Raw genomic sequence first — 288,358 nt, forward strand, 5'->3', positions numbered from 1 at the left:
GAGATTGAGAAAGTTTATCCGGTTCGGCCCCAAAAAAAGAATAGGGCTCGCTGAAGCTCGCTCTATTTTCTCTTTCTAAGCCTCACCGGATAAACTTTCTCCATCTCGGCACCAACCATGTATTCTCTATTTATACGACGTCAAAAAGAAGACTGAATCACCATTGAATTTTGAAAACAGTACCTAACTTTAAAAATACGAACTATTTCGATATGCGAACGAAAAGACCGGTAATAAAAAAGAATAATATAGAAAGTACATTTTATTTCGATTCCATAAGCAATAAAGATGCATTTTAATATTTCTCTTGTAAATATTGAAAGTATGTATAACTGTTGTGCAGCGACGCGTTACTGCTTGCAGCGCGTTTATACGCAATTTAATATGCCGTTTTGAAACTTCGGTGGGCGAATGAATTGTTAAAGTTTTATGGATAGTAAAATAATCATGTTTTGATAATTGGTTTCAAATAAAGTCCAATCCCATGGGTTACGATATTATTTGCTGGAATATGAAATGTGTTATGCATATTTGGTCGAAATAAATCCTGAAATTGTTTTAACGTAAAAGGAAACATGTGTCATAAAAATGTCATAAAAATGGGTAATTTTAACGACATACACTTGGAAGGAACATTTAATATTAATACCTAATCACTGTATGTTTGGTGCACTCACTGATTCGTGAATTTAAAACACGGAACATGTCAATAATAATCGTAAAACATGACTAAATTATTTATAATCAATATGATGCTTTAAAATTATCAATCACAACCCTTCACGCATATTCCTCTGATCAGACATATGATACTGCCGAGATGGTACCTATATACGTTATTCCTTTAATCGTAGACTAATCAATATTTATTTAATAAAAGGTCTCTAAACGTGTTCTAAAACACTGACAAGGCTAAACAAATGTATCAGTCCTTCGATTGATTTTGCCCCCCCCCCCCCCCTCCCTCAAAAAAAAGTCTAATCGAATTGATTCACAAAATCGTTTGCGTCAATCGATAAAAAATATTTTTAAATATTCAAGTAGCTAGTCGAATATGTTTTATATTTTGATCCGCTTTCATACACATTTATACAATACTGTTATTTACGGCGTTTTCAATACCTAACCTTTAAGTGTGTTTACCTTAAAAACATGTAGTAGTGCTCTCCCATTTTTAATACAATCGTGTATGGGTATTTTTATGGCAACTTTGTGCACCGAGTTATGGAAGTCCCCTGTTCGTGAAAACATGTATTACAACTGTATAATTCCTTTCTCACTTTTTTTTTACCAAACGCATTAAATTGTGAAATACAAGAGCATGACACTGAATCTACAACAAACATTACTTTACGATTTCCAAATCTAGTCGATCGAACATGTCATCCGATTTTAAGAAAACTAAGAATAAGGTTTAGGTTTGTGTGGTCAAATGTATATATGCGATTGGAAATTCGATCCAATCGCTAACAACTTGACTTTTCAAGTCGTTATCTTCCTGACTCATCATCTTGAATTGCTAATTTATTTTGGTCAAAGCATCGTTAATGATGAAGCAAATAGAAGAAATGTATCGAATTAAAAGATTTGTATACGTCTCTATGGTATTGAGATAATGCCGAGTCAAACACCGCGCAGAGGTTTGACACGAACCAGCATAGCTAGATCAAATCCCTGCCTTCATAACCAACCACTTGATGAAGTACAATAATTAAATTTTACAGTTGTTATTTTTACTTTTTTTAATTTAGGTGATTATTTTGTATTATGAACCTAAATGTATACATTATTTTCAACATGTAAAAGAAAATGATACTACTTGTCATAATATAATACTGAAACCAATAAAATAAAATCCTACAAAATCTGGTAGGATTTTCTTGTGATGGCAGTGATTGTCTGTGGGAGCATGGAACGACAGCTCTGCGTGGAGATTGATGCCGAGTTACAACTTTTCAGATGTGGATCCATACCTATTTGATTTCAAGATACAGAGAACATGCATTAAGCGGATACATTGTAATAAGGTTACCGGTAATCGGCCAATGAAAAAGTACCGATGATGAACGGGACTAACAAAATATGATCGCAAATAACTTTCATCTTAGCTCTACGTTATATTTAAAGGGGCCTTTTCACAGATTTTAGGTTTTAAAATCGTCAAAAGATGCGTATACTTGCTATATTAGAGCATTGTAAATGTTCAGTATTACTGTTTCCTCACAAATATCATAACTAAAACGAAAATTCGCGAATCTGAAACAACTTTTTTTCAATTTTGTCAATTTACCAAAGCGTGAAAAGATCCCTTTAATTGTTCACCAACGCAAAGACACATGTTTACCGGTAAATTGACACATGTTTACCGGTAAATTGACACACATAAAAATGAAAACATATAATATTGATTGGTTTGAGCAAACCCTTATATTCTTTATTCCGTACATTTCCATATAATCATGAATTACATGAACTTCCAGCATATGTATTTGAGGTGTCTAGGGTCCAATTGATTTTATCTATTTGCAAAAAAATAAATAGATCTATCTAAACATGTGTCAATGAATTTTCACATGAAAGAGTCGCATTTTATAGTACAAAGTATAATTCTAATAGTAATATTTGATGTTTTAATAAGGATCTGTTCCATTTTCCTTCATCGAAAAGGAATAATGAACTAGAAAAATAGAACTATCTATGTTATAACACAGTATTTTCCCTTACTGTAACTAATAAGTGCACAGTCAGCTCCCTTTGTTAGACATTCGCCTGTTTTAAATAGCACAACTTTGGGTTTTGATTGAGTTGTGTTTTCGACAATACGTAAGTTAAATTACCTATTTATAAGTTCCTAAAGAATTTGACAAAATATACAAAAGTAATATATTTATGAATTTGCTATAATATAGCACATTATATATCGCTTGAACGTACCCATATTAAACGAATATCAAATCAAAGCGCTGAAGGCACTGAAGTTGTTCGCTGTTGTCGTCCTTGATTAGCTTGTGCGCATTGCACAGGCTAATCAGTGTGCAAAGGCTAATCTTATTTGACATGCATTAAGCCCCGTGTTCACTGAAAGCAGCCAATATGTACAGATTTCAATGATAAAATTTCACCAACATCCTCATTAATGATCGTGTTGCAACGTACATTTATTAATGTTGGTTTATTATTTTATTTGTATAATATGCCTCTTATTTTCATATATAGACACCAAATTAGCAATTATCTCATACCCCATTATATTGAAGTCTGTTAATGTTTGGTGTATATTAAAAACAGCTGTTGTACTTTGCATATGTTGTGGGGAACTTCACAATTGTAACACATGGGATAAGCTTGTATAATGGTCACTGTTAAATGTATTCATGATATGATGATTTTCTATTGGCACCATATGTTTGAAACAAAGTTTAAAATAGTCATTCATTTCATGTTTCTTCATTATCAATAATTTGTTCATAATATTTGTACCGTTTAATTCACAGACAAGTAGCTAGCGTCAATACATCCCATGGTGAATGTTTTTGTATACAAAAAAGAAGAAAGGAAGTCATTAAATGGCTTCCTGCAAGAACACTATACTTCTTTTGGAGCCATTCTACACTGGCTCACACCGCCAGCTGATGGACCTACTGCACGCTGAGATACCCGGAAGTAGTCTTGTAACCATGACAGGGAAGAAATGGCATTGGAGAGCACGCACGGGGGCCCTGTACCTCAGCCAGACAATTCCAAGATCACACTGCTTCAGGTGAACCATTTCTATTTCATATTGTGTAAAATCTATCAATTATATGATTAAGACATCTTTTAAGTGAGAATATGTGGTTTTAATTTAATTTGAACAATGAATTAAAACCCCTTTTAAGCTTTTCCCCCATAAGAAGCAAACTGAAAATGGCTTTTGCAACCAGCATTAAATCAGGACGGCCTGGGAGTAACTCGCAGTCTGTCCAGATTTTATGCTGTTTGCTGCTCATCAGTAACTAAGGGTTGGAATTTATAATGAAGCCTTTAAAATTTCAAAGGGACTACAAATGCATAAAAAAACATATCAATCTGGAATCTGGAAAAGGGTTAATGATGCTGTTTTTTTGCTTATAAATTTAGATATAGTATGGTATAGTTGAGCTTTAAAACTCTCCAATATTAACCTGACACTGATTTGTATGCATGATTTTTATGCCCCCAAAGGAGGGCTTATAGTGATTGGACTGTCCGTCCTTCTGTCCGTCACACTTTGCGTTTAGGTTTCGAAAAATGCTCATAACTTCTAACTCGCTTCAGATAGCAATTTCATATTTGGCAAATTGACATGCATGTGTATATGGACAAGGCCTTTCCATACGCACACACATTTTGACCCCTGTGACCTTGACCTTGAACTTAGGGTCCGCCTTAAGGTTTCGAAATCTGCGTTTAGTTTTCGAAAAAAGCTCATAACTTCTATGTCCCTTGAGCTATAACCTTCATATTTTGTATGCATTGTGTATGGACAAGGCCTTTCCATACGCACACTAATTTTGACCCCTGTGACCTTGAACTTAGGGTCCGCATTTAGGTTTTGAAATCTGCGTTTAGGTTTCAAAAAAGCTCATTACTTCTATCAAAGCGTTTATAGGGGGCGTATGTCATCCTATGGTGACAGCTCTTGTTGTATAATTGTATTATGTTAAGGAAACAAAATTGTGTAATTATGAATTCATTTGTCATCGACTTTAATCGTGATAAATATAGAGATGGTAAAATAAATAGCCAACTTACCATTAATAATTTAACAGCTACTGGTTAAAAACTTACATTTTTGTTTCTTTCTAGACAATAGAATTAATTGTTGAAATATGCACTGTATGACTGACTCTCTGGTAGAAAAAATTCACAAAACAACCATTTTCCCAAATTATTTACTATGATTTAATGTGTATACTTGATGTTTATGTGATTCTCTTATAAATTAAAACAACAAATAAAGTACTGTTCTGTTCTGTTATTGTTTCATATATCTCACTACTGGTAATCATTAATGCAAACAACTATTCAAACTATTAAATTATGCTTATAGAGTTCACCAGTATCGATTAAATATAAGCAAGCTATACTCCTTGCAGAAAGAGGATAGCGAGAAACTTGCAAGATAACGTTTTTAATATCACTTTCAGACTTACATGTAAATGAATATTGCCTGTTGCTGCTTTTAAGGACATTATTTGCCAGCTCCGTGTTGAACCTGGCGGAGTTGATTGCACTTCGCCCTGATCTTTCACCTCTAAAAAAGGTCCTGTACTTCCACGAGAACCAGCTCACATATCCCGTACAGGCGCACAAACAGCGACCAGAGAGGGACTTCCAGTATGGCTATAACCAAATCATGTCATGGTGAGAATTGAGTATCTTGAACACATGGTTATTTTTGCATCTTTGGTATTTGTGAATGCTTCCAGCTCTTACTTCGGAGCTTACCCTTTGAGCTTTTCTTACTTCGGAGCTTAACCTTTGAGCTTTGGCATTTCTTCTATAATTTCAAAATCATTGTGCATTTGTAAACAAAACTTACTGTATGGTGTTTATAAAATAATAAAATTTTAAGTTGACGCTTAAGTTAACTATAATGTTCATGTGATAACTGTATGAAGACTATTGAGTGCTAATTCACAAGTTCCGAAATGACAATCAAAGATATAACAGTTGAGTGGCTAAGTAACTTTTGACAGTTCCAAAGAAACTGTGCAAAGAACATACTAGATATCAGGTCTTGTGTTTTGAAAAACTTTAAATAAAATAAAGACTATATTATTTTTTCATAAACATCACCAATTACCCAATTATATGAACAATAAATCAATTCTATTTTTCATGAAGTTGCATGTATTGAGCAAAATACCAGATTATTAAAATGGATTTATGTTAGATCATCATTAATTAAAAAATTTGCACTTTCCCATTTCAAATCTGCTAATGGTATATTATTTTCAGTTTAGTCGCGAATCAAGTGCTATTCAACTCTGAGTTCAACAAGACATCATTCTTGGCCAACATCAAGTCATTCTTTAAGCTTATGCCAGACCATCATCCTTCAGGCCTAGCTGACCAGATATCGCCAAAGTGCCACGTTTTAAACTACCCTATAGTGTTTCCGGAAACAGTGCCTGAAGTAAATAACGTTGGAAGTGCAACAGGGGACGTTACAAGTAACATGCTATGTGCTAGTCAAAATAAAGAAGATTGTGTAAAACATGCACACATAAGCGGAACAAAACGGTTAAAGAAAGATGATTCACCATTGCATATAGTTTGGCCCCATAGATGGTAAGTCTAATGTAAAAGAAGAAGTTCTGTTAGTATTTTGAATATGGATGTTTGTGCAATTAGTTTGTGGAATGAAACAACATTCTACTTTAGTTGCATACATCACCTTGAAAAGCAAAAATGATTCATGTCCAGTCTCTGAACCTGTTCAGTTAATTACAGTTTCTCAGTATTATTTCGGAATAAAGTGCCTTCATTTAATTTTTGAAACCATTCAGCATAGAAATCTACTATCAAATGGAAAGATCAGTGAAAACTCTTACTTGAATAATCTTGAACATGGAACTCCACACCATTCAACAATGACTTCTGCTCACCTGCCATTGTTGCACATACAAGTTCCAGCATCATAAGCGGTCAAAGAAAAGTTTTTTTTGAATGATATTGTCCACTTACATTGTGTCTGTATTTTTAGTCTTAGTATGTGTTCCGTGTTACAATTTTCAGGGAGCATGACAAGAACCCAGAGTCATTTTTCCAGGCGATGTTGCAGCTACAGGCAGCAGGATGTGACTTCCAGTTGTCAGTCATCGGTGACCAGTATTCAGAAGTCCCAGGTGGGTGATGTATATTCATGAGTCCGGGTGACAGACTAAGGGATTCTGTCAATAATGTATTTTGACAGTTAAATAACAGAACTTTATAAACATAAAACCTGCATTAATATTTTAGGACCTGTTGTAAAACAGTATAACATAAAAACGGTTTTTGACGCACTTTATTAAAGTAGGCGTGATAAGAAATCAAAAAGAGTATCCCTAGGATTTTATTTAACAAATGTGTATTTCCATTCAAACAGTTAGACTTGGAATGTAAATGTCTTCTTTTTTTGTCAATCATATATAAATATTTATGCCCCCCTTCGAAGAAGAGGGGGTATATTGCTTTGCTCATGTCGGTCTGTCGGTCGGTCGGTCCGTCCACCAGGTGGTTGTCAGACGATAACTCAAGAAGGCTTGGGCCTAGGATCATGAAACTTGATAGGTACATTGATCATGACTCGCAGATGACCTCTAATGATTTTCAGGTCACTAGGTCAAAGGTCAAGGTCACAGTGACCCGAAATAGTAAAATGGTTTCCGGATGATAACTCAAGAACGCTTAGGCCTAGGATCATGAAACTTGATAGGTAGATTGATCATGACTCGCAGATGACCTCTATTGATTTTCAGGTCACTAGGTCAAAGGTCAAGGTCACAGTGACCCGAAATAGTAAAATGGTTTCCGGATGATAACTCAAGAACGCTTAGGCCTAGGATCATGAAACTTGATAGGTAGATTGATCAGGACTCGCAGATGACCCCTATTGATTTTGAGGTCACTAGGTCAAAGGTCAAGGTCACAGTGACCCGAAATAGTAAAATGGTTTCCGGATGATAACTCAAGAACGCTTAGGCCTAGGATCATGAAACTTGATAGGTAGAATGATCATGACTCGCAGATGACCCCTATTGATTTTCAGGTCACTAGGTCAAAGGTCAAGGTCACGGTGACCCGAAATAGTAAAATGGTGTCCGGATGATAACTCAAGAATGCTTATGGCTAGGATCATGAAACTTCATAGGTACATTGATCATGACTGGCAGATGACCCCTATTGATTTTCAGGTCATTAGGTCAAAGGTCAAGGTCACAGTGACAAAAAACATATTCACACAATGGCTCTCACTACAACGGAGAGCCCATATGGGGGGCATGCATGTTTTACAAACAGCCCTTGTTTTAATTAATAATTGTCTGATGCTGCTATGCTCTCCACCCCTTTTCGAAATGGTTAGCTAGGGTATACCGCTTTTATCTCCATTGGTCTGTCGGTTTTTCAAAGGACATCTTTTAAATACTTCTAGTAAGTATTCTGCATATGGTTGGTCAGTAGGAAAGAAAATCCTTTTGGTTTTGAGGTTAAACAGTTATATTTAAATATTAACATACTTGGAGTTTTCCACACAATATAATGAGAGCCTTTTGGACTAGGATCACATAAATTATATAAGTAACCCTTGATTATCTGATCACAAGGGGGAACACATTATCAAATTATTGGTTAATATTTGCTCATATTGATGACTTGTCTGCCTCTCTTTGGATATACATAAGTTTACATATTTTACAAACATCACTCGATCAGACAAAACATTATAGAATGACCTTTTCACAAAAGATGCCCTTTTGATACTTGATACTGCACATGCTTATCTGGGACAACACTTTATGCACATGCATTAAACCCCCTTTTCACAGAGCACAGTTTCGATGTATTTAGATATAGCATCCTTATTTTATCAAATGCACGCAGATCAGAACATTTTTCTTTTTATAGCCATTTTCGAAGAAGCCAGTTCACAGCTCAAGGATAAAATACGGTACTGGGGTTTTCAGAAGACACGTGGGGAGTACTTCCGGGTACTGCATGAGGCGGATGTTGTCGTGTCCACAGCCAATCACGAATTCTTCGGTGTTGCCATGTAAGCGACGAGTCGAATACCTTCTTCTATTGCCTTTCTATTGCAACTCATAATGGAAGTTGATGTAAATTATCATACGTTGTTGTTGGTCATCTATACAATTTAATTATTCCATTTAATAGTCACATCATTCTCTGTGTTAAAAGATATATTGTTGTACTTGCGCACTTACTAAGGCAGAGCGATTTAGCTGATGAAGGCAATCATTGTGTTGGCAATGTTATTCAGACAACTTTGTTTAAATACTGGTAACAATCATATGATATACATGTAGTATTTATTATTGTGGCAGTCTTGAGCTTACTTACTGTCCATTAAGTAGAGCATTGAGAACATGTGTATTTGAATATATGAGAACATGACTCGGGGAAACCCGCTAAGTGCTTAAGCATAAATTGTTGTAGCAGATTAGCCTGTGCCTTCAACTTACACTAATTTTTCGTGAATAAGAGACTTTGTTTAAAAGAATGTCCCAAATAATTACCATTTTCTGTACTGTTTCTCCAACTAAACAACATAGCATACTGATTGGATAAATATATGCTTTAATATCTGTGAATATCACTTAAATTATTTTACAGTTATTCAATCAAAGTTTGTAACGTTATTACAATATACAATCAAAGGTTCAACTTAGTTGCCATTTTAACCTTTTTTGGATGATAGTTTTTGTTATTCAACAATGTGTGCACTTTTTCAGGTTGGAGGCAGTACACTGTGGTTGCTACCCTTTGGTTCCTAACAGACTTGTGTATCCAGAAATATTTCCAGGTAAAAATGGTTGTTTTGTGTACACATCATAACATAAATAAAAGGTAATATTTCCATGTTCAAAGATGGTTTCTAATACATGGTGGCTACGAAGTCTGGAAAATGGCATCAAGAGAAACATAAGTGAATTTGAAATTTTCAGAAAACAACAATGGTGGCACAATTTTTAAGGGATTGGCCCCATCTCCACCCAGTTACTACCCAACAATTTAACTTATTAACTTAACATCTAGGGTTCAAATTGATGTGACAATAAATATCACTAAAAAGCCTATTTCGGTCCAGGATAATGTATGGCAATGTCAGGCAATTATGCTAAAGACTAACAGTGACAACAATGTAATAATCAGTTACCGGTAGTTGCAATTAAACTTTACGTAGGTAACACTATATTTCACAATTATTGCGGTTTTTTATTTTGTAAACTAATAAACAGACTTGAGAAAAAGTATGCTGAGAATTTTGTGGTTTTTGATCTATTAACTATGTCATCTTTTGTTAAATATTCTGTAGATGAGAACATTTACAATACAGACAACCAGTTGTTCAAAAGACTAAGAGATTTCTGCAAGAACCCGAGTATGCTGAGGCGAAAAGAAATTAAGGTACAAACAAGTAGCATCTCAATTATTCATAAAACTGATGTATGTTTTATTTATCTGCCACAACAATAATGTGTACAGCTGAAATAATTGAAAAGCAAAAATAATATTGGCTAATGTTGTTTAGTTTCATAGTGTTTTTCCCAGGAGGGCGTAGTGGGTGCCTGGCACAGTAAATTAAAAAAGAATATTTGAAATCGCAGTTTATCAAAAAAGGGGCAAAATGTATATTATTTATGAAGCATGTGTAATTGTTGTTGCAATATAGAAGAGATATTTAAAAAAGACATTGTTCCAGTGCTTTCAGAAATAAGGGGCGGATTTTATGGTTGCTTAAATACAAACAGAACACAGAAAACCATACATATGTATATATATATATATATATATATATATATATATATATATATATATATATATATATATATATATATATATATATATATATATATATATATTATATCAACATATATTTAAATATATATATGAGCCGCGTTCTGAGAAAACTGTGCTTAATGCATGTGCGTAGAGTGTCGTCCCAGATTAGCCTGTGCAGTACGCACAGGCTAATCAGGGACGACACTTTCCGCTGTTAGTGTATTTTTAGTTTCAAGGAAGTCCCTCCTTAACGAAAATCAAGTTAAGGCTAATCTGGGACGACACTTTACGCACATGCATTATGCCTAGTTTTCTCAGAACAGGACACATATATGTAAAATACAACTTCTGTCAAGTAGTATAAATGAAATGTACAAATTATAACAGATCAATACAAACCGGTATAGTTGGGCCTCACTTCGGGCTCAATTCCTAGAGATTCTGGAACCTCCAACCACTCCTGCAGCAACAGCCGATACCAGCAGGAACGGACATTTGGCAGAAAATGCAGATATCAATGCGAGCAATGTGTGAAAAGATCCCTTTAAGATGGTTTGCTTTTCGTGAATTGCTGCCTGTTTAACTATCCAATGAATTTCGTTAACGTTTTAACAATGCATACCTTCAATTTGATAGTTTTTGTTTGTATGTAATGGTTTTTTCCCCTTTGATCACTAAAGGGATCTTTTCACGCTTAGGTAAATTGACAAAATTGAAAGAAGTTGTTTCAGATTCGCACATTTTCGTTTTAGTTATGATATTTGTGAGGAAACAGTATTACTGAACATTTACCATGGTCTAATATAGCCATTATATGCATCTTTTGACGATTTTAAAACCTAAAAATTATAAAGCGTTGCAACGCGAAACGATTGAATAATTTGGAGAGTTCTGTTTTTGTCGTTAAATTTTGTGAAACTACGAAGATTGCTTATATAATGTATAAAATACGTCAAGTATGTATATTCGGCGGAATAGCTCAGTAGGCTTAAGCGTTTTTACTTCAACTCTCTGGCAGGACTCCAGGGGTCACTGGTTCAAAACCTGCTCCGGGCAATGTTCTTTTCCTTTTTTAAATTTTATTCTTGATTTTTTACTGGAGCTTTTACGATCCAATGTTTACATTTATCAATATAAAGTATTTAATGAATAAGTTAAAAAATGCCAAAATCTGTGAAAATATCGATCATTACAATCAAGGTTTACTAAATATGTGTCGTCGAAATAGTTTAATTTTGAAATGGCTTGATAATAACCCCTATTTCACCATGTTTTAGACGGCAGTTTTGCAATCAAATGTTGCACTCGGAATAATTATTTGTTAAAAATATAATATGATGTTTATTATATGATTTATTTGTATTATTTTAATACCGGCCTGTTCTTATATTTAACTACATAAAACAAGGGGAAAAGAGAAAAATACTTTTTCACACCTCCAAATCTTTGCTCGTTGATAGGCTCGTGTTTCTATAAGTTGTTTCATATACCAGAAACCTATACATATACCTGTTTGTATAGGTCCCTGCATATACTTAAATATTCATAACTGAAATGACAACATGTTTAAACAGATATGCAAATATTCATATTAAAATTGCATCGCAAAAGTCAAACACTCTTGTTAATTCAATCTTAACATTGATGTTCTTAAGATTGATGTTGACATTTTAGCGATCTAAAGAGATCCTCACTCCTCTTGTATTACATTCATATATTGATTGCAACCTGGGTCAGAAACCTGTTAATATGCGCTCTAAGTCTGTATGAGAAAAATTCCCTTTGAATAGTTTATATTATTTATTCGTTTGTACAGATGTCTAATCAGTTTATCAAAATTAAATCGCTTGATAACGTGCTTTTAGTATGCACTCAGTCGCTCAAAGGGAGATGAATAATTGAACAAATAAAACATAAGATACCAAAGTATGCGTCTGTATACATTAAGCCGTGCACGGGCTTGTGAAGAGAAAACTATTAAAGCGACTTGGTCATACCTTTATGTGTGTTCTTAGTCGTGCGTGTAATCGTGAATAAAATATTGTTATCCCTTATATTCAACAAGATAAGAGCTGATGAGCTGTTATTTTCGTAATTTAGTCTTGTACCTTAAAGATTTTCTCCGAAAACCTTGTTGCAAATATAACTCAGATTGTATTGTAACGGAGAAGCCGATATACATACACTTCCTCTAAACATAAAATGACACGAAGCGAAAGTACAGTCCCCGATCAACAGTCAGCACGACTGTTTAATCACATGCATTAATTCGATTTAATGATTGTACATATTAAAACTGTAAAACATCAAGAACATGTACGTCAACTGTCTCACAAGCACTTGAAGCTAATGTTCAGAAATAGATTGGAACATATGACGGCTCAAAAACAGAACTTGACACAATCAAAGGGGACGGAATATTAATCTTGTATGCAACTTTGTACCACATCCTATATGAACATCATTATAATAATTGTATCCGTTTCAAGCATTTTTGATCACAGAAATATAGCCATTTCCCTTACCACTAATGGTGTTCAGGCAATTTGATATCGAATGCCAAATTTTGACATAATAGAATTCCATGGGCAGATTATTTACTGTGAAAAGACATGGTGCACTATTTGTTTCGAAAACTGCCCATGAAAAACACTTCTTTTTTTCTATCTTCGTCTCTTAATATTGTATAATGTTTCGGCGGCGAATGATTCTTTGATGATTAATTTAGTGCATTGCCTTGTCGTTATAGTGTCACTTTAATATAATAGATAACTGCAGTAAGGACTTGCGGATGAAAATTTGGCAATGCAACCATATGGCAATATAAATCTGCTTAAGTAACGGCATGATATTTTTTAATCCTTTTTTAACCCTTCCCGATTTTAATTTCATCCAGTGGTTTAAAAATTTGCGAATGTAAGAGGCAGAACAATATACGGATATACGGTATTGCTTAATTGGATTGTTAATTTGTAATTATGCAATTTACAAAACCGATATGATCAATGATATATTGTTGTTCAATTCTGTTGCAACAAAAACAACCACATACCGATTATGAGTATTGACAGTTGATAATAATTCATCTGTATTGTAGTGAGATACTTCGATACATTATTTTGAATAAAAAGTGGCTTATTGATCATCTAAAAGGTTCCTAACTGATGGCAGATGAATGGCGGATGGATTCGATGGAAGCAGCACATGGAAACTCGAACACGGACAAGTTCGTCTTATCAACATGTTTGTATAGTACAACCTTTGAATGATATTAATGTTTATAATATTTTTTACGGCTAAAAAGCTAGAATACTCGTGAATCAAAATTATTATTCATTAGTTTTATGTAATTATCAATGGTGCATGCTTTCAATATAAATCAAACATTAACAAGTAAAAAAGATTTAACAAATTTCAATGACGGAATGAACCAAAGTGTTGTGGGTTTTTTTCAGCAGCAAGTTTATGACGCTGTCATTGTAATTTGTGTTAATAGCATCATATATCTCGCGGCATTGCTTTCATTTATTAACGAATTTTATCATCTTTAATAGTTATGCGTTTCGAAAAATGACGACCACAAAATATTGTCAGAAGCACGTTGATCTTCAGAGGAATTAAATCATTTCGGTATCTTTTCACAGTAAAATGTTATGCTATATCAATCAATATTATTGTTTTTGCATTTAAATTATGTTTGCCTATCTAATGATGTTCATAGAATGCATTGCAACGTTACAATCTAGTCCAGACGAACACACTTTACAACGGGTAACGCTTTGTAAAACAAGTTAGATGAGTAGGACATAACCACGAAATATTCCTGATAAGAAACAGCGTTCGGATTAAATCATCGATGTTCAAAGAGGTTTGCATGCAACAGTATACACGTCGTTATACATTAATTTATTATATTAAGCAAGTAATCAACAGTTCTCAGAATTAATATATACTGTATTGAGAATACTAAGTTGACTACAGTCTGTTTATTTTATCATGCAAAAAGATGACAAGAAAAAATACATGATTGTTCCGCACGATAGCGTTATCCCGGCAATGCTGCAATAAAGCTAGTATTTCGATAATGTACATCCGATGACAGATTACAATTTAAAAATCAAAGTACTGACAGTACTGGTGTGACGATGCTTTTGAAGAGGATGGATATAAAACATCAATTTAAGTCTATCTATATCACCACAATTGTGTATGTTGATACGAACATTTGGGTACGATAAAAAATTTGGGTACGAAAATTTTGGGTACGAAAAAAAATTTGGTACGAACAAAATTTGCGTACGAAACATTTTTGGTACGAAAAAAAGTTTAGGGGTACGGGGAAGTAGTACCCGTGGGTAACTTGACCCATTGAGCGAAACTGGGAAGCGGGTCACATTCTTGTTCATTAAGTATGGCAATACCTTCATGATGTTTCTCGAAAGTAGGTATGAGCACATAGCCGGACCATGTGAGCTCAATCGTATGAGCACTTGACTATCCGAGTTCGCCCAAGAACATATGGATAAGTTAACTAATAGCGAAATGACCTTATACATGTATATGCTGAAATCTAACAATCGAACGAAATATCAAACATGGTATGTACACTTAAGTGGTTGTGTAATTTCGGTTAGAATATCGTATTCAATATGTAAATTTTAAATGATTGTGCCCGCACTTGAGTTTGTTGCCTTGTTTGAGTCTATACGCGCCTAGGCTGCACCCAGTCTGTGTATTTGTGTTTTTCCAAGGTAATGAGTTACCTCTGCGCTGAGGCTGCATAATGTTGGGACCCGGAGTGTGTCCAGCACTCCTACCTTATAAGATTAGATTGACGACAGTTGGGACGAATTTTGAATGATAGCTGCAATTTCCAGCTATTTGTTTTGTACTGAAATACTTTTTAATTTTTTATATGGTCAAATGCTGCGGGGGGGGGGGGGGGTGAGATTATCCGGAAAAAAACACCTGTCCGGAATGGTGACCACAAAACAGACAAAATATAACATTGCGCCGGGAGCGGGAAATGAAACGGTGTCGTAAAGGTGAAAAAGCGAACGTTCTTACCACTGCGCTAGCGGGACGGACAATTACGCAGAGGATTGTTGTTATATCTATATATATATCATAGCAGTGCAGCGTTTACAATTTGCAGGTTCGAAATTTTTCGCATTCTTTAGTTTTGTGATCACGTAAAAAGTTAATATTACATGTTTTATTCGCAATTTATTTACTAAATCGAGAACAAATATCAAACATTGGTCCATAAAATAAAATGGATGTAAAATTACTAATTTTAAATTAACGTTCTGATATACTTATTGAATCTGTTTCCCCAGGATATGCTGTTCTATTAATATTTACCTTTATCAACACGAACGACAACTCTGCTAGGAGAATACTCTCAATGAAAATCAACGATCAATCAGCTACGCAGTGGCGAATGCCAATGGAAGTAACTGAAAAATCGAGTTATCTCAATCGGACTGGCTCGGTCTTTTACATAGGTTCCCATTGTGAAGAATTTTTTTACTGGTTATCAAACCTTAGACGACGCTGTTCCAGCATCGTCAATAACGACGGTCGAAAAAAAGCATACGTCGTGTTACTCTTTTATTTAATGCACGTGTGTTTGATGGTGATAAAAAAGTTTAATCAAGTCAAGGGTCGGTAAATTAGGAGTTCAAACTGCTTTTAATGAGGCACAAATATGCACTATACAATAAACACTCATCTGAATACTATGCATATAAAGCTGAGTGGTAAGCAAATTGATTTCCTCAAAACCTTTGCGCTAGAAGAGCCGAAATCAATAGTGGCAAATCATTACGCGTTTCTTTATTTGCTATCAGTTGCAATTATCCCGATTATTTGATATCTCAAGCTCCGTTCATCATATCGGGCTTTTTATTTACATTGTCAACTACCATTCAATACATTTAAATTGATCACCGTCTATAAATGTTCAAGCAGTGATTTTTGAAACCTTCTATCAAATGACACGACATGGATCATTGTTATTTTTCAATTTCTCACAATTGATTCAATTCGTTTTTAGTCTTGTCATCGACTTAACGTGTTTGGCTATTTTGAACATTAATTCGCTGTTAAACGAATTAGCGCAAATTTGCATTTAATTTCACTTAAGTCTTGATAAATTACTGACACTTTGTAAAATTCAATTCCTCAGACTAGACCGTTAAGGACGATAATGCTCGCTGAAAGAGTGATTTATTTTGTATAAAAAGTATAATGACGAGAAAAGCGAATACAATTTAAAAGAAAGTGATGGAACCACTTAGGATAGTCCGAGTATTTGAGTAAGTAAACGACTTTAAAGATTTTCGTTTTGATTTGGTTTTATCACACAGACTTATTGCGGCTCGCACATATTGCCATAGGGAGTTTAATAAATGGGTGCACCGAATAAGTTGATATCTGTGTTATTTTCTGTTTAAATACCATGTAAAATTTAATTCCATATTTATTGTTTAATTTCAACAAGACCAATATTTGTTTTTGTTTTCTTTTATAGTGCTTAGTTTCTTATCAGGTTTTCATACTTTAGCGCTAATACATGCATTCATTACTTATCAGTAGATTCGCAATGCAAATGAAATTCTCTTTAACAGTCACAATCTGCATGTGTGCGTTGTTTGTGCTGCGATTATGCAAATATCTTTCATGGTTATTCAAAATGCAAGTTGTTTAACAGCAATATGTATATTATTTAAGTCTGTTCACTTTGGACGGAAGTAATAGTGGTGTTGTTTGTTTCGGTCTTCTTTTTGCATATTCTGTTAAGGTATACCAAAATACATTTTACTGAAAAATGCTTGAATACAATATAAATATGCTTATACAATATAAATTTGCTAGCATGCCATAATATAGTATTTAACTTCATTTGTTTGGAAGTATCAGTGGTGTTGTTTGTATTGGTCTTCTGTTTGTATATTCTGTTAAGGTATACCAGAATACATATGGTTGGAAGTATCAGTGGTGTTGTTTGCATGGTGTAGCATGCCATGATCTCGTGACTCTCCTTTTAGAGGGCCAACAAAGTACTGCAATATACTGTTGTTAAATCAAACGAACCAATTTATGTCCTCCAGTGATCGCATGCCAATCCATCATAAAGCGTTAGACAAACGCAGAGTGAGTCGCAGAAAGAAGTCCCCCACCGAAGAAACGCGAAAGCGAAGTAAGATGTTGACCAAATTAACGCGTGGAGCGTCTAAAGCCGACCTGAAATCAGAGCCGCCGGCAAGGCCGACTACGCCGAAATATCTGAAGGACTACTTTGACTATGACAAGAACAGCAGTAGCGAGGAAAGCGCCAGTGATGAAGGTGAACGTAGCGCGTGAGAACACGAACCTACAAAACACTCAAATACGATAAAGCTTACATGTTATTCAAATGTTACTAAATATAATTAAACTAAACATGTTGTTTATTTTTAAACGTACACAATTGCAGATTCTTTGCCCCATTATTTGCAAACTTATGATTATTTTTTTAATATCATGTATCCAAGTTGTACATATATGTACTTTTTTATTGCTTTTTTATTTTCATTTGTTTTCTCGATTATTGGCTAACTTATGATGCTATTTTAATGCCGGGTATCCAAGTTGTACATATATAACTTTTTTCAAATTAAAGCCTACCACACAGTGCTGTAAAGTGAAAACGTCAATTCAAGGTATAGCTCGACAACTTGTTTTGGTCGGTTGTGATCTCTATTAGCTTATATTTCGCACCAGCCTTGTATACTGAATTTACACTCAGGGGTTTCTTTACGGATGGGTTTTACGAGTGGTAAATGCTACCATAATGATGCAGTATCTTTGCTGAGTACTGGTATTCCTTTTTTATTTAATTCGTTCTCAACACGAAAACTGGTACATTCATATTTACGGTATGTTAAGACCTCATTAATTACATACGAATACGTATCTAATGTGGGGCTTTAATACATTAACAACTTTAGATAAGACAAAGGAGCCAGCTAAAACCCTGGACATGAGTCAGAAGATCTACCTGACTGCCTGCATCAAAGAGGGCGTGGCACCTAGACGGCGTCTTCTAAAGGGACTTACGCAGGACGGTCTGAACGTGAACAATTGTACCCTTGCACCGAGCGACATTAAGGCGCTGGCGTATGCTCTAACGGTGAGTAAAATACTTTTCTTAATTTACACTATCAAAGTTTTTAAGCTTCTTAGGCACGGCTTTGACGGAGACAAAGATGACAATCTCGTTTTAGAGATTTGATGTAGAGTAAGATCATTTGTTTTAATTACCTATCATTCTCAAAAAGGGTATGAATGGGATTCGTCATTTCGTAAATAATTAAAAGTGTTTACCTACATATGACAATGGTTAAATAACGTGTTGGTATTATTATGAAATATAAATAATGCTTATATCATTATAACGTTCACAATATAGTCATCATAAAACACATAAAATCTAAATCATATTCAACATTAAACAGGCTTTAATTCATCAGGTATAAGTTATCTCAATAACCATATGTTGCTATGCAAATACACTGTGAACATGTTTGTTAAGATACATTCGAATGTATGTTGTTTTATTCAAACTTGCGATTTTTTTTATTTTAATTTAGTTTTGAAATGTTGCCTGTATTTTATGCAATCACTTGCCTTCAATGATTTGTCTGAGTTTCAAATCGTAATTTTAAAATAACCGAATGTATGCCTAGTACAATTATTTTGGGTCTCATTGTTTGGCAAACTTTTCTTTTTTTAATTAAAAGACTTCATTTAAAGTAAGGTTTCTTTCTCAAAGTGCATGCAGTTGCGGTTTAACGTTATGCGTATTTGATTAAATTGTCCTTGTGCTGCAGACCAACATGTGCGTGACGTCATTAGATCTGAGCGGCAACGAGATTGGTCGGGAAGGCATGGAGTATCTGGTGGAAATGTTGGAAGAGAATATGACCGTCACCGAACTGGTGAGAAAGCTTTTAAATATGTTATAATGAAATATAGATGTTGCCAATATGTATATGTTTAAAATAAATAATGTTGGGCGCTAATCAGACAATCTTTACAAATGAAAGACAGACAAGTTAAAGCTACGAAATGCCAAGGTTGTGTGTCATGATTTTGCAGAAAATGTAATATCATTCTTTATTAACGGAAATTGGTTTCGTCCTAGTTTGTCAAAATTAAGTTTTGTTAAAAACCCAAGTACATTCGAAAAAGGTTTAAATGAGCGAAAGTATGCGGTTAATTATTGTTTCATCAAACATCTTTTTTTATTTTCAACAAACCATTGCACGTATTTTTCAGCGTTTGTCTAACGCGAGGCTGGGTCTATATGAGGTGCTCCTTCTCACAGAAATGTTGTCAGAGAATATGCGCATCACCACTCTGCAGGTCGCAGGTAGGCAAGGGCGCTGAACACTCGCCAATCATTTACTTTGAGTGCATTCTGCATCTTTCTCCAGTCAGAGATGGTCATTTATGTGGGCTGACTTTCGGTTGATGAAAAACGTTCGTATTCGCTCTCCGGAGTTTTCTCTTTATTTATTATACACTGACTTTTGTTTGGTTAGAGTCAGACTTGTTCTCCGATCGTAGCCAAACTACACAAACATAATTATGTATGGCACCGCAAAGAGCGCTTAAACTATTTTACCGCAAAGAGCGCTTAAACTATTTTATTGCTGTTAAACATGAGTTCTGAATAATACAATGAATATATTTTTTATTTAAAAAAATGAGTCGCGTTCTGAGAAAACCGGGCTTAATGCATGTGCGTAAAGTGTAATCCCAGATTAGCCTGTGCAGTCCGCACAGGCTAATCAGGGACGACTTTGTCCGCATTAACTGGATTTTCGTGTAAAAGAGACTTTATTTAAACGAAAAATACCATAAAAGCGGAAAGTGTCGTCCGTGATTAGCCTGTGCGGACTGCACAGGCTAATCTGGGATTACAATTAACGCACATGCATTAAGCCCCCTTTTCTCAGAACGCGTCACTTAATGCTGTTGTTCTTCGAAGGCAACGATCTAGATGACGAGTGCGCCAAGTGTTTTGCAGAGGCGTTAAAGGTAACATGTCATAATAAGTGTATATATTACACCTAAATGTGTCTTGTTCTGAGAAAATTGGGCTTAATGCATGTGCGTAAAGTGTCGTCCCAAATTAGCCTGTGCAGTCCGCACAGGCGAATCAGGGGCGATACTTTCCGCTTTTATGGTATTTTTCGTTTAAAGTCCCTTCTTACAGAAAATCTTGTTTAAGCGGAAAGTGTCGTCCCTGATTAGCCTGTGCGGACTGCACAGGCTAATTTGGGACGACACTTTACGCACATGCATTATGCCCAGTTTTCTCAGAACGCGACTCAAATATAGAAGTAAGTGTATAAATTACGTATATAGTACATGTACTTGTATATGTATTGATTTATATTGCATTTCAAATAAACAACGTGTATATGTAGTGGTTTATATTGCATTGTAGATATCAAACGTATATATATGTAGTAATTTATAGAGCATTTTAGATTTCCTAGTTACGCATCAAGGCGGTGTGTAGACCATAATGTCAGGCATATATGCTTTAATATCAATGAAGGCGTGACTGTGGCGTGAAGGCGTGAATGTGCTTTTTTAATTTGCAAAAGGTTTGAGTAAGATACATTTTACATTTTTAATATACTTAATCCACAAAGAATAATACACGTAACAGTTGACAATCATGCGCACAATGAGCTACTCTGTTCATGGTCATTTTGCAGTATAACAGGAAGATCAAGAAGCTGAATCTCAGCCATAACAAGTTCAACGAGACCGGAGGAAAGATTCTTGCCAAATCTATAGGTTCGTAACGCGTTCCACACTATTCAGATAGAACGTAGTAAATACAATTTGTACGTCAACGTTATTTGAGACGTTAATTGAAACTTTAATAAAAGGTAATTACGATTAACGATAATACGTACATTTAAGAGAAAAATCAAACTCGAATGAAAGATGTGCTATGCCAAGTAATTGGCACATCTAACAACCTTCCTTATGGAACAACCTTTAAAGGGATCTTTTCACGCTTTGGTAAATTGACAAAATTGAAAAAAGTTGTTTCAGATTCGCACATTTTCGTTTTTGTTATGATATTTGTGAGGAAACAGTAATACTGAACATTTACCATGGTCTAATATAGCCATTATATGCATCTTTTGACGATTTTAAAACCTAAAAATTATAAAGCGTTGCAACGCGAAACGATTGAATAATTTGGAGAGTTCTGTTTTTGTCGTTAAATTTTGTGAAACTACGAAGATTGCTTATATAAGGTATAAAATACGTCAAGTATGTATACTCGGCGGAATAGCTCAGTAGGCTTAAGCGTTTTTACTTCAGGACTCTGGCAAGACTCCAGGGGTCACTGGTTCGAAACCTGCTCCGGGCAATGTTCTTTTCCTTTTTTTAATTTTATTCTTGATTTTTTACTGGAGCTTTTACGATCCAATGTTTACATTTATCAATATAAAGCATTTAATGAATAAGTTAAAAAATGCCAAAATCTGTGAAAAGGCCCCTTTAAAGTATCCAAAATAGGAATCTCATATAACTTTGTTTGTTAAAGCCGCAATAACAATGCAAAGTCAACCATTATGATCAACAACCAGTAGGTAAATGGAATTAATAAGCTGAGTTTGGGTTTCTTTCAGAGACGAATGATTCAATCGAGGATCTCGACATGAGCTGGAACTCCATACGGATGCTGGGTGCAATAGCATGGGGAGACACGCTCTACGTACGTACGCACGCATTCAATAGCATAAACACGCCTAGCGTACATGTTCGTACAAATACTGGCAAAATAAAAGGGATGAACTACTTACGTACTGCAATATGCAATATCATGGTTAAACACGCTTTAGGTACGCATGCAGTCATACAATAGCATGGGGATACACGCTTTACGTAATCACGCAGGTATGCATATGGAGCGGTACGCGTTACGTCTGACATCAAGCATGCACTAACATCGGAAGACACGCTTACGTAAATCAGCAATTAATAGAGTGGGGCGCTTTACGTTCATACACAAGCATGCGATAGCATGGGGAGACACCCTTTACGAACGCATGCAAGCATGAACTAGAATGTGGAGGCATGCTTAACGCACGCGCGCGAGCATGCAATAGATTGTGGAAACGCCGTAAACGTATGAACGCATGCATGCAGTAACAAGGGGGGACAAGCTTTTCTTACGTACACAAGCATGCAATAGCATGTGGAGATACGCTTTATGTACGAACTCAATCACATAATAAACGCAAGCATAAAGTAGCATGACGCGACACGGTTAACGTACGTTCGCAAGATTGCAGTCTGTACACAGCCATGCAATGGTATGGGGTAACACGCCATACGTACATACGTGAGCAGGAAATAGCATAGGTGAGATACGCTTTAAGAACGTGCGCAAGTATACATCAGCAAAGAAACACATGTTTAGCGTAACTACACAAACATGCAATAGCATTTTAGACTCGTGTTATATATGCCAGAATGCAAAAGCATGGGCATAAACCTATTACGTACGAACGCAAACAGAAGTATGGAGAGCTGCTTTTTATGTTTGTACGCACGAATGCTATACGATGGAGAGACACTCTCTTTGAAATTGTGCACAAGCATGCAATAGTACGGATAACACGCTTTACGTACGTACCTATGAATGCAATATTATGGAGAGACAGGATTATCGTACGTACTCAAGCATGCAAGAACATTGGAAGACCCGATAAACGAATTAACAAAAACGTGTAATATCATCGAGAAACACGCTTCACGTACGTACGCATGTATGTAATGGCACGGGGAACACGATTAACCTTCGTTCGTAATCATCTGATGGCATGGGAAGAAACAATTAACAAATGTACAAAGCGCTCAGTAGCATAGGGACACACATTTTTAAAATGTGCACGCGAACGTTATCTTGAAATAGCATGACGATACACATTTTGCCCCATTGGTGGAAAAAGGTACCATGTGCATTCTTATTTCAATGTCACGTGGTACCTTTTTGCACCTATATGGCGATTTGAAGTACGTACAAAAGCAGGCAACAACATGGGGAGACAGGTTCTACATACCTACGGAAGTATTTAACACACGTCTTGCACTTGCAGATAATTAAATCTGATCTATTGTAGTGCGTATAATATCAAATATTAATAATCAAATATTAATATTAGAAGCTGTTACCATACGCCTTTTAAACACAGTACTTGCACATGTGTTTGAACGGTGGATTCACACACAATGCGTGCATGTGTGTTTAAATGGTGGATTTGCACAAAAATAATTCATGCACATGTGTTTTAACGGTGGATATACACACAATTCGTGCACATGATGTGTTTAAACGGTGGATTTACATGAATAACACTGTTCAATTGAGTATTTATATCGTACGTGCTTTTACTTGTTATTTCAATGTTCCTTGAAGTTTTCATTATTTCCATTTAATGTAATTGGTAACGGGATCTTCATTTACGCACGATACATTATTTAGTCCTTAATAATTAATTATTCTGTCCATTACGGTCTTAGTGAATGTTGTATTTGTAGTGTTTCATTTTCAATTAGCATTAAATGCTACCATTCTTCAATTTATGCAAATTAGCGTTAAGCGCTAATATTCTATGATCCATAATAGATGTAAATAATCAAAGAAGTCGACAGTGTTAACAGCCCATTTTATTCTCTGTAATATCCAGAAAACACTGTGTTAATTTGTTAAACAAGATAAATATTTGCATGCATAAATATCATTTATGATATATACGTACATATGCAACGATATTGATTCTTAATATATATTTATAAATCACACAGAATATTGTTCAATTTTACTAACAGTTTTCAGGTATTAACATTATTTTGTTAAATCATAAAATAAAGAAATTATTTATTTATGAGAAGACAGTACTATTTGTTTTACTAATATGATACTTATAAAATAGCAATTATCATAAATGCACAATATATATTTATTTGGATATTGTGCAGTCAAACAACTTTCCTAAATACTCTACATTGAATGTAGCTGAAACAAATTAAAGTAGTAAACAATAATTTAAGTATGAATATATTTATTTGCAGCAAACAATAATTTAGGTTTGAAAATAAATAAGTAGCAACAGCTCACCTGTAATATCCAGAAAACACTGTGCTTCAGTCGCGCACAGGTTTCCTTAAATATTACGTTACTCACGTGATCCTACGTGGTCTCACGCAGTACATTGATTTACCTACTTTTTTATATTTGTTCGGATCAAAGTTGTTAACCCTTGGTCATGGAACTTTCTAGAAGTTTCTACTGCTTACGTTTGCGTTCTTGATTTGGTAAACAATTTAGATTGGAATGTGCTATTCTTTGTTAGCTTAGTAAGCTGTTTTCTTATAGTACATCAATATGATAGAGTTTGTAGCTCACCTGGCACAAAAAAGTATTCCGGTGTGGTTTTGTGAAAACTGGGCTTAATGCGTGATATGAACTGCACAATTCCTTAAGTATTTCTAACAATGTACAATAGTTATTCTAAACAATATGCAATAGTTATTTTAATCAATATGTACTAGTTATTTTAAACAATATGCAATAGTTATTTTAAAATTTTGTTAATTGAAAATTATTAAAACTTTATTAATTATGATTAATTAAAATTATGAAATAAGTTAAAGTGAAAATTAAAATATTACAAATATTTCATAAGATTGTGATTTTAATTGGATTACACTTAACTGTACTGAAACTATGTATTTCCAGGTAAAACAATGTTTTTTTAATGCACTAAACTACTATGGAACGTTATATATTTCACTGTAAAACAAATTCACATGAGGACCTGCTTAAACTGTATTAGAGAGGCCAACTTCCCTGCATAGCCATGATGAACACGAACTATGTATTTCCTTGTAGAACAATGTTGACTTGAAACACCTAAATCTGTCTTGGAACGGATTTGGGGACGAAGGGGCCGCGTCCATTGGAGAGGCTCTGGAGGAGAACAACACCTTGCTGACGCTTGACCTCTCATGTAACCGGATAGGGTTCGAAGGAAGCCGCGCCATTGCGAAGGCGCTCGGAAACAACTCGTCGTTAGAGTCGCTCGCGGTAATTCTGTCGACGACGACTTGCTAAATCTTTATATGTATATGTCTTGTGTTGTATGATCTTTTGTATTTCATATTTATTTGTGCTTAATGGAAAACATATCATAGTTTTAATCAAAAGTATTTCAAACCAAAAATAATTATTAACATTTGTCATTGGATTAAATCACCATTATTCTAAATATGCGTTGCCGATTATAGAAGCACTTATACATTATTTAAAAAGTTGAATATATATGTAAAAAATAATTTTGTTAAAATATTGCAGCTAAGCCAAAATCAAGTCACAACCCAGGGCGCTGTTGAGCTTCTTACACATTTACAGATAAATGACAAGTCAAAACTGCAGGAACTACTTCTTGAGGTTCAAAAGTTGTCATTTGCAAAACAACACGATGGCATCTATACTAGATTGCATAACTGTTCATTTTAAATGAAACAAAAATTGTTAAGTTGATTGTGTCGCATTATTTTCAGCCATAGTATTCCATTGAAATGCATGCATACTAATTCCTCATATAGAATCTTGAGAACAGACATAGGTTATTAATGGTTATTGCATAAAAACATGTATGAGTTGAAACATCCTTATTATATCGGACCAGTAATATACATGTACCTTGCATATTTCGTCATTGTGTAGTATATTGAAAACAAAATTAGCCCGGCAAAATTAGCGGGGGGGTCTTTTTTAAAACCCCACCCCCCTTATTAAACCGTCAGAACATTTTCCGGGCATATAATATAGCGCCGCATCCCGCACCAAAAATGCACACAAGAAAAAAGTGGCTGTGGTGAAATCTTCTAACTTAATCTGTGTTTGTTTTCAGGGGACACAAGTGACCAGTGAGGCTGATGATCTGTACGAAGAAATCCGAGGTGTCCGAAGCGAGTTCAAATTCGTTCACGGTGGTCACGTGATATCACCGGATACGCTTGCCTTTAAAACTGTCAAACCAGAGGAAAAGAATTGTCGAAGCAGCAAATCTTGACGCAGTGCTTTATGAAAAAATCAGTGTTGTGCTGTTTATTTATAACGTTGTAATGAAGTTTGTTACTCTAAAACAAAGATTTGTTCCGACCTTCATCATGAGTTCGTAACAGAAATAAAAATAAAATAAAAATCGCTCCGATATTTATCTTGACATCGCATTTCGTGACCGAGCGTCATAAATGCATAATAGAAAAATATCCCCGCTTCGACAAAAGAAATGATTTCGTAATTATGAATAGTTCTAAATTTTAAAACGCACCACGTTTAATGTACTATTTACCAAATGACAAATTTAGAGCATCCGATCTTCGCTCAACTCAATTAATATTTGTCATACAAAGACCAGACGCATATCTACACGGCCGTCACTATGACATTAAATAAAAGGCAATATTGTATCGAATATGAACTATTTCTCGCTTAAAGCAACCTGAAGTGTCATCTATGATCTTCTACGCTGAAAATAAATCCACTCTATACATTTGCATATCTGCACTTTATAAATATGTTAAGGAGCAATAATACTTACGGAAATAAATTTCAATCCACTCAGTGGTTCGGTGTCTACTGTACATTTCAGACACACACAAAATGAATTGAAAAGCGTAACGTGAGCCGTGCTCTGTGAAAATGGGGTTAAATGTATCAGCGTAAAGTGGCGTTCCAGATTAGCCTGTGCAGTCCACACAGGCTAATCAGGGACGACACTTTCCGCCTAAGCTGGATGATTTTATCAAGAAGAGGCTTTCTTTAAACAGAAAATACCATAAAAGAAGAAAGTGTCGTTCCCGATTAGCTCGTGCGAACTGCACAGGCTTTTAAGGTTCATGTAGAGGCTTCATTTTGAAAAATGTGGGACCCCTAGCATTGAACTCAAATTTGACTAAAGGAAGAGTGCCACATTGAAAAGGTATACATATATGCTTGAAAGGATGTTTTTCCTTCAAACTGCTACCAATTTTAAACATCAACGTATCATAACATCCACAAAATCAATCAAACTACAAAGCGATTTTAACACTAAAATATACATTATTTTCAAAAATCTGAATCAAGTTTATTCCACGTATTTCGGCGGAAAATTATATAACTAGTGAATAATATCGACATTGACGAGGGCAAGTTACGCTTAAATAGTAAAAAAAGTTTACATATCTAAAAATATCAAAACTCGAACACATGTCATTTCATCACCATGGGGGCAGCCATTTTTAAATTAATAAAATAGAAAGAAACATGCTAAAAACTCACTCATCGCCTAATTGACATTCCAAACGGTTGACGATGACAAATGCATTGGATTGTAATCTTTCCTTTGATGTTTGCAAACTGCACGATCAGACCTCATAAACACTCAAAAAGATAACTATGTAAGAAGCATTTCACCAATGTTTACAATCGTTTTCGAATCACTGTACTTATATTATTGCGCATAATATAGTACGCTTACAGACTGACAGAAAGATCGATACATAACTCCGTTCAATTCATCACGGTATACAATTCTATCAATAATATATAATAATACATCGCTTTAACAATCTAAAAGTAGAAATAATTCTTTTAAACGGAGTTTTTAATAACGAAAGTGAAAACAACGGAAGTCCGATGGATATTCTGTAAGATGAACTTCGGCTCCAGAAAAACGAAACAAATAAACTAAAAAAGACGTGTGGGGGCCAATTTTCAGCTGGAAAATATTTGCAATAGGGTAAGTGATGATATTTCTGCGTGGTCATTTCTGTTATTTAGTGCGATCTCTTGCTAATTAATGTTAATAGTTGTTTTACTAGTACCACACAATTGTCAAAATAAGTACATGTGTTTTCTCAGGTATGTGTATACACATACCCGGTTTTCTCACCACTGCACGTCGTGGTTTCGACCGATTTGTTTTGCACGTTTTTCTACGGATCACAGCGATGGCCACGCTTTCAAAATGGGTAGAAGGAATCGAACTATAAAATCAATAGTTTTGCCAATTTCTTTATTCCTTTACAATTTTATATGTCGTCTGCAATGTATTTCAATTTGAGATGGTGTAAAATTTGCAATTTGGTTGAGAGGTAAATAACAAAATTGTTAAGCCTTTGAAATAGAATTGTGACTCTTATTATCCACCGTACCTGGATTTTTAAAAAGTAGTTACGTTTTAGTTATTTTTAGAACTTTGTTTAGGATATTTATCCAAAAAAGGCAGTTGAATAAAAACTCATTTGTTTTTCTGTGAAATGTTGCTAACTTGACCTTGTATATGTATATAGCTTTGTATTTATTCAACTTAAGGTAGTGCATATCCTTCCTAACTTTAGATTGAGATTTTGTAAATAAGTGTAAAAATGTATTGGTTTTAAACCAAAATATGAATAAAGCACACAAATATTGAATGTCAAACATGTGTTTATGTTATTCTATCCGTCTTTAGCTTTAAAATGATATATAGTTTGACCATATTGTACCAAATTCAATGAAGAAAAACCAAAGCGAAGTTTTAATGACATTTATACCCCCCATGAACCTTAAGTGACAACATTTTACGCACATACATTAAACAGCCTTTTCAGAGAGCACGGCTCATTTCATTTAAGTAAAGAAGCACGTTATGTATTGTTCCATTAATCCAGTTAATTGATTTTATTCTACATTTCTCGTTTATTTTCATGGCTTTGATTTAGATTGCAAAAGTGAAATATTGACAATAATACCGCTTTTATATACCATTATTATTATAAACTTTAAAAAATCGTGTTAATGATGTTAAAGTTTTTCCATAAAAATTCTTACTTTCCGTAGTGTACACTGTTGAAGTAAACTAACCGAGTTCACGGTATTCCCCCTTACAAAAGATACAATGCATGGTAATCTCCCTTAGATTGACATCATGAAACAAATAAATAATATGGTAGATATGTACTAAAACATGTAAGAATGTACAAGCAATATCTTGTACATGCTGTGTTTTTATTTACGATTTTAACATATGGGTTGCCATCAATAAATATGGCTCAAGCATAAGTATTTTTTGGAATATATAGGTAAATGCAATTTATGGTGTGACCGTATTGAAATTTAATTGAAGAAACTTAGTTTGCATATTTGTATTCATGTACATATGCCCTTATATGTATATGATTTAAATGGCTCTGATGTAATCGAAATTTTGAACTCGCCACGAGATTTTGGGAAAGGATGATAGCATTTAAGCATAGAAACGTCTGAAGATTACGCAAGGTATTGATGCACAGGGTGCATGTCTTAGTCTGAGTTAAAGAAGGGTTTCAAACGGAAATCACTGAATGCCTTCTAAGAACGTTATACCCCTTGTAGAGCCATTCTACACTGGTCCACACCGGCAACTCATCGATCTACTGCACACGGATATCCCCGGATGTAGTTGATATCTCCGGGTGTCACCCAGTAACTATGACAGAGAGGTGGCAGTGAAGAGCCTGCACGCTACGCGAGAGTTTTCCAAGAGAACACGGCGTCAGATTTTGACGTGACAAATAGCATTTTATATTTTATGCTTTCGGATGGTTTATATAGAAATATCAGTGAATTAAAACTGATATTTCACTGTTTCAAACAGTGAAAAATATCAGTGACAATTATCGATAATTTTGCTTGTAACGGCCACCGGAAAAACTTTGCGAAACCGAAATTTCGCAAACTTAAGTACCCTTTTTCTTGAAGGTTTGCTTATTTGTGATAAAGTATAAGATAAAAGTCTAACTTGTGATTAATAATTGGTTATTTTTGCTTGTTAAATGCGTTTCCTTCACTATGAACTTTATTTGCAAAGTTGGGGTTCCCATGGGATTTTTGTATTTGCCCATGGGATTTTTCATTATCCCATGGGAATTTTGGTTTCTCCCATGGGATTTTTCTCCAGCTTTTTTATGGGAGAAAAAATCCCATGGGATTTTCAAAAACATAAAACACGTTCGTTTGTGCTTAGTTATCGATTTTAAGCATTGTTAAAGCATTAATGCTTATTTTCGTTCAATTTACTTTGAAAGAAAAAAAATCCCATTTTTTTATGGGAAAAAAAATCCCATGGGATTTTTTTCTGATTTTTAGAGATTTATTCATGTAACCTTCAGAAACACTACCTTTGAACAAATGATGAGCATTTCTCGCGATTTCAACGCGTTAAATCGTGTTTAAAAAAAATAAAAAAATCCCATGGGATTTTTTTGACCCATGGGAAAAAAAAATTTCCAATGGGATTTTTTTTAAGGTATAAGTTTCTAAAAGCTATATAATAATAATAATAATAATAATAATACTAATAATAATAATAATAATAATAATAATCGTGCTCAATATGATGAATTTGTACTTTTAAGCGACTAACATTTTTATTCGAGCCGATCGTCGAGTCCGAATGGTGAGTATAAGAGCAATTTACCAGTACAAATAAATCTCACTTGTGTAGAGAACGCTACCGTACTATAAAATAATCTTGATAATAAGTCATATCATTTCTCGACAGAAAATGAAAACAGTATCCATATTGATGTCAGCAATGTCCCCTGCTATGATAAATATTGACAAAATGAAAAACCTTGACAATAATTCCGTGTTGAATACGCATTAGATTATAGCAATCAAATTCATATAAGCATTGATAAGATAATATGCGAAAATGGGTCTTATGTCAAATACGGCCAGCGTAGCTCCATTCCATAATGTCCGGTATTAAGTCACGTCAAGTTTCGTGGTCGAATTATAGCATAATAATCATTTTCACATTACGCGAATAATATGAGTTTCCCTACATATATTGTGTTAAAATTTATGTTACACTAATGTGCAATGATGAAAAGGGGATTTCGGTAATTTTACATTCGCCCGCCTAGTACCGAAATCCCCATATTTACGCCTTAAAGGGTCAATAGGTCATCGGTATGAATGGTTTTTGACTTCACATGAATGTTAAGGTGCAAAAAAATGATATTAATTTTAATTATTAAGCACTCTTGACAGCATTAAGTTGCCTCTCAGTGGGGATTTCGGTAATTCTACACTAGAACTTAAACGCGCGCCGGTACCGAAATCCTGCTGTACAAACCTTCAAGTGTCAACAAAATTATTATAGTGTTTTTTTTCATTAGCAACCAGTGACATGTATTATCTCCCATTCGGTTACCTCTTTTGGAAAATAATTAGCGGGGATTTCGGTACTGCTACATTCGTACGCCCAGAGCCGAAATCACCCATGTTTACGCCAATCCCCCATATTACGCCTTAAAGGGTCTATATGTCATTATGTTTGGGTTTTGGCTTTGCATTAATGTTGATTTGTACACAATCATATTAGTGTTAATCATTTAAACACTCTTATCAGAATATTTTTTCCATTATTAAATAGTTTATTAATGTGAAAAATGTGTAAACGAATGTAAAAAAGGTAAAATGTACATTTAAAACATTGGTTACACAAAAGTATATGTAAATATAACATGACATAGTAATAATAAGTCTTCAGAAAGTATTTTCCAAACAAATCTGATAAAACAAATGATATCGTACTACCTTATTTACAATATGCTATACACTTTTGCAATTTAGTTATCAATGTTTAATCAAAGCATAAATCAGCATATGTTGCCTCTTAGCGGGGATTTCGGTAATTCTTAACAAGCACATAAATCCGCGCCGGTACCGAAATCCCCGCTGTACAAACCTTCAAGTGTAAAAAAAATACTGATTTAGGTTTAAATAAAGGGAACAATAGTATTTTTGGCCACCAAAAAGCACTTCCGCGTCAACAAAACGATTGAAATTATGTCAGAAACCCAGCTTTTCATTGTATATATTGCAATACACCATCGGCCGCCGAGAGCGGAATACTGCGCTTGGCCGCTAAACAATGTGGATTTCATCAAATTAAATGTCAATTTTCGATTTTATTACAAACATAAACACTGCCTTTTTATAAATATGTCAAGCACGTACACTTAACAAAAAAATCGATATATCTTTATGTAATGTAGAAAAGTAAAGCGCTTTATATATAACAATATTTTATAATGTCTCTCTGGTTGAGAAAAAAAACTAAACAAAACCATGTAGAACATATAATATGTTTTCATAATTAAAAAAAATATTTAATGATGCACGTGATGTTTTATAATTGATATAAGTTCACGTGTCATTGAACGAGTTAAGGGAGAGATGCGAATTAAATTACACATAATTAAAAACTGATACTATACTGTCAGCTTGATTTATAAATTGTGTTCCATCGCGCCAATATATTCATTGTTCCATGAAATTGTGTATAAAAGCAAAACGATTGAAATTATGTCAGAAATCCTGCTTTTCACATGAAATGATCTTTAACACTTTATTTATTCCAATCAGGTAAATAACAAATACAATAATAGGGGAAGTCTATACTGTGTATTAGAAACTTGTTGTGGTGATGCCTATCTTATCCGCTCAATACACATCCACCTGGCTACTGTACAGAAAAAAATAGATTTACTTCCAAAATAACTGATTTCATTAATTGCTAACTTGTTGTCTACATTTTAAATTAACAACGATAATGGATCAACATCAGAGGGAACCACAATTAAATAAGATCAATTTTCGCATGATTCTGGTTGTATAGCAAGTAGTCACATATTAAATACAAATTGCATTAGTTGCAATAATTTTGTTAAGTGCGCGTGCTTCTGAACGTTGCGTTAAGCGAGAGTGTTGTCATTTTGTTAGTTTTATATTTTGGTATTATGTATGATTATTGCTTGTTTTGAATTTGAAATAAACGCTTTCTGGCAAATAAGCATCGTCTTAATTTTAATACAAATAATGAACATTTGACATACAAAATGTCCAATAACATACCGGCAATAGCATTATATATATGTTAATTTCTTTGCATGTTTATACCGAAATTATAGCCGACATCGGCAGTTAGGGAAATTTTGTGACACACTTTAACACATCAAACATGCATGATAGTTCTTTTTTCATATAATATTCCCCTGGTTGCTTACCGGTGTATTGGTGCAGTTGATAACCCCGCCGGGACTACAGTAGGGTGCTAATACACACGTGTATCGTGTTCAATACAATCGTCTTAATTTTAATACAAATAATGAACATTTGACATACAAAATGTCCAATAACATATCGGCAATAACATTATATATGTTAATTTCTTTGCATGTTTATACCGAAATTATAGCCGACATCGACAGTTAGGGAAATTTTGTGACACACTTTAACAAATCAAACATGCATGATAGTTCTTTTTTCATATGATATTCCCCTGGTTGCTTACCGGTGTATTGGTGCAGTTGATAACCCCGCCGGGACTACAGTAGGGTGCTAATACACACGTGTATCGTGTTCAATACCCGATCCATGCTACAACGTGTAAGAACGGGAATTTCGGTAATTCGGTTCCATTCCGCCGTGTATTGCCCCAAATACACTTTCAAATGTTCACGCTCTCTTTTATGTCTTTTTCTTGCTGATTCGCTAAGAGGAGGACGCCCTCGCTTGCGTTCCGCCATTTTCGCATTCGCTAAGTTCCAGTTACCCAGAATTCATTTCGATTTCACAAAATGATTATTCATGAGAGCTTCGTCATGCTTCCGACGCTTATCGTATCCAATCTCGTGTTCGCCCGTAAATGTTCGGATATTTCGCGGGAGATATAAATGGAATTATTTGTGGCCACAAAAAATAAAAACGAGCATTTTGTATCTCGTTAAATCAATGCTACCAGACAACATCGAACGTTGAAATTTTGCATTTTGCTAAATGGAACATTGATTTTTTATGGGGTAGCTTTATTTAACGAAATATTCGAAATTTTTGAGCGTGATTGTTACTTTAAGCTTGCGCACCTCTAATGGGCACATATCCAAATATAATTTAATTAATTATTTTCCTAATCAGCATCATTTCACTAAACTACATGCAAATTTGTAGGTAGGTTTTCCATGCTTAAAAAAAAATAAACCGATTTTTTCAAAACCACCCTCACGCTCGGCTTTTGTCCAGTTTATGTTCACCCCTGGGGTAAATAAAAGTTCCATAATTCATTCAAATTTCCAAATATGGGCATGCAGTTGGTGTGTACAGATGCAGTAAAGGTGTTTAAAGTTTAAACAAGATGAAATAAGTATTCTTTTACAGACATTTATTTTTTACAAATGTTAATCTATGGAATAGCGCCATGAAATGTAAGTGATTTCAGCCAAGTAAAAATTGGGTCGGTTAAAAACAAAGTGTCATAAAATTCAAAATAGTATCATTTAAGTTATATTTTAAACTTAGTTTTTATAGAAACACTATATACAGCAAAAATACCAAAAAATAGACAGATTTACCGTTTACTTTTTGAAATAAAAATAAAAATGCAACATGCATCATTCGTATTTTCAGCAGTAAATTAATCAATTTAGCCATAACGTTGTTCTAATTTTAAAATTGAAGGATGTGCATACAATTTTCAACATATTTAACAATAAACATAGCTTATGTGCTATATTAAATCAAATTACGTTAGAAAAGAAATAAAACGCGTCGCAAAAAGTATGCGATGTCGGCAGGAATCGAACCTGCGCGGGAAAATCCCAAAAGATTTCTTATTCATCGCCTTACCCACTCGGCCACGACAACTTCACATCTGTGTAACCTTAAATTAAATATATATAAGTAAACAGGTAAAAAGGCTCGCTCGATCTTTGAAGAAATCGCGAAATCGTATTTTTCAGATGATAATTTGATCAAAGTCAATATTTATAGTGAAAATAATGTAATCTAAATGAATAAGTTAATCATATATCAAAATTCGAAGTTTGAAAAAAATAAAATGCATCTCTCGGAAATAAGCGATCATTGAAGATCGGCAATGGCTTATGTATGAAGTGAAAGGACATTTGAAAGTTTCCATTTTGCACGTTAATGATTCTGATAATATGGTGACAAAGGCAGCAGTCCTATGTAGTATTGTGTTTGACCGGAGAGTAGCGTGATCTGTGTCGGTGTTGGGCGCTCTGAGGGCGCAATCCGGCTACATAGGTACATAGGAACCTCTTGTGGCTATAGTCCATGGATCGGGTTCGGCAGACAGGGAACGTGTAAATTTTTATATGTATGTTTTATATCTTAATTACCTAAACGTATATTTATCCTGGTTACTTATTTACTGAGGTTTGAGTTAGTCGCAATGATTGTAGATACGTTGTACTATATTTAGTAAGTATTTGGAGGACGAGTGGCACGGGCACGCGCTTTATTATCACTTATGCAAGGAACGCGTTTTGTTTATATACGTATTTTTGATATTCCGATAGGCTTAAGGGAGGTAACTTATTCAAGTAAAACGCGATATTTTTTGCGATGCCTTTTTATAACTCTTGTTTAATTAATTACATACGAATATACAGCTAAATTTAAGATGATTTTTACCAGAAAATTTTTTCGGAGAAAGGTATATTGAGATTTTGATATTCCATAGAATGCGAGTCTCCATATATATTTTCTATTGCAGGGGAGGTAATTTAAAATTTTTAAAGTCTCCGAATTGGTCTTTGTTGTATCTATTTACGTTTATTTTCAAGCTAATGACGATTAAAAAATTAATTATTATAAGTATGTGCTCACATGGATATTGGTACGGATATATCGTGTTCATATAATTGTTGCTACATCCATTTCAATCATCATTCAGGTCGGGCTACACAAACCTCGTGAAGAGGCCAGTAGGACCTGTAAACAAACTCTCATACACACACTCTTCACTCATCGTGGCGCTCTCGCATGTCTGAGGCGATATATAAGACCGATGTCATATTTAATACTGTATTCGCTGGTATTTTCGGTTGATATGTTTGATTGCTTAGGACGCAATGAATATAGTGTATTTATATTTAATCGAAGTGAGCTCATTGTTGTTTCTGGCGGTATTCAATTTCTGGTAATAGTTTCGCGATTAAAGACGTCGGTTCTCGGTTAGGTGTGGAATGTTCTTATTTGTTAATGTGCCAAGTGCTTAAAGGCGGTTTATCGCACTTTATTAGTCGGCGTTTCAAGAGAATGGGTAATAAATGCAAATCAGTAGGTGCTTAGAAGACTTAAGTACGGCAAGAACCACAACTCACTCTGCTAGGAACGATTACCACTACCTGTCTGCAGCAGACGACAAATGATTCTGCTCTAGCAGTGAATGTATATACCAGCTTGTAAACGCCATTGGCCAGTCTAGTGTTTATCATTAAAATATGCACATATTGGCTGCTTTCATGGAAAACGAGGCTTAATGCACGTCAAATAAGATTAGCCTGTGCACAATGATAAGCATATGCAATGCGAACAAGCTAATCAAGGACGACAACAGCGAACAACTTCAGTGCCTTCAGCGCTTTGATTTATAATATACATTATGTCCTATGTTATATGGCGTATAGCTACTAACATATGTGTGTATAAAATATGTTAACCGTCTTTATTTTTTAAATAAATAAAATCATACTGAAACTCTACGAATTGAGGATTTACATGTTTTTATGAGCTGTCAAAGATTATTACAAACAACAATTATTATCTTTTTTAATGCAGACACTTTAAAAGACTGTGGGTGCGGACCCAGGATCCTGCGATAAATCAAACGGAAAGGTACTTTAGGTACTTAAGCTACGTTGAAGAAACTCGGACATTGTTGACGCCCTGTCTTCAATAAATACTGTTTTTGAGTGAGGTAAAACTTACAAATGTATTTGTTAGCCAATTGACGTGTATCGTGGTATTTTGAAATTATTTTTAAAATAACTGGGCTAAGCATTGGTTTCGGTAGAAAAGTACTGCAACAATTTCGCTAGATTTGAACACATTTTAACACTCCGCATTATGATATTTTGATTCAATTTTTCATATTTATACCAAGTGAGTTTTCATTTGACCGCCTTGCGGATACAGATCCATTAGCATGTGCTTGTGTATTATAATAACAATTAATGTGTTAATTTACTACTTACAGTATCGTTATTTTCATCAACATCATCGTTTTCATCGTTATCATCATCATCATCATCAACATAATCATCATCTCATCATTATCATCATCATCATCATTATCATCATCATCATCATCATCATCATCATCATCATCATCATCATCATCATCATCATCATCATCATCATCATCATCATCATCATCATCATCATCATCATCGTCATCATCATCGTCATCATCATCGTCATCATCATCATCATCATCATCATCATCGTCGTCGTCGTCGTCGTCGTCGCCCTCGTCCTCGTCCTGCTCCTCCGTCTCCACCGCATCATCAGCAGCAGCATCGTCATCAGCAACAGCAGCAGCATTATCGTCACTATCACCAACAACATCGTTATGGTCGTCATCGTCGTGATCATCATCATCAATGTCATCATCATCATCATCATCGTCATTGTTATCGTCGTTGTTCTCCTCCTCGTCGTCGTCATCGTCATCATCGTCGTCATCGTCATTCTCATCATGAACAATTTCAACAACCGTAAAACCTATCGCTCAGCTCATTTTTGCAGTGAATTCGGATGTTATATCAAATCTTTTTGATTAATAGAGTTTGCTGCTTAATGTATTAATAACTAAATAATAATGTTGATAATATTGAAAATAAATGGCTTCAATTTTATTTATCCGTTTAAGATGCAGTATTTGACCAAGTCAATTTGTCGCTAAAAGTATTCATTACGGTGTGCGGTAAAAATGCCAGAGGTAAAAATGCCATAGGTAAAAATGCCATAGGTAAAAATGCCAGCGGTAAAAATGCCAGAGGTAAAGTGGTAAAAATGCCATAGGTAAAAATGCCATAGGTAAAAATGCCAGACGTTATATAGTAAAACAGATTTTTGAGCAATATTTTTTAAGGATATTGAGTATTGTACGGAAACATTTTTTTTTTAATTGAACATGTTGTTAATGGTTGGGAATTTGTGTTTCTTTGATGAATCGGTCATTCAAGAAAACTTGTTAAATTCATTGTAAAAGGATATTGAGTATTGTACGGAAACATTTCTTTTTAATTAAACATGTTGTTTGAGAATAATGTGTCAGTAATACATGTATTCTAAAGATTCACATGCTTTTTTTAGGAAATGAAAGATTCAAATGTGTCTTATTTATATTGTATCTGTGTCTTAAATGTGTCTTATTTATATGTGACTACGTGCTTATTTTTTGAAGAAATGAAAGATTCATATGTGTCATATTTGTATTTTATCCATGTCTTAAATGTGTCTTATTTAAGACTACATGCTATACCGCCAGTGCGATGCAATAGATCTTATTTCTTAATCTCCACTTTCACACTTAGCGCTGTCTTTATTTAGGCTACCTCTATTTCAAGGACAGATTACTGAAAACTAAATAAAAAGTACAACGGTGATGTTGATCCATGTTGATGTTGATTCTAGCTCGATCATATTTAAGTAAATAATATTAGTTCGGAATTATACAATTGCGTATGATATGGTTATAATATAAAGACATTTATTAACATTTATTAACTGTACTGATATCCACATCAAATAATGATTTTACATGTATTATTTGCCATTGAAAGCGTATTTAAAATAATAATGGTAAATAAAACGGACGCTTGCAATAATTGTCATTAAATATTTCAAACGGTATAAATATAAGACAATGGTAGAGCGTTTACTATTTATTGAAGTATTTTTAAGGTACACAACAATTTAGCAATAAATGAAATCAGTTATTTTGGCAGTAAATCCAATTTTTCCAGTACAGTAGCCAGGTGCCTGTGTATTGAGCTAATAAGAAAGCGGTTACTAGATTTACCGAAAGCGCGCGCTTTCGGTATCGGTAGATTATTTGTAGTATTTATCGAACTATTTTACAGTTGCGCACTACGGTACGTTTAAACAAGTTATTGGAAGCGTTTGAGATCGCAATACTTGTTAACATCCGTAAAGGATTAATATGATGATACATTATTTGTTTTTCTTTTTTTCTCAAAAATATTTTTTATAAATTTGCATGTGTATGTGTTTCAGGTGAAAGGAAATGGGCTTCCTGTTACCTATGCACTCCAACCACCCGACTTAAAAGCAGTACATCGAATAGCTAGTTTTTTTTCAGTCTTTCAGTTAACGGATTAATTGAGTTGCGTTCTGAGAAAACTGGGCATATTGCATGTGCTTAAAGTGTCATACCAGATTAGCTTGTGCAGTCCGCACAGGCTAATCTGGGACGACACTTTCCGCACATGCAATATGCCCAGTTTTCTCAAAACGCAACTCAATTAATGGATGTCAAAAATTATTTAACCGGTCAATTGTTTAAAAACATGTTGCATCCCTCACAGTAGTGATTGTTTAGTTATAAAAAGAGTATTTCTGTTATGAAATGAATAAAATAAATAAACGTGTGTTATTTTATTTGTCGTCACTCTTGTGCACAATAATACAAAGTCAACCATTCACTTGCATTGAATGAGATACTTAACACCTGAAAAAAAACCAGCCCGAGCACACACTTTCTCAAGCACAAGAACAATTGACACATACAGAGTGTAATGCGCTAAAGAAATTATATTCCACCTTCCACAAGTAATTAGCGCCGTCTTTAATAATCGAGACCTATATTTAAAGAGCAGATTACTGAGAACTTAATAAGAAAAAGCCGAATAATTAGAAGCATACGGTTATAGCACATATATATTGTTGTTTCCAAAAGCTCACAATTTGAAGCGGCAATGTGTTTCATTTTGCTGTGACATTAAATCTCAAAGGAAACTCAAGATGACACATGTGTATAAGCAGGTTGCTAATACACTTTTTATCATATGGATTACAATTGTCAAATACAAATTAAGGGTATACGGTTTGAAAAGTAGCGCCGTTCACGATTTAATTGAATACGACACTGAAGTTATTTTATGGAAAAAACCCATCTCAAACACAGTGATCATTGATTTTCGACCATTTTATTCAACAAAAAATGTGTTTCCTTCACAGTTTATTTATGGAACGCTTGAAGGCGCTATTATTATTGCGGACGGTTAACAAATTCAGTTATCATGTAGTTATGAACGGCATAAGACACACATTTGTAGCACAGTAGCAGGCTGATGTATTTATTGAACGTGAATAAAATCATCAACTAAAATGTTTTGAAATTATAAATTAGCCCAGAATAACTGCATAACATTATTCATCTAGCGGCCAAGTGCATGAATCTGCGCTCGACCGCTGTTGGGATAGCTTAAATACGATAGTTTAAATCGAATTCATTTAATAAAGTACAAACATTTTATTTCGGAGCAATTGTGTAGTTGTGCTCCCCATTGAGACCGGGAGGTCGCGGGTTCAATTTTTGAGGAGCGTTTGTAAGATATTTGGTGTGGTGGTAGTGCTACATCAAACTGTATGTGAGTAAGAAACGTGTTTCTTGTAAATAAAATCAATTTAAACGGACTTGTTCACGGATTGTCGTATTTTGGAAACAATCTCACTAAATATAATAGCAGCATAAGTTGAGTTGAATACACAATATTGTTGTTCACCGGATTCTAACCCGGTTCCTTTAGAAGCAAAATCTACCTCGCTTCCAAGCAGCCTTTCCAGATTATGTGCAAAGCATAACCGCTCTACTAACACGACGAATTTGCAACTTAGCATTATAAACGGATTATTATTCTACCGATTTCGAATGATGATTATCCGTTAATGAACCAATATTTTTAACCGTTACGAGTTGCTATTGAAACTATAATCGCATTCCGATAAAAATGGTGTCTGTATTAGGGCCTGTTTAATTTCTACGCTTCATTGCAATTCATAAAAATATTTTTAAGGGTACCGGTATATCTAGACACACTCTGTTATCCAAACAATCCTTGTGATCATAAACAAATAAACAATGAGATATAAATAAAATTAGATGATAAAAATGGTATCTTCCTTTTTGCTGTTGCTAGTTATCAACAGAGTAGCAAAACTTTTAAATATAAATTATATTCAATTCATAGCACGCTTAAAGATTTGAAGTTTATCTAAATCTATAAGCACAAACATATTTATGTTTGTTAATACAAAGCTGTAGCAGTTTTCTGATTGCGTTTGAAAAGATGTGATTGTTGTTGTTGCATTAATAGTATCATTAGTTTGTATTTCCAGATTAGGTATTCCACCATACATTTTGTTTTTAATCAGATGTCTTATAATTGGCATTGCAATATTTCAATAACGAGTAATCAACACAATTGACTTTATGTATTTTTAATTGTTTATCCATATTATCATTAACACTTGAGGGAAAAATAAGCTGTGTCTTTTTTTATTTTTTATTTTACTTATGGTTCAGACAACTCTGCTTTTACTATATGCCGTAATAATTATAAGTTTCCGTTCACTTAAAGATATTGTTTTTCGTGTTGGAAAATTTAAATACGAAAAATATCTAGAGACAAGTGTGTTATGTTTGTTTGTCAATTATTTAATTGAAGTAGAAATAATACATCAGTGTACATAATTTTATTGTGTTGTTCCCTTCGTTCTTTACTTTAAAAATACAACTTAACAGCTTTGCAATCAACTGAAATAATATATAAAAATTATAAACAATAAACGTTTGGCTTTCTTAATACGATATCATTTCAAACGCTGTTGGAAGGAACCATTGCTTATTAGAGGTTTACAAGGTAATTTACCCAAGTACGCAAATGTAATGGTCGATTGCCCTTAGGCATGATTCTGTTTTATTTTAATCCGGTTGTAAAAATGCATGACCGAAGGCTCATCAGATAAGCAAAAACAGGGCCAAAATCTGATAAAATAGCGCTGTTTAACTGACTGTACGAAAATCCGTATGTCCGAAAATTTAGAATCATGAAAACATTTAAAATATTTTGGCTTAAAAAGGAAATGTAAGAAAATTTAGAATGCAAGAGAAAATACGGTGGTTTTATGGTGTTTAAATCGATTAGAAATAGCAAAGCCTATAGACATTATCTCAAGTGTGATTTTCAAAAGATTTTATATGAATGTACACACACGGTAAAACTAGTCTATTAAAATGCAATACCTTCATTGGTTCTCATGTTTTTAATATTTATTAAACATAGGTATTTGTGAACACTTGTTGTTATATAATATTGAAATGTACACGCATACTGAACATAAAATCATTAGCATAACGGCTAAGTTGGTTTTTACTAAGATTGCAATAGTGTTTATTTTATTATTATGAATCTTATGAGGATAATTTTGAAAGTATGACACAGAGTATCTGAAGAAGATATATACATAATCACATATGTTGTTGTTGTTGTGGTTATTGTTTCAATATTTTTATGAGTATCATACATTCAATGACGAATAGCTATTAATTTGTCATACAAACACCATAATTATTATTGGATTGCGGTGATTAAACAAATCGATTCCCTAGTAACTGATATAACTGATACATTTTTTGAGCGACAATTTGAAACTAAATCTAGTATTATTTAAATTTGATTATTTTAATTGCAGACTTTTTTATTAACCCCAATTAATGTGTACGCAACGTTTCTTTTATTTAAATCGCTGAGTACGAAGCATCAAGCTATTTTTTAATTAATTGACAGTGATCTTTAATGTATTTCATAATATAAATTGAAATCAATCTTAATTAAAGCTTGAGTGGTTGGTTTGTAATAAGTTGTGTAAATGTTGCTGTAGGATATGTATGCACAATAAATACTAACGCTCTGGCATATTGTGATGGTGTTATGATTATATATTGCACAATGAATATGTGATGATGTTCTTGTGATAATATTGAGGCTATAATTAGTTTTTGAATTAAGCTAGCTAATTTCAAATAAGATGCAAACACATCCCAATCCTAAAATTATCAGTAAGTTATAGTATTGTTTGCCTCTAGGCGCATAATTAATTGAAGGCCTAGTTTATCTGTTAATCCTCGCCCCATGTGGTGTCCCAGTGGGTACACTGATATTAATACACGATGTCTTGGTCCACAATTAAATCTTTTATAAAAACATGTCTCTCAGGTGACTGAAAAATGGCTGTGTAGATACAACAAATACTACAACAACGGAGACTAAGATAACACATGTTACAATTAATTTGTCTTCCTTGCGTTCTTCTTATACGACAAACACTTCTAAAACAAAAAAGCAAAAAGCCGCTACTGCTACTGCTTCGGCTACTCTTACTGCTACTGCTACTGCTGCCGCTGCCGCTGCCGCTGCCACTGCCACTGCCACTGCCACTGCCACTGCCGCTGCCACTGCCACTGCCACTGCCACTGCCGCTGCCACTGCCGCTGCCAGTGCTGCTGCTGCTGCTACTGCTAGTGCTACTGCTACTGCCACTGCCACTGCCGCTGCCACTGCCGCTGCTGCTGCTGCTACTGATAGTGCTACTGCTTCTGCTGCTGCTTCTGCTGCTGTTGCTACTGCTACTGTTACTGCTACTGATACGGCTACTGATACGGCTACTGATACGGCTACTGCTACTGCTACTTCTACTGCTACTGCTACTGCTACTGCTAGTGCTACTGCTACTGCTACTGCTACTGCTACTGCTACTGCTACTGATTCTGCTACTGCTACTGCTGCTGCTACTGCTGCTGCTGCTGCTACTGCTACTAATGATAATAATTCTCCTTCTACTTCTCTTTCTACTATTGCTAGCGATGCTTCATAATTTATTTTTAAATGTATTATTTTGTTAAAACAGGAAAGAACTGTTATATATATTTTCTTAAAGGTGTAAACAATCTAAACTTTTCTGCGATTAAAGTTTTATTTAACTGGATTAGTATAGGCCACATAACAGACGCTATTGTACTGATTTGTACTAAACAACATTTTGTCATAATCAACAGTTTTAACATGCCGCAGTTTCCTTGGAAGTTAACCTTTGATTGGAGTTATGTATAAAACATTAACAAGGTATTTGTTGACAGTTTGTCCTGTCACAATTATATATTAGTTGAGCCAAACGTGTGATAAAGATCCCTTTTGGGGTGGCGATAAATACTATTTATATTGTTCAACAGTGGGAGACTGAGAAAACATATGTTACAATTAATTTGTCTACTTTGCCTGCTTCTTCTTTATATATTTTTCTTGCTAATCGTTTAAGTTTAGTTTTAGTTAAGTAGGTATATCAATTTACATTTTTTGATAGATATTTATTTGGATAGTAATAGTATGTTTTATTTGACTTGACATCATTGAACCGGTTTATTCATTGATAAGATCGGGATCTCCACAGGTGTTTAATCTCGATTGTTAGGTGGGGAGAAGGGTCCGAATGATAATGTTGTCGTCGGCTTACGAATCACATTTCACAAGTTTTAGACAAATATGCATACGTTATAAACCTAATTTAAGTATAACATAGATAATAACTTATCTTTATTTTGATGAACTACGTTTAAGGTATAAAACTATAATTATCTATGTGTTGTGCGCCGCATACATACCATCTTGCTTTTTTTAATTTGATCACAACGGTCCGAAGTCATAAACATTCATTATGCATGGTTGCTAAAGCACAGTGTATACTAACTAACCTATGTTTATTGTTGTTTGCTAGGGTTATTATTATTATTTTTTATATTTTTTATTTTTTTTATTTGGGGGGGGGGGAGGGCTTTTATAGAAGATTTCAACTAGTCCTTCAATTAACGAAAAAACTATTGGTATAGGAAATATAAAAGAGAAATAGACAGCTTCATTCATGCTGTTCTATTATGGTGTTTTAACGCATATAATTATGTATGGTTGATGAAGCACATTGTATGCTACCGATGTTTATTGTTGTTTGATGATGATGTTAAGTTGGTGTTGCTGTTGTTGTTAATGATGATGATGAGGAGGAGGAGGAAGAAGAAGAAGAAGAAGAAGATGATGATGATGATGATGATGATGATGATGATGATGGTGGTGGTGGTAGTAGTGACGACGACGACGATGATGATGATTTTGATTATGATAATGAGATTTGAATTAAATTAATGCGCAAAGATTTTTCTTTTTAGCGGCCAAGTGCAGATATCTGCGCTCGGCCGCTGTAAGGGTTATGTAATATTTGCAATCTACATAGGAGTCAACAGCAGATACCAAGCACCATATGCTTATGAGAAACAAAAGCAAAATATTGGCAATCGCTGAAATCTCGAATATGACTTAATCATTTTATTAAATGAAAACCGGTAACTATTTTAAACGATTATTATATTGCAACAACTTAGCGTTGTTTATCCAAAAGACCATTGTTATAATTACAGGGACGTCAATAGGCCAAACTATTCAGGAAATATGATTTGAGTCGTCAAGGATAGATTTTGAGATCAATGTACGTCCGATGAGATTTAAAGGGAGTTGGAGGCGTAGGGACAGATTCGTTCGAGTACGCGATCATTTGAGAACAAATAATGTTGAAGCTTTATCGGAATTCCGGAAATTTGCGATCGGTACCGATTTTTCCTGGTTCTTTTTTATTGATTCTGATAAGTCAGCGGCCGGCACGGACATGAATATAAACTGACGAAAACCTCTTCGCTACTTTCCGAAAATCTTCGACATGTTGCAAATATCCGTAATATTCCGCATTGTACTCACCAGAAATTGCAACTAGAAAGACTACAATAAATCAATTAGCTACGGCTCGGGCGGGTATTTACCTTTTATCCCTGTAAGGGACCTAATGCCCCAGACTACCGGCTATTTTTTCCGGAATTCGAACTTGATACACTTGATATCCCTGAATTAAATATTTATATCCGCAATTTTGATCTCTAGAGTGCTGACTGTTAGTATTGTATTTGACTGGAATGACTGTCGATTATGTGTTTTTAAGATTAAAACAAGCTTACGAAGAACTTTGTGTTTGCTTTTTTGTACGCTTTCTTTTTAAAAATGTATTGTCCGCCACGGACGCAACAATTGACCAAATGTACCAGATTGTGGTCTCTTTAAAGTGCTAAGTTTTTACTGCCGTGATATCTTTAACAAACTACACATTATTGATCGTGGACGTTTTATACTCTTATTGAATTTGTTTCCCCAAAATATGCTCTTCTATTAGTAGATGTTTAGGTGACGATGTTCTAATTATAGATCTTACACGGCCAAGAAACACTAGATAGGTCTTTGCAAAGAGAGCTGTTGGATATCGTGAATGCGTTCAATGTGGCCTGTTTATTTCAGAAAGCTATGTGCAATGTTTTATGGGGATTTCTATCAAATTGCCAATTGCAAAATTTGATTTAATTCATTCGGACCTACAAGCGGGAAACTTCTTCATTAAAATTCAATGGGCTTTTAAGAAGTTCGTTGAAAGGCCAAATTTGACGTTAAACAGCAACGCCGAAAAAATTGCTACTCAGTCTTATTTATCACTTTTTTTGTAAGATTTACCAGTAGACGTTCTTCAGTGAAATAAAGCAAACACACAGTGCCGACAAATATGGAAGGGTATTTAGGTAAAAATTACATCCTTCTTTGTGACTGTGTCATGATTCTTGATGGTACTTTCAATTAGTATGTAGACACCTTTTCATGCTTGATGACACTTACATCTTGCCTGATGTCCAATGTCTATTTACATTCTGCTTAATGGTATCATGCATGTGTACAGATGCAACATTCTTGTTCGTTAATTGCATGCTGCATATGTGTATGTTGGTTTGTGCAGAGAGACTTGTGCAATAGGCGCAGTGCATAATGGAATCAAATATTAATGCGTTTAATAAATTAACGCGATGGTAAGATGTGAGTTTCACCCAAGCACAAAGCAACATACTATCATGCATGATACAATGATGTCAATTGACAGTCATTCCGAAATGCTACGGAGGACTACGGAAATTTACGGCGTATAACGGAAATTTTATGTTATAGGAGAAGTTGCGCACCTTTGTAAGATATTTGCTACTGAACCGAAATTAACCGCGTGTTTGTAGACTTAACTTTTTTTTGGTTAATGACTAAACATAATTTTTGTACAGTAATTTACCTTCAATAACCAAAGAACGTCTATGGATATATTTCAATATATGCTACTAATGCATGTATGCAGAGCTCCAGATAAGACGCTTAAAGTCGTAAAAAATTGAATTAAATTTAGTAAAAAAGTAGACTTAAATTCTGTGCGTACGGTTACACATTGGAAAAATAAAATAAGAATTCAAAATGTGTGATCATGCGTAAAACTCAATATCAATGCATATAATGCAAACATTTTATCAATGAGTTCCCACTCGTCTAGGCCCTCATTACAATTATGAAATCAACAGCACTTTAACGTTATTATGAATAACAGACCATCTTTACAACAGTCGAAAAGCCGAACGTTTTCCATTATCTGGTCCTTTTATCGCAAAAAGTCTGCTGTAACCCGGCAATTGTCATGAGCTCTTCTTAGACTATAAACCTTAATGCGGATGTGCCAAATATTATATTTACCTGAAAAAAAAGAATTAATAATAGACTTTAAGGCTGGATTATTATAGAGTGTAAACCAAGATTTTGCCGAAAAAGTTATCTGGAACTTTGCATGTATGTTGAGAGGAAATCGATTACATAATTTCAAATTTACTAGAGTACTTTTATATTGCACCACATAAAATGCTATAAAACTATAATATTGAAGTGCACATATAAACTTTATTATAGATGGGTAGGTATTTCGTGTCAATCTCTTTCACATATGAAAGAGCTGTTGGTCATGCTGCTTTAAGTACATATAGATGCATGACACAATTTAGATTAAGCAAAATAAAACACTAGGTATTTGCCAAGAGTCAAATATATACGAGCAGTAAGAGCGTAATCGTGCACAGCGAGACTTACTCATGTAGAATTGAAACTCTTATTGCTTTCTTTCGAAATAATTTCATGTGTCCGATCTAATATGCAATATGCCCGGTGTTTTTTTTTTGCGGATTAATGTTCCGTTTTAGATCCATAATTAACGAATGCCTCAATATTTTCAAAAATTAACACCGGAATAATGTTCACCGACATTTTTTCATACAGATTGGATATAAATATTATTGAGTTTAACAAAAAATACATTAAGCCCTGTTCTCCCGGCACACGTGCTGGACACACAGGTGGTTAGCGTGTGGCTATGATAATAATTAGTGAAAACATCTTTTTGAATGATAAATAATCGTATTAAAACGAAAAATCAAATTTTCTATAAAAAAAAATCACTATCGTTTTATATATAACAAGGTATCCAACTCGAAATCATCCGAAAACGGGGTGCATCGTTTTGAGCAGCAATTACTAAATTAATTTTTCAGCGATTTTCATGACCCGGTCTTATTCAACGCAGAAATGAATTTCCTTTTAGGAAATGTATATATATTGTTATATTTCTACACATGCTGGGTCAAATTTTAAGAAATAAAGCTATACATAATTCGCCTGACACAGTTGTGATCGATCAGACCGTATTTATGAATGAAATCTCCAGTTGTAAAGACACAACTCCGCATTGGAGCAATGAAATCACTCTTGTGTTTAAAATGTCAGTTGGTTGAAATGTATGTAAACAAAGGTTTGAAAATGCGCTGGACAGTTAGTTTTGATGCATAATGCTACGGCAAGCACGGTAAGAATGTTTTTTTCATACGTTTTATTGAATTATGGTATCGAGGTTCGTGAACTTTGCAGGGAAATGCCCTTTTCCCCGTGAAGATTTCAGTCATGAATACTGTCTGATCGATCACAGCTGGGTCACGCGAGTTGTGTATCGTGTTATTTCTTAAAAGTTGACCCAGTATTTGTAAAAATATTGCAAGACATATACATTTCCAGAAAGGAAATTTATTTCTGCGTTGAATAAAACCAAGATCGTGAAAATCGCTGCAAAATTGATGAAATAATGGCTGTTTAAAACGATGCATCCCGTTTTCAGATGATTTCGAGTTGGATACCTTGTTGAATATATATTTAACTTATTTTTTTTAAGAAAAGTAGATTTTTCGTTAAAATATGATTACTTATCATTCCAAAATATGTTTTTACTAATTAGTATTATAGACACACGCTAACCACCTGTAGCTGGACACTTTTAAAAAACACTATACAAATTCAAGTACTTATGCACTTAATTGATTGTAAACAATGACGGTTGAAATCCGTGCGTGGGAATTTTTCTGGTAACCAAGAGCGACGTCAACGTTCATGACAAACCTGTTTATATGACATTTATTTATTGATTTTTTCCAACTTGATTGAAAATTATGTTTTATGATATTTTAATACATGTAGATGAAGTAGTTGTTTTCTCAACGAGGAGTACAATAGTTGTACAGTACTAGACACGAGTACTTGTAACTTTCAGGTTTCTCTTTAAACCACAGACATTATATAGTCATAAAATGATAAATATGTGTTTATAGAAATTGTAATTATAGCATGGTAAACAGACTAGAGAAATCTGAAAGTTTCACGCACAGGTCTGTGGCAATGGGGGTTTGGGCTACTTTATAAATATGAGGTCGATATGCAATGCACATCGGTAGATTACGTCTACTGTAACTATTTGGACTAGGGAAGGGCCACAATTCCAACACATCAGCCCCGTTATGTCCTGAATAAAATACATGTATAATTTCTTGAGTGCCAATTGCATCTTACAAATATCAAAAACATTCACGGCAGTCAATTCATTGTGTAAACCTACTGGTCTTCATGGCAATAATGAACGTATTTAGTTTAATGGAGATTATATAACGAAGGGAACTAATTCAGCTTATTCAGTTTACTAGTCAAAATGATTCGGATGTTTTCGCTTTTTTTTCCGAAAAGTAATTTATTCAACATACGGAAAATAAACGCGCGCCACCTGTTGTCATAATTTAGTAACTTGCATTCTGCTTACTGCCTGTTGCTAACTGCCGTTGTTAATGACGCTTAGTGGCAAAACCGATTATGACTGGTTTCAGGAATAATGAACACACAAACATTGGATAGTCACCAAGCATGTTGAAACAATCATCAAGTATAACCGATAGAGAACAAGCATGTTGGAACTGTCATGAAGCATGTTAGAATAAACATCACGCATAATGTAAATATTCATCATGAATGATGTAATGTTGCAGCAATCATCAAGTATAAACGAATAGACAACAAGCATGTTGGAATTGTCATAAAGCAAATTAGAATAAGCATCAGTCATAATGTAAATATTCACCACGAATGATGTAACTTTTACCTAAATATCCTTCCATAGACATGTGTTGTTACTAAAATAGACATAGAGATTTGAGCATTGGGAGTGACCTAATCATACTGTGCTTTAGCAGTATTACGGAATACCGTTAGTGCCATCGTGGTTACACATTAAAATCCAGAGGGCGAGAACGCGATAGTACGATGGCGACAATGTGACAATACGATGATGACAGGGTGACAATACGATGGCGACAATGCGATAGTACGATGGCGACAATACGAGAACGCGATAATACGATGACGACAATCAGACAGTGAGATGACGACAGTGCGACAATACGATGGCGACAGTGAGATAGTACGATGGCGACAATACTACAGTTCGATAGTGCGATAATACGATGACGACATTGCGAAAATACGATGACGACAGTGCGACAATACGATGGCGATAGCCGACAGTGCGATAGTACGATTGTGCCAATGCGATAACGCGATAGTATGATGGCGGCAATTCGAAAATGCGATGGCGACAGTGCGACAATACGATGGCGACAATGCGATAGAACGATAGCGACATTGCGATGATACCACGGCGACAGTACGATATGACTATCGCATTGTCGCCCCCGTACTATCGCACTGCAGCCATTGTATTGTCGCACTGTCGCATTGTCGTCATCGTACTAGCGCGTTTTCGCAATCGTACGAACGCATTGTCGCCATCGTATTGTCGCACTGTCGTCATCGTACTTTCGCGTTCTCGCATTCTCGCCCTCTTGATTTTAATGAGTAACCACGGTGGCCCTAACGGTATTTTGTACAGTAAAGTGCGTAAAATCTGGTTTGGAATAACAATTTATATGCCGAAAACAGATGTTGAAAACCCGACTTTGTTTTATAAGTAGTAGTCTAAATATACAATGAGTTTTCCGAGCATTAAATAAACATCTTAAAATAAAATTAATGTTCGTATCGGTTGAAGTTCTTGTTAATAGTAGAAGCAAAGAACACAATAAAACGCTGATTGGGCTTACTAATTTGAGGCAAGAAAAAACACATCGCGCTATTATATATAACATATAACGCGCATCCGCAAAGTTCGAGCGCCCGTCTCGGTGCCGTCGTTTCCGGTGAAAGTTTCGCACAGGAGCTACCGAGTTTGGATATAAAACCACGAATCATGGCTTGACTTTATATATCAGTCAGCGTAGAACCTGACCAGACTGCGCGGTTGGACAAGCTAGGATGGACCAACTTTGGCCGCATATGACATAAGACCCATTTTCGCATGACGCGGGTCATCTGACCTATATAATGTGTATATAGCTTTGAATGGAATTTGCACATAGTTTTTGGCATGGACTTATTGTTATGTTAATGTGTTGCATGCTTTCAAAAGCAGAGGGCATATATAAGATCAATTATACTACGGAGTTCATTTTCTGTTGCAAAATGAAATGCAATAAAGATTGTTACTCAGCGGTGTGTACAGTATGACAGCGTTGTCTGTCTGCGATGCATTTATACTAGTTCTAAGCTGGCATACTCACCAATTGGACTAAACCATCTGCTCGAACAAGAAATGATAAGTTCTACTAGCATAAACCTTTAATTGTAACTCATTTTAAAAATATTCATGTTATTTATATTATTCAATTTATTATTCAAAATTATAATTATTATTTCCTTTATTGTTGTTTTTCGCATTAAGAAACTTATTCGGCTTACGAAACTGAAAAATCCCATTGGAAAAAAAAATCCCATGGAAAAAAAAATCCCATGGGATTTAAAAATCCCATGGGATTTTTTGTTTTTTTTTAAACACGACTAAACGCATTAAAATATCGTAGATGTTCATCATTTCATAAAATATGATGTTTCTGAAAGTTTCATGAATAAATCTCTCAAAATAAGAAAAAAAATCCCATGGGATTTTTTTCTCCCATTTTAAAATGGGATTTTTTTATTACTATATATTTATATATATATTTGGCATAAAACCAATATACAGTCCTTAAATAACGTTAAAATACTTGCAAACGCAAATAAAACACGTTTTTTAAAATGTTCAAAATCCCATGGGATTTTTCTCCCATTTTCAAATTATGGGAGAAAAAAAAATCCCATGGGAGAAAAAATCCCATGGGAAAATCGAAAATCCCATGGGAAAATGCAAAAATCCCATGGGAAAATGCAAAAATCCCATGGGAACACCAACTTTGCTTATAAATTTCATAGTGAAGAAGACGCGTTTTTTGAGTGAAAATAACCAATTATTAATCAACGATAAGACTTTTATCGCATACAATGTCTCAAAGTAGCAAATCTTTAAGAAAAAGGGTACTTAAGTTTGCGAAATTTCGGTTTCGCAAAGTTTTTCCGGTGGCCGTTTTGTTTGACCGCACCGGAACTATTTCAAGATATCTTTGGTTTCGCCATTGTGACCCCGCCAATGTTACCAAGGGCGATTACTCTGATTTGAATATTTATAAAAACATACGGATAAGCTTTCCATGAACATGCATCGGGCGCCAAACGGGAACTTATATGTCCGGAATGGCAAAAATACAAGAATAATCATTTATAAGCATAAAATAAAAAGAAAATTGGTTGGATTTGGTGGAATATCGATTTTAATTCACTCGTGATCATTGAAAAATATATTTTCGCTCGTGGCTGCGCCACCCGTGAAAATATTATTTCCTATGATCACTCGTGAATTAAAATCGATATTCCACCAAATCCAACAAATACCCTCTATATAATTTACCAGTATGGCTAATTCTACGGAAACATTACATTAAAATAACAGTATGTGATTTTTATATCACAATATAAACGTCTACATATACAATGTAATGGAAATTAAAAGTCTTCTTAAAAGTTAACAGAAATTTGTTTGCATAATATTGATCACTTAACTACAACGCAATAACAATATGTGCATGGAAGAAACAAATATGAAATATACAGGTCGCCTTGACATTCGAATGCTCCTTTTTCGTCAGTTTCATAATTCGGTTCATGTGTAGCATTCTTTCATGATGTGAATGCAGGTATATACGTACTTGTTTCACACACTATTCACATTTATCTTCTTTTTTTTAAAGATTTATGTGCATCAGGATATCATTTTAGTGTCATCTCGGATAGTGTAGTCGAACAAAAAGCGATGTTAACAAACCTGCGTATGAAAGTACGTGTTATATCAATACATTATGTACTTTTTCACCTCAGATAGTTAAATATTTCACATGTTGTGTACACATAGCCTTTCATTATGATAAGGAAGACCGGAGCTCCTATTATAAATAATAATTTTGTGAACGATATAACTCAAACTTTCCATTCATTTAGTATCATGTAGTGCAGTAAATTCAGAAGTAGAAGTAACACCTTTAACTCATCAACAAGCCTCACCACCATCGCAAACATCAGCAAAATCAAAGATTCGTGTTCACCATAACGCACTTAAACTACACCACCAATTCCATCATCGACAATACAGACATTATCAGCACCAACAACTTGTTTTAAGTAGATATTCGCATCACCACCGAAGTCAACAGACTGAACAATATCATTGGCATCACCTTCATTGGCACCAGCATCGCTACCAACTACAGCAGCATCACCACCGGCTTTCCAATCGCATTGATGGACATAAGCATCGCGCTACCCTTCATAAGCTGCATTTTTTTTGTCAAAACAACAAGACCGCTCAAGAAACATGTTCTGTTTTATCGATTTACATACCAACTGGTTTCGGAAACAAATGTATGATTTTAGTAGATTTCAGATTCAGACATCTTAAGTTTAAATTACACGTGGTGATGTAATATTTGTATTCTGAAAATAAATAGAATGTTTCCGCAAAATTATAATTGTGTGTATGCAAACCAAGAAATAAAGATGTGTTTATATCCATCTTAAGTAAGCATGAATATGCGTATATGATTTTAAGAAACGACATTCACCTACAAGAATTTCTAAAGTGACACTCTGAAAACATTTTAGGTCTACATACTTCCTCATTTCACAACAGTGTATTAGATGTAAAAATTGCGAAAACCTTTTTTGGGGAATCTATTTAACATAAAATGAAAAGCTTTAGACATAAATCTCTTAACAGGCGATGCAACTCGATACTTTATATAATTATGTTGAAAATAAATTCAAAAGATGGTAACATAATATTAAGGTATTTTTTTAGATCATCCAGTGAGAAAATACTCACGATTACAAGTAACTTGGGATATGTTTTGTGTATTTGAAATATGCGTACCGTTTAAATAGCACTCCGTATTATATTTTAAATGCAGCCCAGCTTGTATGCGCTGTACAGGTGGTCTGGGCAACAGCGTTACACAAGCAACTCGTGTAATGAAACCCATCGGAATAACAGTCATGTAGTATCCGCTTTGAATTACATCTAAATTAGCATGGCAGTATTACGTTGGTGATGATGTAATTGCTTGTAAGTCATATTACAGCAACGATACATTTTAGAAGCTATTTTTAAATAATGAACGTGATGTCTAATAGAGTTTCATTAATCCTATACGGAATACATTCAATAGTCACTTTCTTGTTATTATCAGAAACACAAGTAGCTCAATACGGTGTCGGGGCAACAGCTTTACATTTAATGGCCATAAATACGTAGCCATTATAAAATGCTTAAAACCCAGATATTTTTATTTTGCTGCTTATTTCACTCGCTGCGTTCACTCCGTTCTATTGAAGACACGCATGATATTTTTAATAGAATTCAACCTATCTCGCCCAGTTACGTATAAGAATATAAAATTAACCAGTCAAAACTGGAAACATGTGTTACATTACATTATGTTTATTTTCAAATATGAAACCAAACTGTCGAACCTAATTACATGTGGCATAATTTATGAATTTATATGTAATACCAGACCTTCGATTTGTATAATATAAGAATCAGGCAAATTATACTTTTACAAGTTGTTTGAAAGACAAACATGTGTCGGTCCATAAACTATTTCGTTGCAGCACATTTTACGCCTGGACCTACCATTATCTAAATGGACGACTTTGGCGTAGAGGAACGTGACAACAGGTCAAATGTGTTTGTCTAATTGCCCTGCAACATAAAATTTAATACGTATAATAACCATTTAAGTAAGATTTAAGCCCATTAAATATACCTTTCAATTGTAAAAAAACACACCATCTAAACATTCAAAATTAAATTCCCTTATTATCAGATAGAGGATGGCGCTAGCAGCAATTAATGCGTTCAAGCATGTTTTTCTTTTGGGCACGTTGTTTACAAACATCCTGTATAAGCCAATTTATTTCTCCATACAGAGATGTGTATTGCATGGTGATGTTGCACTGTGGGCATATAAAGCACAACTTGGTGGAACTGGTTTAGGTTTAATAGATTATTTACATCTCATCAACACAATATTACACATAACAGAGCATTTTAGTAGTATCGTAAAACACATGTATTACCGCTCAGCATTCTGAGCTATAAGAGATGGTGGTATTGTACAAATTATGCCATCCATTAAGCAGTCCCGACACAAGCGCTCAGAGAGCCAGACACACAAACACAGAGAGCTGTTTACTGTTTGACACAACCTGCACAAAATATATCATATTATATGTATAAAACACAGGCATGAAATATTTACACATATTGCTAAGAGTATTACTTCAGTTTCTTTTGTGTGGAGAACGATGGCTTGAGACAATCCAACAATCCTCACATAGATAGAGAGTTTGATCAAACAACATGGCCGTAAGAACCGGCAGGTTAAATCAAGCAAATCATATACCAGATATGGCACTCAGACGTACATAGGATCCAAAACACCGTTTACCAAAATAGACAAGTTAAAAAGGAACTCTAATCATTGTTATTTGAAATCTGAGTGAAGTTACAGCAAACCAAATATAGGTGTGGACTATGCCTTGTCATTGTTCTCCACAATATTACAACTTTGGGCCTTATTTACAAAAGTATCACAAAACACATGTATTACTGCTCAGAGCTAAAAGAGATGATAGTATTATAAAAGTTATGTCATCCATTAAACAGCCCCAGCACAAGCGCTTAAAAAGCCAGACCCACCAACACAGAGAGCTGTTTACTGCTTGACACAACTTGCACAAACTACATCATAATACATGTATAAAACATATGTATATATGTATGTTTATATAGATGTGGACTATGCCATGTCATCGTTCTCCCCTATATTAAAACTTTAGGTCTTATTTACATGTGTCTATTGAATTATAGTAAAATTAAAATGTTAAGTAATGGCACTTTACCATGCCATAACTCGCAATAAAATAAAAACAATTAAGATCTTGTTTACATATATAAAAATTTCTTATTTGTACAATCAAATAGCAGGTTTTGGCACAACTTCTTATTAGTGACAAATTAGTGAATACAGTTGACATTTTATCAACAGAATGCAAACCTTGAAACTCAGGCACCAAAGAAATTGCCTTATCAATCAAATCAGATCTTATATCATCGTATAATGAACTTTTTAATACGACATGCTTTTCATCTTCTAGAACATTACAAAAAGGGCATAAACGTTGATCTATTGGTAGTCCTTCATATCTACCAGTCTCAATTCTTATAGGAGCAACTCCGCATTTAAATTTACAAAATGCTGAACGATGTTTTAAGGGCATTATAATGGTGTTCAACATTAAAATCTCTTTTAAATATACAATAAGTTCGGAGTTTGTTACCTCCTCTTTGTGAGGGCCCAGTTACAGAATTAATAAATTTAAAAACCAAACAATCTTATACTTATTAAACATACTTTGTTCTACATTTTTAACAAGTAATAACTTTGAAATAGGTACATCTATATTACAATAGCAATCTAAATTGTTATCTTCAGCTGTTTACGAACCTTGAAATACCAGTTTTATAAGTCTATCAGGTTTACCTGCTGCCCAGAGTGCTATTCGTTTGTTAAGCCTAGATGTGTTGGAGCATGTTATTCTCACCCAAGAATTTGCAATTACTTTCCATTGTCGGAAAAATGGGAGAATCCATCCCATCTCACCATACAACTGTGTTGTGGGGGCGGGGGGCATGACTTGCGTTTGTAGTGCTCGCATTTAATGGGGACCGAGACATCGCATCTAAATCGCATAAAACAATCAAATCATTAGGTTATTGATACTTTTACGATCTCTTACAAATATTGATTTATAACTATGAAAGCAAACTGCTGCTTTAATAATGATAGAATTTTCTGCCAGAGTCACTATGTTAGATTATTGTTTATCTGAAAAAGATACAGCTTTTAAAATTGGAACAAATGTTACGTAAATGATACTAGTAATCACATATTATCCTGTACAATAAAATACAGTCAATAAATAATAAAGTTGAAGCGTCATTCCATATAAAACGAGCCCGAAATTGCAAGTCTCTGGCTTTTTTAAGGATAAGTTGATATTTCGATTATATATAGAAATAAATAAGTAAAACTCTTCTAATCCTTTTAATACAAGTCGTGGGGATTTTATTCGCAATTGATAAACAATTTAAAAAAAATGAAGTTCGAGACATGCTGACATAGCAACCAACCAACTAACCAACTTAACAACAAATCAACCAAACCAACCATACAACCGTCCATCCATCCTACCAAAGGACTAGTCAGCCATTATACCAACAAACATTGTGACTCCAGTATCCCCTTCTTACAAATTTGTTCTTATGAATAAAATAAGTATCATGATCCGATAAACAAATGTATGACGTTTAAAAAAATGAATACAATGTAATTTCAATTGATCACACATGTTAATCTGCAGTTAACACAGTTTGAAATTGTCGTTTGTTTTTTTTACATCTCATCATTATGCATTCGCTCTCTGTCTATGTTTTGTAAAATACAGTGGCGAATTTGCTACCTGCATCCGTGTCTTAAATTATTTATTCTCCTTTGCCTTAATAAAAAAAACAACTTTTATATAATAATAATAATAATAATATAATATATAGTTTTGCAAGTAATTAAATAAATATTGGTAAATACAATATAGTAAAATACACCATTTATCCTAGTAATAGTAGATCACCGGCACATACTTTAGAAGTACAATAATATAAATAGAGTGATAATAAAACAAACATTGCTGCTTATAAAAAGATGTGATAATTTAACAAAAATGGCATTGGACAAATAGAAGAAATGATATAACAAAACTTGCATTATACAAATGAAAGTGATATTATAATAAACATGATAATATACAAATACAATTGATACCATACAAAGCATAGCATTGTGTAAATAAAAGTGATGCTATAAAAAACATTGAATTATACAAATTGAAGTAATAATATAACAAGCATGGTGTTATACGAATAAAAGTGATGATATAATAAACATGTTTTTTGTATAAAACGGAGTGATATTATAACACTCAACTGAGTCACTTTTACACACGTCTTTTCAGCTTCAAAGACCGATATAAATGTGTAGCTAGGACTGAAAAGCCACACTGTTCATCAGCTGTAAATGCAGTATAAAACGGGTAAAACTCTATAAATATAGGTATGACCGACTGAAAAATTTTACGACCGACAAATAAGGCGTAAACAGTTTATTTGATTTAAACGACGGAACATTTTTGTGTAAACCTTAAACTCTGTTTCGATATTCCAGGTTCTTTTCGTTTCGATCATGGAATAAAATAGATACAGTAATAGTTATTAAATGTACTGTTTATATTTGTATAACTTTTGCTTTATTTGGTCGAATTTGCAACATTAATTTGTAAAAAGTTAGCTCAGAAAAGCATGTTAAATAGTGTAATGGAGGCTTTTGGCATGTCTTTACATATCCTTTTTACAGAGAGAAATAAATCAGATGTTGTTGAAAATTGATTTAAAATTTTTTTACCTACCTCATTATCATACTTGTTATTATTATTGTAAACACACATCTTTTAGAATAAAGAGTTGCGATTCTAATAAAGTGCGTTAATACTAAGTACAGTTTCATTTAAATGCTGGTCGTCGGGGTAATCGCATTTGACGAAAGGTGTGTTCGTTTATTTTCCAAAGTCCGGACATAGAATTTTACTTTGTATAAGTGATATACACGTTTTCTGCAAATAAAAGCCACGAATATAAACACGCCTTGTCCATTTGATAATATGATAAACAAATATTCAAAGACTTCCTTTCCCGTATATGTGTAGATGAATCCGAAAATCCATGATAGACCGACCAGCGTAGCAAGCTTTGCAAATATTGTTACGTAATTGACATTTGATTTGGCTGAAGTAATTACATGGGAAGTAGTCCTTTTAACCTTCAAAATCACTACGCAAAACATGGCAATGTTCGCTACAAGTATAATAAAAACTGGTAACGCGAACGTATATCCCACCATTTCCGGCCTAGAAATATAACAAGTTCCGTCTCCATAGCCTACTTTCTCATTGTCTGTATCCACGACGACCACGATTATGTTGATTGCTACGCATAGCAGCGATCCAACAAAGGTGTATATAGTGTATATGAAGGTTTTCCAAACAGGACTTTGTTTGGATGACTGAACGCTTAAGCGATTGAATAAGCAGAACATATGCCAACAACAGACGTTCATCCAAAAGATTACTAGAAGCCAGAAGAAATGAATAAGAACTCCAATGAGCTCACATGTCCATGAAGGTACATATTGATGTTGTCCCTTGCCAAACTGAAATAAAACCTGCGCGACTATCAGGCTGATCACTAGCCCCATGTTGTTAATACCAGGTTGTGTGCGTAGCTCTTGGAACAAGCAATATGTCAGCAATGTAATCAACAGACAAATGACAGATATTATCATGCATACAAGACTCAATATGCCTGTTGTAGTTACTGACTGGTTATGATTTGGGTACCCAGTAAGTCGATCATTGCTATCGTTGTAAGAGTTTTGATAAATGTTCCAACATATTTCGAACGTTCGAAGATGGTCAGTTTTCTGGTTTCGTCCGTAATTAACGTATTTGCTGTCAATTGCTGCACCGTTTTTCAGTCGAAATGAATTATTTCCGATGGGATTTATTTTCGTTACATTTAATCTTATTAGTGGGCATTTAAATCTAGCAGTGAGTATAGTATCAGTTGTATTGTCGGTATTCTTTTCGCTTAACGGGCAATTAAATGTAGTAGCAGCTTTGTTCAAGAGTTTGTTAGAAACTGGATCAAACATAATGACGTTGAACCTATTTGAAGCATCTGAACTGTAGAAATCTACGAATTCAAGATAAAATGTAACATTAGCAGTATTCGATTTGAGAATGACGCTTGTTTCGTCATACTCAAGGACCTTATCCAAGGAGGTAACGCTATACTCTGTTAGGGACTTCCTAGCCTGTAAATGCATTTTAATTCTCACAAGGAAATAATCAATAGTTTCTGACTTTACCCTACCACCAGGTGTAAATGTGGGGTCACCAGGTTCAAATATTGGAGTATCGGTTGGATATTGAGGAACATCGGATGGAGAAGAAGGTACATAATGAGGAGGTAAAGTTTGATCGGATAGAAAATGAGGCTTATCAGGTGGAAATGTTGGTATATCAGTTGTTGTTGACTCGGTTTTGTTTTCGTTTAAGTTAAACATTATTGTAAAACTGTACACTGCCCAATAGAGTTCCCAGTGGTGAAGCATTTCTTTAATCTTGTTTTGAAGCAACATCACCCATTGGTCAATACGATCGTTATGCAATGCTGTTTGGGATGTAAACTTAAGATACGCTATGTAGGACACGCCGCCAATTGTTTCCACCGCGTTTGCACATGAACTGCCATTAAACTGTTTCGGGAATCGGCAGAATATATCCCGACAGGTTTTCTGAAATAATGAAAATATGAAAATAAAATGTACTTGTCATGTAGTATGTATAACATCACACTAAGGCGTACTTCATAACATGTACAGATTAGTTTATTAACGTATGCATTAGTTTATTTAATCAGTAACCTCGTATTTGTCGAACACTTGTCCAGACGAGCAACCTGTCGACTGAAGCGCATTAGGTGTGGGTTCGTCTTGCTCTGTGTTGAACGTCAACAACGTAGAAAACTCGGGAGACCAAACGTGTACTCTTTGGAAATAGGAAGTGCAGAACGGATGATATAAAGTGTTTGTATTGCACAGAAAACAGAAAAAATTCTTATAATTCTCGAAAATAAACGTAAATCCATCGCATGCCTTTTTTTATCAGTGGATCATATTTAACGATAGTGCCAGTAACGTTGCATGTGGCGATTTGCGGAACACGGCACGCAGTTTCGTCCACTATTATGCCACGCTTGGGTTTGTATATCACGTTGCAAGATGTCGACTGCAAGATAGCTTTAATAACACTGTCCTGATCATATGCTTCGAAAATTGCAATTCCTTCGTGGGCATGTTCGCATTGTAAGATAGAATCCCATAATACTAAAGCACCACCTTGGAATGAAAACGTTCCATCTTGGTCAGTCGCAAAATTACATTGCGCACAATATTTGTTGGCGTATGTGACATTGGTGCGTGTGTCAAAGACCGGAACATTTGACTCCAACTTGTTTTCCGGTCTGTTTATGCACCATGAAATCACTTCGGAGCTCGGATTAGATTTCTCATAGTCTGGATTGCATTTTTAGCGCATATACAAGTTTTCTCTCCCAGGCCAACCTTTTCTCATCTGGGTCGCCTCACATGATAAGAAGTTCATATCTATGGAAGACAATATCATCACAAATGAATTAATTACTGTTTGTGTAAATGTTTTCAATAGGATTGAAATATTTAGGGACCAAGATAATTTCATGACTGCAAGTAGTTGAAATATACGAACAAGGACTATGCACATGACTTGGTAGTATTACATATGCTTGAAAATTGCAAAGGTATGAGTAACGCTGATATTTAATGTCATTCTTTGAACCAAATCAACCAAAAAGAAGAACAAATCCGGAATATGTCTAAGAAACCATTTATTATTCGTCGCTTGCATTAAATTTGTTGTTATCGGTTAAAGGTGTGTCACCTCGCTGTTTCGATCAGAATACTGTTTAAAGTGATTGTTATCTTAAACTGATTGTAAAATAAATATTGTTTCAAATAAAAAAAAACATAATATGGATTATCATAAGAACTGAATTTACTTTTGCTTGCATTCATATGATTATTACGCACTTGACAAACTGGCAAACTATCCAGAAAGACGGCTAAAGGTCATCATTGATTTTTTTATCAAACATTTTTATGTTCTCCTTATAGCCCATCATTAGCGTACGGCGTGGACGATTTAAATACATTCTAAAAGGAATATAACCCACATGTTCATTGTTCGGGTATAGCATTTGTAAATGTCACTTATCAGTTCGACAATGATTATAACGTGTACCAATTTTACGTAGGAAAATGTCAACCGATCAAAATTGTTCGAATGTGCGATTTACGTCTAAATTAAAAATATCAATACGCGAGAAAATGTACCTTTGTTTCAGGTTACATATGTAAACAAAAACTGCCAAAGTGTGGCTACATTTAAATGAGTTCATCAAATAAATTTTCTTTGGAAAGCAAATATGGGTGTCATAACGTAAATGTGAACTTAAGGATAAATCGAATAAATAAATGCATAAAAAGTGGCTCTTAAATACTATAAAGAGCCACTTTTTATGCATTTATTTATTCGATTTATCCTTAAGTTCACATTTACGTTATGACACCCATATTTGCTTTCCAACCTTATTTTAGATTCTTAATGTAAATTAAAACAAATCTTCCTTTTAAGAGACCTTTTCACAGATTTTGTCATGTATTGAAGTTTTTCATTAAATGCTTTATATTTATAACTGTTAACATTGGATCCAAAAAGCACAAGTATAAAAACAAAACTACAATTAAAGAAATAAAAAACGTAACCCACAACTGGGTTCGATCCACTGACCCTTGGAGTAAAAGTCTAACGCTCAGCCCACTCGGCCATCCGTGCTCTTACAATTAGTGATTTATTTTATACTTTATATAAGCAAGAATCGTAGTGTCACAAAATATAACGACAACAACAAAACTCTCCAAATTATTCAATCGTTTCGCGTTGCAATGTTTTATAATTGTCAGGTCTTTAAATCGTCAAAAGATGCCTATAATGGATATTTTACAGCATGGGTAACTGTTTCCGAACAAATATCATAACTAGAAACACATTTTGGAAATCAGAAACAATTGTTTTTATTTTTTCAATTAACCAAAACGTGACAATATATCTGTTATCAAAATTTAAGGTTCATGTAGAGGCTTCATTTTGAAAAATGTGGGACCCCAAGCATTGAACTCAAATTTGACTAAAGGAAGAGTGCCACATTGAAAATGTATACATATATGCTTTAAAGGATGTTTTTCCTTCAAACTGCTACCAATTTTGTACATCAACGTATCATACCATCCACAAAATCAATCAAAATACAAAGCGATTTTAACACTAAAATATACATTATTTTCAAAAATCTGAATCATGTTTATTCCACGTATTTCGGCGGAAAATTATATAACTAGTGAATAATATCGACATTGACGAGGGCAAGTTACGCTTAAATAGTAAAAAAAGTTTGCATATCTAGAAATATCAAAACTCGAACACATCTCATTTCATCACCATGGGGGCAGCCATTTGTAAATTCATAACATAGAAAGAAACATGCTAAAAACTAACTCATCGCCTAATTGACATTCCAAACGGTTGACGATGATCAATGCATTGGATTGTAATCTTTCCGTTGATGTTTGCAAACTGCACGATCAGACCTCATAAACACTCAAAAGAATAACTATGTAAGAAGCATTTCACCAATGTTTACAATTGTTGTCGAATCACCATACTTATATTATTGCGCATAAAATAGTACGCTTACAGACTGACAGAAAGATCGATACGTAACTCCGTTAAATTCATCACGGTATACTATTCTATTGATAATATATAATAACACATCGCTTTAACAATCTAAAAGGAGAAATAATTCTTTTAAACAAAGTTTTTAATAACGAAAGTGAAAACAACGGAAGTTAGATGGATATTCTGTGAGATGCACTTCGGCTCCAGAAAAAACAATACAAATAAACTAAAAAAGACGTGTGGGGGACAATTTTCAGCTGGAAAATATTTGAAATATAAAATCAATCGGTTTGCCAATTTCTTTATAATTCTTTACAATTTTATATGTCGTCTGCAATCTATTTCAATTTTAGATGGTTTAAATTTGCAATTTGGTTAAGAGGTAAATATCAAAATTGTTAAGCCTTTGAAAAAAGAATTGTGACTCTTACTATCCACCATACCTGGATTTTTAAAAAGTAGTTACGTTTTAGTTATTTTTAGAACTTTGTTTATGACATTTATCCAAAATAGGCAGTTGAATAAAAACTCATTTGTTGTTTTATGACAATAATTTTCTGTGAAATGTTGCTAACTTGACCTTGTATATGTATATAGCTTTGTATTTATTCAACTTAAGGTAGCGCATATCCTTCCTAACTTTAGATTGAGATTTTGTAAATTAGTGTAAAAATGTATTGGTTTTAAACCAAAATATGAATAAAGCACAGAAATATTGAATGTCAAAAATGTGTTTATGTTTTTCTATCCGTCTTTAGCTTTAAAATGATATATAGTTTGACCATATTGTACCACATTGAATGAAGAAAAACCAAAGCGAATTTTTAATGAATTTTATCCCCCCCATGAACCTTAAGAAATATTCAAATTCAAACATAAATAACTTATCCATATTAAACTACAGTACTTACCAGCCATGTTAACTTTGTCCAAAATATCGGGGCAACATGTTCCCTTAACTGCACAAGAAGTTACATCACATGAGCACTTTTCGCAGCACTCTTTTCGTGCAAAAATCGAATCGCTGACAAAGGTCTGATTCTTCCAACTAGATGATCCATGTATCGATCCTCCGCAAGGAGTGTAGTTATCGCACATTTGTAATTGAATAATCGCCAAACTTGCGATTTCTGTCGCGTTGAACGCCTCCTGCAAAGACATCACGAGTTGGCCGTAGAAATTAAGGACTGTTAGATAAATTATGTAACTCATAGTTTTTTTTGGTATTTTTTATTCTTCTATTTTTCGTTTTGTGCTCATACAAATGTATATCGGTGGTACTTTTCACAATTGTGAACTATTGATTTCACAAATCCAAACCATGCTACCTTCTGTTCGTTAGAGGAATTCAACGTTATCCATCGCGTCAGCGCGTTTATTTATAAAGTTTTCCGATAAATATATCCATTAAAAAAATACTTATTATGTCATATAAAAGTGGTACTATCACAATGCTATTATATTTTTTCAGTCACTAAATATGATTGCAGTGCGACACTTCTTACTTCCTAGTGTGTTTACTTCAAACTAAATTTATGCAAACACGAATTCTGTTGTCAATATTGTTTAAGTACCTACGTTTAAATCTTGAACGATGATACGGAAGCCCTGGGGGACATTTTTGTTGTACTTATTTGTTGTGAGCTACAGTCTTACGCGGAAATCGGCCATTTTGAACATCGACACTCAAGACGTAGGGCGTGAGTCTCATTTATATTGTGAGGGTGGTTATAATTTTGCACAGCTATTAATAGCGATACAATTTTGCAGCGCTAGTTAAAGCAATATAATTTTGCAGCGCTAATAAGCGCGATAAAATATTGAAACACTAGTAACTAGTTTGCAGCGCACGTGAAAGCGCGATATAAATTTTCAGAGCTAGTAAGCGCGTTATTATTTTGCAGAGCTAGTAAGAGCCATATAATTTTGCAGAGCTAGTAAGAGCGATATAATTTTACAGAGCAAGTAAGCGCGTTATAATTTTGCAGAGCTAATAAAAGCGATACAATTTTGCAGAGCTAGTGAAAGCGATATATAATTTTGCAGAGCTAGCAAGCGCATTATAATTTTGCAGCGCTAGAAAGTGCAATATAATTATGTAAAGCTAGGAATAGAGATATAGTTTGTCAGGCTAGAAAGGACGATGTAATATTGCAAAGCTAATAAGCGTGTTTAAATTTTGCACAGCTGGTAAGAGACATTCAATTTGGCAGCGTTAGTTAAAGCAATATAATTTTGCAGCGCTAAAAAGAGCGATACAATAGTGCAGCACTAGTAAGCGCGATATAATTTTGCAGAGCTAGTAAGAGCGATACGCTAGTGCAGCGCTTGTAAACGCAATATAATTTTGCAACGCTATCTAGCGTGATTTAACTTTGCAGCGCTAGTAAGCGCCATATAATTTTGCAGAGCTAGTAAGAGCAATATAATTTTACAGAGCTAGTAACAGCGATATGATTTGTTAGAGCTAGTAAGCGTGATGTAAATTTGCAAAGCTTGTAAGCGCGTTATAATTGTGCAGAGCTAGTATGAGCAATACAATTGTGCAGAGCTAGTGAAAGCGATATCATTTTGCAGCGCTACTATGCCCGACATAATTTCGCTGCACCAGTAAGCGCGATAAAGTTTTGCAGAGCTTGCTAGAGAAAACATTTTTGCAGAGCTGATTAAAGTAACTTAAATATAATTTTGCAGTGCTAGCAAATGCGATATCATTTTGCAGATCCTAGTAAGAGCGATTTTGCAATGCTAGTAAGCGCAATATAATTTTGCAGTGCTAGTGAAAGCAATACAATTGTGCATCGCTTAAAAGAGCGATTTTATTTTGCAGCGCTTGTAAGCGCAATATAATTTTACAATATTTGTAAGCGTTTTATAATTTTGCTGACCAAGTAAGCGTAATATAATTTTGCTGCGCCAGTAAGTGCGATCTAATTTTGCAGAGCAAGTAAACACGATATAATTTTGCAATATTAGTAAGCGCGATATATATTTTTACAATTCTAGTAAGAGTGATAACATTTAGCAATACTAGTAAGCGCGATATAATTTTGCAGCGCTCGTACGAATGACATTGGAGTTCGTTATGCATAAAGGTAAATCAATGCAATAAAAGAATATGTATACAGTATGCAAATAGTGCCCAGCGTGCCTGGTTACATCTAAAAAAAAGCAAAATAAAAAAACAACTAAATAAGGACGTTTTCCTTGCCAAGTTCATTATGTTTTAAGGTTTAGATTAAGATAATTGGACAGAAAACTTTAGGGGATATATTTAACCTTGCAAATAATATTAAAAAAGCGTCATTTCAACTTTACCGGAATTAACAGCATAGTGGGCGATGCAACAAGCATGGTCCATGCCCTTCTTTTCATACCAACATTACGGATCTCTTAAACACGATTGTTTGTCCGGATTTACGCACACAATAAACTTAATCATAATTGTTTTGTTTTTTAAATAAAATCAAAGATAGAAAAATGTAACCTAAGTACAACAAATGTGTATAGAACACGAGGAACTGAAGTGGTTAGGATATTGTTGTACTGATGTTACAAAATAAATGCGCATCCTAATTGTGAACAATGTCATGCAGCATTTGTAGTAGCAAAAAGGATTCGAATTGATGATCGATATCTGTGTTTGACCTCGAGTTTGATTGTTTGATACTTAAAAACAAGAACATATTTACTAAACTAAAAACAAAACACTTGTGAAAGTTTTTATATCTGATTTTCAAAAACAGGACGCATAATTATCTGTATATGTGTTTTTTTATAATAAACATCGATTAAGAGTTAGAGAGCGTAGGATGGGGCTTATTATATTATACAAGAACCACGTATACAATATTAACTCTGTATTGACCGATCATTAAATATATGTTATACGTGCATTTTATTTTCTTTCTAAGATCCTTTGCATTTACCGTTCGAAGGCGGAGACCCAAATTGTATCTGTTTGTATTTGTATCGTGTTGATGTATAGATGATTATAGTATACCATAATTTTAAATTGACTAGGTCGACTAACACCATGCCTGCGTCTCCTTGTTTGTTTTGTCTACGACGGGTTTACCAAAACTCCAGAGCGGTGACATGTGACAATTGTTCAAGGTAACATCACATTAAGTGTGGAAACACTGATAAGTACTTCTAAAACGTAAAAGCAAAGTTAAATTAGTTATTGCGCGGTAGAAGTATCGAGTGTCAACGTTGTGCACTACTTTGTTTGTATTTGAAGCATTGTTTAGTTATATATACTACTAATATGATTTGAAAATATTATAGAAATGTATTATTATACTATTTATTACATTTTAATAGATCGATGAAGAATACCTACAAAGAACACTTGGCGAAAACTTCTACAGGGAGACGATATCGGTAAAGGTGTGACGGCCCATTCTGTTCGCAACCGATGATCAACTGACCCTACTGTCCCGTGCGAAGACATGGTACTTGGATGGTACATTCAAAGTGGTCCGGGCACCGTTCAAACAGATGTTATCTGTCCACGCCTTCATCAGAGCTGGTGACTGTATGAAGCAAGTTCCGCTCTGCTTTGTCATGATGTCAAGGAAAAAGCGGTCCGATTACATGAAGGTATGTAAATCACCCACATTTCTTTTATTAACTATGAGTCGATATCGTACATATCGCCTTAAAATCAACATGTCTGGTATATTACATAAGCGCCTTGTTTCCTTGTATGCATATTGTCTCACATCATATATACATGTATATACATATAATGGATAATTTAGAGCATGGTAATGTTCAGTATTTCTGATTCTTTGCAAAAAATAACTATAACGTAAAGTTGCACATCTAAAATATTTTTTTCTCAATTTGGTCAATCAAAACGTCAAACGGTCCCTTTCATAGATGTGTCGTGTGCCCTGGGTAATACTATAATAATGCTTTTTTTCTGCTGAAGTATATATTTATTCTATATAATAACTAATTTTGCAGTTGGAAGTGCTTAGTTTCGAGATTAAATATATCTTGTTAATCAATCTCAGCAGTTATTTTAATGTAATTTTAGTTCAGATTGCAAGAAAGTGACAAGCACATGGTTTAATACGCAGTTGTAAATCAGTTCAAATCCTGATGATTTTAATAGTTGTGATACATTCCGGAAATAATCCTTAAATAAATATTTATAAAATAGTGTGTGATCTTGTGAAGTGACATTTATCTTAATCTTACTTCCGAATATACGCGGGGTGAACAGGACACTTTAGAGTGAAGTAAACTAGATCTCGGACACAGTCCGTAGGGCACGGATAGCCCCAAATTCAATTTTTGTCGAATTATTATTAAGGTGCACAGGTTAACGTGCTATTTGATATATATATCTGTACAATGTTTTCACTCTTACATCAATACTTTTTGAGGAAACAATTTGAAAAAAAAAACAAATGAAAAAGTCAGTTTAGCTAGTACGCTCTCATTTTTCAAATCAATTTATCATAATGTAATTGTCTTAACAAGGATTTCGTGACGTTGTTCATTTAGAATGCCGTTCGATCGCTTTTCTGGCAGAACAAAGGTTTATTACGAAACTCATGTGCATTTCAATTCAAAATATGCCGTTCGCTCGCTTTTCTGGCAGAGCACAGGTTTAACACGAAACGCATGTGCATTTCAATTCAAAATAGAAATAGTGTTGAAGTAATTTTGCATGTATTCTACAATCTGACACCTCCCACAGATTGATAATAATATCAGCATGTCAAAGAGGAGCTAGTCTTTCACGGCACAGCAAGTCCCACGATAAGAAATAAATATAGTGTTCATTAAAGAACACTCTAAAAGGCCTAGGCATACATAAGTCAGGAGTTGTCCGAATCATTTTCAATCACGGAAATAGTATTTGCATGATTTATATATTTTTTGCTCATTTTTTGTTTTTCTGTCTGTCTGTAACAGACTTTGTCGCGGCCATAAATTTGCATTGTATTATTATTTGAGCTCACCAGAGCTAAAAGTTCAGGGGAAGTATTGGGACAGATTTTTGTCCGGCGTTAGTCCGTCTGTCCAACAATACGATTTTTATTGAGCAGTCTACGACGTAAAAATACTTGAATAAAAGGGTTACACTTTCAGATAAAATGAAAACATTTTCAATCCAACAAGATTACACATATAAAGTTGCTTTAAAACTTTATTTGTTATTTACACAATACAACACTTCTTAGTTGTCAACAATACACAGTGTTGCGGACGACATGTCTAGAAATGTACAATGTTCGAAGTACTGTATTGTACTACCGCTAAAGCTTGCTAGTGACGTCACAGTTTGTTGACCTTATTATATCAAATTGATTGGCTGAAATCCTCAAGTGCAGATTTCAGCCAATCAATTCGATATGATAAGGTCAACAAACTGTGACGTCACTAGCAAGCTTTAGCGGTAGGATAATAACATAACTGACTCGTACAGTATTTTACGGATAAATCTACCTCGTGCTGTGAGACACAGTCCTGTACTTGGTAGATGCATCCTTATCATGAATATTAAGCTGCTATAACTGCAGTCACACCATTCAACTGCCAAATCAACAAATGTAATTGGTTAAACAGAGCAAATGACCAGAAACGTGGTTCCTTCATATCACAATGAAAATAAATTCTTTAGTCATTCTTAATATCGCATTTTCTCTAATTGTGAAGCAATTATAAGTGATTAGTGTATGTGTTTATGTATTTATTGTAAAATAAAGACAATTGCCTGATCACATTGCCATTATAATATCCATCGGGTATTATTGGCAGTGTGATGATGCACTTTCCTGTATGTCCCAATAAATGCAACAAAACATACATGAATATTTTTAATATCTGCGCAATTATCATCAGAGAGAAACTATGAAAACTACCTTTTAGAACACAGTAAACCTTGTATATAGCGACCAGAAGACAATTCGGGGAATGTCAGACTGTTGGGCGCTAAATAAACGTTGAAAGTAATGACTGAATGTATGCACTGCTTTCAATCTGCATTTTGTGACATCTGATAGTGACCACCACATTCGCTGACGTGATTTTCACTTAATACAGGATTTACTATAACTTAATTAGTTTTGCGTTTGTAAAATGTCGTGTGATGTGTATATATGAGCGCCGCTGTGGAATGCCAACATTATAACATGGCAAAAACATAATCCCAGATACGCTTTTGAGCTTCCATAATATCAAACTATCAGGACATTATACTTTTTCATATATTCAGCAGCTACAGTAGTATGCTTAATTCTCTTCAAACAGTGAAGACGCTGATTTAACGCCGTTTCTCATCAGAGTCTAAACTGTTTACGGTAGCTTAAGGTAAGAATTTAATCCCATAGTGGCCCCCAATAATTCATATCGCCCTTATATTTGTATTTTTCAATTAATGGTTCCGGTGCTTTCCTATACGATTTTCTGATATTATTTTTGTGCTTATTTTGTATCTGAAGCTAAACGCCGAATATGCATACGATATACAATTTAAAGCCAGATGACAATGTATCTGAAGGCTTGTTTCTCAATTACGATCTCGTACAAGTATATGTGTTTGTTTGATATTATACAATCAATCTAATCATTTCATAATAAATGTGATATATTGTCTGTGATTCAAATACGATTTTTCTATGATTAAAGAATTTTTGTTATGTTAATGGTTTGTTTTTAATCTGGATTGTAACTCCAAAACACATTACGTGTTAACTCATTTTCGCATAACAGGCTGAACAATACAATAAGGTATTTGTCTGCATTAATTTTTACCTACTTTAAGCGACCATCTGTCCTTTTAGACATTAATAGGCTAAAAGGATGGCTGTCGTTTTACAGCACATCACCATCTGTTTTCGGTAAAGCTGTTTTCAGGTGTTGATGACTCTATTTTATCAAAAATGTCACCTTTGACTATGGGGCGTTGGGTGTGAAATTTGGGATATTTACCTTAAGGGGGCAGTCTACAGTTTTTCTTGAAAATCACCAGGCCGACAAGCACTGGTCTGCAAAACACCCTCAAAACAAGGCCTTCAGTCCCAACCTGAAAATAGATTCAGACAATATTCAGTGCAGCTCATCAACAGCTTGCAAATAAAGCACTTTAAACTGGTATCTGGGGTAAAATAGACCTTTTCGGAGGTCTCGGAACTTGCCCGTAAAAACCCCATTTTCAGATAAACCCGGCAATCACATTTATCTTTCCGGGTAAGAATACGCACACAGTGGACAACATGCTTTGCACTATCACAGCAAATGCTTTCAAACTGAGCCAGACAAAATGGGTCATTACAATTGAACTTTTTTGCACTGCTAACTTATTTAAACCCATCGTTGAAATCTATCAAATTCCGGCTGCTTTAAGCAGGAAGTACATTTGTTTACATCTCACTGAGCATGTTGTTGTTGTTGACTAAAATTCAGGTAACTTAGTTTCGAATTACTGAAAACATGTGAAATTACTAGAATATTGACCATTTATACTTACATTTAAGCTCATGGAGTCAAAAAACAATTTTGTTTAGGTCATACGCCTTATGTTCAGGAAATTGACCGGGGCCAATGCGCAAATAGGGCTACAAAACTGTAGACTGCCTCCTTCATATACACACACTGCAGTGTACCAGTGGTGAACTATAAACAGGCAGATGTGGTGGTTATCGTTCCTAGCAGTCGCTCCCAGCATATGTCGTCTGCAGCTCATCAACAGCTTGCAAATAAAGCACAAAACAATGCAGAAAAAGCACTTTAAACTGGTATCTGGGGTAAAATAGACCTTTTCGGAGGTCTCGGAACTTGCCCGTAAAAACCCCATTGAAAATCACCAGGCCGACAAGCACTGGTCTGCAAAACACCCTCAAAACAAGGCCTTCAGTCCCAACCTGAAAATAGATTCAGACAATATTCAGTGCAGCTCATCAACAGCTTGCAAATAAAGCACAAAACAATGCAGAAAAAGCACTTTAAACTGGTATCTGGGGTAAAATAGACCTTTTCGGAGGTCTCGGAACTTGCCCGTAAAAACCCCATTTTCAGATAAACCCGGCAATCACATTTATCTTTCCGGGTAAGAATACGCACACAGTGGACAACATGCTTTGCACTATCACAGCAAATGCTTTCAAACTGAGCCAGACAAAATGGGTCATTACCATTGAACTTTTTTGCACTGCTAACTTATTTAAACCCATCGTTGAAATCTATAAAATTCCGGCTGCTTTAAGCAGGAAGTACATTTGTTTACATCTCACTGAGCATGTTGTTGTTGTTGACTAAAATTCAGGTAACTTAGTTTCGAATTACTGAAAACATGTGAAATTACTAGAATATTGACCATTTATACTTACATTTAAGCTCCTGGAGTCAAAAAACAATTTTGTTTAGGTCATACGCCTTATGTTCAGGAAATTGACCGGGGCCAATGCGCAAATAGGGCTACAAAACTGTAGACTGCCTCCTTCATATACACACACTGCAGTGTACCAGTGGTGAACTATAAACAGGCAGATGTGGTGGTTATCGTTTCTAGCAGTCGCTCCCAGCATATGTCGTCTGCAGCTCATCAACAGCTTGCAAATAAAGCACAAAACAATGCAGAAAAAGCACTTTAAACTGGTATCTGGGGTAAAATAGACCTTTTCGGAGGTCTCGGAACTTGCCCGTAAAAACCCCATTGAAAATCACCAGGCCGACAACCACTGGTCTGCAAAAAAATATCATGGGATATTATTCTGTTCCTCTCGATCATTTTGTTCCTCTCTAAATTGTGAACGGACTGCTTCGGATGGAAGCCATTACTACCAGTTCATATGTCATTGGGTTGACTGGGAATCGAATCCGCCCGCTCCCGCTCCGCTAGCATATGCTCTACCTACTTAGCTATGCTGCCCGTTAAGTAAGTCCATCTTTATACACATGTGGATTTAAGTCGATATATCAATTAGTGCAATTCCAGATCAACTGTCATATGTCTTTGGCATCTCATCAGGAACTTCCACAATTTGCTGATGTTTAAATACAATTAATGATAAGAGCACCTCAGAGCGGCACAATATACGCCCGAAGGTCAGTATGCATGGTATTTTCAGTCAAGGGCAAGTTACTCTGGGATTAGAAATCTGATCTGGAATTGTTTTACTTCATCCACAACAACATGGTATGGTTATCATTTGTGTAAAGTTTGATTAACATTCGTTGAATAGTGTAGGAGATCTAGCACACACGAACTATGTACTCAATATACATGATATTTTAATAGTCAAGGGCGCGTAACTCTGTGGTTACACATCCGATCCGCATCATGTTTTGATAATACACAAATGTAGTTTTTAACATTTAAATTAATTTAATAAGAGTTATTAATGCACATGACTAACAATAAATGTGGACCATTTGAAGCATCTAATCATTTTGCGGGTAGAGTCAGATGTGTGCTATGTGCTTCGTATTTATACGTCATTATATGTTAATAATAAGTCATATATATTCTCAAATAAAACATATTTAACAGTATGGTTCATCGTTTGACGGTTTTAGGGATCCGCGTTGATATTATCAGAACGTATTTCTCTTGATATCCTCAAGAATAATGTCTGTAAGTTCCATGTAATCGTTCGTTTACCTGTCAACAATCACATTGAATGGGTTCTGCTTTAAACCCTGTTGTCTTGTTCTTGATGATTTGCCTGCCTTTAATAGCTAAGTCGCTGAGGTATTGGGGCAATGTTCGTGCATCAAGGATGTCATGTTTATTATGTCCTCCATGTATGCAATAGGACAGTCACCATAGTTTTTTTAGTGTGAACATCCACGATGTCATGTTTCTATATCGTGCCTCTCTAGTACATCGGTATCGGCTGGTTTCCGCAAACACCAACGGTGTCATGTTCTTGATGTCGTTGTTGTTTCTTTCTTATTTTCTTTGTAACTCTTAATGAATGCCAATCAATATGTTTGACCTTATACATATTTGTGACTTTCGCCAAAAAGATTATGCACAGTAAAATACAATATACGGTAAAGTGAAAGGGATTAAAACGGAATCCGGATAGTGCCTATCTATAATCTCGCCCTTCTTTCACCAAGGGCGCCAAACGACACACGAAGCGATACTACTTGTGTAGGTAGCCCAAAAGGCGATATATCGTGGTAAATATCGCGTGTCGCTTCGTGTATCGCGCAAAATATCGTGTGTCGCTTCGTGTATCGCGAAAAATATCGTGTGTCGCTTTGAGGATCGCGCAAACTATTGTGTATCGCGTTCAAAGGGCGACACACGAAACACGAAGCGATACCCGATATTTTGCGCGATACACGAAGCGACACGCGATATTTGTACTGTTCAAATATCGCTGAAATTATACCGCCTGTCGTATCGAAGTGTAGCGCTTCGTGTGTCGTGTGTCGGCCTTGCTTAAAGAAGGGCGATATTATAGATGGCACTATGCGGATTCCGTAGATAAAAGATGCTATTGCCTTATACTGTTTATCCATTTGTGTAAGTTTCGAGGTCCTAGTTTGAGCAAATGTTATTCCTATATTTACTATATATGACGTTAATTTTAGTATTTTTAAAGCTTGTTTATGTCCGATTTATTGAATTGCATATATACTCAAATGACCACAATATGCTAATAAATCATCGACAAGAGCATTTCAGGAAAATATCTTTTTTTCCGCGGTCGATATTACAAATTGTTTGATAAAATATACATAGGGCTTCACTTGGCATAATGATCAGTATTCCATATTATATTATGTTACCTGTTGTACGTGATTACGTTTCATTTTTATTGTTTCATATTATTATTAAACTAGTCTCTCATTTCGATTGATTTGTGATTTCCATCATGCGTTAAATATTATATTCCATTTCCCCATATCGCTGTGAGACTGATTCATATGCATATATAATTAAATCCTAGAATCGCTCTTCAGGATATACTTTGTTATTCAGTTATGACATCAAACAAACCATTTCATAACATCAAAGGCATCCGTGTGATAACAAGTACAGTCTAAAATGGCCGCCTCGGTTCATGTGCTTAGTGAATATCATTTTAATTGCTACTGTGAATCTAGTATATAGTAGATATTGGCAAGGTATAAGTGATTAGATTATCTTAATCGCATGGATGTAGTATCTAATGTTTTTAATCGTACTCGTACACATTTTTTTAATAATTGTTTATTGATTTTATGATTCGTTATGCGATTACGTGTAGATCTGACAAAAACCGTTCACAGTTTCATATCATCGGCTCAGACAGGCCATTCTTATTATGTTGACCCATCTTTCAGCATCTTAAAATATCCAGCATTGTACGACATCAAAAAGAAGACTCAGATGCCGTTCACAACTGAATTTTGAAAACAGTAAGTAACTTCGAGATAAAACAATATATTGTTATGCGAACGACCGAAAATAAAACTATAGTATTGAAACTACGTTTTATTTCGATTCCATAGGCAATAAAGTTGCATTTTAAAATTTCACGTGTAAAGATTGAAATTATGTATAACTGTTGTGCAGCGACGTGTTACTGCTTGCAGCGCGTTAATGTGCAATTTAATATGCCGTAATGAAACTTCGGTGGGCGAATGAACTGTTGAAGTTTTATGGATAGTAAAATAATAATGTGTTGATAATTGGTTTCACATAAAGTCCAATCCCATGTGTTGCGATATGATTTTGCTGGAATATGAAATGTGTTATGCATATTTGGTCGAAATAAATCATGAAATTGTTTCAACGTGAAAGGAAACATGTGTCATAAAAATTGGTAACTTTAACGACATACACTTTGGACATTTAATATTAATACCTAATCGCTGTATGTTTGTTGCATTCACTGATTCGTAAATTTAAAACACGACAAACGCCGATCATAATCGTAAAACATGATTAAATTATTTATTTATCAATATGATGCTTTAAAATTATCAATTAAACCCCAATTCTCTAATATTCCTCTGATCATATATCTGATACTGCCGGGATAATACCGATATACGTTATTCCTTTCATCACAGACTAATGAATATTAAGTAAATAAACGGTCTCTAAACCTGTTCTAAAACACTGACAATGCAACACAAATGTATCAGTTGTTTGACGGAATGTAGCAGTGCTCTCCAATTTTTAAACAATCGTGTATGGGTATTTTTATGGAAACTTGGTGCACCGAGTTATGGAAGTCCCCTGTTCGTGAAAACATGTATTACAACTGTATAATTCCTTTCTTGCCATTTTTTAACAAACGCATTACATTGTGAAATACAAGAGCATGACACTGAATCTACAACAAACATGCTTTACGATTACCAATTCTAGTCGAACATGTCATCCGATTTTAAGAAAAATAAGAATAAGGTTTAGGTTTGTGTGGTCAAATGTATATATGCGATTGGAAATGCAATCCAATCGCTTACAACTTGGCTTTTCAAGTCGTTATCTTCCTGACTCATCATCTTGAATTGCTTATTTATGTTGGTCAAAGCATCATTACTGATGAAGCAAATAGAAGAAATGTATCGAATTAAAAGATTTGTATACGTCTCTATGGTATTGATATAATAGAAAATGCCGAGTCAAACACCGCGCAGAGATTTGACGTAAACCAGCATAGCTAGGTCAAATCCCTGCCCTCATAACCACCCACTTGATGAAGTACAATAATTAAATTTTACAGTTGTTATTTTTACTGTTTTTAATTTAGGTGATTATTTTTTATTATGAACCTAAATGTATACATTATTTTCAACATGTAAAAGAAAATGATACTACTTGTCATAATATAATACTGAAACCAATAAAATAGAATCCTACAAAATCCGGTAGGATTTTCTTGTGATGGCAGTGATTGTCTGTTGGAGCATGGAACGACAGCTCTGCGTGGAGATCGATGGCGAGTAACAACTTTTCAGATGTGGATACCTATTTGATTTCAAGATACAGAAAACATGGTAATCGGCCAATGAAAAAAGTACCGATGATGAACGAGACTCACAAAATATGATCGCAAATTTATAACTTTCATTCGAACGTTATATATTTGATTATTTACCAACGCAAAGACACATATTTACCGGTAAATTGACACACATGCAAATGAAAACATATAATATTGATTGGTTTGAACAAACCCTTATAATCTGTATTCAGTACTTTTCCATAAAATCATTCATAGCCGATAATGGACAAAAAATTATTCGAAATGACCATACAGTCGAAGATAAATGGCAGGAATTAAAGGAATGCATAAATAAAACATTAGACTTGAATGTGCCTAAAAAACTTACATCTAAGAGACATAATTTGGCGTGGTTGACAACAACTGAAAAGAAACTGATCTCCAAGAAACATAAACTCCATCAACAAGCAACTCAAAGTGGAAATAAGGAATCATGGGAATTGTACAAAACATATAAGCGAAAAACACAACGGGAAGTTAGACAAGCCCACTGAAACTATGTAAACACAGTCTTAAACTCATCCCTGGAAAGTGGAAATAGTAAACCATTCTGGACTTATGTTAAATCTAAAAGAAATGACAATATTTGCGTCTCGGGCCTTAAAAAAGGCGGTACTCTGTATCAGGATAGCAAAGATAAAGCCAACATACTAAGTGATCAATTAAAATCTGTATTCACGAAAGAACAAATGAATGAAAAAATGCCAGAAATGAACACCAGAAAATCCCCATCCATCAGTGACATCAATGTTGACCGCATAGGCGTGGAAAAATAACTAAAAAATCTAAACACAAAAAAAGCCTGTGGACCAGATAAAATTTCAAACATTGTACTAAAAGAGTGCTCCAAAGAACTTGCCCCTACCCTTAGCCACATCTTCCAACTGAGCCTTGACAATGGCACCCTTCCAGGGGACTGGAGAAATGCTAATATTAGTCTTATATTTAAGAAAGGAGATTCTGGCCATTCTGCAGTCAACTATAGACCAGTGTCATTAACTTGTGTGTGCTGTGGGCTACTTGAACACATAGTCTGCCGCCACATTATGAACCACCTTGAACAACACAACATCTTAACTACGCTACAACATGAATTCCGCAGCGGACACTCTTGCGAATCACAACTGATACTCACTCTAAATGACATCATGGAAAAATTTGACTCCAAACAACAAACTGATCTTGCCATCTTAGATTTTAGCAAAGCGTTCGATACAGTGCCACATCAAAACTTCTTCATAAATTAAATCACTATGGAATAGATGGAAAAATAAATAATTCAATCCGATCATTCTTAACACAAAGGGAACAATAAGTCATAGTAGAAGGCGAAAGTTCTGATTCCTGCTCTGTTGACTCGGGTGTGCCACAAGGGACAGTCCTAGGCCCCCTCCTCTTTTTATGCCGTATAAATGATCTACATGACTGTAAAATCTAAATTCAGACTTTTCGCTGACGATTGTTTACTTTATACATCTGTAAAATCTATCCAAGACCAAATCCAACTGCAAACAGACCTGAAATCCTTAGAAAAATGGGCCTTCGAGTGGGGCATGCAATTTAATGCCACCAAGTGTTATATTATGTCGTTACGCATAGCAAAGATCTCGTTCACCTACAGATACTCCTTGGACAATCATATTCTTGAACAAGTAGGCGAAAATCCATATCTCGGGCTAACCATCTGTGACAACTTAAAATGGGCATCCCAGATCAACAAGATATGTAACAAAGCAAATTCTACACTGGGATTCATAAGAAGAAATCTGAAACATTGTAATGAAAAATTTAAAGAAACAGCCTATATCTCACTAGTGCGTTCCGGTTTTGGACTACTCTACAAGTGTCTAGGATCCGTACCTACAAAAGGATATAGACAGAATAGAAAACATACAGCGTAGGGGAGCAAGGTTTGTCAAAAAGGACTACCGTAAAAACAAGTAGTGTGACATCAATGATGAACGAACTCGGATGGAAACTACTTGCACACCGGAGAAGAGAACAACGGTTGACACTACTCTTCAAGATCATACATGGCCTGGTGGCTATCCCCGCCAACGATCATATAACTTTCAACAAACAACCATCCAGAACAGGACATAGCCAGCAAATTAAAGTCATTGCCACAAAAACTGACATATAAAAAAACTATTTTTTCCTAGAACCATCAAAGACTGGATCTCATTACCAGAAAGTGCTATAAAGTCAGAGACTGTTGATAGTTTTAAAGTACGCATTGCATGTTACTAATTTAAACGTGCACACACCCCCTGGATAATTTCTACTCAGTGATTGACTCATTTTCCAGTACACTACAGATACAGAATTACATGAACACCCAGCATATGTATTTGAGTTGTCTAGGGTCCAATTGATTTTATATATTTGCTTTTTTTAAATCTAAACCTGTGTCAGTGAATTTTCACATGAAAGAGTCGCATTTTATATTGCACAGTATAATTCTTATAGTAATATGTGATGGTTTAATTAGGATCTGTTCCATTTTCCTTTATCGAGTAAGGAATAATGAACAAGAAAAAAGAACCAACTATCTATGTTATAAAACAGTTTTTTCCCTTACTGTAATTAATCAGTGCACAGTCAGCTCCCTTTGTTTAATATTCACCTTTTTCAAAAGAACAATTTGGGTTTTAATTGAGTTATATTTTCGACGACGTAAGTTATATTACCTAGTTATAAGTTGCTAAAGAATCGGTCAAGTTATATATATATATATATATTGCTAAAATATAGGAAATTATATATCGCTTTGAACGTGCCCATATTAAACGAATATCAAAAGATGGAGTTAACTTAAAATGCATTGACAAAAAACCTGGGCAATTCAATTAACATATTATTAAATAAAACGATGCAAAATTTGATGAAAGCCATGTAAAATTTATTTTCTATGAATTTAGGCATTATCCCCTCTTTTGGTCCGCGGATCATGTAGAATTTTGTATATGAACAGAACTATATAATCTTGAAATTATATTTAAAAATTTACATTAGGCCCGGTCCTACACAGTTAAACAAAACATAGAAGAAAGTAGTCCGGATGTAAATAAATATCAACTTCGGTTTATTCCGTCTGTTTCCGGAAACAAGGAAAACAGTAGACATGATCTATAGTCTGTTTCTAAAAATACTACAGTTTATTCCGTCATTATTTGAAATAAACTTACCTGCAAGACCGAAATGATAGTTGTAATAACTCTGAACTCGTTGGTTTATAAACCTCCCGCCGATGTTGTCGTGTTTCCATCTCAAATACAACTGCATGTCAGTGAAAATATTATGATTTTATCTAAAAATCTTCTGTTGAATCTTGACCGCAAACATTTAAACTGTGAACTGCGGTTAACACCCATAACGCAGTGTGGTGTATTTACTGCATGCTCCGTCAAAGCTCATTAGCCATGCAAACCTGAGATTATTTGGTCCGCGCTTTTGGTAATCTGCAGCAAGCGGACCAAAAGAGTTCTGCGCCTCTATATATACTCCCGTTATTTGGTCCGCTCGTTCATAATACTTGAAAATTTTAATAACTTTATGTTAAAATCTTTAAGACACTCTTCCCCCCAAAATACCAAGCCCCAGTTTTTAAAAATATGACCCCCAAAGAAACCCTCTTTCCGGAAAGTTCCTCTCCTTGCCTGATGAACAAATGGTCGATCTAAAACATCGCGCTCACTATATATATACTCCCGTTATTTGGTCCGGACCAAAAGAGTTCTGCGCCTCTTTATATACTCCTGTTGTTTGGTCCGCTCGTTCATAATTCTTGAAAAATGTTAATAATTTTATTTTAAAATCTTTAAGACACTCTCCCCCAAAAATACCAAGCCCCAGTTTTTAAAAATATGACCCCCCAAAGAAACCCTCTTTCCGGAAAGTTCCTCTCCTTGCCTGATGAACAAATGGTCGATCTAAAACATCGCGCTGACTATATATATACTCCCATTATTTGGTCCGGACCAAAAGAGTTCTGCGCCTCTATATGTACTCCCGTTATTTGGTCCGCTCGTTCATAATACTTGAAAATTTTAATAATTTTATGTTAAAATCTTTAAGACACTCTTCCCCCAAAAATACCAAGCCCCAGTTTTCAAAAATATGACCCCCCAAAGAAACCCTCTTTCCGGAAAGTTCCTCTCCTTGCCTGATGAACAAATGGTCGATCTAAAACATCGTGCTCACTATATATATACTCCCGTTATTTGGTCCGGACCAAAAGAGTTCTGCGTCTCTATATATACTCCCGTTATTTGGCCCACTCGTTCATAATACTTTTATTTTAAAATCTTTAGGACACTCTCCCCCAAAAATACCAATATAATAATGAATAAATGTTGGATGTAAAAGCATCGCGCTCACTATATATATACTCCCGTTATTTGGTCCGGACCAAAAGAGTCTGCACCTCTATAATATATTCTGATTATTTGATCAGCTTATTTAATATACAATGAAATGATAATATTTTCATTTCTCCCGGACCAAATAACGGGAGTATATTAGAATGCAACTTTTTTTCTCAAAAATATGTTCAATTACGGAATAAACTGCATTTCTGAAGAAAATGATGAAACAGACTATACTATCGTAATAACTATAGTAGTGTATTCATACGCCACCGAAAATAGGCCAAAGAAAATATTATATTCTTACGCTAGAGAAAAATCAACATACTAGTTACAAAAGAAGCATCAAAGATAGTTTGGTCCGCGGACCAAAAGAGGGGATAATGCCTGAATTTACTGGTAGATCTACATAAATTGACAAAATTTGACAGTGTATAGTATAGTTCTTCTTGAATGCTCTGAGCTTTTATAAGTACATATTTACAGCTCAGAGTTCTTCCTTGTAACCCAATTTTTAATGTCAAAAAATTATGTCTCACGTATGTCTATAAAATCGAGTTTAATCAACCTAATACATCGTAACAAACACAATACCTGTTATTACCGATATAGATTTGCGAGTGAATTTGTGGAGAAATACTCAAAACTAAATCTTTATACAAAACCTGTAATCAAACCGAAAGCCAAAGTTTTGAATTGACGATTCTATCTATCTTACGGATGTTCTGGAGATAGTCCGTATATTACGATTGGTAGATAAGACATGAGATTTATCTCGCCGAGGATTCCGGAGATGGTCTATAGCGTATTATCGAATTCAGAATTACTTGGAATACTCGGTTTTGTCCATTGCAAAAACATGTACATTTAAAAGAACCGTTGACGTGTTTGAAACTTTGGATAAATATCAATATTATGCGAGCATTACATATCGTATATTGTTTTTATTTGCGCATAATGGATATATTTACGATCTATTTGTGTTTATGCCAGAAAATAGTTTATGTGGCTAATATTTCGGATTAAACTGCCACCCGAATTCTGGGCGGGGGACTTGACATGGAAAATGCCGTAAGTAGTTTGAACTCCCAGCAATCTGGAGGGTCAATAGCTGGAAGTTGGATTATTGCAACTAGTGTATAGTTCAGCAATAGTTGAAAAAAAATCAATCTTTATTCATCTTAATTAGGACTTGAGCCAATTTAACATAGTGTATTGGAGAAAACAAATGCATGTATTTACTTGAAAACAAACAAACATTGACTCATTAAAATGAACATTTAAGACAATAGCTAGCCAAGTTCACATTAATAAATGTATTTCACTATGAAAGCATGTGTTTCATGTTACAAAATTTCACCAACACACCAAAATAGCAATTATCTGATACCCCATTAAAATGCGTCTGTTAATGTCTGGTGTGTAAGGCGGTTGTTGTACTTTATATATGTAATGGGGACCTTTACAATTTTAATACATGGTATAAGCTTGTATCATGGTCACTGTTAAGTGTATTCATGATATGATCATTTTCTATTGGCATCATATGTTTGTAACAAAGTTTAAAACTAAGTCATTCATTTCACGTTTCATTATTATCAATAATTTGTTCATAACATTGTTATGCCCCCCTTCGAAGATGTGCACATGTCGGTCGGTCGGTCGGTCTGTCCACCAGGTGGTTTTCGGATGATAACTCAAGAACGCTTGGGCCTAGGATCATGAAACTTCATAGGTACATTGATCATGACTCGCAGATGACCCCTATTGATTTTGAGGTCACTAGGTCAAAGGTCAAGGTCACGGTGACCTGAAATAGTAAAATGGTTTTTGGATGATAACTTAAGAACGCATACGTGGCCAACAGGGCGAACTCTGAACAATATAACTGAAGCAACTGGTCTGTAATCCTAAATCTATAATTATCAGTCCAATGAAACATAATCATTTGAGTAAAATAAAGTGGATCAGTAAAAACATTATCAGAATATGAGATTTTTTAATATATTTTTTTATATTAAATATTGTGTTAATGTTTAATTTTGTTGATTAATATAAATATAAGCAGGACATGGGTGGTAATACACTATTATATCTTTCTTATATACAGGGGAAACAAATGCAATAAGTTTAAATGAGATCATTTGTTATTTTTGTCATTGTCCCTTGTCATATTGCTTTTATATTTTGCATACTTGTTTACCAACATCACCCCAACCTATATTTCCCCCCCCCAACCTCACCCCCCAATTTTTTTTAAACATCATCTTATAAATTACCACACCCCACATTATACCCCCCTCTCAACCCCACCCCCCTACCCCCCCCACCCCCCCACAAAAAAAATGTTTTTTTTTGTTTAAACATCTCATAAATTATCACACCCCATATTATACCCCACTCTCACTCCCCCTTACCTCCCCCCCCCATCCCCCCCAAAAAAAAAACAATTTTTTTTTAAACATCTAATAAATTATCACACCCCACATTATACCCCCCTCTCACCCCCCCTGCCCCCCTCACCCCCCCCCCAATTTTTTTTTAAACATCTAATAAATTACCACACCCCACATAATACCGCCCTCTCACCCCCCCCCCTACCCCCCACCCCCCCCTTATTATTTTTTCTTTTTAAACATCTAATAAATTACCACACCCCACATTATACCCCCTCTCACTCCCCTACCCCCCCCCCCCACCCCCCCCCCTCAAAAAAACACATTTTTTTAAACATCTAATAAATTACCACACCCCACATTATACCCCCCTCTCACCCCTACCACCCCCCCATCCCCCCCAAAAAAAATATTTTTTTTAAACATCTAATAAATTACTACACCCCACATTATACACCCTTTCTCACTCCCCCCTACCCCCCGCCCCCCCCCCCAAAATTTTTATTTTTTTTTAAACATCTAATTAATTACCACACCCTATATTATATCCCCTCTCACTCCCCCCCTACCCCCCCCCCAAAAAAAAAAATAATTATTTTTTTTCCTTTTTTATTTTTGAAAGATCGTCTTATAAATTATTGAATATGAACAATTTCCCCATGATGGCTTACGTTATACTGTCAAGCACTCGAATAGTCGAGCGCGCTGTCCTCTTACAGCTCTTGTTAGGTCAAAAGGTCAAAGGTCAAGGTCACAGTGACTCGAAATAGTAAAATGGTTTCCGGATGATAACTCAAAAATGCTTACGCCTAGGATCATGAAACTTCATAGGTACAATGATCATGACTGGCAGAAGACCCCTATTGATTTTCAGGTCACTAGGTCAAAGGTAAGGGCACAGTGACTTGAAAGAGTACAATGGTTTCTGGATGATATCTTACATTAGGTCAAAGGTCAAGGTCACAGTGACAAAAAACGTATTCACACAATGGCTGCCACTACAACTGACGGCCCATATGGGGGGCATGCATGTTTTACAAACAGCCCTTTTTACAGGTTAGTTCACAGACCAGTAGCTATCGTCAACACATCCCATGGTGAATGTTTTCGTATACATTGAATGGCTTCTTGCAAGAACACAATTCTTCTTTTGGAACCATTCCACACTGGCTCACACCGCCAGCTGATGGACCTACTGCACGCTGAGGTACCCGGAAGTAGTCTGGTAACCATGACAGGGAAGAAATGGCATTGGAGAGCACGCACGGGGGCGCTGTACCTCAGCCAGACAATTCTAAGATCACACTGCTTCAGGTGAACCTTTTGCTATTTCATATTGTGTAAAATCTACCAATTATATGATTAAGACATCTTTTAAGTGAGAATATGTGGTTTTAATTAAGTTTGAACAATGAATTAAAACCCCTTTTAAACCTTTCCCCCATAAGAAGCAAACTGAAAATGGCTTTTGCAACCAGCATTAAATCAGAACGGCCTGGGAGTAACTCGCAGTCTGTCCAGATTTTATGCTGTTTGCTGCTCATCAGTAACTAGGGTTGGAAATGAAGCCTTTAAAACTTTCTAAGGGACTACAGATGCATAAAAAACATATCAATCTGGAATCTGGAAAAGGGTTAATGATGTTTTTTTTGGCTTATAAATTTAGATATAGTATGGTATAGTTGAGCTTTAAAACTCTCCAAAAATTAACCTGACACTGATTTGTATGCATGGTTTTTATGCCCCCGAAGGAGGGCTTATAGTGATTGGACTGTCCGTCCGTCTGTCCGCCACACTTTGCGTTTAGGTTTCGAAAAATGCTCATAACTTCTATGTCGCTTCAGATAGCAATTTTATATTTTGCAAATTGGCATGCATGTGTATATGGACAAGGCCTATCCATATGCACACACATTTTGACCTTGACCTTGAACTTAGGGTCCGCGTTAAGGTTTCAAAATCTGCGTTTAGGTTTCGAAAAAAGCTCATAACTTCTATGTCCCTTGAGCTATAACCTTCATATTTTGTATGCATGTGTATATGGACAAGGCCTTTCCATAAGCACACAAATTTTGACCCCTGTGACCTTGACCTTGAACTTAGGGTTCGCATTTGGTTTTGAAATGACTGCTACTGGTTAAAAACTTACATTTTTGTTTCTTTCTAGACAATATATTGTTGAAATAAGCACTGTATGACTGACTCTCTAGTAGAAATTTTTCACAAAACAATCATTTTTCCAAATGATTTACTATGATTTAATGTGTATACTTGATGTTTGTGTGATTCTCTTATAAATTAAAACAACAAATAAAGTACTGTTCTGTTCTGTTATTGTTTCATATATCTGACTTCTGGTAATCATTAATGCAAACAACTATTCAAACTATTAAATTATGCTAATAGAGTTCACCAGTATCGATTAAGTATAAGCAAGCTATACTCCTTGCAGAAAGAAGATAGCGGAAATCTTGCAAGATAACGTTTTTAATATCACTTGCAGACTTACATGTAAATGAATATTTCCTGTTGCTGCTTTTAAGGACATTATTTGCCAGCTCCGTGTTGAACCTGGCGGAGTTGATTGCACTTCGCCCTGAGCTTTCACCTCTAAAAAAGTCCTGTACTTCCATGAGAACCAGCTCACATATCCCGTACAGGCGCACAAACAGCGACCAGAGAGGGACTTCCAGTATGGCTATAACCAAATCATGTCATGGTGAGAATTGAGTATCTTGAACACATGGTTATTTTTGCATCTTTGTTATATGTGAATGCTTCCAGCTCTTACTTCGGAGCTTACCCTTTGAGCTTTTCTTACTTCGGAGCTTATCCTTTGAGCTTTGGCATTTCTTCTATAATTTCAAAATCATTGTGCATTTGTAAACAAAACTTACTGTATGGTGTTTATAAAATAAATATGCCCCCCTTCGAAGAGGTCACTAGGTCAAAGGTCAAGGTCACGGTGACCCGAAATAGTAAAATGGTTTCCGGATGATAACTCGAGAACGCATACGCCTAGGATCATGAAACTTCATCGTTAGATAGATCATGACTCGCAGATGACCCCTATTGATTTTGAGGTCACTAGGTCAAAGGTCAAGGTCACGGTGACCCGAAATAGTAAAATGGTTTCCGGATGATAACTCAAGAACGCATACGTCTAGGATCATGAAACTGCATAAGTAGATTGATCATGACTCGCAGATGACCCCTATTGATTTTGGATCACTAGGTCAAAGGTCAAGGTCACGGTGACCCGAAATAGTAAAACGGTTTCCGGATGATAACTCTAGAACGCATACGCCTAGGATCATGAAACTCCATCGTTAGATAGGTCTTGACTCGCAGATGACCCCTATTGATTTTGAGGTCACTAGGTCAAAGGTCAAGGTCACGGTGACCCTAAATAGTAAAATGATTTTCGGATGATAACTCGAGAACGCATATTCCTAGGATCATGAAACTTCATAGGTATATTGATCATGACTCGCAGATGACCCCTATTGATTTTCAGGTCAGTAGGTCAAAGGTCAAGGTCACGGTGACCCGAAATAATAAAATGGTTTTCGGATGATAACTCGAGAACGCATACGCCTAGGATCATGAAACTTCATGGGTAGATTGATCATGACGCGCAGATGAGCCCTATTGATTTTAAGGTCACTAGGTCAAAGGTCAAGGTCACGGTGACCCGAAATAGTTTAATGGTTTCCGGATGATAACTCGAGAACGCTTACGCCGAGGATCATGAAACTTCATAGGTACATTGATCATGACTCGCAGATGACCCATATTGATTTTCAGGTCACTAGATCAAAGGTCAAGGTCACGGTGACCCGAAACAGTAAAATTGTTTCCGGATGATAACTCAAGAACGCTTGGGCCTAGGATCATGAAACTTCATAGGTACATTGATCATGACTCGCAGATGACCCCTATTGATTTTGAGGTCACTAGGTCAAAGGTCAAGGTCACAGTGACAAAAAACGTATTCACACAATGGCTTCCACTACAACGGACAGCCCATATGGGGGGCATGCATGTTTTACAAACAGCCCTTGTTAAATTTTAAGTTAACGCTTAAGTAAACTATAATGTTCATGTGATAATTGTATGGAGACTATTAAGTGCTTATTCACAAGTTCTGAAATGACAATCAAAGATATAACAGTTGAGTGGCTAAGTAACTTTTGACAGTTTCAAAGAAACTGTGCAAAGAAAATACTTGATATCAGGTCTTGTGTTTTGAAAAACTTTAAATAAAATAAAGACTACATTATTTTTTCATAAACATCACAAATTACCCAATTATATGAACAATAAATCAATTCTATATTTCATGAAGTTGCATGTATTGATCAACATACCAGATTATTAAAATGGATTTATGTAAGATCATCATTTATAAAAAAATTTGCACTTTCCCATTTCAAATCTGCTAATGGTATATTATTTTCAGTTTAGTCGCGAATCAAGTGCTATTCAACTCTGAGTTCAACAAGACATCATTCTTGGCCAACATCAAGTCATTCTTTAAGCTTATGCCAGACCATCATCCTTCAGGCCTAGCTGACCAGATATCGCCTAAGTGCCACGTTTTAAACTACCCTATAGTGTTTCCGGATACAGTGCCTGAAGTAAATAACGTTGGAAGTGCAACAGGGGACGTTTCAAGTAACATGCTATGTGCTATTCAAAATAAAGAAGATTGTGTAAAACATGCACACATAAGCGGAACAAAACGGTTCAAGAAAGATGATTCACAATTGCATATAGTTTGGCCCCATAGATGGTAAGTCTAATGTAAAAGAAGAAGTTCTGTTAGTATTTTGTATATGGATGTTTGTGAAAATAGTTTGTGGAATGAAACAACATTCTACTTTAGTTGCATACATCACCTTGAAAAGCAAAAATGATTCATGTCCAGTCTCTGAACCTGTCCTGTTAATTACAGTTTCTCAGTATTATTTCGGAATAAAGTGCCTTCATTTAATTTTTGAAACCGTTCAGCATAGAAATCTACAATCAAATGGAAAGATCAGTGAAAACTCTTACTTGAATAATCTTGAACATGGAACTCCACACCATTCAACAATGACTTCTGCTCACCTGCCATTGTTGCACATACAAGTTCCAGCATCGTAAGCGGTCAAAGAAAAGTTTTTTTAATGATATTGTCCACTTACATTGTCTGTATTTTTAGTCTTAGTATGTGTTCCGTGTTACAATTTTCAGGGAGCATGACAAGAACCCAGAGTCATTTTTCCAGGCGATGTTGCAGCTACAGGCAGCAGGATGTGACTTCCAGTTGTCAGTCATCGGTGACCAGTATTCAGAAGTCCCAGGTGGGTGATGTATAGTCATGAGTCCGGGTGACAGACTAAGGGATTCTGTCAATAATGTATTTTGACAGTTAAATGACAGAACTTTATAAACATAAAACCTGCATTATTTTAGGACCTGTTCTAAAACAGTTAAACATATAAGCAGTTTTTGACGCACTTTATTAAAGTAGGCGTGATAAGAAATCAAAAAGAATCTCCAGGATTTTATTTAACAAGTGTGTATTTCAATTCATACAGTTAGACTTGGAGTGTAAATGTCTTCTTTTTTTGTAAATCATATATAAATATTTTTAAATAATTAATCGTCTGATGCTGTTATGCTCTCCACCCCTTTTCGAAAAGGTTAGCTAGGGTATACCGCTTTTATCTCCATTGGTCTGTCGGTTTTTCAAAGGACATCTTTTAAATACTTCTAGTAAGTATTCTGCATATGGTTGGTCAGTAGGAAAGAAAATCCTTTTGGTTTTGAGGTTAAACAGTTATATTTTAATATTAACATACTTGGAGTTTTCCACACAATATAATGAGAGCGTTTTGGACTAGGATCACATAAATTATATTAGTAACCCTTGATTATGTGATCACAAGGGGGAACACATTATCAAATTATTGGTTAATATTTGCTCATATTGATGACTTGTCTGCCTCTCGTTGGATATACATAAATTTACATACTTTACGAACATCACTCGATCAGACAAAACATTATAGAATGACCTTTTCACAAAAGATGCCCTTGTGATACTTGATACTGCACAGGCTTATGTGGGACAACACTTTATGCACATGCATTAAACCCCCTTTTCACAAAGCACAGCTCATATGTATTTAGATATAGCATCCTTATTTTATCAAATGCACACAGATTAGAGCATTTTGCTTTTTATAGCCATTTTCGAAGAAGCCAGTTCACAGCTGAAGGATAAAATACGGTACTGGGGTTTTCAGAAGACGCGTGGGGAGTACTTCCGGGTACTGCATGAGGCGGATGTTGTCGTGTCCACAGCCAATCACGAATTCTTCGGTGTTGCCATGTAAGCGACGAGTCGAATACCTTCTTCTATTGCCTTTCTATTGCAACTCATAATGGAAGTTGATGTAAATTATCATACGTTGTTGTTGGTCATCTATACAATTTAATTATTCCATTTAATAGTCACATCATTCTCTGTGTTAAAAGATATATTGTTGTACTTGCGCACTTACTAAGGCAGAGCGATTTAGCTGATGAAGGCAATCATTGTGTTGGCGATGTTATTCAGACAACTTTGTTTAAATACTGGTAACAATCATATGATATACATGTAGTATTTATTATTGTGGCATTCTTGAGCTTACTTACTGTCCATTAAGTAGAGCATTGAGAATATGTGTATTTGAATATATGAGAACATGACTCTGGGAAACCCGCTTAATGCATGAGCATAAATTGTTGTTGCAGATTAGCCTCTGCGGTCCACTAGAATAATTTGTTCGTGAATAAGAGATTTGTTTAAAAGAATGTCCCAAATAATTACCATTTTCTGTACTGTTTCTCCAATTAAACAACATAGGATACTGATTGGATAAATATATACTTTAATATCTGTGAATATCATTTAAATTATTTCACAGTACTTCAATCAAAGTTTGTAACGTTACTACAATATACAAACAAAGGTTCAACTAAGTTGCCATTTCGACCTTTTTTGGATGATAGTTTTTGTTATTCAACAATGTGTGCACTTTTTCAGGTTGGAGGCAGTACACTGCGGTTGCTACCCTTTGGTTCCTAACAGACTTGTGTATCCAGAAATATTTCCAGGTAAAAATGGTTGTTTTGTGTACACATCATAAGATAAATAAAAGGTAATATTTCCATGTTCAAAGATGGTTTCTAATACATGGTGGCTTCGGAGTCTGGAAAATGGCATCAAGTGAAACATAAGTGAATTTAAAATTTTCAGAAAACAACAATGGTGGCACAATTTTTAAGGATTTGGCCCCATCTCCGCCCAGTCACCACCCAAAAATTTAACTTATTAACTGAACATCTAGGGTTCAAATTGATGTGACAAAAAATATCACTAAAAAGCCTATTTTGGTCCAGGATAATGTATGGCAATGTCAGGCAATTATGCTAAAGACTAACAGTGACAACAGTGTAATGATCAGTTTGTTGCAATTAAACTTAACGTAGGTAACACTATAGTTCACAATTATTGTGGCTTTTAATTTTGTAAACTAATAAACAGATTTGAGAAAAAGTATGCTGAGAATTTTGTGGTTTTTGATCGATTAACTATGTCATCTTTTGTTCAATATTCTTTAGATGAGAACATTTACAATACAGACAACCAGTTGTTCAAAAGACTAAGAGATTTCTGCAAGAACCCGAGTATGCTGAGGCGAAAAGAAATTAAGGTACACACAAGTAGCATCTCAATTTTTCATAAAACTTATGTATGTTTTATTTATCTGCCACAACAATAATTTGAACAGCTGAAATAATTGAAAAGCAAAAATAATATTGGGTAATGTTGTTTAGTTTCATAGTGTTTTTCCCAGGAGGGCGTAGTGGGTGCCTGGCACAGTAAATTAAAAATGAACATTTGAAATTGCAGTTTATCAAAAAAGGGGCAAAATGTATATTATTTATGAAGCATGTGTAATTGTTGTTGCAATATAAAAAAGATATTATAAAAAGACATTGTTCCAGTGCTTTCAGAAATAAGGGGCGGATTTTATGGTTGCATAAATACAAACAGAACACAGAAAACCATACACATATATATATCAACATACATTAAAATATATATATGAGGCGCGTTCTGAGAAAATGGTGCTTAATGCATGTGCGTAAAGTGTCGTCCCAGATTAGCCTGGCTAATCAGGGACGACACTTTCCGCTGTGAGTGTATTTTTAGTTTCACGGAAGTCCCTCCTTAACCAAAAGTTTAGGCGGAAAGTGTCGTACCTGATAAGCCTGTGTGGACTGCACAGGCTAATCTGGGACGACACTTTACGCACATGCATTATGCCCAGTTTTCTCAGAACAGGACATTATATGTAAAATATACAACTTCTATCAAGTAGTATAGATGTAATGTACAATTTATAACAGATCGATACACACCTGTATAGTTGGGCCTCACATCGGGCTCAATTCCTAGAGATTCTAGAACCTCCAACCATTCCTGCAGCAACAGCCAATACCAGCAGGAACGGACATTTGGCATAAACTGCGGATACCAATGCCAGCAATGTGTGAAAATTGAATTGATTGTACCATGTCGTTTTGTACATAAATATAAGACAATAAGTGTTATCTCTTCAAACCAATTCAAACCGAGTTATGCCAGCATTTTTAGCTTTACTGATCATAATGTGCTCATGGTGAGCTTTTCATTGTCTGTCGTCAACATTGTCCTTGTACACATTCTAAAAGCCACATTTATTGTCCAATCTTCATGAAACTAGGTCAGAACATGATATCTTGACCGAGTTCCAAACTAGTTCAGGTGAGGTAAAAAACGATATTAAAAACTTGCTGACACTATATTAGTCCCATTTATTGGCCAATCTAAATGAAACTTGGTAAGAACATTTTTCTAAATTAAATCTCGGCTGAGTTTGAAACTGGGTCATGCCATCTTTAGTTATGGTCACTCGGTCACATGAAAAATATGTTAATCTTCTGGAAGTCACTTTTTTTTTACAAATCTCCATCAATAAGCTCGGTAAAAACATTCTTTTCATTAATATCTAAGCTAAGTTCAAAATTATAAGTGTGCCTAGAAATTACACGTCTATGTTCCATGAAGTACATTATTTGGAACTCCACTTTATCATAATAGTCTACTTCGTTCGGGTCTCAGGTTGGCGCAATCAGGCCAATGGCCCTCCTTTGTAATAAAAACCAGTGTCAACTGTTAATTAACCATATCTTATCACTTTAATTGAATGTTTAGAGGATTATGACAGATAAACAGAATTGCACGCGACATAAGTGTCCAAAATAGACGATGGGAACAAGATGATGCCATAAAACAGACATGCATGATTTTCCTCGGACAACATTTGATACAACCTAATTTCTAAACAAAAACTCTGTTACATAAATAAGTAGTTGCAAACAGTTCCCTTAAAATTCCAACTGCTTCTGAGATTTCTAACGAGTGCGTTCCTAACTTAACAAAATAATCAAAATCAAGGTAATATTAAACCATATTTTATATAACTAAGTTTGAGAGGATCAAACGTTATACTTTTTCTAAACTTATTGTAAAATAATTGGCTTTTCATTCACTGTTATTTCTCTACACACGTTGTTGAATGTGAAGTACAACAGCCATTGTTGTTATAAGGTCTTTTCAAAATATTTGATGTTCTCATTTACCCACCGACCATATGTTATTGCCTTATATTTGTTTTGTAATGGATATGTTGTTTGCCTAGCGACTGTGAGGTCACGGGTTTGATCCCCCACCCGGTGAGCGTTCTATAGATCTCCCCTATAGACACCAAGTACTTGTTCTAGGCCCAGGAAACAGACTCAAGAGCGTTTATATAAGCCTTAGGTTTCGATGCAATCGAGCTAAAATAAATATGTTTAAACTAAGAGTACCCGGGGTTCATTTAAGTAGTACCAAAGCCGACAATTACCAATCGAGTATTACTTACACCTTTATAAAAAAGAAAAACTTATTTTGTGGCTTAAGATGGTTTGCTTTTCGTGAATTGCTGCCTGTTTAACTATCCAATGTATTTCGTTACTGTTTTAACATTGCATACCTTCAATTTGATAGTTTATATTCTTGTCTGTAATTTGTGTTTCCCTTGTATCATGAATATCAATCAATACAATCAAGGGTTACTAAATGTCGTCTCACTAGTTTAATTTTGAAATGGGTGGAGTATAACCCCTCTTTCATCATGTCTTAGACGACAATTTGCAATCATTTTTAGCTCGACTTTTCAAAGAAAAATGGGAGCTATAATACTCGCCCCAGCGTCGCCGTCGGCGTTGGTGAGTTTTTTTATAAAGTCAAATAACTTTAACACTATCAAATATAATTAACTCAAACCTTGAATACTTCTTTATGTCAACAAGACAATTGTGTATGCCAAGTTCCATAACTCTGTCAGCATTATTTTTAGTTTTATGCCCCTTTTTATACTTAGAAAATTGAAAATTTGGTTAAGTTATGAGTTTAGGTCCATTTTATTTCTAAAATATCAAAGCTATTGCTTTCATACTTGCAACACTTACTAACTATCATAAGGGGACTGTGCAGGCAAAGTTATGTAACTCTGACTGATAGAATTATGGCCCCTTTTATTAAGTTTTGTGTTTTGGTCCATTTTACTCCTAAAGTATCATAACTATTGCTTTCAGACTTGGAACACTCGCTAACTATCATAAGGGGACTGTACAGGACGAGTTGCATAACTCTGGCTGGCTTTTTGACGGAATAATGGCCCTTTTTTACTTAGTAACTCCAAAGTATCATGGCTATTGCTTTCAAACTTCAAATACTTTCTTACTATCATGAGGTTACTGTACCTGGCAAGTTTAATTTTGACCTTGACCTTTGAATAACCTTGATTCTCAAGGTCAAATAAATCAATTTTGCTTAAATTGCCATGACTTCTTTATTTAGGATCTGATTTGGTTCATACTTCTACAAAACAACAATTACCTGACATTCCACAATGGACTCTACCTAAACAATCCCTCACGCCCCACCCCAGCATCCCCCCACACAATTTAACAAAAATCCTTTTTGTATGCCCCCGGTAGCAGTTGAACTCTCCGTCAGTCTGTGCGTCCGTCTGAAAACTTTCACATTGGGTATAACTTTTGTAATATTGAAGATCGCAACTTGATATTTGGCATGGATGTGTATCTTATGGAGCTGCACATTTTGAGTGGCGAAAGATCAAGGTCGTTCTTCATGATCAAAGGTCAAATATATGGCGTCTGTCTGTCCGTCTAAAAACTTTGACATTGGTCATAACTTTTGCAATATTGAAGATAGCAACTTGATATTTAGCATGCATGTGTATCTCATGGAGCTGCACATTTTGAGTGGTGAAAGGTCAAGGTCATCCTTCAAGGTCAAAGGTCAAGGGTCAAGTCTGGCAATATTGAAGATAGCAACTAAATATTTGGTGTGCATGCGTATCTCAAGGAGCTGCACATTTTGAGTGGTGATAGGTCAACGTCATCCTTCAAGGTCAAAGGTCAAATTTTGCAATATTGAAGATAGCAACTCGATATTTGGCATGCATGCGTATCTCATGGAGCTGCACATTTTGAGTGGTGAAAGGTCAAGGTCATCCTTCAAGGTCAAATGTGAAATTTTGCAATATTGAAGATAGCAACTCGATATTTGGCATGCATGCGTATCTCATGGAGCTGCACATTTTGAGTGGTGAAAGGTCAAGGTCATCCTTCAAGGCCAAAGGTCAAATATATGGCTTCAAAGCGGTCCAGTAGGGGGCATTGTGTTTTACAAACACAGCTCTTACAACACTTACCTGACATACCACAATTGACTCCACCCAAACCATCCCCCAGGCTCCACCCCAGAATCCCCCCTCCCCCGAAAAAAAATTCCTTTCTTTCCTTCTTATTCTTGAAATATCATCTTTTGTTTTATATCTTTACAAATGTTAAATAAATTTTGGAAAATATACCTGAACGCAGAATCGTTTATAATGTACCAATTCTTTAAAACAAAAGCAATCAATATGTTTCAATTATGGTCCTCTTCTAGTTAGAATATGACTATATTACCTTGACCTTATTGAATATGAACAATTTCCCCAGTATACTGTCAAGCACTCGAAAAGTCGAGCGCGCTGTCTTCTGACAGCTCTTGTTATACTCAGAATTATTATTTATGTTGAACATAATTTTAATGATAAATAAAGTATTAATTTGTATGCGTGCATTTTCTAATATTTAACTACATAAAATAAGGGGAAAAGAGAACAATACTGTAACACACCTTCAAATCTTTGCTCGTTGATAGGCTCGTGATAATATAATGATTTCTAGAAGTTTTTTCATATACCAGGGACCTATACATATACCTGTTTGTATAGGTCCCTGCATACATGTATACTTAAAATATTCATAACTCAAATGACAACAGGTTTAAACAGATATGCAAATACCCAAATTAATAATGCGGCGCAAAAGGCAAACACACTTGTTAATTCAATCTTAACATTGATGTTGACATTTTAACGATCTAAAGCGATTCTGACTCCCCGTGTATTACATTCATACATTGATTACAGCTTGGGTCAGAAACCTGTTCATATGCGCTCTAAGTCTGTATGGAAAAAAATTCCCTTTGAATAGTTTATATTATTTATTCGTTTGTACAGATGTCTAATCAGTTTATCAAAATTAAATCGCTTGATAACGTGCTTTTAGTATGCACTCAGTCGCTCAAAGGGAGATGAATAATTGAACAAATAAAACATAAGATACCAAAGTATGCGTCTGTATACATTAAGCCGTTCACGGGCCTGTGAAGAGAAAACTATTAAAGCAGCTTGTCCATACCTTTATGTATGTACTTCGTCGTGCGTGAAATGGAGAATAAAATATTGTTATCACTTATATTCAACAAGATGAGAGCTGATGAGCTTTTATTTTCGTAATTAAGGCTTGTACCTTAAAGATTTTCTCCGGAAACGCGTGTTTCAAATATAGCTTAGATTGTATTGTAACGGAGAAGCCGAACACAAAATACAAAGGTCCCAATCTTCTAAAAACATGTATGTATTGTACGGATTAATAAGAGCAATATATACACACACTTCCTCTAAACATTAAATGACACGAAGCGAAAGTACAGTCCCCGATCAACAGTCACACGACTGTTTAATCACATGCATTAATTCGATTAAATGATTGTACATATTAAAGAACATGTACGTCAACTTTCTCTCAAGCACTTGAAGCTAATGTTCATGAATAGATTGTAGCATATAACGGCTCAAAAACAAAACTTGACACAATAAAAGGGGACGGAATATTAATCTTGTTTGCAACTTTGTATCACATCCTATATGAACATCATTATAATAATTGTATCAATTTCAAGCGTTTTCGATCACAGAAATATAACCATTTCCCTTACCACTAATGGTGTTCAGGCAATTTGATATCAAATGCCAAATTTTGACATAATATAAGTACATGGGCAGATTATTTACTGTGTAAAGACATGGTGCACTATTTGTTTCGAAAACTGCCCATGAAAAACACTTTTATATTTTCTATCTTCGTCTCTTAACAATGTATAATGTTTCGGCGGCAAATGATTGTTTGATCATTAACTTAGTGCATTGCCTTCCGTAATAGTGTCACTTTAATATAATAGATAACTGCAGTAAGGACTTGCGGCGGAAAATTTGGCAATCCAACCATATGGAAATATAAATCTGCTTAAATAACGGCATGATGTTTTTTAATCCTTTTTTAACCTTTCCCGATTTTAATTTCATCCAGTGGTTTAAAAATTGGCGAATGTAAAAGGCAGAACAATATACGGATATATGGTATCGCTAAATTGGATTGTTAATTTGTAATAATGCAATTTACAAAACCGATATGAACTATGATATATTGTTGTTCAATTCTGTTGCAACAAAAACAACCACATACCGATTATGAGTATTGGCAGTTGATAATAATTCGTCTATATTGTGGTGAGATACTTCGATACATTATTTTGAATAAAACGTGGCTTATTGGTCATCTAAAAATCTGAACGGTTCCTAACTGATGGCGGATGGATTCGATGGAAGCAGCACATGGAAACTCGAACACGGACAAGTTCGTCTTATCAACATGTTTTTATAGTACAACCTTTGAATTATATTTATGTTTGCAACATTTTTACAGATAAAAAGCTAGAATAAACATTAAATAGAATGATTCAATAAGAAATAACCCGGATCTCATGCGTAGTATTAAAGTTGACTCGTGAATCAGACTTATTATTCATTAGTTTTATATAATTGTCAATGGTGCATGATTTCAATACAAACCGAACATTAGCAATTAAAAAAAGTTTAACAAATTTCAATAGTAATGAGGGAATAAACCAAACTCTTTGTTTAAGCAGCATGTTTATGACGCTCTCATAGTATTTTTTGTTAATAGCATCATATATCACACGGCATTGCTTTCATTTACCAAAGAATTATATCATCTTTAATAGTTATGCGTTTCGAAAAATGACGACCACAAAATCTTACCAGAAGCACGTTGTTCTTCAAAGAAAGTAAATCATTTCGGTATCTTTTCACGGTGAAAAATTATTCTTTATCAATCAATATAATTGTGTTTGCATTTGAATTATGTTTTCCTATCTAATGATGTTCATAGAATGCATTGTAATGTTACAATTTAGTCCAGAAGAACACACTTTACAACGGGTAACGCTATGTAAAACGGGTTAGATCAGTAGGACATAAATGTAACCACCGAAATGTTCCTGATAAGAAACAGCATTCGGATTAAATCATCGATGTTAAAAGATGTTTGCATGAAACAGTATACAGGTTGTTATACATAAATTTATTATATTAATAAACTGATCTCAGAATTAATATATACTGTATTAAGAATACTTATTTGAATAAAGGTAGATTTATTTGGAAGAAAATTGGCATAATTGTTCCGCACGATAGCGTTATCCCGGCAATGCTTAAATAAAGCTAGCATTTCGACAATGTTCATCCGATGACAGATTATAATTGTAAAAATAACGGTAAAAAAACATGTATACGTCGTGTTACTTGTTTATTTAATGCACGTGTGTTTGATGGCGATAAAAAGTATAATTAAGTCAAGTGTCGTTAAATGAGGGGTTCAACATGCTTTTAATAAGGCGCAGATATGCACAATATAATCACCACTCATCTGCATTCTATGCACATAAAGCTGAGTGGTAAGCAAATTGATTTCCTCAAAACCTTCGCGCTAGAAGAGCTGTAATCAATATTGGCAAATCATTACGCGTTTCTTTATTTGCTATCAGTTGCAATTATCCCGATTATTTGATATCTCAAGCTCCGTTCATCATATCGGGCTTTTTATTTACATGGTCAACTACCATTCAATACATTTAAATTGATCACCGTCTATAAATGTTCAAGCAGTGATTTTTGAAACCTTCTATCAAATGACACGACAGGGATCATTGTTATTTTTCAATTTCTCACAATACGTTCAATTCGTTTTAAGTCTTGTCATCGACTAAACTTGTTTGGCTATTTTGAACATGAATTCGCTGTTGAACGAATTAGCGCAAATTTGCATTTAATTGCATTTAAGTCTTGATAAATTACTGACACTTTGTAAAATTCAATTCCTGAGACTAGACCATTAAGGACGTTAATGCTCGCTGAAAGAGTGATTTATTTTGTATAAAAAGTAAAATGATAAAAAAGCAAATACAATTTAAAAGAAAGTGATGGAACCACTTAGGATAGTCCGAGTATTTGAGTAAGTAAACGACAAGATTTTCGTTTTGATTTGGTTTTATCACACAGACTTATTGCGGCCTGCACATATTGCCATAAAGGAGTTTAATAAATGGGTGCACCGAATAAGTTAATATCTGTGGTATTTTCTGTTTAAGTACAATTCAAAATTTAATTCCATATCAATTGTTTAAATTCAACAAGACCAATATTTGTTTTTGTTTTCTTTTGTATTGTATAGTTTCTTATCAGGTCTTCATAGTTAAGCGCTAATACATGCATTCATTACTTATCAGTAGATTCGCAGTGCAAATGCAATTCTCTTTAACAATCACAATCTGCAAGTGTGAGTTGTTTGTGCTACGATTATGCCAAAATCATTCATGGTTATTCAAAATGCAAGTTGTTTAACAGAAATATGTATATTATTTAACTCTGTTCATTTGGATGGAAGTAATAGTGGTGTTGTGTGTTTTGGTCGTCTTTTTTTCTGTTAAGGTATACCAGAATACATTTTTACTGAGAAATGCTTGAATAAAATATAAATATGCTTATACAATATAAATATGTTAGCATGCCATAATATAGTATTTTACTACATTTGGTTGGAAGTATCAGTGGTGTTGTTTGCTTTGGCCTTCTTTTTGTATATTCTGTTAAGGTATACAAGAATACATTTGGTTGTAAGTATTAGTAGTGTTGTTTGCATGGTGTAGCATGCCATGATCTCGTGACTCTCCGTGTAGCGAACCAACAAAGTACTGCAATATACTGTTGTTAAATCGAACGAACTAATTCATGTCCTCCAGTGATCGTATGCCAATCCATCATAAAGCGTTAGACAAACGCAGAGTTAATCGCAGAAAGAAGTCCCCCACCGAAGAAACGCGAAAGCGAAGTAAGATGTTGACCAAGTTAACGCGTGGAGCGTCTAAAGCCGACCTGAAATCAGAGCCGCCGGCAAGGCCGACAACGCCGAAATATCTGAAGGACTACTTTGATTATGACAAGAACAGCAGTAGCGAGGAAAGCGCCAGTGACGAAGGTGAGCGTAGCGCGTAAGAACACGACCATTAAATACACACAACTATGATTTAGCTTACATGTTTTTCAAATGTTACTAAATATAATTTTACTAAACACGTTGTTTAAATTTAAATGTATATAATGACTTATTTTTTTCAAAACTGCAGATTCTTTTCCCCATTATTTGCAAACTTATTATTATTTTTTCATATCATGTATCCAAGTTGTACATATATGGACTTGTTTATTGCTTTTTTTATATTTGTTTTCTCGATAACTGGCTAACTTATGATGCTATTATAATATCATGTATCCAAGTTGTACATATATAACTTTTTAATTGCTACATGGTTTGAAATGAATGCGTACCACACAGTGCTGTAAAGTGAAAACGTCAATTCAAGGTATAGCTCGACAACGTTGATCTGTTATGATCTGTATCAGCTTATAGTTCCCACCAGCCTTATATACTGAATTTACACTCAGGATTTCTTTGCGCACAGGTTTCACGAGTTGTAAATGCTACCATAATGATGCAGTATATTTGCTGAGTACCGGTATTCCTTTTCTATTTAATTCGTTCTCAACACGAAAACCGGTACATTCATATTTACGGTATGTTAAGACCTCATTAATTACATTCGAATACGTATCTAATGTGGGGCTTTAATAAATTAACAACTTTAGATAAGACAAAAGGGCCAGCTAAAACCCTGGACATGAGTCAGAAGATCTACCTGACTGCCTGCATCAAAGAGGGCGTGGCACCTAGACGGCGTCTTCTAAAGGGACTTACGCAGGACGGTCTGAACGTGAACAATTGTACCCTTGCACCGAGCGACATTAAGGCGCTGGCGTATGCTCTAACGGTGAGTAAAATACTTTTCTTAATTTACACTGTCAAAGTTTTTTAAGCTTCTACGGCACGGCTTTGACGGAGACAAAGATGACAATCTCGTTTTAGAGATTTGATGTAGAGTAAGATCATTTGTTTTAAGTACCTATCATTCTCAAAAAGGGTATGAATGGGATTCGTCATTTCGTAAATAATTAAAAGTGTTTACCTACAAATGACAATGGTTAAATAACGTGTTGGTATTATAATGAAATATAAATAATGCTTATATAATTATAACGTTCACAATATAGTCATCATAAAACACATCAAATCTAAATCATTTTAGTTTAAACATATTTATTTCTTATGGCATGTACAATATATACAGATGTTACACAATATAAGCAGAAACGGATTGAAACGAAAGAAGCAAGTTCTTATATAGTTTCTCTCCTTAGAATTAATATTTACACATGGAAGTGGCAGTGTTTAAAGACTACAGATTTCATGATATATGCCAGTAGTAACAAGACGGGATATAAACATTTCAAAAAGTGAGGTGATCAAGGTAGGATGAAGGATTTTGGTTGTGGGTCAATGTCAAATTGATGCAACGTCGAGTCGGGATCGGATTGTTATAAGAAACGCTTAGATTCGGTGATGTATTGTTGGACACAAAGAAAGATAGTAGAGTTATCATCATCGTTTAGGGATGTATTGCCAAAGAGGAGCGTATCAAGGTCTACAGGACTTATAATTCCTAAGACATTGTTCATTAACCTTGTCCGTATTACGCTATAATAAGAACATGTGAAGAGGAAGTGGAAGTTAGACTCAAAATCTCCACAGCGACAAAGAGGAGAATCAATAATATTTTTAGCGTAAAGGTGCTCATTAAGGGAACTGGATTTGGTCCTTAATCGCGTGTGAATGACTTGAGAATGACGTTTACCTATGTCATAGTACGATTGTGTTATAACTTTATTCCTGTTAAGTTTAGATTTAAATACATTCAACGATTCACTATTTTTAACATCATCTGGTAGGTTATTCCATTTTCGAGTGACTGCGGGTACGAATGAATTGTAGTAAAGGGTTGTTCCAGATTCGGAAGTACGTAAGTCATTAGCATTGCGAAGATTATACCTAGCAACAGATCCAACATGTTGGGGTACAAGGTCGGATAAATACTGTGGGGTAATCGAATTTTGCATTTTGTAGAATAATGTTAATTTATGTTTGTCACAGCGGTCCTGAAGCGATTCCCAGTTAATTTCCTTATGCAGGTCAGTTAATGAAACTAATTTAGACGATCCACAAGCGATTCGCGCTGCTTCATTTTGAATTTTATCAATTTCGTTTTTTTCCGCTTGGGTGCAATTGTCCCGTATCACATCTGAATATTCGATAAGAGGTCGAATAAACGATATGTAAATTATTTCAAGAGATTTCCGATCAAGTGTGAACCTTAGTTTTCGCATAATATTAATTCGATTTCATGCTTTTTCTGTTATGTATTTAATATGGATGTTCCATTTACAGTCTTTAGAGAGGAAAACCCCTAGATGTTTGTGGGAACCGACCTCTGGTATTTGTTTAGACATCATTGTAAAAGTACATTGATTTGGATGTTGCTTTCTGGAGAATGTTAGGGATTCAGATTTTGAGGATTAAATAATACATGCCAATCTAAAGCCCATTTAGATATTTTGTTGATATCACTCTGTAGTATTGTATTTGAGATGATTGGATCATCGATAATAATGTATAGGGAAGTGTCATCAGCAAAAAGGCGAATATTACTTTTGATGTCGTAAACAATATCATTAATAAAAATTAAAAATAACAGAGGCCCTAATATGGAACCTTGGGGAACACCGGCTTCTAATATTGCCCAGTTAGAGACTGCGCCTGGAAGTACTACGCGTTGTCGTCTATTATGAAGATAATTAGTAAACCAGGATAGTAACTTTCCTCGAATGCCAATAGCATTTAGTTTATGGAGAAGACCTTTGTGCCAGACCTTATCAAAGGCTTTACTGATATAAAAAAGACAGCTTTTACCTCTAAACCATTGTCGAGGGCTTTACAAAACGTATCATATAATCATATATATATGTCAGTTGGTTAGTAGTTGAATCACCTGGCAAAAATCCAGACTAAAAAGGCGTAAGTAATTTGTTACTAATGAGGTGATTATATACGTGTTTGAAAATGATTTTTTCGAAAACCTTTTCCATTGTATTTAAGAGGGAAATTGGTCTATAGTTGCTAACTACTTTTGGGTCGCCATTTTTGAAAACAGCACTAACGTTAGCTTCTTTCCAACAACTCGGCATGATACATTTATTAAGTGAAACGTTAAAGAACTGACAAAGAGGAGTGGACAGTTGATTTTGGCATTCTTTTAAAATTCGATTATTTATTCCATCTGGCCCCGATGCTTTGTCCACGGGAAGTGATTTAAGAATGTCTAGAACATCGGTAGGTGTAATGCATAGAGACTGCAACGAGTTAGCTATCGGTAAATTAGTTAGTTCCGGCATATCTTCATTAGCGATTTCAATTTTGGACTGACTTTGAAAAAAATTGTTTAGGATATTTGCCTTTTCAAAACAATCGGTTGTGGTAGTATTGTCAATGGGATTTAGGAGTGCTGTATTAAGGTTTTTGCCAGGCTTATTAATAAAAGACTTAAGTATTCTCCACCAGTCCTTAGATGAATGGTTGTTTTGTTTGAGTGTATTGCTTAAACTTTCGTAATGCTGATCTTTCGCTTTAACGGAATTAAGACCAATAATAATTTGAGTTTTTAGATTTCGCGTGATGATAGGCACGTTTACGTTTTCTTATCATTCGACGAATGTGCGTATTAAGCCATGGTGGATCACGCGGTTTAATTTTAAAAGACTTGTTTGGGATACAATATTTAGCGTTAGAAACAATAGTATCGGTGATATTAACGCAATAAGTGTTAACATCATCATTTGCAATAGAATCCCAATCAAATGTAGAGAACCTTTCGTGAAGCAGGTCATAATTTCCATCTGCATATTTCCATATGTGACGCTCATATACTGTTGAATTAGGCTTATTATATTTAAATAGACCATATATGGGACAATGATAACGGTTTTGTTGGTGAAGAAAAGGGTCACCAACACCTGTTAAGGCCAAGCTATCAAGATTATTTATTAATAATAGGTCAAGAATAGATGAAGACCCTTCCGTAAAGTGCGTAGGTTCGTCAATAACTTGAGCAAGACCATATTCAGTACACCAAGAATCAAGTTTTCGGGCTTGTGAGGGTTGATTGCTGTTAAGATTAAAGTCTCCGGTTATTATAATATCGGATAAACCAGTTTCGATTGCCAAACCGATGGAGTCATCAATTAACTTAGTGTATGCTGCATCCGCGTTTGGTGGTCTATAAAATAACCCAAAAAGAACATTCCTTTTACTCTTAAAGTGTGGTTCAATCCAAATAGTTTCTAATGGAGTAAGTTCAAGATCCAGTCTACGTTCGTAGTGTATAAAATCTTTAACGTATAGCATTACCCCACCGTGGCTGTCCTGTGTTCGATCTTTACGTTCCGGTGTTTGGTATGAGGGGATAAGAAGTTCGTCAGTTACGATTGAATTATTAAGCCAAGTCTCGGAAAAAGATAATAAATCAAAACACGAGAGCTCTGCTGTGATGATGTCCATCTTGTGCCGTATACTTTGTACATAATACTGAATAAAAGAAAAGTTGTTTTGCAATGATAATATATCAGTAAAATTATTGGACTCCGCGGCAGAGGATTCAGAAGAAAAAGTTGATAACGGGCCTGGGTTTAATTCGATGTCTCCAGAAAGCAACATTAATAATGTCAGCCATGTGACTAGCATGACTATAAGAAATATATAAAATATTCGTTTTAAGAAATAAGAATTGGCAATCAAGCGTTTTCCAACTATCATGCGCTTGTATGGTCGTTTAATGGACCGGGACAGTTGGGATTGACTTTTGATTATATTAAGTGTCGATATAAGAGCAATTTCATTGTTGTAAAGTGAGAGCAGAAAAAAAAAGATTTAGGAATATGAAAAACAATCCGATCGCTTTGTATCTTGGTAGGATGTTATGGGTATCCATCGTTAAACAAATGAAAAATTAGGTACTGTACGTTATATTTTCGAGTTATAATAGACCAGAAGACTGCAACGAATCCTTCATCCTGTACATAGTCAAAGAAAAAGAAAATGAAAATAAAAAAAGAAATAGGGAACAATATCAAAATGTATGGATTCATTTTATGAGTAAAGGTCACTTCAATAATTTTTAAGTGCTTAATACATTTTAAACAATTGGTTATTTTGGTGATCGGTTTTCGTGGGCCAAAGACGAAGTGATGCATTCGACAGAGATAACAATCTATAATAAGTTACACATAGATTCTGACAATCAGGAAAGTGATGTTCACAATTTAAGTTAGAAAGTGAGCATTAGGTTTGGCACGTTAATTATGTAATAGTGAGAAAGCAATTTAAGGAAATGTTCACGTGTAGAGAAAAAGAGATTGCTAGATATACTAACTCTGAAATGTGAAAAACTGTCAAAAGTATTACTACCAAAAAAATAAAAAATAATACGGAATACATGTTAAGCATTAAGCTAAATCGTTAGATATATATGAACATTTACATAATTAATACTTAATTAAGTACACAGTTGTTCAAGCACACTAAAAAGCAATAAAGGATAGCAAATTGGCTCAATCAATATTAGTGCATTGTTTACAAAATAAATATGATTATAACTTAAAGATCATGTATTACGTACACGTTAAGACTGCACACATAAGAGAGAACGACTATCGTTGTATAAGGATTCTGATAATTTAGTCAAAATACTACTGCAAACTTTAAAAAAATATATGTTAAGCATTAAGTTTAACCCTTAAACATATATTAAAATTTACATAATTAATACTTATTTAGTTGTTCACGTAAGAACGTGCGATTTAGATTTGACATGTTAAGTTATAATTGTTTAAGAGAATTTTATAGAAATGTTTACGTGTAAAAAGAGAGCTTGGTAGATATATTAAATCTGAAATGTAAAATACTGTCAAAAGTACTATTACAAGAAATAAAAAACATACATTCTTAGCAATAAGCTTGAACGTTAGATATATATATGAGCATTTACATAAATAATACTTATTAAGGTAGACAATGGTTCATGCGCACTAAAAAGCAGTAAGGCATAACAATAGACTCAATCAATGTATGTACATTGTAAACAATATGCAATATGATTGTATCATAAATATTGATTATTATGTACACGTTAAGACCGCACATTTAAGCGAGAACGACTATCGTTGATCAAGGATTCAGAAAATATGGTCAATAATACTACTGCAAAGATTAGAGAAAAAAACAACATGTTAAGCATTAAGCTTAAACGTTGGATATGTATGAATATTTACATATTTAACACTTATTAAGTACACAGTTGTTCGCGTGCACTAGATATATTAATTATGAAATGTAAATACTGTCAAAAGTCCTATTATAAGAAATAAAAACGTGCACTAGATATATTAATTCTGAAATGTAAATACTGTCAAAAGTCCTATTATTAGAAATAAAAATTGCTCAGCATTAAGATTAAACTTTAGATATATATGAGCATTTGCATAAATAATACTTATTAAGATAGACAATGGTTCGTGCGCACTAAAAAGCAGTAAGGCATAACAATAGACTCAATCAATGTAAGTACATTGTTTACAATATGCAATATAAAATATTAAATATTAAAATTTGATTATTTTGTACACGTTAAGACCGCACATTTAAGCGAGAACGACTGTCGTTTTTCAAGGATTCTGAAAATATGGTCAATAATACTACTGCAAAGATTAGAAAAAACAACATGTTAAGCATTAAGCTTAAACGTTGGATATGTATGAAATTATACATAATTAACACTAATTTAAGTACACAGTTGTTCACGTGCACTAAGAAATAAAAATGGAAAGCATAACGAATTAACTCAGTCCTATGTAAGTACATTGTTTACATTATGCAAAATGAGTATGTCTTAAAAATTAAGTATTACTGTTAGACTGCATAATTTAGACGTTAGATATATATGAACATTTTTATATTTAAAACCTTTTTAAGTCTACAATTGTTCACGTGCACAAAAAATAGTAACGCATAACTTTTAGACTCGATCAAGTGTTAGTACATTGATTACAGATGCAATAAGACTATGTCTAAGATGTTAAGAATTACGTGCTCGATTAGACTGCACGTTATATATTTAGGTGGATATTTTCATATTTAATACCTATTAATGTCCATTTTCAACAGTTAACAAGCTTTAATTCATCAGGTTTAAGCTCTCTCAATAACCATATGTTGCTATGCAAACACACTGTGAACATGTTTGTGAAGATACATTCGAATGTATAGTGTTTTATCCGAACTTGCGATTTTTTTATTTTAATTTAATTTTGAAATGTTGCCTGTATTTTATGCAATCACTTGCCTTCAATGATTTGTCTGAGTTTTAAATCGTAATTTTAAAATAACCGAATGTGTGTTTTGTCTATTACAATTGTTTTGGGTCTCATAGTTTGGCAAACTTTTCTTTTCTTAAACAAAAGACTCCAATTTAAAGTAAGGTTTCTTTCTCAAAGTGCATGCAGTTGCGGTTTAACGTTATGCGTATTTGATTTAATTGGGCATTGTCCTTGTGCTGCAGACAAACATGTGCGTGACGTCATTAGATCTGAGCGGCAACGAGATTGGTCGGGAAGGCATGGAATATCTGGTGGAAATTTTGGAAGAGAATATGACCGTCACCGAGCTGGTGAGAAAGCTTTTAAATATGTCATCATGAAATATAGATGTTGCCAATATGTATATGTTTAAAATAAATATATAATCATGTGGTGTCATCGAATTGTTGGGCGCTAATCAGACGATCTTTACAAATGAAAGACAGACAAGTTAAAGCTACGAATTGCCAAGTGTGTGTGTCATGATTTTGCAGAAAATGTAATATCATTCTTTATTTACTGAAATTGGGTTCGTCCAAGTTTTTCAAAATTTAATATTGTTAAAAAAAAACAAGTGCATTCGAAAAAGGTTTAAATGAGCGAAAGTATGCGTTTAATTATTGTTTCATCAAACATCTTTCTTTATTTTCAACAAACCATTGCACGTATTTTTCAGCGTTTGTCTAACGCGAGGCTGGGTCTATATGAGGTGCTCCTTCTCACAGAAATGTTGTCAGAGAATATGCGCATCACCACTCTGGAGGTCGCAGGTAGGCAAGGGCGCTGTACACTCACCAATCATTTACTTTGAGTGCATTCTGCATCTTTCTCCAGTCAGAGATGGTCATTTATGTGGGCTGACTTTTGGTTGATGAAAAACTTTCGTTTTCGCTCTCCAGAGTTTTCTCTTTATTTATTATACACTGACTTTTGTTTGGTAAGAGTCAGACTTGTTCTCCGATCTTAGCCAAACTACACAAACATAATTATGAATGGCACCGCAAAGAGCGCTTAAACTATTTTATTGCTGTTAAACATTAGTTCTGAATAAAACAATGAATATATTTTTTATTTAAGAAAATGAGTCGCGTTCTGAGAAAACTGGGCTTAATGCATGTGCGTCAAGTGTCATCCCAGATTAGCCTGTTCAGTTCGCACATGCTAATCAGGGACGACACTTTCCGCATTAACTGGATTTTCGTGTAAAAGAGACTTTATTTAAACGAAAAATACCATAAAAGCGAAAAGTGTTGTTCTTGATTAGCCTGTACGGACTGCACAGGCTAATCTGGGATGACATTTAACGCACATGCATTAAGCCCTGTTTTCTCAGAACGCGTCACGTAATGCTGTTGTTCTTCGAAGGCAACGATCTAGATGACGAGTGCGCCAAGTGTTTTGCAGAGGCGTTAAAGGTAACATGTCATAATAAGTGTATATATTACATCTAAATGTGTCTTGTTCTGAGAAAATTGGGTATTTTCCGTTTAAAAGAAGTCCCTTCTTACAGAAAATCTTGTTAAGGCGGAAAGTGTCGTCCCTGATTAGCCTGTACGGACTGCACAGGCTAATTTGGGACGACACATTACGCACATGCATTATGCCCAGTTTTCTCAGAACGCGACTCAAATATAGAAGTAAGTGTATAAACTTCGTATAAAGTACATGTACTTGTATATGTACTGATTAATATTGCATTTCAAATAAACTACTTGTATATGTAGTGGTTTATATTGCATTGTAGATATCAAACGTATATAAATGTAGTAATTTATCAAGCATTTTAGATTTCCTAGTTACGCATCAAGTCGGTGTGTAGACTATCATGTCATGCATATATGCTTTAATATCCATGAAGGCGTGACTGTGGCGTTAAGGTGAGACTGTGCTTTTTTAATTTGCAAAAGGTTTGAGTAAGATTCATTTTACATTTTTAATATACTTAAAATTCACAGAGCATAATAGTTCACTGTAAACAACGTAACCGTTGACACTCATGCGCACAATGAGCTACTCTGTTCATGGTCATTTTGCAGTATAACAGAAAGATAAAGAAGCTGAATCTCAGCCATAACAAGTTCAACGAGACCGGAGGAAAGATTCTTGCCAAATCTATAGGTTCGTAACGCGTTCCACACTATTCAGATAGAACGTAGTAAATACAATTTGTACGTCAACGTTATTTGAGACGTTAATTGAAACTTTAATAAAAGGTAATTACGATTAACAATAATACGTTCATTTGAGAGAAAAATCAAACTCGAATGAAAGATGTGCTATGCCATGTAATTGGCACATCTAACAACCTTCTTCATGGAACAACCTTTTCAGTATCCAAAATAGGAATCTCATATAACTTTGTTTGTTAAAGCCGCAATAATAATGCAAAGTCAACCATTATGATCAACAATCAGTAGGTAAATGGATTTAATAAGCTGAGTTTGGGTTTCTTTCAGAGACGAATGATTGCATCGAGGATCTCGACATGAGCTGGAACTCCATACGGATGCTGGGTGCAATAGCATGGGGAGACACGCTCTACGTACGTACGCACGCATTCAATAGCATAAACACGCCTAGCGTACATGTTCGTACAAATCCAGGCAATATAAAAGGGAGAAACTACTAACGTAATGCAATATGCATTATCATGGTTAAACACGCTTTAGGTACGCATGCAGCAATACAATAGCATGGGGATACACGCTTTACGTAATCACGCAGGTATGCATATGGAGCGGTACGCGTTACGTCTGACATCAAGCATACACTATCATCGGAAGACACGCTTACGTAAATTAGCAATTAATAGAGGGGGGGGGGGACGCTTTACGTACATACACAAGCATGCGATAGCATGGGGAGACACCCTTTACGAACGCATGCAAGCATGAAATAGAATGTGGAGACATGCTTAACGCACGCGCGCCAGCATGCAATAGATTGTGGAAACGCCGTTAACGTATGAACGCAAGCATGCAGTAACAAGGGGGGACAAGCATTTCTTACGTACACAATAGCATGTGGAGATACGCTTTATGTACGAACTCAATCACATAATAGTATTATGTACAAACGCAAGCATGAAGTAGCATGACGCGACACGGTTAACGTACGTTCGCAAGATTGCAGTTTGTACACAGCCATGCAATGGTAGGGGTAACACGCCATACGTACATACGTGAGCAGGAAATAGCATATGTGAGATACGCTTCAAGAACGTGCGCAAGTATACATCAGCAAAGAAACACATGTTTAGCGTAACTACACAAACATGCAATCAGAGCTCCAGATAAGGATTTAGACTTAAGGGTATTTCACCCCCTGATATTATTGCCAATGCGTATTTTACTCCTTTGTTTCAGCCATTAAGGGTTAGGAATATTTAGGGGTATTTTCCATTTCCATAGAAAACGGAAAAAGTAAAAGGCGTGTTTAATCTAGAAATAGTATTATTATTTGTTATTTATATTATTAAATGCAAACAGAATATATTTAAAATGACGATATGAACAGACTTTCTTTAAAAATATTCACGCAAGTTGCTTAAAACGTCCCTTTTTGATCCACAAACATGATGGGCCGCAATTTTTATTGCAAGCTTATTTTGATTGACTTACTTTTGATTCAAAGGTTATATCACACTAAAAACTTAACTGGATTATTGGTTAAACCGGTTACGCACTTTAATCGATTTAAAATACGTACCAAGATTTGTAAAGCGTTTTGATACGTACTGGGCCGATTATTAATGCGTCTTTTTTATTTTTCAATGCGTAAATACGCAGATACGCCTCTTATCTGGAGCTCTGCATGCAATAGCATTTTAGACTCGTGTTACATATGCCAGAATGCAAAAGCATGGGCATAAACCTATAACGTACGAACGCAAATATGATGAAGTATGGAGAGCTGCTTTTTATGTATGCACGCACGAATGCTATACGACGGAGAGACACTCTCTTTAAAAGTGCACAAGCATGCATTAGTATGGATCACACGCTTTACGTACGTACGCATGAATGCAATATTATGGAGAGACAGGATTACCGTACGTACTCAAGCATGCAAAAACATTAGAAGACGCGATATACGAATTAACACAAACGTGTAATATCATCGAGAAACACGCATCACGTACGTACGCATGTATGTAATAGCACGGGGACACGATTAACATTCGTTCGTAATCATCTGATAGCATGGGAAGAAACAATTAACAAATGTACAAAGCGCTCAGTAGCATAGGGACACACATTTGTACGATGTGCATGCGAACGCTATCTTGAAATAGCATGACGATACACATTTTCCCCATTGATGGAAAAAGGTACCATGTGCCTTCTTATTTCAATGTCACGTGGTACCTTTTTGCACCTATATGGCGATTTGAAGTACGTACAAAAGCAGGCAACAACATGGGGAGACAGGTTCTACATACCTACGGAAGTATTTAACACACGTCTTGCACTTGCAGATAATTAAATCTGATCTATTGTAGTGCGTATATTATCAAATGTTAATATTAGAAGCTGTTACCATACTCCGTTTAAACACAGTACTTGCACATGTGTTTGAACGGTGGATTCACACACAATGCGTGCATGTGTGTTTAAATGGTGGATTTACACAAAAATAATTCATGCACATGTGTTTAAACGGTGGATATACACACAGTTCGTGCACATGATGTGTTTAAACGGTGGATTTACATGAATAACACTGTTCAATTAAGTACTAAACTGTACTGAAACTATGTATTTCCAGGTAAAACAATGTTTGTTTAATGCACTAAACTACTAATGAACGTTATATATTTCACTGTAAAACAAATTCACATGAGGACCTGCTTAAACTGTATTGGAGAGGCCAACTTCCTTGCATAGCCATGATGAACTGTATCAAATTGTACACGAACTATGTATATCCTTGTAGAACAATGTTGACTTGAAACACATAAATCTGTCTTGGAACGGATTCGGGGACGAAGGAGCCGCGTCCATTGGAGAGGCTCTGGAGGAGAACAACACCTTGCTGACGCTTGACCTCACATGTAACCGGATAGGGTTCGAAGGAAGCCGCGCCATTGCGAAGGCGCTCGGAAACAACTCGTCGTTAGAGTCGCTCGCGGTAATTCTGTCGACGACGACTTGCTAAATATTTATATGTATTTGTCTTGTGTTGTATGATCTTTTGTATTTCATATTTATATGTGCTTAATGGAAAACATATCATAGTTTTAATCAAAAATATTTCAAACCGAAAATAATTATTAACATTTGTCATTGGATTATATCACCATTATTCTAAATATGCGTTGCCGATTATAGCAGCACTTACCGGTATACATTATTTAAAAAGTTGAATATATATGTAAAAAATATTTTTTTTTAAATATTGCAGCTAAGCCAAAATCCAGTCACAACCCAGGGCGCTGTTGAGCTTCTTACACATTTACAGATAAATGACGAGTCAAAACTGCAGGAACTACTTCTTGAGGTTCAAAAGTTGTCATTTGCAAAACAACACGATGGCATCTATACCAGATTGCATAACTGTTCATTTTAAATGAAACAAAAATTGTTTAGTTGATTGTGGTGCATTATTTTCAGCCATAGTATTGCATTGAAATGCATGCATAATAATTCCTCATATAGAATCTTGAGAACAGACATAGGTTATTAATGGTTATTGCATAAAAACATGTATGAGTTGAAACATCCTTATTATATCGGACCAGTAATATACATGTACCTTGCATATTTCGTCATTGTGTAGAAATCTTCTAACTTAATGTGTGTTTGTTTTCAGGGAACACAAGTGACCAGTGAGGCTGATGATCTGTACGAAGAAATCCGAGGTTTCCGAAGCGAGTTCAAATTCGTTCATGGTGGTCACGTGATATCACCGGATACGCTTGCCTTTAAAACTGTCAAACCAGAGGAAAAGAATTGTCGAAGCAGCAAATCTTGACGCAGTGCTATATGAAAAAATCAGTGTTGTGCTGTTTATTTAAAACGTTGTAATAAAGTTTGTTACTCTAAAACAAAGATTTGTTCCGACCTTCATCATGAGTTCGTAACAGAAATAAAAATAAAATAAAAAATCGCTCCGATATTTATCTTGACATCGCATTTCGTGACCGAGCGTCATAAATGCATAATAGAAAAATATCACCGCTTCGACAAAAGAAATGATTTCGTAATTATGAATGGTTCCAAACTTTAAAACGCACCACGTTTAATGTACTATTTACCAAATGACAAATTTAGAGCATCCGATCTTCGCTCAACTCAATTAATATTTGTCATACAAAAACCAGTCGCATATCTACACGGCCGTCACTATGACATTAAATAAAAGGCAATATTGTATCGAATATGAACTATTTCTCGCTTTAAGCAACCTGAAGTGTCATCTATGATCTTCTACACTGAAAATAAATCCACTCTATACATTTGCATATCTGCACTTTATCAATATGTTTAGGAGCAATAATACTTACGGAAATAAATTTCAATCCACTCAGTGGTTCGGTGTTTACTGTACATTTCAGACAAAAAATGAATTGACACGCGTAACGTGAGCCGTGCTCTGTGAAAATGGGGTTAAATGTATAAGCGTAAAGTGGCGTTCCAGATTAGCCTGTGCAGTCCACACAGGCTAATCAGGGATGACACTTTCCGCCTAAGCTGGATTTTATCAAGAAGATACTTTCTTTGAACAGAAATTATCATAAAAGCGGAAAGTGTCGTTCCTGATTAGCCCGTGCAACTGCACAGACTTATATGGGACGACACTTTACGCACATACATTAAACCCCCTTTTCACAGAGCACGGCTCATTTCATTTAAGTATAGAAGCACGTGATGTATTGTACCATTAATCCAGTTAAATGATTTTATTTAACATTTCTCGTTTATTTTCATGGCTTTTAGATTGCAAAAGTGAAATATTGACAATAATACCGCTTTTATATACCATTATTATTGTAAACTTTTAAAAATCGTGTTAATGATGTTAAAGTTTTTCCATAAAAATTCTTACTTTCCGTAGTGTACACTGTTGAAGTAAACTAACCGAGTTCACGGTATTCCCCCTTACAAAAGATACAATGCATGGTAATCTCCCTTAGATTGACATCATGAAACAAATAAATAATACGGTTGATATGTACTAAAACATGTAAGAATGTACAAGCAATATCTTGTACATGCTGTGTTTTTATTTACGATTTTAACATACGGGTTGCCATCAATAAATATGTCTAAAGCATAAGTATTTTTGGAATATATAGGTAAATGCAATTTATGGCGTGGCCGTATTGAAATTTAATTGACGAAACTTAGTTTGCATATTTGTATGCATGTACATATGCCCTTATATGTATATGATTTAAATGGCTCTGATGTAATCGAAGTTTTGAACTCGCCACGAGATTTTGGGAAAGGATGATAGCATTTAAGCATAGAAACGTCTGAAGATTACGCAAGGTATTAATGCACAGGGTGCATGTCTTAGTCTGAGTTAAAGAAGGGTTTCAAACGGAAATCACTGAATGCCTTCTAAGAACGTTATACCCCTTGTAGAGCCATTCTACACTGGTCCACACCGGCAACTCATCGATCTACTGCACACGGATATCCCCGGATGTAGTTGATATCTCCGGGTGTAACCCAGTAACTATGACAGAGAGGTGGCAGTGAATAGCCTGCACGCTACGCGAGAGTTTTCCAAGAGAACACGGCGTCAGATTTTGACGTGACAAATAGCATTTTATATTTTATGCTTTCGGATGGTTTATATAGAAATATCAGTGAATTAAAACTGATATTTCACTGTTTCAAACAGTGAAAAATATCAGTGACAATTATCGATAATTTTGCTTGTTTGACCGCACCGGAACTATTTCAAGATATCTTTGGTTTCGCCATCGCCAATGTTACCAAGGGCGATTACTCTGATTTGAATATTTATAAAAACATACGGATAAGCTTTCCATGAACATGCATCGGGCGCCAATCGGGAACTTATATGTCCGGAATGGCAAAAATACAAGAATAATCATTTATAAGCATAAAATAAAAATAAAATTGGTTGGATTTGGTGGAATATCGATTTTAATTCACTCGTGATCATTGAAAAATATATTTTCGCTCGTGGCTGCGCCACCCGTGAAAATATTATTTCCTATGATCACTCGTGAATTAAAATCGATATTCCACCAAATCCAACAAATACCCTCTATATAATTTACCAATATGGCTAATTCTACGGAAACATTACATTAAAATAACAGTATGTGATTTTTATATCACAATATAAACGTCTACATATACAATGTAATGGAAATTAAAAGTCTTCTTAAAAGTTAACAGCAATTTGTTTGCATAATATTGATCACTTAACTACAACGCAATAACAATATGTGCATGGAAGAAACAAATATGAAATATACAGGTCGCCTTGACATTCGAATGCTCCTTTTTCGTCAGTTTCATAATTCGGTTCATGTGTAGCATTCTTTCATGATGTGAATGCAGGTATATACGTACTTGTTTCACACACTATTCACATTTATCTTCTTTTTTTAAGATTTATGTGCATCAGGATATCATTTTAGTGTCATCTCGGATAGTGTAGTCGAACAAAAAGCGATGTTAACAAACCTGCGTATGAAAGTACGTGTCATATCAATACATTATGTACTTTTTCACCTCAAATAGTTAATTATTTCATATGTTGTGTATACAATGCCTTTCATTATGATAAGGAAGACCGGAGCTCCTATTATAAATAATAATTATGTGAACGATATAACTCAAACTTTCCATTCATTAAGTATCATGTAGTATCAGTAAATTCAGAAGTAGAAGTAACACCTTCAACTCATCAACAAGCATCAACACCATCGCAAACATCAGCAAAATAAAAGATTCGTGTTCACCATAACGCACTTAAACTACACCACCAATTCCATTATCGACAATACAGACATTATCAACACCAACAACTTGTTTTAAGTAGATATTCGCATCACCACTGAAGTCAACAGACTGAACAATATCATTGGCATCACCTTCATTGGCACCAGCATCGCTACCAACTACTGCAGCATCACCACCGGCTTTCCAATCACATTGATGGACATAAGCATCGCACTACCCTTCATAAGCTGCATTTTTTTGTCAATACAACAAGACCGCTCAAGAAACATGATCTGTTTTATCGATTTACATACCAACTGGTTTCGGAAACAAATGTATGATTTTAGTAGATTTCAGATTCAGACATCTTAAGTTCAAATTACACGTGGTGATGTAATATTTTTATTCTGAAAATAAATAGAATGTTTCCGCAAAATTATAATTGTGTGTATGCAAACCAAGAAATAAAGATGTGTTTATATCCATCTTAAGTAAGCATGAATATGCGTATATGATTTTAAGAAACGACATTCACCTACACGAATTCCTAAAGTGACACTCTGAAAACATTTTAGGTGTACATACTTTCTCATTTCACAACAGTGTTTTAGATGTAAAAATTGCGAAAACCTGTTTTGGGGAATCTATTTAACATAAAATGAAAAGCTTTAGACATAAATCTCTTAACAGGTGATACAACTCGATACTTTATATAATTATGTTGAAAGTAAATTCAAAAGATGGTAACATAATATTCAGGTATTTTTTTAGATCATCCAGTGAGAAAATACTCACGATTACAAGTAACTTGGGATATGTTTTGTGTATTTGAAATATGCATACCATTCAAATAACACTTAGTATTATATTTTAAATGCAGCCCAGCTTGTTTCCGCTGTACAGGTGGTCTGGGCAACAGCGTTACGCAAGCAACTCGTGCAATGAAACCCATCGGAATAACAGTCATGTAGTATCCGCTTTTAATTACATCTAAATTAGAATGGCAGTATTACGTTGGTGATGATGTAATTGCTTGTAAGACATATCACAACAACGATACATATTAGAAGCTATTTTTAAATATTGAACGTGATGTCTAATAGAGTTTCATTAATCCTATACGGAATACATTCAAAAGTCACTTTCTTGTTATTATCAGAAACACTAGTAGCTCAATACGGTGTCGGGGCAACAGCTTTACATTTAATGGCCATAAATACGTAGCCATTATAAAATGCTTAAAACCCAGATATTTTTATTTTGCTGCTTATTTCACTCGCTGTGTTCACTACGTTCTATTGAAGACACGCATGATATTTTTAATAGAATTCAACCAATCTCGCCCAGTTACGTATTAGGACATAAAATTAACCAGTCGAAACTGGAAACATGTGCTACAATACATTATGTTTATTTTCAAATATGAAACCAAACTGTCGAACCTAATTAAATGTGGCATAATTTATGAATTTATATATAATACCAGACCTTCGATTTGTATAATATAAGAATCAGGCAAATTATACTTTAACAAGTTGTTTAAAAGACAAACATGTGTCGGTCCTTTAACTATTTCGTTGCAGCACATTTTACGCCTGGACCTCCATTATCTAAATGGACGACTTTGGCGTAGAGGAACGTAACAACAGGTCAAATGTGTTTGTCTAATTGCCCTGCAACATAAAATTTAATACGTATAATAACCATTTAAGTAAGATTTAAGCCCATTAAATACACCTTTCAATTGTAAAAACACACCATCGAAACATTCAAAATTAAATTCCCTTATTATCAGATAGAGGATGGCGCTAGCAGCAATTAATGCGTTCAAGCATGTTTTTCTTTTGGGCACGTTGTTTACAAACATCCTGTTTAAGCCAATTTATTTCTCCATACAGAGATGTGTATTGCATGGTGATGTTGCACTGTGGGCATATAAACCACAACTTGGTGGAACTGGTCTAGGTTTAATAGATTATTTACATCTCATCAACACAATATTACACATAACAGAGCATTTCAGTAGTATCGTAAAACACATGTATTACCGCTCAGCATTTTGAGCTATAAGAGATGATAGTATTGTACAAATTATGCCATCCATTAAGCAGTCCCGACACAAGCGCTCAGAGAGCCAGACACACAAACACAGAGAGCTGTTTACTGCTTGACACAACCTGCACAAAATATATCATATTATATGTATTAAACACAGGCATGAAATATTTACACATATTGCTAAGAGTATTACTTCAGTTTCTTTTGTGTGGAGAACGATGGCTTGAGACAATCCAACAATCCTCACATAGATAGAGAGTTTGATCAAACAACATGGCCGTAAGAACCGGCAGGTTAAATCAAGCAAATCATATACCAGATATGGCACTCAGACGTACATAGGATCCAAAACACCGTTTACCAAAATAGACAAGTTAAAAAGGAACTCTAATCATTGTTATTTGAAATCTGAGTGAAGTTACAGCAAACCAAATATAGGTGTGGACTATGCCTTGTCATTGTTCTCCACAATATTACAACTTTGGGTCTTATTTACAAAATTATCACAAAACACATGTATTACTGCTCAGAGCTAAAAGAGATGATAGTATTATAAAAATTATGTCATCCATTAAACAGCCCCAGCACAAGCGCTTAAAAAGCCAGACCCACCAGCACAGAGAGCTGTTTACTGCTTGACACAACTTGCACAAAATACATCATAATATATGTATAAAACATATGTATATATGTATGTTTATATAGATGTGGACTATGCCATGTCATCGTTCTCCCCTATATTAAAACTTTAGGTCTTATTTACATGTGTCTATTGAATTATAGTAAAATTAAAATGTTAAGTAATGGCACTTTACCATGCCATAACTCGCAATTAAATAAAACCAATTAAGATCTTGTTTACATATATAAAAATTTCTCATTTGTACAATCAAATAGCAGGTTTTGGCACAACATCTTATTAGTGACAAATTAGTGAATAAAGTTGACATTTTATTTAACAGAATGCAAACCTTGAAACTCAGGCACCAAAGAAATTGCCTTATCAATCAAATCAGATCTTATATCATCATATAATGAGCATTCTAATACGACATGCTTTTCATCTTCTAGAACATTACAAAAAGGGCATAAACGTTGATCTATAGGTAGTCCTTCATATCTACCAGTCTGAATTCTTATAGGAGCAACTCCGCATTTAAATTTACAAAGCCGAACGATGTTTTAAGGGCATTATAATGGTATTCAACATTAAAATCTCTTTTAAATATACAATAAGTTGGAGTTTGTTACCTCCTCTTTGTGAGGGCCCAGTTACAGAATTAATATTTAAAAACCAATCAATCTTATACTTATTAAACATACTTTGTTCTACATTTTTAACAAGTAACAACTTTGAAATAGGTACATCTATATTACAATAGCAATCTAAATTGTTATCTTTCAGCTGTTTACGAACCTTGAAATACCAGTTGTTCAGTCTATCAGGTTTACCTGCTGCCCAGAGTGCTATTCGTTTGTTAAGCCTAGATGTGTTGGAGCATGTTATTCTCGCCCAAGAATTTGCAATTACTTTCCATTGTCGGAAAAATGGGAGAATCCATCCCATCTCACCATACAACTGTGTTGTGGGGGCGGGGGGCATGACTTGCGTTTGTAGTGCTCGCATTTAATGGGGACCGAGACATCGCATCTTAATCGCATAAAACAATCAAATCATTAGGTTATTGATACTTTTACGATCTCTTACAAGTATTGATTTATAATTATGAAAGAACTGCTGCTTTAATAATGATAGAATTTTCTGCCAGAGTCACAATGTTAGATTATTGTTTATCTGAAAAAGATACAGCTTTTAAAATTGGAACAAATGTTACGTAAATGATACTAGTAATCACATATTATCCTGTACAATAAAATACAGTCAATAAATAATAAAGTTGAAGCGTCATTCCATATAAAACGAGCCCGAAAATGCAAGTCTCTGGCTTTCTTAAGGATAAGTCGATATTTCGATTATATATAGAAATAAATAAGTAAAACTCCTCTAATCGTTTTAATACAAGTCGTGGGGATTTTATTCGCAATTGATAAACAATTAAAAAAAATTGAAGTTCGAGACATGCTGACATAGCAACCAACCAACTAAACAACTTAACAACAAAACAACCAAATCAACCATACAACCGTCCATCCATCCTATCAAAGGACTAGTCAGTCATTATACCAACAAACATTGTGACTCCAGTATCCTCTTCTTACAAGTTTGTTCTTATGAATAAAATAAGTATCATGATCCGATAAACAAATGTATGACGTTTAAAGAAATGAATACAATGTAATTTCAATTGATCACACATATTAATCTGCAGTTAACACAGTTTGAAATCGTCGTGTGTTTTTTGTACATCTCATCATTGCGCATTCGCTCTCTGTCTATGATTTGTAAAATACAGTGGCGAATTTGCTACCTGCATCCGTGTCTTAAATTATTTATTCTCCTTTGCCATAATAAAAAAGCAATTTTTATATAATAATAATAATAATAATAATAATATATAGTTTTGCAAGTAATTAAATAAATATTGGTAAATACAATATAGTAAAATACCTATTTATCCTAGTAATAGTAAATCACCGGCACATACTTTAGAGGTACAATAATATAAATAGAGTGATAATAAAACAAACATTGCTGTTTACAAAAAGATGTGATAATATAACAAAAATGGCATTGGACGAATAGAAGAAATGATATAACAAAACTTGCATTATACAAATGAAAGTGATATTATAATAAACATGATAATATACAAATACAATTGATACCATACAAAGCATGGCATTGTGTAAATAAAAGTGATGCTATAAAAACATTGAATTATACACATTGAAGTGATAATATAACAAGCATGGTATTATACGAATAAAAGTGATAATATAATAAACATGTTTTTTGTATAAAACGGAGTGATATTATAACACTCAACTGAGTTACTTTTACACACGTCTTTTCAGCTCCAAAGACGGATATAAATGTGTTACTAGGACTGAAAAGCCACATCAGCTGTAAATGCAGTATAATACGGGTAAAACTATATAAATATAGGTATGACCGACTGAAAATTTTTACGACCGACAAATAAGGCGTAAACAGTTTATTTGATTTAAACGACGGAACATGTTTGTGTAAACCTAAAACTCTGTTTCGATATTCCAGGTTCTTTTCGTTTCGATCATTGAATAAAATAGATACAGTAATAGTTATTAAATGTACTGTTTATATTTGTATAATTTTTGCTTTATTTGATCGAATTTGCAACATTAATTTAAAAAAAGTTAGCTCAGAAAAGCATGTCAAATAGTGTAATGGAGGCTTTTGGCAAGTCTTTACATATCCTTTTTTACAGAGAGAAATAAATCAGATATTGTTGAAAATTGATTAAAAAAAAAGTTTACCTACCTCATTATCATACTTGGTATTATTATTTAAAACACACACCTTTTAGAATAAAGAGTTGCGATTCTGATATAGTGCGTTAATACTAAGTACAGTTTCATTTAAATGCTGGTCGTCGGGGTCCTCGCATTTGACGAAAGGTGTGTTCGTTTATTTTCCAAAGTCCGGACATAGAATTTTACTTTGTATAAGTGATATACACGTTTTCTGCAAATAAAAGCCATGAATATAAACACGCCTTGTCCATTTGATAATATGATAAACAAATATTCAAAGACTTCCTTTCCCGTATATGTGTAGATGAATCCGAATATCCAGGATATACCGACCAGTGTAGCAAGCTTGGCAAATATTGTTAAGTAATTGAGTTTTGATTTGGATGAACTTCGAACATTGGAAGTCATTTTAATCTTAATAACCAATACGCAAAACATGGCAAGGTTCGCTACAAGTATAAGAAAAACTGGTAACGCGAACGTATATCCCACCATTTCCGGCCTAGAAATATAACACGTTCCGTCTCCATAGCCTACTTCCTTATTGTCTGTATCCACGACGACCACGATTATGTTGATTGCTACACATAGAAGCGACCCAACAAATGCGTATATAGTGTATATGAATGTTGTCCAAACAGGACTTTGTTTGGATGACTGAACGCTTAAGCGATTAAATAAGCAGAACATATGCCAACAACAGACGTTCATCCAGAAGATTACTAGAAGCCAGAAGAAATGAATAAGAGCTCCAATGAGCTCACATGTCCATGAAGGTACATATTGATGTTGTCCCTTGCCAAACTGAAATAAAACCTGCGCGACTATCAGGCTGATCACTAGCCCCATGTTGTTAATACCAGGCTGTGTGCGTAGCTCTTGGAACAAGCAATATGTCAGCAATGTAATCAACAGACAAATGACAGATATTATCATGCATACAAGACTCAATATGCCTGTTGTAGTTACTGACTGGTTATGATTTGGGTACCCAGTAAGTCGATCATTGCTATCGTTGTAAGAATTTTGATAAATGTTCCAACATATTTCGAACGTTCGAAGATGGTCAGTTTTCTGGTTTCGTCCGTAATTAACGTATTTGCTGTCAATTGCTGCACCGTTTTTCAGTCGAAATGAATTATTTCCGATGGGATTTATTTCCGTTACATTTAAACTTATTAGTGGGCATTTAAATCTAGCGGTGAGTATAGTATAAGTTGTATTGTCGGTATTCTTTTCGCTTAACGGACAATTAAATGAAGTAGCAGCTTTGTTCAAGAGTTTGTTAGAAACTGGATCAAACATAATGACGTTGAACCTATTTGAAGCATCTGAACTGTAGAAATCTACGAATTCAAGATAAAATGTAACATTAGCAGTATTCGATTCGAGAATGACGCTTGTTTTGTCATACTCAATGACCTTATCCAAGGAGGTAACGCTATACTCTGTTTGGAACTTCCTAGTCTGTAAATTCATTTTAATTCTCACAAGGAAATAATCAAGACTTTCTGACTTTAACTTTACCCAACCACCAGGTGTAAATGTGGGGTCACCAGGTTCAAATATTGGAGTATCAGTTGGATATTGAGGTACATCGGATGGAGATGAAGGTGCAGTATGAGGAGGTAAAATTTGATCGGATAGAAAACGAGGCTTATCAGGTGGATATGTTGGTATATCAGTTGTTGTTGACTCGGTTTTGTCTTCGTTGAAGTTAAACAGTATTGTAAAACTGTACACTGCTCCATAGAGTTCCCAGTGGTGAAGCATTTCTTCAATCTTGTTTTGAAGCAACATCACCCATTGGTCAATACGATCGTAATGCAATGCTGTTTGGGATGTAAACTTTAGATACGCTATGTAGGACACGCCGCCAATTGTTTCCACCGCGTTTGCACATGAACTGCCATTAAACTGTTTCGGGAATCGGCAGAATATATCCCGACAAGTTTTCTGAAATAATGAAAACATGAAAATAAAATGTACTTGTCATGTAGTATGTATAACATCACACTAAGGCGTACTTCATAACATGTACAGTTTAGTTTATTCACGTATGCATTAGTTTATATAATCAGTAACCTCGTATTTGTCGAACACTTGTCCAGACGAGCAACCTGTCGACTGAAGCGCATTAGGTGTGGGTTCGTCTTTCTCTGTGTTGAACGCCAACAACGTAGAAAACTCGGGAAACAACTGGCTCGTTCCCCCAATTATTGAGGGGAAGAGAGGACATGAAGGATAATATAAAGTATTTGTATTGCACAGAAAACAGAAAACATTCTTAAACTTTCTGTAAAAAATAGACGTAAATCCATCGCATGCCTTTTTTATTAGTGGATCATATTTAACGATATCGCCAGTAACGTTGCATGTGGCGATTTGCGGAACACGGCACGCAGTTTCGTCCACTATTATGCCAGGCTTGGGTTTGTATATCACGTTGCAAGATGTCGACTGCAAGATAGCTTTAATAACACTGTCCTGATCATATGCTTCGAAAATTGCAATTACTTCGTGGGCATGTTCGCATTGTAAGATAGAATCCCATAATACTAAAGCACCACCTTGGGATGAAAACGTTCCATCTGCGTCAGTCGCAAAATTACATTGCGCACAATATTTGTTGGCGTATGTGACATTGGTGCGTGTGTCAAAGACCGGAACATTTGACTCCAACTTGTTTTTCGGTCTGTTTATGCACCATGAAATCACTTCGGAGCTCGGATTAGATTTCTCATAGTCTGGATTGCATTTTGAGCGCATATACAAGTTTTCTCTCCAAGGCAAACCTTCTCTCATCTGGGTCGCCTCACATGATAAGAAGTTCATATCTATGGAAGACAATATCATCACAAATGAATTAATTGCTGTTTGTGTAAATGTTTTTAATAGGATTGAAATATTTAGGGACCAAGATTATTTCATGACTGCAAGTAGTTGAAATATACGAACAAGGACTATGCACATGACTTGGTAGTATTACATATGCTTGAAAATTGCAAAGGTATAAGAAACGCTGATATTTAATGTCATTCTTTGAACCAAATCAACCAAAAAGAAGAACAAATCCGGAATATGTCTAAGAAACCATTTATTATTCGTCGCTTGCATTCAATTTGTTATAATCGGTTAAAGGTGTTTCACCTCGCTGTTTCGATCAGAATACTGTTTAAAGTGATTGTTATCTTAAACTGATTGTAAAATAAATATTGTTTCAAATAAAAAAAACATAATATGGATTATCATAAGAACTGAATTTACTTTTGCTTGCATTCATATGATTATTACGCACTTGACAAACTGGCACACTATCCAGAAAGACGGCTAAAGGTCATCATTGATTTTTTTTTATCAAACATGTTTATGTTCTCCTTATAGCCCATCATTAGCGTACGGCGTGGAAGATTTAAATACATTCTAAAAGGAATATAACCCACATGTTCATTGTTCGGGTATAGCATTTGTAAATGTGACTTATCAGTTGGACAATGATTATAACGTGTACCAATTTTACGTAGGAAAATGTCAACCGATCAAAATTGTTCGACTGTGCGTTTTACGTCTAAATTAAAAAAAATCAATACGCGAGAAAATTTACCTTTGTTTCAGGTTACCTATGTACACAAAAACTGCCAAAGTGTGGGTAAATTTAAATGAGTTCATCAGATAAGTTTTCCTGTTTAATTTTTAAGAGCCACTTTTTATGCATTTATTTATACGATTTAATCCTGAAGTTCACATTTACGATATTACACCTATATTTGCTTTCCAACCTTATTTTGGATTCTTAATGTAAACTAAAACAAATCTTCCTTTAAAGAGACCTTTTCACAGATGTTGACATGTATTGAAGTTTTTCATTAAATGCTTTATATTGATAAATGTAAACATTTGATCTAAAAAGCTCCAGTAAAAAAAAACAAAAATAAAATTAAAGAAAGAAGACACAATTAACCCTCAACTGGCTTCGAACCATTGATCCTTGTAGTAAACGTCTAACGCTTAGCCCATTGGGCCATCCGTGCTCATACAATTAGTGATGTATTTTATACTTTATATAAGCAATAATCGTAGTGTCACAAAATATAACGACAACAATAAAACTCTCCAAATTATTTAATCGTTTCACGTTGCAACGCTTTATAATTGTCAGGTGTTTAAATCGTCAAAAGATGCCTATTATGGATATTTTACAGCATGGGTAATGTTCAGTATAACTGTTTCCTAACAAATATCATAACTACACAGAAATTTTGGAAATCTGAAACAATTGTTTTTAATTTTGTCAATTTACCTAACGTGAAAAAGTCCCTTTAACAACTAGTGTTTCATTAAATGCCCCAGGTGCAATCCAACCATATAAGTGTAATCAAAATTTAAAATATATTCAAATGGCAGTTAAAAAAACAACATAAATAACTTATCAATTTAAAAAAAAAACAGTACTTACCAGTCATGTTAACTTTGTCCAAAATATCGGGGCAGCATGTTCCCTTTATGGCGCAAGAAGTTACATCACATGAGCACTTTTCGCAGCACCTTTTACGTTGAGACAAATTTAACGTCGACCCTTTGATAAATGTCTGATTCTTCCAACTGGATGTACCGTGTATCGGTTCTCCGCAAGGAGTGTAGTTATCGCACATTTGTGATTGAATAATCGCCAAACTGGCGACTTCCGTCGCGTTGAACGTCTCCTTGTATGACATCACGAGATGGCCGTAGAAATTCAGGAAGGTTAGATAAATTATGTAACTCATAGTTTTTATGTTAGTATTTTTGATTCTTTTATTTGTCGTTTTGTGTTCGTACAAATGTATATCGTTCGCTTGCTCGGATGTACTTTTCACATTTCTCAACAATTTATATTTTTGTTCGTTAAAGGAATTCAACGTTATTCACCCCGTCAGCGCGTTACTCTATCAACTTTTCCGATTAAGATATTCATGCCTTCCATTCTCGTTTCAGCTAGTATAATTTTGTGATGGCGTATTGTGATGGAACCCTTCGAACCTGCAAACACGCCAACGGTAAAGCAATAAAAAGCAACCATATGGTACAGACAGTGTAAATAACGAAGATACATCTGAAGGTAATTAATTATAATACTATGACGTACCATGAGGACCTAAAGTCACGAATTATTCCGTAGGAAGATTTAAATCTTCATAAGGAAGAATTCTAAGGTTGCTTTGGAAACGGTTTAAAACCGAAGTCCCTTTAAGTACCGGTACAAAATAACAATTACCGAATGGTTAATTAACAAATTGTCGAAAACGCGCTCAAACCTTTTCAAACAGAATAATTGTTTACTGAACAAATATCTACATGAAAATACCAATAAAAAGCATTAACAAATTCAAAGTGTATCCACTCACCCTCAAAGAGAAAGTATTCTGCAGTCGATGAAAAAACACGGTCGGTGTAGTCTTTTTATATCTTCATTACGGATATCTGGAAGATTTTTAGTAGTTTCGATACGGACAAAAACACTTTATATTTCAACTATTCATATATTTAACAATCAATTATGGCCATCTAAGTATAACACTGGTCTATCTAATTGAAGCTAACATAAGAAGGTACAGCCTTGTAGTCACTCACTAAGTTTAATCTGTATATTTGCCCGACATAGTTTTGGCCACTTAAACAAAAAGATGTAAGATTAATTCGAAAATACTTTTTTGATTCATGTTGGATAACAAAACACTACCGCTATTAACAAAACATAAAGGGGATAAATAATCATATCATGATTTATAAACGGATATAAATTTGTTTTAATCCTGAAGATTTCGATTATTGTGAGATATATTTTGGACATACCACTTTAAATGTTTACTTGCAATAAAGACTCATCATAAATGATCTCTATCTTTATCTAAAAATACTTTGACCAAACAGGATGCTTTCTTAAGACAAACAAATTGAAACTCCAATTGCATCCGCTTGCCCCTATTTCTCGAAAATTCTGAAGTCGGTTTTAAGAAAAACTTTCTTTAGTCGCTTATGATATGGAATTGTCTTTACTTTGTCAAAGTGCATTGTTTAAATTAAAAAACATGTGTGTTGTGAACTTTACCACTAACTTTCATTCAAAGCTTTAGCTATTTTTGCTTCATAAATGTTTGATACGTTTATTGCAATTAAAGAAAAGACACTTTGATCCAATCCTAAAAAACCGACGTTATAATTTTGGTGACATCCAGTCCAGGGGATTCAATCATTGCTTCAAGTGGTTTGAAAGCGTTGGAACAATGCATTCGAACTAAAACATCGGAGGTTGTAAACCGTTTTAGCGCACAAACCTCACACTTGGACGAGATATATTCTCAAAGCACTTAATTGCAAAGAAAAAATCGTCTACCATTAAAGGCCATCTCACCATTTTCACGTTTTGGTAAATTGACAAAATTAAAAAACGTTGTTTCAGATTCGCAAATTTTCGTTTTAGTTATGATATTTGTGAGGAAACAGTAATACTGAACATTAACCGTGCTCTAAAATATCCATTAAATGCATCTTTTGACGATTTAAAAACCTGAAAATTATAAAGCGTTGCAACGCGAAACGATTGAATAATTTGGAGAGTTATGTCGATTGAACTGCCCACTGTCCTTTTAAGCTGCTTTTATTATATGTTAAAAAAGTTTTTACAAAATGTTCAGCTTACGTTAGTTCGTAAAACGATATTGTTTACCTTAAACAAACTTCTCTTTAATAAAAACTGCATCAACATGCTTTGTGAGTATGAGTTTCGATAATATAGTGGCCATTTAACAGACAATTGACATAAATGTTAACATTATTAATTTGAAAAAAAATAGCCGACAACGACAGATTAAGCGTTAAAATTCCCGGGTACGTTTTAGTATATTTACCATACCCGGGGTACATGTAAGTATACTTACGAGTACCCGGGGTACATGCAAGTAGTACCCGAGCCGACAATAACCAATCGAGCCTTACGAAGACATCCGAAATAGTCAAAAGCCTGCAAACACACAGTTACTAACACAGCCGTAACAGTCAAAAGCCTGCAAACACGCAGTTACTAACACAGCCGAAACAGTCAAATGCCTGCAAACACACAGTTACTAACACAGCCGAAACAGTCAAAAGCCTGCACACACGCAGTTTCTAATGCCTTGCTAGTTACTTTCTTCCTCATGCCTGTAGGTGCCGATGAGGAAGAAAAATAGCATACCATGCTGTAGGTTTAGTTGAAAAGGTTTTATTTAGTTATCGATGACTTCTTGAAATAATCACTCTCAGTTTTTATATTCCACGTTTTTTTTTTTGAAAAATGAAAAAGTTCCATAATATGCTTAAATTGTGTTTATTTCTTTGTGGTGTCTCTTAGACGTTTTTTATAAAACATAAGGTAAACCAAATTCAAGATGGATATAAAAGTGCATACACATTAAACAGTACAAAAGTGTTGTAATAACGCAATAAGTGTCTACTTGGCACTTTGTAATTTGCGAACATATAAGCCTCTTAAAAACTGGGGGAATGGTGGTGTACATGTATCAATGTTTGGATCAGTTTGCTGCACGTGTTTCCTCCCCCAGCCCCACGTCCCATTTGAATGTTGCCTTCAGCAAATTCCGATGTTATGTATCTATTATGGGTTAGTGATACTGGCCATTTTCGGGGACCCACATATTTTTAACATACATCTTTTGTATTTACATTTGATTTGCAGTGCACACACAATACATTAGCTGTGGGCCAGATCGGGGAAGGGGATGTCCAGGCCTTGTAAATCAATTATAACATTTAATGCAATTTCACTCAGCCCAATTGCTTAAGCTAAAACTATAACAAACATTAATAAATAAAACACATGGCATGTAAGAAATTTCATGTTGGACAAACAGGTTTTTTTGGAGTCTATGTGTTCTTTTGGATTTTAATTGCATTCGTTAAAATTTAGACAACATGAGCCGCGTTCTGAAAAAAGTGTGCTTAATGCATGTGCGTACAGTGTCGTCCCATACTGGCATGTGCAGTCCGCACAGGCTTATAATCGGCGACACTTATTTATTTTTCGTTTATAGGACGTCTCTTCTAAACGGAAATTTGGTGTACTCGGAAAGTATTGTCCAAGATTAGCCTGTGCGACTGCTGTCTCGTTTTCACAGATCGCGGCTAATTCAGATAAAGCGGGTCCCAACGTTAGAGAAGAATGGAACACAAAAGTCGGTAATTGTGGCAAACATATAAGTTTATAACCATACAAGCGTTGTCATTCTTAACATGTGCGCATATGCAGTGATTTTATTATAGCTCTTTTCAATCGCGTCCAATCGACTCAACTGCGTAAATGAAAAAAGGAATATACACGTATCATCATTTTAGATTTCTTGCAAAATGACACGGTTAAATAAGTGATTCCTTGTGTTTCCTTTTTTTCACTATAAGCCCAAAATGTGCCGAGAGCTTTATACAAAGCACATAATTAAGCACTTTACGAACACGTTTACCAGCCGAGCAAGCAAGAAGATATGGTATTTTTTATTGACTGAATACCATCGAGATTAACGTATCTATAACTTTTCTTGCCGTTTTGATATGTAAGGTGCCTATTCATATGACATGCGTTATGCGATAATGAGTCTTATGCCAAATGAGCAGTCTGGTGAGGAGTAAGCATGTCCGTGAAGTAATGCGTGACTCTATAGTGGACAGGGTAGCTCCTGGCCAGACTGCGCAAATGCGCATACCAGTCCAGAGCTACATTGGTCGCACACATCATACGGCAATAGAAGGGCCCCAGGAAAGAGATAAGGTTAAGGACCTTAAAAACCAAAGGAATCAGTTTTTCCTGGATCATCAAAAATGCATGACAGGTATTTTTTGTTTATTATTACTGTTGTACGATTTTTATTCCGTATTTTATAACAGAAACCTTCCATTTGATTAGTTTATTTTGTAGTTTGTGCGATGGAACTCACTTTGGTGCTATTTTGTGCATCATTCGACAATGTCAGATAATCTAATGAATCATCATCAACATCCGCATCGTCATTATAATCATCAGATTATTCTTCATCTAAATCAATAATGTCGTCATGACATCGTTACATAAATACATGCATGAAAATCATTATACTCATCATCATAATCATTATCATCACACAATCATTTTCATACTCTCATCTGTTCTCCATAGTAATCATCATTATTATCTCCAGCCAGAGGCGGAGGTATTTAGAAATGTCGTTGTCCGTCCATCCATCAGTACGTCCGTCTGTCACAATTTATACATGCAATATCTGAGAAACCATATAAAAATTCAATATGAAACTTTATGAGCGTATAGATAGCAATAAGGAGAAGTGCAATGCACAAGGACCACAACCATAAACTTTATCAAATAAGAGTTATTGCCCATTGTTTGTGTATGATTTAACTTTTCAGGGCTATATCTCAGGTACAATAAAATGATTTTAACATGAAATTTCATGTGTATGCTGTGATCAATGAGAAGAAGAGCCATGGACAAGAACCATAACACAACACTTTCTTAAAAGAGAGTTATTGTCCTTTGTTGTTTTCGTATAATGTGACTTTCAGGGCTATGTATCAGATACGATACAAGATTTCAACATGAAACTTCATGGTTGTATAGATATCAATGAGATGAATTGCCTTGCATATTAAGATCCATTTCATTAAGTAAAAGTAAACTTATGATAAATAAGTAGGATTATAACTTTAAAGTAAAGTATTTAGAGTAAATTGCAACATTCTCATACATAAACCGCTTTAATGACATGGTTGTGCCTAGCTATATGGTTCGTAACTGCACTTGAGTGCTCTATTTTTTCCGATTCTTTCCTCCCTGACCGCATGAAAACTCGTGGGCTGTTCTTGGCGTCATTTTTTGTGCTCATTGATCCGCTTACCAAGTTTGCGACCTGTTTCTCCTATGTACACAGTTTCACAATTCTTGCACGGGATCTTGTATACACAGTCGCACACCTCTTCTGTCAGCGTCTTGTCCTTAGGGTGTACAAGAAAGCGTCTGAGAGTGCTGTGTAGCAGTGCAGTTACGAACCATATAGCTAGGCACAACCATGTCATTGACTGGGAGGGGGTGAAAGTGATAGATAGGGAAAACAACACCGCAGTCAGAAAAATAGGGAATCGGTAGCGATAGCTAAGGAGAGACGGGTGATGAAATGGTACATTGCTTTCGTGTTTTGTGTGCCACGGACAACAAAACGTAAGCCTCCATAATTGATTGTTTTATAATGGCATAGGTTAAACATGTTGCTGTTGATGCATGTAACTGATACTACAAGTGTACATATAATTAACAAACAGATCCAATCGAATACCGTTGTGCTACAAAATCAACTGCGGAGTTATATAATATTATTATAGTATGTATATTATTAAATATAGCTTACCAGGGACACATGTTGGTTTGGGTGTCCACGTCCCGTTTTTACATTGACTTACGTCACTTCCGTTTTTTATAATAAACCCTTTGTTACAAACCACCTGCTTCCGGTTTCCTCTCTGTTCATGTTACCAAGTATAGTTCCTTAGCCACGGTGACGAATTCATCGCACTCTGTAAACACGGAATACATGGTATAAACTGTTAAAAAATTGATGATGTATTTTATCACTCTTGTAATTTTGCATTTAAATCTGGTTATGCCTTTTACTTTTGATTAGCTTTTGTGCAAATTTTAGCGGTAAATAATAATAAAGTCCAAGATAATAAACCACATATCTAGGTGAGCGTATATCTGAGTGCATTAACTGATACAAAAATGCTTTAAAATGTCTATACATACGTCTTATATTGACTTTGTACCTTTCAGGTCTTCCAGTTTCACATCAGCAAATCCCATTCCTGTAAGATTTCCTTTGTAAATAACAGCACAATCTCCCTGGGCGTTTTGCGTTTTCCCCCATGCAGTCATAGAGTTGTAAAGACTACACAACATCACGCTCCTTTCAAACGCCAAACCTTGACACCAGTGCTTCTTAGAGCAATGCGCTGCACACTTGCGTAGGCTGACATCCTTTCCAACTAGAAACACGTGCCCCAAGTTATTCGCCTGACATTGTTCAAATTTTGCTACAGCAGTTAAAGATGTCGCTTCGCGTGCATGATATTGGTTCGTTGCAAGTAAGAGGATGAGTATTATGACCCTTATACCTAAGATAATGTTCAGCATCTTAACCTGTAAAATTGTACAATTTACAGAGACAATTTTAATTGGTCGAACAAAACAAGTGGTTAACCGGAAAATGTACGCTTGACAAACTACAATATCTGAATATTTATCAATATTAAATCTATGGCGTAAATGTATAACATACAATACAACAAGTGATCGCGCGAACATACTGAAGGGATACATTTGAATAGAATATTATACATTTTAAAGTTTAATAATATAAATAAAAATATGTCTAGGCCATAAATACATCGATCTATTTGATATGGAGTTGAACGAGTGTAACAACAATTAATTTAAAGTGTTTTAAAACAACGCTAAGTTATCCGATTGCTTTTGTAAGAATTATGTGCTCCATTTATCTTTTCGTTATTTTCTAGTCGTTTTGCATATGAATCTTATTAGCATAATAAATTTAATAATAATAATGAGAAGCCTTGCAATGTCGGGGATATCAAAACGGCCCTGTTTTTTAACCTTCACAATATAGAAATATTATTTTGTCGTGGGAGTTTCACTTACGATTATTTATCGATATTTCATTGAATCAACACTTTAATACTTTATTTACATATAAAATATGCATGGATAATTTCAACACTGCGACTTTATTGTACATGAATACAATTTGTTTCGAAACATTATATCGGTGTTATATACGGTCATCTACAATGAGACATGATCATGCTTCGAAATATAAAGATGACTTTTCTTTCAAGCCTACAAATCTTACAATTATGTTAGGACTTGTAAATGTTTCATCACACAAAATATACATGTTCATGGCATGGAGAAGGTTAGCAACCATTTTTTTGTTATATTGATGCTGCTATTCAAATGAAACATATGCCAACATATAATTTCCTACACGTCTTCTTTTACGCTTCTACTTATATAAATATCCATATGCAGATGTATATTTTAAAAATTTTATGTTTCGAAAAGTAAATGGTGACACCTACAGACTGTTTGAGATGCTTTGATTAGATAGTCATAATCGGTAGACTAAATTATATATGACGTAATGCCAATTAATCTGATGAAAAATACCATAAATAATTTTCAAAACGAATGACTCATCATTTGAATGTATAATTTCAAGAAAAGGCAATATCCTGAATGATATTAGTAAAATAACCAGTCCTTCAATAGATAAAAAAGCATATTTACAAATTCTCTAATAAAATTCAATCATGAAAAATAATACTTTGTATCGCGTTAAAAACAACTTCTTAGAATGCGTAGAAATTATACCACTAGGAAAAAGCCCGGGTTGTTTGATAACAAGCATCGGAACAATAATCCGTTGACGATTACCGCAATTAACACAATTAACACGAATTCATTCGTGTCTTTTTCGAAGTTATGATTTTTCTTAATGATACAAAACTATTGGATATATACTCCACGCTTTTTTTATCAAAAAACGTAAAAATTCATTTCCGTGACTTCAACACACCAGAATGTTCATTGACATAAGCTCCATTCATAAAACATTAATGAAGAATCAAAGTGACGTTATTTGCAGAGTTTATTGCAGTTTAAATACTAAACTTAAACAAGCAAATACAAGTTAAATTAACAAACCAAAATTACAGTACAAATTGAACAACCTTTGCTTTTTTTGTGGTGCATAATGTAGAAATTATGTGTTTGGCATACGTCTGATAGACGCCAGTAGGCATAAAACGAAACAATTTCTTGCAATTTTCCGACTTGCTATCACCATTTAGGTTCCGCCAAATATTTTATTTCCTGCACAATAACGATTCTGCACAATACAAAACACTTGAAAAAAATATCAAAAGGGTCCGCTATATCGGCTGTCTCGTCTTAAAATTAACACCCTGTCTGTGTAATCAACAAGAGATGTAATCGTTAATTTATTAAGCTTCAATAATAATTAGCTTAATTGATATGTTTCTAGAACAAAATATTTCAATTTATTCCATAAACAAATATAATTATTATGTCAAGGGAAATTAAATGGCCGGTATACACGGTAACTAAACAAAAGCATAAGCGCCAAGACCGTAGCATTAGTTCGGTGCGTTAAATTAAGACCGCGGAATACTTTCTTCCGTTTTTATTCCTTACTTACTTTCATTTTTAAACCATTTTTTTCTATCGTATACAGAATTATATTCTCCTTAGCAAGATTTAATTGTTAAAAATGAACTCCAAATATAAACGCTACAAATGGGTATAAAGAACGAACATGTCAACCTAGATTATAAAGCTCTTAACGTTCAGAGCGTTATGACCGCGCGCTACTTTCGTACAAATTCATTCCTTATTTACTTCCATTTTTCAATCCTTAATGTTTCTATCGTATACAGAATTATATTCTCCTAAGCAAGATGTAGTTTTAAAAACTGAACTCCAAATATAAACGCTACAAATCTGTATAAAGTACGACCATGTTTACCGTAACTATAGATTCTAAAACGGTATGATATTTGCAAAAGTTTAAGTTATTACTCGCCGCGCTGCCCAAATTAGAAGTAAAACTTCATATATATTTATATATCTGAAAACTACAAAATGTAGGTTTTCTAATGATATATAATTTGTCAAAATCAGCCGAGAAATAAAAGTAAAATTAGAAATAAAAGACGTTAATGTGTTTATCAAAATGTATAACCTCTGCGCTTCAATGTACGCTAATCGATAGCTACTGGTCACGTGACAAAGTATCGACAAGGTTAAACGCGCGGGGATAAAGCATAAAATGTTTATTTATCGTGTTTAACTCGCTATAAATCCATTAATAACAACGGCAATATACTTAAAGTTGTATTTTTTTGAAAGAGGAATTAATAAGCAACAAGATAATGTATAAAACAATAAAATCGGATGATTAGTTTTTGCATACAGTTGAATTTACTACAGTTAGGGTCAAATACTCGATTCAACTCCTGTCAATATACGCTCAGTGTTCTAGCTTCGTAAATTATGTGTTTTTAGTGTTTAATATTCCGGATCAAACGAATGTTTTATGAATACGATCTTTCCCTTAAATCAACATAGCTACATGTATGTTCATCGATTCATTGTAATTATAACAATATGAGATATGTTTTCCCGCTACTGCACCGTGTAGTTTGACCAGTAAATATGATGTCATAATAAGCAAAAACATGTTGCTCAGTAACGCAGTTTGAAAACTGTCCATTACCTTCTGCACATTTGTTACTTAAATGATTAGATTAATAATTGTTGTTTTATATACAAACCATATGTTGACCTCATGGCCATGAGAGGTTTTTGCAGAGGATCGAAATACGATGTTGCTCGCAAAATACAAAACGAAAAAGATGACTGACTTTCAGATACCAATTATTTGCGTTCTTCATTAGCTTAATTGAAAATAATGTAATGTTCCATACATTTTATTAACCCGATTTGAGTTTATATTTACCCGAAGAGCACGGTTTAAAATTCTCAGGCGACAATGTAACATACCTTATGCAAACAAATAGGTCGTTCGGTTGCAATCGAATACCCTCGATTACTTGGAGAATGCAAGTTTTATTCCGAAAGGGCACACTATGAAAGCGTCAAGGTCTCCAAATAAAAATAAATAAAAACATTTGGGACTGTTCGGACCCTATAAAAGATAGCAAATTAAGTATATCTATCCTGTAGCTGATGTTGAGGTTGACCAGAATGACATATTTTGAAAAACTAATTGTTAAGGGCCATTGTATAAACATCAATTATGATGATGTTCTGATGGGTAACTCAATTGTTAAGATTTTATGTGTGAAATAAATGTATTATGTGTTAAAAAATGTGTTAGGCGTTAACTATATTCATTAGTTCCTTTCATCGGATGGTACTTAATGTTTACCATCCGCCCTACATGTTTTTCATGGCAATCGGCTCTCAGTTTGAAATGTAAAATAAGAACAGATAAATGGCGATGTAAAGGTACATGTAGTGCAAGTTATTAAATTGACAGTGAACCATACCAATTGGGTTTAATACTATCAAAGCGTAGTTAAGTTTTATGAATATGATTTAATATAAAGCACGTCGCACCAAGCGCGCGTCATCTGCATGCGAACAGTTTACTTTTTCATTTTTGTTCAATCAGGATTGTTGAACAATTCTTCCCTTAATATTTAAACTTGTAAATTGTTTAGATCGGATAATCAAAATTGAGTATCTTCACTTACCAACGTGATTTGACTAGACTACTGCTAACAGGGTGACACATGAACAAAAACTTTCAGTTGTCGCTTTGGGAATTTACGGCAAATCACACGAAGACACTACAAATTACATAATACATATAAAGCATATACTATGTATGCATATTAATTAATGATTATTATCGGTGTATCAATTTAAACTGTGAACATATGCAAAAGCATACATCGGGGCAAACTAATGCGATATTTCGTAACGCTAATAGTTGTAAAAAAAAATAAGTATAGATTCAAATCATTTTGTATCTATTATTTGTGTTTGCATTTATTCCTAATGAAATAATCAGGTATGCAAGAAACACACCCTTTTTAAGTAGAACTCCTTTATAAAATTTCGGTAAGGTTAAAGAGCAACGTTTGACTGTGCAATACACACACAAATAAACTGGGTAATCAATACAATAATATCACATGTCTAAATTTACTGTAAGGCAATAATTGAACATGTTTATATGTTTACAAAAAGAATTTTATCTAGTACTGATATGTTCTAAAATAGATTTAAATCTAGTATTCTTGTCTTTATAAACCGCCACCACGTCGTTTTTTTAATGTTATGTTTTATAACACACATCGAGTTACAGTCAGCGTTGCAGGCATGCATTGAATGCAACAATATTACAAATGTATGCACTTAAATAGGACGGGAAATAAACACACAAAGGTAGTACGCTTACCAGACAATAAACATTATCGGCATTCACTTTAAACAATTAAATTCCGTTTCAGTTTACCAACTGATTGACATTGTTTTTTTAAATGTGACACTGAGTTATCATTGGTTCCGCAGCAATTCAACAAGCACAATATTTTTTGGTTAAACACACGAATATTGTTTATTTTCTGAAGTCAGTAAGTTAGCTAAGTTACTTGAGGTACAAACAAACTTGAGCGTTATAAAGGGGAAAAATATGTTGTCTATTCAACTTGAGTGGCTTTACATCTTTTGTAAACATCCGTTAATTGTCTTTTAGATTTAGTTTTTCACTCCTCTTTTTTCAATCTCGCGGACCTATTTTATATACACTTCTTAGTATCTTTATTAGTCGCCAGTTTTGTAAAGACAAATTCTAGGTTTATCATCTCTTAACATTCAAGTAATCATACCGTGTGTTTGAGTAACGGATAAATTTTCACGTATATGCATGATATATATGTCTACAAACGAATGTGCACGATTTAAACAAAATGCAATATACAATACTGACATCTTCAACCAAATTTCTAAATAATCTGTTTAGCTGTCCATAATGTCTAAGATATTGCACACTTATAGAGCTTACACTTATTTCCTTTTCACAAGCCAAGCCATTGCTTCGGGCACACCTTAAAGTTGTATGGTGTTAACGGTTATTTATGGTCGGTTATTTATTATTGCCATTGACTTTGAAGAGAGCATTTAAATGTACAATGTATTTTAAATGTTAATGTATTGTGGATTTTAATTTAACATCAAATGTCGCTTGGACGAATACATGTTCGTAGTTATATGGTTAATATTTAAAAATATCTTGCTTAGCCCTTAACACTTAAAATTACCGCTGCTTCAAAAAAATACCGACGGTGTATGCGCATGAGTAACTACGTATAAACCAAGCGATTATGCGTGCTTTTCTTTTAAATTAAATGTTTTGTGAACACAATTTATGGAACATACCTCGAGATTTCCAAAGACAGGCCTATCAACAAAATTCGTAAATTCGTGTAATCAAATGTGGAAAATATGGTGCATATTCTGAGATTTCAATTTTACAAAGAGAATTGTAAAGTGTGTTATTCCAGGGTCACGAAATGTAAACACATTTACCAAACTGTCCTGTCAATCAATGCTATTTGGGAGTACAAGCGTCGAAATGACAGATAGTATAATACATATAAGAGACATTTGACTGTAGATATTTGTATGCAAGATACAGGCGTAAATACCTTTAATAAGAGGGTTTAATAATTATATTTACGAAACACGGAAAATGCAAGCTAATAAAACATATCAATAAAAAAACCACTTAAATGGGCAATTGTTAACCTGTTTGAAGACCAATAGCATAATATTAATGAAAATGTTAATGCAATGATGTTTATTATTCGTGAATCCGTATCCAGTTCTAGCATTTTTTGTTTTTTGTATCTTACAAGTAAATGCACTACATTGTTATGTAGAAATAAGCGCTTGGCCAGCTTCGGCATCTATAATCATATTGCGGAAGTGAAGTTAATACTAGATATCATTTACTATATTTTCGAAGACGAAGGTATCGCTCGATGAATCGAAACCCAATATAATACGATCAACAATCAAACAACGTTAATACCGAGTAAATCGTAAAAAATAGGCATCTATTTTGTCAATTACCCAATAGGCAGCAATCAATCGTTCTGCCTTTTGATTGCTTGCCCAAGGGTTTACATTAAATATATACGGTTATGAAAACACATAAAACGGAACTTTGGCATGAGAAAATAATTATCTAAAAATTAATATTAAATAGACTTCTACATTTGAAGCCGTCGTCAGTAAATTTCTGCTATACTTTTTGTGTTTGAAATTAGTTAAAACTTCAAAGTTCATTAATTTATTCACACGTTGGCATAGGCGTTAAGTTATACATTGTCACGTTGAATGCGCATTTTGTTCGCAACTCATGTTAAAAACACGTCTTATGAGTGAATGTACTGACAAGTATAATACGATCTGCTTTTTTTAAGATTGCACAAATTTGAACAATTTAAAAGAACAAAACACATCAAATCACTATTCAACATTAGTCAACTGCACGGCTTAATGAGATTTTTACTTGGCATATTATTATTCCGATTCTAATTAATTAGACAAAGATTTAACACTAAAGATTGTTAGGTTATGACAGAAATAGTTTTGATTGTTGCCAATATTTATTGTGGAGTGCATCTTGATAATTTCAAGTCACTGTTTGAGATATAGATTGCATTAATGAGCATGTAAGTATGCATACAACGTTTTTTCCGAAAGATCACTGTTAGACAAAATGATATCTGTGCCATCGTATTCTAGTCATGTTTGTAATTAGGGAGCAGGCATGCATAACACCAGCATTACAATCTTTCCGTGAATTGGGCATTTTGTGTGTAGTTCACATAAAGACGACCAAATCAGTGACCACAATTACGAAACACCGTTCTATGAAATGTAAAGCGTGGCACGAAACCGTTACAGCGCCATCCATATTGTTAGCTTATCAATTACGCGGTTCAAGAAGTTATAAATATATTTTGTTTTTGTTGAGTCCCGTTGACAGCACAGTAACACAATTAAGAGGTAAAATAATTAGACATAACAAGAGCATGCATCAATAATTTTCATAGAGCGTTTGAACGCATGGAAGGTAATGTTAATTGAAATTTTAATTTATAATGTCTTTGCCTTTATTTGTGCTCATACCCGCTTAACGTAACTATACGCATACGATCAAAGCGATACTAAAAGCTAGTTCTAACTGTTAGGTTATTTACCATTGTGAAAGATTCGCTATGCCAAAAGCGTGAATAGAACGCATGCCGGTTACACGCACCATTAAAATACCACACCTGTAAACAAATTACATTTATATATGACATCCGAAAACGATCATATTTTTCGATACATGAAATTAGCACTAACAGTGGTCCTCCCCTTTAAGCACCTTAAGACTTATTCCTGATTTTGCTAAATTGTGGGTGAACCTTGTTTTGTCATATTTAAAAAAACTGAAAAATTATAATTCGTTCAACATCACAAACCGTATATACTTTAATTATTTGCATACATTCCCATTGTTACTCACAATTGTTAAGCAATGTGTGTTCTTTTGGATTAAATGGTATTTATTTCTTAATCCGGATCATTTTGTATTATTACGAAGCAGACGTTCTAAAAAGATTGATGATACAATGCACCGTTGTCCAGAAAATAACCATAATAATGTTTAAAGGTTTTGTGAGCTAATTAACGAAACAATGAAATTAGACGTTGACTGAAACTGTGATACTGTCAAGTTGGAATGTTGTATGTTTTTACCTAATTTGTTTGGCATCGTCCTTTTTATTTCATATTTACTAAAAGCGCTAAATGGTGTCCTTTTCTGGTCAGTCAACGTATTGCGTTGTTCGTTGTCACTATCCATTCACGTTCAGGAATTATACGACAAGAACTGAGTGATAACGCGAACATTGCAGGGGTGTTTCTTTACTATTGCTCTACAACACATACAAGTTGTGACTGTATTTAAATTGCTAAAACGCCGATCAGGATCCTGTTAATAGAATACAACATTTTAATTTATTTTAAATTGGCATCAGTGTTAACAATATGTGATGACGCTATGATACTATATTTATTCTTAGAAATGCCTTTAAACTTGTATTTTTCAGAAAACGTGCCACGATCATATGTGACACTCATCCGACTGACAAACTGTCCACAGCGGTCAAATGTACTTCCGAAAATTATACTGTAGTCATTTGTTTATCTCTTCCAATGCCTTACCTCCTACTGTGGACACATGTTCACGTATTACGACTGTCCACTTTAAATAAATCTTCAATTTATCCGACTGCTGAATTTTCTCCTTAACTGAAATATATATCTGTCTGCCCAACTGTCCTTTTATCCAGTTGTTCGAATCATGCGACTTACCATCTGCCAAGTGTAATCAAACGGTCACAACAGCTGACTGACCAATTATTAAGTGTAGTCAAACGTGCAAATAACCAGGAAGACCAACTGTCCATATAGGTCAAACGTTCAGATCTTTGACTGGCCAACTGTCCAATGTGGTAACATGGTCTAACCATCCTACCAGCAAACTCGTCCGGCTGTCCATCTGTATAATGTGGGCACATGTACTATTAGCCTTTTATATAAAAGAAATAAAGAGATAACATGTTAACATCACCCAACTGGTACAATGTCTTTATCATCCTACTGATCTTCATAATAATGTATACAGATTTCGACTGTCCAACTGTAAAATGATGCCAAAAATACTCAATCTATCCTTCTACTCATCTTTACAATCTGGTAAAATTTTCAAATCATACTACTACCTGACCGTACACTGTGTTTGAATGCACCTAATTTGAAATGTGTTCAAACATTTTTGAATCCGACTTCTCAAAAGTAAAATGTGGTCAAATGTTCACATGTGTTCATTTTGTTCAACTATGTAGTCGGATCGTTGGTCGACAAACGCGTATGCTATTTATTGAAACATGAATATACATTGTAAAGTAGTAATTTCAACGTCGTTTAATTTCTTGATTCAGATGACAAACCAAAGACATAGTTCTTATTGCTCAACATCTGTGTTACACTTCGATTTGTCCTACTCTGAAAAATTATAATTATTAATTTTTCGAAGTAAATAAAAAAAAACATCAGACAAAACGTCGATTGCAACATTATCTTATTTGAAAAAAGCAATGTATATAACTCTTGATGAACTACATTTTTTTTAAATGCGCTTGCCGGCTTTAGAATAAGGATAAAATGTTATCTCAATACTTTGTTTTTCTTAAATATTTTTACCGTGAACACTTTGATAACGCAAAGTTTGCTCTATTAACGACACGGTTATCTGCAGACGAATTTATGTTTATTCATCGACAACCTAGCATACAGTGTCAAATTATATTATACGTATTGTAATATTTGCTTTGGCAAACTTCGCCAATATTTTATTTTAAGCCTCACCTGATAAATTAAAAAACGAGATGACAGTAACCTATTCTCATTATGTAGTATGCATAATAACATTATACGGTTAATAAAACAAGCAGTAAACGAGTTGCACGTTTCTAAGTTGTGGACGTATCACTACGCAGTAATTTATTGCTGAATCCAAAATGAACCAAAGTAAGACTGGCTGTCGACGTATGGCTGGCAACCGTGTCGAATTAATCTTAGATCGTTGTCTACTTTAATTAAATCGCTGAAGGCACTGACGTTGTTCGCTATTGCATAACCCTGGACGAAACTCATTTTTTGTTTCAAAGTGTTATCACTTTTAAAAAAGCTAATTTGAAATGTACACACTCCATTCCAATTTATGAAGAGCGTACCTATACGCACAAGTCGAGATGTGTGTGTCTTGAGATAACTTAGACAAAATAAGCATAGAAAATATAATGAAAATTGTATAATGAGAACCAGTAAATAAAGATAAGAGTTGCAATCACAATCATATTAAATTAATATTGTTGGAATAATGAATACATATTACACTAAGAATATAATTTCCTGATGGGAATTCCATTTACAAAACTTTTGTTGTTGATACCATATGCACATGCAAAATATACAAGAAGATACTTGATGAAATAAACAACTGTTTCCTCAATTTACTTACTTGTATACATACAATGGAAATTCAATTGATTTGATCGCCATCAAACGCCGCTTTACTTTAACGTTTTATCTGGAGTAATTTATATCACATAGTTTCATTTAAAATTATTAGATGCGTATATGTGAAATCTAATTGCAGAACACGTGAAACCAGAATCACACGTTCTGCATGCCATGAGAAAAGCAGTAAACACTCCACATAAAATTAGACGACGGAAAGGTTTATAATCAACTACGACGTGGATTGTTTACCCGTGTTGGATTATCCAATATATAAATTGTAAGAATGTATTTATCTTTCGTGGCATACACATTATAAATTCATTACTAGGGAAGTTCCACGTGTAGAATGCCAGGCGGTCTTTCAGTTTGTCTGTTTTTCTGTATGTCTTTTTATCTGTCAACCTGCCCGTTTGTCTGTAGAAACATACTCGCAAGAAAATGTACTCTTTAGTACACATTTTGAGGAGTTATGCACGTGGAATAGCTATTACTCACCGATAATTATAGATAAATGTTTTGCAGTAATTTTCAAATAATTTTTTCGCACACGATTATTAAAAATGTCTTTGCAATATGACATACGACATAATCCTACCAGAAGGCGTTCATAATATCTTTAAGCCTTAGGGAAAACATGTTTTTAATAAATTATGACAATTTAAAATATCAGTTATGAAACAGTGTTTGTTTAAGACGACCCGCATTCCGAGCTTTCATTATTGCATGTAAAAAATAATCTTTGATAAAAAAAATATGCTAAATTGTTCATTATTGTATTGTTTGTCTGGTCAAAAGCTGTATCAATATATTTTTGTCGACCGTCGCTTTTTTAATACATAATGTTGAATTAATATACATGTTTCTATGATAAATTTGTTTCATGTTATTGCATTTATAGTGTTTTAAGGGATACGTTTTAATTATATATTCTTTAGATGGTGGTTCCATATAATTTGAGTTTTATGAACTTGTTCTTATAAACATGTCATGGAAACATTTGCTTAAGCGTTCAGCAAATCACGCCCAAAACAACAAATACACAAACAGCAATTCGTTTAAATTGATATTATTAAGCGAATGTTTTAAGTTGTTTAGAGGTAATATCTAAAACTGCTGGACTAAATTCAAATTTCATTATAATACTCGCCCTAGATAATATTCCATGTGGTCAATGGTTCACAATAACAGTAGTGATACACACGTTTTAACAAGTTAAGTATAAAAACCAGTTAAATCGGGCAGTTTATATTAAATATACAAAGTTAAGTTAATTCAGTATCAAAATAATACCCTGGGATTTAAATATGTCAATATCGTGTTTTGTTTAAGAGAAAACAAAAAGTGTCTCTTGACCTCGACCTTTGACCCCACGGCCCTTGAACTCTATGATGGGTTAGAGGCGGGGCTTCTGTACAGAGCGGTTGTCCAGTGCGAGGCAAATGTGGGCACAAGGTCAAACCTATGTATGGTAAGTGACGCATAAATTTAAAATTCAAATCTCTTTTGGGGGGAAATATGCATTTGATCAAAATAAGCGTAAGTGATCCCTAAAGTACAAATTCAAATTCCATAGAGCATTCACGGATTGCGTGTTATCATCATGATTAACCTCAACATTAACATAATTGTATATTAAACCTCCTCAAAAAGGAAACTGACAAAGGTATTTCAGTGTGCTGCTTTGTATCATTAAAAATACGAAATTAATTTAACCTATACGTATAGAGGCATCGATGGTAGGACATTGTTTCGTTGTAATGTATGTAATTAGTATCAGTAATATCTTTTCTCTAACGAAGAAAATAGTGAAGTCTAAACCGTTTTCCTCGTTTCGAATATACGGACTGTTGTTTCTTAAGTCGTTTTACACTGACATCTTTACCAAGCGAAAGTGTGTGAGGACAAGAATTTAGGAAACTGCCTTTTATTTACTCTGGCTTCGGGTATTTAGATATGTTTGGCAAACAATTATATTGTCTGCCTGACAAGATACCTAACCGATGTTAAAATCTGGATATCTTTGATCACCGTCGACAATATTAGAGTAACGTTTAGTTAAATCTACAAAATCTACGCAAACATGTTATTTTTCAATTTGCTCAAGTATGCATCGAAAGTGTTTATTAACCATAAGCAAATAGTGTTAATGGTAGTTGTAGACGAATATAGAGGATGTTACAACGGTTTAAATGTGTAATCGAGTGAAAACAAAATTTCCATATCCGGTTTACGTTAGTAGTTAAAACTTCTTTCAAGCTGCTAATATTCCGAATAATAGGCATCATTATGTTTTATGCTCACGCGTGTATTTTCAGGGATTATTTTTCCAGTCGATTGTCCGTGTCCAAGATTGAATCATTAGTTTGAAATTATAAATTCAGCGGGCATGGTTCTTTTTATCCATCATCATTTTTTCTTAAGTCACGTTCTGATTCTGAATGTTGAAATTTAAATGATCAATGGTAATCTGCTAAAAAAGTCAGTTTTTTACAAGAAATCTAATTTTCGAAAATAATTCATTTATCAAGATGGTAACCCAGCAACACGCATAATGTCTAAAATGATATGTACATAAAAGACCGGCCTGCTACCGCAAATGCGTATTGCGCATAGATATAACCAGTTTTGTCTCCGTATAAACAGCCTATACGGGGAAACGCGCATAAGCAGACTATTCGGTGAAAATTCAATCTAGCGAGTCTATTTAAATGCGCATTGCACGTATATGGGAGAATGTCGCATTCGATCTGTCGTTCTTGTCCGGCCGTCCCCTGGTATGTCTTTATATACACATCTCTATATTTTGCAATTGATCGCACACAAACAATAACAGATGTCATTTCATGTGGAGTGTACGATGTTGTCTTGTCCCGCTCGCTTGATGTTGAAAATAAATGACCAATCATTTTATTTTCATAAAGAAAATGAACGCATATTCTTTTAAGAGCAAAACTATAGTTTCCCCGTAAAACCATCTTCAAATAAAAGATTCATACTCCACCAATGCGTAAATGCATACAATAACCAGCATTCTCGTGTATATGTCACAGGGCGAGCAAACTGGGCCACCAAATAAGCACTCAAATAACCAAGTTCATACCGTGACGGCATATAATTTGACGGCCCGGTTTGCTCAGTCGGGAGAGTACTCGCCCTGATAGCGAGGTGTACCGTGTTGAAGTTCCGGACTGGTCGCCTTGTGAACATTTGCACCCGACGTGGATCCCTGACTTTACTCGGGTATACTCTAAAAGGCCGTTTCACACAGGCTTAAACGGATAATGACAATACTAGGACTTTTGCAGAAGTTTATGACATTATTTATTGAAGAACAAAGATATTGCTGTATACTGTAAAATCATGAATATCCGCGGGACAATAATTTTTGTTGATTTGCGGACTCGCAAATCTACGAATTTAGCACAAACAAATTGGAAAATGACCGACGCATATGCCTCGTTTATGATAACAACCTCTGAAATCCACGTATTAACATGTCCCCGAATAAAATCATTTTTGCAAAACCACGAAATTTTCTGCCGACGAATATAGATGACTTAACAGTATTATCGTGCAGGTCGCGAGTATGGTGATCACTTCACTGGTTGCAAACTAAGCAGCTGCCCGAATTTCGACGCAGCAACACTCACTTCCGGATGCTGCGGCAAGTGCGGTAACATCAGCGCCACATCCGTAAACACGGTTTCTCCGAGCACGTGTCCACAAACATCCACAAGCACGGCTTCATCTATGACTAGTAAGAACTACTTTTAAATAGATTTTTCAGTATTGCACTTTAAATAATAGCTTTTAGATTGATTTTTTTGTATTGAACATGGTGGACTTAAAATTTAAAGCAAGGCCTATAACTACGTCGTATATGTTATTTAAATATTCACCAAACCTTCATTAATCTTATCCTTTGCAATTTACATAAGCGGAGCATACAACTATAATTGAAACGTTAATTGAATAATTATTGTGTGTGGTAGGCTTTAATGATATTCAGAACAGTTACTATACTATGATAATTCAATATTAATCCCAGATTGCACATTTTAGAAACGCGTCTTATAACTTAATGCATGTGCGTAAAGTGTAGTCTCAGATTTGCCTGTGTAGTCCGCACAAGCTAATCCGTGACACTAGTATCCGCTTTTATTGTTTTGTTTTTGTGTTAAAGAAGTCTGTTATAAACAAAAATCCAGTTTAGGCGAAAATTGTTGTCCCTGATTAGCTTATTCAGACTGTCTTATCTGGGTTGACACATTACGCATATGCAATATGCCAAGTATTCCCAGAGCAGACTCCTGTGCGCGTCTTATTCTTCAAAGTATTTTTGCATAATTTTCGTTATAACAGTCACTAACCATTACCATGATCAAGTTTTTATTTCATAGTTTATTTTCATCATGTCTTGTTACTTCTGAGACATCACCGAAAAGCACATCTTCATCTACAACAACGTCAAGATCCACTTCTACAACTTCTTCTACAACAACTACCCCCTCAACTACAACAAGTACAACAACTTTTTAAACAACCACTCCCTTCATCGTCGACGTCAACTAGAACATGTTCAACTGCAACATTTTCTTCTTCGACGTATTCAACGCCAACAGCCACAAAGATACTAACATCTGCTTCATCTTCGACGTCATTTATTGGCTCGACTTCAAGTACTGCACCTCCAATGACAACGCAGACCTCTACAACCTCTTCTACGACGTTTGCCGAGGCAGCAACAGAAAAATCCACCTCTTCTAGAATAGTGTTTTCATTAGTAATACCAGTCTTGTGTAAGTTTTTTAAGAGAACTTTTCACAGATTTTGGCATGCATTGAAGCTTTTCATTAAATGCTTTATATTGATAAATGTAAAAATTGGATCTAAAAAGCAGTGAAAAAAGAAAGAAAGAAAAAACAAAACAAAACACAACTGGGCTCGAATCACTGACCCCCGGAGTAAAAGTCTAACGCTTAGACCATTCGGCCAACCGTGCTCATATATTGATTGATGTAATTTATTCTTTATATAAGCAATTCTCGAAGTGTCACAAAATATAACGAAGCAACAGAACTTTCCAAATTATTCAATCATTTCGCGTTTCAACGCTTTAAATATTCTGTGTTTTAATCGTCAAAAGACGCCTATAATGGATATTTTAGAGCATAGTTAACATTCAGAATAACTGTTTCCTCACACATATCATAAATACAACACACATTTGCGAATATGAAACTTTTTTGTTATTTTGTCAATTTACCAAAACGTGAAAAAGTCCCTCTAACTAAAAAAAAAACTATGGTAAACTAGTAATAACTCGTATAAAATTGTTTTAGGTTTTTCGAACTGATATGCATTGATCCGATGCATGCAAATATTTATATGATATATTTTAAACTTTGTCACTGTTCCTAAAAACTTCAAGTTACGTTAAGGTTTACAATACGTTTATGCTAGATGTAAAGGCAATAAATGTTATAAGCAGCTAATTTATGTAATATATTTAAACTGATGCAACCATAACAATGAAACATAGTAAATAACGTTTTAAAATTAATTATATTCACATTAAAGAACTGATATCTCAGCTGGTCGCTTACATATTTAGCAACCGGGTACAGAACGATAAAAACAAGAAAGAATAGAAATGAACATACATATACATATAGCAAAGTAAAATATATTAGCTATTTTTCATTCTATGTAGTTCTGTATGTTGTATCTTTAATACGTCACATGGAATGGCTCTATCAATGTGTATCAATATAACACTGTTGATTATTGGGCTGGTTGTCGAATAATGTATTTAATTTAGATGAGTTGCATTGTGTCTGTATTAAAGTTTCTTCATCACGGGCTTTGTTGAAATGGATGACAGTCGTCTTATATATTTTACTTAAGTGCAGTTCTAATTCAGTGCCTCAACGTGTAAAAACAGGTCTTGAATGGTCAGGAGTTGATGTCATTATTGAGCTTGAGATAGTAACCTTTCGTAACAATTGGTCCTGAAGTATTCGTTTATGTAGACGGAATCGCTTCATTAAACAACAATAATGAAATTAGTTGTTCAATATTAAAGTGTGAACCCTGAACTTTCAGTGGAATATTAGCACAGTTCTCATGCAAGAACGACAGCTTGAAAACTGTCCGTACATTACTAGAGATGGATAATATGACTAAACTAAACTAAACTAACTAAATTGATTATGGTGATGTAGATCATGATGATGATATTGGTGATTATGGTGGTAACGATTTTAATGTTATTTTTTTAATTAAATAATGCACACTAGTTTACATATGATATTGTTAATATCCGATACTAAATAAAGCTCAGAAAGCATAAATTCTGAATATCACAATAAAATAGTATTATAACACATTATTATATGAACAGAGGAAACGCACAACCGTACACTCGTATATTAATGATACCAAGATGTTGAAAGTATTTAACAATTGCACTGGAAAGCTTAATTAATATGCAATATTTGATATAAAGAGTGACAAATGTTATTTTTCAGCGATTATTTTATCTATTTAGTTGGATTTATTTGGAAATTTATCATTATTAGTCCCAGTATATGTTGTTTTGTCATGGCGTGTTGTTGAATTTTAACAGTGTGAGTCTTGCTCTATATGTTCTGGTTTGTACAGTATATAAGAAACCACAAAAGTGATTAAATTATAAAGTCACTTATCACGAGGTTTGTTTTACATTTTTTTGCGACAAAACATCATTCCAATACGTTACATGATTATAAATTACATTTTGATATTTAAAATGTGTTTATTCTTCATGTAGAATCTTAATACTAATAGAAGTGAAGGTAAATGATTTCATGGAAGAAGTCAATAATATTTAATGCGCGAATCTAGCTTTTGCATGTGAGTGTTATACTTGGAAAACAATCTTATAATGTCACCATCGATATTTCTTTAAATTTCTTAATATTCCTTTCAACTTCACGTGATGACTATTTATAATTTAAACTTAACCCAAGTTTGTATAAATATATCAATAAACTCACCTATGTGCAAGGCGGTTTGGTTAACCCACGTAGACCACAATATGTTACAATTTTCGAGGGGGGGGGGGGTGTAAGTTCATAACTTCACAACACAGTATATACACTCTACATTTTATTTACACCACGATAATAAATATATACATCAATAATGTTTATTTGTTAAATGTCTTCACAATCTCACAATCTAGGTAAAATCCATTCTCCCTCAAACTGCCACCAACTCTCCCCATACTACTTGTATCTTTACATCTCTACGTTCAATTCTACTCTCTCCTAGCTTCTCACTCCAACTCGCTTTTTATACAAATCTGTCCACCCTCCCATATTTGGATGTGTGGAAAGACACTGATAGGACCTAACATTTAATTGATATTTATTATTGAAACTGTGGAAATATTTGACAAGCAGACTTTGCAGAGCAACACATCAGCCTAGCCTGTATTATGAAATGATGACCACATGGTATCCTGTTCTGATAACACATGTCCACCATGCCCCGATGGCATCAAACAAAGCAGTCTAAATTGAGTTCATAAACTAAAAATTACAACAAATGGCCGCATCACAGCGAGAACGTTATACGGCAACCACGTGGCAAAAAAGGCAACTAGAATGGCGCTGAGAACCTTTGCAGATTAACGGTCCTGTTTCTGTTCTCGATGTGAATAAGTTCGATCTCTATCTACGGTGATGATTTGATCAGTCTGATTGGTTTTGTTACGTCGATTGATTTCCAAAGTAATATCTGCAGCAATAGCAGACGTTCGAATGACTTTGTTTGAGTATGATGACGTAACGTTATCAGACTAATGCACACTCGTCATTTCAGTAGAGCAAACTTGTGTATTTACAGAATTCGATATGTCATTGTCCACATAAATAACTCGCTTACAACATATTGAAACTGCACACCTCTTTAAGCAAATGTTGCATACCTGATTATTACTAGTTGTGTATTTGTTGTTTTCGCTATTCGCATTGGAAGAACGACATTCATTTAAAAGTAGGTTAGCTAAGTGTTTCTTTCGTAGCAACGTCTTCCGCAAAATTCACATATAGAGCACTATCATTATCAGCAACGGTATGTAAAAATGCCATAAGTGACGTTACTATTGTAATGCTAGGATACGAAAGCACAAACTGAACATTACATTCTGTTGCTGGAACTGTCCTTCGCCCTTCGATATATTGCCAAGAAAAAATCAATGGCACCCAGAGCAAAAACGGAACAATCCAGGCTATGGCTATCATAATGCAAACAATCTTTGGTGATCTCCTTTTCCTATGTACAAGAGGCCTTGAGACACACAAGTATCTATCGAGACAAATGACAAGAAGGTGTGCCGCCGATGCGTTGGTCAAAGTGTAATCCAGACACAACCAAATATCGCATACCACAGCTCCCAACGGCCAATAACCGATCAACACGTTCACGCTGAACAGAGGTATGGAGACAAGAGTAATGGTCGTGTCAGTAACCGCCAAACTTACAAGAAAATAATTACTTTAAGTCCGTAAGCGTCGATCTCGTGTGAATGCAATGATGACGAAAATATTGCCTATGACAGTAACAAAAGCCAAAATGGTCATCGCAAACTAAAGCACTATTGTTCCAGCTGAACTGAACATGTCTGACGATGAATTTGTCGTAGTCCTATTATATAACAATATATCCAGAGAAGTAAGGATGTTTATGTGAAAACTCTTGAAAATAAATAATGGCGAACACAACGGAACGTTTTCTCATACATTGTGAAGTTCTGCTGACTTAATTTTAAAATGGATATGCAGGCAATATCCTAATTGCGATGCCATTAATTTGCATTTCTTGTGTGTATTATTGCTCGATTGACGAACGAGTATTGACAGAAAGGCTCATTATATGAGGTCATGTGATCAAATGTTGCATGAAAGGGTATTTCAGGGAATGACTTGGTAAGTATTTAAGACCGTAGTGTCTATAAGGTGTTGTTTTTGTTTTATTCCATTCAGTAACCAACAATTAATATACATTATAGGCATGACCAGTTAAACATTGGACAATTATGCGTGTACGCAATTATTTTAGCAAGTCAGTGGTAATTGATATGCATATTTTATAAGCATATACGTAGCTTTAAACCTCTACCATATGCATTATATTGGTATTAAACTGTTATTCATCTTTCCATTTTATGAGTATTACATACTCCGCTTGTTGTAATTGTTTTTAATTAAAATTGTAATTACAAATTACATTAAATCATTTTAATGATAAGTCCTTTAAGATTTTTTTGCGTTGAGCGTTTCGGATGGTGACTTCGCTATAACAATTAAATATTTACACTTTATATTTACACAATTAAAACGCAGTGGTTTCCCTTCTTACACAATCTAAAAATGTCAAATATCTTATGGATTGACATAAATTGTCAAAATGTCGAAATAAAGGAAATTAATCAGTTTTAATCAAATTGATCGATTGATACAAAGTTGTAAGGAAGAAAACAATGCTAACAATATTTAAAGTATTATTTGTTAATATTAAAGTAGGTGCGGAAGTGTCGGTTATTTGCTTTAACGTGGAACATTTGCTCACATTAATATCATAAGCAACGTCGATACTTATTGTTAAGGGGTGTTGTGAAGTTTGCAAGTCGATCAATTTGAATTTTTAACATTTTGTAAGAAGGGACACCACTGCAATTTCAGTATGTAAATGAAACATTACAGCTGTGGTTTCCCTTCACAGGAAGAAAAGTAATACCATATGATCTTACCTAATGCCAACAGTTGACTACTTGGCGAACAGAAGTTATAATCTGGAGACCGATCGTTTGGAGCAAATTTTGACTACGGATGCATTCTTTGAACATATCTTGCTATTTTAGTGTATATGACAGACCATCGCGCGGGTATGGCAAATTTTGATGCCATGACACTTTTTAAGCAAACTTAATAAAGGACCGCCATCTAAAGTTATATAGCAAATATAACATATATGTGCCTTATCCTTATAGCGAATAACACATTTTAAACTATTGTGCCGATAAAGAAGGCTATATGAACGTTTTGGCAAAGTTTGAACAATTTTTATAGAGTTCATTAGATGATGCAACTAACTTATTTGAAAGAATTTGGCTTTGTGGTTTATGACCAGTTTAAAAAAATCAATTCTCTATATAAGTTAGACTGGTGACCTTTGGGACTTGAACACATTTTGTAGTAGACCGCTAGATAATATTAAATAACACATATGAAAGCCTTGAAAAGTAATGTTATTGTTAGTAATGTTCGTCAATAGGTCGCAGTGGTGTAGTGGATATGGTGTCCGCCTAGCAATCGGGAGGTCACGGATTCGATCCCCACTGAGGAAGTGTTGTTTAGATTTCCTCCATGAACACCAAGTACTGGTTCTAGTCACAGGAAACGGATAATGAAAATGCGGTCACTAAACGATCTCGTATTTTATAACCTTACCTTAGTTGTGGTACTTGTTTCAGATAAAGGCACTGGATATTATAGAATCCGCGAAACAAGTTGCAATGTCTAAGATTTAATAACACATGGTAGTTTGTTGCTTTAACAAACTGTACATTCGATTGATATATCGGCGGTTATCATTCCATTAAATCTGAGGTCCAAAGTGATGATTACTGTACAGTAACTGAACAATTAATTAAACAACGAAAAACAAAACAAAGAACAGCAACAACAAATATACCATTCTTGAAGACCTTTTAATGTACAAAAAAGTATTAATTTAATCATAACTAGTACGGCGGTACTGTAGGTCACAGGCGTTAACCAGATAGGAACAGGTTAATTTTAGCATTCGTAAAGCTACTAAGCAGCTATCAAATATGTATTATGTATGTAAATAAGACTTCCCTCAAATCATATGATGATATTTCGTTTTGCAAAAACTGACAATTATTAGAGAAAACACCACTTCGACTTTTGAATGCAGTGAGGTTTGTTTCATTGCTGGCTCTCGGAATGCTTCGTCCATTTTGTGACGATATTTGGATTAATTAATTGGAAGGTTATTCAGGGAATAATGGGGCGTACGATAGGTTTTCTGATATATTTCTAAGGAACAATAAACAAAACAATTACTTAAATTGTAAGCGAAAGAAAATTGTGAATCCTAAGACAATTAATATTTGGACCAGGATTCTGGAATCTTTCGGAATTCGAATAAGCATAATTTGTCATCAACAAACCTTGTTTATTACTATTATACCATTAAATACCTATTCCAAATTTTGCAAACCTGAATAAACTCGTACAATCTTAAATCGTATGCTTTGTATAATTTGCCTATACATAATCGTTCATGTCACTTTTAAACTATATTGATGCATACGCACTTTTAAACGACGCTTCATGTATGGCTTCACCAACTGACGTCATACCAGTGCTTCTTTTAAAACAGCGACGGTACTCAAACCAGAGCAAATATTAAATTGAAATGTTATTGCGTTAATTCTGTTTGTATCATCATGTCTTGAAAAAATGTTATTTTCTTGCTGTGATTAATCGTATCTACTGAATAATTAAAATGTAATGAAATAGAATATGTATTATCTTGTATTGCTTTTTCATTTCAATTAAAGAGCGTTGAGTTTGATGTTTATTTACACATGTGTGTTTTATTATTAATTCTGGACTGTGTGTAAGGTGTGAGGTTAAGCTAGTCCATGAATAGGTATAAACCCTCCTTGCTGTGCATACACCGATCTAAGGCGGTTATTCCAGATTATTGATAATTTTATAATTATTCTTATTGTATATATTGCATTGTATTGTAAAGGCATGTGGTAATTTGCCTTAAATAAATGGCTAGCGGACACTAATAAAGTGTTGTATAGGAAAAATCATTTTGCGCCCTCATTATCGTGATGTCAAATAACATAAACATGTCGACAGTAGCGTGTACTCTGAAAGAAGGATTTGGCTTTGCTCACAGATATGTCGAATGCAAAAAATGAAATTTTATTGGGTTAACAAGCATTGATGTACAGTTAGTTGGAAATATGGTCCAATACAGTTGTAGATTTGTATTTGTATTGACAACTTTATTGTCTTATCTTCTGCGAATCAACTCGTACACTCAATAATGACGTCTGAATCTGATAGTAACTATGACATGAACACTATCGGATTCAATTAATTAAAAGTCCTTTCTTTTAATATTGAAATTGCCTGAAACATCGAGGTAACTATTTTATTGATAAACATCACACTAAACAAAAGTTATAATAACATTTCAGAATTGTTGAAAATCCGATAATACATTGAGTTGAAACTATTTGATTATTCAAAAACATTAAATTCGTAAATCAGTTTTAGGCATGCACATTATGTGCAACGTTATACATCAGCTATTAAATTATTGTTTATTATATGTGAAATTAAATGTAAAACTAGTATTTCTGCACAAAATGATGACATGCCTATACTGTATTTCACATAATGTAATGGCCTGCTATACGAATCACTGGATACTTGTACTGAATAGAAGCTTTGAATATGAATGGCGGTGTCCGAGACTATTCGGGGTTCGATGTTAATTAATGATCACCCAAATGATTACACATTAAGCCATAATAAACAATAAAGTACAAACAGTTGATACAATACACACGTGCGACAGTTTATTAGCTTTGATATACAAATAAAGATGCCTATATATTGGTATACTAAAGCAAAATAAACTTAATGAAAGATGCCTCCTAAGTAATTCATGAAAAACTTGATGAACATTATAATATATTGACACACTTAAGCAAAGTATACATTATAATTTAAAACAGATGCATACTAAGAAATTCATGTAAAACATTATCAACATACCTAGATATTGTTGAATCAACATATACAATATAAGATAAGAATACTAAGTAATTCATGTAAACATACATATATATTCGTAAACGAAAGCAAAATATAAGAAATATAAGATGCATACTGAGAAATTCATGTAAAACATTATAAATATGCCGATATACTGGAACATGAAAGCAAAACATACACTATATCAGATAGATGCTAAGTAATTCATATAAAATATTCACTCAAACGGTGATCTCGAAAAGGTTTTCTTCCTCTGTGACATGGCATTTCAAAACATTAATGTTTGAATAATGGAATTTTAATAACAGCACAAAATAAATGACTTCCTTAAATCCAAATGATATTGACAAATGCATGACCTAATTTTTTCATTATTTTATGGCATGAAATGAGGTCAATGGCGAGATACATTTTTCCGATGTTCCAATCTGAACATCTAATCTGACACAACAACGGTAAAAGATATATTCAGAATCTATCTTCTTAAACTAAAAACAATATTAACAACTTGCGCATAAGGTTAAACCATTTAAAGCGCCCGATATCCTTTATATTTATAAAATAGCTTATGTTACATTGCTCTGTAATAGTAAACATATTACAAACTAGATGTGTTGTCTAAAATATTTTATGGTGATTTACTTAAGGCAATGTAAATGTTGGAATGCTTAAATTCTACCCATGTATAAAAATTTCTAAAATAGATGTGTACCCATATATGCCTGGTAAGGTAAGTTTTTATATTAAGTTTATTTTTCCACTTTGACAAATATTATTTAAATGTTGAGGACAATAATCAAATGCATTTGTTAATAATACTGGCAAACAAAATTGTCAAAATTGGCAAAAAGATCGACAATAGTTAGGGGTATATTCGCATGCTCGTGACTGAATTCTTACGCAGACATACTTCTTGCTTTTATTCACCCTTAAACTATGAAAGAAATATTTGTTTTGTTTTTTCAAACTATACATAAAAATTGAATTCAGCATCTCAAAACGAGCAATTTTATGAATTGATGGTTTTATTCAGTTAAAAGAACCTCTGAAGCATTGGGATATAAAAGAATAGCAACATTTAAGACTGAATAAATTTAACAACACTACATTGCACCAAGCAAAATAGCATAAAACCAAGCAAAATAGCATCATAAAGATATAAGGCAATTAGATATTTACTAAATGGCTGGATGCAGACTAGAAAAAATACTTGTAACTTATTCAGACAAGATAAAGTGGCACATAAACGAGATTCATCTACATCACCATCATAATTCAGGATGAAATATCTCTAAACAAAACCATAATTGCGTACTTTACTTTATTATCCTTACTTTATAATGAGCTGCATAAATTTTATATAATTATAAATAGCAATATTTGACACTCATTTAAATCAACAAACTATATCATTATATAACCTAACTGCACAACCATTATTCTATTAACATTTGTGTTATTATGGAGTGCGAGTAGTATAATTTCATATTGATTGGAGAAATATTATTTAATCAAATGCTACAATTTCGATTGTTATTATTAACGTAATGATCAATCTGTCAATATTATTTCGATACAATATCAAATTATTTGTAACATGTTTGCATTAACATCTGGTTCTGTTTACTATATGTAAAACAAACCTTATTTTTCCCGATCATAGTGATTACTTATTTCTTCCAAACAGCAATGAGATACACATATCAATCCTCTATATACCAAAAGTTTTCTTGCAGGCAGTTGGAAATGACCAATTGCACGGGACATTACACAACGGATAAGGAGCCAACGACCGATCAATGATAACGCAAGTCTTGTCACGAATCGTTTCTGATGTCCATGGACATCTGATCGTCATACTGACGTTTTTGTTTGTGTACATGTTCTTCAATACATCGCCTTCCATGCGCAACCCAGTCCATATGTGTCCAGCCCAAGGGTCAGTTCTGGGGATATCTGTGGGAATCAAAGTGAAGTAATACCTTTTAATTTAATGTTACTTCCCTAGTAATATTAGTGTTACAGAAAAACTCATTACACATGAACTTAAGTATGAGCGCATGTTCCCAGAAACAAGCGTGTGTCAATGCGCAATATGTTTAAATAAATGCTTGCGATCAACACAAATAATAAATTTATCTGCGTCCATTCACCTTGAATAGAGGAGAAGAAATTCTTGTCCTCTTCCGTTGTCATTGTCAACAGTTGTGCACCGACTGATGAACAAGTATTCTGATAAAAATTACACATTTGCCAATAATCCTAAAGCACCAAGAACTAACAAGTCCCATTATGGGAGATATACAGTGATAGTCTCTTGACATTTCTCATGGTGATATGAAAATGTCTTGATTTCATATCAATGTACCTTTCATGTTATACTACTTGTACATAAAGCAGGTAACCATCAAATTGCTTGAAATTTAGAGTTGTTGTATTTCAAAAGTTGATGTGTATTCTTATCCTAACAAATAACAAATAACGGTCCTGAATTCAATAATAATTTCATTTGTATTAAAAAGTCACTTATGTTAGTTGTACCGCTTTGCACATGCTGACGGGGCTGATTAATATTTGTGAACGCAGTAAACCGTACAATAGCGTACACTATTGAAAATACTCAAATAAACAATTAAAACAACAAATTATTATTGTGCTCGATATGCTACTTTTCTTATTTCGCATTATATACTCTATGTTAAAAATTATTCATTTAAGTTTTTAAAATAGACCGATAAAATATACAATTTAGATTTTTTGGCGAATTTTGTGTAAGTGGACAATAACCCTTCAATAACCTATGGTCAGTAATATATATCATGTAAAATACACAGATATAAGGGTAAAATATTACCCAATCACAATGCACGATTCCAATAAAATAATGTTTCATACTTTAAATTATGGTAATATTAAGTAAGTGGAGCGTTAGAACTTTTGTTGCGAGTATTGCTTTAAATTATACTTGTACACAAATCGATTCATAGTTGTACATTAACTACAAAAACTACTATGTACTTTAGAACGGTAAACATATAATATTTAGAAGAATGCATAACATTATCTGCCATTAACAAACTAGTGAGATAATGCGTCACTATGTGATTGCGATCCTATCGGTGTGTTAGCATCATGGTTCATAGCATGATTATCTCATACATAATACGAGGAAAAGTTATATTAATTATTTATTTAAAAATCATTATGAACGATCACGTTACTGAACTGTGTATTTTGGTACTCACAATTTACACAAGCATTATATCAAATTGCAACACTACTAAAACAAATAAAATACAAATGGCATAGGTCCACATGAACACTTAAGACATTTGACAATGTGATCGATAAAAGTGTCATTCAACTTCAATGAACCGCTGTAAACCCAACAAAAAAACATCTGGTTTATTCAAATATATATACAAATTACCATATCATTGACATAATAATTCGTTTTTTAAAAGTTGACTTTAAGTCTGTATGTCATGACAACTACACCCACAAATGTTACTGTGCATGTTAAATGTGTTTACTATTTATTTCAGTAAAATGATTGTTAAAAAGATGGCAATTTTACACCAAATAATAAATAAAATGTGATAATGCCAATTTTTAAAGGGAACCAGGAAAGTTTAAACAGAAGGATTGAATATGCATTGTATGTACTGAATTCACATACCAAATACAACATCAATGACTAAAACATGTTGACGGACCATTGCTGTGAACAGACGATTCCTTCACAAACATATTCAGACTAAGATCAGAACAGCACTTGAAGTACCTAAAGTCTCTTAAATATATCTCATCTAATAATAAAATATTTATTTTGGTATATGTGAATTATATCATGATACAATATTTTGTTATGTTAAATTGTAACTGAACACAATAATTGTGAAGTTGAAATATCTAAGGTTTGGTTTAAAACTGTGACCAAATATATGTTTGAGGAATGGAAGACGTATTCCCCTCAATTAATCTACAATTATTATAAACGATCTCAAAACATTTAACAATGGAAATATTAATTTAGGGCTACTAAATAGCTTTTATTCTTCCTTTTGCTGAGGCAAATGATAGTTAAGCGACCTACAGGGTTTCATATGCGAAGTATATCGTCGGTTTCAATTATATGGCAGCTGTTAAGTAAGCCAGAAAGTATGTTGATTGCCCTTTTGGTCATTATATAAAATTGGCATCCATATGTAACATTGCAAGAGCAACTGGGGAGTTTTACTGTTGTTCTAATGTGTTTTTAATGTGTGTGTATTTAATTTATTTATGGTGTTTTAAGTTATTACAATATATATTTTGGTTTCTACCGAGTACAAATACAATCATTGATAAATATTTCAGATTATGTCGCCGAATTCATAACTGAAATGCTGCGATTGGACGAACAGAACAAGGCGTTTGTTAGTCTGTTCTCTACACCACCTTTGGCATCTTCTGCAAAGAAAATTAAAAAAAAACTGATGCAATGCATATGTTCCGCTCCAGGTGCAATATGTTTCAGGATTCAAAAATAAATTGACGAACCGTTTAATGTCATACATCATGTTTTGAGTCCAATTAGCTTGGCATCTTATTGATTGAGATTGTATTTTTATGACAGTTGATGCGTATTGTAACAGTTCGTTTGAAATATTGTTCAACACGGCTTTCGCTATAATTTGTTATAGTGTTGGTAAACAATATTTTAGTTATACTTTTTTCAAATATTTTATAAATTTGTGAAAGTAATGCGTAATGAAATGTGTTGAAACTGGCAGTTACTTTAAGTTTAATAATTATAGCGATAATACTTTTTATCTACTCGTCAGTAAGCAATATATTTTATATGCAAACTTGATTTGTTTTTAATATTTATAAAACTATGCTTGTTAGCTTATTTTTACCGGTAGAACAGATGAAGAATGATATGTGTCGAGCTCAAACCTATGCCTGGCAAATCATATAGTAAGTTTTTAAGCATTGCGCGGTACAGCCACAGTCAGTTTGGCCACTGGCTTCAGCCATCTATAGCATTGCGCGGTACAGCCACAGTCAGTTTTGCCACTGGCTTCAGCCATCTATAGCATTGCGCGGTACAGCCACAGTCAGTTTGGTCACTGTCTTCAACCCATTCTCGCTTCACCAAATACATTGTATTTCAACAATTAAGTGGTTTTATCATTGTAAGTGCGTCAGCTTTCGGGCATAACATAGAGTTTAAAATTTAAATTAAGATGCATATCTTACTCTAGCTCTTATCGTTTTAAGATATCTCCTGGTAAATTAACCATGTGTATTGCCGGGATTTTGGTTGTAATGTCTTGACATTGTCCGTGTCAGGGTACAGAGTTAAGACTGCATCTGGATGTAGCATGAGTCTTAGAGATATTAACGCGCTTATCCTAAACTAAAAACTTTGCTCTGAGTTAGTCCAAAACCGTACCGACGATTTGTTTGGTTGAGTCTCATCAATCATTCATTTTACTCTGTAGTTTCGACCGTTGTTAAGCTGAAACAATCCTTTCATAACCTTTTCAAAACATGCATTGCAGCAAAACGATGCATGGTAGAAGTCTATAAAGCCTCAATGTAGAGAAACAATTAAATTTGAAATAAACACAATATTGTTTGAAAACTAATTACATCGAACGAAATTCTTTAAAGTATGACGTATTGCAGACAATTTGCAGGCATCAGTCCTGTTTCTAGCGCTGATGGGTAATATCTACGTCATCAGGGAAAATTAGGCACAAGTTGCTGAACGCATTACGGAAATTGTCGATCCTCCAAATCTTTCCTTTTAAGCACTACATTGTTGTTTCATATTTATTTTTTGTGTTTAAATTACAATATTTTTATATTATATTCCTTTATAAAATATGACTTTATTTCTAAACTTGTATTTTGCATTTAAAATCATTATGAATAAAATGTACATCATGTATAGGTTAACGCGTGCGTACATTTAGTTTTGTAAAATTCGGATTTAATTTCGTGATTAAGATTATTTTAAGTTTGAATTCTACGGAAGCGAGTCTTGAAAAAATATTGTTTTCAGGAAATGTACTTTTATTACGAAGTCATCAAAGTATCATTATCAATAGCTTAATATATGCATGAAATTACGGCATATGAGTTGATGTTATATTTATAACATAGAAATGCCGCAAATATGCCCGTTTAAGCTTGAGCTAACTCATGTATTGTATAGACTGTTTACATTGCAGAGAAAAAAAGAACGTATTGATAAAGAAAAAAAATACTTTTAATGGCACTATTGAATGCAGGCAATTGATCAATAATGACTAAACACTATATTTACTATTTAAATGCTATACGATTAAGTGGAAATGTATAACATTTACAATGAAATGGATGTCAACTACAATACGTCACATTCCGAATTCCCTCACCGGCTAGGCGAATTCATTAACATTATTATCAACTGCAAAAACAAACAAAAATCAATGAATTAAGAAAATTATTTCAACTAAATTGAACATATTCTACCAAACCAAGATAAATTATTAACTTAAGTTTTAAACATGAACTGTTCGTACTCACATTTGCACCGTCGGCGGACGTGGTGATTCGCACCAGAAAGTAGCATGTACTCCCATGTTTTTGCCATCCGTTTCCGCATTCTGAAACACATGCCCACATTTATAACTCAATTCAACATATATCAAACATAATGCATATAATATAAGCCAAACTTTCAAATAAAATTAAATATGTTAATGTTCATGTTTTACAGAACTAAGCAAGTGTGAGAACTCTACTATCGACACTTGGTACGAGGGATCGAACATAAACGCACTAGATATATCAAAGAAGTTAACCGATACCGCTTATAAAGAAACTATCTGATGTATTAATACGAAATCTCAATGTTTTCTCCGACCTCAATGTATTTATATTATACATTTTTGCTAAGTGTCAATTAGAAATAAATATGGAAGTGTGCGTTTGTTAATAATGAGGAGCTGGCGCTCTAAAGTTATTGAACACGAAATTGTGAGACTTGTAAAATGTATTATTTAAAAACAAAACAAGAAGTTTTCATAATAACCGTATTTAACTTAAAATCAGCACTGCTGTTTCAAATAAATGTCCTTGTTTTTTCACTATGCACAGCTAAATTACTAGAAACCTCTTTAATTGAGTGTTTCATCACGACATAACTTAAACATAATGTTCGGGATAGGTTGATTGATTATACATATTCCAGTAAATACATCGACTAGGAAAAGTTGAGCTACAAACTTTTCTGCGGTTTTACTATTATTCAACATAGCTTACTTGGGACACATGTTGGTTTGGGTTCCCATTTCCCATTTTGACATCGACTAATGTCACTTCCGTTTTGTATCTCAAACCCGTCGTTACAAACCACCTGCTTCCGGTTTCCCTCTCTGTTCATGTTACCAAGTACGGTTCCGTTAGCCACAGTGACAAATTCGTTGCACTCTGTAAACATGGAATACATGGTATTAACTGTGTTGATTCTGAATGATGTTGTATTTTATCGCGCTTGAAATGAGGGTTTTAAATCGAGTAGTCCCCTTCACTTTTGCTAACTATTAACAAAAATCAAGAGTTAAATAATAAAAGTTAAGGCTTATAAACCAAATGTCTAAGTAAAGGTGTATCTAAGTGTATTACTCTATATAAACATGCTTCAAAATTTCTATACACAAGTCTTATATTGTACTTGTACCCATCAATTCCTCCAGTTGAACATCAGCAAAGTCCATTCCTGTAAGATTTCCTTTGTAGATAACAGCGCAGTCTCCCTGGGTGCTTTGCGTTTGCCCCCATGAAGTCATAGAATTGTAAAGACTACACAATATCACGTTTCTTGCAAACGCCAAGCCTTTACACCATTCCTTCTTCGAGCAATGCGCTGCACACTTGCGTAGGCTGACATCCTTTCCAACTAGAAACACGTGCCCCAAATTATTCGCCTGACATTGTTCAAATTTTGCTACAGCAGTTAAAGATGTTGCTTCACTTGCGTGATGTTGGTTCGTTGCCAGTAAGAAGACGAGTATTGTGATCCTCATACCTGATATACTGTTCAGCATCTATACCTGTAAAACAATTTGTAATCGGTCGAACAAAACATAACAAGTGGTTCACCGGAAAATGTTATGTTGGAAATGTACGCTTAACAAACTACAATATTTAAATGTTTATCAATGCAAAATCTATGGCGTAAATGTATTAAATACAATACAACAAATTATCACGCAAACATATTGAAGGGATACAGGAGAAAAGAATGTTATACATTTTAAAGTTAAATAATATAACGAACAGGAGATGTGTTTGTCAGAAACACAATGCCCCCTTCTGCACCGCTTTGAAGCCATATATTTGACCTTTGCCCTTGAAGGATGACCTTGATCTTTACCTTTCATCACTCAAAATGTGCAGCTCCATGAGATAAACATGCATGCCAAACATCAAGTGCTATCTGAAGGGACATAGAAGTTATGAGTATTTTTCGAAACCTAAATGCGAAACCTACATGCAAAGTGTGGCGGAAAGACAGACAGACGGACAGATGGACGAACGGACGGTCCGATCACTATATGCCCTCCTTCGGGGGCATAAACATATGTCTAGGCCGTAAATGTATCGATCTATTTGATATAGAGTTGAACGAGTGTAACAACAATTAATTTAAAGTGTTTTAAAACAACGTTATGTTATCCTATTGCTATTGTCAGAATCGTGTACTCCATTATATTTTCATTACATTCTAGTCTTTGTGCATAGGAATGTAATGAACATGATATATTTAATAATAAATATGAGAAGCCTAGCAATGTCGGGGATAGAAATACTACTCGTGTTTTAACCTTTACAATATAGAAATATTATTCCGTCGTGGGACTTTCACTTACGATTATTAATCGATATTTCATTGAATCAACAATTAAATACATTACCTATATATCAAATATACATGAATAATTTTCAACACTGCCACTGTATTGTACTTGAATACAATTTGTTTCAAAAAATAATAAAACAGGTTGAGGCAAAACCGACTTTAACAGTTGATGGCTTAACACCCATCGGTTCTGGCTAAACTTCGTATATATAATCTCTTTGAAACATTAAATCGGTGATATATACGGTAACCTAATTTGAGTCTTGGTCATGCTTCGAAATATAAAGATGAATTTTCTTTCAAGCCTATAAATCTTTCAATGAGGTTAGAACTAGTAAATGTTTCAGCACACAAAATATACATGTTCATGATATGGAGAAGGTTAGCAACCTTATGTTGTTATTTTAATGCTGCAATTCAGATGATACATATGCCAACCTATAATTTCCTACACGTCTTCTTATACGCTTCTACATTTATACCTATGCATTTGTAGCTACTTATATACCTATGCATATTGAGATGTATATTTTAAAGATTGATATGTTTCGAAAAGTAAATGGTGACACTTACAGACTGTTTCAGACGCTTTAATTAGATAGTCATAATCGGTAGACTTAATTGTATATGACGTAATGCCAATTAATCTGATGAACATAATTATAAAGAATTTTCAAAACGAATGACTCATCATTTGAATGTATTATTTCAAGATAAGACTATTTCCTGAATGATATTAGTAAAATTACCAGTTCTTCAATATATTAAAAAGCATATTTACGCATTCTCTAATAAAATTCAATCATGATAAATGAGAACTGAGTATTGTGGTAAAAACAACGCCTTAGGCTTCCGATGCGTATAAATTATACCACTAGGATATAGCCCGAGAAGTTTGATAACAAGCATCGAGGCAATAATCCGTTGACGATTACCGCAATTAACAAACATTATTATGTGTCTATTCGTGTCTTTCTCAAAATTATGATTTGTGTAAATGATTCACGACCTATTGGTACTTATACCCCACGCCATTTTATTGAAAAAGTACGAATTCGTTTCCGTGACTTCAACAAACCATAATATGCATTGACATCTGCTTCGTTCATTAATATTTGGTGAATAATGAAAGGGACGTCAAAGGCAGTGTTCAGTGCAGTTAAAATATTAAGCGTATACAAGGAAATAAAAAGTCAAATTGTCAAACAAACAAAAACAGTAACAATCGAACAATCTATGTTATTTTGTGGTGCATAATGCAGAAATGATGTTTTTGTCATAAGTCTAATAGACGCGAGTAAGCGTTTAACGAAACAATTTCTTGAACTTTCCGACTTGCTTTCACCATATTAGGTTCCGCCAAAGATTTTTATTTTGCACAATAACGATTCTGCACAATAAAGAACACTTTTGTATATATACGGTCGCTAGCCGTGGTATTATACCGTATACAATCAACATATAACATTGATGTTGTTGTTTTGATTATTATTGTTTCACAATATTAAAAAACAATATTTTACAATAAGTATGACAGGAAGGGCTTATTACTTTGAAATTTCAAACAAAATTGCTGGAAAATATAATTGATGTTTAATTGTAAAACCTTACTATGTTTGAAAACAAAACGGCAAATTAAATGCATATACTTATATATGTTGTAAATTCAAATGAACAAATAAAAGAAACTCTAACTTACGTGTAAAATAACGTCCATTTATTTCAAACACAAAAACTATTTTATCGTATCGTTTCGCATGTAGTAGACGCGCTCTTTTACAAAATGCTATCGCAGACAACAAAAGAGTATCGAACATTGCAACTATTGAAAACTCTCTTGAAGCGAATGTGGCCAATGAAAACTTTATATTATCAATGACGAGATGCAAGGCCACGCCACATCCATGCCAATACAAACACGCCGACCAATCAGATACATGCATTCAATAACAATACAATGGAGGCGTGGATTTTTTTGTGTATACATAAATACATTTTAAAACTGTATTACTATAACTTAGTTCGTAAGTAAGAGTTTGAAAACATATATTGTCTCTGTCTTCATTTTCATCTTTATTTTTAATTGTGTCTGTCGGTTATAATTATTTCTTAACCTCAAATACTAATGTTTAGGACATTTTGCGTTTATTATAATTAGTGATAATTTTAAACGCTAAATAAAACACAGCGTATCAACTACTGTATTGTAAAGATTCATCAGACTGTGAGTTTTCTCATGCTGAGATAAAAAGAGTTTCTCCTTGAATCTATTAACTTACAACTCAACCACAATTTTGCATAAAATTTCGATGGACTTAAGTTTTTTATATTAAAAAATATAATAGCAGGATTGTTTTAGAATATTGCACAATACATTTGCATGTTTCTGCATTTTTGGCTTGTTTACTGTCCACAATTCCATGTCTATCTTTGGGTAACCGCGTAGCGCTTACACCATGATATACGGAATAAACTTTTGCAATTCAGTGTTCGTATTAGGTGACATGTCTCCCCAAGCAGATATTAATTTCCTAGCTCTAAATACTTAATTTGATTTTTGACGTACGCTGGTCATAATTTGAGTCGGTTATTCAAATTAATTTAGTTCTAGTGTTTCTATGATCATTATAAGCGTAACGGTCTCGAGAGTAACCAATACAAAGCTATAATTTATTTCAGTATTGTGAATGATTTGTTTTTAATTTATTTTTAATATTCCTTTCCACTACTTCCCGTCAGACTTTATTAGAAATAACTTGAGCATGCTGAATTCATTCGTTTGTTTTATTTCAATAAACACCGTTAACGGCAGCTTCAATTATTCAGCAGTGTTATTGAGAGTGTGCCGGTCTTCATGCAAATGAACCTTATCTAATATTGTAGCATTGAAAACACAAAACATTAAAAATTCATTATAATATTGTAAAGCATAATTGTTAGTTTCCATGTACTGTAGTAATTTATATTTGTGTCCCTTCAACATCTTTCCATGACCGGCGGATCAAATGATGTGTTTTATAAATGTCATCTTTCTCCTTAAGCAACATAGCTATGTTCATCAAATTTATTGTAATTATAACAATATAAGATATGCTTGCACGCTACTGCATCGTGTAGTTTAACCGATAAATATGATGTGATCATTAACAAAATCATGTTGCTCAGTACCGCAGTTTGAAAACCGTCCATTACCTTCTGCCAATGTGTTGCTTAAATATATGATTTGATTAATAATGTGTGTTTAACATACAAACCATATGTTGACCTCATGGTCATAAGGGGTTTTGCAGAGGACCGGAATACGATGTTGCTAGCAAAATACAAAACAAAAACAATAATGGTCTCTCAGGTACCAATAAGTTGTATTCTTACTTTACTTAATTGAACATAAAATATGATAAATCTATTATATAAACCCGAGTCAAGTTTATTTTACCCCAATAGCACAGTTTTAAATTATCAGACGACACTAGTACAAACATTATGCATAACATAGGTGTCGTTCGGTTGCAGTCGAATACCCTCTATACTTGGAGCACGCAAGTTTTATTCCAAAAGGGCACACAAAGCGTTAAGGTTTCAAAATAAAAAACATAAAATAGTTGGGACTTTAAGGACCCCATAAAAATATAGCAAATTAAGTATACCTATCCTGTAGCTGACGTTGACCAGAATGACTTAATATTTTAAAAACTCATTGTTAACGACCATTTTATAAACATCAATAATGATGATGCTCTGATGTGTAACTAAATTGTTTAGATTCTATGTGTGAAATAAATGTATTGTGTTAAATAAGTGTGTTATGTGTTAAATACATTTCTTAGTTTCCTTCATCGGATGGTACTTAATGTTTACCATCCGTCCAACATTTCTGTCTTGCCTTATGTCTGTCCGCCCCTTTTTCGACAGGCCGTCAGGTTTAGCAGATGGGTACAGTATAAAGGGCCATGCAAGAGGTCAATGGTCAGTTTGCTGTTAATTAAAAAAGAACAACTTTTCAATATAAACAAATAAATGTAAAAAATACGGTATTTTAGAACTTTTCTTTTTTTGTCATTCGTGGTTGAAAGTCCCTTTAAAGCGTATTTGGGTTCCGAAATACGAGTATTTGGTAGATGGTTAACGCGTCAATTGGGTATATAAATAACTCAACTATACGATTTCTGATCAAAACATGTTTCAACATTGTTTTTTCTTCACTTGATCATTGATTCCCATATTTGCCGGAAGTCCACAAAGATAAAAAAATGTAACTTAAAGGGACTGTCAACCACGAATGTCGAAAAAAGAAAAGTTCTAAAATAACATATTTTCAATTCATAGTTTGTGTTGATTAAAATTTCACGACTGGTATATTACATTACTTGAAAAAAGTTAATATTTTAAGTATATTCGGTAATAAAATTGTGCGATGTGCGATGTGAAATCGAAAGTACATCGCGAAAATAGGTGACATAACGATATACACACTAAATAACGCAAGTAGATTGATCATTTTATATATAAAATATATACAATTCACTACGCATGCACAATTTGCATTCCTGGGTTTACCACGTGACGATGATGATCAATCTAATGGCGTTATTTATAGTTAACTGGTATAGTTACCTGGTAGACATACCCAGTAAAATTTATTACCGAATATACTGAAAATATGAAAAATTAACAACTATTTTCAAGTAATGTAATATACAAGTGGTGATATTTTTATCAATATAAACTAATAATTGTGAAAAAATACTGTTTTTTACAACTTTTCGTTTTTTCGTCGTCGTGGTTGACAGTCCCTTTAAGCCCAAACCATAAGTAATCAATTTAATGGCCATACAAAGCTTTATTAGAAATTGTTTTAATTTAAGACTTTGTTTGTCAACTGAGCAAACATTTTGTTGTATTTAATTTTTCGAGTACTTCCGTGGGGCTATATGTAGCAATTTAACACAGGTAAGAACAGTTCATGGTTGACCGTAGCAGAAATATTCAATTATATTGTGTATTTAGATTGTATATATATATATATATCTATTTCTTTAATTTTCCTCACTCCAGGTCATTTGTTATCGTACACTGAAATTAAAGCACCTTTTACAAATGCATTGGATATAATTATCCATTGTGTATTTTTTAATATCGTGTTTAAGTTGTGAACAGCTGAACGTAAGGAAATATATGTTCATAGGCTAGAACACCTCACATTGGTTGAATATGAATTCAGTACAAATCATCCTCGGTTGAAAAACAACGGCTTGTGTTGGCATGCACGTGTTTTCCGTTTTGGCTTTTATATGCATGGTAAATCTATTGATTTGCCATTCGAAGTGTGTATTTAACGCCAATAAGATACTCAAACGGAGGAAAATGGGTGGTTAATCCGCCCTCTCGCCCCTTAATATTTGCGTGTGTTATGGGGGGGGGGGGGATAAAATTCATTAAAACTTCGCTTTGGTTTTTCTTTATTCAATGTGGTACAATGTGGTCAAACTATATATCATTTTAAAGCTTAAGACGGATAGAATAACATAAACACATTTTTGACATTCAATATTTTTGTGCTTTATTCATATTTTGGTTTAAAACCAATACATTTTTACACTAATTTACAAAATCTCAATCTAAAGCTAGGAAGGATATGCACTACTTTAAGTTGAATAAATACAAAGCTATATACATATACAAGGTCAAGTTAGCAACATTTCTCAGAAAATTATTGTCATAAAACAACAAATGAGTTTTTATTCAACTGCCTTTTTTGGATAAATTTCCTTAACAAAGTTCTAAAAATAACTAAAACGTAACTACTTTTTAAAAATCCATGTATGGTGGATAATAAGAGTCACAATTCTATTTCAAAGGCTTAACAATTTTGTAATTTACCTCTCAACCAAATTGCAAATTTTAAACCATCTCAAATTGAAATAGATTGCAGACGACATATAAAATTGTAAAGGAATATAAAGAAATTGGCAAACCGCTTGATTTTATATTTCGATTCCTTCTACCCATTTTGAAAGCGTGGCCATCGCTGTGCTCCGTAGAAAAACGTGCAAAACAAATCGGTCGAAACCACGTGCAGTGGTGAGAAAACCGGGTATGTGTATACACATACCTGAGAAAACACATACTTATTTTGATAGTTGGGTGGCAACTAGTAAAACAACTATTAACATTAATCAGCAAGAGATCGCATTAAATAACAGAAATGACCACGTAGAGATATCATCACTTACCCTATTTCAAATATTTTCCAGCTGAAAATTGTCCCCCACACGTCTTTTTTAGTTTATTTCTATTGTTTTTCTGGAGCCGAAGTGCATCTCACAGAATATCCATCCAACTTCCGTTGTTTTCACTTTCTTTATAAAAAAACTCCGTTTAAAAGAATTATTTCTACTTTTAGATTATTAAAGCGATGTAGTATTATATATTATCAATAGAATAGTGTACCGTGATGAATTGAACGGAGTTACGTATCGATCTTTTTGTCAGTCTGTAAGCGTACTATTTTATGCGAAATAATATAAGTAATGTGATTCGACAACGATTGCAAACATTGGTGAAATGCTTCTTACATAGTTATCCTTTTGAGTGTTTATGAGGTCTGATCGTGCAGTTTGCAAACATCAACGGAAAGATTACAATCCATTGCATTTGTCATCGTCAACCGTTTGGAATGTCAATTAGGCGATGAGTGAGTTTTTAGCACGTTTCTTTCTATTTTATTAATTTAAAAATGGCTGCCCCCATGGTGATGAAATGACATGTGTTCGAGTTTTGATATTTCTAGATATGTTAATTTTTTTTACTATTAAAGCGTAACTTGCCCTCGTCAATGTCGATATTAATCACTAGTTATATAATTTTCCGCCGAAATACGTGGAATAAACATGATTCAGATTTTTGAAAATAATGTATATTTTATTGTTAAAATCGCTTTGTATTTTGATTAATTTTGTGGATGTTAAGATACGTTTATGTACAAAATTGGTAGCAGTTTGAAGGAAAAACATCCTTTAAAGCATATATGTATACATTTTTAATGTGGCACTTTTCCTTTAGTCAAATTTGAGTTCAATGCTAGGGGTCCCACATTTTTCAAAATGAAGCCTCTACATGAACCTTAAACAACTACTTTAGTGGTGGATTTTCGATGGAGTCGCGTTTAAGTTCATTCCAAGCTCAGTTGGGACTCTAAAATCACCCACTTTCATTGCATTGCAAGTCATGAAGAATTTTCAATAGCGCACATTAACAGAATTAGAGCGCCATAATATTTTTTTTGCTTTTATATGTATAAAACCCGTCAAATACGAACGCCCATGCCTAATACGTCATTGTTTAATTATCTTAAAGAATGTTTTAGTTTCAGGTAAATCAAGTAGATAAACAAGGATTACACTGGTGATTTGAATGATGATCCTATTAATGATACTGGTGATGATTTCCCCGTGTTTTAAGAATAGACAATAACAACTTTGTTCATAAATAAAAAATAATAAAGTATGGGAAAATATAAATTACTGATCAAAATCAAGCAGAGTAGCTGTTATTTTGTTTCGCTAATAAAGCACTTGTTCTTTTTTGCTTTTGTTCAATAAAATATGTCATTGTAGGCTCAAATTCAATTTATTGTTTACATTCACCTTGTTCTAGCGTGGAGTATTTGAAAAGGTTACATTCTTCCTATGATAGGTTACACAAATTCCGTCTGACTGTTTTATATATCACTGTAAATAAAGTGTCTTTTTCAACCAAAATATTTATTAAAAAAAGAATGTGCGGAATCACTGTTTGCGAAAAACACACCTTGTCTGTTTAACGTGTTCTGTGTTAAGCAAAATCAAAGCTTTTTTTCAAATCATGAGCTGTTAAGTGCACTTTTGTTACCTATTGCTGTTAATGACTTGCAATTAATTATGTAGCAAAAGTGGATTTTCCAATTGTTTTTTTCTACAAAGTTAAGAAAATGCTTTCATTCTTTCTTTCCACGATTCTCGTTGAATTATGTTCATTCAGTTTTCAAGGTGGTCACTGTCAAAAGTTTGTTGAAATTCACTCATTGTATTAATTATATATATATATATATATATATATATATATATATATATATATATATATATATATAAATTTTCCTTTTGAAAACACAATTGTGTGCATCCATGATCACTTCAGAGACACAATCCAGATCAAACATCTTTAACAAACATCATGCGGTATAAATTTCCCTATTTCGTTCCACAAAAATTTACACAAAAGAAGTTCATCCAAATTATAGCCCATCTCTATTAAAAATTATGTGAAAGCTTAGGCAAATTAAGGAAATAGATAAGACTATACCGGTATTGTTAAAGTTGTAATTACTTGAATTATCTTATATCTATCGAAACCAGTTAAGTAAGACTTAGAGTTAACTATTAAATCAACATTATATAGTTCATAACAACTTGTCAGGTCAATGAAGATGCAAAGCCAAGCGTGCCAAATGTTTGTTGGTTCCCGTTTAAGTTTAATCTTGTTTTGTTACTTTCGGGGATTAACAAATGCCGATGACAAAGTGGTAAAATCTCTTAAAAATCAATAAGCTAAACCAGACGTTAAATATTGTTTTATCCGTATTTAAAGTGAATGAGTCTGGTATTCTCTTGAATGAAGAAACCTTTGATAAATTTAGTTTAGTCATCCTTTGTAAATATATCTATATATAAGTTGAACATGTTTGCAATTGCATCAGGTAACGTTATTGGCCGCAAGTTTTGTAAACACATATTCTAGGTTTATCATCTTTTAAAATGCAGGTCATTATACCGATTGTTTGAGTAACGGATAAATTTCACGTATGCATGATTTATATGTCTACACCCGAAAGTGCCCAATTTTACGGAAAATGCCATGTATAATAAAGAAAATTAAATCGGATAGAAATGTTGGTATATGCCATTTTTCTAAAACATTAGAAGCCTTATTTAATGCGATTGGTCATTCTTAATTATTCACACATTAATCTTATAATTGGGGTATTTCTATTTCATTAACATATTTACTATTAAAACCTTAATCATGACTATTAATATTTGGGACTACATTGGTTAGAACGCAATTAAGCCAGGTCTTCTTAAGGTTCGGAAGCAAAAAACGTATAAAAAATATATTAACACAAAAAGTCATGTACAACAGTACTGACTACTTTGACAGACAACCTAAACATGAATGTCCTCTACAAACACTGAATAGTAAGACCATCATAATGCATTTATATATTGCCATACTGTTATGAAAATGGTTTCACTTTCGTGCTTTACGACATGATCTTCTAGTTGGATATTATTTTATTGATGTCAAAACATAATTGCCTTTATGGTCATATTTAGAATAAGACATAAGTTTAAGTATTTAATGCATACTTCAATTTTGTTTATACTTTTACAACTTAAATTTATCTGTAAAAAGTCGTGATCATGGACTATATTGGACACGATTACGTGCGCTCAAATATATTTTGTAAATATTTTATCAACCAATCTACCATCCTAGATCACTACATAATGACAAAATGGTGACAAACAATTGAATGCCACCATGGTGGTTCAATCATAACATGTGAATGTTTCATGGCTCCTGGTTACTGTCGCGGCAAAGAACATCATGGTCGATGTTGTTTTGAAATATCCTTGAATACGGAAAGTTAAAATGCTGACCAATAAAGTTATACACAACACTTGCTGCGAAGTACAGAATTGGTATTTATAGTTTAATTAAAAGACTACGTACAATTGGAATTTCAAATCAAATGAAACCACAGAGTTGTTGATTTGAGACTTTAAATGTTTTAGGATGAGAGCATCCCAGACCGATCATTCGGCGCGTCGCAGTCGCTGCTTTTCAGTCTTAAGGGATTATACAAGTTCGGTGTTTTGATGGTGGTCTTGCTTGTGTTATTTTTTGAATATATTACGAAGGACGAATGCCATTTTATTAAAAGCTTGATGTAAAATAAAATATGTGGATCCCCATTGAAATGAAATTTCCAACAGAAAAAACATTAAGAGTTAAAAAAATTACAAATCAGGGGCTGCTCCAGGATTTCTGGTTAGGGGGGCGGGATATTGAAAGATTTGTTGGGGGTCTGCTAGGCGGTCCAGGGGGACGAAGCCCTCCCCGTAAGCTCCACGGTTTTAGTGATTTTGAAGGCTTTGACAACCACTTCTCGAGCATGTCACGCCTTTTATACTTTCATCAAAGTACCTTCTTATAATGCCAAAAAGTGCATAGCTTATAGTTAAGGAGGTCCAGGGGGGCGAATCATCCCGGAAGCTTCACAATTTTAATGATTTTGAAGGCTTTGACAACCACTTCTCGAGCATGTCACGCCTTATATACTTGCATCAAAGTACCTTCTTATAATGCCACAAAAATTGCATAGTTAACATTTTAGGGGGTCCAGGGGGGCGAAGCCCCACGGAAGCTCCACGATTTTAGTGATTTTGAAGGCTTTGACAACCACTTCTCGAGCATGTCAGGCCTTATATACGTTCAACAAAATACCTTCTTATAATGCCAAAAAAGTGCTTAGTTTATAGTTTAGGGGGTCCAGGGGGACGAAGTCCCCCGGAAGCTCCACGATTTTAGTGATTTTGAAGGCTTTGACAACCACTTCTCGAGCATGTCACGCCTTATTTACTTTCATTGAGCATGTCATGCCTTATATAATTACTTTACTTTTAGTTATTTTGAAGGCTTTGACAAGTTTAAATAGGTGATTTAGATCTAGTCAAGTGTGAAACATCAAATGAATTGACTTTATTTTGGCGATTTTAGGTCGGGGGGGGGGGGGGCGTACGCCGCGTCCGCCCCCCCCCCCCCCCCTGGAACCGCCTATGCAAATTGTTAAATATTGTAAGTAGTAAAGCAATGTTCGTATTAACCCTCTTTACCCTCTTTAACTAAAAAGCTAAGCAGTTTAGGAACTGCAGAACAAGTTTGACCAGAATATAGTTTAAGAAAGGATGAAAAATGATTCTATAATGTACATTGTGTATATCATACGCACGTATGTTCCTTTAAGATAATACATATCTTTTATTAATGTATAACACGTGTCAATTCATATTTTATGTAGAGTTCGTTTGGTAACAGGAGCAAACAAGAGATGCACTTTTGTCTAATTTGAAGTGGTGTTTACTGTAAATATAGTCGCTGTCTTAAACTCAGAATTGTACACTTAACAAAAGCATACACCTAAGAGCATTAAAGAGTATTTACGTGATATTGTTCACTATCAACAAATTAATAATGAGCCTTTTTAAGCAAACTGTTTATTAGTTGAATGAAACATCACGCGCGACCAAGGGCATGTAATTTGCAACAAACGGATTGCAAGTATAAGTTAACATTCATGCAAAATTATCGGATACATCACGGAAACAAAGGAAGAGTTAGATAGACCGACAAACGCGTTGCGCATATGTAACAATAAATTCACGACTTATGCAATTAAACGGTTAAAGATATGACCACCATATCTCGAATGAAATTTTTTCTTCAATTGTATGTACTGCATTAGTGTTGAAGTCGCTAAGACTCTTGCCTTCTTTTTTCTCAGCCTAGCATGATATACGTGATTTTTATTCAACAATTAAATAACATCATTCTAAGCTTTCTTGCTCATCTTGTTCTGCTTCTGCATTTCTTCATTTGATCATCGCCACTTCTTTTAGAGTCCAAGTGAAAGGATATAACGGGTGGTCTCCTGTTGAGCCTCCACTTGTCCGTACAGCTTCTCCTGCAGTTTCACAGGTGCCGCTTGTACATTTTTCTTTAGATATTGGTGGTACCTGCGTTCCTGTTCAGTATCACCATAGGAACACTTTGGGACGGCACGAATTGTAATATCCTGTGCATGCGTTGTTTAGTCTATTGTGATGTTCTTAACGGACACTTTGCGATTGTGTACATTTCTTCTTAATTTACTCTTTTCTCCTTCTTGTCTCCATCCGCTCACACCTTTGCCATTCTATATGTCTCGTCTTTTCCATGTATTCCTAAGTGCCAACAACTCTAGTACGATTATGAAGCACTTAATGTTGTGTTGCCTTTCTACGAGTCAAGTCAGTTTGATGACTGTTGCTGAATACAAAACTGGCAAAGTACACGTAATGAATACTCTGTGAGTCTTGTTCTAATAGTCTTGTTTTTCAGCATTGATCAAGGCTTATCAACTGCACGTTAACTCCAGCTCTTCTCCCCCAATCTTCTTTTGTTGCTGCCTCGTGTAGACCCTTATACAAGCTTTCTGAGGGAACCTTTCTTTAAGCATGGCACTGTGTCAGTACTTTCTTGTTAGCGTTACTTTGCTCGTCTGAGATTGGTTAATTTGGCAGCGATGATAATGTCTGTGTATTGTCCAATCAGAGCGGATCGTTAATATGGTTCAGTGGCTCTACATCAGTTTACAGCTTTTTTAATGCTTGCTCAGCAGAGGTTGTCATATGTCTGAGTTTGCAGAGGTTGTCCGTTTCAGAAACTGGACTTCGTGACTTGCTTCATGGCTCTGAATTCCGTTTTTGCCTGTAGAGGAGGGATGCACACAATATGTGTCACATCTTTATAAAAGGGGATCTTACTTCAACGGTGATGATGCACTCATAGAGTTTATTCTTGACTCTGCGAAGTGTATGCTGGAGGGATTGCGAAGTCGTCATTAAGAAGTTGCAGCCGTATTAAAGGTGAGTTCTTATCGTGCATTGGTACACCGTCGTGCAGATGTTTTCGTTGGCTCTTAATTTTGTTCTCGCTAGCTTTTTAAAAATATTAAGTTTCTTTTTCTTTTTCTTTCGCTCTTAACCTTTTGTTTCCGTACTAGTAGTAGCATTAACTACTCAAATGTGCCACCTTCGTTGGTCGTCTTTTTTTAACTTGGTGTTGTCAAAAGTACGTTTTTTAAACTGAACTTCGAAGGAGATTGTGAAAAGGAGGTTTCAAAGAAGGCTCTCGGTTAAGTTTTTGTTTGCGGAAAGACAGACAGACAAGCAGACTTCTATTGATACGTGTAGTCAATTATACTCACATAAGCAGGGTATAATAAACAAAACATGTTATGAGTAATGTATACGTAGTGTATTTATGCTAAGCAAAGGAAGGATTTTGCTAAAAGAGTTCTGGAAAATGGCGCAGCCCGTCGCTTCAGGTGAGTTTTCTCGGTATTTTATTGTATAATACTTAATGAAATACAGAATGCTATGTATAAGAGCCGTGCCATATGAAAAACACATGATCGGCGACACCATATGTTGCTGGTAAATGCCCATCTTGCTCAGAAAATGAAACCGCGTGTCTGAGTAACAGCAAATATTGCCGATAAACAGGGATCACGGAGCATTGTTTTTTCAAAATACATGTATTTCTGGTTGTTCAAAACAGACTCATGGCTGTCGCACAATAACACATCGACAAATATGACTAGACAAAACATTCTCAAGAAGAAATTCATGATGAATGAAGTGTTTTATCGCTCCGATCCGAATATGATAAGTAATGGGTCACGCGGACAAACTTGCTAAGATGTGGTCACATTTTTACCAACAAATATAAGCGATGTCATGATGCGTTTAAAATAACTTATGGATACCTCTTTGGTCGCACTGACTTGATTTTCATTCCTTTTCTCTCCTAAGACTGTCCAGACTGTGCTGGAAGAGGCAAATAGCTCCCCGGTAACATAGCCTTTATTACTAAAGCATGCTTATCGTGGTTCTATCTGGTAAACTGTACTTGTCCAACTAATAAAGATAATGCCGTCAGAAGACAGCAACGTGTAAAACAAAATAGGAAACCACGTCATAACATTGTATTGTGGTTTATCCCTTAACATGACGGATAAGGCGTAACACCGTTTGCTATAAAGAATCAACTAAAACATATTCTATATAATAGCACTTTCGAATAAACTTTTGGTCTTGGAACAAAGAAACTCTTCCAAGATAGCGTTTCAGTAAAAATCAACTAGAAAACCATTTGCAATATACATTTTACCATAGAACAAAGCAAAACTTTTCGAAATAGCAATTCAATTGACATCTGACCATTTACCATTTTCAAGCACAACTATCGAGGTCGTATTTTCTATTTAACTTTGGCCACTTCGTCGCTGTTCAGTTAAAAGGTCGTACCTCATTCATTGAATTGAAGGAGATACGACGTCTTGCTGAACAACGACAATATACAAAACAAGAACATTGGCGATACACTATTAGATAAGAAATCTCTTTAAATTTTCACATTTGTATAACTAAATTGAGCAGGCGCCACAAAATAGCAATACGATACCTTAACAGAAAAGCAACTCAAATCGAGGTTACAGAACAGTGTGTAAACACAAACACAAGTTGAAAGTGCAATAGAAAGAAATTCACTTGATTTCCGAAGATGTATGACGTAATCTTTGCGAACACTTGTGAAAATACATATGACAAATAGAGTTGGTCAAAATGATCACACATGTATCTGAATATACGTTATACTGTATTTGTTTCTCTGCTTTGGATCTAGACGTCGATATGTTCAAGTAGGATGATGTAATGTATATCATGGCTTTTCCCCTTCGAATTGGAGCTTTAACCTGTGATTAATGTGATTGTCTTCAGATATGCTGTGCCAGACGTGCGGAAAGGCGTTTACACATCGAAGTAGTTTAAGGCGGCATTTGCGCACCCATGCAGGCCTTGGGATATATCACTGCTGTGGAAAAGCCTTCCAGGTAAATGAATGCAATTTCTTTTATGTTTACATAATATATAAATACTTTACAAGTAAGGCATTGTCTACGGTTCAAACTATATTGGGTCAATTAGGATCTTTGAATTTATCAATTTAATGATTTAAGCTCTTATTCAGAGTGTAATAGGGGATGGCTTAGCTAGACGACCCCCACACGGCGTTTGTTATTTATTTACAACTAGATCCGGAAGAAACGCAAAGTGACTCAGCAGTTAGTTTCAAGCCTGCCATACTCGATGTCTGATAAGAGTTTAATGCAATAAAACTTCTGACTTATGATTTTCACAGAAACTTGAAATTTATCACTAAAGAACGTCTGTATGTTCACGTATGCCAATAGCCCCCCTCTTTATATTAAAAACTCCACTAGGAATGAAACACATTCAAGATCTACGGCTAGACCCCAACTGTCAAAAGCACATGCATTCACCTACGAAACAAAGATCGATTGAAATCGTATCGGGTCATTGGATACATAAACAACATTGTTGATTTTTTTGTTTCATGGGTTAATTCATGTGGTTTTGTCAATTGAGGCTAGACATATATATATCAAATGTGTATCATTCCTGGTGTTTATTTTATATAGGGAGGGGCTATGTTCAAACAAAAACATACATACGTATAGAATTATAGTAATGTAATTTCAAGTTCATGTGGGATAATGCAGGATAAAACTATGACAAAGGGCAATGGCGTTTTCTGCATGGCGGTTCACCATAGGTCTCAATTCAATTGATGGTAATCTTTTGGAGGGTAGTTTTACCTAGTTTTAGGAATTAATTTTAAGGGGTTTTCCAAATATGACCTGAAAACAAGAGCACCGCCGATCGGCACAATATACGTCCAAAGGCATTTAAGAATATCATAGTGAAGGGCTCGTAACTCTGGAATTACAGAACCGATCCGGATTTGTGTTACTTCATGCACAACTAAATAGCATGGTAATCATGCGTGCGAGGTTTGGTTGGTTTAAATCCGTAGTATAGTATGAAAGATCTAATACACAAACAATTGCTGACAGACGGACGGACATACACACATACAGATGGACGCACGCGCCTTAAAGGCCCTATAAAGGTGACAAATCCAATTATTATGCATTTAAACTTGCCTAATTTTTACCGGATTTCAGTTACTCTTGCATAAAAAATGCTAATAACACAGCTGAGGTGCAACGTTGTCAAGAATAATTGAAGATATACCCGTTTCATAATTGGAAGAAATGTTTACAACTTTGCAACTAACGTGATGTGTAGCCCTAAAGCGGTGAAGTATGCTAAAAATAGCCAAAAGAACATTCACTTTTAATTCTATTTAAAACAACTTTTTACCAGCAAAAAGTAACTAATTAGATCACTACAAACGTTTTGACCATTATTAGAAGAGACATACATTGTGAGTGATACCGGAAAACATTGAAAATCAACGATATATTTGTGGTGACCTGCGCCACTTTCACTTTCACTTTTCAGAGTAAACAGCGATGTAAATAAACTGATTGTTTGTAAACACGATTGACTTGGAGGACACTGTATTTCGAGCTCAAAACAGGTTGTATTGCTCATATTTTATGGTAATGTCCAATAGCATATACATATTGTTTTTTTGATAACCTTTATATATAAAATACGGAAAAAATATTTAAAAATCGGTAAATAATTACGGATCTTCACCTTTATAGAGCCTTTAACATAATGCGACCCTTCGATCGCCTTAAAATAATGCGACCCTTCGAGCGTATACAAATTCATTTGGCCTATATTTAAGAATTCAGGCCACCTTAAACGGCACAGAGCGACACATCACGAGAGGCCAAAGAATCACGTATGTACAACATGTGGAAGGTCATTCGCAACGAGGCATCAACTGGCCGCCCACGAAAGGTCAGAGAACAGTAAAAAAGAAATTGTGACATGCACAACGTGTAGAAAGACTTTTAATTCAGAGAAGCTATTGAAACAGCATGAAGGAACTCATGCGCTTGAGAAAAGATACAGGTGTACCTGTGGAAAGGCATATACGTATACGCCTAGTTTTTTCACGGCAAAGCAAGTCCCACGATAAGAAATAAATATAGTGTTCATGAAAGAACACTCTAAAACGCCTACGCATACATAAGTCAGGGGTTGTCTGAATCATTTTCAATCACGAAAATAGTATTTGCATGATTTATATATTTTTTGTTCATTTTTTGTTCTTCTGTCTGTCTGTAACAGACTTTGTCGTGGCCATAAATGTGCATTGTATTATTATTTTAGCTCACCAGAGCTAAAAGTTCAGGGGGAGTATTGGGACAGATTTTTGTCCTGCGTTAGTCCGTCTGTCAAACAATACGATATTTATTGAGCAGTCAACGACGTAAAAATACTTGAATAAAAGGGTTACACTTTCAGAGAAAATGAAAGCATTTTCAAACCAACTAGATTAGACATATAAAGTTGCTTAAAAACTTTATTTGTTATTTACACAATACAACACTTCTTAGTTGTCAACAATACACAGTGTTGCGGACGACATGTCTAGCAATGTACAATGTTCGAAGTACTGTATTATACTACCGCTAAAGCTTGCTAGTGACGTCACAGTTTGTTGACCTTATTATATCAAATTGATTGGCTGAAATCCTCAAGTGCAGATTTCAGCCAATCAATTCGATATGATAAGGTAACCAAACTGTGACGTCACTAGCAAGCTTTAGCGTTAGGATAATGACATAACTGACTCGTACAGTATTTTACGGATAAATCTACCTCGTGCTGTAAGACACAGTCCTGCACTTAGTAGACGCATCCTTATCATGAATATTAAGCTGCTATAACTGCAGTCACAACAGTCAACTGCCAACTCAACAAATGTAATTGGTTTAATTGAGCAAATGACCAGAAACCTGGTTCCTTCATATCACAATGAAAATAAATTCTTTAGTCATTCTTAATATAGCATTTTCTCTAATTTTGAAGCAATTATAAGTGATTAATGTATGTGTTTATGCATTAATTGTAAAATAAAGACAATTGCCTGATCAAATTGCCATTATAATATCCATCGGGTATTATTGGTAGTGTGATGATGCGATTTCCTGTATGTCCCAATAAATGCAACAAAACATGCATGAATATTTTTAATATCTGTGCAATTATCATTAGAGAGAAACTATGAAAACTACCTTTTAGAACACAGTAAACCCTGTATATAGCGACCAGAAGACAATTCGGGGATTGTCAGACTGTTGGGCGCTAAATAAACGTTGAAAGTAATGACTGAATGTATGCACTGCTTTCAATCTTCATTTTGTATTCTGATAGTTACCACCACATTCGCTGACGTGATTTTCACTTAATACAGGATTTACTATAACTTAATTAGTTTTGCGTTTGTAAAATGTCGTGCGATGTGTATATATGAGTGCCGCTGTGGAATGCCAACATTATAACATGGCAAAAACATAATCCCAGATACGCTTTCGAGCTTCCATAATATCAAACTATCAGGACATTATACTTTTTCATATCTTCAGCAGCTACAGTAGTATGCTTAATTCTCTTCAAACAGTGTAGACGCTGATTTAACGCCGTTTCTCATCAGAGTCTAAACCGTTTACAGTAGCTTAAGGTAAGAATTAAATCCCATAGTGGCCCCCAATTATTCATATCGCCCTTATATTTGTATTTTTCAATTAATGGTTCCGGTGCTTTCCTATACGATTTTTCTGATATTATTTTTGTGTTTATTTTGTATCTGACGCTTAACGCCGAATATGCATACGATATACAATTTATAGCCAGATGACAATGTATCTGAAGGCTTGTTTCTCAATTACGATCTCGTACAAGTATATGTGTTTGTTTGATATTATACAATCAATCTAATCATTTCATAATAAATGTGATAAATTGTCTGTGATTCAAATACGATTTTTCTATGATTAAAGAATTTTTGGTATCTTAATGGTTTGTTTTTAATCTGGACTGTAACTCCAAAAAACATAAAGTGTTAACTCATTTTTGCATAACAGGCTGAACAATACAATACGGTATTTGTCTGCATTAATTTTTACCTACTTTAAGCGACCACCTGTCCTTTTAGACATTAATAGGCTAAAAGGATGGCTGTCGTTTTACAGCACATCACCATCTGTTTTCGGTATTTAGTCTCATTATCGATTTTTCTAACAAAAAGTATGTATTCATCTCAATTCTTCTTCTTTTATTATATCTAGCAATTTACTCAAAACTAGTCACACACGACAATTTTAAATTAGGCGCCAAAAGGGTTAATAGAAAATGTACGCTTGTCAATGTACATTTGGTGAAAGAAATGTAAGCATGTGTTTGTAAATATGTGTTAACAATGGGTATTTGTGTTTACAAAGTATATTATAAAACATATATTTGGTGGCCCAGGCTTCCAGCGAGATATAATGCAGTCAATCCTGTTTTAAGCGGCCGTAGAAAACTAGACCTTTCAGACAGATGATTTCTTAATGAGGTTACACGTAATGCAGAAACGTCCGTCTGGAGCTTACTGCATTACGATTGACCAGCATGAATCTACATCCTTTCCACAGTGACCCCAGTATTCTCCATAGTAAGATCGATTAAAAGATGTACATGTCTAATGGTACAACGATGTCCTGTGACAATACTATCAGACCTATACACGAACACGTTTGACTAGCAGTCTATGCCCATCCTAATTGTTGGTAACAACTTGCTGTCATTGCGCCGAGACCTAGTGAACGAATAGTGAACCTCTCTGGACAGCGTTCCTTTCTGATGATATACTTTCTTCTTTCTTTCGACCTTTCATCCTGGCTTTTTGTTTTGAATCAAAGAAGTGGTCGCTGCAACAAAACGTATGATGAAAATACAAGATATCTCAGAATAAATGGAAAAGTGTTTCCAGTCATAACAAATATCGTAGCTGTACACTTTCAAATATGTCAGTATTCCATATAAAACTACAGAATACTGTTTTCAATACCTTGGTTAACAATAAACCTCGGTTAACCAACCCTGTATCAACAAACATGTTAATCTTCCAGAAAGACCATTGTTATGCAACTACTAGACATCTTTTAAATAAAGTGTCTATTTAAATAACATCAACAAATTCTCTAGATATACAGAATAAAGCAAATTTTGAATAGCTTCGTGTTTTTATGCATCTTCTAGATGGCAGCTTTGCCAAGAATTTAATGTACTCACTGGATTCTCCAGCATCATCTATAAACTCGTCGGTTTCGGCAGCATCAACGTCATCTGCGCCCAGGAGAGGATAAACTGTACTCGTGCTGGTATGGTAGGAGAAGTGCCTGAAATATAAAAAGTATTTTATTATATATAAGGTTATTAGCTCTTGTATTTAACCATTCAATTCAACGACATTGTTTTGCGCATGCACAATAGCTTATCTTCTTCCGCTAAATACTAAACATTCTTCGCGTTTGCTTAACTACTGTCCGACTGCCAAACAGCTTGGATCCTAATGAGACGCCGAAGCACCCGGCGTCATAATCGGATCCAAGCTGAATGCCTGTGCTATATCGCTATGTTAAAAGGATTGAACGCAATAGTTTTTAAAACGTTTAAGTCCGACTAAAACTCCAGACTTTTAATAAAGAAGAAAATATTGTTTTACAATTCATCATGGGGTATTATTATGTTCCTCTCGATCATTTTGTTCCTCTCTAAATTGTGAACGGACTGCTTGGGAGGGAAGCCACTACTACCAGTTCATATGTCATTGGGATTCGAATCCGCCCGCTCCCGCTCCGCTAGCATATGCTCTACCTACTTTGCTATGATGCCCGTTAAGTAAGTCCATCTTTATACACAAGTGGATTTAAGTCGATATAGCAATAAGTGCAATTCCAGATCAAATGTCATATCTCTTTGGCATCTCATCAGGAACTTCCCAATTGCTGATGTTTAAATCCCGTTAATGATAAGAGCACCACAGAGCGGCACAATATACACCCGAAGGTCAGTATGCATAGTATTTTCAGTCAAGGGCACGTAACTCTGGGATTAGAAAACTGATCTGGAATTGTTTTGCTTCATGCACAACTACATGGTATGGTTATCATTTGTGTAGTTTGATTAACATTCGTTGAATAGTGTAGGAGATCTAGCACACACGAACTATGTTCTCAAAATGCATAATATTTTAATAGTCAAGGGCGCGTAACTCTGGGGTTACAAATCCGATCCGCATCATGTTTTGATAAAACACAAATGTAGTTTTTAACATTTAAATAAATTTAATAAGAGTTATTAATACACATGACTAACAATAAATGTGGACCATTTGAAGCATCTAATCATTTTGCGGGTAGATTCAGATGTGTGCTATGTGCTTCGTATTTATACGTCATTATAAATTATGTTAATAATAAGTCATATATATTCTCAAATAAAAACATATTTAACAGTATGGTTCATCGTTTGACGGTTTAAGCGATCCGCGTTGATATTATCAGAACGTATTTCTCTTGATATCCTCTAGAATAATGTCTGTAAATTCCATGTAATCGTTCGTTTACCTGTCAACAATCACATAGTCCCCTTGAATGGGTTCTGCTTTAAACCCTGTTGTCTTGTTCTTGATGATTTGCCTGCCTTTAATAGCTAAGTCGCTGAGGTATTGGGGCAATGGTCGTGCATCAAGGATGTCATGTTTATTATGTCCCCCATGTACCATAGTTTTTTTAGTGTGAACACCCACGATGTCATGTTTCTATATCGTGCCTCTCTAGTACATCGGCATCGGCTGGTTTCCGCAAACACCAACGGTGTCATGTTCTTGATGCCGTTGTTGTTTCTTTCTTATTTTCTTTGTAAAACTTAATGACTACCAATCAATATGTTTGACCTTAAACATATTTGTGACTTTCGCCAAAAAGAATATGCACAGTAAAATACAATATACGGTAAAGTGAAAGGGATTAATACGGGATCCGGATAGTGCCTATCTAGAATCTCGCCCTTCTTTCATCAAGGGCGCCAAACGACACACGAGGCGATACTACTTGTGTAGGTAGCCCAAAAGGCGATATATCGTGGTAAATATCGCGTGTCGCTTCGTGTATCGCGCAAAATATCGTGTGTAGCTTCGAGTATCGCGAAAAATATCGTGTGTCGCTTTGAGGATCGCGCAAACTATTGTGTATCGCGTTCAAAGGGCGACACACGAAACACGAGGCGATACCCGATATTTTGCGCGTTACACGAAGCGATACGCGGTATTTGTACTGTTCAAATATCGCTGAAATTATACCGACTGTCGACTATCGCGTTTTTTTAAAAAGTGTTGCAGTTATTTTGAACCATTTATTATAAATATGTGTGTCGAGGGCAGCCATATTGATAATAAATATCGTGTGTCGCTTTGTGTTTCGTGTGTCGCCCTTTAACGCGAGACACGATATTTGCGCGATACCCAAAGCGACACACAATATTTTGCGCGACAAACGAAGCGACCCACGATATTGTGCGCGATACACGAAGCGACACGCGATATTTACCACGATATATCGCCTTTTGGTATATCTACACAATGGCGATATTTCGCGTCGCTTCGAGTATCGCGCAAAATATCGTGTGTCGATTTGTGTGTCGTGCAAAATATCGTGTATCGCTTCGTGTGTCGTTTGTCGGCCTTGCTGAAAGGGCGATGTTATAGATGGCACTATGCGGATTCCGTAGATTAAAGATGTTATTGCCTTATACTGTTTATCCATTTGTGTAAGGTTCGAGGTCATAGTTTGAGCAAATGTTATTCCTGTATTTACTCTATATGACGTTAATTTTAGTATTTCTAAAGCTTGTTTATGTCCGATTTATTGAATTGCATATAAACTCAAATGACTACAATAAGCTAATAAATCATCGACAAGCGCATTTCAGGAAAATATCTGTTTTTCCGCGGTCGATATTACAAATTGTTTGATAAAATATACAAAGGGGTTCACTTGGCATAATGATCAGAATTCCATATTATATTATGTTACCTGTTGTACGTGATTACGTTTCATTTTTATTGTTTCATATTATTATTAAACTAGTCTCTCATTTCGATTGATTTGTGATTTCCATCATGCGTTAAATATTATATTCCATTTCCCCATATCGCTGTGAGACTGATTCATATGCATATATAATTAAATCCTAGAATCGCTCTTCAGGATATTCTTAGTTATTCAGTTATGACATCAAACAAACCATTTCATAACATCAAAGGCATCCGTGTGATAAAAGGTACAGTCTAAAATGGCCGCCTCGGTTCACGTGCTTTGTGAATCTCATTTTAATTGCCACTGTGAATCTAGTATATAGTAGATATTGGCAAGGTTTAAGTGATTAGATTATCTTAATCGCATGGATGTAGTATCTAATGTTTTTTAATCGTACTCGTACACATTTTTTAAATAATTGTTTATTGATTTTATGATTCGTTATGCGATTACGTGTAGTTCTGACAAAAACCGTTGACAGTTTCATATCATCTGCTCAGACAGGCCATTCTTATTATGTTGACCCATCCCTCAGCATCTTAAAATATCCAGCATTGTACGACATCAAAAAGAAGACTCAGATGCCGTTCACAACTGAATTTTGAAAACAGTAGCTCACTTTGAGATTAAACAATATATTGATATGCGAACGACCGAAAATAAAAACTATACATGTATTATTGAAACTACAATTTATTTCGATTCCATAGGCAAAAAAGTTGCATTTTAAAATTTCACGTGTAAAGATTGAAATTATGTATAACTGTTGTGCAGCGACGCGTTACTGCTTGCAGCGCGTTAATATGCAATTTAATATGCCGTTATGAAACTTCGGTGGGCGAATGAACTTTTGAAGTTTTATGGATAATAAAATAATCATGTGTTGATAATTGGTTTCACATAAAGTCCAATCCCATGTGTTGCGATATGATTTTGCTGGAATATGAAATGTGTTATGCATATTTGGTCGAAATAAATCATGAAATTGTTTCAACGTGAAAGGAAACATGTGTCATAAAAATGGGTAATTTTAACGACATACACTTTGATTGAACATTTAATATTAATACCTAATCGCTGTATGTTTGGTGCATTCACTGATTCGTGAATTTAAAACACGACAAACGCCAATCATAATCGTAAAACATGATTAAATTATTTAATAATCAATTTGATGCTTTAAAATTATCAATCAAACCCCAATTCTCTAATATTCCTCTGATCATATATCTGATACTGCCGGGATGGTACCGATATACGTTTTTCCTTTCATCATAGACTAATGAATATTAAGTAAATAAAAGGTCTCTAAACCTGTTCTAAAACACTGACAAGGCAACACAAATGTATCAGTTGTTTGACGGATTCCCCCCCCTCCCCTCCCCCCTTCACTCCCAAAATTCAAATCGAATTGATTTACAAAATCGTTTGCGTCAGTCGATAAAAAATATTTTAAAATATTCTTGTAGGTAGTAGTATATGTTTTATATTTTGATCCGCTTTCATACAAATTAATACAATACTTTTATTTGCGGCGTTTTCAATACCTAGCCTGTAAATGTGTTTACCTTAAAAAAAATGTAGCAGTGCTCTCCCATTTTTAAACAATCGCTTATGGGTATTTTTATGGAAACTTGGTGCACCGAGTTATGGAAGTCCCCTGTTCGTGAAAACATGTATTCCAACTGTATAATTCCTTTCTCACCATTTTTTTTTAACAAACGCATTACATTGTGAAATACAATAGCATGACACTGAATCGACAACAAACATGCTTAACGATTACCAATTCTAGTCGAATATGTCATCCGATTTTAAGAAAACTAAGAATAAGGTTTAGGTTTGTGTGGTCAAATGTATATATGCAATAGGAAATTCGATCCAATCGCTTACAACTTGGCTTTTCAAATCGTTATCTTCCTGAATCATCATCTTGAATTGCTTATTTATGTTGGTCAAAGCATCATTACTGATGAAGCAAATAGAAGAAATGTATCGAATTAAAAGATTTGTATACGTCTCTATGGTATTGATATAATAGAAAATGCCGAGTCAAACACCGCGCAGAGATTTGACGTGAACCAGCATAGCTAGGTCAAATCCCTGCCCTCATAACCAACCACTCGATGAAGTACAATAATTAAATTTTACAGTTGTTATTTTTACTTTTTTTTAACTTAGGTGATTATTTTTTATTATGAACCTTAATGTATACATTATTTTCAACATGTAAAATAAAATGATACTACTTGTCATAATATAATACTGAAACCAATAAAATAAACTCCTACAAAATCCGGTAGGATTTTCTTGTGATGGCAGTGATTGTCTGTGGGAGCATGGAACGACAGCTCTGCGTGGAGAGTGATGCCGAGTTACAACTTTTCAGATGTGGATACCTATTTGATTTCAAGATACAGAAAACATATGGTAATCGGCCAATGAAAAAGAACTGATGATGAACGGGACTAACAAAATATGATCGCAAATTTATAACTTTCATTCGAACGTTATATATTTGATTATTTACCAACGCAAAGACACTTTACCGGTAAATTGACACACATGCAAATGAAAACATATAATATTGATTGGTTTGAACAAACCCTTATAATCTGTATTCAGTACATTTCCATAAAATCATTCATAACCGATAATGGACAAAAAATTATTCGAAAAGACCATACAGTCGAAGATAAATTGCAGGAATTAAAGGAATGCATAAATAAAACATTACACTTGAATGTGCCTAAAAAACTTACATCTAAGAGACATAATTTCGCGTGGCTGACAACAACTGAAAAGAAACTGATCTCCAAGAAACATAAACTCCATCAACAAGCAACTCAAAGTGGAAATAAGGAATCATGGGAATTGTAAAAAACATATAAGCGAAAAACACAACGGGCAGTTAGACAAGCCCACTGGAACTATGTAAACACAGTCTTAAACTCATCCCTGGAAATTGGAAATAGTAACCATTCTGGACTTATGTTAAATCTAAAAGAAATGACAATATTGGCGTCTCGGGCCTTAAAAAGGGCGGTACTCTGTATCAGGATAGCAAAGATAAAGCCAACATACTAAGTGATCAATTTAAATCTGTATTCATGAAAGAACAAATGAATAAAAAAAATGCCAGAAATGAACACCAGAAAATCCCCATCCATCAGTGACATCAAAGTTGACCGCATAGGCGTGGAAAAATTACTAAAAAATCTAAACACAAAAAAAGCCTGTGGACCAGATAAAATTTCAAACATTGTACTAAAAGAGTGCTCCAAAAAACTTGCCCCTATCCTTAGCCACATCTTCCAACTGAGCCTTGACAATGGCACCCTTCCAGAGGACTGGAGAAATGCTAATATTAGTCCTATACTTAAGAAAGGAGATTCTGGCCATTCTGCAGCAATCTATAGACCAGTGTCATTAACTTGTGTTAGCTGTAAGCTACTTGAACACATAGTCTGCCGCCACATTATGAACCACCTTGAAAAACACAACATCTTAACTACGCTACAACATGGATTCCGCAGCGGACACTCTTGCGAATCACAACTGATAATCACTCTAAATGACATCATGGAAAAATTTGACTCCAAACAACAAACTGATCTTGCCTTCTTAGATTTTAGCAAAGCGTTCGATACAGTGCCACATCAAAAACTTCTTCATAAATTAAATCACTATGGAATAGATGGAAAAATAAATAATTGGATCCGATCATTCTTAACACAAAGGAAACAATAAGTCATAGTAGAAGGCGAAAGTTCTTATTCCTGCTCTGTTGACTCGGGTGTGCCACAAGAGACGGTCCTAGGCCCCCTCCTCTTTTAATGCCATATAAATGATCTACCTGACTGTGTAAAATCTAAAGTCAGACTTTTCGCTTACAATTGTTTACTTTATACATCTGTGAAATCTATCCAAGACCAAATCCAACTGCAAACAGACCTGAAATCCTTAGAAAAATGAGCCTTCGAGTGGGGCATGCAATTTAATGCCACCAAGTGTTATATAATGTCGTTACACAGAGCAAAGATCCCGTTCACCTACAGATACTCCTTGAACAATCATATTCTTGAACAAGTAGGCGAAAATCCATATCTCGGGCTAACCATCTGTGACAACTTAAAATGGGCATCTCAGATCAACAAGATATGCAACAAAGCAAATTCTACACTGGGATATATAAAAAGAAATCTGAAACATTGTAATGAAAAATTTAAAGAAACAGCCTATATCTCACTAGTGCGTTCCGTTTTTGGACTACTCTGCAAGTGTCTGGGATCTGTACCTACAAAAGGATATAGACAGAATAGAAAACATACAGCGTAGGGGAGCAAGGTTTGTCAAAAAGGACTGCCGTAAAACAAGTTGTGTGACATCAATGATGAACGAACTCGGATGGAAACCACTTGCACACCGGAGAGAAGAACAACGGTTGACACTACTCTTCAAGATCATACATGGCCTGGTGGCTATCCCCGCCAATGATCACATAACTTTCAACAAACGACCATCCAGAACAGGACATAGCCAGCAAATTAAAATCATTGCCACAAATACTGACATATATAAAAACTCTTTTTTTCCTAGAACCATCAAAGACTGGAACTCATTTGCAGAAAGTGCTATAAAGTCAGAGACTGTGGATAGTTTTAAAGTACGCATTTCATGTTACTAATTTAAACGTGCACACACCCCCTGGATAATTTCTACTCAGTGATTGACTCATTTTCCAGTACCCTACAGATACAGAATTACATGAACACCCAGCAAATGTATTTGAGTTGTCTAAGGTCCAATTGATTTTATATATTTGCTTTTTTTAAATCTAAACCTGTGTCAGTGAATTTTCACATGAAAGAGTCGCATTTTATATTACACAGTATAATTCTTATAGTAATATGTGATGGTTTAATAAGGATCTGTTCCATTTTCCTTCATCGAATAAGGAATAATGAACACGAAAAAAGAACCAACTATCTAAACAGTATTTTCCCTTACTGTAATTAATCAGTGCACAGTCAGCTCCCTTTGTTTAATATTCGCCTTTTTAGAATAGCACACATTTGGGTTTTGATTAAGTTATGTTTTCGACGACGTAAGTTAGTTATAAGTTGCTAAAGAATCGGTCAAGTTATATATATATATATTGCTAAAATATAGGAAATTATATATCGCTTTGAACGTGCCCATATTAAACGAATATCAAAAGATGGAGTTAACTTAAAATGCATTGACAAAAAACCTTGATATTTCAATTAACATATTATAAAATAAAAACGATGCAAAATTTGATGATTATAGGTGCTACCTAATTTACGGGCAAAAGCTTTTTTTGATAACCATGTAATTTTAATAAATATATGGACATGATTGTGTTCAAAATATTATAATTGTTGCAATAATTAAGTAACGCATCCAAAAAAATCAATCTTAAAACGAGTTACATGTTCTTAGCTTAAAGATCTAGCATATTATATATTTTTTCTAGCCACAGGAATTTAAAGCTGGTTCGGTGTCTGTGGTATAGTGGATGGGGTGTCTGCTAACTGGCTTAGTCACTGGGAGGTCTCTGTATTGATCCCTTAAGTAGGAACATTCTTAAGATAACCCTAAAAACATACTATGGCGTACCATTTGGGTTGAAAGTCAACAAGACCTACAAGGTAAAAAGAGAAATGTACGTCAGAGAACAATAATTGTACGTCAACTCAACATACAAATATAAAATACACTTCGAAGTATATATTTGTACGTCCAAGTACAATTTGTTCTTCGACATACATGTTTGTACTTCGATGTACACATTTTTTGAACAGCCAATCAAAACATTTGTCTGTTGAGCCGCTTTCAGATTTATTCATAATAAATGTTTAAAATCTCTTTATTAATCGAGGACAAAATGAATAAAAATATCAGAATGGCAAAAAAACACATAAAAGTTTCAAGTATTTAATGCATTGAAATAGATTATATACAAATTTGAAGAAGATTCAATTGTTACCTTTTTAAAATTAAAATTATTCAGCATATTGTGAGTATTTATTGATCATGCAGGAGTATCACGACTGTCCAGCACATTACTGTGTTGGAAATTCCCAACGGTAACCAAACAGTTACCAAACATTAACGGGATAAATAATGTATAATAACCTCCCCGTTGGTAGTATTTTGTGATAACCATAACTTGCATAAGTCAGAGGTTAATTCCGCCACGCCAGGTCAATAAATACACACAATATCTATGAGTTAGCGGTCGATAGTCGCATAATTTGGTATAAATAATAATAATAAAAATGTTTAATAAATACGCACAATATCTATGAGTAAGCGGTCGATAGTCGCATAATTTGGTATAATAATAATAATAATAATGTTCAATGTCAAATATCTCTAAAAGCAACAGATGTAAGGTGTCTTCTGATTGGCCAACCCTCGAAGGTCGGTGAAAATTGTACGTCGAAGTACATTTCTCGTTCTAACTAGTAGGTCTTGTAGACTTTCGACGCATGGTACGTCATATAGACACTAAGTATTGGTCCGACCCAGGAAACAGTTTGTTTCATCAAATGTCTCAATTCAACTTGACAGCTTGCTAAAGCAGTTGCATTTAGCATACAGTACACTAATTTAACATAATCAAAATCATGTGATGTGTCAAATCCTTTTTGATTGACAAATTTGACAGGATTTTTTTAAGTCCAATCAGTTTTAGACTTTAGAAATAACACACACTAGGTATTGAAAGACATACATGGAGCTTTCGTCTGTATACCACTGACTTCATCAGAAGAATGATTTCTACTGTTGGGGAACGTTAACACGTTAATTGTCTTCTTATTTATTACCAATGTATAATTATGTGTAACAGCATACATGTAACAACATGCTTGTTTCGCAATTAAAATATTTAATAAATACAGGTATCTTGCAGGTTTCTAATTTTCTTTCGCAAACTATTGTTGAATAGTTTAAATTTTGTCGCCACTAAAAAACTAGCCATTTTGTAGCAATTCTTAAATCACAGTCTAAACTGCATACGCTTAGCGCTATACTGTAGTTACAATTTGAATGCAAATATTAGAATGCATCATGTTATATCATCCATATTTTTTTATTTAAACATTCAAATAACACAGTACATATATAAAAATGTATGTGGTATTGTGTGGAGATACAAAACACTTCACATCATTTATTTGCACATAAAATAATAGTTATAAAATAAGTAATACTAAAACACTGTAATAAACCTACAGTACAAGAATATTTACGTATATGAAATAACAAAGTGGTGTCATTTTATTACCTTTTACAAAATTAACAATGCTGGTTTTGTACTAGCCATAAAACATTTATCATGGATTAACAAGTAACAACCAATTTATTAATTACACAATAGAAAGGAAATCATATTTATTCTTCTTCTTCTTTTTCTTTTATAATAATGGCTATGTTCATTACTGATACATTATGGCCATGCGTGGGGGGTAAAAAAGAAATAGATTGATAGGTTTCCCGAGTAAGTCAATCCACTCAGGAAGATCCTATCAACAGTGATAAAAAAAAGGTGCAAAACGTAACACCTTAAGCCCTTAAGACTTAAATATATATATATACAACTGTGCATGTGGTGAGAATATTTGTCGAGTTAAAAACAGGATAAAAAGCAGAATCATGTGATCTAAGGAAGGAGCACTGATGAAGACAGCACTGATTTAAATCCAGGGATCGTATCAGCGCTGACTACATAAGATGGAAGTGTGTTCCATTGTACAACTGTTCTTGGAAAGAAAGAAAATTTGTGGTAATCAGCTGTACTTGGTGGTATTTGGTATGCCATGTGATGGTGATGGCGTGAGTGTCTAATGTATGGAGTGAGATAGTGAAGGGGATTGACATCAACATGATTATATACTATTTTATAGAATAAAATGAGTCTAGCTTGTTGTCTTCTTGATTGCAAGGTATTCCAATTCAAATCCTTAATTATATTTGTGACCGTGCCCGGTGTCTTGCTGTAATTATTCGTAACAAATCTGGCGGCTTGACGCTGAACATTTTCAATTTTATCAATATCTTTCTGATGGTAAGGGTTTCACACACTAGAGCAATATTCCAAGGATGGTCTAACAATGCTGTTATATGCCGCTGCCTTAGTTTCCATATTATTGCATTATGCATTTACTAAACAAGCTATTTGCTACTGTTTAGAATTACACTATCTTACTAAAAATGATCACAACAGGTACTTAGTGCTTTTACATACTTGTGGTAAGTTTTGTATTACTAGTTTGACATTTATTGACAGACACTTGTCGATAAACAGACTTAATTTGCATGGGAACATTCACATTTTTTCAGCATAATTGCCTTCAAATTGTTAATTTAACAACCCTTTGACATTGTTTGCACATCTGATCTTATTATACCATAGCTGATTTTTGTTTATAGATAGACAGATATAGACTTTTCAAAGTTCTATACAAGTTCACACATGTTCCATCCAAGTAAACCAACAGAACCAATAAAGATCACCACAGATAATAACTGTGTGTATAGCTTGGAAATTTTGATAGTTCAGGAATCCCTTCTTTGTTGATTTCTGTAAACCAAAACTGTCAGTTTTGCTGGATAGAATGGCTTGTGTGATGCCCAGCTCTTGCCTTGGCAGAACAGCTTCTAAAAACGGAAAACCAACAAATATCTTAGAAATTGATCAATAATGCAGACAATTTATAAATGTCTTGTTTTTTGTTGATTTCGAATCTGGAAGATTTTTTACGTAAGATTGTCGTACGAAAATCCAACGGTATCGGACTTTGTGGTTTAAGGCCTAAATTTATTATAGTGATATGTAACCTTTCGGGATATCGGTAAAGTGCGAGCAGACGAGGTGTAAATACGTTAAAAATTAAAGCTAAAAGACTAAAAGGTTATATCGGAATATCTTTAAATTTTGTGAATAAATGTGTTTCTGATGGATAACAACGACAACTTACCAGAATATTGCTCATGGTCACACGTAAAACTTCTTTCTGAGAGCGAATGGAAAATGCGTCACGAATTCTGACAAATAAACAGTAGGGTGTCGTTATTGGAATACCGCGAGAATACTGGAAGAATAGAGATGCCAACTATAATGTATAAAACAAATAATTTCTTAACAAGCGTTTGTGATTTGTCAGGATAATAATAACAATAAGATTTCGAGAAGATCAAAGCAAATTAATTCGACAGAAATCTGAGATTCGGCAATATATTTAAGACGCGTTATGTTCACGTAAATTGTGCTTGGTAAAGACTGTCACTATATGTAGTGAACCAGTGTACGGCGTATACCCACTGAAGAAGAGTATTCACGGGAGATAATTTAGTAATGACTTAATTCTGGAACGGTTGCGAAGAAAAACAAATAATGCGAGAATATTTAGTGCGATTTGCTACACAATTATGATGTCATTGATATAATTTTTTCTGAGGTATGTATTTACATGTGATTAAGCATATGTCAACGTTTTTTTGATTTGTTCAAGGTCATAAATAGCATCGCGAAAATATATGTCACGTGGCAAATGTTTTTGAGACGTATCCCTATGTAGTATTCTTATGTAATTTTATATCTAAATTTCCATATGTATGAACGGTCAACGCCCGCTTCGCGGGCTTTTGCCCGTATTATTAAATAAAACGATGCAAAATTTGATGAAAGCCATGTAAAATGTATTTTCTATGAATTTACTGGTAGATCTACATAAATTGACAAAATTTGACAGTGTATAGTTTAGTTCTTCTTGAATGCTCTGAGCTTTTATAAGTACATACGTACAGCTCAGAGTTCTTCCTTGTAACCCAATTTGTTATGTCAAAAAATTATGTCTCACGTATGTCTATAAAATCGAGTTTAATCAACCTAATACATCGTTACAAACACAATACCTGTTATTACGGATATAGATTTGCGAGTAAATTGTGGAGAAATACTCAAAACAAAAACTTTATACAAAACCTGTATTCAAACCAAAAGCCAAAGTTTTGAATTGACGATTCTATCTATCTTACGGACGTTCCGGAGATAGTCCGTATATTACGATTGGTAGATTAGACACGAGATTTGTCTCGCCCAGGATTCCGGAGATGGTCTATAGCGTATTTTTGAATTCAGAATTACTTGGAATACTCGGTTTTGTCCATTGCAAAAACATGTATATTTAAAAGAACCGTTGACGTGTTTGAAACTTTGGATTAATATCAATATTATGCGAGCATTACATATCGTGTAAGTTGTTTTTATTTGCGCATAATGGATATATTTACGATCTATTTGTGTTTATTTATGCCAGAAAATAGTTTATGTGGCTAATATTTCGGATTAAACAGCCACCCAGATTCTGGGCGGGGGACTTGACATGGAAATTACCGTAAGCAGTTTGAACTCCCAGCAATCTGGAGGGTCAATAGCTGGGAGTTGGATTATTGCAACTAGTGTATAGTTCAGCAATAGTTGAAAAAAAATCAAGCTTTAGTCATCTTAATTAGGACTTGAGCAAATTTAACATAGTGTATTGGAGGAAACAAATGCATGTATTTACTTGAAAACAAACAAACATTGAATCATTAAAATGAACATTTAAGACAATAGCTAGCCAAGTTCACATTAATAAATGTATTTCACTATGAAAGCATGTGTTTCATGTTACAAAATTTCACCAACACACCAAAATAGCAATTATCTGATACCCCATTAAAATGCAGTCTGTTAATGTCTGGTGTGTAAGGCGGTTGTTGTACTTTATATATGTAATGGGGACCTTTACAATTTTAATACATGGTATAAGCTTGTATCATGGTCACTGTTAAGTGTATTCATGATATGATCATTTTCTATTGGCATTATATGTTTGTAACAAAGTTTAAAACTAAGTCATTCATTTCACGTTTCATTATTATCAATAATTTGTTCATAACATTTTTACAGGTTAGTTCACAGACCAGTAGCTATCGTTAACACATCCCATTGTGAATGTTTTCGTATACATAGAAGAAGGAAGGAAGTCATTGAATGGCTTCTTGCAAGAACACAATACTTCTTTTGGAACCATTCTACACTGGCTCACACCGCCAGCTGATGGACCTACTGCACGCTGATGTACCCGGAAGTAGTCTGGTAACCATGACAGGGAAGAAATGGCATTGGAGAGCACGCACGGGGGCGCTGTACCTCAGCATGACAATTCCAAGATCCCACTGCTTCAGGTGAACCATTTGCTATTTCATATTGTGTAAAATCTACCAATTATATGATTCAGACATCTTTTAAGTGAGAATATGTGGTTTTAATTTAGTTTGAACAATGAATTAAAACCCCTTTTAAGCCTTTCCCCAATAAGATGCAAACTGAAAATGGCTTTTGCAACCAGCATTAAATCAGAACGGCCTGGGAGTAACTCGCAGTCTGTCCAGATTTTATGGTGTGTGCTGCTCATCAGTAACTAGGGTTGGAAATGAAGCCTTTAAAACTTTCTTAGGGACTACAAATGCATAAAAAACATATCAATCTGGAATCTGGAAAAGGGTTAATGATGTTTTTTTTGGCTTATAAATTTAGATATAGTATGGTATAGTTGAGCTTTAAAACTCTCCAATATTAACCTGACACTGATTTGTATGCATGATTTTTATGCCCCCGAAGGAGGGCTTATAGTGATTGGACTGTCCGTCCGTCTGTTTGCGTTTAGGTTTCGAAAAATGCTCATAACTTCTATGTCGCTTCAGATAGCAATTTCATATTTGGCAAATTGGCATGCATGTGTATATAGACAAGGCCTTTCCATATGCACACAAATTTTGACATTGACCTTGAACTTAGGGTCCGCGTTAAGGTTTCGAAATCTGCGTTTAGGTTTCGAAAAAAGCTCATAACTTCTATATCCCTTGAGCTATAACCTTCATATTTTGTATGCATGTGTATATGGACAAGGCCTTTCCATACGCACACAAATTTTGACCCCTGTGACCTTGACCTTGAACTTAGGGTTCGCATTTGGTTTTGAAATGACAGCTACTGGTTAAAAACTTACATTTTTGTTTCTTTCTAAACAATATATTGTTGAAATAAGCACCGTATGACTGACTCTCTGGTAGAAAATTTTCACAAAACAACCATTTTCCCAAATGATTTTCTATGATTTAATGTGTATTCTTGATGTTTGTGTGATTCTCTTATAAATTAAAACAACAAATAAAGTACTGTTCTGTTTTGTTATTGTTTCATATATCTGACTACTGGTAATCATTAATGCAAACAGCTATTCAAACTATTAAATTATGCTAAAAGAGTTCACCAGTATCGATTAAGTATTAGCAAGCTATACTCCTTGCAGAAAGCGGATAGAGGAAATATTGCAAGATAACGTTTTTAATATCACTTGCAGACTTACATGTAAATGAATATTGCCTGTTGCTGCTTTTAAGGACATTATTTGCCAGCTCCGTGTTGAACCTGGCGGAGTTGATTGCACTTCGCCCTGATCTTTCACCTCTAAAAAAGGTCCTGTACTTCCACGAGAACCAGCTCACATATCCCGTACAGGCGCACAAACAGCGACCAGAGAGGGACTTCCAGTATGGCTATAATCAAATTATGTCATGGTGAGAATTGAGTATCTTGAACACATGGTTATTTTTGCATCTTTGGTATTTGTGAATGCTTCCAGCTCTTACTTCGGAGCTTACCCGTTGAGCTTTTCTTACTTCGGAGCTTATCTATTGAGCTTTGGCATTTCTTCTATAATTTCAAAATCATTGTGCATTTGTAAACAAAACTTACTGTATGGTGTTTATAAAATAATACAATTTTAAGTTGACGCTTAAGTAAACTATAATGTTCATGTGATAATAGTATGGAGACTATTAAGTGCTAATTCACAAGTTCCGAAATGACAATCAAAGATATAACAGTTGAGTGGCTAAGTAACTTTTGACAGTTCCAAAGAAACTGTGCAAAGAACATACTAGATATCAGGTCTTGTGTTTTGAAAAACTTTAAATAAAACAAAGACTACATTATTTTTTCATAAACATCACAAATTACCCAATTATATGAACAATAAATCAATTCGATTTTTCATGAAGTTGCATGTATTGAGCAAATTACCAGATTATTAAAATGGATTTATGTTAGATCATAATTAATTAAAAAATTTGCACTTTCCCATTTCAAATCTGCTAATGGTATATTATTTTCAGTGTAGTCGCGAATCAAGTGCTATTTAACTCTGAGTTCAACAAGACATCATTCTTGGCCAACATCAAGTCATTCTTTAAGCTTATGCCAGACCATCATCCTTCAGGTGTAGCTGACCAGATATCGCCTAAGTGCCACGTTTTAAACTACCCTATAGTGTTTCCGGAAACAGTGCCTGAAGTAAATAACGTTGGAAGTGCAACAGGGGACGTTACAAGTAACATGCTATGTGCTAGTCAAAATAAAGAAGATTGTGTAAAACATGCACACATAAGCGGAACAAAACGGTTAAAGAAAGATGATTCACCATTGCATATAGTTTGGCCCCATAGATGGTAAGTCTAATGTAAAAGAAGAAGTTCTGTTATTATTTTGTATATGGATGTTTGTGCAATTAGTTTGTGGAATGAAACAACATTCTACTTTAGTTGCATACATCACCTTGAAAGGCAAAAATGATTCATGTCCAGTCTCTGAACCTGTCCAGTTAATTACAGTTTCTCAGTATTATTTCGGAATAAAGTGCCTTCATTTAATTTTTGAAACCGTTCAGCATAGAAATCTACTATCAAATGGAAAGATCAGTAAAACTCTTACTTGAATAATCTTGAACATGGAACTCCGCACCATTCAACAATGACTTCTGCTCACCTGCCATTGTTGCACATACAAGTTCAAGCATCGTAAGCGGTCAAAGAAAAGTTTTTTTTAATGATATTGTCCACTTACATTGTCTGTATTTTTAGTCTTAGTATGTGTTCTGTGTTACAATTTTCAGGGAGCATGACAAGAACCCAGAGTCATTTTTCCAGGCGATGGTGCAGCTACAGGCAGCAGGATGTGACTTCCAGTTGTCAGTCATCGGTGACCAGTATTCAGAAGTACCAGGTGGGTGATGTATAGTCATGAGTCCGGGTGACAGACTAAGGGATTCTGTCAATAATGTATTTTGACAGTTAAATAACAGAACTTTATAAACATAAAACCTGCATTATTTTAGGACCTGTTGTAAAAAAGTTTAACATATAAGCGGTTTTTTACGCACTTTATTAAAGTAGGCGTGATAAGAAATCAAAAAGAGTATCCCCAGGATTTTATTTAACAAATGTGTATTTCCATTCATACAGTTAGACTTGGAATGAAAATGTCTTCTTTTTTTGTCAATCATATATAAATATTTTTGAATAATTAATCGTCTGATGCTGTTATGCTCTCCACACCTTTTCGAAAAGGTTAGCTAGGGTATACCGCTTTTATCTCCATTGGTCTGTCGGTTTTTCATAGGACATCTTTTAAATACTTCTAGTAAGTATTCTGCATATGGTTGGTCAGTTAGAAAGAAAATCCTTTTGGTTTTCAGGTAAAACAGTTATATTTAAATATTAACATACTTGGAGTTTTCACACAATATAATGAGAGCGTTTTGGACTAGGATCACATACATTATATAAGTCACCATTGATTATGTGATCACAAGGGGGAACACATTATCAAATTATTGGTTAATATTTGCTCATATAGATGTCTTGTCTGCCTCTCATTGGATATACATAAATTTACATATTTTACGAATAACTCGATCAGACAAAACATTATAGAATGACCTTAACACAAAAGATGCCCTTGTGATACTTGCAGACTGCACAGGCTTATTAGGGACAACACTTTATGCACATGCATTAAACCCCCTTTTCACAGAGCACAGCTCATATGTATTTAGATATAGCATCCTTATTTTATCAAATGCACGCAGATCAGAGCATTTTGCTTTTTATAGCCATTTTCGAAGAAGCCAGTTCACAGCTCAAGGATAAAATACGGTACTGGGGTTTTCAGAAGACACGTGGGGAGTACTTCCGGGTACTGCATGAGGCGGATGTTGTCGTGTCCACAGCCAATCACGAATTCTTCGGTGTTGCCATGTAAAGGACGAGTCGAATACCTTCTTATATTGCCTTTCTATTGCAACTCATAATGGAAGTTGATGTAAATTATCATATGTTTTTTGTTGGTCAATTATACAATTTAATTATTCCATTTAATAGTCACATCATTCTCTGTGTTAAAAAGATATATTGTTGTACTTTCTCGCTTACTAAGGCAGATGGTTTTAGCTGATGAATGCAATCATTGTGTTGGCAATGTTATTCAAACAACTTTGTTTAAATACTGGTAGCAATCATATGATATACATGTAGTATTCATTATTGTGGCATTCTTGAGCTTACTTACTGTCCATTAAGTAGAGCATTGAGAATTGGTGTATTTGAATATATGAGAACATGACTCTGGGAAACCCGCTAAATGCAAGAGCATAAATTGTTGTTGCAGATTAGCCTCTGCGGTCCACTAGAATAATTTTTTCGTGAATAAGAGACTTGTTTAAAAGAATGTCCCAAATAATTACCATTTTCTGTACTGTTTCTCCAATTAAACAACATAGGATACTGATTGGATAAATATATACTTTAATATCTGTGAATATCATTTAAAATATTTTACAGTACTTCAATCAAAGTTTGTAACGTTACCACAATATACAAACAAAGGTTCAACTTAGTTGCCATTTCGACCTTTTTTGGATGATAGTTTTTGTTATTCAACAATGTGTGCACTTTTTCAGGTTGGAGGCAGTACACTGCGGTTGCTACCCTTTGGTTCCTAACAGACTTGTGTATCCAGAAATATTTCCAGGTAAAAATGGTTGTTTTGTGTACACATCATAAGATAAATAATATTTCCATGTTCAAAGATGGTTTCTAATACATGGTGGCTACGGAGTCTGGAAAATGGCATCAAGTGAAACATAAGTGAATTTGAAATTTTCAGAAAACAACAATGGTGGCACAATTTTTAAGGATTTGGCCCCATCTCCGCCCAGTCACCACCCAACAATTTAACTTATTAACTGAACATCTAGGGTTCAAATTGATGTGACAAAAAATATCACTAAAAAGCCTATTTCGGTCCAGGATAATGTATGGCAATGTCAGGCAATTATGCTAAAGACTAACAGTGACAACAGTGTAATGATCAGTTTGTTGCAATTAAACTTAACGTAGGTAACACTATAGTTCACAATTATTGTGGCTTTTAATTTTGTAAACTAATACTAGTAAACAGATTTGAGAAAAAGTATGCTGAGAATTTCGTGGTTTTTGATCTATTAACTATGTCATCTTATGTTCAATATTCTTTAGATGAGAACATTTACAATACAGACAACCAGTTGTTCAAAAGACTAAGAGATTTCTGCAAGAACCCGAGTATGCTGAGGCGAAAAGAAATTAAGGTACACACAAGTAGCATCTCAATTTTTCATAAAACTTATGTATGTTTTATTTATCTGCCACAACAATAATTTGAACAGCTGAAATAATTGAAAAGCAAAAATAATATTGGGTAATGTTGTTTAGTTTCATAGTGTTTTTCCCAGGAGGGCGTAGTGGGTGCCTGGCACAGTAAATTAAAAAAGAACATTTGAAATTGCAGTTTATCAAAAAAGGGGCAAAATGTATATTATTTATGAAGCATGTGTAATTGTTGTTGCAATATAAAAAAGATATTTAAAAAAGACATTGTTCCAGTGCTTTCAGAAATAAGGGGCGGATTTTATGGTTGCATAAATACAAACAGAACACAGAAAACCATACACATATATATATCAACATATATTAAAATATATATATGAGCCGCGTTCTGAGAAAATGGTGCTTAATGCATGTGCGTAAAGTGTCGTCCCAGATTAGCCTGGCTAATCAGGGACGACACTTTCCGCTGTGAGTGTATTTTTAGTTTCACGGAAGTCCCTCCTTAACCAAAAGTTTAGGCGGAAAGTGTCGTACCTGATAAGCCTGTGCGGACTGCACAGGCTAATCTGGGACGACACTTTACGCACATACATTATGCCCAGTTTTCTCAGAACAGGACACATATATGTAAAATATACAACTTCTATCAAGTAGTATAGATGTACAATTTATAACAGATCGATACACACCGGTATAGTTGGGCCTCACATCGGGCTCAATTCCTAGAGATTCTAGAACCTCCAACCATTCCTTCAGCAACAGCCAATACCAGCAGGAACGGACATTTGGCATAAACTGCGGATACCAATGCCAGCAATGTGTGAAAATTGAATTGATTGTACCATGTCGTTTTGTACATAAATATAAGACAATACTGTATGTATTGGATCTCCAGAGGGAGGAAATTATTAAACCTTCATACATGAAGAAGGCCTTTGGCCGAAATATTTAATAAAAGAGTAAATGTATGAAGTTATAAGACAATAAGTGTTATCTCTTCAAACCAATTCAAACCGAGTTATGCCAGCATTTTTAGCTTTACTGATCATAATGTGCTCATGGTGAGCTTAATTTTCATTGATTGTCGTCAACATTGTCCTTGTACACATTCTAAAAGCCACATTTATTGTCCAATCTTCATGAAACTATGTCAGAACATGATATCTTGACCGAGTTCCAAACTAGTTCAGGTGAGGTAAAAAACGATATTAAAAACTTGCTGACACTATATTAGTCCCATTTATTGGCCAATCTAAATGAAACTTGGTAAGAACATTTTTCTAAATTAAATCTCGGCTGAGTTTGAAACTGGGTCATGCCATCTTTAGTTATGGTCACTCGGTCACATGAAAAATATGTTAAACCTCTGGAAGTCACTTTTTTTTTACAAATCTCCATCAATAAGCTCGGTAAGAACATTCTTTTCATTAATATCTAAGCTAAGTTCAAAATTATAAGTGTGCCTAGAAATTACACGTCTATGTTCCATGAAGTACATTATTTGGAACTCCACTTAATCATAAAAGTCTACTTCCTTCGGGTCTCAGGTTGGCGCAATCAGGCCAATGGCCCTCTTTTGTAATAAAAACCAGTGTCAACTGTTAATAAACCATATCTTATAACTTTAATTGAATGTTTAGAGGATTATGACAGATAAACAGAATTGCACGCGAAATAAGTGTCCAAAATAGACGATGGGAACAAGATGATGCCATAAAACAAACATGCATGATTTTCCTCGGACAACATTTGATACAACCTAATTTCTAAACAAAAACTCTGTTACATAAATAAGTAGTTGCAAACAGTTCCCTTAAAATTCCAACTGCTTCAGAGATTTCTAACGAGTGCATTCCTAACTTAACAAAATAATCAAAATCAAGGTAAAATTAAACCATATTTTATATAACTAAGTTTGAGAGGATCAAACGTTATACTTTTTCTATACTTATTGTAAAATAATTGGCTTTTCATTCACTGTTATTTCTCTACACACGTTGTTGAATGTGAAGTACAACAGCCATTGTTGTTATAAGGTCTTTTCAAAATATTTGATGTTCTCATTTACCCACCGACCATATGTTATTGCCTTATATTTGTTTTGTAATGGATATGTTGTTTGCCTAGCGACCGGGAGGTCACGGGTTTGATCCCCCACCATAAGAGCGTTCTATAGATCTCCCCCAAAGACACCAAGTACTGGTTCTAGGCCCAGGAAACGGACTCGAGAGCGTTTATATAAGCCTTAGGTTTCGATGCAATCGAGCTAAAATAAATATGTTTAAACTAAGAGTACCCCTGGTTCATTTAAGTAGTACCGAAGCCGACAATTACCAATCGAGTATTACTTGCACCTTTATAAAAAAGAAAAACTTATTTTGTGGCTTAAGATGGTTTGCTTTTCGTGAATTGCTGCCTGTTTAACTATCCAATGTATTTCGTTACTGTTTTAACATTGCATACCTTCAATTTGATAGTTTATATTCTTGTCTGTAATTTGTGTTTCCCTTGTATCATTAATATCAATCAATACAATCAAGGGTTACTAAATGTCGTCTCACTAGTTTAATTTTGAAATGGGTGGAGTATAACCCCTCTTTCATAATGTCTTAGACGACAATTTGCAATCATTTTAGCTCGACTTTTCAAAGAAAAATGGGAGCTATAATACTCGCCCCAGCGTCGCCGTCGGCGTTGGTGAAAGTTTTTTTATAAAGTCAAATAACTATAACACTATCAAAGATAATTAACTCAAACCTTGCATACTTCTTTATCTCAACAAGACAATTGTGTATGCCAAGTTCCATAACTCTGTCAGCATTATTTTTAGTTTTATGCCCCTTTTTATACTTAGAAAATTGAAAATTTGGTTAAGTTATGAGTTTAGGTCCATTTTATTTCTAAAATATCAAAGCTATTGCTTTCATACTTGCAACACTTACTAACTATCATAAGGGGACTGTGCAGGCAAAGTTATGTAACTCTGACTGACAGAATTATGGCCCCTTTTATGAAGTTTTGTGTTTTGGTCCATTTTACTCCAAAAGTATGATAACTATTGCTTTCAGACTTGGAACACTCGCTAACTATCATAAGGGGACTGTACAGGACGAGTTGCATAACTCTGGCTGGCTTTTTGACGGAATTATGGCCCTTTTTTACTTAGTAACTCCAAAGTATCATGGCTATTGCTTTCAAACTTCAAATACTTTCTTACTATCATGAGGTTACTGTACCTGGCAAGTTTAATTTTGACCTTGACCTTTGAATAACCTTGAATCTCAAGGTCAAATAAATCAATTTTGCTTAAATTGCCATGACTTCTTTATTTAGGATCTGATTTGGTTCATTTTTCTACAAAACAACACTTACCTGACATTCCACAATGGACTCTACCCAAACAATCCCTCAGGCTCCACCCCAGCATCCCCCCACACAATTAAAAAAAATCCTTTTTGTATGCCCCCGGTAGCAGTTGAACTCTCCGTCAGTCTGTGCGTCCGTCCGAAAATTTTCACATTGGGTATAACTTTTGTAATATTGAAGATCGCAACTTGATATTTAGCATGGATGTGTATCTTATGGAGCTGCACATTTTGAGTGGCGAAAGGTCGAGGTCGTTCTTCATGATCAAAGGTCAAATATATGGCGTCTGTCTGTCCGTCTAAAAACTTTAACATTGGTCATAACTTTTGCAATATTGAAGATAGCAACTTGATATTTAGCATGCATGTGTATCTCATGGAGCTGCACATTTTGAGTGGTGAAAGGTCAAAGTCATCCTTCAAGGTCAAAGGTCAAGGGTCAAGTCTGGCAATATTGAAGATAGCAACTAAATATTTGGTATGCATGCGTATCTCAATGAGCTGCACATTTTGAGTGGTGATAGGTCAACGTCATCCTTCAAGGTCAAAGGTCAAATTTTGCAATATTGAAGATAGCAACTCGATATTTGGCATGCATGCGTATCTCATGGAGCTGCACATTTTGAGTGGTGAAAGGTCAAGGTCATCCTTCAAGGCCAAATGTGAAATTTTGCAATATTGAAGATAGCAACTCGATATTTGGCATGCATGCGTATCTCATGGAGCAGCACATTTTGAGTGGTGAAAGGTCAAGGTTATCCTTCAAGGCCAAAGGTCAGATATATGGCTTCAAAGCGGTCCAGTAGGGGGCATTGTGTTTTACAAACACAGCTCTTACAACATTTACCTGACATACCACAATTGACTCCACCTAAACCATCCCCCAGGCTCCACTCCAGAATGCCACCCCCCTCCCCCGAAAAAAAAATCCTTTGTTTCCTTCTTATTCTTGAAATATCATCTAATATATGACCACATATCCACATTATTCCCCCTCTCCACCCCTCATATTTATTTTATTTACATGTATTTTCTTTTTTAAAGACCATCCCATCCAATCTATTGCTATCAAACTTGAAATATAATCTTATTAGTTTGTTTTATGTCTTTACAAATGTTCAATAAATTGTGGAAAATATACCTGAACGCAGAATCGTCTATAATGTACCAATTCTTTAAAACAAAAGCAATCAATATGTTTCAATTATGGTCCTCTTCTAGTTAGAATATGACTATATTACCTTGACCTTATTGAATATGAACAATTTCCCCAGTATACTGTCAAGCACTCGAAAAGTCGAGCGCGCTGTCTTCTGACAGCTCTTGTTATACTCAGAATTATTATTTATTTTGAACATAATTTTAATGATAAATAAAGTATAAATTTGTATACGTGCATTTTCTAATATTTAACTACATAAAATAAGGGGAAAAGAGAACAATACTGTAACACACCTTCAAATCTTTGCTCGTTGATAGGCTCGTGATAATATAATGATTTCTAGAAGTTTTTTTCATATACGAGGGACCTATACATATACCTGTTTGTATAGGTCCCTGCATACATGTATACTTAAAATATTCATAACTCAAATGACAACAGGTTTAAACAGATATGCAAATACCCAAATTAATATTGCGGCGCAAAAGGCAAACACACTTGTTAATTCAATCTTAACATTGATGTTGACATTTTAACGATCTAAAGCGATTCTGACTCCCCGTGTATTACATTCATACATTGATTACAGCTTGGGTCAGAAACCTGTTCATATGCGCTCAAGTCTGTACGAAAAAAAAATCCCTTTGAATAGTCTATATTATTTATTCGTTTGTACAGATGTCTAATCAGTTTATCAAAATTAAATCGCTTGATAACGTGCTTTTAGTATGCACTCAGTCGCTCAAAGGGCGATGAATAATTGAACAAATAAAACATAAGATACCAAAGTATGCGTCTGTATACATTAAGCCGTTCACGGGCCTGTGAAGAGAAAACTTTTAAAGCAGCTTGTCCATACCTTTATGTATGTACTTCGTCATGCGTGAATTGGAGAATAAAATATTGTTATCACTTATATTCAACAAGATGAGAGCTGATGAGCTTTTATTTTCGTAATTAAGGCTTGTACCTTAAAGATTTTCTCCGGAAACGCGTGTTTCAAATATAGCTTAGATTGTATTGTAACGGAGAAGCCGAACACAAAATACAATGGTCCCAATATTCTAAAAACATGTATTTATTGTACGGATTAATAAGAGCAATATATACACACACTTCCTCTAAACATAAAATGACACGAAGCGAAAGTACAGTTCCCGATCAACAGTCACACGACTGTTTAATCACATGCATTAATTCGATTAAATGATTGTACATATTAAAGAACATGTACGTCAACTTTCTCTCAAGCACTTGAAGCTAATGTTCATGAATAGATTGAAGCATATAACGGCTCAAAAACAAAACTTGACACAATAAAAGGGGACGGAATATTAATCTTGTTTGCAACTTTGTATCACATCCTATATGAACATCATTATAATAATTGTATCAATTTCAAGCGTTTTCGATCACAGAAATATAACCATTTCCCTTACCACTAATGGTGTTCAGGCAATTTGATATCAAATGCCAAATTTTGACATAATATAATTACATGGGCAGATTATTTACTGTGTAAAGACATGGTGCACTATTTGTTTCGAAAACTGCCCATGAAAAACACTTTTATATTCTATCTTCGTCTCTTAACAATGTATAATGTTTCGGCGGCAAATGATTGTTTGATGATTAACTTAGTGCATTGTCTTCTCGTAATAGTGTCACTTTAATATAATAGATAACTGCAGTAAGGACTTGCGGAGGAAAATTTGGCAATGCAACCATATGGGAATGTAAATCTGCTTAAATAACGGCATGATGTTTTTTTATCCTTTTTTAACCTTTCCCGATTTTGATTTCATCCAGTGGTTTAAAAATTGGCGAATGTAAAAGGCAGAACAATATACGGATATACGGTACTGCTAAATTGGATTGTTAATTTGTAATAATGCAATTTACAAAACCGATATGAACTATGATATATTGTTGTTCAATTCTGTTGCAACAAAAACAACCACGTACCGATTATGAGTATTGGCAGTTGATAATAATTCGTCTATATTGTGGTGAGATACTTCGATACATTATTTTGAATAAAAAGTGGCTTATTGGTCATCTAAAAGCCTGAACGGTTCCTAACTGATGGCGGGTGGATTCGATGGAAGCAGCACATGGAAACTCGAACACGGACAAGTTCGTCTTATCAACATGTTTGTATAGTACAACCTTTTAATTATATTTATGTTTGCAACATTTTTACAGATAAAAAGCTAGAATACACATTAAATAAAATGATTCAATTAGAAATAACCCGGATCTCATGCGTAGTATTTAAGTTGACTCGTGAATCAGACTTATTATTCATTGGTTTTATATAATTGTCAATGGTGCATGATTTCAATACAAACCGAACATTAGCAAGTGAAAAAAGTTTAACAAATTTCAATAGGAATGAGGGAATAAACCAAACTCTTTGTTTAAGCAGCAAGTTTATGACGCTCTCATAGTAATTTTTGTTAATAGCATCATATATCACACGACATTGCTTTCATTTACCAAAGAATTACACGATCTTAAATAGTTATGCGTTTCGAAAAATGACGACCACAAAATCTTACCAGAAGCACGTTGTTCTTCAAAAGAATTAAATCATTTCGGTATCTGTTCACGGTAAAAAGTTATTCTATATCAATCAATATACTTGTTTTTGCATTTAAATTATGTTTTCCTATCTAATGATGTTCATAGAATGCATTGCAATGTTACAACCTAGTCCAGACGAACACACTTAACAACGGGTAACGCTATGTCAAAACGGGTAAGATCAGTAGGACATACATGTAACCACCGAAATGTTCCTGATAAGAAACAGCATTCGGATTAAATCATCGATGTTAAAAGATGTTTGCATGAAACAGTATACAAGTCGTTATACATTAATTTATCATATTAATAAACTGATCTCAGAATTAATATATACTGTATTGAGAATACTTATTTGAATAAAGGTAGGTTTATTTGGAAGAAAATTGGCATAATTGTTCCGCACGATAGCGTTAACCCGACAATGCTGAAATAAAGCTAGTATTATAATTGTAAAAATAACTTAGACGGTCGAAAAAAAACATGTAAACGTCGTGTTACTTGTTTATTTAATGCACGTGTGTTTGATGGTGATAAAAAGTTTAATTAAGTCAAGTGTCGTTAAATGAGGGGTTTAACATGCTTTAATAAGGCGCAGATATGCACAATATAATGACCACTCATCTGCATTCTATGCACATAAAGCTGAGTGGTAGGCAAATTGATTTCCTCAAAACCTTTGCGCTAGAAGAGCTGTAATCAATATTGGCAAATCATTACGCGTTTCTTTATTTGCTATCAGTTGCAATTATCCCGATTATTTGATATCTCAAGCTCCGTTCATCATATCGGGCTTTTTATTTACATGGTCAACTACCATTCAATACATTTAAATTGATCACCGTCTATAAATGTTCAAGCAGTGATTTTTGAAACCTTCTATCAAATGACACGACAGGGATCATTGTTATTTTTCAATTTCTCACAATACGTTCAATTCGTTTTAAGTCTTGTCATCGACTAAACTTGTTTGGCTATTTTGAACATTAATTCGCTGTTGAACGAATTAGCGCAAATTTGCATTTAATTGCATTTAAGTCTTGATAAATTACTGACACTTTGTGAAATTCAATTCCTCAGACTAGACCATTAAGGACGTTAATGCTCGCTGAAAGAGTGATTTATTTTGTATAAAAAAGTAAAATGATGAAAAAAGCGAATACAATTTAAAAGAAAGTGATGGAACCACTTAGGATAGTCCGAGTATTTGAGTAAGTAAACGACAAGATTTTCGTTTTGATTTGGTTTTATCACACAGACTTATTGCGGCTCGCACATATTGCCATAAAGGAGTTTAATAAATGGGTGCACCGAATAAGTTGATATCTGTGTTATTTTCTGTTTAAATACCATGTAAAATTTAATTCCATATTTATTGTTTAAATTCAACAAGACCAATATTTGTTTTTGTTTTCTTTTATAGTGCTTAGTTTCTTATCAGGTTTTCATACTTTAGCGCTAATACATGCATTCATTACTTATCAGTAGATTCGCAATGCAAATGAAATTCTCTTTAACAGTCACAATCTGCATGTGTGCGTTGTTTGTGCTGCGATTATGCAAATATCTTTCATGGTTATTCAAAATGCAAGTTGTTTAACAGCAATAGGTATATTATTTAAGTCTGTTCACTTTGGATGGAAGTAATAGTGGTGTTGTTTGTTTCGGTCTTCTTTTTGCATATTCTGTTAAGGTATACCAAAATACATTTTACTGAGAAATGCTTGAATACAATATAAATATGCTTATACAATATAAATATGCTAGCATGCCATAATATAGTATTTAACTTCATTTGGTTGGAAGTATCAGTGGTGTTGTTTGTATTGGTCTTCTGTTTGTATATTCTGTTAAGGTATACCAGAATACATATGGTTGGAAGTATCAGTGGTGTTGTTTGCATGGTGTAGCATGCCATGATCTCGTGACTCTCCTTGTAGAGGGCCAACAAAGTACTGCAATATATTGTTGTTAAGTCGAACGAACCAATTTATGTCCTCCAGTGATCGCATGCCAATCCATCATAAAGCGTTAGACAAACGCAGAGTGAGTCGCAGAAAGAAGTCCCCCACCGAAGAAACGCGAAAGCGAAGTAAGATGTTGACCAAATTAACGCGTGGAGCGTCTAAAGCCGACCTGAAATCAGAGCCGCCGGCAAGGCCGACTACGCCGAAATATCTGAAAGACTACTTTGACTATGACAAGAACAGCAGTAGCGAGGAAAGCGCCAGTGATGAAGGTGAACGTAGCGCGCGAGAACACGAACCTACAAAACACTCAAATACGATAAAGCTAACATGTTATTCAAATGTTACTAAATATAATTAAACTAAACATGTTGTTTATTTTTAAACGTACACAATTGCAGATTCTTTGCCCCATTATTTGCAAACTTATGATTATTTTTTGAATATCATGTATCCAAGTTGTACATATATGTACTTTTTTATTGCTTTTTTATTTTCATTTGTTTTCTCGATTATTGGCTAACTTAAGATGCTATTTTAATGCCGTGTATCCAAGTTGTACATATATAACTTTTTTGAAATTAAAGCCTACCACACAGTGCTGTAAAGTGAAAACGTCAATTCAAGGTATAGCTCGACAACTTGTATTGGTCGGTTGTGATTTCTATTAGCTTATATTTCGCACCAGACTTGTGTACTGAATTTACACTCAGGGATTTCTTTACGGATGGGTTTTACGAGTTGTAAATGCTACCATAATGATGCAGTATCTTTGCTGAGTACTGGTATTCCTTTTCTATTTAATTCGTTCTCAACACGAAAACTGGTACATTCATATTTACGGTTAAGACCTCATTAATTACATACGAATACGTATCTAATGTGGGGCTTTAATAAATTAACAACTTTAGATAAGACAAAAGAGCCAGCTAAAACCCTGGACATGAGTCAGAAGATCTACCTGACTGCTTGCATCAAAGAGGGCGTGGCACCAAGACGGCGTCTTCTAAAGGGACTTACGCAGGACGGTCTGAACGTAAACAATTGTACCCTCGCACCGAGCGACATTAAGGCGCTGGCGTATGCTCTAACGGTGAGTAAAATACTTTTCTTAATTTACACCATCAATGTTTTTTAAGCTTCTACGGCACGGCTTTGACGGAGACAAAGATGACAATCTCGTTTTAGAGATATGATGTAGAGTAAGATCATTTGTTTTAAGTACCTATCATCCTCAAAAAGGGTATGAATGGGATTCGTCATTTCGTAAATAATTAAAAGTGTTTACCTACAAATGACAATGGTTAAATAACGTGTTGGTATAATTATGAAATATAAATAATGTTTAAAAAATTATAACGTTCACAATATAGTCATCATAAAACACATCAAATCTAAATCATATTCAACATTAAACAAGCTTTAATTCATCAGGTATAAGTTATCTCAATAACCATATGTTGCTATGCAAACACACTGTGAACATGTTTTTTAAGATACATTCGAATGTATAGTGTTTTATTCAAACTTGCGATTTTTTTATTTTAATTTAATTTGAAATGTTGCCTGTATTTTATGCAATCACTTGCCTTCAATGATTTGTCTGAGTTTCAAATCGTAATTTTAAAATGACCGAATGTGTGTTTTGTCTAGTACAATTGTTTTGGGTCTCATAGTTTGGCAAACTTTTCTTTTCTTAAATAAAAGACTTCATTTTAAAGTAAGGTTTCTTTCTCAAAGTGCATGCAGTTGCGGTTTAACGTTATGCGTATTTGATTAAATTTGGCATTGTCCTTGTGCTGCAGACAAACATGTGCGTGACGTCATTAGATCTGAGCGGCAACGAGATTGGTCGGGAAGGCATGGAATATCTGGTGGAAATGTTGGAAGAGAATATGACCGTCACCGAGCTGGTGAGAAAGCTTTTAAATATGTCATCATGAAATATAGATGTTGCCAATATGTATATGTTTTAAATAAATATATAATCATGTGGTGTCATCGAATTGTTGGGCGCTAATCAGACGATCTTTACAAATGAAAGACAGACAAGTTAAAGCTACGAAATGCCAAGTGTGTGTGTCATGATTTTGCAGAAAATGTAATATCATTCTTTATTAACTGAAATTGGGTTCGTCCAAGTTTTTCAAAATTTAATATTGTTAAAAAACCAAGTGCATTCGAAAAAGGTTTAAATGAGCGAAAGTATGCGTTTAATTATTGTTTCATCAAACATCTTTCTTTATTTTCAACAAACCATTGCACGTATTTTTCAGCGTTTGTCTAACGCGAGGCTGGGTCTATATGAGGTGCTCCTTCTCACAGAAATGTTGTCAGAGAATATGCGCATCACCACTCTGGAGGTCTCAGGTAGGCAAGGGCGCTGTACACTCACCAATCATTTACTTTGAGAGCATTCTGCATCTTTCTCCAGTCAGAGATGGTCATTTATGTGGGCTGACTTTTGGTTGATGAAAAACTTTCGTTTTCGCTCTCCGGAGTTTTCTCTTTATTTATTATACACTGACTTTTGTTTGGTAAGAGTCAGACTTGTTCTCCGATCTCAGCCAAACTACACAAACATAATTATGAATGGCACCGCAAAGAGCGCTTAAACTATTTTATTGCTGTTAAACATTAGTTCTGAATAATACAATGAATATATTTTTTATTTAAGAAAATGAGTCGCGTTCTGAGAAAACTGGGCTTAATGCATGTGCGTAAAGTGTCATCCCAGATTAGCCTGTGCAGTCCGCACATGCTAATCAGGGACGACACTTTCCGCATTAACTGGATTTTCGTGTAAAAGAGACTTTATTTAAACGAAAAATACCATAAAAGCGGAAAGTGTTGTTCTTGATTAGCCTGTACGGACTGCACAGGCTAATCTGGGATGACATTTAACGCACATGTATTAAGCCCTGTTTTCTCAGAACGCGTCACTTAATGCTGTTGTTCTTCGAAGGCAACGATCTTGATGACGAGTGCGCCAAGTGTTTTGCAGAGGCGTTAAAGGTAACATGCCATAATAAGTGTATATATTACATCTAAATGTGTCTTGTTCTGAGAAAATTGGGTTTAATGCATGTGCGTAAAGTTTCGTCCCAGATTAGCCTGTGCAGTCCGCACAGCCTAATAAGGGGCGACACTTTCCGCTTTTATGGTATTTTCCGTTTAAAGGAAGTCCCTTCTTACAGAAAATCTTGTTAAGGCGGAAAGTGTCGTCCCTGATTAGCCTGTGCGGACTGCACAGGCTAATTTGGGACGACACATTACGCACATGCATCATGCCCAGTTTTCTCAGAACTCGACTCAAATATAGAAGTAAGTGTAAAAACTTCGTTTATAGTACATGTACTTGTATATGTACTGATTAATATTGCATATCAAATAAACTACTTGTATATGTAGTGGTTTATATTGCATTGTAGATATCAAACGTATATATATATGTAGTAATTTATCAAGCGTTTTAGATTTCCTAGTTACACATCAAGTCGGTGTGTAGACTATCATGTCATGCATATATGCTTTAATATCCATGAAGGCGTGACTGTTGCGTGAAGGCGTGACTGTGCTTTTTTAATTTGCAAAAGGTTTGAGTAAGATTCATTTTACATTTTTAATATACTTAAAATTCACAAAGCATAATAGTTCACTGTAAACAACGTGACAGTTGACAATCATGCGCACAATGAGCTACTCTGTTCATGGTCATTTTGCAGTATAACAGAAAGATCAAGAAGCTGAATCTCAGCCATAACAAGTTCAACGAGACCGGAGGAAAGATTCTTGCAAAATCTATAGGTTCGTAACGCGTTCCGCACTATTCAGATAGAACGTAGTAAATACAATTTGTACGTCAACGTTATTTGAGACGTTAATTGAAACTTTAATAAATTGTAATTACGATTAACAATAATACGTACATTTAAGAGAAAAATCGAACTCAAATAAAAGATGTGCTATGCAAAGTAATTGGCACATCTAACAACCTTCTTCGTGGAACAACCTTTTCAGTATCCAAAATAGGAATCTCATATAACTTTGTTTGTTAAAGCCGCAATAACAATGCAAAGTCAACCATTATGATCAACAATCAGTAGGTAAATGGAATTAATAAGCTGAATTTGGGTTTCTTTCAGAGACGAATGATTCCATCGAGTATCTCGACATGAGTTGGAACTCCATACGGATGCTGGGTGCAATAGCATGGGGAGACACGCTCTACGTACGTACGCACGCATTCAATAGCATAAACACGCCTAGCGTACATGTTCGTACAAATCCAGGCAATATAAAAGGGATGAACTACTTACGTAATGCAATATGCAATATCATGGTTAAACACGCTTTAGGTACGCATGCAGTCATACAATAGCATGGGGATACACGCTTTACGTGATCACGCAGGTATGCATATGGAGGTACGCGTTACGTCTGACATCAAGCATGCACTAACATCGGAAGACACGCTTACGTAAATTAGCAATTAATAGAGGGGGGGGGGGGCGCTTTACGTACATACACAAGCATGCGATAGCATGGGGAGACACCCTTTACGAACGCATGCAAGCATGAAATAGAATGTGGAGACATGCTTAACGCACGCGCGCCAGCATGCAATAGATTGTGGAAACGCCGTAAACGTATGAACGCAAGCATGCAGTAACAAGGGGGGGGGGGACAAGCATTTCTTACGTACACAAGCATGCAAAAGCATGTTGAGATACGCTTTATGTACGAACTCAATCACATAATAGCATTATGAACAAACGCAAGCATGAAGTAGCATGACGCGACACGGTTAACGTACGTTCGCAAGATTGCAGTTTGTACACAGCCATGCAATGGTAGGGGTAACACGCCATACGTACATACGTGAGCAGGAAATAGCATAGGTGAGATACGCTTTAAAGGGATCTTTTCACGCTTTGGTAAATTGACAAAATTGAAAAAAGTTGTTTCAGATTCGCAAATTTTCGTTTTAGTTATGATATTTGTGAGGAAACAGTAATACTGAACATTTACCATGGTCTAATATAGCCATTATATGCATCTTTTGACGATTTTAAAACCTAAAAATTATAAAGCGTTGCAACGCGAAACGATTGAATAATTTGGAGAGTTCTGTTTTTGTCGTTAAATTTTGTGAAACTACGAAGATTGCTTATATAATGTATAAAATACTTCAAGTATATGTACTCGGCGGAATAGCTCAGTAGGCTAAAGCGTTTTTACTTCAGGACTCTGGCAGGACTCCAGGGGTCACTGGTTCGAAACCTGGTCCGGGCAATGTGCTTTTCCTTTTTTTAATTTTATTCTTGATTTTTTACTGGAGCTTTTACGATCCAATGTTTACATTTATCGATATAAAGCATTTAATGAATAAGTTAAAAAAATGCCAAAATCTGTGAAAAGGCCCCTTTAAGAACGTGCGCAGGAATACATCAGCAAAGAAACACATGTTTAGCGTAACTACACAAACATATAATAGCATTTTAGACTCGTGTTACATATGCCAGAATGCAAACGCATGGGCATAAACCTATTACGTACGAACGCAAACATGAAGAAGTATGGAGAGCTGCTTTTTATGTATGTACGCACGAATGCTATACGATGGAGAGACACTCTTTTTAAAAGTGCACAAGCATGCAATAGTATGGATCACACGCTTTACGTACGTACGTACGTACGCATGCATGCAATAATGTGGAGAGACAGGATTAACGTAACGTACGCAAGCATGCAAGAACATTGGAAGACGCGATATACGAATTAACAAAAACGTGTAATATCATCGAGAAACACGCTTCACGTACGTACGCATGTATGTAATGGCACGGGGGACACGATTTACGTTCGTTCGTTATCATCTGGTAGCATGGGAAGAAACAATTAACAAATGTACAAAGCGATCAGTAGCATAGGAACACACATTTTTACGATATGCATGCGAACGTAATCTTGAAATAGCATGACGATACACATTTTGCCCCATTGGTGGAAAAAGGTACCATGTGCCTGCTTATTTCAATGTCACGTGGTACCTTTTTGCACCTATATGGCGATTTAAAGTACGTACAAAAGCAGGCAACAACATTTGGAGACAGGTTCTACATACCTACGGAAGTATTTACCACACGTCTTGCACTTGCAGATAATTAAATCTGATCTATTGTAGTGCGTATAATATCAAATATTAATAATCAAATATTAATATTAGAAGCTGTTACCATACGCCGTTTAAACACAGTACTTGCACATGTGTTTGAACGGTGGATTCACACACAATGCGTGCATGTGTGTTTCAATGGTGGATTTGCACAAAAATAATTCATGCACATGTGTTTAAACGGTGGATATACACACAATTCGTGCACATGATGTGTTTAAACGGTGGATTTACATGAATAACACTGTTCAATTAAGTACTTAACTGTACTGAAACTATGTATTTCCAGGTAAAACAATGTTTGTTTAATGCACTAAACTACTATGGAACGTTATATATTTCACTGTAAAACAAATTCACATGAGGACCTGCTTAAACTGTATTGGAGAGGCTAACTTCCCTGCATAGCCATGATGAACTGTATTAAATTGTACACGAACTATGTATTTCCTTGTAGAACAATGTTGACTTGAAACACCTAAATCTGTCTTGGAACGGATTTGGGGACGAAGGGGCCGCGTCCATTGGAGAAGCTCTGGAGGAGAACAACACCTTGCTGACGCTTGACCTCTCATGTAACCGGATAGGGTTCGAAGGAAGCCGCGCCATTGCGAAGGCGCTCGGAAACAACTCGTCGTTAGAGTCGCTCGCGGTAATTCTGTCGACGACGACTTGCTCAATATTTATATGTATTTGTCTTGTGTTGTATGATCTTTTGTATTTCATATTTATTTGTGCTTAATGGAAAACATATCATAGTTTTAATCAAAAGTATTTCAAACCAAAAATAATTATTAACATTTGTCATTGGATTAAATCACCATTATTCTAAATATGCGTTGCCGATTATAGCAGCACTTATACATTATTTAAAAAGTTGAATATATATGTAAAAAATAATTTTGTTAAAATATTGCAGCTAAGCCAAAATCCAGTCACAACCCAGGGCGCTGTTGAGCTACTTACACATTTACAGATAAATGACGAGTCAAAACTGCAGGAACTACTTCTTGAGGTTCAAAAGTTGTCATTTGCAAAACAACACGATGGCATCTATACCAGATTGCATAACTGTTCATTTTAAATGAAACAAAAATTGTTAAGTTGATTGTGTCGCATTATTTTCAGCCATAGTATTTCATTGAAATGCATGCATAATAATTCCTCATATAGAATCTTGAGAACAGACATAGGTTATTAATGGTTATTGCATAAAAACATGTATGAATTGAAACATCCTTATTATATCGGACCAGTACATGTACCTTGCATATTTCGTCATTGTGTAGAAATCTTCTAACTTAATGTGTGTTTGTTTTCAGGGAACACAAGTGACCAATGAGGCTGATGATCTGTACGAAGAAATCCGAGGTTTCCGAAGCGAGTTCAAATTCGTTCACGGTGGTCACGTGATATCACCGGATACGCTTGCCTTTAAAACTGTCAAACCAGAGGAAAAGAATTGTCGAAGCAATAAATCTTGACGCAGTGCTATATGAAAAAAATCAGTGGTGTGCTGTTTATTTATGACGTTGTAATAAAGTTTGTTACTCTAAAACAAAGATTTGTTCCGAACTTTATCATGAGTTCGTAACAGAAATAAAAAATAAAAAATATCGCTCCGATATTTATCTTGACATCGCATTTCGTGACCGAGCGTCATAAATGCATAATAGAAAAATATCACCGCTTCGTCCAAAGAAATGCTTTCGTTATTATGAATAGTTCCACATTTTCAAACGCACCACGTTTAATGTACTATTTACCAAATTACGAATTTAGAGCATCCGATAGTTCTTCGCACAACTCAATAACATTTGTCATACAAAGAACAGACGCATATCTACACGACCGTCACTCTGACATTATATAAAAGTCAATCATGAATCGAATATGCAAAGAAATCAACTCTATATATTTGCATATCTGCACTTTATACATATGATCAGGAGCAATACTACTTAAGGAAAGACATTTCAATCCGCTCAGTGGTTCGGTGTTTACTGTACATTTCAGACAAAAAATGAATTGAAACGCGTAACGTGAATCAAATACATGTATTTACAGCAAACATATATACGCTTGTATTTTTAAGCAATTAAAACGCTGATTAAAAAAAGTGTAAAAGTTAAAAATAAAATGTAGTACCCGAACATCAACAAATAACGTGATTTTATACAATTGGAAATGATTTCCTTATGTTCACTTGACATTTCTTTTAAAGCAATCCCCAACCGGAGTTATCGTTTCATGTTCTCACATATGTTTTGTAATGTAAACATCGTGATCGCTATTTGGGCGAACGACATTGCCCCATTTTGGTAATCCTTACTAATCTACGCATATTTGATCATACTACACAAAGATAACATTTTGAGCCTGCATCAAATGAGTCTCAATGTGTCATATCTGCGTAATCTTCTATTTATGAATTTGAGCCGTGGTCTGTGACTAGGGGGTTTAATGCGAATGCGCAAAGTGTCGTCTCGGATTAGACTGTGCAGTTCGACACTTTCCGCCTAAGGTGGATTTTATCAAGAAGATACTTTCTTTGAACAGAAATTATCATAAAAGCGGAAAGCGTCGTTCCTGATTAGCCCGTGCAACTGCACAGGCTGATATGGGACGACAGTTTACGCACGTACATTAAACCCCCTTTTCACAGAGCACGGCTCATTTCATTTAAGTAAAGAAGAACAGATGTATTGATAGAGAGTAAGTTGGTTCCTTGTTCCTAGTTCCTTATTCCTTATTCGAATAAGGAATTAGGAACTGTTCCTTATTCACGCCTAACAAATTTGTTACAGGGTTTTAAAGAAAAATAATGAAACATTTCTGAAGTAAATCAACACAAAATAACTCAAATACATTTACTTTATGTATTACGTTACATTTTCATGTTTCTTCCTCGCGCTTGCATAAGATTTCTTGTTTAAACCGAACTGATATTTTCCAATTCGAATACTAACTTCACATCCACAAAACCTAAAGCATATACAATTATTTTACATGTATGTGATATAAAAGTGCAATCTCGTACATTTAAACATGTTTGTTTTTATTTATAATCCAGTTCCTTATCCGCGTCTGAATAAGGAAAAAGGAATCAGTTCCTTATTCAAGCCGAATAAGGAACTGACATTTTCTTACTTGAACATCAATGAAATTGATCCAAAGTTAATCACATATAAATGATCATATTATTTATATATTGGTTGTATATGTAAAATACTAATTGCAATACATTTTTACTATGTTTTTCAGTAATGATAATCCAATTCCTTATTCAGTTTGAATAAGGAATAAGGAGCTGTTTTTTTATTCCTTATTGAAATCGAAAAAGGAACTGGACTATTCTTTCTATCAATTATAAATCAAAATGAACCAACGAGACGAATAACTCAACGAAAATTATTGTCAATGTATGTCGGGTGTGAAAAATAGTATTTAAAGTACATTTCTACTTTGTTTTATTTAATGATAACATATTCGGTTTGAATAAGGAATAAGGAACCAGTTCCTTAACCCTTTTTTAATCCGAATAAGGAACTAGGTTATCATTAAATGAAATTTAGAAGAGATGTACTGCATTTAATGTTTTTGAAATCTAACCTATATTAACAATGATTTTCATTGATTTATTGGTCTATTTGGTTCATTTTAATATCTTGTTTAGTATGAAAATGACATTTCCTTATGTGATTTGAATAAGGGATAAGGAACCAGTTCCTTATTCCTTTTTCAATCCGAATAAGGAACTAGGTTATCATAAAATAAAACTAAGTAGAGATGAGCTGCAATTGATGTTTGTGATACCCAACCTACATTTACAATGATTTTCATGGATTTTTTGGTCTCTGGTTCATTTTAATATTTTGTTCAGTATGAAAATGCCAGTTCCTTATTCGATTTGAATCAGTTCCTTATTCCTTTTCAATCCTAATAAGGAACTAAGTTATCATTCATTGTAACTTAGTAGAGATGTACTGCAATTCATGTTTTTGATACATGACCTACATTTACAATGCTTTGCATTGATTTATTGGTCTCTTTGGTTCATTTTAATTGTTTGTTTAGTATAAAAATGCCAGTTCCTTATTCGATTTGACTAAGGAATAAGGAAACTTATTCTTATCCTTATTCACACTGAATAAGGAACTGTGTTATTATTTAAGAAAACTAGATGGAAATATATTGTTATACATATGTTTAACTTCTAACCTACAATTACCACGATTTTCATTGACATTTAGTATTCTTTGGTTTATTATATTTTTTGTTTTGGTAAGGCAATATCATTTCCTTATTATCGTCTTCATAATACTTGTTTTCAGCGTGTATCGTCGAATAGATTATAAAAAGAAATGTGAGAGAATACGCCCACATAACATAATCAAGCTTAAATAATCCTCACTATATATTAAATATAACATATCCGAAAGTGATTTTCCGAAATACAGGCTTCCGAATAAGGAACTAATTTGACGCACATTCCTTATTCAGAGGCCATAATTTCGGATATTTAAATTCGGGCCATTCTAGAATAGTGCAGATATATATTCGTTATTATTGGCTATTTTAATGTTAGATTTTTTTTTATATCTCTGATACAGTTCTTGAAGTATTTTATGACCCATACTTCTGGAGAAGACTATCCGATAGCCGAATACTAGTCATGTTTAGCTATCACACACTGTTCTTATACCTAAACAGTAACAAAAGGGTATTTCAGGATGCAAAGCGATTTTAATTCGTCAAAATGAAAGCAAGACTGCACCGGAAGCAGCGATCTAGGTGCCTCAAGTGGATTTTTAAAGTTTAATGGAGATGCATCAATATTTTATTTTATAATTCAAACGCATGCGCGCATACTAACTGTAAAAGTGTGTGTTCTTCATAGATTTTTTTTAGTGCGAAAACGCGCTTTCTCGCTCATGCAGACCAACGGTATATCCGGCGACCTTAATTCTCGGCACACGACTATTGACTGTGGGGTTCTGCAAACGACGATGGCTTCTATGGTAAACTGTCTCACGCCGATCTTATCGTAACAGTTCCGCTCTGTATTCGTACCGAATGTCAATATTTTGGTCAGCGTTCTCGTCAGTGCGACGGCACTGACGTCACCATAGGACGTGACTGCACCGGAAGCAGCGACTCAGGGGCCTCTAGAAATCTGGAAAGTTTCATACAGATGCCTCCGTATTTTGTTTTTCAATTAAAAAAACAAATGCGTATGACAGCTTTACTTGAATGCTTATATTTAAACATTTCTATCTCCGAAAACGCGTCTTCTTCATCTTGGATGCCAACGGTACATCCGGCAATTTTCAACATTGCCACCAGATTAAAGGTCGTGATAAACGACAAAATAGCGCTGGTCTTGGTGGTAACCAGTCCTATTTGTTCCGATGTTAGTGCACCTGGTTACTATTTGCCACGAAAAAAACTGGTTATCATGACGCAAACAATTATTTAGAAATGTACTACAATACATATGTTTGATACCCAACCTACATTTAAAATGATTTTCATTGATATATTGGTCTCTTCGGTTCATATTATTTGCGTGTGTGTATGTGTGTGTGTACGTGCAAATAAAATCAAAATTTATTCAATGTCGGTGTGAGAATAACGTGTATATAATATAAGCTATGTATAGCTTTTGACCGACGTGTGTGTGTTATCACGTGAAAAATTATATAAACTAAAAATTCTTATTGTATCTTATATTTAGATCGGACGTTAATTATAACAATGAATTCGGTGACGTATTGCTTCAATGGTAAATGGCGCATGCTACTTTGATAGCATGTAGTAAACACCCATTCGAGGAAGTTATTTTTACTTCAAAATAATGTAACAAAAACAAACCCAGGGAAGTTATTATCAAAAACCAAAAAAACACACTCACAAAACACAATATGATTGTGATGTGACTATTGCAAAGCTTCGCGCGATAGAGATCTAAACACGCTATCTCAAAAATTCAATCGGTCTGAACAAGCATTCCATATGAAACTAGACATGCTTAAACCTTCACCCATACGAAGGTTTTACATATTTTTACGTGAATCATCAGGAAGTAAAAAAGTAAAAAGAAATTCATTCAGTTTGATATGTTTGTGACCAGTCTTATTGTCCACTGATATACGTAAGAGGCTTGGACAAATCAGACCAAGGCTTTAAAGTAATGCAATATTTGATTACTTGAGCAAGTAAAAAATTGTGAGCTACAAACATACTGAATTTAACTGTACACATACAGCGCTCTTGATCAGGAACCTGGAGATGAGCAACAGTACTCTTCAAATAACGACAAAAAGAGTCATCAAGTAATGCAATGGAATACGTTTTCAAGTGTTCATTTATGATGATGTCTCAAAGCACGTACCGTCACACATTGCAAGTGATGCAGTTTAGTAAAACAATTATTGTGATTAGTTAATATTTCATGACTTAACTCATAATGCAACTAGTAATACCCCTGCTTTACATTAAATAAATGTGCTTAATACTAAATGCAACAATTATAAAATATATATTTAAATCTGTAAACAAACTTAAAGATATAATATTACCTGATGTATTTCCAACTTTTAATTCAGGATGCAACTGGAAAAATACACATTATTATAATCAACCCTTAATATTGAAAAAATATCCAATTTTTAGAAACTCTCAGCACTTAACGTATACAAGTCGGTTCCCTGTTTTTTGTTCTACAATCAAATGCCTGGTACATTTGCTGAAATAATACAACTTTACAACTTTTCCGAAAAAGGTCAACGTTTTGATTGCTGCGATACTATATAACCGAAAAACTCTAGTTATATATCGTGAACCAAGCTAGTAAAGTTGCCTCATCTGTAAGTTTGAACCTGTTTATTTAAGTTCGATTTCATCGAAAGCCTAGGGCTTATTTGAACGCTCCAACCCCCCGTTTTTAGAGGCCTGTTAAGATCCTTCTAGTTATTTAAATTTTGTAAGCGGAATAGCAAATTGTGTTTGCGTTAGACATCTGTTCATGCGGAATTCATACGCTTGGTAATTAAGCCACTACGCATCATATAAAGAGAGACTCATCAATTTTTACCTTGTGAACTCAATTTTTTGCCTAATTTTAGCAAAACAGGGTCAGGATGTTAATATTGAAAATATTGGACAAGTTAAATATTGGGCCATTTGGGGTGAAAAACTATGTCACGAGGGCAAAATAAGGGAAAACATTATGAACACTTTAGAAATCACTGTTTGATTTGATCTTTATGAAACTTTGTCAGAATGCTTGTTTCAATAAATATGTAGGTCAAGTTTGATAATGGGTAATTTCCGTTCAAATATTAGGTCATTGGGCAAATTTCCGGAAAACCTTGTGAATACTCCAGAAGTCACTGTTTCGATTGTATCTATACCAAATTTTGTCAGAATTTTTGCCTTAGTTATATGAAGGACAAGATGGGTCATCTGGGGTAAAAATACTAGGTCATGCATCAAAACCAAGTTTTTATGAGTGATTAATGATTGTCATGTAAGCAATATAGGGCAACCATGGCCCTATTGTTTCATTAAGTGGAACTTAAACATAGATTGACCAGTATTTCTGATAATTCGTATCTCTACAATGAAGTTGAATAACGATGTAAGTCTGTTGTCGATATTGTTGATGCATAATTTACAACATGTGAATAAAATATCGTCATTCGAGCAAGATTGTTCAATATTTAATGCTTTGGTTATAAAAGAACTAATTAAGAACAACTGCGAGCTTTTCTTATCAAATTGATAAACTTGACTATGTTTATATGAATATCTAATTCTATAAAAAAAACTAAGCTATCTTTAAGTTTGTCAAATAATGATGAGAAATTGGGTGAAATATTTGGGTTTTCTTTATGTACGAAATATTGACAAGTATATCAGTGGCGAGTATGCATGACGGTCAAAAGATAAAATATTTGGATCTGGTGTATGTTTAACAACAAAGGGGTTACAATGCTGTTGACACAAGCCTTAGGCTGTATTTGCATTATTTATTGGTATCACAATGCTGTTTAACGTGTGCATACTTGAATAGTGACTTCTCCAGTAGGTTGAAGTTCAGCCAATGAGAAATAAACACGCATAGAACACTGACCAATGGGATTCATAACTGAGTTTCACGGGGCAGATGTTAGAGGGAAATAGAGAGTTAGCGTTTAGACTTGGAGACGTACGGATCGAGAAAGACACAATCATGTAGCAATCACAACGTATTTGTATAACTGAAAATATTAAGTATGTTAGACATTAAATTGGACTAGAAACTGATATGTGGTGTTGTTGAACATTTTATCCTATATTATGCAGAGAAATTAACATAAATAGAGAGGGACCGACTTGTCCCATGCGCGGCACGAGAAAATGGTAGTTAATGCAAAACTCGTCATCTTGGCATTATGCGCATGACGAGATATCGAATAATAGGCTACACACTTGTAATTTAAGAGTATTGAACGTTGTTAGTAACTATGTGTCGTCCATGAACTATGAACGATTACGCGACACAGGACGTTAAATGGTGCTCGTGAACCAAGGATTCGAACAAAGAAATACTACCACTTACGATTACGAAGCCATGGAAAACAACGCGAAGAAACTCCGTTTCGGCAACTTCTGTAACCAGTAACAACAACCGTGAGCCGGGAACAACGACATCAGACCGCACATATTCTGCAACTTCCGGTGAGTGACTGTTTTATTTCCTAACGTTTGTATCAAAATGGCATATCAAATAATCCCTGAGTTATTTCAAAATTTGAATGAACAAATTAAAGATGTTAAAACGGCCATAAGCACTCAGACTATTTCACAGGTTGTACAATCATTTGATGGAAATTCAAAAGAATTTAAAAATTGGATTAAAAATGTAGAAAAATATGGAACACTTACCAATTTAGATGAGAATAAATTAAAATTTGTTGCTTACCAATCTAGTAAAGGGCTTGTTAGTGATTACATACGTCGTTTTTTGACTGACGATACGACAGGGACATGGACAGATTTAAAGGAACAGCTTAAATTAAGATTCGCGGAAATTCAAGACCCACAATACGCTTTCTCATTATTAAAGACGACTAAACAAAGGACCGACGAAAATGTTCAAATATACGCTGAGCGACTTTTATCTCTTGCGACTGATGCATACGAAAATATGGAAGGAAATTTAGACTATAAAGAAAAACAGTTAGTAGAAATTTTTATCGACGGATTATCGCACGATTATTTGAGACTTAAATTAATGCGCGAAAATCATGCAACGTTATCAAATGCTTTAAAAAGCGCTATACATGAGCAAAGTGTCAGAGCTAGGTTTGAGTTACGATCACAAATAAATGGACTTGATAACATTACGACCGATAATATTCAGACAGATATCGATTATATTAGGTCATCTATTGTTTGCACATATTGCAAGAAACACGGTTATTCTATTGAAATCTGTCGCCGTGATTGTTGGAACTGTGGTAAATGAGGACACTTTAGTAGAGAATGTACTCAAAGAAAAACGTACATTAATCGAAAAAACTAGGAAATTCTTACCAAAAAGGGGTCTATGGTAAGAATGAAAAAGTCGAGACATATAATATCGCTTTGTGTGGTAGTCCAAATTCTTGTGTTATTTCAACAGGTGGTTATCAATTTAGGAGCTTAATTGAAAGTGGAGCTGAAGTATCCTTGATAAACAAACGTACTTATGATATGTTAAAACAAAAACCCGCACTGATAATTAAAAAAGTAAATCTAAAGTCGGTAAACGGAAATTCATTATATGTCCACGGATGTGTAAAATTGAGATTCAAAATAGGGAGCATATATAAAGAGCACATGTTTTTTGTAGTAAGTAACGTTAATAGAAATGTTATTTTAGGAAGAGACTTTTTACAAGATAATGGTGTCCGTTTATACTTTGATTTAGGATGTCTGAGGATTGATAACTGTAATGTACCTCTAGAAGAAGATGTACATCATTCAACGATAGCAAGATTAACTAGACATACTGTGTTAAAACCACAAACTGCATATAGACTCTTTGCTCAAGCTAAAAGAAACTGCATACGTTCAAATACAAATTATGAATTCAATGGAATAAGCAATTCCTTCTTTGATAATGAACCTGGTTTAACAATTGTTAATTCAGTAGTCAAGACAACGCGTGATAGACAATTTCCCATTTTAATTATAAACAATACACACAAAACAATAAGGCTTAGACGACACAGTGCCATAGGGCGAATAAAATCGGTAAATGATAATGAAATATGCTCAGTACAAGAAGTTATCAAAAATAATCAGCCGAAATCAGGTTTATCTAAAGATGAAATCTTATCAGATTTACGTGTAGATGAAAATCAAAAAGAAAATATTCTACCGATACTCTTAAAACACAGAACTCTCTTCGCAAAAAATAATTTAGAATTAACACAAACTTCAGCGATAGAATTTACCATAGATACAGGGGATCATCCGCCCATTAAATTAAGGCCGTATCGAACACCATTAAACAATAAGGTATTCATAGATAAAGCCATCGACGAAATGCTAGACGCAAACATAATAAGTCCATCAAGAAGTCCGTGGAGCTTCCCTATCGTTTTAGTAGATAAAAAGAAAAATATCCATGACTCAAACAAAGATAATAAAGACGAGAAAAGGTTTTGTGTTGATTTTAGACAATTAAACAAAATAACAAAACCAATTGCCTATCCATTACCATTAATAGATGATATATTGGCGTTATTAGGTAAAAGTAAATATTTCACCAGTTTAGATTTGATATCGGGATATTGGCAAATACCTATAAAGGGAGAGGACAGAGAAAAAACGGCTTTCGCTTCGGGATTCAGGGGTCTATTTCAATTTAATGTTATGCCCTTCGGTGCCTCCTCCGCCGGTGCTATATTTCAAGAATTGGCTAATAAAGTACTCAAAGGTTGTGAGAGCTTCGCTGTGGCGTATCTAGACGATATTCTAATATTTTCACCTGACTTGCAATCTCATTTATCACACGTAGATACAGTACTACAGAGTCTCAGTAAACATAACCTAAAGCTAAAACTATCAAAATGTCAATTCTTACAAAGAGAGACTAGATACCTAGGCTTCATCATAGATCAAAATGGTATAAGGCCGGATCCGTTAAAAGTAGAAGCGATCCGACAATTCCCTAGACCAAAGTGCGTGCGCGATGTACGATCTATCTTAGGCGCAGCGGGATTTTATAGGAGATTCTGTCCGTCGTATTCAGAAGTAGTCGAGCCTCTCATTAATCTCACGAGAAAGAATGTCCCCTTTAAATGGTCAAAACAATGCGAAGATAGTTTCATACAATTAAAAGACTCATTTACGCAAATCCCTTATCTTTCATACCCTGATCCAAAAAAAAGGTTATATACTGTATACTGATGCCTCTGATAAATGCATAGGAGCCTGTTTGACTCAAAAATGCGACAACAACGAGACCGGGGATTATGTGGACAAAAAGCCGATATTTTTCATATCGCACAGATTAAGCCCCACGCAATGCAAATATAGTACCATTGAAAAAGAATGTTACAGCATATTTTACACTCTAAGTAAATTACACCTTTATTTACACAACGCCGAATTTGTTATCAAGACGGATCATAGGCCGTTGAAATTTCTTTTGGAAAGTCCGATGCAAAACAAGAAAATACAATTATGGGCCTTAAGTATAGCGGGTTACAACTGCAAAATTGAATATATACCGGGAAAAAAGAATATTATTGCCGACTTACTAAGCCGACCTCAAAAAACCAAAATAAAGAATAATCAATGCGATCAAACAGAAATAGAATTAGAAATTAACGCTAAACATTTTACGATCGATTCGCAAATAAATAAACAAGACCAAACACGCGAAATTAACGTAATCGACTCTACAAACATTGACCACAAGCAAATAATTGATAATAATATTACCCCGCAGCCACTCCCAGTCGACGACACAGCGTCGAATGATAACATATCAGGGCTTAATATGCAAATAGAACAAGAAAAAGACCCTCATATATCTGAGATTAAAGCGAGATTAAGATTAGGGAAACAGAACAAGAGTGAAGATGATAGATATATAACGGTTGATGGGATATTGTACTACATATCAAACGTAGATGAGGAACCTACTCTCAGGCTTTTTGTACCTTAACACCTGACTGGTTCAGTTGTCAAGCAATATCATGATGAAAACGGGCATCCTGGGTCTCAAAGGCTTTTTCAGACACTAAAAGAGAAATATTACTGGCCTAAAATGTTCAAAGAATTGAATGATTATGTATCTAAGTGCATTATATGTCAAAGTAGAAACTTAAAAGCAATTAAAGCTCCCATATCGTCGGATACCTCAATACCGCCGTTTCCGTTTTCAGTTGTTTCCATAGATATATGCGGGCCATATCCGAAAACGCTTTCCGGAAATAGATATATAATATGTTTCGTAGATCAGTTCTCAGGATACATAGAAGCGTTCGCATCGCCTGATAAATCTTCTGATAGCGTAATACACCTGTTAATGAACGAAATTTATTGCCGTCATAGTTGTCCTATAAGAATTATAACTGATAACGGAAAACAATTCACTAGCACAGCGTTCAGGGAAACATTAAAATCAATGAACATTGACCACGTAAAGACGACAATATATCATCCCGCAGCTAATGGCATGAACGAACGTTCACAGGGGACTATGAACAATATATTATCAAAACGGGTTCAAGAAAATGTACAACAATGGGACGTACATTTAAACATGTCTTTAGCGGCAATGAGATTTAGTACATCCGAGACTTCGAAGCACACACCGTTCTTCTTACTTTTTAATAGAGACCCTATTCTTCCAATAGACAACTTGTTAAAGCCTAGGCGTAAATATCACGGTGAAGATTATCATAAAAAAATATTAGAAGAACAACACAAATCATTTAAAAAGGTATGTGCCCAAATCCAAAAATCGAAACGTAGACAAGCTGATTATGCGAATAAAAATACGAAAGATATTAAGTTCGAAATCAATGACCCCGTTTACTACAAAAACTTTCAACGTACGAATAAATTAGACATAAATGGAGGCCATATTATCGTATAATCGAACAAAAGTCGCCGTTAACATACGTAATAAAGAATCAGTTAGACAACTCAACTATTAAAGTTCACGCTGATCAAATAAGGCACGCAAGTATCGATGAATGGCCAATGATAGATAGACCACTAGCGCGCCCGATTAGAAAAGCAAATTTAGCCTTTGCGGACGACACATTATCTTCTGATAGCGATTCAAATACGTCAATACATGGGTTACCTGTAATTACGCAACAGACCCGACAGATTAGAGAGAACACGGATGACGAGGAAAACATTCCGCTTGCTGAATTGCAAAAACATTTGAGAAACAAACAATTCGCGGATATACAGTCAAGCTCAAGTGAATCAGATACGATGCATTCCGATAACAGTAATTCACAAAACTCACCTGTACGTAGAGTTGAAAATGATTCTTCAGATGATCAGATGCAAATTGACGCGGTAGCGTTAAGAAACAAAAAAACGAAAATTAACTAAAAATACTTCACGTTCAAATAACGCCATGAAGAAAGCAATTTTCACGTGCCTTCAGACAATGGCCGAACACATGTAAATGAATGGACTACAAAATAAAGCGAGATAGATGTCGAGACTTAAAGACCCCAGATTTTTGTATATAGAGAAATATGTTTTGAATGTATATGTAGTAAATATGTAAAAACAGGATTATAGAGGACGGTATCGTCCGATTTTGATAATGTATCGTCATTAGCATTGATTTACGGGTAAGAATGAAATGAAAATGTCATATTTAAGTATACGGGTGATATAATAGATATATTTCAGTAGTATGTAACGAACAGAAAATATAAGAATCGTGACTCGCAAAATGCACATAAACAATTAGTAGGTACATTAAGAGGGAAGAAACGCGACATTCCAATGCATAAAATATAAGAATCGTGACTCGCAAAATGCATATAAACAATTAGTAAGTACATTAAGCGGGAAAGAGCGACATTCCGATACGTTTTCCAGGTGTGAATACAAATTGGCTTGTCAAATTAAATGGAGACCCGCGAGTACAGAAGACGTACAATCCGTAGGGATGGTATGTCATCTGTCTATGAACACCAAGATACACACGTTTGACGCCCATTACTTGATGACAGGCGTGGGTCACGAATTAGGCGAGTACGGAACGAAATTGGTATAAATAACCCTCAAAATAGGCGGACTCACTAAGTACGTTCGATTACGTGACAAGCTTATGACAACGCACTTGACAACGACATTAACCAACGCTAGCTTATGCCCTACAGCGCTCAGGTAAACACCATTTTAGGCATAAATAACATTTTAATACAGTTTGTAAATATCCTTAAAAGCAAAGCAGTGGACCTTCTATTAGTATAATGTAAAAGGTACAACTATATTGCTATGATTCATTAAAAATTTGATACTGATCGAATATGAAGTTTATTCTTTTTCGTTTCTTTATAAGAATAACTACATTAAGACAAGGGATTTTGTTTGTAAATTTTTGTTCTCAAAGTAAATAAAACATAATAAAGCACAATGCATTTCATTGAATAGACAAACGCGTATAGTTTAAATAAAACATCATAAATTTGCGTCATGAGAATCGCGTTCCTTTAGCACATTAATTTTATTTGGGTATATCTTATCATAGGTGTGAATAGTAATCTGAGTGCTTATATAGCAAATTCCATTAATATGTAAATAAAAGGCCCGTTTATCATTTCGTGTAATTAACCCTATACGATTTGCCAATGCGATACAAGTTTAGGGGAAAAACAGTGCTCCTGACATCGTTGGCGTGGTTTGCCTGCAGCAACATGCGTTCATAACGCGTTTGAGATCGTGATCAGATCTTAACACCCCGACAAAGAAGAAGAATATGTCATCGACATACAGATATCTTCGACGACGATGTATCCGTCGAGAATCAGATGACGTAACAGACGACTTCAATTAGGTTCAACATTGTCGACATTGATCCAAATTGTGAACCAGCATCAGTACCATACAACGAGTGGACTGTTAATGGACATTTCACGCGTCGTCAAAAATGATTTTAAAAAATACGATGATATGAATGGACTTGATGATGAAAAATCGCGCGTACTTTGTACATATATTAGGTGAACATTTTATCGTCTATGAACTTATATATATATATATATATGTGTGTTACCTTTATTACGTGTACATAAACACTAACTATAATACTACAGTCATGAATGCAGACATTCTCCAGAACTATATATAATACACGTTTGAAGTATTCTAAATCGTGCAACAGCCGAGGACCAACAGCTTCTCCGACCGACCATCATCGTCTTCATTCGGAAGCCACCGTCTGCAATCGACTGCATGTTACCATCTACAACCAGATGTCACATACTCACCAACCGGACGTCTCATCTCTTCACCCATACGCCACTTCGCCTTCAGAAAAGATGTCAAAAATGGACACTATTCGTATTGGATTTCCCAAATCAGTGACGCATTCCACGTCATTGTGATTGACATTGACTATTTAAATATTCTGACGTTTTATTATTTCAGCAGAAACATTCGATAAAAATTTCATTAATAATATGCAGATTTTCATCATATATATGTTTTAGTCACTGATGTTTTCATGTTTGCGTGTTTGATTTTCTACATCGTATGTATTTATATGTTTTCGTTTACTTCCAAACTTACATTCTTAAAGATTTTTCTGTATCCTAAAATACATAAAAATCAAATTGAGAGGATAAGTTGTGTCAAATAATGATGAGAAATTGGGTGAAATATTTGGGTTTTCTTTATGTACGAAATATTGACAAGTATATCAGTGGCGAGTATGCATGACGGTCAAAAGATTAAATATTTGGATCTGGTGTATGTTTAACAACAAAGGGGTTACAATGCTGTTGACACAAGCCTTGCGCTGTATTTGCATTATTTATTGGTATCACAATGCTGTTTAACGTGTGCATACTTGAATAGTGACTTCTCCAGTAGGTTGAAATTCAGCCAATAAGAAATAAACACGCATAGAACACTGACCAATGGGATTCATAACTGAGTTTCACGGGGCAGATGTTAGAGGGAAATAGAGAGTTAGCGTTTAGACTTGGAGACGTACGGATCGAGAAAGACACAATCATGTAGCAATCACAACGTATTTGTATAACTGAAAATATTAAGTATGTTAGACATTAAAGTGGACTAGAAACTGATATGTGGTGTTGTTGAACATTTTATCCTATATTATGCAGAGAAATTAACATAAATAGAGAGGGACCGACTTGTCCCATGCGCGGCACGAGAAAATGGTAGTTAATGCAAAACTCGTCATCTTGGCATTATGCGCATGACGAGATATCGAATAATAGGCTACACACTTGTAATTTAAGAGTATTGAACGTTGTTAGTAACTATGTGTCGTCCATGAACTATGAACGATTACGCGACACAGGACGTTAAATGGTGCTCGTGAACCAAGGATTCGAACAAAGAAATACTACCACTTACGATTACGAAGCCATGGAAAACAACGCGAAGAAACTCCGTTTCGGCAACTTCTGTAACCAGTAACAACAACCGTGAGCCGGGAACAACGACATCAGACCGCACATATTCTGCAACTTCCGGTGAGTGACTGTTTTATTTCCTAACGTTTGTATCAAAATGGCATATCAAATAATCCCTGAGTTATTTCAAAATTTGAATGAACAAATTAAAGATGTTAAAACGGCCATAAGCACTCAGACTATTTCACAGGTTGTACAATCATTTGATGGAAATTCAAAAGAATTTAAAAATTGGATTAAAAATGTAGAAAAATATGGAACACTTACCAATTTAGATGAGAATAAATTAAAATTTGTTGCTTACCAATCTAGTAAAGGGCTTGTTAGTGATTACATACGTCGTTTTTTGACTGACGATACGACAGGGACATGGACAGATTTAAAGGAACAGCTTAAATTAAGATTCGCGGAAATTCAAGACCCACAATACGCTTTCTCATTATTAAAGACGACTAAACAAAGGACCGACGAAAATGTTCAAATATACGCTGAGCGACTTTTATCTCTTGCGACTGATGCATACGAAAATATGGAAGGAAATTTAGACTATAAAGAAAAACAGTTAGTAGAAATTTTTATCGACGGATTATCGCACGATTATTTGAGACTTAAATTAATGCGCGAAAATCATGCAACGTTATCAAATGCTTTAAAAAGCGCTATACATGAGCAAAGTGTCAGAGCTAGGTTTGAGTTACGATCACAAATAAATGGACTTGATAACATTACGACCGATAATATTCAGACAGATATCGATTATATTAGGTCATCTATTGTTTGCACATATTGCAAGAAACACGGTTATTCTATTGAAATCTGTCGCCGTAGGCAACGCGAGATAAGAGCATATACGGGAGGGCGGAACGGTCATACGATAGATCAAAACGATAGAAGGCGCAAGAAAGAATATGACAAAAATTGCAAAGATAAAATTGATTGTTGGAACTGTGGTAAATGAGGACACTTTAGTAGAGAATGTACTCAAAGAAAAACGTACATTAATCGAAAAAACTAGGAAATTCTTACCAAAAAGGGGTCTATGGTAAGAATGAAAAAGTCGAGACATATAATATCGCTTTGTGTGGTAGTCCAAATTCTTGTGTTATTTCAACAGGTGGTTATCAATTTAGGAGCTTAATTGAAAGTGGAGCTGAAGTATCCTTGATAAACAAACGTACTTATGATATGTTAAAACAAAAACCCGCACTGATAATTAAAAAAGTAAATCTAAAGTCGGTAAACGGAAATTCATTATTTGTACACGGATGTGTAAAATTGAGATTCAAAATAGGGAGCATATATAAAGAGCACATGTTTTTTGTAGTAAGTAACGTTAATAGAAATGTTATTTTAGGAAGAGACTTTTTACAAGATAATGGTGTCCGTTTATACTTTGATTTAGGATGTCTGAGGATTGATAACTGTAATGTACCTCTAGAAGAAGATGTACATCATTCAACGATAGCAAGATTAACTAGACATACTGTGTTAAAACCACAAACTGCATATAGACTCTTTGCTCAAGCTAAAAGAAACTGCATACGTTCAAATACAAATTATGAATTCAATGGAATAAGCAATTCCTTCTTTGATAATGAACCTGGTTTAACAATTGTTAATTCAGTAGTCAAGACAACGCGTGATAGACAATTTCCCATTTTAATTATAAACAATACACACAAAACAATAAGGCTTAGACGACACAGTGCCATAGGGCGAATAAAATCGGTAAATGATAATGAAATATGCTCAGTACAAGAAGTTATCAAAAATAATCAGCCGAAATCAGGTTTATCTAAAGATGAAATCTTATCAGATTTACGTGTAGATGAAAATCAAAAAGAAAATATTCTACCGATACTCTTAAAACACAGAACTCTCTTCGCAAAAAATAATTTAGAATTAACACAAACTTCAGCGATAGAATTTACCATAGATACAGGGGATCATCCGCCCATTAAATTAAGGCCGTATCGAACACCATTAAACAATAAGGTATTCATAGATAAAGCCATCGACGAAATGCTAGACGCAAACATAATAAGTCCATCAAGAAGTCCGTGGAGCTTCCCTATCGTTTTAGTAGATAAAAAGAAAAATAACCATGACTCAAACAAAGATAATAAAGACGAGAGAAGGTTTTGTGTTGATTTTAGACAATTAAACAAAATAACAAAACCAATTGCCTATCCATTACCATTAATAGATGATATATTGGCGTTATTAGGTAAAAGTAAATATTTCACCAGTTTAGATTTGATATCGGGATATTGGCAAATACCTATAAAGGGAGAGGACAGAGAAAAAACGGCTTTCGCTTCGGGATTCAGGGGTCTATTTCAATTTAATGTTATACCCTTCGGTGCCTCCTCCGCAGTACTCAAAGGTTGTGAGAGCTTCGCTGTGGCGTATCTAGACGATATTCTAATATTTTCACCTGACTTGCAATCTCATTTATCACACGTAGATACAGTACTACAGAGTCTCAGTAAACATAACCTAAAGCTAAAACTATCAAAATGTCAATTCTTACAAAGAGAGACTAGATACCTAGGCTTCATCATAGATCAAAATGGTATAAGGCCGGATCCGTTAAAAGTAGAAGCGATCCGACAATTCCCTAGACCAAAGTGCGTGCGCGATGTACGATCTATCTTAGGCGCAGCGGGATTTTATAGGAGATTCTGTCCGTCGTATTCAGAAGTAGTCGAGCCTCTCATTAATCTCACGAGAAAGAATGTCCCCTTTAAATGGACAAAACAATGCGAAGATAGTTTCATACAATTAAAAGACTCATTTACGCAAATCCCTTATCTTTCATACCCTGATCCAAAAAAAGGTTATATACTGTATACTGATGCCTCTGATAAATGCATAGGAGCCTGTTTGACTCAAAAATGCGACAACAACGAGACCGGGGATTATGTGGACAAAAAGCCGATATTTTTCATATCGCACAGATTAAGCCCCACGCAATGCAAATATAGTACCATTGAAAAAGAATGTTACAGCATATTTTACACTCTAAGTAAATTACACCTTTATTTACACAACGCCGAATTTGTTATCAAGACGGATCATAGGCCGTTGAAATTTCTTTTGGAAAGTCCGATGCAAAACAAGAAAATACAATTATGGGCCTTAAGTATAGCGGGTTACAACTGCAAAATTGAATATATACCGGGAAAAAAGAATATTATTGCCGACTTACTAAGCCGACCTCAAAAAACCAAAATAAAGAATAATCAATGCGATCAAACAGAAATAGAATTAGATATTAACGCTAAACATTTTACGATCGATTCGCAAATAAATAAACAAGACCAAACACGCGAAATTAACGTAATCGACTCTACAAACATTGACCACAAGCAAATAATTGATAATAATATTACCCCGCAGCCACTCCCAGTCGACGACACAGCGTCGAATGATAACATATCAGGGCTTAATATGCAAATAGAACAAGAAAAAGACCCTCATATATCTGAGATTAAAGCGAGATTAAGATTAGGGAAACAGAACAAGAGTGAAGATGATAGATATATAACGGTTGATGGGATATTGTACTACATATCAAACGTAGATGAGGAACCTACTCTCAGGCTTTTTGTACCTTAACACCTGACTGGTTCAGTTGTCAAGCAATATCATGATGAAAACGGGCATCCTGGGTCTCAAAGGCTTTTTCAGACACTAAAAGAGAAATATTACTGGCCTAAAATGTTCAAAGAATTGAATGATTATGTATCTAAGTGCATTATATGTCAAAGTAGAAACTTAAAAGCAATTAAAGCTCCCATATCGTCGGATACCTCAATACCGCCGTTTCCGTTTTCAGTTGTTTCCATAGATATATGCGGGCCATATCCGAAAACGCTTTCCGGAAATAGATATATAATATGTTTCGTAGATCAGTTCTCAGGATACATAGAAGCGTTCGCATCGCCTGATAAATCTTCTGATAGCGTAATACACCTGTTAATGAACGAGATTTATTGCCGTCATAGTTGTCCTATAAGAATTATAACTGATAACGGAAAACAATTCACTAGCACAGCGTTCAGGGAAACATTAAAATCAATGAACATTGACCACGTAAAGACGACAATATATCATCCCGCAGCTAATGGCATGAACGAACGTTCACAGGGGACTATGAACAATATATTATCAAAACGGGTTCAAGAAAATGTACAACAATGGGACGTACATTTAAACATGTCTTTAGCGGCAATGAGATTTAGTACATCCGAGACTTCGAAGCACACACCGTTCTTCTTACTTTTTAATAGAGACCCTATTCTTCCAATAGACAACTTGTTAAAGCCTAGGCGTAAATATCACGGTGAAGATTATCATAAAAAAATATTAGAAGAACAACACAAATCATTTAAAAAGGTATGTGCCCAAATCCAAAAATCGAAACGTAGACAAGCTGATTATGCGAATAAAAATACGAAAGATATTAAGTTCGAAATCAATGACCCCGTTTACTACAAAAACTTTCAACGTACGAATAAATTAGACAGTAAATGGAGGCCATATTATCGTATAATCGAACAAAAGTCGCCGTTAACATACGTAATAAAGAATCAGTTAGACAACTCAACTATTAAAGTTCACGCTGATCAAATAAGGCACGCAAGTATCGATGAATGGCCAATGATAGATAGACCACTAGCGCGCCCGATTAGAAAAGCAAATTTAGCCTTTGAGGACGACACATTATCTTCTGATAGCGATTCAAATACGTCAATACATGGGTTACCTGTAATTACGCAACAGACCCGACAGATTAGAGAGAACACGGATGACGAGGAAAACATTCCGCTTGCTGAATTGCAAAAACATTTGAGAAACAAACAATTCGCGGATATACAGTCAAGCTCAAGTGAATCAGATACGATGCATTCCGATAACAGTAATTCACAAAACTCACCTGTACGTAGAGTTGAAAATGATTCTTCAGATGATCAGATGCAAATTGACGCGGTAGCGTTAAGAAACAAAAAAACGAAAATTAACTAAAAATACTTCACGTTCAAATAACGCCATGAAGAAAGCAATTTTCACGTGCCTTCAGACAATGGCCGAACACATGTAAATGAATGGACTACAAAAAAAAGCGAGATAGATGTCGAGACTTAAAGACCCCAGATTTTTGTATATAGAGAAATATGTTTTGAATGTATATGTAGTAAATATGTAAAAACAGGATTATAGAGGACGGTATCGTCCGATTTTGATAATGTATCGTCATTAGCATTGATTTACGGGTAAGAATGAAATGAAAATGTCATATTTAAGTATACGGGTGATATAATAGATATATTTCAGTAGTATGTAACGAACAGAAAATATAAGAATCGTGACTCGCAAAATGCACATAAACAATTAGTAGGTACATTAAGAGGGAAGAAACGCGACATTCCAATGCATAAAATATAAGAATCGTGACTCGCAAAATGCATATAAACAATTAGTAAGTACATTAAGCGGGAAAGAGCGACATTCCGATACGTTTTCCAGGTGTGAATACAAATTGGCTTGTCAAATTAAATGGAGACCCGCGAGTACAGAAGACGTACAATCCGTAGGGATGGTATGTCATCTGTCTATGAACACCAAGATACACACGTTTGACGCCCATTACTTGATGACAGGCGTGGGTCACGAATTAGGCGAGTACGGAACGAAATTGGTATAAATAACCCTCAAAATAGGCGGACTCACTAAGTACGTTCGATTACGTGACAAGCTTATGACAACGCACTTGACAACGACATTAACCAACGCTAGCTTATGCCCTACAGCGCTCAGGTAAACACCATTTTAGGCATAAATAACATTTTAATACAGTTTGTAAATATCCTTAAAAGCAAAGCAGTGGACCTTCTATTAGTATAATGTAAAAGGTACAACTATATTGCTATGATTCATTAAAAATTTGATACTGATCGAATATGAAGTTTATTCTTTTTCGTTTCTTTATAAGAATAACTACATTAAGACAAGGGATTTTGTTTGTAAATTTTTGTTCTCAAAGTAAATAAAACATAATAAAGCACAATGCATTTCATTGAATAGACAAACGCGTATAGTTTAAATAAAACATCATAAATTTGCGTCATGAGAATCGCGTTCCTTTAGCACATTAATTTTATTTGGGTATATCTTATCATAGGTGTGAATAGTAATCTGAGTGCTTATATAGCAAATTCCATTAATATGTAAATAAAAGGCCCGTTTATCATTTCGTGTAATTAACCCTATACGATTTGCCAATGCGATACAAGTTTAGGGGAAAAACAGTGCTCCTGACATCGTTGGCGTGGTTTGCCTGCAGCAACATGCGTTCATAACGCGTTTGAGATCGTGATCAGATCTTAACACCCCGACAAAGAAGAAGAATATGTCATCGACATACAGATATCTTCGACGACGATGTATCCGTCGAGAATCAGATGACGTAACAGACGACTTCAATTAGGTTCAACATTGTCGACATTGATCCAAATTGTGAACCAGCATCAGTACCATACAACGAGTGGACTGTTAATGGACATTTCACGCGTCGTCAAAAATGATTTTAAAAAATACGATGATATGAATGGACTTGATGATGAAAAATCGCGCGTACTTTGTACATATATTAGGTGAACATTTTATCGTCTATGAACTTATATATATATATATATATATATATATGTGTGTTACCTTTATTACGTGTACATAAACACTAACTATAATACTACAGTCATGAATGCAGACATTCTCCAGAACTATATATAATACACGTTTGAAGTATTCTAAATCGTGCAACAGCCGAGTACCAACAGCTTCTCCGACCGACCATCATCGTCTTCATTCGGAAGCCACCGTCTGCAATCGACTGCATGTTACCATCTACAACCAGATGTCACATACTCACCAACCGGACGTCTCATCTCTTCACCCATACGCCACTTCGCCTTCAGAAAAGATGTCAAAAATGGACACTATTCGTATTGGATTTCCCAAATCAGTGACGCATTCCACGTCATTGTGATTGACATTGACTATTTAAATATTCTGACGTTTTATTATTTCAGCAGAAACATTCGATAAAAATTTCATTAATAATATGCAGATTTTCATCATATATATGTTTTAGTCACTGATGTTTTCATGTTTGCGTGTTTGATTTTCTACATCGTATGTATTTATATGTTTTCGTTTACTTCCAAACTTACATTCTTAAAGATTTTTCTGTATCCTAAAATACATAAAAATCAAATTGAGAGGATAAGTTGTGTCAAATAATGATGAGAAATTGGATGAAATATTTGGGTTTTCTTTATGTACGAAATATTGACAAGTATATCAGTGGCGAGTATGCATGACGGTCAAAAGATTAAATATTTGGATCTGGTGTATGTTTAACAACAAAGGGGTTACAATGCTGTTGACACAAGCCTTGCGCTGTATTTGCATTATTTATTGGTATCACAATGCTGTTTAACGTGTGCATACTTGAATAGTGACTTCTCCAGTAGGTTGAAATTCAGCCAATAAGAAATAAACACGCATAGAACACTGACCAATGGGATTCATAACTGAGTTTCACGGGGCAGATGTTAGAGGGAAATAGAGAGTTAGCGTTTAGACTTGGAGACGTACGGATCGAGAAAGACACAATCATGTAGCAATCACAACGTATTTGTATAACTGAAAATATTAAGTATGTTAGACATTAAATTGGACTAGAAACTGATATGTGGTGTTGTTGAACATTTTATCCTATATTATGCAGAGAAATTAACATAAATAGAGAGGGACCGACTTGTCCCATGCGCGGTACGAGAAAATGGTAGTTAATGCAAAACTCGTCATCTTGGCATTATGCGCATGACGAGATATCGAATAATAGGTTACACACTGGTAATTTAAGAGTATTGAACGTTGTTAGTAACTATGTGTCGTCCATGAACTATGAACGATTACGCGACAAGTTAAATGTCTGTTCATTTACTTTATGACAAACATGTTCACTATTGTACTTCATTTGTACTTAAGAATAGTTGAGAAAATAAAATTCAGAAAGTAAATTGTAAGTAATTTTGTTGGTTAAAGGATGTGGATTATGAATTCCGAGGTGTAAAAAGTTGTGAGCGAACCTGAATATTTCTAACCACATATAAAAGAGTGTTTTGAATATATATGTATGGTACAAACCACTTCTGCTCTTTATTGCCTTAGTAATATGACATGCAGTTTTACGCATGTATGACACACTATTGATGATATTGGGATTCGCTTACAGCAAAAAATTGTGATTTCTTTCTGGATAAGAATCGGTAAACACATGGAAACCTTGAGAGAAGACTGATTTGAGCAATATTATTTCAAAGCTGGATTATTAGCTGATGTCAAGCATCACTGGCGATGTAACAGACTAAGCACACTGTTCAATACTGTCGATTAATTAAATGGAAACTTTGATCCAGGTGTGTGCAAATTTGTGTATTTTTTTTCATTTAAAATCTGCACAATGTATATATGAAGGTCCTCGCGTTGGAAGTTCTTAATTTGTATGAGCTTTTCCAGTGTGTGCTATATACAAATGAAGGTCCTCGTGTTGTATGTAGTTGTCCAGTGTATGTGAAATATGCAAATAAACGTCCTCGCGTTGATGTCCTCGTAAGTATAGCTCAGCAAGAGAGGTCCTCGAAGTGTTTTCTGTGGTAACTACTGCGTGTATAATATTTTTTAATAGAATTTTTCTTTCCTACTTATATCTGCGTATTCATTTATTTTGCAATAGAAAATGGACAACGTTTTAATGATGTCCTCAAAAACCATGTTTAAGTTCAGGTTCCCGGAAAGGTACCTATACAAGCATGTGTGTGCCTGCGTGTTCGTGTGTGCGAGTGCGCGCGTGTATGTGTGTGTGTGCGTGCGTGCGTGCGTGCGCGTGTGTGTGTATGTGTGTGTGTGTGTGTGTGTGTGTGTGTGTGTGTGTGTGTGTGTGTGTGTGTGTGTGTGTGTGTGTGTGTGTGTGTGTGTGTGTGTGTGTGTGTGTGTGTGTGTGTGTGTGTGTGTGTGTGTGTGTGTGTGTGTGTGTGTGTGTGTGTGTGTGTGTGTGTGGTGTGTGTGTGTGTGTGTGTGTGTGTGTGTGTGTGTGTGTGTGTGTGTGTGTGTGTGGTGTGTGTGTGTGTGTGTGTGTGTGTGTGTGTGTGTGTGTGTGTGTGTGTGTGTGTGTGTGTGTGTGTGTGTGTGTGTGTGTGTGTGTGTGTGTGTGTGTGTGTGTGTGTGTGTGTGTGTGTTTAAGAAAATGGCAGTTCCTTTTAAGGAACCAGTTACTAATTCCTTTTCAATCCGAATAAGGAACTAACGAACTAGGTTATCATTAAACGAAACTTAGTAGAGATGTACTGCTATTAATGTTTGTTTATACCCAACCTACATTAACAATGATTGTCATTGATTTATCGGTCTCTTTGGTTTATTTTATTATTTTGTTTAGTATGAAAATGCCAGTTTCTTATTCGATTTTAATATGGAATAAGGAACCAGTTCCTTATTGCTTTTTCAATCCGAATAAGGAACTACGTTATTGTTAAATTAAATTTAGTAGAGATATACTGCATTTAATATTTTGATACCTAACCTATATTAACAATGATTTTGATTGATTTTATTGGTCTCTTTGGTTCATTTTAATATTTTGTTTAGTATGAAAATGCCAGTTCCTTATTCAATTTAAATAAGGATTAATGAACCAGTTCCATATAACTTTTTCAATCCGAATAAGGAACTAGGTTATCATTAAAAGAAACTTAGTTAAGATGTGCTGCAATTGATGTTTTTGATACCCAACCTATATTTACAATAATTTTCATTGATTTTTTGTCTCTTTGGTTCATTTTAATATTTTGTTAAGTATGAAAATTCCAGTTCCTTATTCGATTTGAATAAGGAATAAGTAACCAGTAAAGAACTGTGTTATTGTTACAAGCTAGAAATATATTGCAATAAATATTTTAAACTTCGAATCTACATAAACCATGATTTTCATCGACATTTACTATTATTTGGTACATTTCAATTTATGTTTGAACAAGGCAATACCATTTCCTTATTATCGTCTTCACACTACTTGTTTTCAGCGTGTATCGTCACATAGAATATAAAAAGAAATGTGTCAGAATTCGTCCATATAACATAATCATGCTTAAATAACCCACGCACCATCTAAAATATAACATATCCGAAAGTGTTTGTCCGAAATACAGGCTTCAGAATAAGGAACAACCTTAACGCCCTATTCCTTATTCGGAGGCCATAATTTCGAATACTTAAATTCGGATCATTCTAGAATAGAACAGCTTTATATTCGTTATAAGTGTCGATGTTAAGTGTAAGATTTGTTATTTATATCTCTGGTACAGTTCTTGAAGTCTTATCTGGCCCTGAACTTTGCTCAAGCCTATATGATAGCTGAATACTAAACATGTTTTAGATATATTGTTCCGTTTTCATACGAAAACTGTACGAAGAGATTTGATTAAAAATGCAAAATAATTTCAACACGTCGCCATAAAAGAACGACTACACAGGAAGCAGCGGTCCAAGTGCCTCTAAAAGACTGACAAGTTTCATCGAAATACCTCAATATTTTATTTTATAATTGAAATGAAAAAGCGCGCATCCTAGCTGTAAAAGTATGTTTTCGTCTTATATATTTTTAGTGCGGATACGCGTTCTTTCGTTCATGCTGACCAACGGTACATTCGGCGACATTCAACCTCGGCACATGTCGAATGCAAATGTTCCGGACAGCATTGTCATCAGTGCGACGTCACTGATGTCAGATTAAAGTGAGACTGAACCGGAAGCAGCGGCCAATGTGCCTCTATTAGACTGGAAAGTTTCATTGAAATGCCTCTGTATTTTGTTGTTGCTGCTGTTGTTGGTTGTATTTTTTCAATTAAAAACCAAAACTTAAATAGCTGTAATTGGGTGGTTTTATTTCAGTAGATCTCCGAAAGCGCATTTTCTCACTCTAGGATGCCTACGTTACATCCGGCGACCTTCAACATTGGCGCACGATTAATAGTCGTGGGAACCGACAAAATTGCACTGTTCTCGGTAGTTATAAATGCTATTTTTAGACATTGCATCTGGTTGCGCTTTCCTTATTCAGCCGCAAAAACGGCAATATGTTATCATTATTAAAAAATGTACTGCAATAAATACATATTTGTAATTCCTAACCTACATTTACAGTGATTTTCTTTGATTTATGAGTCTCTTTATTAATATTAATTAATTTGTTAATTAAGAAATGCCAGCATTTTTATTCGATTTGAATAAGGAATAAGGAACTAGTCCCGTATTCCTTTTTCAAATCAAATAAAGAACTACATGTGTGTTATAATTAAATACAACAAAGTAGAAATGAACTGCAATTACTATTTTTATACCCTTCCTTCATTTACAATGATTTTCGTTTATTTGATAGTCTCGTTGGTTCATTTTGATTTATAATTTATAGAAAGAACATGTCAGTTCCTTATTCGATTTCAATAAGGAATAAGGAACCAGTTCCTTATTCCTCATTCAAACTGAATAAGGAACTGGATTATCATTGCTTAAAACCAAATAGAAATGTATTGCAATTAGTATTTTAAATATACAACCTATATATATATTGATGTTCATTTATATGTGTTTAACTTTGGATCAATTTCGTTGATGTTTAAGTGAGAAAATGCAAGTTCCTTATTCGGCTTGAATAAGAAATAAGGAACTGGTTCCTTTTTTCTTATTCAGCCGTTAAAAAGGAGCTGGATTATAAATAAAAACAGACATTTTGAAATGTACAAGATTGCACTTTTATATCACATACATATAAAATAATGTTATATGCTCAAAGTTTTGTGGATGTGAAGCTGGTATTCGAGTTAGAAAATATCGGTTCGGTTTAAACAAGAAATCCTATGCAACCTGCGAGGAAGAAACATGAACATGAAACGTAATACATAAAGTAAATGTATTCGAGTTATCTTGTTTTTATTTACTTAATAATTGTATGCATACTTTATCTTTAAAACACTATACCAAAAATGTAAAGCTTGAATAAGGAATAAGGAATAGTTCATTATACCTTATTCGAATAAGGAATAAGGAACTAGGAAAAAGGAACCAACTTACTATCCATGATGTATTGTACCATTACATACAGTTAATTGATTTTATTTAACATGTCTCGTTTATTTTCATAGCTTTGATTTAGATTGCAAAAGTGAAACATTGACAATAACACCACTTTTATATATTATTATTGTGGTAAACTATACAAAATCGTAACTTACTCGTGTATATAATGTAAAAGGTTTTCCATAAAAATTCTTACTCTCCGTATTGTACACTGTTGAAGTAAACTAACCGAGTTCACGGTATTCCCCCCTTACAAAAGATACAACTGCATGGTAATCTTCCTTCGATTGACTTCATGAAACAAATATATATATATATATATATATATATATATATATATATATATATATATATATATATATATATATATATATATATATATATATATATACTTAAGCATTTAAGAATGAAAAAGCAGGTTGTGTTTTTATTTACGATTTTAACATACGGACTGCCATCAATAAATAATATGGCTATATCAAAAGCATTTTGCGATATGTATGTAAATGCAATTAATTGTGTTACCGTATTACCGTATTGAAATGAAATTGAAGGAAACCGGTTCATTTGCATATTTGTATTCATGTACATATGACCTTATATGTATATCATTTAAATGTAAATATTACGTTATCGTAACTGTAGTCGGGTAGTTGCGATTGGATTTACGATTCTCGTAAACCGTTTCAATACCCCCCCCCCCCTCGTAAATATCGTCGTAAAACGCTTTCGTAATCTACGATTTCTTTATTGTACATTCCGTTTACTTTGGGGTTATATCAGTTGAAGCTTTAACCTTTAATTGCATTGATGGCACAACATGCATCCTTTTCATTAAGTAAATTATTTCAGGTATTTGATGCACTTGCTTTACCAACTCAGCAACGAATATAATTATTTGACTCCCTTGTTGCACCAATTCTAAATTTTGGCTCTGAAATATGGGGCTTCCATCAAGCAAAAGTCATTGAATTAATACATACTTAATTTTTGAGATCACTTTTTTGGAGTTTAAAAAATCCACAAACTCATCCGCACTGTACGCAGAACTCGGCAGGATCCCTTTTCATGTATGTCGCCAAATTAATGCGCTAAAATATTGGTATAAACTGATAAATTTACCTAACGATCACAGTGTAAAAAAGGTGTATACCATGCTAAAGAGAGATACCCTAAGGAACAGAACTAATGACAAAAACAATTATATCAAATATAAGGGAATGTCTCGTAACTATTGGTTTTGGTGATATTTGGAACACAGAACATTTAGATTTAACCACTCTTGAAAAGGCGAATTATAGATAGTTATCACCAAACCTGGCATTTTGAAGTAAATTCATCATCTAAATTAAAGTAGTATTCTCTTGTTAAACAAGAACTCAAATAAGAGCCATATTTGCAAAAAATCCATGAAAAGAAATATAGATTTTCTCTGGCTAGATTCAGAACATCCTCGCATAAACTTGCTATTGAAACCGGCAGATATACGAACATTCCGGTGAATGAATGAACCTGTCGATCCTGTAACATGAATCAAATTGAAACAGAAAACCATTTTTTACTTGTTTTCCCAATGTATAAGGAGCTCAGAATGAATAAATTCGAATTGCTTCTAAATCAACATGTAGTACCAGCTTATATAATACACATGTATTGCCAAATTTATATATAATGTCGAGAAATTGAGAATAGACACTGATTAATTATAAAGAAACCATTTGTATTCTTTTTTCACTAGAATGAATCAACCTCACTTTTCATTTACGAATACGTATTTATAATGCTTCACTTGTGTTATTATAGTTTGAAATGTGATGCTCAATACTTTGTTGTATGTTCTGTTGACTTTGTATTCTCCATGTCACTATTATTTATTGTGTCGTAACATTGTATAATGTTTATGCAATACAATTTTGGACTTGGACTTGGAGTCAGTTGAAGCTTTAAAGTCTCTATAACGCTCAAAATCAACGAAAATTTCGTAAAGTATTTCGTAAAATAAAGTTAACACCTTAACAATCAGTGTTCCTTGTAGCAATTGCCAAAATTTCAACGCTAGATGTGGTATGATTACATAGATTTTTGTAGATACAAAATGCTCGTTTTTATTTATTTGTGGCCACAAGTAATTCCCGCGAATATATCTTTTCATCCGACACACAAACACCATGTTAATGTTCATGTGTCGTATGAATAGATATGCAAAACAATAATAAAAACGAGCATTTTGTTTCTTCAAACATCTATTTTACCAGACCACATCTGGCGTTGAGATTTCGGCAATTTCCATAAGGAACAATGCTTTTTAATTGGTTAAGTTTATTTTACGAACAATTGTACGAAATTTTCGTTGATTTTGAGTAGTAATGTTACTTTAACCTTTAATTGCATCATGCGCTGTATACAACAGCTTTTATACCATTATCAGTGTTGTGACAAACATTAAAGAACAGCTGATTGATTATCATACCAATTAACTTTAATTGATTGATGTTTAGCCATTTCATTACACACAGACATATAACCCGTGAAAAACACCGACCACGAGTGTAAAAGAGACATTACGTGTGACAACCGTATATTCAGATAATTAAACAAAGACATCATATCTATGATTTATACTTATAAACTATTTATAAACTACTGATCATATTATATCCTACATCTATTTCTGAACATTGTTTTTTTGAGGTGCGAGTTGACTTCAAAAAGTGCGAGTTGACCAAAAAAACGTGAGAGTTGACCAAAAAAACGTGCGAGTTGACTACCGTGCGAGTTGACTTAGGTACGAATTGACCGGCATCCGTATGAAAGTGGTAAAGGTCCATACAATTTTAAAACTTATCGTTTTTTATCGCTCAAATGGCAGTATATTTATACACGTTCTGTATCAAGATGAAGACATAATAATTTGTTTTTATGAGCACACATGAGTAATTAAAAATGTATTTACATATTTATATAAAATGTATGTATGTATAATGTATGTATAGATCATATACCCCGTTTTACAGTGAAAAAAATGTTATTTTCACTTTGTACAAAGTCCATGAACTGGAATTATTACTAACTGGAATTATCATCAGCATCATTTCCGTGGAACACTGCGAAATGCCTTATATAAGTGTTTCATAGTTGTGGTGCTTTTAAAATAGTTCACTAGCTGCCAAGATTGGAATAATACTTGTATACAGGTAAAATACATAATTGTGCAGTGTTTATTTTACTGACATATCAAACCATATTACATATAAATATTAATTTAACTCTATTTATTTAAGCTATATTCCTGCAAAAGTCTGATGCTTATGGAGACACTGAAGTCTATTTTCCGGGTAGAACCAATACTTGGTGTTATCAGAGATGATCTTGAGGACCCTCCCTCATTGCCAGTGGAGATCAAATTGGGAAATACCGGTATTTCCGTTCGCACAATCGCAGTAACCTACATCCCTAGACCAAGGTCTGTACAGCGAAATCATGAACAAACTTTGCTCCATTGAAAATAGACAGAAAAGCATGGGCTCTAAATTAGGCAAACTGGAACAAATTGTAGCGGATATAAAAACAATCTTCAATAAAATGTCAGTGTTCGAATGCAGAGTGAGTACTTTAAATTCAAAATTAACCGAAACTGAAAATAAACTGATGGAAATAGAAAGGAATCGTTCTTTTGATAGTCAAAATTGCGATGACAGTGTTTTTTATGGCAATTTCGGGGCCGATATTCGGCCCCATTCCCCTCAAAAAAAGAGTATAGATTTTGTAAAAAAAAAATCCCCTCCAGAATTAAAAAAAACAAAAAACATTTTTTTTTTTTTTTTTAAGAACTCTCTTATAATTAATATTTATTTCATAACAACTAACAAAGTATATAACAAATTTATAATATAATATGATTTTGAATTATTAAAAAGAGTAACATTAAATTAGTATTTCCCAAATCAGTGTACTTTTCATATGAGTTTCATGCTTTTCCCAAAATGGCAAGGAAAAGGCCTGATGTATCTGCATTTATTGCGTCAATATTTGATGATAAAAACATTCCAATTTGGTCAATTTTATTGATTACAAAATGCTCAAATCTGCCATTTTATCAATAGGAAAGTCCCAATTAGACTCAAAATGGCTAGGAAAAGTGAGAGTGTGCATGAAGGCTAAACTGTCTGAAACTAATGTTGAAAAAATTATTGGGATATATTTTAGATAAAGGACAGGGAAATTCAGCTGTGAATATAACATTCATACATACATGTGTATTCATATAATAAATTTCATAACATATAAAAGAGTGAATTTTTTATTTTCCCCTTTTCCTAAAAAACGACGCGTTTTTCCCCTTTGGACGGGCCCCGTCACCATTCCCCTATTTGTTAAAAAAACACTGGATGAATTAAAATCACAACTCAAACGCTTTGAAAAGCGTTTGAGTGGTCAATGTGAACACAATAAAAAATTTCAGGAAAAATAGACTCATTAAACAGCTTTAATTCACAGCTCAGCGAGGACATCATTGATCTTCAATCACGCTCAATGAGAGACAACTTGCTATTTTTTAATGTGCCAGAAGAGCAATCGTTTGAGTCAAGCAAATTCGAAAATTGCATAGACAAAATTCTAAATTTCTTTGAGAATGACCTTACAATTGTAAATGCCAAAGTGGATATTAAAATTGATAGAGCAAATAGGGGCGGAATTGAACAAGGGAAAATTCGCCCAGTGGTTGTCAAATTTAACTTTTATGGCGATAAATGTAAAATTAAGGACTCTGCCCGATCTCAACTGCGAGACTCTAGCGTGAGCGTTAGCGACCAGTTTCCGAAGGCCACTCAGGACCGACGGAAAAAGCTCATCCCATATCTACTACAAGCCCAACAGCAGGGTAAGGATGCGTCCCTGTCATACGATGTGCTGTACAGCGATAAGGTTCGCTTCACTCACGACCGCCCCTCTGCGGGTCAAGTACCGGAACTGCCGCAACACCACAACAGGAACCGACCTAACGCATATCCTGCAACCGGAAGGAGAAGCGGTCCATAGCAATACAACGAGGAACATCCAGGGACTCTTAAGTAAATTAAATGACGCCGATTTTTTACAATTTGTACATGACTATGATCTGTTGTTTCTTTCTGAAACCTGGAGTTCAAAAACTGACAATGTAGACATAGACGGCTTTCATTGTTTTACGTGTCCTCTCCTGAAATGTAATAAAAAGGCTAAAAGAAATAGTGGGTGTGTCTGCGTATATTATAAAGAAAAGTTTTTTGGGAATATAACGCTTGAGAAATTAAACGATAAAGGCATTATCTGGATTAAACTAAACAAGTCTTTTTTGGGGTACGAAAATGATATATTTATCTGTAGCTGTTACATTCCGCCCGAGGACTCGACAGTATGTAAACAACCGAATTCCCCTTTATTTGAGTATGACTTTTTTGAACAACTATCGTCCGATACACGATACTAAAGTCAATTTGGCATGGTACTTATTACCGTTGATTTTAACTCAAGAACAGCCAATAAACCTGATATTATTCAAAATATTAATCTAGACCGTTATATTGTTATGCCGGTATGCGAGGTTCCCGTTGATAATTTACCAGTAAGATCCTCACATGACAGTCACTTTAATGCTTTTGGTAAAAGACTATTAACGTTTTGTAAAGAAAACGGCGTTTTTTATTGTTAACGGTCGCAAAGAGCAGGATAAACTCACGTGTTTCAATAATACAAGTAGTAAAATAGCTGCTAGCGTAGTTGACTACGTTATCGGGAATTTCAATATTTTTGAATTAATCAGTTATTTCGAAATACTCGATATTAATGAATTTTCTGATCATTGCCCAGTAAAGTTTTCATTGAAATTCAAATCTATGAAAAACACTAAAACTGATTACACATTCGACACAATTATTTGGGACAGTACAAAAAATGAGCTATTTTTATCAACATTACATGTAAACAAAACTAACTTTGACAGAATTGTAGGCGATTTGCTAAATGATGCAACAGATATTAACTCATGCATTGAAAGACTATCCTCATTAATTAACGATATTTCTTTCGAGGTAAACGGTAAACATATCACCGTGTCTGGTAATAAATGCCCCAAAACTCCCAACGTGAGAAAACAAATACCATGGTTCGATAATACATGCAAATATTACAAAAACGAATTATACAGTTGTAAACGGCGTTTAATAAATAAAAATACAAATGAAAATAGGGCTCTATTTTTGAAAGCCAGAAACGACTATTCGACTATAAAAAATAAAGCAAAGCGGGATTATTTTGCAAAAGAAAAACAAACATTATCTACGCTAAGAAAAACAGAAACCCGTAAATTCTGGAAATACATCAACAAATTAAAAAATAACACAAAAGCAAAACCTTCCAATATTGATGTCGACGATTTCATTCGCCATTTCAAAAATTTATCTAATACACAAAACCTTAGCAATTTTGATGCAAATGATCTCTCACATAGCGACGCCAATATAAACATCGAAAAACTCGATTGCGATTTTTCAGTGGACGAGATAAGTAACGTCATTTCTAGTCTCAAATGTAATAAAATTATCACATATTTTTGCCGATTTTTTATCGATTCAAATACGTTTATTGCTACTTATCTTACTCACATTTTTTTTTATTTGGAAGAGGTGTATGTCAAGAATCATGGTGCAAGGGGGCAATTGTACCGATTTTTAAATCAAAGTACTGACAGTACTGGTGTGACGATGCTTTTAAATAGGATTGATATAAAAGCATCTATTTAAAGTTATCTACATCACCACAATTGTGTATGTGGGTACGAAAATTTAGGGTAGGAAAAAAATGGGTACGAAATTTTTGGGTACAAATAATATGCCAAAACAAAAATTAAGTACGTAAAAAGATTTGGTTACGAAAAAAAATTGGGTACGAAAAAAAAATTGGGTACGAAAAATGTAGGGTACGAAAAAAAATTGGGCGTACGGGGAAGAAGTACCCGTGGGGAACTTGATCCTTTCAGCGAAACTGGGAGGCGGGTTACATTCTCGATCAAATATAACAAGAAATATCTTTAAAAAAGTATTTGACGTGTATTTTCTGTACCACTTATCTTAAAAAACTGTCGGTTACAGTAAAACGTTTGTGGGTTATAACATTACGTTTCAGCATATAAATTCAAAACTTGACATGCTCTTTAATTACACCATGCTTTTTAATTTCACATGTATATCATACCAAACTTTATATTTCGTTGTTTCCTTTCCTAAGTTAATGATGCTATGTGTATTTCACAATCCCATGTGCATGAACATATACGTTTGTCTTTTGAATATCGTTCCTTTTCTCTAATTCAATAAGCTCAGACATGTTTGTTCGTTAAGTACGGCAATAATTTCATGATGATACCCGATCGAAAGTGGGTATGAGCACATAGTCGTTAGAGCACTTGAATACGTGAGTTCGCCCATGAACACATGGTAATGTTAACTAAATCTTGGCGATATGGCCTAATATGTGTTTAAAACAGCAAACAATACCCAACAAACGATTGAATTGTCAAACATAGTATGTGCACTGATGTGGCTCTGTAATTTATGTTTGACAAGTTTATAAAATATGCAAAATGAGAAAGCACGCAGAAACGAGTATCACAGATATGATACGGCTATTATGCTGTTTGTATACCATATTCGCTACACCGTTTACAAATGGCAGGTTCGAAATAATTCGTTTTCTTTACACTCGTGATCGCCTTGAAAGTTAATTATATACGTTTTAATTCGCAATTTATTTACTGAATCACGACAAATGTCAAATACAATACAGAAAATGCATAGTTGTTTCATTGATCTATAAACATATAATTGATTGAATATAACTGATTTAAAATTAACGTTTTCAAACTATTATTAAATCTTTTCCCAGAATATGCTGTCCTATTTATAGCTGAGCTTCCTATACCTTTATCAATGATAATCAGCGAGGTATGCCGATTAGAAAAATCGAGCTATCTCAATCGGACTGGCTCGGTCTTTTACATAGGTTGTCATTGTGAAGAATTTTTTTCATGGTCAGCATCGTCAAAAAGGAGATATTACTTACCCAGCAAATTATAGGGGAATCACTCTCATAAATATAGTTGCAAAATTTTTCTCTCTTGCTCTTAGAAATAGGATTGATAAATGGTGCGAAAATAATCAGACATTTAACACAGCTCAGTATGGATTCAGAACAAATCGCAGAACGGATGACTTTATTTTTATATTTCATTCACTCATATAAATTACACTTGTAAAAAAACATAAGTTATACTGTGCATTTGTATACTATAAAAAGAATTTTGATACAGTAATCCATGATGCATTATGGATAAAATTAAAATACAATCTGGAATAAGTTCTAAGATGATAAATATGATCAAATCTATTTATAGTAATGTAAAAGCGTGTATTAAAACTCTTCTGATATGTCGTATTCATTTTTTTTTTAAATCTCACTCGGTGTCAAACAAGGAGAGCCATTTTCCCCTCTTCTGTTTATTCTGTTCATTAATGACGTCAAAAAGATAATTGGATATAATAACCCTTACGCAGAATGATTTAGATATCTTATCGGTTTTATGTTATTATTTGCGGACGACATTGCCTTATTTACCACTGATCATGGCAGTCTACAAAAATAAACTCAATTCTCTGTATCAATACTCATATAAATGGGGTTTCAAGATTAAATCAAACAAAACAAAAATATGCATCTTCGAAAAAAGGAAAAGCAATTGTAAGTTTCGTTGGACAATTAACAATGAGATTTTTGAAGTGGTCGATTACTTTTGCTATCTAGGCATTTATTTTTCGTCAAATGGTAAATTTAATCATAGAGTAAAAATCTTGAATGATCAGGCCTTGAAGGCGTACAACCACTTGCTGTCGATTTTTAGTAGAGTTTCCTTAGATATTAAAACAAAACTTCCACTTTTTGATGCATTTGTAGTCCCTATTTTGTTAGAGCTGACGTTTAGGGGAATATACACTTTTACTGACTAAGACAAACTGCATATCAAAATGAAAACATTGTATACAAATTGTAGTTTTTTTTAAATAAATACCTGATATTACTATAAGGATTTCCTTTTTCTTAGTCCGCATTTTACACTACCCCGGTTTACCCGAAGAATACACCTGATGCTTTTTCTGCGCATGCGCAGGTGTACTTCCGATTATAACACATGTTATTCAGTCTTCCTTTTCGGCGAAACTGTTCGCAAGGATAGACAAAATAACATGAGGGGAGGAGGGTGGGAATCCTGTAATATCAGGTTAGTATTTATTCATAAAACTACAATTTGTATACACATTTTACAATTTTATTTCATACAATACTTACCTGATATTACTATAATGATTTTCTAGATAAACTGGCAATATCCCAAGAGGTGGGTGTTATTTTGTAAAATAAAGCAAGTATATAAACTTACCTATTTGATGACAGTAACACTGTCTTTCCTTTTTTCCACTGAAAACTTTCTCAGTGACAGTGGTGACTAATCGCTTGTAGTCTAAACATATATACCAGAAATAACAGTCACAACCCTCCTATTTACACACGTATGCATCAAAAACTGCTCCTTAGCAGTTATAACCTCCTAATCGTTATGGTATTGCAGTCCGCCGAAAAAGCGCACATGTGGAAACTTTGTGATACATCATGCTTACTTAAGCATTAAAAAAGTTTAAATTCACAAGATTCAAATAATGTTTTGTAAAAGTGGTCTCCCTTGACCATTCTGCTGCCTCTAGAACCTGCTTGAGAGATGCGTTCTTGAATAAAGCCCAAGAGGGCTCAACACTTCTTTTTCTGAATGTTTATTCACTGTCTTGTGATAAAATTTGATAATGGACACTAACCATCTTGTTATTGTGACTGGAGTCACTGGATGATGAGGTTTATTAATTGCCAAAAGCAATTTTACAATATCTCTTCCATTGGTACATCTATATTTTTTTGTACTCTTGAAGTTTTATGTAAGTGCCCTCTTAGGATCCAACAATTTGTCACTAGGAAAATGAGGCACAAAAATATTGTTACTCTGATGATTAGGCCTATCAGTTTTGTAAAAAAAACCAGTTCTCAAAAACGTAACCCCATGTTTTTGAACATTTACTTACCCTTCTCCAACAGTGAGAGATTGTAAATCACTACACCTCCTAAATGTTGATATCGCCAACAGGAAACAGGCTTTCCAGGTGACATACTTCAAGGACGCCGCTCGCATGGGTTCAAAGGTGGTCTCTTCAGGCAAGCTAAAACAGAAAAAGATCCCATTCTGAAACCAATCTACGCATGGATGGACGTTCATTAAACACCCCTGTCAACAGCCTGATAATGTAAGGATGTTGACCTATGGGTATTATCAATAGGAGCAATAACTGCCGACAACATTGATCTATATCCATTAATGGTTCTGTATTTTAATCCATTATTAAACAAGAATGTCAGAAAAGCTGCACAATGCACTACAGTTGCTGAATATGGATCAATCTGTTGTTTATTACACCAACTATTGAATTGTCTAAGTTTTGATGTGTAATCCCTTTGTGTACCTTTCCCTCAAGATTTGGCAAGTAAGGCTCTAGTGTCTTTTGAAAACCCTTTTGTAGAGAAACTTCTGTCGATAACAGCCATGCAGTCAACTCCAGAGCCTACGGTTCTGGATGACTGACCAGACCCTTGCATTGAGTTAACAGGACTTACAGGGGAGACAATTTGATTGGGCATGTCAGCAACAGACTCAATAATGTCGGATACCACAGTTGTCTCGGCCATAAATGGGCAATCAAGATCATTGTACACCGAGACTGTTGTAAATGAGTCAGAACTCTGGGTAACAACTAAATAGGCGGAAATGCATACACAAATATGTTCTGCCACATTATTGACAGAGCATCCAGAGTAAATGCTTGCGGGTGGGGAAGCCATGAACAAAACAGAGGAGTTTTTTGTTCTCCAATGTTGCAAAAAGATCCAACTGAGGTTGACCCCACAGATTGAAATTTCGAGACCCAAAATGTGAACCGCTTTGATTGATTTTGTGTTTCAATGCCAACTCCCAAAGTCCCATAGTTAGATGGCACAACTGGACAGACTTTGCCCCCCCCCCCCCTGACGATTGAGATATTGACAAACAGTGGTATTGTTCGATCTGATCAGTACATTATGACTCTTCAAGCGTGATAGAAAATGCCTTAATCATAAAATCACTACCTTCATCTCCAGACCATTGATATGCACCCTTTTGTCTTGAACAGACCAGTGACCCTGTCAATTGAAATTGTTTGCATTACCACCCCACCCCCACTTCTTGCTTGCATCTGTGGTTAGAGTTACTGGAAAAGAGATTTTGCTGAAAGATCTGTAACCACCAATTTAAATGCTGAGCAAGCTGTGGAGTAATGTTCACTAAAAGTTCATAGACATGTACTTTGGATTCCAGTGCTCCAAAAGATGAAGTTGTATGGGTCTCCTGAACAATTTTGCATTGGGTATCCGTTCTAGACACGAGGCTATCATACCCAGAAGAACCATGTAATCTCTGGCCGTTAAATTTCCCAATAGAATTTTGGTCACCGCAAATTTTAAGCTATTTTGTCTTACTTGAGTGGCAAAAAACAAGACCTTCCTATACACTGAACAGGCTTCCTAAATATGTCACTGTCTGACATTGGACTAACTGAGATTTCTCTATGTTTACAATCCAACCTAGTTGAGACAAGAGGTTGAGAGCTGTGGATACGTTTTCTAACAAAAGAGCGCGAATTTTGTTTAGACAGAGCCAATCGTCCAGATAATTGGATTATCTCAGACCCAGTTTTCTCAGATGAGCTACTACCACAGAACTGACTTTTACGAATGTCCTCGGAGGGTTGTTGAGGGACCAAAACAGAGAGCCCGAAACTGATAAGCTACTCCGTGGAAACAAAATCTTTGATACTTGCGATGACTTTTGTGTATCATGATATGGTAATACGCATCTTTTAGGTCTATCATCACAGCCCAATCTCCTAGCTCGACTAAGTTCAAGACTTGAGCAATTGTTTCCATTTTGAAATGCTGTTTTCTGAGATACCGGTTTAGAGATTTTTGATTGACTACAGGCCTCATTTCCCCATTCTTTTTTGGCACTAGGAATAGCGTAGCGTAGAAATCTTCGTACATTTAATTACATTTTTCTGCTCCCCTAAAATTGTTTTTGGGTATATAGTCGCCGCTTCGTCGGTCCGTCCGACCTTCCGTCCGTCCTTCCGTCCGTCCGTGCACAATTTTTGTCCGGGCTATTTCTCAGCTAATGACCGGAATTCAATTAAACTTTATGGGAAGCTTCACTACCAAGAGGAGATGTGCATATTATCAGCGGGTTCTGGTCGGATGATTTTTCACAGAGTTATGGACCTTAAATTTTTTCCATTAACTGTACATATAGTGCAATTCTTGTCCGGGCTACTTCTCAGCAACTAATGACCGGAATTCAATGAAACTATATGGGAAGCTTTACTACCAAGAGGAGATGTGCATATTATCAGCGGGTTCTGTTCGGATGATTTTCACAGAGTTATGGCTCTTTGAATTTTTTTTCCATTAACTGTACATATGCTACAATTCTTGTCCGGGCTATTTCTCAGCAACTTATGACCAGAATTCAATGAAACTTTATGGGAAGCTTCACTACCAAGAGGAAATGTGCATGTCATCAGCCGGTTCTGGTCGGATGATTTTGCACAGAGTTATGGCCATTTGAAATTTTCCATTGTACATATAGTGCAATTCTTGTCCGAGCTATTTCTCAGCAACTTACTACGGGAATTCAATTAAACTTTATGGGAAGCTTCACTACCAACAGGAGATGTGCATATTATCAGCCGGTTATGGTCAGAGTGTTTTTCACAGAGTTATGGCCCTTTGAAATTTTCCATGGTACATATAGTGCAATTCTTGTCCAAGCTATTTCTCAGCAACTTATCACGGGAATTCAATGAAACTTTATGGGAAGCTTCACTACCAACAGGAGATGTGCATATTATCAGCGGGTTCTGGTCGGATGATTTTCACAGAGTTATGGCCCTTTGAAATTTTCCATTAACTGTACATATAGTGCAATTCTTGTCCGGGCTATTTCTCAGCAACTAATGACCGGAATTCAATGAAACTTTATGGGAAGCTTCACTACCAAGAGGAAATGTGCATGTCATCAGCCGGTTCTGGTCGGATGATTTTTCACAGAGTTATGGCCTTTTGAAATTTTCCATTGTACATATATATATATTTTCCATTAACTGTACATATAGTGCAATTCTTGTCCGAGCTATTTCTCAGCAACTTACTACGGGAATTCAATTAAACTTTATGGGAAGCTTCACTACCAACAGGAGATGTGCATATTATCAGCCGGTTATGCTCTACAACTGATTTCACTCGCTCTGTATTAATCGAATGCTATTATTGTTATTATTGTATTGTACGCTTAAATGTTGTATTGGTGTATGTCTTGGCCATAATTAAACTCAAATAGATTGTGAATGGCCAAAATATGCCGATTCGCCAATAAATGATGAAATGATGAAATTGTTATTATTTCAAAATATAGCTACCCATCCAGTTAAATATACAATTGTAATGTTAAATTATACGCACTATGTGAAGTTGGAATTTAACATATTTGCAATAATTATAATGTGCTGTTTTACCTATTGTGTTTATTTATTTTACGAAATTATAAGTAAAATAGATACTTGCATATACAAATTTATTTAATGCTCTGAATGTATTTTTGTAAAATTCTGTGAATACTTTTTTGTTTTATTAGTACTTTTTTAATGTTTTATTTATTAACAGTGATGGTATTTTTATCATTTTCATTGTATTTTTAAACTGTGTTAATGCACACATCAACACGGTTTCTTTTTTTTAGGATTAAACAAAAAATCAAATTAAACATCCAGTTTTGAAGTGAAATCAATTAAAATGATACTATTATATATGCAAGTGTCTATTTTACTTATATTTTGTAAGAATTAATAACCGGTAAAACTGCATGTAATGCATTGTTGAAAAAACACAATTGATGTCTTACTCCAACTTTACATTATAACAGTGTGTTCCTAGGATAATGAAGAAATACTGGAATCTCAAATTGTGTCATATCATTGTTTCTAATCTCAACATTAGCAGTAACCCTTCTCAAAATGAAATGTGCTTTTTACCAAAATGCACTTAACAAATTGCATTTTATCTGCACTTTTTTGAAAGCGTATCGTCTGCAGAAGAATTTTGTTAAGTGTACACTTTAATGCATTAATTCTGCATTTTTAGAATCAGATGAAGCTTTTTTCATGTTCTTTTAAATTTGGGAGTGTATTTTTTTTTAATATAAATAATCCACTTTTTCTTAGACAGTGGATTTTAAGTGCATCTTTTTAATTTAAATGAATTAAGTGTATCTTTTCTAGGTTAGGAATAATATATATAACTCATTCTTAAGAGAATTATTAGGTGTCTGCTAAAACTTAAAATAAGTAAACAAGTATTTTTTTCCATTGGGGCCATACAATTAAAATGTTTACCACATATCAAACACTGTAGCTAATGAATAGGATTCTCAATGAAATGCTGGCAACTTCAAACATCATTCTTTTTTGTAAGTACCATTTAATCATTAAAATGGTATTACATGTTGAACAAAAAGATTGTTAGGTAAGAAGCTAAAGTGACATTATTCAAGAAGCTTTTTCTCTTAAAGATTCACTAACACAACATCCAGTTAAAACAGTTTCAACAGCTTTATTCGCAACAACAGTAAATATTTGTAGTGTTAACAACAATCACCCAAATAAATATTATTAATATAATTTTTTATAGAAATTCTGACTACATATGTAAAGGATTATTTCAATATCTGTGAAAAATATAGGGATATGGAGTAGCTGTACACACAATTTAAGTGGAACATTTTAAGTACAACGAGAGATGTATTTGTCAGAAACACAATGGCCCCTATTGCGCTGCTTTGAAGCGATATATATGAACCCTGATCTTGAAGGATGACCTTGACCTTTCACCACTCAAAATGTGCAGCTCCATGAGATACACATGCATGCCAAATATCAAGTTGCTATCTTCAATATTGCAACAGTTATGGCCAAGGTTAAAGTTTTGGGACAAACACAATGACTGACTGACTGACTGACTGACTGACTGACTGACTGACTGACTGACTGACTGACTGACTGACTGACTGACTGACTGACTGACTGACTGACTGACTGACTGACTTCAAGAGTTTCTGCTGTGTTCAACTGCATGTGTGTCATATAACGTATTCAGTATTATGGGTATGAGAGTCCCATCCACTGCTCCCAGTACTTGTGACAGAATCCATCCTTCATGCACATTTGTTGTTGTACATGGACTGAAAACCTATAGAATGTATCGTGTTACATAATTTACCAGTCTTGCTAATTCTACAGCAACATTACATTTAAATAACAATATGTGATTTTTATGCGAAAAAAGCAGAATAATCATTGTATCGTGTTCACCATAACACAAATAAACTATTACTATAACACCACCAACTCAATTATCAACACCAACAGCTTGTTTTTAGTAGATATTCGCATCACCACCAAATTCAGCAGCCGGAACAATATCATTTGCATCACCTTCATTTGCACCAGCATCGCTACCACCTACTGCAGCATCACCACCTAAGTCAACAGCCTGAACAATATAATTAGCATCACTTTCATTGGTACTAGCATCGCTACCACCTACTGCAGCATCTCCACCGAAGTCAACAGCCTGAACAATATCATTTGCATCACCATCATTGGCACCAGCATTGCTACCACCTACTGCAGCATCTCCACCGAAGTGAACAGCCTGAACAATATCATTTGCATCACCTTCATTGGCACCAGCATTGCTACCACCTACTGCAGCATCACCACCGGCATTCAAATCAAAATGATGGACATGAGCAACACGCTACCCTTCATAAGCAGCACTTTTTTTCATCAAATACAAGTCCGCGAAAGAAAGATATTATGTTTTATCGATATATATACCTACTGGTTTCAGAAACGAATATAATGTTAGTAGATTTTATATTTCGGACATCTTAGAGAGACTTCAATGGGCTGACATCACCAATATACTCGAAATTTGAAAACATCGCGTTTGGGTGATTCAAAATGCACATGGTGATGTAATATTTTTTTTATCTTAAAAATGAATTGAATATTTTCGCAAATGTATTATTGTGTGTATACAAACCACGAAATAAAGATGTCTCAAGTAAGCATGGATATGCGTAGGCCTACATGATTTTAAGAAACGATATACACCTACAAGAATTTCAAAAGTGACACTCTAAAAACAATTTAGTTGCACACACTTCCTCATTTCACAACCGTTCATACGATGTAAAGATTAAGAAAACCTGTGTTGGTGAATCTATTTAATATAAAATGAAAACCTTTAGACATAATTCGTTTAACCATCGATGCAATTCTATACGCTTGATAATAATGTAGAGATATGTATTCAAAAGATGGTAAAATAATATTCAGGTCTTTTGTTTAGATCATTCAGTGAGAAAAGACTCGCGACAACAAGTCTCTTGGGATATATTTTGTGTTTTTGCAATATGCATACCGTTTAAATAACAATAAGTATTATATTTCAAATGCAGCCCTGCATGTTTGCGCTACACATGTGGTCTGGGCAACAGCGTTACACACAATCAACTCGTGCAATGAAACCCATCGGAATAACAGTCATGTAGTATCCGCTTTTCATTACATCTATATGAGCATGGTATAATAACGCTGGTGATGATGTAATTGCTTGTAAGTCATATCACAATAACGATACATTATTACAAGTAGGGATGGGATCGAATATCCGATTATTCGAATATTCGAAAATCGGCCGAATATTCGATTCCAGAATTCATATTCGAATATTCTATTTTATGCAAAGACACTTTCGAAAAAGTTATAAGTTCATGTACAAAGTCGCCGTTTTGGTTTCCATGATAAGTCATTGCTCTGATAACAGCTTCCATTAATGAACGAGATAATAATTGGCAGACGGGATGGTATAAGGAGTGGGACCAATCCTCGATGTACTATCAATTCATAGTTATGCAATATGTACAAATTATTTTCTGAAAATCAGTCGAAAATGAAAGTAAATTTATGTTAAACATTTACGTATATTGATAAACATTAAAAAAATGTGTTTTGACAGTTTTTTTTAAACCTCATCGGTCAATTGTATAAAAAGTGGTTAATATTAACTTCAGTAACTTGATTAACGCAGTTATTTACATGGTAATGTTACCGCAAGATAATTGTATTTGTATAAACGATTAAACGATGGTTACTACGTTGTAACCTAACCATTGAAATTTGTTAAAGGGACTGTCAACCGCGATTGCTGAAAAAAAATCTAAAATACCGTAATTTTTCTTAAGTAAATTGATCATTTTATATATAAAATATAAACAATTCACTGCGCATGCACAATTTGCTTTGTTGTGTTTACCACGTGACGATCATGATCAATCTACTTGCGTTATTTATAGTTAACTGGTAGTTACCTGGTAGACATACCCAGTAAAATGTATTACCGAATATACTGAAAATATGAAAACTTAACAACTTTTTTCAAGTAATGTAATATACCAGTCGTGATATTTTAATCAATATAAACTAATAATTGTAAAAAACACGGTTTAAGAACTTTTCTTTGTTCAGCAATCGCGGTTGACAGTTCCTTGGATGAAAGAAAATCTTGATAAACTTTAAGCAAACCAATATGGGAGGGAATATCCGCCAGTGCATGCATGCTGCTAAATTACAATTTCATTTTGCTAAATTACAATTTCATTTTGCTTAATGACAATTGTATGTTACTTTATGACAACACCATGTTGATATATTACAATTGGTAATACACGCGATTACATGCATGTTGCTAAATGACAATTGCATTTGGCTTTGTTTTATTTGTTTTGCGTGTTTATGCTTTTTTCTATCAGTTATTGTTACATTACCTGCATGCTTCGTTTTATGTTTACTCGATGTATGCAAATCACGTATTCTTGCGAGTAAAATACAAATGAATCATTTCTGTTAAAAAGTTCATGTGGCTATCTTCTTGTTGCTAAACTATTATCATTTCAATACTTAGTAAAAACGTAAAAAGGCATATTTTTTGTAAGTTATACTAAGCGAAATGAATAAGCACAAGGCAGCAGCTAACATGAAGTAAGCTGAATGCCGAATGCATTAAGACGAATGCATTAGTAATATTGAATTCATACACGTCGGAGAATCAGAGTTTTCTGTACTTTTCGGTAGTTTTCGTAAAAGGTTAATAATCAGAACGGTGTTGTATTCCATATCTACCGGATGAATTACTCTACCGCGTCGTTTCGACCGTATCTTCCACTGTTCTTATTCAGGTAAAAGTTCCTTTTTTATTGTATTTGCTTATTAGGTTAATTGCATACGATTAAAATCCCCATTTCTAACGTTTCGAGTTGTCATTTGGTTTGTGATTAAGGTCTACTGTATTTAAAGTTAATGGACGTAATCTTGTTTCATTTACACGTCAAACGTACCACTGTCAGAACGTCCCATAGTATCAACTATCATTGTGACGAAGGTGAGTTTCGATGATCAAGACGTCTAACTGTTGACTTGTTTCAGTTTAACTATTAATTTCATACTGTTTTCATTGCATATCTTCGTAACAATGTCTTTATATAAGCAAATCGTACCTAGGTTCATGGTAAAATCGTATCTTAATGATTCTTATTCAAATTATTCATTTTTATTGTTTTTTACTAGTTTATCCCAAATACGGCATAGACATTCATATTTAATTAAAATGGAAAGCATTGTGAGAAAATAAGTATGCACAGTTACCCCATTGACAAACAATAATAATTATGTTTTCTGGAATTTAATGGTTTCTATTTTCCATATCAAATGTTTATATTTCTGATACTGTTTTATACTGTTATCAATATATGTTGACCATCTTACATCTATTTCTGAATATTGGGTACGAGATGACTTTGGATAGGTACCAGTTGACCAAAAAAACAACAGGTATAAGTTGACCAAAATGGGTTGGGGTTGAATGCAGTACGGGTTGAACAGTAATATCTAACAGGTGTCTTCAAACAGACACATTTTGATGAAGATTGTTGACTGTAGACTTAAATAGTAGATTGATCTTGTTTGTCTTTGCATCTTTAATGTGTAGCTTAATGACCCAGTTAATGTTTTCAGTTTGTAACTCAGGGGTCCTGGGTTCGATCCTCACATGCGGCGCTGATTTTTTTCATGGGAGTTTCCTCTGGCAAGACTGCAGAGCCCTAGCCTAGTACTGGTGAAACCCAGGAAGCATAAATAATTGAATCTTTGCCTTAATGAAAGTTAAATACACTGCCGTAAACACCATACAAACAAACACCTCAAGATGTAAGTACATGTAGGAGTATGGGGGGTATGAAGATTTCTCATAAAGATGGTACTTAGATGAACAAAGCAGATACGATCATATTTCTGTGAAAAAAAGTATAGAAATTTAGATCACCAAGTGTAATATCTGACTACGTAACAGTTATTATCTCTCAAATCTATCATTATACTACATAATAGTGACTTGTTTTTGTAAATAAAAAATAATGTACATGAATACATTTGCAGATATGAGCCAACAGCAAAGAGAAGCTGCTCTTTTAAGAAAGGCAGCAGATTTGTTGAATGTCAACACAAGTGACAGGAGTACACAATACCAGCACCAGCACCAGTGCTGCAAAGGCAATTTTTGCACCTGAGAGTAAAATAAGGAGGCATGGACATGCAAATACAGGAACTGTGGCAGTATCAGCACTGGACTATTACACCCAGGTGCTATCAGGTAGGCATCACTAAAGAGGACTGTGCTAGATATTTTGGAATTACAGTCTATACCAAACTGATTCTTTTTTAATGTAAAGATTTCTATTGTTTCATGATAATCATGCATATACATCTTATTTTACTGTGCAAACTTAAAGAAGTCATTTATTATGCCCCCCTTCGAAGAAGAGGGGGTATATTGCTTTGCACATGTCGGTCGGTCTGTCGGTCGGTCGGTGTGTGGGTCGGTCGGTCTGTCCACTAGGTGGTTTCCGGATGATAACTCAAGAACGCTTAGGCCTAGGATCATGAAACTTCATAGGTACATTGATCATGACTCGCAGATGACCCCTATTGATTTTGAGGTCACTAGGTCAAATGCCAAGGTCACTGTGACCCGAAATAGTAAAATGGTTTCCGGATGATTATTCAAGAACTCTTATGTCTAGGATCATGAAACTTGATAGGTAGATTGATCATGACTAGCAGATGACCCTTATTGATTTTCAGGTAACTAGGTCAAAGGTCAAGGTCACGGTGACCCGAAATAGTAAACTGGTTTCCGGATGATAACTCAAGAACGCTTATGCCTAGGATCATGAAACTTGATTGGTACATTGTGCCCCCCTTGGAAGAAGAGGGGGTATATTGCTTTGCACATGTCGGTTGGTCTGACGGTCGGTCGGTCCGTCCACCAGGTGGTTTCCGGATGATAACTCAGGAACGCTTAGGCCTAGGATCATGAAACTTCATAGGTACATTGATCATGACTCGCAGATGACCCCTATTGATTTTGAGGTCCCTAGGTCAAAGGTCAAGGTCACTGTGATCCGAAATAGTAAAATGGTTTCCGGATGATAATTCAAGAACGCTTATGCCTAGGATCATGAAACTTAATAGGTAGATTGATCATGACTAGCAGATGACCCCTATTGATTTTCAGGTCACTAGGTCAAGGTCACGGTGACCCGAAATAGTAAAATGGTTTCCAGATGATAACTCAAGAACGCTTATGCCTAGGATCATGAAACTTGAAAGGTACATTGATCATGACTCCCAGATGACCCCTATTGATTTTCAGGTCACTAGATCAAAAGTCAAGGTCACGGTGACCTTTAATAGTAAAATGGTTGTGGGATGATAACTCAAGAACGCTTATGCCTAGGATCATGAAATTTGATAGGTACATTGATCATGACTGGCAGATGACCCCTATTGATTTTCAGGTCACTAGGTCAAAGGTCAAGGTCACAGTGATCCGAAATAGTAAAATGTTTTCCCGATGATAACTCAAGAAAGCTTACGGCTAGGATCATGAAACTTCATAGGTACCTTGATCATGACTCGCAGATGACCCCTATTGATTTTCAGGTCACTAGGTCAAAGGTCAAGGTCACAGCGACAAAAAACATATTTACAAAATGGCTGTCACTACAACTGAGAGCCCATATGGGGGGCATGCATGTTTTACAAACAGCCCTTGTTATTAAATACTTCCTAATTATTGTTTACAAGACCTTCCTGCACTTTCAATTTGTTCTGGAAACCCTCTAAATAATAAATGTTGAGGAAACAAGCTTTTAGCAGCTAACTCTAAAAAGGTTTATGGTTTGAGTTCCATAGTTTAGGATATTTCAAACACTTTTGAATTGAAAAAAAAAAAAATTCCCAAGTGTACCCGTCCTTTTTCCAATGGGGTAAAGACATTGCTGCAATACAGACAATAAGATTCCACAACACGGCACTTATAAGTACTGTATACAAATAAACATGTGTATCGAGTTGAGTCAGGTTCAAACTGCAAAGGTTATACCGGTAACTCTGCTGGTATCAGTTATAGCATTAAAATGTTTTTTTGCCCTTAAATCCAAGGCCAATAACTGTAATAAGTTATCAGTTATAAAATTGCATATACTTAACGTTTCTTAATAAGGCCTAAGCTCTTGCATAAGTCAAGCTAAATATGAAATGATTTCAACCTTAACAAGACAAATGTGTTGCTTTCACTTTCCTACTTTAAAAGCAGGTCCCTTGTTACAACTGAAGACCCCTGTTGAAGGAGCTAGACGAGACCCAAAAAGACACCAGCACAGCGGTGAATCAGATTAACTGGAGCTACAAGCAGCTTAAGAAAAATCTTCAGGGACCAGTCTAAATGTTCTGATAATGATAATAGAGTGTGCTATGTGTTTTATTTCTAAGAATTTTGGCTACTCTGTATTCAATATCCGAAGTGGTATCTAATTAAGATTTAGAAAAAATAAGGCCAATCTTAATAAAAAATATTCTGCTGGTTGGAACATATTGAACTGTTTATTCAATCATGCAGCAATTTGTTGTTTGCCATTTGAGCATTTGGCATGCTTAAGCTCAACATAATATTAGAAAAATTGATTTATTTCACATTATTTAACTTATCTTGCGATGATTTTACAAACATATTGTTCACTTATTTTGTACATTGGTAAGCAGATATGTTCTTGCTAGATTTCAATGGTGTATTTTTTAGTAAAAATGTCTTGCATTTCTTTTTTGTTGTGCTGACATTGAGACATTAGTTATAATTTGTTTGCAGTAAACGGCCTAGGTTAAGTAGACCTGGTATTCATTCAAATTGAGCCGCGTTCTGGGGAAATTGGCTTTATGCATGAGTGTGAAGTGTCCTTCCTGATTAGCTTATGTGGTCCACACATGCTTATCCGGGACAACAATTTCGGCCTAGACTGGATTTTCTTTTTCTAAAATACTTTCCTTCAACGAAAATTCTCATAAAACCAGAAAGTTTCTTCCCTGATTAGCCTGTGCCGTACAAGTAAATCTGCGACGACACTTTAGGAACATGCATTAAAACCCCATTTTCCCTACAGCAAGGGTCAATTGTATGTTTTTCCTTTCAATATTCACATGCCCTTTATTTTAGGATCATACAGATTCTAAATGCCTATTTATTGTAAGCTGAATATTCAGTCATAACCAAAAAGCGTCATAAGATCTTTAATAAGACAGGACCCTGAATTCTAGCATTTAATGAGGTTATGTGCTTTTCCACACTCATTCTATGTCTTTTTATAAGTAATAGGTGAACACTAGCAACAATATAATTTGCTACCAAAAATGTTTTCCATACAGTACTTTCTTGACATGAAAGAAGTTAACACGGTAAAAAAAAGTTTGGCAAACAAAATGACAGGTATTACTTTCTTTGTGGTTCAATTGTATTTATTTTACACAAATTAGAACACCATGATGAAGTATACGTAATTAACAAATATAAATCAGTTTATTTATTAACCCATTTATACCTAGTGGACTATCCCATCCTTCTAAATTGGATCAATTTTTTTCTAAAATTAGGGATGTCTAGTATATTTATTTCTATATTTAGAATATTTCTTACAGAAATTCCTTTAAGCAAACAGCGCTGACCCTGATGAGACGCCACATTATGCGGGTTCTCATCTGGGTCTACGCTGTTTGCCAAGGCCTTTTTTCTAGATGTTAGGCATAAATGGGTTAAGCATCCAAGCATTTACATATAACCGGACAGTAGTGCAATCTCACATGTATATGTAGGTTTTTAACTTATATTGCACCAGTGTAGATTGTTTTGAAAACAATTGTATGATCATGGTAAAGTTGCATATGTCTAGTCATAGGCAGTATGTGTGGGATACACAGCAACAGGACCGGGGGGATCATTTTGTTTTCAGATGATGTTTATGTAATGTGTGTTTCATTCTTATTTTTATTTAACCAGTATGCCATGAAATACATATATTTTCTAAGAAAATTGTAAAAAAGGTTATATAGTGTTTTGATTATGTTGACATGCTATTTCATGATGGATGGCTTCATCCACAGTCATTAAAAGACACACAGCAACAATGTAATTGAGCCTCGGTCTGGGAAAACGGGTCTTAATGTATGTGTGTCAAGTATTAATCAGGGCAAATAAGTGATGAACTTTCCGCTAAATGGAATTCGATAAAAAAGTCTCTGGCGGAAAGTGTTGTCCCTAATAAGCCTGTGCTGACGGTACAGGGTAATCTGAGAAAACATTTTGAGCACATGCATTGAGTCCAATTTTCCCAGAGACAGACTCAAATTTTAAAGCAATGGCCGTTAAATTAAGAAATATATTCAATGAAGAGCAGCAATAGTGGTTTGCAATTTATTGAAAATCTCATAATTGTTCAATTACAACAGATTTATTCATAATGTACAACAAGATGCAATTATCTTTCCAAAACAACAACACAATTGGCATTTAATGTAAAGGCTATACACACTAGATGATGAATTATACTGGTATTTATTATAAACAATACCATACTAAAGAAGCACATACAGTTTTTACTATTCCATTCATAGCAATTCATATTGATTTCAACAAAAACTACAATAAACAACATTCCTATTTGCATCTTTTAAAAAGTACAAGTATTTCAAATGCTATTTTAAAACACAACCTTTCATGGAAACAACATGTTGACTTTTGAAGAGGCACTGTCATATAAAGCTCTGTCTTAAATTGTACGTTTTTTAGTCATCAAGAAAAAAATTACGGAACCTGCTTGACTCCTTCAAAATATATTGGTACATAAAAATAAAAACAAACTCATACTGATGTAACAACCGGTGACACGCAGTCTGATGTCTGGTTATCTGCTGAACACCCTTAATATATTGTGAAAATAACATCAAAATATTATTTTATCTTCAGACATTTCTGGCTGAACAAAAGCTTGTTATAACAAAAAACATATTCTACCAGGTAAATATCAACAATATGAACAATAATATTTTAAGTTACATCTTAGAAAAGGTTGTTGTTGTTTTTTACAAAATCGTTACCTCAAGTGTAAAAAATCTTGTACAATCTATAAAAAAATCATTTTAAAGTTATTTTTCAAATTTCTTGAATCATTAACAATAGTTTTCTAATAAGCGTTCATTCATGTATTTACATGATTTTTAGTAGATACATTTAGGAAATAATAATAGTACATAATGATGTTATTAATCATGTCATTTGCTTGTTCTAATGCTGCAATAATTTAAAAGCAGACGAGAAGTCTTTTCCAGCAAACCCGTGATTAGTCATGATGCAGTTAATCTGATTAGAAAGAGACCCATATGGTGTCGGTGACTTCACTGCCTTCACTGCGTTTTGAGCAAGACCCAGGTCCTACAATGTTGAAAATTAATGTTAATGAGCCTTGTCGTGCGAAATGGATCTTTGAATTTAACTTCAACAGATGCAACCAGAAAAACTGCAGACCAGCGTGCGCATCTGCCTACCTGTATGCTATAAAGTCACGCAAGGTTTTGTGGTCTCATAAGAGGAAATTATGACTTCTTATCAGAGTGTACTGATGGCAGAGGCGCACGCTGGTCAGCACTGCGCTGATATGTCTTAAGACCCATTTTTGCATGAGTGTCTGAAGTAAATTTCTCCTTTAGACATTTTGTGTGATCAAAATCTCAAGGATAATATGCTGGTTTATTTTGATTATAACTTGTTTGAAATGTGGTAAAATAAGAAGCACCTGTGGATTCTTCGCCATAATAAAACAATAAAAGGGAAAATAAACCAAAAAACAAGAAAATTCAAATTCAGGTGCACTTATACTAATTGTAGAGGAATCGTTCGTAAAATGATTAAGGGCTAGTCTATAGATGCATTTAAACAATATTGTTTTCACAAGAATAGCTGGATGTGGATGTTCTGCTATTGCAGTGGTATATTATTGAATGCTTAATTAGGTGACCAGAAATCCTCACACAATGCCGCATTGTCATGACAAAACCTCATAAACTTTAAAAACAAACACACATACAAGATATGCACTCACCTTGGTCATAAAGGGTGTCCCGAATCCACCATTGGAGTGATTGCTGGATGGAGCCCCCTAAACAACACCAGGGCCTTTATTTTACATTTCAGAAGATCAGCATTGCCCTGAAGGCATGCTGAGAACCTTGGCAAGCAACATTGGACACAGCCGGGACCTGCAAAAACACAACAGACATATGGGTTTTTGATGGCATTTACACTTACGCAAAATCATGACTAAAGTAATTTACTCATCTCTTCAAAGTCTTTTAGTCATGCTAAAGCGACTAAGAAACAGTACTTGACTGATTAACTCACTTTATGCACTTGTTCAAATTTAAACATGTGGAATAGTTCCTCATTTTTATGCTCCCGGATCGAATGATCGGGGGTATATTGTTTTTGGCCTGCTGTCTGTCTGTCATAATGCGTGTCTGTCCAAAAACTTAACATTGGTCATAACTTTTGCAGTATTGAAGATAGCAACTTGATATTTGGCATGCATGTGTATCTCATGGAGCTACACATTTTGAGTGGTGAAAAGTCAAGGTCAATGTCATTCTTCAAGGTCAAAGGTCAAATATATGGCTTCAAAGCGTCGCAATAAGTGCATTGTGTTTCACAAACACAGCTCTTGTTTCAGTCTGAAATAACAAATGAGCTGACTATACTCAACACAATAGGAACCATAAGCTTAAGGTATGCTTATTGACAGTTTGAATACTTATTTAGAATCAGGAATCAGCCATAAATCATTAATACATTATGATAAACAATGGTTGTGACACACATTTTCCAAATTTGTACTATCACTCTCTAGTCTGCCACCAATAGGCCTACTTGTGTCTGATGAATGATGCATTGTGCTTCAGTGATGTTACCATTGACCATCAATCCAAAAGTCTAAGAATGGAATCCCAGGCAAGGCAGTGGGTTTTTCAGAGACAATTTCCATGTTTCCAACCCAAATAGAGGTGAACTTGTATGAAACCCAGAGGGTAGCCCATGTATCTGTGCTTTACACAGAGGGTCGCCTACACAGAGCACGATAAATCTATATATGCCATTTTAGGTTGATCGTAATATATCTCTGTGCTACACACCGGTAGCTGTATGTAATCATTGAAAAAGGTGTTGGCAGGAATTCGAGATAAATGGGCTGCCCCCGCTCTTCACGGGACTCGAACCAATAACTTTCGTATACCGATGCTATATCCATGGACCGCCGTCCTACCCAAGTAATTGATTAAGTTGTTAAGGCTTTGGGCCTTCCACTATCTCTTATGAGCCGGACATTGCATTATAAATGAACTACTGTTGACGCGATATAAAATTCAAACCAAATCAAATCCCATGCGAAACATGTTACAACAGGGGCACGTTAAGCTTTTAAGTTCCTGTTAGTGTTATAGCGTTATAGCGAAGATAAATCTCAAAAAGTAGAAGTTACCCTGGGCATCATTTTTCTCAAAGCGATTTCAACAGGAATAAGGTCAAAGGTGTCGATAGTGGGATTTTAAACATTCCAACCAAAACAATAGGCACGATGTAGACGGGTAAGTTTTTTACTCTATCACCGCTTTTTTACGGAGGATTCCAGAGATAGTCGATGCATCACGGTTGATACCACTCTGGATCAGCAGACGATTTATTTCATAAATCAATCTCTGGGTTAATTGTCGCCATCTTTCGAACTACTTTCAAAAGAACAACAACAACAATAACAGTAGAAGACAAGTTTAATTGCGAAAAGTTGAAAAATTTAGTACATGTGTCACGGTTGTTGAGTGAAATAGTGTTATTTTCAACTGTGTATGAAGCATGTGAACTGGTAGTGGAATAACCGAATTGTTGGTGGAAATGGAATTTAGAAATAATAACTCATCATCGTGTAGAATTATCATCAGCATCATTTCTGTGGAACATTGCACTATTCAAAATACAAGTGTTTCATAGATATGGTGCTTTTGACATAGTTCACTAACCATCAAGACTGAAATGATTCATGCATACAGGTAAAGTACATAATTGAATTTGTGCAGAATGTTTATTTTTTACAAATTATTATTTAATTTGACCAATTTATTTAAGATTGAGTGCACTGAAACTCAAAGTCTAAAGCTTAGTAAGACACTTAAGCCAGTTTTCTGAGAAGAAACAATACTTGTACAGAGTATAGCAGGCTCATGCGGCCTCTGGTTTATTTATTTTGCCTCGGCCTTTAACCTGGGTCGCTTTGATTTCAGGTGTTTAGCCCCCATATCAACAAGGCTCTTGACCCTATATGTAGTTATTCATATTATTGTTTAAAGATTTTGAGAACCCTCACTCGGTGCCAGTGGGGATAAAACAGGGACCTTCTTATAGCTAGATGAATGCATCAAATATGCCAGCAACACTTTATAATCAATAACTTTATAATTGATGATTCTGCTCATTTAACTACATTACTATTTTACCAAAACAATGTGAAACACATTTTTATGCCCCCAAAGTAGTCCTCTACCAAATTTGTTCAAATTATACCCCTGGGGTCAAATTTGACCCTGCCCCGGGGGTCACAAAATTGAACATATGCTTATATAGGGTATATTTTGTGAAAACTTTACAAATCTTCTCGTCCATAACCATTGGGCCTAGGGCTACCAAATTTGGTATGTAGTGGCATCTTATAATCCTCTACCAAGTTTGTTCAAATTATGCCCCTGGGGTCAAGTTTGACCCTGCCCCGAGGGTCACAAAATTGAACATATGCTTATATAAGGCCTATTTTGTGAAAACTTAAAAAAATTCTTGTCCATAACAATCCGGCCTAGGGCTATCAAATTTGGTATATAGTGACATCTAATAGTCCTCTACCAAATTTGTTCAAAATTAATCCCTAGGGTCAAATTTTACCCTGCCCCGGGGGTCACAAAATTGAACATATGCTTATATAATACCTATTTTGTGATAACTTAAAAAAAAATCTTGTCCATAACCATTAGGCCTAGGGCTACACAATTTGGTATGTAGAGACATTGTATAGTCCTGCCCCGGGGGCCACAAAATCAATTATATGCTTATATAGTGCCTATTTTGTGAACATTTTAAAACTCTTCTTGTCCTTAACCATAAGGCATAGGGCTACCAAATTTGGTATGTAGTGACATGTTATAGTTCTCTACCAAGTTTGTTCAAATTATGCCCCTTGGGTCAAATTTGACCCTGCCCGGGGTCACAAAACTGAACATACACTTATATGGGGCCTATTTTGTGAAAACTTTAAAAATCTTGTTGTCCATAACCATTGGGCCTAGGGCTACCAAATTTGGTATGTAGTGACATCTAATAAACCTCTACCAAATTTGTTCAAATAATGCCTCTGGGGTCAACTTTGACCCTGCCCCGGGGGGGGGGGGGGTCACAAAATTGAATAAACGCTTTTAAAGTGCCTATTTTGTGAAATCTTTAAAATCTTCTTGTCGAAAACCATTTGGACTATGGCTACCAAATTTGGTATGCAGTAACATCTTATAGTCCTCTACCAAGTTTGTTCAAATTATGCCTTTTGGGTCAAATTTGATCCTGAACCGCATGTCACAAAATTGAACATTATATACGCTTATATCTTGCTTATTTTGTGAAAACTTAAAAAATATTCTTGTCCTTAACTCTAGGACCTAGGGCTACCACATTTTGTATGTAGTGAGATATAGTAGTCCTCTACAAAGTTTTCTCAAATTATGCCCCTGGGGTTAAATGTGACCCAGCCCAGAAGGTCACAAAAGTGTACATGTGCTTAAATAGGGCCTATATTTAAGTATTTGCACATGCAGAGAAATTTGTTTCAACCTTTTTTCAGCAGTGGAGCGATACAGGGCCATCATGGCCCTCTTGTTTAAATACTCAAAAAATGAAACCAGTTTCATGCTTGCATGAACACAGTTTATAAATGCTGTCAGAATTATAAAATATGTAAGTCCTATAAATACAAATGCCAGGGAAAAGTGCTTTTTGTACTAAAAAATTTGAATGAATATTACAATAATACATTCTGAATACTTTAGTATGTAATAAACAGTTTTGTCTGAGAAAATCACTAAATTTTATATATTTATTCAAATTCACATAAATCATATTTCAAAAAAACATAATTACTTCAAATCCTTTCACACAATACTGAAAAAAATGCACAGTTTCTGATTGTTATTGATTCTTTATTAATTTATACATGTACCATTTTTAATCTTGATGCATCCTCAATTGTATAATGCTCTGGAGGTCACTGGTGTGATCCCCAGTGTGGGAGCATTCTTAAGAAATCTCCAAGAGACACCTAAGTACTGGTTCTAGGCCCAGGAAACGAACTCAAGTGCATTTTACATACATGTACGTAGTTAGTACTTTAAATTAAATCGAACTAAAAATGGGTTAAAACTAACAACTGAAACCCTTATTTATACATTTTATTTTGAATCAAGCAAATGTGCAAATTCATTAAAAATAATGAGTAAAATTTAAAAATTCTACTTTAAAGTAATCATGATAATTTAGATCTTCAGAATATTTAATGATGATAATGATACAATTATATATTCCCTAAATGATAAAAATAAAACATGTAATGTTAATTTATGAAAAAAACGTTTTAATTTTATCAATATCATGGTAATTACAACTAGATACAGGCAATTAGATCAGAAACGTGCATTAATTATATTAATGAACAACCCAGACATTTGTAGTTATTTATGGTCACTATTTGATTAACGTTCTATACATGACCTGTCATAAAAGGTATTTTTTAGCCAGTATTACAATCGGCAATGATAGTCTGTATTGCATACATATTCCAACGTCTATTATCGATTCGCTTCCTCAAACTGAACAAATATTTAATGTTTACATCGCGAAACGTAATGCATCCAGTTTCACTTTCGGTTTGGTTGGTTTTGTAAACACCGTAATTTCATCTTAAAAATTGGATGATAGGGTGATTAAATAATAATGGAAAAGTAAATCGCTCGGATAATAGGTCAAAATGCAACACAAATGAACGTTAATAGTGCTATTAATATCAAAGTTTCGGTAAAAAGTTTGGCGCTAGTTCAACGCGCATCGTATACAGCCTCATAACAATAGACTGACAACCTTTTGGGTAGTAAAGTAGTAATACAAGGCAATATGGCGACCGTTAGCCACGTGGCCTATCTTACGGAGGAATCCGAGATAGCCGATGTATCACGATTGGGTTGATACCGGAGATTTTGATTTTGATGTTTAGAGTGATCTCCCGTCAATAGTAATTTACGCTGCAATTTGCGCTGGAATTAGGTTTTTTAATACTGGTTCCCTTTTTCGCATTGTGAACTATTTATAATGGCGGTGTATGCAAAACCGAAGATTAATTCCAACTCAGAGACGCGCTAGCAATCGACTTAAGAAGAAATATAGATCCACAAAGATATTAACAACTTGTTAAATTCAGTAGCAACATAGCCAAATGAAAATTGTAAAACAAAGAACGCCGTTTGAATTAGCATTTATACAAATTCCAAAAGTTTAACTGCATTTGTCAATAACACACACGAAGAAAAGATATATATGAAGTAATTATAAACTTATCAATATGTGACAATGACATAGCGGATCCGTGGTCTAGTGGTAACACACTGGCTTCACAATCCAGAGATCGCTGGTTCGATCCCCGCTGCACCTTATCTACTAACTCGTCTTTCGCATGAGACGTTAAACCGAGGTGCAGTGTACTAGGTGCTATACACCGGGCACTAAAAAAGACCCAGGGTCACCTCTGGAACGGGGTGTCTCCTGTATCTTGCACTATCCCCCGTAACCAACTAACACGTCTTTCTGGGGGCGATGGCCATATGGGAGACAATCCCGGTGCACTCGATAAAAAACAAAAACAAACAAAAACAATGACATGAAGTGTTTGCATAGCAAATGTTACTTGGCAGAATGCAACTATCAGTTATCAAAAAGTATATGACAGTAGTTAAAATAAAAATGCCATTTAACATCATGCATGGACTGGCGGATATTCCCTTCCATAAACCAAAGCGGCAACTTGTTACCTAATTACGTTATGGACACCATGCTCGTTGTAGTCGGAAACTTGGTACAGGACATTATGTAAAGCCCCATTTAACTCAAAATCAGCGAATATTTCGTAAAATAATATTAACCCATACAAAATCAGTGTTCCTTAAGGCAATAGCCAAAATGTGAACGCTAGATGTGGTCTGATAACATAGATTTAACAAGATACTTTGTTACCATACCACATCTAGCGTTGAAATAATTACTATTATATACGGAACACTGATTTTGTATGTGTTAACTTTATTTTACGAAATAATTAACAAAATATTCGTTGAGTTTGAGTGTTAATGGGGCTTTTAAAGGATCTGTCTGGTTATGATGTCTACGCATTGAATCGCAAAACTCATTAATTTATCGGGATGATATAACTATTGTGGTTAGTCAACATTAGCGACACGGTTATTCACTTTGTTCGAAGTAGGGTGCAACGAAGCAATACAACGAAACGAACACACAATTTTTAAAATATGTTGTCAAAAGATTATTATCGAATCCCGGGTGAATACAGTTTCATGCTTTTGTACATAATTCACGAAATATATGATCGAAACCCGGCTGTATAAAGTTTGAAGCAATAAAAGTGTGCGTTTTGCAACACTGCGTTTTGCAAGATAGAATCTATATTTGAAATATGAAATGAGTAAAATAGACAGCAAATAATTATTTGGAACGATATCACTTGCATTGATTATCAAATTAATTGAAGTTTGTATTCAAATAGCTAATATGTATTTTCTGTTCATGTCATTAAGCATTAAATATTGGGGACTTAAAATGATAACTTCATTCATTTCAAGTTACCGAATTAATATACGTAACATCACTAAAACTATGTTTCAATTAAGCTTTATTTAATTTAATTCTAACATAGTTGATACGTTTACTTATTGCTTTGTTCACTTAGCTTGTTGTACCTTATACATATTGGAGAGTACAGAAAACAGAACATTGTTTAAGCTTTGAAATTGCTGATTTTTTCTCGCAATTGGTTAACCTTAAATCTTAAATGCAGTCTAACACACACCCGGAAACCCGATATGATGTGAAAAGTTGGACGTGCTTGGAAAAGTTTCCGATAAATGTTGCTGAATTTCGGTAGAGAAAGTAAATCTTGTTCTATAATTGTTTAAAGGCATTTTTCAATTAAAATATCTTTTGGTATATGCACAGGAGGTATTATTATGTAGGTTAGAAAAATCCTGGTTATTATTATTCGGAATTTATTGAAATATGGCTATTTGAAGTCGACGATGCAGTGATTTTTCCCCTATTTAGCACGTTATTAACACATTTCTTTAAAGGTATGCCAGTGAAAAAGTTTTTGCACCGTAAATGATATTAACCAATGTCCCCGAGTAACATATCCGCCAGGGTTTCTTAAAAAAATTCGTATTGGTGGAGAAATTCGACTGAACATTCAACATGTTGATGAAAAAATTATTTGACCCGATGCAGTGCCAAAGATGTCAAGATATGACAGGAGTGCAGTTCATTTATAAACTTAAAAGCTCACTATTACTGGTTATTTATGCGCTTTGCATGCTTGTTCCTTGCACTGAGACTTTTCATACTTTTAATTTTGGTTACTGTTTGAAATAATTGTGGAGTAAATGATACTCTTACGTAGTAAACAAACACATAACGTCCTGAACACTTGCACTGGACTTCCTCAATTGTTCAATCCCGGACGGACGGACGGACGTTCTAACTAGAGGTACCTTATGGGGTTATTCCTTTGATGTTTGTTTGATCTGTTTTTAACCCCACAAGTATATTTTAACCCCGTAAGAGCGTTTCTTTACGAAATTAACCTCATTGTGTCAAGTTGTACAGAAAACCGGACAAAAAGAACCCCCTACTGTAGCTCTGGTATGTACGGACAGGCAGACAGACACTGACAGAGACAGACACAGAGGAGAGAAGCAGAGTGAGAGAGATTCAGTACATGTGTGCGCAAGCCGTTATTTAATAATCTACCTTTAGTGGATTACGTGACTTGCAAACAAACTTTATGTCGTACTTAATGTTCAATAATAAAAGATAAATACCTTTTATCCATGACGTGAAACTTTAAATGACTTGTAACGTAAAACACATACTATGACGTCATTTAATAAGTATAGTGATACAAGACCAGAGCTATATAATTTAAATGCAATCGTGACGATTTTTCTCATATATATTGCTTTTATTAAAGACATTGTCTCATAGCTTTAATTTATTCAAGTTTATAAAATTTAAGCTTGGTTAAATATGCATCAATTTTTACGCAGGTAAACATTCGGATGCAGGCACATTTATGTCACAGATTACTAACTCGATATTAGGGGGAGTCCCTGGAGAAACACGTTTTATATATTAAACAAGCAAATTGTGCAAGTACAGATTTAAAACCGATTAATGATGACTAAGATGAACAAAATTAGGGGGAGTCCCTGGAGAAACCATATTTATCATAAACGAATGTAAACGAATATTGCAAGTACAGATTACAAATGCGATAAATGGCGAAGAACATGAGGCATTCTCCTCGCGCATGAATAATTTTAATTGAGTAAACATAAATTGCCCAGATAGCAGCTGAATATTTAATGTTATTGTAATTAGGAATTCTTATAGGGCTGGTACATTTAATCTCGTAAGGGATTTGCGCGCGGTAGTCCTTTAGGTGAGGTATTTGTCGATTGTTAATATCTATCTTATTTAACATTGTTCAAGAGTTGAATGTGGTCTATAATTCTGAAATATGGAGAATATTTAGTTTGTTGCATTTAATTATTATGATATATCAGACGAGTCTACTATTGAGCTCGAAAATGCGTTTTACTCTCAAATGGAAAGTACGCCCTATTTTTAAATGTTATAATTTGCTGAAATCTGGCTGAATATATTCCTTCAAGGCTTGGGGCTTCAGCAGATGAGAACTGCGTGTTATCTATGCAAATACACATAAGAAGGAGGCTTGGATTGGGTTTTCAAAATTTATGTTTACATTTGCATATATCATTGCCAAAAAGAACGAAAATAAACAGATATTGACACATGTGAATTGTCGGAGATGTTTGCAAAGCTTAACTTTAAGTCACGTATCATTGATCCAAATTTAGTACAGATTTATGAAAATCTACCCATAATTGGAACTATAGGAAGGAAATATTAATATAAATGTTTAGATTGCCTAACTAACGCATATTTTTACCTGTATGAATCAATTGCTTTACATTTGCAATGAAAAAAAATAAAATAAAGATTCAAATAAGCTGGCAATTAACTAAGCTTCAGAACAGATATAATTATGAACCCTTAAAGTTCAATGAAATTGATCTAAAATGCATCGGGGCGGGTATAAATCAGCTGTAATAGTGAGTTTTTAGTTTATAAATGAACTGCACTCCTGACATATCTTGAAATCTTTGGCACTGCACTGGGTCATATCATTTTTTCATCAACATGTTGATAGTAAAGTCGAATTTCTCCTTCAATACGAACTTATTAAAGAAACCCTGGCGGATATGTTACTCGGGGACATTGGTTGATATTATTTTCGGTGCAAAAACTTTTTCACTGGCATACCTTTAAAGAAATTTGTAAATATAGTGCTAAATAGGGGACAAGTCCCTGCATCGTCGACTTCGAACAGCCATATTTCAATAAATCCTGAATAATAATAACCAGGATTCTTCTAACATACATGATAATATCTTCTTTGCATATACCAAAAGATATTTTAATTCAAAAATGCCTTTAAACAATTATAGAACTAGATTTACTTACCCTACCAAAATTCAGTAAAATTTATCGGAAACTTTTCCAAGCACGTCCAACTTTTCACATCATATCGGGTTTCCGGGGGTGTAACAGAGCTGCCTACGCCTAACATACCGGTAATGTTGCACTCAAGAAGTAGAAGTTGGTTGTCAATAGGGGGCAATAAAGGGATTAGCGATGGTAACTTTTAGCCAGACAGAGCTTGAATAGCGAATTTTATTGTGAATTAATAGAACGTATTAACGAATATCTGGACCAATTGTCTCATATCGGGACGCCGGAACAATCACCAAACGGGTGGGACTGTCCCGTCGAGATCTGGCATGTATGTTTTAATTCCGTTATCCATATATCAAATCAATTATTATCTAATCAGAATATAGTTTCTCAAATCTAAACCAAATAATCCGTTCTTAAATGGACTGGTTCTTTTTTCCAGAAAAAAATAGCGAACCCAAAAGCATAAATATTATCGATGGAAAGTATTTCAGATCAATTACAAGTTTTAAAATAAATTAGAATAACGATTATGTGTTTTCCTGAATTATCTTACATCTAATGAATCTAAACAGTATTTATTAAAAAAAGAGCATAATAATCAATGTTCTTTTATACCTAATGATAAAATATGACATTTCTGCAGTGAAATAAAAGCAGTGAAAAGAACAAATTTCACCGGTGAAAAGAACAAATTTTCGGAACTCATTTTTCTATTTTTAGATTATCATAAATAATTATATATGTATATTTTATGATCACGGGTGAATTAAAATCGACATTCCGCCGAATCCAACAAATTGTCTTTTTATTTTATGCTTTTTCACCGTTTATTTACATTGTACAAGAGTTTAACTGGAGAATTCCGCTTGTAAAATGACGTCATTTTGTGTTTTGAAATGTATTGAGGCACGCCACGGGAAAAACTACGAGAAAGAGTAACTTTTCAGCGTAAGGGAATCAGCTGTTAATTATTTTCTTGAAAAGGGGGCATAAAAGACACAGACAATTTGTTATTGTCAATGTAATATCGTTTGTTGTTTCACTCGTGATCATAGAAAAATAATATTGTCTATGATCACTCGTGAAATAACAAACGATCTTACACTGACATTAACAAAAATCTTCTATAACTTAAAAAAAATATAACTCTATCCTGTTTACAAAGCCGCACATAAGATACGATTTTTAGTGGCATTTGTGGCAATCAGTAATAGAAATTCTGCTCCGGGCGGTCATAAATTCGGACATTTTAATATAAGGTTTACAAATCGAATATTCGAATAAATTCGAATTATGGCAAACGAATATTCGAATATTGTTTCCAGTATTCGTTCCCATTCCTAATTAAAAGCCATTTTTAAATATTGAAC

General features: G+C 34.6%; 7 protein-coding genes and 1 long non-coding RNA gene across 19 annotated transcripts; 6 read left to right on the top strand and 2 right to left on the bottom strand.

The window, feature by feature from the left end:
- The first annotated feature begins 2,742 nt into the window (after positions 1–2,742).
- On the top strand, positions 2,743–12,146 carry LOC127874906 (glycosyltransferase-like domain-containing protein 1). Its single transcript, XM_052419593.1, has 9 exons — positions 2,743–2,823; positions 3,495–3,760; positions 5,209–5,385; positions 5,983–6,315; positions 6,763–6,872; positions 8,635–8,779; positions 9,480–9,550; positions 10,064–10,155; positions 10,918–12,146. The coding sequence occupies exons 2-9, from the start codon at positions 3,567–3,569 to the stop codon at positions 11,062–11,064; spliced, it is 1,269 nt and encodes a 422-aa protein (XP_052275553.1). The 5' UTR covers positions 2,743–2,823; positions 3,495–3,566; the 3' UTR covers positions 11,065–12,146.
- LOC127874903 (leucine-rich repeat-containing protein 74A-like) lies at positions 11,040–27,250 on the top strand. Of its 5 annotated transcripts, XM_052419584.1 has the most exons (12): positions 11,040–11,058; positions 13,684–13,773; positions 17,646–17,881; positions 18,525–18,706; positions 19,407–19,514; positions 19,855–19,948; positions 20,570–20,619; positions 21,309–21,390; positions 22,242–22,327; positions 25,511–25,705; positions 25,973–26,068; positions 26,535–27,250. In XM_052419584.1, the coding sequence occupies exons 2-12, from the start codon at positions 13,706–13,708 to the stop codon at positions 26,694–26,696; spliced, it is 1,359 nt and encodes a 452-aa protein (XP_052275544.1). In that variant the 5' UTR covers positions 11,040–11,058; positions 13,684–13,705; the 3' UTR covers positions 26,697–27,250. The 5 variants fall into 5 exon arrangements, with proteins under 5 accessions (XP_052275544.1, XP_052275548.1, XP_052275545.1 ...); XM_052419588.1 differs by lacking the exons at positions 11,040–11,058; positions 13,684–13,773 and adding an exon at positions 15,475–15,685; XM_052419585.1 differs by lacking the exons at positions 11,040–11,058; positions 13,684–13,773 and adding an exon at positions 16,490–16,850.
- Positions 27,251–56,481: 29,231 nt separating this feature from the next.
- LOC127872354 (latrophilin receptor-like protein A) lies at positions 56,482–69,404 on the bottom strand. Its single transcript, XM_052415685.1, has 4 exons — positions 69,267–69,404; positions 61,258–61,310; positions 60,027–60,852; positions 56,482–56,532 (listed from the first exon to the last, which is right to left on the bottom strand). The coding sequence occupies exons 1-4, from the start codon at positions 69,402–69,404 to the stop codon at positions 56,482–56,484; spliced, it is 1,068 nt and encodes a 355-aa protein (XP_052271645.1).
- A 17,273-nt stretch (positions 69,405–86,677) lies between these two features.
- LOC127874907 (glycosyltransferase-like domain-containing protein 1) lies at positions 86,678–208,033 on the top strand. Its single transcript, XM_052419594.1, has 8 exons — positions 86,678–86,886; positions 203,077–203,253; positions 203,851–204,183; positions 204,627–204,736; positions 205,626–205,770; positions 206,472–206,542; positions 207,049–207,140; positions 207,837–208,033. The coding sequence occupies exons 1-8, from the start codon at positions 86,693–86,695 to the stop codon at positions 207,951–207,953; spliced, it is 1,239 nt and encodes a 412-aa protein (XP_052275554.1). The 5' UTR covers positions 86,678–86,692; the 3' UTR covers positions 207,954–208,033.
- Positions 99,360–115,932, top strand: LOC127874902 (leucine-rich repeat-containing protein 74A-like). Of its 5 annotated transcripts, none has more exons than XM_052419580.1 (11): positions 99,360–99,776; positions 102,224–102,459; positions 103,128–103,309; positions 110,042–110,149; positions 110,515–110,608; positions 111,204–111,253; positions 111,875–111,956; positions 112,295–112,380; positions 114,774–114,968; positions 115,242–115,337; positions 115,650–115,932. In XM_052419580.1, the coding sequence occupies exons 1-11, from the start codon at positions 99,709–99,711 to the stop codon at positions 115,809–115,811; spliced, it is 1,359 nt and encodes a 452-aa protein (XP_052275540.1). In that variant the 5' UTR covers positions 99,360–99,708; the 3' UTR covers positions 115,812–115,932. The 5 variants fall into 5 exon arrangements, with proteins under 5 accessions (XP_052275540.1, XP_052275541.1, XP_052275542.1 ...); XM_052419581.1 differs by lacking the exon at positions 99,360–99,776 and adding an exon at positions 101,288–101,436; XM_052419582.1 differs by lacking the exon at positions 99,360–99,776 and adding an exon at positions 101,727–101,912 and having other exon boundaries at positions 102,161–102,459.
- LOC127874900 (uncharacterized) lies at positions 123,643–129,742 on the bottom strand. Its single transcript, XM_052419577.1, has 4 exons — positions 129,622–129,742; positions 128,694–129,256; positions 126,323–127,074; positions 123,643–126,193 (listed from the first exon to the last, which is right to left on the bottom strand). The coding sequence occupies exons 2-4, from the start codon at positions 129,001–129,003 to the stop codon at positions 124,343–124,345; spliced, it is 2,913 nt and encodes a 970-aa protein (XP_052275537.1). The 5' UTR covers positions 129,004–129,256; positions 129,622–129,742; the 3' UTR covers positions 123,643–124,342.
- A 5,490-nt stretch (positions 208,034–213,523) lies between the features above and the next one.
- On the top strand, positions 213,524–223,970 carry LOC127874904 (leucine-rich repeat-containing protein 74A-like). 3 transcript variants are annotated; one of them, XM_052419589.1, is made up of 11 exons: positions 213,524–213,839; positions 216,276–216,511; positions 217,151–217,332; positions 218,045–218,152; positions 218,516–218,609; positions 219,205–219,254; positions 219,965–220,046; positions 220,385–220,470; positions 222,875–223,069; positions 223,337–223,432; positions 223,740–223,970. In XM_052419589.1, the coding sequence occupies exons 1-11, from the start codon at positions 213,772–213,774 to the stop codon at positions 223,899–223,901; spliced, it is 1,359 nt and encodes a 452-aa protein (XP_052275549.1). In that variant the 5' UTR covers positions 213,524–213,771; the 3' UTR covers positions 223,902–223,970. The 3 variants fall into 3 exon arrangements, with proteins under 3 accessions (XP_052275549.1, XP_052275551.1, XP_052275550.1); XM_052419591.1 differs by lacking the exon at positions 213,524–213,839 and adding an exon at positions 215,768–215,881; XM_052419590.1 differs by lacking the exon at positions 213,524–213,839 and adding an exon at positions 215,822–215,965.
- A 45,715-nt stretch (positions 223,971–269,685) lies between these two features.
- Positions 269,686–275,036, top strand: LOC127873800 (uncharacterized). 2 transcript variants are annotated; one of them, XR_008046393.1, is made up of 5 exons: positions 269,783–269,829; positions 269,998–270,032; positions 270,665–270,856; positions 271,085–271,298; positions 273,306–275,036. It is a non-coding gene; the product is annotated as an uncharacterized LOC127873800 (long non-coding RNA). The 2 variants fall into 2 exon arrangements; XR_008046392.1 differs by lacking the exon at positions 269,998–270,032 and having other exon boundaries at positions 269,686–269,829.
- Positions 275,037–288,358: the final 13,322 nt, after the last annotated feature.

The sequence above is a fragment of the Dreissena polymorpha genome, chromosome 3 (genome assembly GCF_020536995.1).
Source record: "Dreissena polymorpha isolate Duluth1 chromosome 3, UMN_Dpol_1.0, whole genome shotgun sequence".
NCBI lineage: Eukaryota > Metazoa > Mollusca > Bivalvia > Myida > Dreissenidae > Dreissena > Dreissena polymorpha.

What these genes read in the sequence shown, in the direction of transcription:
- LOC127874904 (XM_052419589.1), top strand. Translation starts at nt 213,772, where the DNA reads ATGGCGGGTGGATTCGATGGAAGCAGCACATGGAAACTCGAACACGGA. An exon ending in GATTCTTGCAAAATCTATAG is followed by an intron (nt 220,047 to 220,384) that starts GTTCGTAACGCG and finishes GGTTTCTTTCAG; the next exon opens with AGACGAATGATTCCATCGAG. An exon ending in CGTCGTTAGAGTCGCTCGCG is followed by an intron (nt 223,070 to 223,336) that starts GTAATTCTGTCG and finishes AAAATATTGCAG; the next exon opens with CTAAGCCAAAATCCAGTCAC.
- LOC127874903 (XM_052419584.1), top strand. Translation starts at nt 13,706, where the DNA reads ATGGCGGATGGATTCGATGGAAGCAGCACATGGAAACTCGAACACGGA. An exon ending in GGAAAGCGCCAGTGATGAAG is followed by an intron (nt 17,882 to 18,524) that starts GTGAACGTAGCG and finishes TAACAACTTTAG; the next exon opens with ATAAGACAAAGGAGCCAGCT. An exon ending in CATGGGGAGACACGCTCTAC is followed by an intron (nt 22,328 to 25,510) that starts GTACGTACGCAC and finishes ATTTCCTTGTAG; the next exon opens with AACAATGTTGACTTGAAACA.
- LOC127874906 (XM_052419593.1), top strand. Translation starts at nt 3,567, where the DNA reads ATGGCTTCCTGCAAGAACACTATACTTCTTTTGGAGCCATTCTACACT. An exon ending in GAATTCTTCGGTGTTGCCAT is followed by an intron (nt 8,780 to 9,479) that starts GTAAGCGACGAG and finishes GCACTTTTTCAG; the next exon opens with GTTGGAGGCAGTACACTGTG. An exon ending in GTATCCAGAAATATTTCCAG is followed by an intron (nt 9,551 to 10,063) that starts GTAAAAATGGTT and finishes AATATTCTGTAG; the next exon opens with ATGAGAACATTTACAATACA.
- LOC127874907 (XM_052419594.1), top strand. Translation starts at nt 86,693, where the DNA reads ATGGCTTCTTGCAAGAACACAATTCTTCTTTTGGAACCATTCCACACT. An exon ending in ATAGTTTGGCCCCATAGATG is followed by an intron (nt 204,184 to 204,626) that starts GTAAGTCTAATG and finishes TACAATTTTCAG; the next exon opens with GGAGCATGACAAGAACCCAG. An exon ending in GTATCCAGAAATATTTCCAG is followed by an intron (nt 206,543 to 207,048) that starts GTAAAAATGGTT and finishes AATATTCTTTAG; the next exon opens with ATGAGAACATTTACAATACA.
- LOC127874900 (XM_052419577.1), bottom strand. Translation starts at nt 129,003, where the DNA reads ATGAGTTACATAATTTATCTAACCTTCCTGAATTTCTACGGCCATCTC. An exon ending in GGACAAAGTTAACATGACTG is followed by an intron (nt 127,075 to 128,693) that starts GTAAGTACTGTT and finishes TGTCTTCCATAG; the next exon opens with ATATGAACTTCTTATCATGT. An exon ending in AAGTGTTCGACAAATACGAG is followed by an intron (nt 126,194 to 126,322) that starts GTTACTGATTAT and finishes TCATTATTTCAG; the next exon opens with AAAACTTGTCGGGATATATT.
- LOC127874902 (XM_052419580.1), top strand. Translation starts at nt 99,709, where the DNA reads ATGGCGGATGGATTCGATGGAAGCAGCACATGGAAACTCGAACACGGA. An exon ending in CGCTGGCGTATGCTCTAACG is followed by an intron (nt 103,310 to 110,041) that starts GTGAGTAAAATA and finishes CTTGTGCTGCAG; the next exon opens with ACAAACATGTGCGTGACGTC. An exon ending in CACCACTCTGGAGGTCGCAG is followed by an intron (nt 110,609 to 111,203) that starts GTAGGCAAGGGC and finishes TGTTCTTCGAAG; the next exon opens with GCAACGATCTAGATGACGAG.
- LOC127872354 (XM_052415685.1), bottom strand. Translation starts at nt 69,404, where the DNA reads ATGACAAAGCAGAGCGGAACTTGCTTCATACAGTCACCAGCTCTGATG. An exon ending in TCTTCGCACGGGACAGTAGG is followed by an intron (nt 61,311 to 69,266) that starts GTCAGTTGATCA and finishes ATGCATTTACAG; the next exon opens with GCTAGGAAGTCCCTAACAGA. An exon ending in GTGTATATCACTTATACAAA is followed by an intron (nt 56,533 to 60,026) that starts GTAAAATTCTAT and finishes TATTTTGTGCAG; the next exon opens with GTTGTGTCAAACAGTAAACA.